The sequence below is a fragment of the Acomys russatus genome, chromosome 21 (assembly GCF_903995435.1).
Source record: "Acomys russatus chromosome 21, mAcoRus1.1, whole genome shotgun sequence".
Classification (NCBI taxonomy): domain Eukaryota; kingdom Metazoa; phylum Chordata; class Mammalia; order Rodentia; family Muridae; genus Acomys; species Acomys russatus.
In genome coordinates, this window is record NC_067157.1 from 18,424,066 (window position 1) to 18,712,423 (window position 288,358).

The window sequence follows — 288,358 nt, forward strand, 5'->3', positions numbered from 1 at the left end:
TCAGCTCTGACAGCTATTTTTGAAATAAATTGACCAGGTCTGTTTGCAAGTCAAGCCTCTGGGTGGCAGAGGGCTTAAGTGCTGGACAAAAGGCAAGACTGAAAAAAACATGTTCATGCGAAAATAGGTTTGAGAGGGAGGTGAGAGGCTAAACTGTTGAAGAAGACGAACGGGCCAACCTGGCCTTTTGAGTTGTTGCCTCAGGGGTGAAGGTAGAGCCTGTTGACAAGGAAGGGTGTGCCAAGAAAGGGCAGGAAATGAATGTTTGGCCTAGTAGTGTCTTTAGAGGAACTGGGTCGTTGCCCGTCAGATTTGCCTGTCCAGGAAAAAACTCTCCATTTCCCCTGCTCGCCAGAGCCCTGTGAGAAGCTGTGGCACTAACCTCAGGATAAGCCCCTCCCTGAAGGGCAGTTGTAAGACACCCAGCAGGCAATATCCACTTTCTGCAACTTCATAGGGCATTTGGTTTTCCCTTTCTCAGCTACCCCAGATCCCAGCTCACCACTTTCTTTTAGCCCTTGTAATCAGCGGTCATCTCATCCGCACTACTTAGCCCCGGACAACAATGCACAGGGCCTGGCTTCCTCCCTTCCCTCCCTAACTTACTGGCTCCAGTCTCAAGGACACCAGCGGAAGAAGAGAGGCCATTTCTGCTAGAAGTTTTAAGTCTTCTTTCCCATGCTGAAAGAAAAATGGGTTAAAGAGAGGTGAGGGAGGGCCCCTCTTCCTCTTTCAGAACTATGGCGTCAAGGCACTGCTGGGATTTACACACGGCTTTTATTGTGAATTGCAGTGTAGACTACAGAGAACCTATTATCTGCTAAGGCAGAATTGATTGACTAGGTAATAAATGAAAGAATCCTCCCTGGGCTTGGTAGCTGAGTTGCTTATGCTATTAGTAGCATCTAGCAGGCGTTTGCAATGGGAGATAAGCACCACGATGTTCTCCCTTCCAGAAAGTGTGCAAACCAGGTTGTCTGTAAGTATCTGGGAACTGGTGGCAGTGATGACAATGGAGTATGTAGCCACTTGTGTCTTGGGTCACATGCTTAGGTTTGTGTATATTAAGAATTGCTCTTTAGGAGCTGAAGATGGCTTAGTGGATAAAGCATTTGCCATGGGATCGTGGGGCTCTGAATGGGACTCTCTAGAAGCTACATAAAAGCTAGGGATCACAGCGTTTGCCGATGATGCCAGTCCTCCAGTGGCAAGATGGGAGGCAGACACAGGGGACTCCCAAGAAGCTTCCAGGCCAACTAACCTGGCACACACAGCAGTGAAGAAGGACCCTGTTTCGAATGAGCAGATGGACACCTGATTGACTATGACCTCCATATGCGCACAGTGGCAAGTCCATGTCCACAGTCACACATGAGTGCACACACACATACACACACACACACACACACACACACACGTTCACACACATAGAGTTACACTTTATTTCTTTCACTACAAGGCAAAGCCATGGCTCAGGAAAACCAACTAGACAGAGTATAAAATAAAAGCAACAATACGCTGACATTGCCTTGGAGTTTTGCAACCTGCCCAGCCCTGGCTTTGCTATTAAAGTAAAATTGCCTCTGCAAATATCTCACCAGGTGGGCTAGTTCAGGCTCTGTGAAGTCTGTGGTGGTTAGTTTGTGCTTCGCTCTTCTATTTGCCCGCACCCCACGGTCAGTGCAGGCTTGGCAGGCACTACCTGGGCAGCCAGGTTGCATGGCAGCCGAGCTATTGAATGATGGAGCTAGTGAAAGGCCCCTGCTGAAGTCTATTAGAAGTTCATCTCACAGCCCCAGGGTCACATTGTTATTTTTGACAACAAGCCACGTGGCATTCAGCTGTACCCTTTTCAATAGATAAAGCCCAGGGAATTTGTCAATGAAACCTTAAATTGCTATGATTGTGTCTACAGCATTTCCTTAAAGGAATTAAATAACGAACGCTTTTCAGGCACAAATGGTCATCTCCTAATTTTTTTTTTTTTTTAATCTCTTCTGGAAATGCTGGCTGTCACATGCTAGAGAATGATTACCCTCTAGTGCACGGGGCACATGGGCAAATAAGTCATTTGTTGGCGATATGGTTAAAATGTTATGAGTTAGTCCCTTTTACCCCCATTCCTAGTAAATCTGATTGTGTCTTCCATCTTAAAGAACACCATGCAGGACACAGGAGGACATCTGAGGACCATATATCAGTTGGGCAGCCTGCGCCTCTCTGGTGTGTGGTATTTCTGGATGTGACCTCTGTTGAGTATGCAGGGGGAAGGATATAAAATAACCCTGCAGAGCTTGTGGTCTCGATCTTTGGGACACTGTATCTTCCTGGACAAGGGGAGAATACAAAGTAGCAGTCCTGTGCTCTTCAGAGGCCAACAAATCCCCCAAAGCCTAGGGGCCACACTTGATTCCCGAAGCCCATACTCAGTGCTCTTCCTAGTCCCAGGGGTGAAAAGGACATTGAACATTCAGTCGCTAGCAGTTACTGCGGTCCCGGTGGGAGCCAGCAGGCCACTCAGGCAGTGGAAATGCACACATTGCTCCATAGCCAGGACTGGAGAAGGGAGCCCCTGCTTGCCAAAGGCACACGGACTAAATGTCAGCTCAGCTGTGACCATGACTCCCATCCAATCTGATGCTGGAGCACTTAGAAGGTCACCAAACTCCCAGAGAAATTCTAGATGGTGGAGGTTGCAGCTTCCATCATGTCTCCCAAATGTACAGGTTGAAGACTTAACCTTAGTATCTGTGAATGGGATTTCACTTCTAAATACACTCTTAGCAGGTGTAGCCAAGTTAAAAGCGAGCTCACACTAGACTAGGATGTCTCCTTTTGTTTCTTTTCTTTTGTTTTTGTTTTTATGTGTTTGTTTTTTTACATGCCAAGGTACTTTGATGAAAACAAATTATTAAGCATTGACACAAATTGATAATAAATGATAAATTTCAATGATCCCAAGTAACTCTCAGGTTCCATATAAACCTAAACCACGAGTAATATCAAACCCAATCCTGAAAATTAAAGCCATTGTCTGGTTATTTTTATTGCACTTAATTTTTTTATTGTAAATATTTTTTTCTCACATAATATATCCTGGTTATGGTTTTTCCTCCCTCCTCCAAGCTCATCCCCAGATTCCCTTCCATCTGGATCCACACCCTTTCTGTCTCTCATTAGAAAACAAACAGGCTTCTCTGGGATTATATTGTAATTAATATAACATTTTATAACATAGAGTATAATATAGTAAGATAAAACAAAAACTAACACCTTGGAATGAGACAAAAGAAACAGTCAGAAGTCCAAGAGAAGGCATGAGAAGCACATTCACACACTCAGGAAGCCTGTAAAAACACTGAACTGGAAGCCATAACATAAGTGCAAAAGACCTGTAGGGTAAAAAAAGAACACAAAGACTATATAAATAAAATTAAAATATTAAGAGAAAAATTTAAAAAGGAAGAGCCCGGACACAACCTTATGAGACAAGGAACCACTGGTCAGCTACTGCTGGGCATGTGGCCCACCTGTAAGAGTGGTCTGTTTCCCCAGTGAGACTCCCTTGGAGAAAACTAAATTTTCATTTGCAAGTGGTTATCAGTTGAGATAGCTTCTGGGTTAGGAACGGGGTCATGTGTCCACTTCTTTCAGCTCTAGGATCTCCACTGGCACAGATCTGGGCAGGCCTTATGCATGCTGCCTCATTTTTTGACTTAGAGGTCTTGAGTTTTGTGGAGCCATCCATCCCCTCTGGCTCTGACCCTCTGACCCTTTGATGGAGCCATCTCATTTAGGGCTGAATGTTTATCTCCAAGTTGTCTGGCTGTGGGTCTCTGTATTTGTGGCCATCTGCTGCAGGAGGAAGCATCTCTGATGATGGCTGAGCAAGACACTGAGCTATGCTTACAGCTGGAAGTGTTTAGGGGTTATTTTATTGCTACTTAAAAATCCCCCTTGAACAGTAGTAGTATTTGGTTTTACCCTAGGGCTGTTTAGTCTCAGGATTTTGGTTACCCAAGCAGTGTCTAGCCAGTAGAGGTTTGATCTGTTGGAGTGGGTCTTTAATCAAATCAGATATTGGTTGGTTACTCACACAGACATTGTGCCACCACTGAACTAGCATATCTTTCTTTTTTTCTTTTCTTTTTTTCTGAGACAGGGTTTCTCTGTGTAGCCTTGGTTTTATTGGACTCACTTTGTAGACCAAGATGGTCTGGAACTCACAGCAATCCTCCTGTCTCTGCCTCCCCGAGTGCAGGGATTAAAGGCATGTGCTACCATGCCTGGCTTGCACTAACATATCTTACAGATAAGACACCACTGTCGATCAAAAGATTTGTGGCTGGGTTGTTGCTTACATTTCTTTCTCTTGTGGTAGCATGCAGACTGCCTTCCTGTATCAAAGATGCTAGGACATAGGTCCGAAGGCTCATACAGGCACCAGCTCAGCTTCTCCATACTCAGTGCTTTGTGTATTTGTTGGCTTCAGCAATGGGACCCTGCCGTCAGTTTGTGGAGAACAACCTATAGTCTTGGCAATGCCTGACTTGTTAGGGGGTTCCACTGGGACCCATTAGATGTATCCAAATCCCAGCCATTTTGGCTTCTGTCTGACCCATTACACACACACACACACACACACACACACACACACACACACACACACACACACACACAAGAAAGCTTTTACTGTATTACGTTTGCATACTGTCCCTTGGGTGACCTTTAAGTTTAGCTGGCTCTCTACATCGTCCTTCCGTCATGTCCCTTTTCTCCCCTCTCTCCATTTGATCCTCATGTTCAAGTCTACTGCCCTCATCCACCCAGAACTATTATCCCATTTCCCTTTCTTAGGGAGATCTATCTGCCCCCCTCTAGTTCTTTACTTTATACCCAACCTCTGTGGATTGCAGTTTGCCTATCATTACTTAACAGCCAATGTCCACATGATATAGTCCCAGCCATAAAATGGCATCTGAAACCCCAAGACTATGACATCATGTCTTAGATTCTTCCCTCCACATGACCTTGTTTTGCGGAATACAGAAGGAACCCACATCCTTCTGTTCAGAAAAATCAACTAATTTTTAACTCCAGAACTCGTAGGAATGAAAGCGAATAAAAAGCTCATATAATGGTGACTCAATTTGTTATCATACCCAAAAGAACTGAAAGCAGTGTCTTTTGGATAGATAGTTTGTATATATAGTTGCACATTATGAATGATGGCCAAGAAGCAGAAACTACCTGAGTATTCTACAACAGGTGAACAGATAAACAAGACGGAGTAGTATCATGAAAAATTGCTTCGTCTTAAAAGTGAACAACATTCAGGCACCTGCGAAAACTTCAGTGACTCACTGGAACATTATGCTAAGTTAAGATGAGCCACTCACAAAAATAACATATGACACCATTTATATGAGCGGTGTAGAGAAATCAGAGCCAGTTGGAAATGAAAATCACTTAATGAGTGTAGAATGTCCATTTTCCAAGATGAAGGGGTTCTGGAGGTTGGTTTTACAACAGTGAGAACGTACTTAACACTACTCAACTGCACACTTAAAAATGATTAAGATGGTACATTTTACCACAACTAAGAATGAGCTTGAGAGAGGTAGAGACAGGGCTTGCCCTGATAATGGGATTGGTAGCTTGGCCTTGCTGTGGGAAAGTAAGAAGGCAGAACAAGCTGCTTCCTTCACTCAAGAATTCTCTTTCGGCCTGCTTGGGACTTTACTCAATGGAGGCGTTCAAAAGAGGGCAGGGTTGCCTACCCTATTCTAACGGACACTGGATGCCCATGGCATTGACAGGTGATGGCTTTGCCTTCACACCTGTACACTTGCTGCTATTGTCCCTAACTGCTGTGAGCGGAAGCTGGCTCAGGTGTTCAGCACCTGTCCCCGTGACGGTGCTGTGTTCTCTCAAACGACGTGGGCTTCCTTTGTGAGTAGGTGAGTGCTTTAAATCGCATCACTTCCTCCTTATGCTGGCTCACAGGTGAAGACGGAAGTCATGATGCTTTTCTCTTTGCTTCAGAAATTATTCTGCATGCTGGCTGCATGGGTAACCAGCTAAAAACTTTTCCTATGGTTCCCTACTTCCTATGAGAGCCGTGTGTTGAGCTGCTGCTAGCTCTTGTGAAGTGTCCTCTGGCCTGTTGGGGGCACTGTCTCTATCCTTTAAATGCTTGGTACATGCTGTTATATGGCTCTAACTCCCAATGGCTATACTTTTAGGGTTCTGGAAAGAGGTGTACATTCAGCAGAAACTGTATTTTGAATTTTAGTCTTTTCCCAAGCTAGCAATCTGTGGTAGGTAACTTTTCACAATGTCCAATTGCAGGCTAAGTGTTCTGAGGACATTAAGGTAGGGTAAATCAAGCTGCGATTACCCAGTAATTAGGGGTACTAAACCTATTTCCTACCTGCAATGTCTTCAAACTTAATGAAAGATCTCTTAGACCCCATCATAAACTGAGGAGCATCTGGTATTTTGTTTGCACACCCACTCACACACACACACACTCACACACACACCCACTCACACACACACATTCACAGTTTGACTTATTTGACATTTACAAATTGTTCTACCAAGAGGTTAAGAGGTTCAGAGGTGCAGCCCAGATCTGTAAACATCATAATGTTGGCTGAATGTGTACTCTGGCCCCACTCTGCTGGCCTCTGAGTGTGGCCTGTCCCATGATCCCCTTGCCCCTTAGATTATAATTGGCCTCAGTTTCTAGGAGTCACTTCAGGAGACAGGTGGGCGGAAGACCTATTCATGCCCGATGCTCTCTCTGCTCCCTCCCTTTTGGCTGCTGAAGGGAGTAAGGTTCAGAGCCTTTCATGACAGTGGCTATCTTAGGTCTCCAGCCTCGCAGCTTCCTCCCTTTGCCCTTCTCTCTTTATGGCTGTGGCCGCTTACTGTTGTTGTTAAGACTTTGGGTTTTTTAGTTTTTTGAAAATTATTTTTCCCTCATTTTTATTTTCACCTCTGTAAATAGTTCTACTATTAAACTCCTTATCCACTCCTTTGGTTTCTCACAACTTTTGGTTAAGATTCTGACTGATTCAGTTCATTTTAGGAGAAAAAGTAACCCCAGAGAACCCAGGATCTATGAAAGAACAGGCAATATTAAAATCAAAGTCCTAAGTTGATTGACATACTTAGTCACCGACTTACTGACTTGGCTTTTTTCAACATGGGACCTAACAACTCCACTGGCTGGGCCTTTTATTTTTTAATAGCATGCACAATTTTTGAGACATTCACAATCAGTATGTTCTGACCATCATTCCTGTGCACTTAACAGTATAAGCATTGTGTGAACCACTTAATGGTACTGGTGACCCAGCTGTAAGGGAAGATGATGATGATGATGATGATGATGATGATGATGATGATGATGACGATGATGTAGTTGTTTTTTGGTGTTGAAGATGATGATAGCTGCAGCAAACATTCATTATTCATCATGTGCCAGGTATGATGCTAAGTCTTTTGCACGCTCCCTCTGCCCCCCACTGAATCCTTGAGACAACTCAGTGAAGCGAACACTAGACTCAAGTTTACTGAGGCTGAATATTTTCTCATAATTTACAGCTAAAAATTGAACCCAGATCTTCTGACACAAGAGCAAGAGCCTTAATTGTTTCATGAGCAAATCTCCAAATGTGCCTACCAGTATTGCTGGTAGAATAGGAGGTTTGGGGGGGAAACTGTCTAGAATGAAGAGTGTTATTGTTATGCATTTATATTTATTTTTATGTTTTCTTCAATTTTTTCTTTTGAGACAAGGTCTTGTTCTGCAATCCAGGCTGTCTTGGAATGCATTTTATGTAGCCTGGGCGGATCTGAGACTCTCAATGATCTTCTTGTTTCATCTTCCCAAGTGCTGGGATTATAAGTGTGAGACATTATAAATGGCTTGTCATTCCATTTTCAGTAGTGATTGATGCCTTCTTTTCCAAAAACCAGTTTAATAAAGACAATGAAATAAGTTGGAAGAAAAAGACTGAGGAACCATTCAGGCTGAGTATAGGTAGAACATAAATTATGCGTGAGATTTGAGAAACATTTTATCTTTTCATATAAGCCTTCAAGGAACTGATATGAAAAACTTTTTGAGCCATACACAAAACCCTTGACCCAAAATTTGTCCTGCTTACAAGATACATAGGGACAAAGATGGATCAAATATTGAGGGAATGGCCAACCAAAGACTGGCCCTACTTGAGACCCATCCTGTGGGAGAGAACCAATCCCTGACACTATTAATGTTACTTTGCTATTCTTGTAAACAGGAACCTAGCATAACTCCCCTGAGAGGCTTCACCCAGCAGCTGATGGAAACAGATGCAGAGACCCACAGCCAAACATTAGACAGAGCTCAGGGAGTCCCATGGAAGAGTTGGGGGCAACAATTAAGAGGGGGAATCAAGGACTCCACAAGAAGATCTACAGAGTCAACTAACCTAGGTCCATGGGGGCTCACAGAAATTGTACCACCAACGAAAGAGCATACATGGACTGTTCCTAGGCCCCCTGCATGTATGTAGCAGATACACAGCTTGGTCTTCATGTGGATCCCCCAACAACTGGAGTGGTGCCCTCTCTGACTCTGATGCCTCCCTTTGGATCCCATTTCCCCTAAGTAGGCTGCCTTGTCTGGTCTCAGTGGAGGAGGATGTGCCTAGTTCTGCAGCGACTTAATGTGCTAATAGGGCAGGTCGATACCCATGGGGGATCGCCCCCCTCTCTGAGGAGATGGAAAGGGGAGAATGGAAGGGGGTATGGGAGGGGGGAGATGAGAGTAGAGGGGGGGGTCTGCAATCAGGATGTAAAATGAATAAATAATAAAAATTTTAATGTTGGGAATTAAAAACAAATACGCTCTCACCTGGAACCAAATTCTTATCTGGTTAATTCACCCTATCTTGCCCATTTTCAGAGAGAGCTTATGGTACGATCCATTTTGCTACAACTGGGGTTTCTGTGCCACTGCACAATTGATAAGGAATTGACAACTGAACGTCAGTATTAGAAGAGGATTGGGTGGGTCCACCGCTAGTTGGAGAATCCTGTAAAGGTGAGAACAAAACTTGCCAACAGGAGCAAAAAGCACCATTGTTTTGCTTTTGCACAGATGAGAATTATTTCAGCTGTGTGTGAATGAAACACGGCATCCCCTCCCAGAGATGCCATGTGTAAGGTCTAGCGTTTGATTCCCAGGCAATGCAGGAGAGATGAGAAGTTCCTCCTTAGAGATGTGCACGCACCCCTAGCCTTGTGAGCACACGTCTCTGCTTTCCCAGATTATGGTCATAGGAAACAACCAAGTAGCGCTTCTTACCTGGACCAGGTTAGCACAAGGACACTGATGAGTCACTGGCCACCTCCTTGCACGTCTCCCACCTTCCCCAGATGCTCAGCAAATGTGCCACTCTTGCATGACTCTCACCCACCTCAAAGGCACTTTCCTCCTTTTTCTTTCTCCTTTCCGCTTCCTGCTTTAGGGAAGCCGACCCAACCACTGTGTCTTTTTTTTTTTTCCTTCACAGCTGAGGATCAAACTCAGGGCCTTGCTCTTACTAGGTAAGTGCTCTACGGCTGAGCTAAATCTGTGATACTATGTATCGCCTCAGGCCCAAAGGAACCAATCTAGCTAATCATCGTCTGAAACTGTGAGCAAAATTACACATTTCCCATTTCCCTTTTTGTAAGTTTGTGTTTGGTGGATTGTCCCAGCGATGACAATGAACAGAACTGGGGTCTTGTGGCAATTTCAATCCTGACTCAGAGAGAGGTCTCCAAGCACTGACCATTTGCTTATAGCCAGATTATTGAGTTGTGGCCCTTCAGAACATAAAATGAACCAGACTCTCTGGAAAGTCAGACCTGCAGGAAGCCAAGGCTCTCTCTCCCTCCTGACAATCAGGAAGCAAGCAATTCTTCTGTAAACAGCTCCACATGATAAGCGTTTGAATAAGACTCCGGTTCTGAGTTTGGTCCTCACTTCCAAACAAGGAAGAGTCACAGCCACAGAGAGCAAATACACACGCATGCCCTGCCCAATCACATAGAACGCTCCACCTCTAGCTTGCTCTATGGACGCCTCCTTACATCACACTCATGCCAGGCCATCAGGAGTTTCCATCTCTTCTACTATAAAGCAAGCCACACCTGTCTCCGGGTGTCTGCCAACACACAAGGCACAGTGGGTGACTCCCTCTGTCTAGCAGGCTCAAAATACTTTTCTCATTCTCTTTGGCTTTGTTTCCACCGAGCACGTGACCTGCTCATCTTTCTTCACATTCTGTCTTGGGGTCCTGGAAGATGCAACTCCAGACCTCGTGGTCGACAGCGTAGAAGATTTTGTCCCATGTTGGAAGTGTGAGCAGGAACCCTTTGCTAGAGGAGCAGGCAGGCGGGTACAAGGGACAGCAGGTTCTCTTTAGGAATTAATGACCAGGCTAGGTAACTGGATTTTTAGCTCAGATTCCTTCTGCATTTCACTTCCAGAATATAATGGTTGTCGTTCATTCAGACCTTTGTCGAATCTTTCTTTTCAGGGATTAAAGCTGTGTTGTGAGATCAGTGCCATCCGTGTGTGGCCGTAATCCCAGTGGATACATTTCCTCTTAGCCTGCTTCCCAGCTGCTCCATGATCAAGTCCTAAGGCCGGCATTCGCCTCGGGCCTCCTCCTCTGCTTCTGGGAGGCTTCCCAGTGATTCCTTTCTCCCCAGCACACACGCTGTTACTGTGTGTCAGGTGTGCACTAGCCAGCAAGCTTCCCTAGCCATCTTAGTGGGTTGTGATATGAATCAGGTAGACTCTGCTGCGTCAGGCTCTGGCTGGGTTTTTCAAACAAATGGAGAAGCGACCACATGATGGCACTGTAAAACTACAGATGCCTTTAGAAAGCTTTAAAGTGCCAGACACTAGGGAGCCAGGATCTGCATTTTTCTCCCATCTTAAATATCAGCAAAGTGAAAACTGGTAATGGTCAGCAGTCCCCTGGAAGTCCTAATATTATCTTGTTAACGATCTTTCGTGTTAATCAATAGCCATTTGTGTTTGACATTTGTCAAGCATTAATTCTGCCTCTTCAGGAGTATCCTACTGCCTCATCCAGACCCTCACTTTTCTCTCTTAACACATGAGAATTCCCGTCCTATTCTCCTAGGTGCTACAAACACAGAAATAGATACACCTGGATTGAAGGAAGTTTAAAACGCGCTGTACCTAAGGATGAGCGAAATGATTTTATTTCTTGGCCCATCTATGTCAAGTAGGTTGAAACCCTTTTCCTTTCCACCTACCAAGCTGAGCAAGTCACAGGTGCAAATGAAAAAATGCCTCTATCTAGAAAACTCCCTCCTCTGCCCTGGATGGTTAGTCACTACGCATTTACAGAGCACTGGCGAGGCTATCCAGGTAATTGTATAAACATTTGATTATTCTTTCCACCTTCTCGCGGCTGCTGTGAAGTCTTTTGGTGTGAGGTTTGTTTTGTGCATGTTTTTAGGACCAGAACACTGGGGGATTTATCTGCACTCCTTATTCCTTAATGTAACCTCATGATAGCCCGAATGTCCCCAGGCTTTGTATGAAAGGCAGCTTAGCACAGTGGGGGAAAATAGATCTTCAGGGTCAAGTAGAGGTGGGTGTATGAGGGAGCAATTTAAATCCCATTTCAATCCGTACTTGTGCTGTGACCTTGGCCAAAATGTTCTCCATTTCTTTATCCCTCAGCTTGCTTCTCTGTGAGCCGGGATAAAATGTGTTGCTTGTCTAAGTTGTTTGCGTGATTAAATGAGATAATACGTCCACTAGGTGCTTAGAGATGGATAGCTGGTCCCTCATGTGTCATGGATGTGCATGGCGCATGGCTCATCAAAGCAAAGTCCTCAGGCTCCTTAAGAAATATGGGTAGCAAAAAAGACAGTTTGGAGCTGTGGTCCAAATTTGGTGAGACAGTTTATGCAATCAATTTAGACAAGGCAAGCATGGCTTTCAGAACCTCAGTCTCTTAGTTGATAGTCAAAACCCTGCCTGGGGTACTCAGTGAGAAGATTGAACCAAGAAAGACATCTGAATACAGAAAGCTATAAAGATGAAGGCTCAGATAGGATGACACTTCTTCGAGGCACAAAGGCCAAAAGCTTAAACACAAACAACCAACCAACGAACTCCTGACCCAGAATCCAGGAGAGAGGTTCTTACAACTCACAACTATCTTTCTTACTTAGGGGCCCACACTCAGGAGTGTGGCCTTGATCAGCTGCTGTCTAATTGGACTGAAGACTTGATTAATAAGAGGGAAATCATGCCATGTACTGGAAACCTAGCCAATCACCATAGCTAGGGAAGTCCTGGATTTTGGAGGAGAACCTACCATTGCCACTTTCCTAAACCCATACAACCCCTAACTACCCTCTCAATATTGGGCCTTATACTCACAGATAAGTGTGGTCTTCACCCCTCACCAAGGATATTTACTCCCCTTTGTGATGGGCAGAGACCATTACTGAAAACCACAGCCGATCAAAATGCAGTGTTCTGGAGCCCAGTCTCAGCAGATACAACTACAAAGCAGCTCCAGCACCCAAGGCTCAGGGAGCATTGTAGAAGAAAGGGCAAAAAGATTGTAAGAGGCAGAGGACTAGGGAGTTGCTGTGAGATGTGTCTCCTAGTGATACCTGAGCTATAGCCTTAAAGTCTCCCCCAACATGACTGCCTGAACATGAGTCAAACAAGGACAATAAAAATAGACATCCTAAAGTGGATGGGGCAACACCCATGAGGCCTCAACCTATACAAAGAACTAGTCTTCCCCAAGGAAGAGCACACCAACTGGTTGTCTAATACCAAACGGTCATCCTTAAATACATACAAATAACATTATACAGACTGAACCAGGTGCATTTAATATGTCCTTTTGTATGTAGCAACAGTTAATGAAGAAAGAGGTAATGAATATATAAATACACATATATTATATATTACCAGACAGATGAGTGAGGACCGTTACAGTGAGAAAGGAGGAGGCTCCTGGTGTGCCCACGACTGGAGGCTGCTGGTTCACTGAAGCAGTCCAGGTGTCCACCAGAGATCTCACCAGAAGCAGGACGACCTGTATTAGACTTGTAGCTTCCCAAACTGGGGCAAGAAAACTCTCATGTTGAAGCCACCCAGTTGGAGGAACTTTATGGAAGCCTGGGCAAACAGGGCAAGGCATCCCGAGAGCCCCCAGCAAGTGCTCAGGTGTCATGTTAGCGAGTGATTTTGATTTTTTTTTTTTTATATCAGCTCTTTCCTACAGGGATATTTTCAGCCAACTTCTCTTGCTTGGTTACTAGAACTTGCTTTTTATTGTGATGCTTGCACACACACACACACACACACACACACACACACACACACACGAATATACAGGAGCAGATTTCAATCAAGCTGTTGTTTAGAGTTTCACAAAATTGAAACACCTTGAACAGAGATCATTAAAGAGAAATCCCAGCATGTGATGTGTGGTTATACACAAGCCAAAGGAGCAACCAGGCACCGCTGTGATTAAATCGCAAGTTTTAACAGATGCCAGGCCCTAGTTGACATAAAACAAACCAGCAGGGTTGGGATGGACACAGCATCCTGACTTGCTGCTCGCATATCTCCAGGAAGTGGGTAACAACATCAAGAAAAACGCCAATTAGAGAGATGTTGTTGATAACCGAGGTGTGAGGTTATCTAATTCCAGCTGCTCAGCCCTGAAGTCAAATGGGCTGGGCAGAGAGAGAGAGAGAGAGAGAGAGAGAGAGAGAGAGAGAGAGAGAGAGAGAGAGAGAGAGAGAGAGAGAGAGAGAGAGAGAGACAGACCGACAGACAGACACAGACAGACAGACAGAGACAGACAGACAGACAGAGACAGAGACAGAGGGACAGACAGAGAGACAGACAGAGAGACAGAGAGACAGACAGAGACAGACAGAGACAGAGAGACAGAGAGAGAGTTTGTGTGTGTGTTCATGTGTGTATGTCTGTGTCTCTCTGTGTCTATGTGTGTGTGTGTGTACTATGGAAAAAGAGCTCATTATTTTGAGAGCGAACACATGAGGCGACTTGGAGGGAGTAAAAGGAAGGGGGAAATGATATAATTACATTTTAACTAAAAAAAAAAAAAGTAAACAAAGAAAAGAAAAGCACGGTACACATAGTTGGGCTTCTCCATGGCTACAGTTCTCACTCTTCTTCTGTGTCAGCACAAAAGGACCAACTTTGTGCCTTCAGTTCTTCATATGAAGTGCTCACTGATGACAACATAGAAGTTTTGTGGGGAACTGATCCAGCTTGTCACCTGGGTTGGAATGGTCTCTAAGCCCACAGAATCTCTCTGTGTACTCACCCATGGGGGAAGGCAGTGTAGTTCCCAGCTAACAGAGGATAGGTACCAGTGAGCATCCATCATAAGAATAAATGCTATAAAAATAAATACGTACTCCAACCTACTCTATTCTGGGGGCATAAAGCTCTTTAGGGCAGTGTCACAGGAAACACAGGCATTTAAGATTGGAGCAGGAGGCATTGGTGATCTTCCTGTAAAAAGGGAAGTTGTATTTCCTGTTTTTCATACACACTGTGTACAAATAATCCCTAGACATGAACTGTTTGGAGTCCCTTACTGTTTAATAAATCAAGTTTCACTAGTTGCTATAAATGAGATGGTGTCTGGTTAAGTGAAAGTACAGGGAAGTTTGGGAGATACAATCCAAGGAGGAGTTTCAACTCCCTCTTCAGCTGCTGCTCTATTTTCCTTTAAATTAGATTTGAAAATGATTTTTTTCATTTGAAAACTGCTCAATGTCCCCCACTCTTTGACCCTTTCTTTAGACATTGACCTCTTACATGTGTCTTCATCCTGCCCAAGGGAGCTAAACACTACTTCTTCTATCACCTGACAATTTTCCAGTCATTTTTGAAATCACTTAACTAGTCAGATTGTGTTTTAGTAAAACAAATGTGACATGATTAGTTCAGGGTCATCGGTATCTGAAAACCAAAACCAAAACAAAACAAAAAAGAAAGGTCTCCTGTTTACGTGTGTGGATATCAGAATTCTCCGACTTGTTTTGTTTTGGCAAGTACTGCTGTCTTTTTAACACTTACTACTCAATATGCCTAAGAACAGATTTACTCAACTTGCCACTGGAAGTTGAGGCACAAGACGTGTTGGGGTGGGAAAGTAGTTTCCTCTGAATTGGAACAGTCTCTCCAGGAGGGAGGGGGAGACTCCAGAGGCAAACAAAATCTCTCATATCTATGAAGCAGAAACTTGGAAGCTTCTAGAAGGTTCATTTGTAACTTCATTAAAGTAGTAAACAACTCCTGGAAGAGAAGGGGACACAGACTGGCTGAGCGGAGAGTGGCCATTCTCTCAGGTCTGCAGCTTTTGTAGGTTGCCGTTCATGTGCTTGAGATGGGCTGTCCAGTGATGCAGCTGTTTGGATTTCCCCATCACTGCTCCTGTGAGCAACTTTTAATCCACAGACCTTAGTAACTCCAGCAAACACTCATTGGTTTCCCAAGTTGCACAATGGCATGATGGTTCATTTGGTTGATCGCTGGTTTCCTTTGTGGAGTGAGTAGTCATGTGTGTTTGATCTGCCCAGGAGACATCTCTCACACAACAGCTCTCTGTTCTAACAGCACCCCCCCCTTTTAAGTACAAGATTTAATATATTTGTTGACACTTAACTACCCATTGAACAGGGTTTTTTGATCACAAGAACCATGCACAGAAAGAAAAAAAATTCAAAAATAGGGAAGTTATACATAATAGCGGATAGCGCATAATAAGTAAAAAAATAAGTAGGGAAAGTATTTTCAGAGATTGGAGAGGGGTTTTCATAATTCAGCTTTAAGTATGACTCTGGGAGGCTTGAAATTTCAAAGGTCGATAGTTAAATTACAGGGTTATGATCAGAAACAAAGACTGAACCTTCTAAGACATGATGTGTGGTGAGTCCCTTGCCTCACGAGAACTGTGAGGGGGCACTATCATGACTAATATACTATTCTCTACCTTTTAGTCTTGACCTGTCAACCTTAGACCCTTATTTTCCCTTCCCTACTGCACATGTCCATATATGATGGCTAATTTGAATTGTCACTGTCACTGAGCTTACGGAGGCAAAGCTCTGGGTGTTTCTGTGAAGGTGCTTCCAGAGTGGAGACTGAGGAAGGCGGGCTCACCATGAACACAGGCAGTGTGGCTGAACTCACAGGCTGATCTCATGGAGTGCTTGTTCAGGCAACTGCAGCTGATATGAGGCACTGAATGTGACAAGCATGCCATGTCCAGAAGACAGCACCTCACAGCGCTCCTCCCTGCCCTCCAGCTCTCCCATTCTTTCAGCCCCATAAGCCTTGATATAGGGGCTGACGTAGACGTCTCACTTAGGGCTGAGTGTTAAGTAGTTACTTATTCTCAATGCTTTGACTAGTTATGAGTCTCTGAAGTGATGATTGTCTTCTTCCAAATGCAGCTTCCATAGTCACGATTGACAGCAGCACCAATCCACATTTAGAAAGAGGTGTATAACATGTCTACTTAGCAAAATGTCAGTAGTGGTTTCCCCTGCTATCACCTATGTCTCCCTAGTCATGGCCTTTGGACCAGGTGTGTAGTACCATGCACGAATTCCTTCCCATGGAGTGGGCTGCAAGTCAATTAGAAAGTGATTGATTATCTCTATAACATCATGCATTATTTCACCAGTAGGTGCATCTTTCCTAGCAGGCCAAGGTATCATAGCATGCGGTGCTGGGTAAGGCCATGGACTTTTCATTTCCTGGTGGCCTATAGAGCATACTGCAGCATCATGAACACTTGGTAGCAGTGAAGAACTTTCTGGGTTAGTTCCAGTTTGATTTCTCTATGTCCTATAACCAAAATGCATAATCTTCAACAATAGGGACTTACCATTTAGTTTGGTGGGAAACCAAGAGCAATGGTAGTAACCTATATTGCTTTGGGGGCTTCTGTGAACACCCTGACCAACAACCCATAGGGAACTAACCCATGCCTAGCCCTAGAATTTTCATTTAATAAGCTCTAGGCCTAGATCAGATGGTATGGAGGCTAGAAGCTTCCAGAACTAGGCCTAGGTTAATCAGGCAAATAAAAGTTACTTTATGTATGTATGTATGTATCCTTACAACGTGGTTGTAAGGATAAGCCAATGCAATTGAAGAAGAAGAAAGCCCACCAACCTTGCAGAAAGCAGAAGACATTGGACAGAAATGTAATAGAGGACAGGAGACCTCTGACAGAAAGCCATAGATGGGAAATTCACCCAGGATCATCTCCAGAGTAAGTTTCAGTTCTGTGAGTTTGGCTGGATGCCCAGAGAGACTTGGGAGACCTTGGAGCAAGGGGATCCTGGAGCCCAGAGCAAGGAACAGCATAGAGGCCTCTGAGACAGTGAATTAATTGCTGTCATATTTCCTCTCAAAAAGGATTGGGAAAAAAAGCTATACAACAAGAAAAAATTAGCTATGGTAATCAAAAGGCATGAGAGACAAGGGGCAGAGAAAATAAGAGAACAGGAAATGCTTAATTGTGAACCTATAGGGCCTAATGAAATTGGGGATTAAGATAGACAGCCCATTGATAATGGGTAAGAAGCCAGGCATGGAATGTGAGTGTCTAAGTGTCTAGTTTATGTGTGGTTTCATAAAGACCTAATTGTACCTTGATAAACAGAAAGGGGGAATAAGATTAGCCAAGAGACACTGGATGGTGGGACAAAAAACCCTAGTGAATCAGATCAACCTGGATACTTTAAAGATGTTTTAACTCCAGAATGGAAATCAGGGAATGTGTGATGTTTTGGAAGAGGCTTTGCCTATATTTCCATAGGTGATGAAAGACTATAGGTTGCATCAAAATTGATAATGATCTTATCCGAATAAAAGAAGCTTCCAGATGAAAGTCACTACTTAAGGAAGAGACACAAAAAGACACCAATTCAGACCCCTGCATGGAGACAGCTCAGTGAACCAGCTGAGGAAGGACAGATCGTTCATCAGACTGCCTGACTGGACAACCTCAATGCTGAAGTGCACTGCTGCTGAAGACAGATGGTCAGGACTGCAGTTATGAAGGATCATCACATCAACAGATCTTCACATGGACATTGGGACAATTCGGTTTGTGGGATTACTAATTGTTTCTATTGTAAAAGTTAAACTGTGTACAATTTTTAGCTTAAATAGGAAGGGTGGTGGTGGGGGGATGAGATCACATCCAAAGATTTCCTAGATCTGTGTGATCCATCTGGAATGCAGATACTCTGGGTGGTAGTGGCCCATGCTTTTATTCCCAGGAGACAGAGGCGAGAACATCTCTGACATCAAGGCCAGCCTGGCATAGAACAAGTTTCAGGTAAAGAAAACGTTAGGTCCAGATATGGTGCTACATACTTATCCTAAACAATGAAGGTAAAGTTAGTTTGTAGAAAGGAACACTCATGTTTGAAAGTTATGGCTAATTGAGTGGCAGATAAAGTGATGAATCAGAGAAAGATTTGACAGAACAAGATATGTCCAACTCTCACAAGAAGAGGGAGGAGAGGAAAACTACTTAAGCGAGCAGCACAGAGAATGAGGGGAGAGGAGGCAGTTTTACAGAGAGAGGCTGAAGAGAGAAAAAGCTAGACACAGGTGAAGACGGAACGAGCCAGAGAATAAGGAGGAACCAGAAGATTAGAACAGATTGCCAAAGTTAATATGAGGCCAAGCTGAGCAATTCAGTCAGAAGCTGAGAGAAGCCAGATTGAATCAGTCAGCTGGAAGAGGAGTTTGAGCCAGAATAGTTGGGTTGAACCAGCCAGCCCAGAATTCAGAAAGAACTAGAAATGGTGAGCTTATTCAGCAGTATTTCTCAGAGGCTGAAAACATTCTAGGCCCAGATGAGATTGTAGTGAGGACAGAAACTTCCAGTACTAGACCTAGGTTAGCAGACAAAGGCAGCAAGCCTCAAGATGACAATTAGATCAGGGGAATACAAGTTACTGTTACAAATAACAATGGAGTGCCATAGCAGCATTATCTGTCCATGTTGGCCCCTTCATTCATACTCCCTTTCTTTTAAACTGCATTTTAAAAACTAGCTTACATAGTAGGGTTTCCATGAGACTTTTCAAACATCCTCGGTTTGGGTTAACACTCCCTCACCTTTCTGCTCCCATTCCCGGTTAACCACTCTGTGTTACTCACATTCCTCCCCTCCATCAACCCCCCGCCTCCACCTCCAGTTCAAACTTCCCAGCTCTAGTATTCCTTCCTTTACCTTCCTATCATGTGTCTCCTATCATGAAGGTCTCCCTTCACCTACCTTCTAACATTCTTTCCAATGGCTACTCAATATTCCAACTTATTAAAAACATTGTATATCACTCTGGAGGTAGTTTAAAGCACGGAATAATGAAACCAGAGTCACAGACATGTCTATTTCTTTGATATTAATTTTTTTTGTGTGTTGGCATGTTTTTCTAGTCATTTTTGAAATACAAGATAGATGGTTGTAATGCGCATTTGCCCTGCTGTACTGTGGAGAAAGCATGATTAGCTTTTCTGCTCTCACTGTGTTTTAGAGGCTCAGCCCTCTCCCACCCTTCCCATTTCCCACTGACCACTCTTTCATTGTTTCTTCTGTGGGATTGACTTTCTAGTTTCCATTACTGACTGAAAACATGTGCTTGTCTTTCTGTGTCTCTTTTGTTTTACTTAATATACTGACCTCTGGTTCCATAACAAGACATCATCCTTTTATTGTCACTGAATACTATTCCATTATGTATACTGACACACACACACACACACACACACACACACACACACACACGCATCTATTCACCCATTGGTAGATGAACTGACTGATCCTCTGTTTCAATGAATAGTGCTGCAGTACACATGGACACGCTGATCTGTTTGTTGTTATGAGTTCCATTTCCTTTGGACATTCACCCAGTAGCAGAATTGCTGGATCGGGTGGTGGTTCTATTTTTAATTATTTTAGGAACCTCCTTAGCACTTTCATTAAGACTGTACTAATTCACGCTCCCAGCCGCAGCATGAAAGCCTTCTTCTCTCTTCTCGGCATCCTTGGCAACACTTGTTATTTTTTGCTTTTTTTGATGATAGCTTTTCTGGCTAGGATAAGCCACTGCGGTTTTCGTTTGCACTTCCCTAATGATTAGTGAGGCTGAACAATTTATTTCACATACTTCACCACATGTGGGGCTTGCAAGAAGTATATATTTTATTCTTTAGGATTAAATAAACAGATTATTATTATTGGCATTCAGCTTTTATGTTTCTTATATATTCTGGCTATTAAATATTGGCTTATCAATGATGCTTATTCCTGATAGGATTAAGAAATTTTTTTTACTATTATAAGTAATATTGAGGTGAAAACTTTGAACAAAAATTTTATCTCTGTGTGTCTGGATTTCTAAAAGTTTTCTTTTTTCTATTTAAGCTGTTGAGGTCAACTTACATGAGTGAAACATTGCCGTTTTGTGCCTGCCATTAGTGACGCTGGATAAAGCTAAACACTGTTTCTAATTATTAATATGCACATCACTCCTTTTTTAATGTAATGACCCAACAAATTCTACTTCTGGAGTATAAGGCCACCTTCAGAGTCACAGCTTTATTTCAGCTAGGTTTAAAATACACATGCCCTCTCTCTCTGCAGAGCCTGGGCACTCCAGACATTCTATGACAGCCCGGGAAAGGCTCTGAAAAAGCTGAGATTGATGGGGTCCATTCAGGAGTCTGCTGTTTAGGTGGAAAGGATAAAAGGTAAGTGGATTTTTATGATAGCTTTCAGTCACCCTAAACACCTATTGACCTAACTAACTCCCTGAGTTTATACCCTGGAAACTCTCTCAAGAGGACTTTGTATTCTCATCGAAGAGTTGCCACTTGAGTCTAAGAGGCTCAAGGACAAGTTGATTATATAAACTCTGCAGAGCAATGGCTCATCCCTCCTTTTCACCATCTAAAGCAGCCTATGAAAAGAAACGATGGACATGTCTTAACCCACTAGGTTATTGAATTTACTGTAACTTCCATGGCAGGAGGGACATTGCTGGATTGAAAGTTGTTCTTTCTCAGCTAAGACTTACATGGCCCTTGATTTCATACTAACCCAGAGAGAAATTTCCATGAATTGAAAATCTCAGAACTGGTTATGGGATATGCAGTGAGACCTGTGTAAATCTCTCTCCTACTGGCCCAGTTGACACCAGAATAGGGGTGAGTGACAATACAGAGGCACAACTCATGGTACAGGATGGAGTTTAAGATGATCTTGAGGCTTACAAGATTGAGCGAGAGTCTGAACACCAAACACTCACTTTTCCGTTGATGGTGTTTGCATTCCCTGAGAGACTGGCTCACCAGAAAGAAGTCCTTATGGAGTTGGGGGAAGTCACAGTGACATGTTGACGGTGCCTGCCCAGCATGTAGGATGAACAGAGACAAGGGCAGTGAAGGGGGACAGTAATGGGTGACACCCTCAACTTCATAGCCAGCAAGTTTCTTTTCCTTCTCTGAGATCATTTGGTTTGAGAATAAAAGAGATTATTTGGAAATAGATGACAGGCAGTGTTAAATCAGGCGTTTATTAATTAATAGCATGAACTTTAAATATGTGATACACACACGTAACTGTTGCCCAAATACTATGCTTTAAAAATACTAATTATATAGCCAACAACCTTTGCCAATATATTTTTACAAGGCTGTAAAATAGTGCCAACACTCTGTGATGTTGAGCCAAATTACTCTGGAATATTATGGTACATAGCACAACAGCATGCTTTTGTGAAAGACTAAAGATATTGGAAACCACCCTTACAGCTAATATATATATATATATATGTATTGGGGGGCTCTGGAATGCTAATAAGAGCCAGCTCCTCCAGGCTAAAGGTACAGCATATGCACCTCTGCCGTCTTGTGGAAGTAGAGATACATTGACTGGGAATCAAAGAAGCCAAGACCTGAGGGCCTGGTCTTTAAAACACTAAGACTATATTTCAGAAGCAGAGTTGGGAACTTCTCCCAGCTTAACCTTTGCCTTAATAGATGCCAAGGATTTTTTTTTTCCTCCTAAGAGGCAAACTCAGTGCGGGCAGGAATTCAGTTTGCAGGAGCCTGGAGCAGATCTCCTTGAGACCATCGGCCTCGGTACAGCACTGCCATCCAGCTTTCGCCAAATGCTCACTGCATCTGTGGCCAGGCAGGCCTGCTGCCTGCCGGGATAGATGCTGTTTTGGCCAGCACTGCTTCCCGCCTCTTCCAGTGGGACTTCCTACAGACTGCAGCTCCTCTTAATTCCCTGACAGCCGGCCAAATTGCATAGTTAGTGAAGCAGTGGTTTAGTTTGTGTTTGGAGATGCAGAGGGTTGGCAATTCGGCTGAGACTTGTGTAGAAGGCAAAACCCAAGTAGAGTAGAGCTCTTATTGTTGGGCGGTAGGTTCTTGCCAAATGGTTTTTTCCACATCTCAGAGCAAGGCGTGATCTTCCATACTGCCAAGGGAGATGGGAGGAGGGGTGCTTGGAAGAGGCATTGAAAGTTACTGGAGTACAGTAACTCCAATGGCCATCAACATAATCACGTAGCCATAGAACAAGAACATAATAACTATTTACATACACAGTTACTAGTGTCTTCTACTGCCAAGAACACCATAAGAGAAGTGAAGACACTTTTCACAGTAGAGTATGGATCAGCATTCTTTCTACAGCAGCAGCCTTCCTTCCCAGCCATGCATCATGGGTAAAAATTACATCTTGGATAACAAAACAAATGAGTTTACTGTTTCTTTTGTCCCCTTCCATTTTGCTTTGGCTTTGGCTTTGGTTTATTTATTGAGACAAAGCCACGCCAAACCTGTAGAGAAGAAAGAGGGTGATTCAATAGACAGTGAAAGGAGACGCTTTCTTCTTTCACTTGTGGGGATGGGTGAAAACGAAGCAGGCGATGAAGCAGAGGGCAAAGGGTGGCTCTGGGTGCCTGGTGGTTGCCTGTAGACACTACAAGATGTGTAGGCCATGGCCTCTAGAGGTTCTTCCTCTGATCCTTCTATCCCTGTCCGCCATCTACCCCTGGTCTCTAGCACAAGATGTTTCGCAAGCCACCATGATCATGAAAAAAATGAAAGAACAAGAGTGTGAGGTGCCAAACAGTGCGGCCTATGCTTGCTGTATGTGAGTTTTCAGAGTGATTTTTTTTTTCTTCCAGCCTCCTTTCCATGGCTGATGTTACCTACACATGCAGAACTCCCCATGACCTGGCACCTTTTCCCCTTTACTAGCTTAGAAGCTTCCCCTGAGATCTAACCCACTCAGGAAGACCATTTTTTTATTTTTGTGGCAGCCCACTCAGTGGGATCCTGGCTGCCTTTGCTATGTTTAGGGCTTCACTTTGTCCCCAATCCAGGTTGGAAAGAAAACGGCAGCCCACTGATGATGAACTGGGTGGGTGCCATTGGCCCTGAGTGTGTTGCAGTGTTGAGAGAGCCGCGTAGCTTTTATTTCACCATCACTATCACCCCATCACCTCCAGTGACTGAGTTTCTTAATGGCTGGTTTCTTAGATGGAGAATCCTCATGTTCTTCTTGCTTTCAATACCCTGCTCAGCCTGATCCCACCCTGCTTATGCAAGTTGTTTTTGACTTGTCCCTGACAGCCCCTCCTCAGCTGCATCCTGTTGGCTTCATTATTAAATTGCTCATCTTCCATAGATTCCCTAGGACTCCAGATTCTTGTCCCTTAGGAGCGTCAGTATAAATAAGTCACCTGCCTGCCTCTCCCCAAAATTCACCCTCCTTTCTCATGACAGCTTTGTATTCCCTCAGCCTTAAAAATTGTGTTGAAGTCAGGCTGCCTGTTCTCCCAAATCCTCATCTTACTAATACAGATAAGAAACATCAGTTTATTAAAAACAAGTGGGTACCTTCATGTTTATTATAGCGTTGTCCATAATATCCAACGATATGGAAACAACTCAAGTGGTCACTGAGGGATGAGTGGATAAATATGGTACATCTACACTATAGAATATTACTCATTCATAAAGAAGGATAAAACCTTGTCATTTGTAGCAGCATATATGTTATCAGAGGTTATTATATTAAGTGAAATAAACTAGGCATAGAAACATTTTTGATGACTTCCCTCATTTGTGGAAGCTAAAAGTTTGATTGTGTGGAAGTAAAGAGTGGCCACCAGAGGCTGAGGAGGGTCACGTGGAGCACAGAGAAATGTCAGATAACAGGTGCCTAAACATGCTCAAATAGAAAGACTAAGTCCTAGTGCTCTCTGGTGGAGTAGAGTGACACGAGTGTATAATGACTTAAAATGTAGTAATATAGATCATATAAAGCCAAAGCAAGAGAACAAACTAAACAACAGTATAAACAACAGCAAAGTGACACAAAGGGTGGAGCTTTTCCCGGGGTCGGACTTCTCACCTAGGAGACCTATGTTCTTAGCTGTCACTTGCTTTCAATGGAGAGAGACAAGGCAGCTAGTTCTTCCAAGAGAAAAGGACACAGGGCAGCCACTGGCTGGCAGCAGGAAGGATGGGCTAGTCCCAGAACTCATCTACAGACAGGCATAGCAGGCTCCGTGAGACACAACAGGGTCCCGCCCCTTCCTCCTTCCAAAGCCTTCCTTTCCCTTCCAGGCTGTATTTAGGGTTGCACGTCATCCCCAAATCAGATAGGAAAAGAAACCATAGCCCAGTGTGCTTCTGGGAAAGAGTTCCCAACATTTCTCTGTGTGCTGTGTTGGACTCTCTAGGGTTATGAGCTGGGCGAAGAAGGACATTCCCCATAGAAATTGTGATTTTGATTAGGCTCTTGTTCAAGAGTCACCTGCACGTTTTCCGAGGAGGGAGGGTGGGACTTGTCTCTCGTGTCTTCCTCTTTCAGCTCATAAAATGGGAGAGTTGGAAGGCTGCAACAGCTTTCTTTCCCCACGACACCTGGAAGGCGGAAGCCCCCCAGATCCCATGGGGCACATGGCTCTTCCAGGGTGGCCTCTGTCTGCTCTAACCCTGAGCAGGTGTGCCATCCCTGTTCCCAAGAATGTACCGGCTTGTGCTTGCTTCCTTCCACAAAAGAGGGGGCGGCGAGCTCTCAGTGGCACACAGCCACCCTCTGCCACGAAGGACCACATGCTCAACCCCTATGCTGCAAGATGAACGAGCTTCTGTGGAGTTTGGAAGGTGAAGGGATGAACAAGGGGGTGGCTAAGAGGAACCACATGTGGACCGCCATTTCTCCATCCTGGACTCTGATTTAAAAAAAAATATATATTGTATTAATTTATTCATATTACATCTCAATTGTTATCCCATCCCTTGTATCCTCCCATCCCTCCCTCCCTCCCATTTTCCCCTTACTCCCCTCCCTTATGACTGTGACTGAGGGGAACCTCCTCCCCCTATATATCCTCATAAGCATGGGAGAATGGAGAAATAGGAGGATCCAGAGGGTTGTAGAAACCTACAAGAAGAACATTATGATGGGTAGATCTGGGCCCAGGGGTCCTCCTCAAACTATGGCACCAGACAAGGACAATACGTGCAGTAAACTTCGAACCCCTACGTAGATCTAGCCAATGGACAGGACATTCTCCAAAATTGAGTGGAGAGTGGGGTCTGACTTTCACAGGAACTCTGGTGTCCCATATTTGACCACATCCCCTGGATGGGGAGACCTGTTGGCACTCAGAGAAAGGATAGCAGGCTACCAAGAAGAGACTTGATACCCTATGGACTCTGACTTTGATCTTAGTTCTCTAGCCTGTTTTGTCTCCATCCATTGAGAGGAACTGATGTGGTCTTAAATGTGGACCTGCTGGCTGGCGGGGCAAGTGTGGAGCGAAGAGAAAGCTCAGCTGTGCCTGAGGAATAAGCTCTGTTTGTGGTGTGCTTGCTGTGTGGCGTGAGGGCTTGAGCTCACCTACATAAGATGCTGTGTGCCTGTGATCCTGAAGCTGGGAAGACAGACAGGCAGATCCCTGGGGCTCACTCATTACCTAGTTGGTGAGGTTCAGGCCTCAACAGGAGGCTCTATTTAAAAAAGCGAAGAGGATGGTTCTGGAAGATCAATACCCAGGGTTAATCTTTGGTATCTAAGTGTGCACATGGGACATGCCTCCCTCCAGTTTGTTGAAAGAAATCATTAAGCATGTTATTAAAGAATGTTTGCACTCTGCTCTAATCTCATTTGGCCTCTTGGATTTGGGGTTCATTTGAAGTGATTATAATTTCTGGGGAAAGAGCTGGAAGAAATCCGTTGACACTTATGGGGACCTCATTGTGTGTTACACCAACACTTCACCCACCACCAGCTTCTCACAGCTCCTGGCAGAAGAGCAAGGAAGGGGCAAGAGGGAGGTGCTTGACCATGACTTTGGTCTCCTCACCTGCACTGTCATGTTTGTGCCCTTGGTCAGTCCTCTGCTGTTCCATTCTTGTTGCTCTGTGATTTTCCATACCTCACCCTATCTAGACATCTCTCTGCCTACAACACTCTCTTCTGGGTATTTTGAATAAACCACTCGGCAACTTCTTCATATCCTCCATGCCATTTCTCCAGTCTCACATTATCCATAGAGATCCAACTGGACTGCTCAATTTTAATCCTCTAACTGGCACAGGGACCACAATCTTGCTATTCTTGATTGTCTTTCCTTGATCTTCTTTCAAGTTTTTCTACAGTTTTTGTCAACTCTTTGCATGTATTCATTAAGTTGTCTTCTAGAACAGGAGCTTCTTAGGAGCAGAGAACTTGATCTCTTTTCTCTCCACAGCTGCTTTCCAAGCACGGGTGTAGGGGCCGGTGTGTGACAGGTGCTGAATGAGCAGCGAAAGAACCAATCCTGAAGGAGAAAGCACCATGACCTTGACCTCATAAGAGGCAGAGCTGGACTCAGACTCCACGGCTTGTCTTCTCACCAGAGAACACATGACCTGGCCAAATAGGAAGTAGCCACGAGGCTACTTTCTTGTATCAGAGCGGAAACAAGGCTTTAACTTATTCCTTCTTGGATGACTGGTTTGCTCCATGGGCCTATCCAGTGCCAGCCTCATGCTGCTCCAAAAGGTGGCGTGCTCCTAGTCACTTGACATCAAACCCTAGGGTTCCTGGAATTGTCCCAAACAAGCCCTTTCTGAAAACAGCACATAGGCCAGCAGGCTCATACAGGATGTGCAAGTTCCATGATGTAGACTCTGCCAAGTCAGATGCTGATGCTGTCAAACGCAAGGTTGGCTCCTGGACGTAGCTCCAAAGACTTGCTCCCTAGGACATGATGGAGGGAAACAGCTGGGGCTTGTTAGATGTAAAGTAGACGGGCCATGGCTGACAGAGCTGGGTGGAGCAATGGAAAAATCCATGGGGCAAGCAACCCACATGTCCCCTGAGTGGTGGCTCTCTGGATAGGAATGCATTGATTTGGGGCTGGGCTACTGCAGTGGCATTTTTTCCTGTAATTTCTTAATTAATTTTTAAAGATTTATTTTTAAAGTGTGTGTGTATTGTGTGTGCATGTGTATATGTGATTGTTTATGTATGTGTGTGTGAGCATGCACACACATATGAGTGCAGATGCCTTTAGAGGCTAGCGATGTCAGATTCCCCTGAAAATGGAGTCATAGGTGTTTGTGAGACACCTGATGTGGGTGCTGGGAACTGAGCTCAGGTCATCTGCAAGATCAATTGCTGAGCCATCTCTCTAGGCCCCCTGCTTTGTTTTTGATCAGAGCCTGGGATGCAAGTGATTTTATGGTATTGGTACCCAATACTAGGAAAGCAAAATTGGACCAGTTGGTGGGGTTCACAGGCTTAAAGATGTAAGAAACATAGCTGTTCATCTCTAAGTCGCTTTCCCTGGTATAGAGTCTCTCCTGGACTCTACTCACCAGACTCTTCCTAGTTTGGTTTGTGGTTCTGGTTTCTGTTTGCTTCTTGCCTTTGTTCTTTTTACTAGCTAGCCTCATTTATGTTAGCATTAATAATAATTTTCACTGTAGTCTGCATAACTTGATAATAAAAGTGTTACTCATTGTGTGGTTGCTAGGTGAGAACACTCAATTTCTTCTCATACTTCCTGGGTCCTGGTTAGTTTCTAGGGTAGTCTGGGAATTAATGTTTTAATGAAGAGTCCAAATACCCAGGAATAGCATTCTGGAACATATTAACCCAGTCAGTGAGCAGCCAGTTAGGCTGGGATTCAGTCAACAACAAGCATTTCTTTCCCACAAAAGAGAGTAATGGGATTAATTTAGCGTTTCCTAGCTTGTGGCATCTATTTGGACATAAATCTCTGTATGAAGATCGATTGCACATATAACTATAAAGCAAAGTATTTGGGGGAATATTATGATGAGAAAAAATCAGAACACAGGCACAAATCAGGCCTGGGCTGATGACAAACAGGAAACCAATATATGTTCTTGCAAACAGTGCTCTGAAAATGGACCTAATGAAAACAGATGCTTTCACTATCATTCCTGCCACAAATAGTTGGTGACTACAAATGTCTCAGTACTTGCAGTTGAGTGTGGCATTATTTTAGTTAATTGTAGATGAGTCTCTTAGTTTTGTACCTATTACATAGACTCCATTCCTCTACAAATTGCTTTGTAGAGGGAGGTCTTAAGATGTGTCCAGATTTCAATGGTTACTATTTGGTCTTCTAAAATATACATGAAACCACAGTGAGACAAGAGCATATTTAAGTGCACCTTGAGTTTTGTTGGGATCAGGGCCTCCAAAACCCATCATAAGTTGCATGAAAATGCATTCACACACTCTACCTGATGAATGTAGTGGTTTCAGCCGCACTGTGTTAGTTCACTGTCAAGGGGTGGTGGTTTCCGTTGTGATGGCATGGCTGCCTGGTAGGTATGTCCTCTTTTGCCATCCTTCGGATGTAAGGTTGTCATACCACACAGCAGGATCAAGGGAAGGATCAAAATCCAAAATTCAAAGTGTAATTTCTACTGCTGCATGTGTGTGTGTGTGTGTGTGTGTGTGTGTGTGTGTGTGTGTGTGTGTGTCACCATAAAGGCAAATGCTGACAGAGTGAGCCAATACTAAGGTTTACTGTGAATACAGATTCCTCAGTTGTTCACAGTGCGCGGCCTGCATTGATGAACTCACCTGGATTAGCTGAGAAGTCCCTGGGTAGTCTACTCCGTAGCAACTCCCTTTTTCAAGTATGCACCTCTTCCCTCCGGCTTCCAATAAAAGCTCCCGAATATATAAAGAGGAGTCTCACAGTGCTCACTGAATGGGATCCGAAAATGAAAGAAAAACAAGCAACAGCAACGGTAGCTGGATTCTGCAGATCTGAACAGTGCAGAGAAGTTCCATGCAGGAGACTCCTCGGCTATTGATGTGTCTGTGTTTACTTCTTTTTTCCTTTTCTTTATTTTTTTCTTTGTTTTTATTTTTATTTTTTGAGATAGGGTTTCTCTGTGTAGCCCTGGCTGTCCTAGACTTACTTTGTAGGCCAGGCTGGCCCCAAACTCTCAGTGATCTACCTGCTTCTACCTCCTTAGTACTGGGATTAAAGATGTGCACCACCAGGCCAGGCTTGTATTTACTTCTCAAAGGAAGTATTTACTTTCAACAGTGGTTTTCCCATCACTTTTAGGTGGCACATTTCCCCTCTAAGACTCACAGCCAAACATTGGGAGAAGTGTAGGGAGGCCTGTAGAAAAGTGGGAGGAAGGATAGGAGGACCCAGAGGGACGGAAAACCACAAGACCAACAGAGCCAACTAACCAGGGCCCAGAGTGGCCAGTGAAGACTGAAGCACCAACCAAGTACCATGCATGGGCAGCTCAAAATTCATGTATGTCCCCTAGTAAGGGGAGCGGGACACGGAGTTAGGAGTGGGGTGGGGTGGGTGGGGCAGGGTGGGGGCAGGGGGTGGGCAGGGAGGCTGTCTTTGACATGGACTCTATTGCCTGCTTTTCTTTTCCTTTCTTTCTTTTTTTAAAAATTTTTTATTACACATGTATAAGACAAACTACATACAGCAGGGAGAATCATGTGACAATCATGAGAATAGTGAGTTCTATACATGTTACATTCAGAGTGACTTGGCCACCTGCATTCGTCTCGTTTGAAGAAAGTGTTTTTCCTGTCTTGCTGGGTCTAAATTTCCGAATGAGATTCAATATTTATCCTATCTCAACTCTAATAGCTTAACTTCTTTATCTTGATCTAAAACAGTCTTGTCCCCTAACCAACTAAGCTTGGTTGTAGAACTATACTATCTTGTCTTCAATGCCCCTCAGAGACTTGAGAAGGAATAAAACTTAAATTCTTGAGTGAACCAGCAGTGTGGGTTAGCAGCTTCCAAAAGTGTGTAAGTTGACTTAAGACAGTTTACTGACTGACCCAAAACATTTTATAACGTTGGAGCCTCATCTTCAGCTTTCTGGCCTAATATCTTTGCCAGACTTGTTCGCAGGGCAGGAACTATTGAAGATTTGCTTACCCTGACTTGGCAGAGTGCAGTCGTCGACTCTGCCTGCATTTAAGTTGCTCATTTTTAGGCAGATTCTGTTTGTGACAGGAATGAGGACATTTTGCCACCTTTGAAGCCATGTCCACAAGGAGGCTCTTTGATGCTCATCATCTTCTTTGAGTTGCCTGGGTGTTGTCAGGAGTTAACTTGTCTTGTTGTCGAAGAAATTTAGGATTGTAAGAACAGCTTTAAATGCCATATTCTGTGTGTCTCTGAGGCTTTTGAAGGCCTTATTCAACTATTTTACGTCATGTATATCCTTGCTAACAAGGCTGCCTTGCCAGGCCATCGCACTCAGTCCTGATGTGACTGTGCTGGGGTGAGTTGTAGTTGTTGGGGGCTCTCCTTTTCTGAGGAACAGGAGGATGGGGATGGGGGTAGATGGAGGGACAGTGGGACCAGGGGAAGAGGAGGGAGGGGGCTAAGATCAGAATGTAAAGTGAAAAAAAATTGAAAAAGAGTCTGATTCAAGTTTTGTTTCCTTATTCTTGAAGAATTACTTAGCAGCCTCACCTTCTGAGATCCCACCCACAGATGTTTGTTATAATTCCCTCATCAGATACTAGGGGTTGTGGTTTGAGTGTGAAAGGAGTCCCTTGGGCTAGCGTATTTGAATTCTTGGTCCCCAGCTGATGGTGCCGTTTGGAAAGGTTGAAACCTTTAGGAGGTGGAGGCTCATGGGAAGAAGTGGGTCACTAGGTATGAGCCTTGATGTTTACTATCCTGACTTGACTTCCTGTTCATGCCATTGTCTCTGAGCATGTGACAAGCCAGCCTCGTGCTCCTGTCACTCCATCTTTCCAACCCACTTTCTTTTCTCTTTTCCTTCTAGAATAAGTAACTAAGTTATCATGACAGAAATGTATAGGGTTTTTTTTTTTTTTTTTTTTGGTTTGTTTTTTCAAGACAGGGTTTCTCTGTGTAGCCTCGGCTGTCCTGGACTTGCTTTGTAGACCAGGCTGGCCTCGAATTCACAGTGATCCACCTGCCTCTGCCTCCTGAGTGCTGAGATTAAAGGTGTGTGCCACCACGCCTGCCTTGAAATGTATAGTTTTTATACATGCTCTGGGGAGTACTTTAAAAGTGTATCATAATCACATTTTCTTATTCTCAAACATATACACACCCTACATACATATATAAAGGACATATAACACCACTAAAATCAATAAATGAAGTAATATATATGAAGACATGTCATAAAGAGTCAACCATAAGAATGTTGATATTATTTGCATTGACATTTCAAACTCAAACATTAGGGGCTTGAGTGATGGCTTCAATGGTTAAGAGTACTTGCTACTCTTTTTTAAATAATATTTTTATTGATTCTTTGGGAATTTCACATCATGCACCCTGACCACACTCATTTCCCAGTCTTCCCATGTCTGCCTCTAACCTTGTGATAGCCCCCAAAATAAAATAAAATACAAATTTAAAAACAAAAACAAACCCAAGTCCAATTTGTGTTCCCTATATAGTCACTGACGCATGGTCAAACTCTCAGCCGTCTGCCCCTTAAGTAGGACTGAGTCATTCTTCTCCTGGGCCCCACCGGAAGCCATCAATTGTGGAGAACCAACTTCAGCATCCTTTTCTCACTTTTTAAGAGTTCTCCTTGATGGCTTCCTGTCTAGGCTGCTACTTTTTTTGGGGTGTGAGGGTTGGGTAGGGGTTGTCACAGAAGACTTCCAAGTCCCTTTATCTCAACTATGCACCTACAGTCATTGATATCACAGCAAATTAGCATCCTTGCTTTATAGTTTATAACCATAAAGTTCATAACTTTGTAGTTAGCTGGGTTCCACATGGTTTCTGGTGACAGCACAGACCACAGACATGGCCCCTAGCTGCGGTAGGCCCATGGACCCAACAAGCCCCTCAGAAGCAGCTTGACCCACAGAACTGACCATGGCTTCAGGTGCAGGCTACTCACATCAATATGATCCCCAGTGGCAACATGGCTCACAGACATCAACACTCTTTCGGGCTGCATCACATACCGCAGATATCCGTGTGCCCTTTTGTGGCATCAACATAGACCCAGGCTGAGGTTGGACCATGGGCCCATATATGGGGCATCAGGGGCCTGGACATCGTCATGGCCTCGGGTGGCAGCACAGGCCATTCACATCAGCCTGGTCCTCACTGTCGTTTCCAGTTCCGTTCCTCTCCACAGTGTGTACTGCTTCGTTCTTCTATCTTTCCCGTCTCTCCTATGATTTGTTCATCGTAGTGGTGCTCAGTGTCCATGTCATGAAGACGAGGCAGCCCAATGCTTGCTACTCTTGCAGAGAACCTGACCTAGATAGTAGAACCAGGTTGGTGCTATCACAACTCTCTGCAACTCCAGCTCCAGGGGACCTGGTGTCCTCCTCTGTCCTCTGAGGGTGCCCTTACCCATGAGACATACTCACACACACAGAGACACAAATATACGCAGATACATACACAAGGCACGGGGCACACACAGACACACACAGCCAGACACAGATATATACACACAGACACAGATACACAGACATACATAGACACAGCCACGGCCATACAAACAGATACACACCTACACAAACAGATATTTAGACACATAGACACACAGACACAGATACACGTAGACACAGACACTGACACATATAGACATAGACACAGACACACACAGAGACACACAAACACAACACAGTAAAAATAATGAAAAAATAAATCTTAAACCATCCAACCAACCTTGAAGTTTCTGGATTGTGTTGCAGCAGATAACTCATTTTATGGAGACGACATTTCCATGACTCTATACCCAAATACTTCTTTATTTTTGTTTCAGGCAAACAATACATCTTTTTGTTTGTTTGTTTGTTTGTTTTTTGTTTTTTCAAGACAGGGTCTCTTTGTGTAGCCTTGGCTGTCCTGGACTTGCTTTGTAGACCAGGTTGACCTCGAACTCACATCGATCCACCTGCCTCTGCCTCCTAAGTGCTGGAATTAAAGGCGTGCGTGCCACCACGCCCGGCTCAAACAATACATCTTAAAACGCACTTCATTATCTACTTTTGCAGGAAAGACACTGTTGGATATATATGTATTATACTTGGTATGAGGCCTTTGCATAATGCGTGAGAGAGAGAGAGAAGGCATTGCTCCCCAGCAATCTGAGCAACTTGTTCCTATTAATGCAACCAAGGTCTTGTCAAAATTAATTAAACTCAGACCAGAATTAATAATTTTATTAATTACATGTTAATCAAACCAAGCACTTGTTTGTTTTGCTGATTTCTTATTATAAACTGATTAGCGACCATTAATGTTCATTATATACCAAATTAGGTCTCATATCTCCTGCAGCATATATTGGAAACAGCCGGTGAACATTTTGCGAGGAGTGGCTATAAAGGGCGTTTGTCACAAAGCTTTGGGAGCATGTAACCCCTCAAGAGCGTTTTCCAATGACGTACAACTCAGATACGAATAGCTCCCAAGAGTGTTGTCTAAGTGAAATTCTTAGAGTTGAGTCAGAAAAATAATTATGAAGTGAAAACTGTCTTGGCATAGGGTTTATATAAGCGAGACTTATGTGGACTATTTGGAGAGTAAGAAGAAGTGAGTGAGAACAACTGGAAATGGAAGAAACAGATAGGAGTCTTGGAGAACAGTAGCCAAGGGATGACATAAACCTGCCATATTGAAAAACAGCATGTTAGAGAATAGAATCAAGTTTGAACTAGTGTGGTCTTCTAGAGCAGTGGTTCTCAACCTGAGGACCACGACCCCTTTTGGTGTCAAACAACCCTTTCACAGGGCTTGCCTTAACACCATCCTGCATGTCAGGTATTTGCATTATGATTCACAACAATAGCAAAATTACATTTATGATGTAGTAATGAAAATACTTTTACGATTGGGGGTCACCACAACATGAGGAACTGTATTAAAGGGTTGCTGCATTAGGAAGGTTGAGAACCACTCATCTAGAATCTAAAGAGTTTTCATAAAGACCCCTGACTGGCCAACAGAGACACACGTATAAAATGCTTAAAATACTGGGAGCTGTCTGCTGATACAGAGTGAGAAGGAAAAAGAACAAAAAGTTATGTTCTTACTGGTTTATTAGATGCTTATTGAGTGTTTTGATCTAAATAAAGTTGAAGATAAATAGGCATAATTATCTTTCTGTAACAGAAAAGCATAACTTACATATTGTTTTCTAGCTAATCAGTTTTGTATTTTAAAATCTCTCTAATTGCTTTCCTTAACAGTTATTTCAACCATTGTCATAAGTTGGGCATGTCTGTTGCTCCTTATCTCTACCTGAAAACAAAGGAGTAAAAAAATGAGAAAATGCCCCAACTCTGTTTTTTTTTTTTTTTTTTAAAAGGGACAAAAAAGTAATTTGCCTCTGTACTCTGAGAGTATCATTAAACAGCCCCATTCTGCATCCCAAATTATTAAGTTTATCAATAGTGATTAAGCCTATTCCTTTTCACCAATTTGTAGTGCTGACTGACATCTAGTTTTCCAATTTGTAAAGTTAAATTGCTTTTGATGACTTGTTTCGGTTGTCATTTTTTCTTCAGTATGGGAGGGGGGGGGAGAGTTAGAGAGAGAGAGAGAGAGAGAGAGAGAGAGAGAGAGAGAGAGAGAGAGAGAGAGAGAGAGAGAGAGAGAGAGAGAGAGAGCGCCTAGCAATGAATAGCAGCAATGGCATGAATGAAACACACGTGAAAATGCTTACCTTAGATGCTAACAGACCGGAAGAGAGGAACGAAGCGGTAACAGCTAGATGGGCCCTGAACAATTACTCCTCGCCATTTCAGCCCACTTCGGAATACAGAGCCAATATTCCAATATGTCTTTTTAAAAAGTAATTCAATGGAAACGAAAATGCAGGAATAGATGTTGCTGAGTAGCATCAAACTAATAAGGCCAGCATCCTTAAGCGTTATCAATTCTCTTAATGGCAACATCACTTAGCTTTCACCGTTTCCATGCTCAACTAAGTAGAATTAGAAAACTTAGCTGTGTGGTCTGGCAGAGGGAGACTTAGCCAAGTCCACCTATCACTCACAAGAAAGCTGGGAGTTAGGCTCAGTCGGCATTCAAAGCAGACTGGTTGAAGCTTTACCACAGGCATAGAAGATGGTTGTTTTGACAGCCATGGCATCTCCAGGCTTTGCTTCCGTCTGTCCTTCTAACTTGAGAACAAGTGCTTTATGGGCTCATAAATTTCCTTCTCCGAAGCCTGTTCTTTGAAGGCAGTTGTTAAATATCCTCTTTGAACTTCCGCACTTTTTCACTGCTAAGCTGAGTGCTGAGATGTAAAAGACACTAGCTCAACAATATGTCCGGAGTTTTTGTTTTGTTTTGTTTGTTTGTTTGTTTGTTTTTTGTAGCTCAGAAAGGAATCATAGATCATAGCAATAAAATTGCTAAATTTACCAAGTTCCAGAAGCTGGGGACTTGAGGCTTGTCTATCTTGCTCAAGGCCTCTCAAACTATGTAGAGGGCCTATATGGTTAAACAGTGGCTAGCTTTGTACAGTTTGCCAGACATTAACCTGTTTCCTCCCACTTCTACTTGGTAAACATCTCTAGAGGGGGCTACGGAAGGCAGGAACTACATTTCCCAGAATCCCTTGTTGTGCCCTCTTGGTGTTCTTGAACAAAGGAAGCTATTGGTCAATATCAGGGCAGAGGACAAGTAGAAGCTACCATGTTTCCCCCCCTCCCTTTGCTGTATGTTCTTAATGGATACAGCCATGTTGTGCCATTTCTTTTCTCTGTGGTGTCAGTCATGCTGGCAATTTGGCAAGTAGAAAGTCATGTTTTGGCTTTTATTTCTGATGTGTGGTAAGACAACTTCCGGCTGTGGCTTCTAGCTTCTGCTTGATGGAGTGACTTTTGACTTGCCTTTCCATCCTGCCACCTGGGGTAGTTGCTGATCAGTTCCTTCATCCCCTGTGGATAATTCCCGGGGTTAAGTGGTGCTTTTGTTTTGAGATTGTGCAATTTCGGGCTTCCTTATAAGAACATAAACACTGGAGGAGCCCTACTTCCAGTTAACCCTTTCGCTGCGCTGCTCGCGTGTCCAATTTCTATCTAAGAATTTTAGTGCATAGGTCATCACAGAGAAAGTTTTTTGTTGTTGTTGTTTCTTTTTTTCTTTTCTTTTCTTTCTTTCTTTCTTTTTTTTTCTTTCTGGCTTCTTTTTAGTTTTAAGGCCGCTGCGTATTTTACAAAAAGGCCACTAGGGAGCCATCTAGTGACTTCTGCCCAGGGCAGTGGGAATTAGGACTTGCTTTTGGTTTTTCATCTCATGAGGAAAGCATATAGCTTTGCGCTAAGTGGGTTTCCGCACCCTGCCTCCACATCATGGGCAAAAATGTAACCTAATTATATTTCCGGGGTGAGGGAGGCGTGGGTACGTTTCACTTTCCCTTCATGTCCTTTACCTCAAAGTAGAACAAAACATTTACTTTAACAGGTATTCAAGTTTCTCTTCAAACAGAATGCCCTGTACAGTTAATCAATAGATAAAAACGTTGAAGACATCTCTGCTCCTGTCTGAACATGCTGAAAGCGCCTCTTTAAAGAACGAGCGGAGTACGTGAGCCAAAAATGCTTTTTGGTTTTGCGGTTTTTATCTGATCTTTGCGAGAGGTTAAAAGCCCAAATATACAATGTGAAAGTTTGAAACGTCTCTTAATGTGAACGTTATTGTGTGAAGGAGAGCAGAAAGAAAGCGATCTATCCCACACTTCTTAAAGCAGCCAAAGAAACCAATGACCTTGTTAAAATTCATTATGTTTATCTACCTTTTAATCATGATTTTGACATACTATACAGGTTTTATCTGGTGTTTAAAGAAATTCTGTATATTGATTTATAATAGTGACAAAAGTCACTTTCAGATTTCTGTAGGGACTGATCAATACCTCCAAAATCCTTTGTTTTGTTTTTTTTTTTTTTGTTTGTTTTTGTTTTTGTTTTCTTTCTCCCTCTTTGTTCTTTAGTCATTTATATTAGTACCTGCTCTAGAGGCTGGAGACAAGAAGATAAGGCAGCTGAGGGTGAAATTCTAATCAGTCATGTATACCATCAGTTAGAATGGCTGAAGAAAGGCTAGCTTAGAAAAAAAGTGGCTGGACATACTTGGAAAAAAAAAGGTGTAACAACAAAATTATTAATGGTTTTGCTTCAGTGCTAGAATTCTTCATCTCATTACTAGGGAGGCTTCCAAAAAGGTCACAATCACTCTATTAGGAGTCATTTGCTATTTACATTTCTGATACTGTCCTTCAAGTAAGGCCATCAGGCAAGGCCAGTTGCAGTCATTGTCAGTCCTAATGGCCAAGCATGAACACTACCCCCATCACATAAGCAAGTCAGACTCCAATGGCGGGGAATGCAGCTTGGAATCCTGAAGGTCTTCCCCAAGACAGTTGATATGCTTGGAAAACACAAAAAGGTGGGAAAACTGTCTGTGGTGGTTTGAATAGGTTTGGCCCCAATAGACTCATGTGCTTGAAGGCTTGGCTCAGGGAGGGGCACTATTAAGAGGTATGGCCTGCTGAAGTGGGTGTGGCCTTGTTGGAGGAAGTGTGCCACTGTGGAGGTGGGCTTTGAGGTCTCCTATGCTCAAGCTATGTCCAGATACCATGCCCTTCTGCTGCCTGCAGATCAAGATGCAGAACCCCCAGCTCCTTATCTGGTACCCACCGTGTCTGTCTGGATGCTGCCGTGCTTCCCACCATGATGATAATGGACTAAACAAGCTGGCCCCAATTAAATATTGTCCTTTATAAGAGTTGCTGTGGTCACGGTGTCTCTTCACAGCAGTGGGAACCCTAAGTAAGACACTGTCCTATTTTTGGTTAAGTTTGTTCTTGCAAATACAGTAATGAAATTTCCCCTCAGTGACAGCTTTTAATTAGATATCTCAAAGTTAAGGTAAATGCAAGATTATTCACTAAAAATGATCTGCATTCAACGTTGCAGCCTGAAATATCACACTGAAATTAGTAAACCCTTGCTAGAGCTGTGTCCTATTTGTAGGTACAATTTAGATTATGTTTGTGTTTTGGGCAAAGGATTGGGAGTTTCTTTTTATTTCTTAATAATTTGTTTGCTCTTCAAGTCATCATGAGGCCTACTATGTGAAGGGCAGGTATGTGCTCCTGAGTCAGAAATCAATATAGCCTGATAGGTCAGGCAATAAGTAGCAAGCCCGGAGCTGGACCATACAAGATCACACAACTCAGAGTGATGCACGATTTAAAACTTATAAAGAAGACACAGTAGGCTACCTGAGATCCTTTTCCTATCCCCCTTTCATTCAGGTTGCCCCAAAGCCCAGTGGCTGCTTGCCATAGACTGCCTCCTGCTGGGCCCTCTCCCAATCCCTGGGACTCACTAGGTTGCAGTTCTTTCCCCACCAAAGATCTTTCAGCTTTTCCAGGGGGCATGATGTGGAGACAGACACCTGGCTCCTCTTTCCAGTATCCCCATTTTGGGTCACCTCAAAGCCTTGGGATGCACAGAACCGAGTGCATCAAATGCTCTAGCACTATGAAAGCTATCCAGGAGGGATGAAGCTGCCATGTTGTTACGAGCTTGATTTTTCCAAGTCCCATGACTCAAGTATGTGGTGTCTTCAGTAATAGGGTCTTGTCATCACATTTGGAGGGCAACCAAGAGCACTGGCAATAGCCTGGAACACTTGGGGCTTTCTATGAAACCACAGTGACCAACAATTTGAAAATAGGTAACCCTCATTATCTTCCTTAAATGGAAATGTTATTCAAACTCCATATATATATAAATTTCAGGAAACTTCTACAGTAGTAGGTTTCTATACACCATTTCCAAAGGTCCTTAGTCTTTGTTATCACTTCCCACACTCCCTCCACCTCCCTGACCTCTAGTTCTGCACCCTATTTAAATCTTCTGCTCTGCTCTTCTCCCTTTGCCCCCATAGCATCTGTGTCCTATGTTTCTTGCCTTGAAACCTTTTTATTTTATTTTTTTTATTAATTTATTCTTGTTACATCTCAATGTTTATCCCATCCCTTGTATCCTCCCATTCTTCCCTCCCTCCCATTTTCCCATTATTCCCCTCCCCTATGACTGTTCCTGAGGGGGATTATCTCCCCCTGTATATGTTCATAGGGTATCAAGTCTCTTCTTGGTAACCTGCTGTCCTTCCTCTGAGTGCCACCAGGTCTCCCCCTCCAGGGGACATGGTCAAATGTGAGGCACCAGAGTACGTGAGAAAGTCATATCCCACTCTCCATTCAACAGTGGAGAATGCTCTGACCATTGGCTAGATCTGGGTAGGGGTTTAAAGTTTACCGCCTGTATTGTCTTTGGCTGGTGCCTTAGTTTGAGTGGGACCCCTGGGCCCAAATCTGCCTACCATAATGTTCTACTTGTAGGTTTCTAGGACCTTCTGGATCCTTCTACTTTGCTATTCTCCCATGCTTCTCTCATCTAGAATCCCAATAGGATGTCCTCCCCTCTGTCCCAGTTTCCTGGTAAGTGAAGGCTTTTGTGGGACACGCCCCTTGGGCTAGTATGCAGATATAAATGAGTATATACCATTTGATTCTTTCTGCTTCTGGGTTAACTCACTCATTATGATCATTTCTAGCTCAATCCATTTATCCACAAATTTTGGGAATTCCTTGTTTTTAATAGCTGAGTAGTATTCCGTAGTGTATATGTACCACAGTTTCTTTATCCATTCTTCTACTGATCCATCAATGTAATCCACCATATAAACAAACTGAAAATAAAAAACCACATGATCATCTCTTTAGATGCAGAGAAAGCATTTGATAAAATCCAACACCCATTCATGCTTAAAGTTTTAGAGACATCGGGGATACAAGGCACTTTCCTCAACATGATAAAGGCTATATACAGCAAGCCAATCACCAAAATCAAAGTAAATGGTGAGATACTCAAGGAAATTCCTCTAAAATCGGGAACAAGGCAAGGCTTCCCACTCTCTCCATATTTCTTCAATATAGTACTTGAAGTTCTAGCCAGAGCAATAAGACAACAAAAGGAGTATCCAAATGGGAAAGGAGGAAGTCAAATTATCTTTATTTGCAGATGATATGATAGTGTACATAAGTGACCCTCAAAATTCCACCAAAGAACTCCTACAGCTGATAAACATCTTCAGCAAATTAGCTGGATACAAAATTAACTCAAAAAAGTCTGTAGCCTTCCTATACACAAATGACAAGCTTGCAGAGGAAGAAATTAGGAAAACCACACCCTTCACATTAGCCACAAGCAATATAAAATATCTAGGAGTTACTCTAACTAAGCAAGTGAAGGACTTGTTTGAAAAAATTTCAAAACTCTGAAGAAAGAGATTGAAGATGACTTGAGAAGATGGAATGATCTTCCTTGCTCATGGATCAGGAGAATTAACATAGTAAAAATGGCCATCCTGCCAAAAGCAATCTACAGATTCAATGCAATCCCTATCAAAATACCTACACAATATTTTAAAGACATTGAAAGTTCAATTCTGACCTTCATATGGAAAAACAAAAAACCCAGAATAGCTAAAACAATCTTGTACAATAAAAGGTGCTCCAGAGGAAATCTCCATATCTGATCTCAAACTATACTATAAAGCAATAGTAATTAAAACAGCATGGTACTGGCACAGCAACAGACTGGTTGATCAGTGGAATCGAATCGAAGACCCAGATATGAATCCATACACATAGGGTCACTTGATTTTTGACAAAGACGCCAAATCCATTCAATGGAAAAAGGATAGCATCTTCAACTAAGGGTGATGGTCTAACTGGAGGTCTATGTGTAAAAAAATGTAACTGGACCCATATTTGTCACCTTGCACAAAACTCAAATCCAGGTGGATTAAAGACCTGAACATAAAACCAGAGACACTAAGTCACTTAGAAGAAAAAGTGGGGAAGAGCCTGGAACATACTGGCACAGGAGACAACTTCCTGAACAGACCACCTTGAAACCTTTTTAAGAACTCTTCTATCATATGTTCCACCGTGACCACAGTTTCCCCTTCCTCTCCCCCGCACTCTCCCTACTCCTTGCCCCTCCTACTTCCCCCACTCCTCCCATACACTCCTTTTGCTTTCCCTTCTGAAAAGGATACTTGCTTTGAAATCTTATCTGCCACACTTATGTATATGTATGTATACATATGTATGTATGTATGTGTGTATATATATATACACACATCTCTTTATCCATTTCATTTCCTCCCTCCAGCCCCTCCCAAGTCCCAAGTCTCCAGCTTCTCTCATGTCCTCGCACTCTCCAATGTACAGTGTCTTTTTTCTATTATTGTTATATTTATGTATATGTATGCATATATATACATGTAATATATGATATGTAAATATAATTTGCTGAGTTTGTGCATATGATTTCAATATTAACTGCTTTGTGTTGGGTAACCAATTAGAAGGTTTATGAAGTACTAGCTTCTTTAATTCTATAAGTACCCCAATTTAAAAACACACACACACACACACACACACACACACACCTAAAATTTCAAATCTAGCATCTTCAAATGACATAGAACACGTGGCATTTATCTTTCTGGGTATTGATTACCTAACTCAGAATGATTGTTTTCAATGACATCCATTTGCCTGGGAATTTTATAATTTCATGTTTCTTAACTCATGAATTATATTTTAATGAGTAGATGGACCATATTTTCATTATCCATGAATCTGTTGATGGACATGTTGTATATTAGATAAAAGACTGGGAGTTTGCTAGCTACTGTGAACAAAATAGCAATGAGCATAGATGAGCAATAAGTATCTCTCTGTTAGGAGGATATAGAGTCCTCTGGGTATATGGCTATAACTGGGTCATGTGGTTTGGTATATGGCTATAACTGGGTCACGTGGTAGCTCTATTCCTAGCTTGAAGAACTTCTGTACTGATGGAAAACTTTGCACCTCCACCAACATTTGTTGACATTTGTTTTATTTATTTGTTGGTCTTAGCTATTTGGATTAGGGTAAGATGAAATCTCAAAGTATTTTTAATTTCAACTTCTCTGACAACTAAAGATGTTGAATATTTTAAACAGTATTTCTCAGTCACTTGTATTTCATTTTTCTTTTTGAGAACTGTTTAGTTCTATGTCCCAACATTTAACTGGAGTATTTCTTTTCTTGCCATTTCATTTTTTTTAGTTATTTATATATCCTAGATACTAACTCTTCATCAGATATGTAACTGATAAAGTTTCCCCCAGTTCTTGAGGCTGGCCCACCAATCAAATGAGGGTATCCTTTGCTGTAAAGATGCCTTTTATTTTCATGAGGCCCCATTTGTCAGTTGTTGGTATTAATGCCCATGTTGAGAAACTCCTGCCCTCTGCCAATGAGTTCAAGTATACTTCCTACATTTCCCTCTATCAGATTCAGGCTATCAGGTAGATAATTCAGGGTATCCGCATTGTAACGACAACATAAATTGCCACGGCATGAAATTTTTAGACCTATGTTGAGGTCCTTGAACCACTCGGAGCTGAGCTCTGAGCAGGGTGAGAGATAAGAATCTGGGTTCATTCTTGCACATGCAGCTACGTCCAGTTTGCCCAGCACTATTTTCCTTGGAGATGCTCTCTTTTCTCCAAGTCCTATTTAGGATAGCTTGTACTTTGGGGATGGCAGTCTCCAGCACATGCATGTATGTGGTACAGATGTGCTGTTGTTTCTTGTACGTGTACCCAGTCTATGAGCTACACCTGGCTCACTACATGTTTATTTTACCGAGAAAGAAACTGAGACATGAACCCTTAGAATGCTCATTCCAAATCACATGGATCTCAATTTGGGACCTAGTTGTCTTGATTACGTGTGAAATTGTTTTCCCACTGCCCTGGTGTCATATCTCTCTCTCTCTCTCTCTCTCTCTCTCTCTCTCTCTCTCTCTCTCTCTCTCTCTCTCTCTCTCTCTCTCTCTCTCTCTCCCTCCCTCCCACTCTCCCTCCCTCTCTCACCATATTATGCACAGAAAGAGACTACAGGGTCCTAATTTATATATTTAATTGGTGTATTTAAGATGCATATATTTTATAGCTCCTGGCAAAGGCTGCAGATGACAAAGTTATTAAGTAGGCAAATGAACGATGGAAAGAAAAATGACTAGAAGAGAAATTCTCTTAGGATTCATTTAACAGGATGCTAAGGTGCTACTTAAAAGCACATTTCAGAAGTTTGCATAGGAAGATAGAGTTACCTTGTTTCTCCTTTGGCTGCTTACTAAATGTGCTCTTGAACTACAACCAATCAGAGCTGTGTCATCCTTGATGTGGAAACTGACTGCCTCAGGGAGCTGGCTCCAAAAGGTGATCCCAAGTCATGCTTTCCTGGTTTCCATGTAGAGTTCCAAGGATTACAAGACCAAGAAAGAATAAAGATTCCACAGAACCTATGAGTGAGTGTGCATTTGTTTCTCGGAGTTTAGAAACAACACAAAACTCACAAGTACCTGTCACTTTGGAAAATGCTATTTGCAACACAGCACATTTTATGACCATCTTTGTAGAACTGTGAACTAGTATGTGTTCATAGCCCAAGGACAAAATACCCCGGTATGTGGAAAAGTCTGCTAAAAAGTTATACCATATATCATCGTTTTCAAACGTTTCATGGTAATTTGCGCTCACTGTGGAATTAAATGGATCTGTGTCAGAAATTTAAGTTAATTTATTCAGCAAGTAATGACATGTTTTAAGAGGATTGAAAGTGATCAAAACAACGGCATGCCAATAAACTTTTAATGATCAGTCTGGAAAGGAAGGTAAAAGAACTCGGCAAGGTCGAGGGGATGAAGGTGCTTTTCAGGGCTCATACCCACCAGCACTTTACACGTGACACTAAGCAAAGCCGACTCGAGGTCCCATGGACTCTGTGAGAGGGGTGAGTCATGTTAAGACTAAGAGCAGAGAAACAATTTGAGAAATTACTTTAAAAGCAGCTTTTGGAGAAGAAAGCTAACAAAATTACCACTTACTAAAACCAGGGGTAACTGAAGTTAATACTTCATACAGATTTCCCCTAAGAAGAATTATGTTTAAAAATCCAATGTGAATCTGCTGAAAAAATTTTTTCTGTGCATCACCCATTGCTCAGAAATGCTATTGTAAAAAGAATGAACGTTTCCAAAGTGACTGGAATTGCCAAATTGTACTTAAGTGTCAAGCAGCAGAACTATGTGCTTGTCACAAATCCCAAATTCTTTAGCTTTTCTGCCATTCTTAGGCTTTCTGTCCTTTGGTTCTCAGGGTCTGTCTACAAAGGGACAACACAAAGAGCTGGTTGGAGGCAGATAGTCCAGAGCATCACAATTTTGTTAAAAGTGGGTAAAGACTGGACTCTGCATTTTCCATTAGACTCGCCCATTGGTGAACTGTCGTCCACTTCTACTGCGAACTCTGAGTTAACACTTCTAATTTGGAGTGGCTCTGTTTCACTTCAACATAAAATCTTATCAGCCCCTTACATCTAGCAGCATAGAACAGGGTAGAAAATAGTTCCTGATGGTAGAAAAACCCTCTGTACATCATTTTTAAAATAACAAAGTCGGATGAAATTGTCTAGACTCCTGTGCTGTTCTAATACTTTAAATGCACATTGGACGTTTGGCAAATATTTGTTGACTTAAATATTGGGTAGTGGGGATGGAATGAATTTGGAAAAAGTGGATATTGACCTTTGGACAATTAAATCAGCTAAGGAGTTCCAATGTTTCCTATATGGCCCTTAATTTCAGGCATCATCTGAAATAGGAAACTAGAATGACAATTAGGTACATAAACTCCATGACTAAATGAAACATTTTATCTTGTTTACTTTTATTCAAACTTGTAAGCTGCTGCATATGTATCATTATCCATACCTAGCCACATAATGATATGGCTGACATACAGTATAAATAAAAGTCTTGCTTAGAACACATTTTAATAAGTCTGCCACCATAAAAATAATCACAATTATTGCTGTGTATGTTACAAATAAATGAACTCAAAAGGCTCCCATTTGGGTACGCTAGATATAAAACTGCGGTTGATGCTATTCAAAATTATATTATGTTTTTGTACGAGGCAAGGACCATGAGATCTAGTCACAAGAATACATAGTAAGTTTTTAGAAAATGAACTGGAGTAAAGAGCAAGGGCTGATGGAAACGCTATACTAGTCTGATGAGGTGAGAATTGAACAGAAAGACGAAGGAGGTGAGGAATGAGTAATGTCATCAGTGAGGGGGAGTGCCTGGTAACAAAAGGGGTGGCCACATTATCCGAGAAAAGCACAAAATAAGATTCCAAACCTACCCTTTTCCATGAACGGCTAAATTCTCTTTTCCATTCAGTCTTTCTGAGACCCAAATCCTGGGCCCTCCCCAAATGAATTTTAAAACAATTGAGAATTTAACCTGTAATAAACACAATTAAATGGCATTTTGTTTTAGGACTAATGGGGATGGAGTCTGCTCCTTTTGACTAGGTCACAAAGGTAAGAACACACATCGCCCGTTCTGTTCCTTTCCTGATACCGGTTTCCTGCCTCTACCTTGCTTGCTCTGGCACTGAACCTAGGTTAGGCTCCTGGCAAGGACCCCAATTAGCCAAAGGATGTGTGTGCAAACTCATTTTCAATGTAAAGTTCCTGATGGGGAATGTCTCCTTGTAAGGTACGTAATTGTTAGTAGGATTTGTTATTTCCACTTGCAGCCATACAACTCAACTATCTACACACACAGAAGCATCCTTAAAGTCAGGAGAATATGACACAGGAGGAGATATATTAAAAGACTTTATTCACAATAGAGAAATTTTACAAATATAATTTTTAAAAATTATGTGTCAATCTATTATGTTTTCCATAATATCAGAGATTTATATAAAGTTGGAAATGACAGAATGCACTTATGAACAAATCAGAAACATGAACAAATAAACAATAATCAATGTAAAAATGGATAATACACATGATAGAGAAGTCATTGAGTTCTATAAATTGGCATACAACTTATATGTATAATATTAATTGCACAAAGTATATCAAAACATATTTCATAAACACAAAATTGGGCGCTACTTTAACTGTTCTTTATGTATGTGAATTATACATGTAAATTAAACTGCACAGTTTTGTCAAAAATGAATGAATTGGTGTCTATTTGGAGACTTCAGTTGTTTAAAATTAACACAAAATATAAGCTTAATTCAATTACATTACTATAATATTAATCTCTTATCTTGCTTACATTTTTGGTGTTCTGAGATCTAGCATTAAAAGAAAAATCCAAGTTTTAAAACTGAAAAACTAGTCTTGCCATTGGCAGAGCAACACGTGGTTCAGCTTCTTGCCTGTTTATGCTGGAATACACAAGCTATATTATCATGTAAAACCCCTCCTTGCAGAAATGCTCACTAGCTTTGTGTGCTCCTTCAAATTGAAAAACAAAGAAAATGAATTAAACAGCCAATCTAAGGACAGTGAATAATCATAATCAAAATATATATGGCACATTTAAGTGTTTTACCTCTGACTTCTGGCAAAAGAAAGATTTGTTATTAGCTCATTCTTCTCAACGGAGGGAAATATTTTCCATCAATCCTGCTCTATTCAGTTTCATGAAAATGATGTCACAGATTAACAAACTCCAGAGACTGAAGAGATTACAGGCAGAAGTTACCGTGGGCCACAGGGTTACATTAATGCAGCCATAAGGGTATACTGAGGGATCTTTTCTGTTTACTAATTTTACGTTTTTATTTTTGATGTGTTCTAATGTACCATACTGGAAACAACCAGGCCACCCAAGGTGGTGATCCCAAATGACATCTTTTGAAACCCTCCCAAAGCTGAAATGGGTAAAAATATTGTCTACTGAGATTTAAGAAAATAAATGTCTCAAAAATAGGTCAAACAAAATGAAATTGATAAAATCAGAAAATCTGAAGAATACAAATGCGCAGAAATATATACTTTAGCCTAATCCATGGGGTTGTATTATTTGTTCTGCTGTTGTTATTGACCACAGTAGGTTGAAATTAAGACGGTTAGCATCTCTGTCCCTTGGTACCTACAAAAATCACATTCGATCTTTCATATTAAAGAACAGGTGTGGTAACACACACTATCACAAAATCTGTTCTTGGGAAAATCATTCATATTTCAAAATGAGGTTTAGAAGAATCATATAATTATTTTGATCTGCTACAGATCAAATTGTGAGGGAGTGTGTGCATCCCTATAAATCATTTCTAAGTTAAGATTTTCTGCTGAATGTAACCACAGTTAATATACCGTGTTCTTAAGGGCTAATTAATTTTTTTTTTAGTTGAACATGAGTAGATAAATTGGAAAAGTTTCTTTCACTGGGTAAAAGCTCACTTTCCCAAACCAAAGTGAAATGATTAACTACATCTGGGAAGAGCCCTTTTCAAATCTGAAGCCAGTGCGACGTGCCCTTTGCTTAAAGAAAAATCAGAGATTAAATGCAAATACACGAACTCGTCATAGGAAATTCTCACTCTCTTTTCAGAGGCCAGATTTCGGAATGGGTTCAGTCAAAAGGAAAACCTGGCTCATCAAAAGTTACATCATTTCCCTTTCAAAAATGTAATTTGGTAACAGGGTGCTCTGCAGCGCTCAAGAGCTCAGCTTGCCGTGTACTGGGGGATGGAAGAAATTAAGCAGTACGTGATATAGAGGTGACACAGGGTGTTTAAAGTAGAAGTAGAGAACAAAATTGAAAATGAGGGAACACTGACATAATCTCCCACCAAAATCATACTGCACTTGGAATGAAATGAGGTCAATGTGGCTGACTCCCCGGGGATGACTTTCTCATTTGAATTGGAATCTGAGTGGAGTACTACAGTAGACACTCTCAAAGAAGATAGACCTGCTAAGAGGCTGTCACAGTTATATGATCTGTCTCTGGTGGACAGACAAACCAGATTAACATGAACTTGAACAGGAAAAAAAAAAGCGTTTTATTTAATACTTAATTTATTATTATGGCTTTTTGCAACATGGCAAAACATTACAGCTCAAAGCAGACAGCATCTCCTCACGGAGGAGGAAAAAGTTTTGCAGTCAAATCAAATCATAATTAAGAGGTCACTGGTAGACTGTTCTATTCCGTTTCATGAAAATGCTGTCACAACTTCATGAACTTCAGAAACAATAGATTCCTTTAAAAAAAAAAAAAAAAAAAGGACAGACAAAATCTGTGGGTTCATTAATGGAATAATAAAGAAACAAGGAATTGAGGTCCACTTAGGCCTACGATAGCAAACATAAAAGACTGCAAAACAATTTTAGAACTTAGGATAATCATAGACTTTCATCAATCAATAAAAGTTCATCATAAGTCTGATTACCAAAAAATGAATTATTAAGGTATGCAGTGAGAGAATGAAGCAGAGTAAAATAGAAAATGTCTTTCATTTGTCTTTGACGTCAGCGTCCTTTTTCTCTTCACGGAGTACAGGGAAAGGGTGGGCCTCGGTATTGAAGATCCAGTGTTCCAGTGGGAGAAGGTCATCGTCGGAAAATATCAAGTACAAATACCTGGAGAGAAGGTAAAAATGGGAATATGAGGCGCGCGCGCGCGCGCGCACGCACACACACACACACACACACACACACACACACACAAAGCCGTGCCACAGAGACACATTTGTATCTCTGTACATCTCGTGGAGAACCAAGGACAGCGGTCAATTCCTACAGGGTGCCAGCCATGCTTTGGGCGCTACTGTATGAGACCCACACAGAGCAGTTCCGGGTTATCGGCCTCAGGAACTGACGAGAAACACCTGCACAGAGACTGTGCCGGTAACACACCCGAACTGGACCGGATACCACACACGTTCGGTATACCATGAATGCGTACATTGAGAGGACATCTGTAGAGAAGATCTCCTAAGGGGCCTCGGCTACACAGTCTGAGGTAACCTTACTTACTTTAATGTCTCTGCAAGGAAGAAACTTTGTTGGACGTCGTCATAACTCTCGTTAGCGAGGTAGACGTCCCGTAGGCCTGAGTAGCCTCCGTTCACTCTGCAGTGCCTCTCTAGGGCCTGAATTGCCAAGAAGAGCAGGAAAAAAAAAATCAGTAAAGTTATTATCTGTATTTTTAAATTAGATTGTCAAATTCAGATAAAACAAGATTTCAAAGGGCTTGAAAGAGAGCTTGAAAGAAATTTTGATAGAAGATTTAAAAACTGTAACACAGGAAGGCAAATAAATAGGAAAAGGTATAGTTCCACTTTTGGTCCAGAGAAAGTTTGGTAAAAACAAAGACCATGGGCTATGTCTAGCCCACTGTTTATTTTTGTCAATAAAATTTTATTAAACTATGGCTAGATTACCTTCGTTTGTAACAGTGTCTCTGCCTGGTTTTGAACTACCATGATGATTGTGAGTGGCGGTGGTGGTAGAGACTGTATTTTGGGTGACCCTCACAGAGCGAATGAGCTGTTCTCTGTCTATGGGTGTCCACAATGTCAACTGGGGCTGTGAGCCACTGGTCAAGAAGGTGTGCTGGGCCCCAAAAGCTTCTATTTCCATTAGAATGTATCAACTCTACGTCTTCCCAGTTAAGTCTTATTGGAATATAAAAAAGAGTAGAGTATAGTGAACTATTAAAGATGCTAGTGATGGGCTGAAGAAATGGAAGGCAGCGAGCAAAGTGAGTCTGGAATCTCCTGCAAAAACAAGTTCTGTCTTTTCTTTAATATGGTAGAGAAAAAAAAAAAAGTGGGATGAATTCACTGACGACTCTAGAAGCTTGCAGCGAAATGGTTGGTAACTGTGTGAACATAACGGTTACTTGGAAAGGAGGTTGGTTGGGCAGTGTGGAAATAAAAATGTATGTAGAAACTTAAAAGCCCTGCCTTCCATTTTGTTATCTGACAGCAAACTGACTGCTATTTGTAGCAGTCAGTTTCATTCTTATTTTTCTTTGTTTCATATTTTTTTCAGTTTTACTGATGTATTGTTGGCAAATAAAGACCTCATATATCTAAGATGTACAAATGTGCTGCTTCATGTACATATTGAGAAATGATTACAACAATCAAGCTAATTAACAGGCCCATAGCATCACGAGAGGTATTTTTTTTTGGGTATGTGTGTGTGAGAATCCTTGATATCTACCCACACATTGGTATTTACTATAGTCACCATGTTGTACAGTACAGTAAGCCTCCAAAATGCTTTCATCTTATTTTGGGGGGTTGGGTGGGGTGGAGGTGGGGTTCGAGACAGGGTTCCTCTGCATAGCATTGGCTGTTCTAGAACTAGCAATGCAGACCAGGCTGGCCTTGAACTCAGAGATCCATCCACCAGCCTCTGCCTCCTGAGTGCTGGAATTAAAGGGTGGGCCACCATGGCCTGGCTGGCATGCTTTCATCTTTTAGTTACACATTTCAAACCCGTTGACCAGGACACGTCCCTTTCTTCTTCCTCCTTCCCAGTTCCTGGTTCCTGCCACTCTGCTCTCTACCCCTGTGAAGGTCTTTATCCTAAGCTCTACAGGGAAACGCCATCACACAGCGCCTTTCTGTGGATGCTGTGTTCTGTTTAGGAAATGCCCTCCAGGTTCACCCCTCTTCTTGCGAAGGGCAGATTTTCTTTTTTTTAAATTCTGAAAGGTTTCATATGAGTTCTATTGCATATGCGTCCCACATCTTTATTTCTTTATCTACTGAGGAGCACTGAGGGTATTTCTATATGTTGATTACCGTGAATCATGCTGTGAGGAATGCGAGATTGCAGATAACCCTTAGCTCTTATGGCATTTCCTTGGATATATGGCGCAGAAATGGGACTGCTTCACCTTATGACAGGTTTATTTTTAATTTTTAAAGTAACTTCCATACTGCTTCTTACACTGGCCATACACATTGCCACCAATAGTATACCAGGGTCCTCTTTTCTTCACATTCTTTATCAGTAGTAATCTCTTGATATTTTTGATAATAGTCATTCATCTTCATAGAAGTGAGGCGGCCTTACCATAGTTTTGCTTTGCATTCCCAATGATGAGCAATATTGGGGCCTTTCTCATGTATGTTTTGGCTACTTGTATGTCTTCTTTAAAAAAAAAAAAATGCCTATTAAGATTCTTTGCCTGTTTTTAAAATGGCTTATCTTTCTTCACTGAGTTGTATGAATTTGCCATTTTGGATATTAACTCCTTACAAGACACAGCCACAGAATGTACTTACTCAAAGAAGAAAGCCACACCACCTCTGGGCAATGCCCTCTTATAGCAATGCCATCATACATGTGGTTAGAGAGAAAGACATCGGATGGCTATGTGACTGTAAATGGTTGAAAATAATTTTTATGTCCTGATGTCTTAATTTAGTTGATTGTTTCTTCTGCTATGCAGAAATGCACACTGACGTGGTCTTGTGTGTTTTATTTTACTTTTGTTGCTGTTATGTGAATTTCAAATCAAATAAAGTCATTGCCAGGCCAAGGTCAAGAAGCTCCCCACCCTAACAACATTTTCTTCTAGGGTCTTATTTATTTTAGATCTTATATTTAATTCTTTAATATATCTTTGTTTTTGTATAGTGTATGTATTTTAAAATTATACAGGCTGCTGGTCTAGTCCCCAAGCACATTCTACCAAGTTATTCTTTTATTACCACATTCTAGTAATCATATTAAATATATGGCAAAATAAAAATTGCCACCTGAGTCACTGAAAGCTGATACGGCTCATCTTTATTGCCAACTAGATTTAGAAGCACCTAGGAAACACTGCCCCACCCCTCAACCCCTGGAAATGCCCCTCAAGGTGTTTCCAGAGAAGTCTGATGACTATGGGTGGGCCCAATCCATTGGTTGTGGTCCCAGACGGAAGGAACAGGGAAGCCGGAGGAAGGATGAGTGCCCACATTCACTGCTCTGACTTCCCACCACGAGCCTCTGCCTTAAAGCTGCGAGCCCCAGCCAATCTTCCTGTTTTAAGTTGTACTTATCAGGTTTTTTTTTTTTTTTTCTTGTCACAACAAGTTGACTAACTAGTAGAGAAATTTGGCGGTGGTGGTGGTGGGGCAGCACTGTGATAAACCTGATTTTGTGGCTTGTAAGCTGTTCAAACTGGGTGGTGTTGTCGGGGGTTGGGGTGGGGGAAGGGAGGAGGTGTGTATGGCTGTGCTTTGGAAGCAATTGGATAGGTAAACCCTACAGGGCCATAAGCAAAGCTTAATGAGCCCTTCTGAGAAAAATGTGGACAGGGCGGGCCCGACTCATGAGGTTGTAGGAAGAAGCAAGAATTCTATTGGGAACCAGACTTGAGGATATTAGTGTTATAATCTGGCAAGGAATCTGGCTGCTCTGTTCCCATGTCCTGAAAATTTGAAAGAGCCTGGCATTCAAGAACAGTGGACTAAATTGTTCTGTGGAGGAAATTTCAAGACAGCAAAGCATGGAGGCTGCGGTGTGATTATGTCTTAATGCACGTATCCATATTTCCAGCCAGAAAGGGCAGAAAGTTCAGCAGACAGAACTTACAAATACTAAAGAGATGAGCACATTTAAGAAACATATGCTTTGCCTTGAGTCTATGGGAAAGGATCCCCTTAGGCAAGACCCCATCACCCAAGGTTGGAATTTGTAGCATTCATTTGGAAGGAGAAAGCTTGAGTTAAGAATGTTGTTGAAAGGGTCCTCTGCTGGAAAGGAACTGCCTTGAAAGGGGTTTCCCATGAGCAGCCACCAACATACACAGAGGCTACTACAGCTAAGGCAGAGGGGAGCTAGGGCATCCCTGAGACGGCTGCAGAATGTAGCAGTATGGTGGCAAATTTGCAGGCATAAAAAAATGCAAGAATTCTTGGGTAACTAAGTCTTATACCAAGGTCCGAAAAGGTGGCTGTGGCCAACAGTGTTTGGCAGGACTGGCTTCTTTACCAAGAAGCTCTGAGAGGCTGCTGCCCAGGGTGTGAAGGCAAAGTCTAAATTTCAATAAGGATACCAGGATGGTGGCCATCTGTTGAGGATGTCAGTAGGCTTTATGTGGAACAAGCTAAAAGGTGAGTGTACGTGTGCTGGCTGCAGTTTGCAGTACTGGAGAAATCAAAACGTATGGATCCCAGATGGATGGCACTGCAAACCCTGGACACCAGGCACAGAGATGTAGGGTTTCCTCATTTTCTTTCCTTCGTATTTTGGTTTTGTTTGATCGGTCTTTCCTTGTTATCCCCCCATTCCTCCCTTTTAGAATGGGAATATTTCCTCTATGTCATTGTATATTGGAGGTATATAACATGGACTTTTGGTTTTAGAGAGGCTAATGGTTAGAAGATTGCCTTAAGTCTCAGAAGATTTTGTACTTCTGCTTTCGAACAAAGCTAGAATTGTCAACATTTAGTGGCTAGATTCTTGAGGCAAACTAAGCATTTTGCATTGTGAGATGCCCATGAGCCTTTTCCGGGGACAGAGGTAGAGTGTTATGGATTAAAGTATGGCTGAGTATCAAGTTGGGTTGTCAAAGTTTGGACTTGTGATGGGTCACTGGTGAATGGATTAGGAGTCACCTACGACAGACACCTCTGAGCATGTCTGTGAAGGTGTTTCCAGGTGACTTAGTTGAGGAAGTAAGCCGCACTGTGTATATGTGTCGTAGCATGGACGTGGGCTCTTTTAGGAATCACAATTCACCCTCTCTTTTAAGAATGTGTGCACATATGTGTTCATGCATGGGCAGATACATGTGTGTATGCAGGCTGGCAAACAACCTCAAATGTTAAACTTATTAGGACAATCACCCCCTTTGATCCAAGGACTATCATTTGCCTGAAGCTCATCAACTAGGCTAGACTGATTGGCTAGCCATCCCCAGGGACACTCTTGTCATGTGGCAGCCATGATGGCTCATGAGCAAGCAGGGACATTGTAACTAGTGCTCAGCCTTAACCAGCAGATACTGATAATGAAGCCATTGGATTTTCAGAGCAGGGACAGAGGGCAGAAGGAAAGAGAGCATTGATCTATGAGGGGAAGCAGTTAATGGCTAGGTTAAGGAAACTCTAGCCAGCATGCTATACATGAACAAAGAGAAGAAAATTTCCCATGATTTAGTAGTTAAAAAAAAAATCGGAAAATGAAATAAGCTTAAAAAGATGTTTCAATTAAATTCTAAATATTATACAACAAGGCAACTGAAGGAGAACCCCCAAAGGCAATTTGTGATTCCTATTAGTTTTTCTCTCTCTCTCTTTTTTTTTTTTTTTGATAATAAGGGTTATTGATAAGCAGCCAACTATCAGATGCATGGACTAAGTCAAAATTTAGTGTAAAGAGGGAAAAATTGTTACCATTAGCAAAAAGAAGACAGGCACGGTGGTGCACATCTGTAATCCTAGCACTCAGGGAGACAGAGGCAGGCCAGCCTGGTCTACAAAGCAAGTCCAGGACAGCTAAGGGTACACAGAGAAACCTTTCGTGAAAAATAAAAAATAAAAAACCAACCCAAACCAAATAAACAGAAACCCAAAGCAAAACAAAACAAAATACAGGTGAGGTTACTCAGGGATATAATAAGACCAAATTTCTAGACATTTCCTTAAAACTATCTGAATCACAAAACCTTTGCTTGGTCATTTATTCCTCAGACTCTTTTCTGGTGATAATGAGAGAAGAAGGCCAGGCATAGTGATTAACTATCCTTTCAGCCCATGAAAAATCTGATGAGTTCTTTTATTTGATAAAGAGCTGGTAGATGGACACAGTGGCACACGCCTCTAAAGTCACAACATGCCGGAGGTTCAGGCAGGAAGACTGTGGGCAGCCTGCGTTAGCTAATGATACCCTGTGTGCAGAAAACAACAAAAATCTAGCTACTTTCCATCTCTCTAGCCATCTACCTGTTCAACCAACAAAACAAAACAAATCAGAAAAAGGAAAGAGATGAAAGAGTTGTTGGGGCTGGAGAGACAGCTCAGAGGTTAAGAGAACTGGCTGCTCTTCCAGACGGTCCTGAGTTCAATTCCCAGCAACCACATGGTGGCTCATAACTATCTATAATGAGATCTGGTGCCATCTTCTGCCGTGCAGGTGAGCATGCAGGCAGAACACTGTAGACATAATAAATAAATAAATAAATAAATAAATAGAGTTGCCTTCGGGTATAGATAGCACAGAGTTTTCAGTTTCTACCCACCCACTGGGCAATGAGCACAAGAGTTGTGCTCGCTAGTTTATGCCAACATGACACAAGTTATAGTCATTTGATAAGAGAGAACCTCAATTGACAAAATGCCTTCATAGACTTAGGCTGTAGGCAAGCCTGTAGAGCATTTTCTTAATTAGCAATTGATATGGACCGATCCAGCTTATTGTGAGCAGCTCCACCCTGGTCTGCTGGTCCAGGTTTCTATATCAGAACAGGCTGAGCAAGCTACGAGGAGCAAGCGAGTAAGCAGCATCCCTCCATCGCCTCTGCATTAGCTGTTGCCTCCAGGTTCCCGCCCTGTTCCAGTTCCTGCACTGACTTCCTCCACTAATGAACTGTGATGCGGAACTGTAAACAAAGCAGATCCTTTCCTAACCAGTTTGCTTTTGGTCATGGTATTTCGTCACAAAAATAGAAACACTAACTGGGACAAAAACACAAAGCTGGGGCTAGTGGGCAAATGACGTCAAGTCTAGATTTCCTAATTGTAGCTCCTGACACCCTTTCTCATGGGCGGTGCCTTTAAGACAGGGTTTCAGGGAGAATAAAAGATGGCAGAGGAATGTTTACCACAGTAAAAAGGCCTTTCAGTAGCCTAGCTGTTTTTTGAGGCTTTAGGTAAATAAAAAGTAATTTATAAATGAGGAAAATGTAGAAGAAAGAGCCTTTTTGAATTTCCTGAAACTAAATACCCCATGTCAAAGTCTAGATGCATGAGCAAAGCACATGTATGCACAGGCTGGAAATGCTATCACAAGTCCTCTTATTTTGTATAATTAGTATGTGCTAATAACAAAGACCCCAAACAAAAGTCTAAATGTTAACATATGGGGACGCGAAGCTGGGAGCAACAGGTTTCCTGGGCCTACATGACAGATTCTGACTTTAAGTGTTTCTCATCAGTGGGAAAAGTGACATCTTGAGCAGATCATTTCATTAGTCTACTCTGGCGGCTGCTCAGCCTCTGGGCATTTTGTGTAAGGGCTTATCTCATTAGGGACCAAATGTGCTGCAACGTGCTAATAGCAGGGGACAGGATGTTAAGGCCGGTTACAGTGACTGTAGCTTGAAGCAGTAGATGGACCACAAACTTGACCCTGACTGATTGTAACTTGGAGTTGGGCCAAGGAAGCCAATAACCAGGAGAACGGGTTAGACTCGGGTCAGGAAGCATTGCTGTGTGGATAGGAGTTGAGCAGCTGATCCATGGAGATGTGCAAAAGTCAGCCTCCAAGCTAAAGTGCCACTAAGGCTGTCTGCTTGAGATTGCCGTGCTCTCTGGGAAAAATAATGAAGACTCAGGCATCATAAACGTATCAAGGACTATTTGGAAAGATGGATTGAGTCTGGGGAAGTAGAAGTGGGAATGGGAAAGAAACACTACTCTCCAGTGCTATAGTGTGTGTGTGTGTGTGTGTGTGTGTGTGTGTGTGTGTGTGTGTGTGTGTGTGTAGATGATGGATTATAAATACTTTAACAACTGAGAGCAGAAGTAAAAGATTCTGGACCCAACACAGGTAATTAACATGGGTCATGGGTTTTGGGGAATCTGAACACAGGTCCTCAGGCTTGCACAGTAAGCCCTCTCCCCTCACTCTCCCCACCTGCCTCTCTCTTGATAAGATCTCATGTAGCTAGAGGTGGTTTCAAACTAGGCATGACCTTGAGCTTTGATCCTGTTGTTTCTTGAGTGCTAGATTCTAGCTGGGTACTGCCATGCACAGTGTATTGGTGCAACAGTCAGACTGCAATGTAAGCATCCTAGCACTCTAGCATTCTAGCAACTGAACCACGCCCCCCAGCCCCATGCCAGATCCGATGAAATATGTTATTCCTGATGTTTCTAATTTAAATCAGCATTTGCAATTCAAGCTCTTAATTCCTTTGTAGGCCAAGGCACAGCCAACCCCATATCACCGAGGCTTAGACAAAATTCACTTTTAACACATCCTTTTTTCCAGAGGGGGGGAATGTAAATTTAAATAAGTGGAATCACTACTGATTGAATGTAAGTAGAAAACAGAATATTTTACTTAAAGTGACTGATGATTAGTGATACAGACACACTGTGTGCAGAGGGCAATAAGCAACACTCATCAATGGCTTCTACACATTAGTTAAGCTTACGTGGGCTTCTCGAGACTGCTGAGAAAAGTCCTTTCTAAGAGCAATGTTTAAGTCAGCTAGCTTTCTACCAAGGAGCTGGGGAGAACAGAGAAATTAAAGCATTTTCTTGTTCCTTTTCTCTGCATTTGCTCCCACTCCTTTTTAGCATAATAGCCCTTAAAACTAGACATGGTTTGATGAATATAGCTGAGGGCACCTCCGCTGGCACCTAGCACAGCAGATCTGCTCCATATTTGGTACAAAGAGACTAAAGAGAAACAGCTAAAGCACCATTTTGAGATAGATTAGAGAAACCTGACTGGTGGGTACCCATCATCCAAGGGAAACCGTTTTGTGAGCTCTTCCTAGTGCTAGGCAGACAACTCACTCTAGGTCACTGGGTCTCAACTTTCCTAATGCTGAGACCCTTTGATACAATTTCTCATGTTGGGGGGGGGTTCCCCCCAACCATAAAATTATTTTCGTTGCTTCTTCATAACAGTAAGTTTTGCTGCTGTTCTGAACCATAATGCAAACATCTCATATGAAGGTTATCTGATATACTATTCCCAAAGGGGCTGCGACCTCTGCTCTGGGCAAATGCACAGGGTATCCTTAAAGCCCAAAGGCCAACAGGAAAGCATGGATTCTGAAAGTGATGCCAAACACACAACAGATAATGCTTAACATCCAGAAGCTGCCCAGTATCCCCAGGGGAGTAAAGCAACTACCCTTTGCACAGTCAGGGTCACTTCATGCTGTGACGTGCCTTTCTTTTCTGTCTAGATATGCACCCTTCATTATTCAAGTCTAATCTGCAATAGTTATATGGTTATTCCAAAAAGCAAAGCTAAATCCCACAGCACATAGCGAATTAACCGGAAACAGCCAGTCCTGAATGGAAGGAACTTGACAAAGCTATGGAAATCTCAGAACTTTGCCATGACAGATTTGCAGCCATTGTTGACCATTCTGGCACCACCAAGACACTGATCTATAAGAAACATGCCAACGAGAAGCATCACCTCTACGGCCTCCCAGGCCCAGGTCCTGTACTTGGGGTCGTGGGTCAGTCGCCACATGTACATGTACGTCTCGATGACCTCTGGCCGTAAGATGTAGTACTTTTCATTCTGCCTTGTGGCAATGGCTTCCACACCACCATCAAATCGGAAAGCCTCTGGTCCCAGCTTCATGACTAAAAAAAGCACACGCAATCGGTTAACAAGGGGCTACACCTCCTGAACAAGGCTACGCCCCTGACAAAGTTAGGAAGTACTTAACAGTCCTGGAACGGTCGCCAGAGTGACCCTTCTACTGGCTTAGTTATATACACCATACAATAAACAACACTCAATATACTTCTGAATTTGCAGTCATCTAAAAGAATCCATTTTTAGCAAATGACAATTCCTTTTTTTTTTCCTTCTTTCCCCAAGTGGACTCTGATTTCCTGAACACCCACCAAGGGTTCATAAGGTACCGTGGCCATTTGCCACGTAGCTGGAAGCTCAGTGGTTGAGAACTCTCTTAGTATGTCACAAAAGGCCAGTTATTTAATCTTTGCCTTTAAATGCCCATTTTATAGGTAGGAAGCCAGACATAATCTCCTTAGGGGGCTTTGATGAAAGAGACCCCAAAGAGACCTTTCCTCAGTATTACTGAAGTAAATCAAAGGTCAGTAAGTAAGGCTGGCTTGAACATGTATGGCCTACACTTTTTGTTACTTGACACACTAACACGTACATTTTTGCATAGAAGCTGTGACGTTTAAGTAAAGGCATAAATTCCTTTTAAGATATTAATATTGTCAAATTTCCCAGCAGTTTTCTTTTCCCTCCCGCCTCCTCTTTCTCCTTCTGGATGACAGCTATGGTGAAGCCCTTCCCTGGGTGAGATCAAAGCTTGAGGGAAGAGCACCCTGCACTCACAGGTGCGGTTGTAAGATTCGTGACAGGTGCGAGTGATTTCCGCTCCCAGTTCTAGATAATGTTGGGCCAGGGCTTCTGGAGCTCCGTCTGCCCCGAGTGCAAACATGCCCCCTGCGAAGCAGGTCAGGTGGCCCATCTTGTGTTCCAGGAGGCCCCCTTTCCACTCTGCGATGTACGTTAGTCCCCCGCTGGACCTGCGGATCAGGTGGGTCTCAATGGCCTGAAAAGAAGACATTCTCAGTAGCCTGTAATTTTTTTCTCAAATCCATAATTAATTTGATATTATTGTAGAGTCACTTATTTCCCTTTCTTTCTTATTTTTTCTTTGAGATATAGTTTAGCTATAGATCACAGATTGCCTTGGATTCACAGTGCAGAGTAGGTTGGCATCTCACACCAATTCTCCTGCCTCAGCTTCCTGAGCACTGGGATTATAGGCATGTGCCAACAACACTCTGCACTTTATACTATAATTAAACACACATGTGTGCGTGCGCGCACGCGCACACACACACACACACACACACACACACACACACACTTAAAACATTACTTGCAATTTGAGTTTGTTGTTACTAGTCTAACTCAATCTGAGATGTTACTGCCTTCTGTATTCTATCCTCTACTGGAAGCCTCACTTATTCATCTGGTTAGAATTTTCTCTACTGGCCCAGCCCCGTTGGCTTTGTTTGGCTCTGTGACCAAACACTTGCTGTTCTCATTCTGAAATGCCATTCCCTTCTCAAAGATGGGACTTGGATGCCATGTCTGACTTGAGTCAGTACAGAGCCCAGGTCCTGCTGTAGAACAGAATACGCTAGGGTCTAAGATCTAGGACGGTGCCGTTACTGTTGTCTCCTCTTAGGCTTGAACAGCAAAAGAGAGTGGCAAAGACGGCTGGAGGTGGGTTATATGCATTCAAATTATAGCTCTGACACTGTGGAGCAATGCTACAGGCAGTGTGTTTAGTATATCTATAAGTCTTAGTAGACTCCTCGTCCATAAAATGGAAACAGTACGACCTACTGTGAAGACAGCAGCATTTTGTTTAAAAGAAGTCAGTACAGAAACCAGCCCTGGGAAGCCAATTATTTACATCTCGTATGAGGTGATAAGAAAGTGAATGGAGGGCTTGGGGAGATGGCTCTGTGAGCAAAGAATGGAAAAGAGACGGGAATGCTGGTGCTCGGTGTAATCTCAGTGTTGGGGAGGAGGAAGGCAGAGGCCTGGGCCTTGCTGGCCAGCCAGTGTAGGTCATCAGTGAGCACCAGGGCAACGAGAGACCACGCCACACACAGAAAAACAAGGAGGAAGGCTTCTGCAGAATGACCCGAGTTGACCTCTGGCCGCATGCGCACACGTGCACCTACACATCCACAGAGAAACTCAATCCAGCTCTTTCCCCCGTCTGTTCTATGAAGAAACACATTACTATACGGTAAAAATTTAAAACAAATGAAGCTATTTAAATCTAGAATAAAAATAATATTTAGAAAAATGATTTGTAAGATATGTTTTATTTATGCCGGTAGACTTGAATTATTTTTAAAAAAAATTACTAGGTTAGAAATAAAAGAAGCCTCGTATTTAAAACATCAAAAAGTATAAAGCATGTTTGGAATTACTAATTTTCTTTTCTTTTTTCTGATAGAAGATCAACCCCACACTATGACATAGGAAGAAAAGGGCTCTGGTGGGGTCTGGAGTGGCTGTGTTTGTCAGAAAAAGGAAGGTTTTCAGGAAGCACATTTGGGGAGCCAGAGAGGAATGGCCGAAAACAGACACTCAGGCAGTCGGGACCTTTTCCACCTTTATCAGGGACAAACAAATAAAAGCAAGACGGTGAGTAATAAACGAACACCGCTGTGCTCATTAACTGTGGTTAAGCTAATTTTATTGATGGTTTAGTTATTACATTAATATTTCATTCATTCATTTAGTGCAACCGAACATCTTAGCTGTTTACACTTCTAATAACACAAATTGCAATAAAGTCCTTCAAGCGGATACTTGTTCATCATCCACGAAATTATTCTTTCTATATGGCAAGAGTAATGGCTTTTAAGCACACATTAGAGAAACATTATAACCCTGCCATGGAGAGTGAATGAACTACTATATTATTTTCACATGATCCTGGCCGACTTGCCGCCTCCTGAAATAAACAGTGATGAAGCTCTGCGCCCAAAGCAATGGTTTTGTGTGGAAATGGAAAAATGTAAATATACCCTAATATGACTCAAATAAATACTCTTTGGTGTCAAATCTGCAGGGATTTGATTGGGGGTGACGGAAGAGCATGGTACACTCTGTGGCTTAATTCTTCCATACTCGCATCCGTTTGAGGAAGGCTTGGAGCTCTTCAGTGGTAAATCACCTGCCCACGTGTCTTGCCTCACTGTAAGTTCTTAGTGTGGTGTTTGGGGAGAGCCATCACAACCAGAGCCTATGTCAAAGTATTGCATCGTCAAAGGGCACTGCAAGAAATCCTGTCTGCATCCTCCTAAAGCTAAAACTAAGCGGGAATATCCCCAGCGCCTCAATAGCTCAGAATAACAGTAACTCACACCACCCTTTTCCTGATAAAGGCAGTTTTTATTTTATTCTATTTTTTATTTGTTAAGTTTTTCAGGCTGGTCTTGAACTTCTGGAGTCAACTGAGCCTTATGCCTCAGGTGTGTACCACTGCTCCTGAATTGTAATAATCTTAAAAAAATGTTTTTATTTATACTTTGAAATTTCATACATGCATGCACTGTATTTTGATCATGGTCAGTCGTCAAGCCCTTCCCCAACTCCTTCCAAACCCTCTCTCTCTTCTCTACCTCATGGCCTCTTAAAAACAAACAAACAAACAAAAAAACCTTTAAAAAACCCACTGAGTCCAATGAGTGCTGCTGCCCTGGGGCACATGGTGTGATGTCATTCAATGGGGGCATGGGCAGCCTCCCCTAGGCTACAACCCTGAAGAGAACTGACCCTCCTTTCCCTAGCAGCCACTAAGTGTAAAAAGCTGCCCAGCCTGGAGTGGAGGGCTTGTGTGTGTCCCTTCCAATCCATGCTGGAATGCTGACTGTCTTGTGCAATAAAAAGTACAACTTTGGTAAAAGAAACTTCCCTGTGGAAGACAATAGTGCTGCTTTCAAACTCAGAACTTCATTTTTTCTTTCTAACTTTCCTCTGCAAGTTGAAAATATACTAGGAATTGAATCTTTTTTTTTTTTTTCTTTACAATTAAGGTAAGAGTCATAGGAAACACTTTGTCTCATTTGTCCTTAATGGATTTTCCTGTCAACTGTTTGTCTAAACAGAATACACTAACAGTTTATGGGTACCATTCTAGAAACTGGGGGAAATACTTCAAACAATATTTCAAAAGGGCTTTTCTTAGAATATCAAGGCCTTAGAGGGCCACTTTAAGATGAAAACAGTTCAAATGTCTGCCAGGATGCTAATTAGAGGATATGTGCAAACTAAATTATATTGAAAAGAATTCTCAAGATTAATACCCAAAACCTCATTGGGAGGAGGAAAACTAACCCTCACAGGAATATTCTCTTGCGCTACCAAATGAGGACGGGACCACAGGGACCACAGCCTAGCTTGCATTTGATGTTCATCACATGCGTAATAAAGGCTGTCCCTTACAGACCTCCTTCTAAGGAATTTCTGATGTGTATTTTTCTCAGTGAAGCCCTTGACTGATCTAGGAAGGAAAACCACAAAATACTCAATCCAGCTAGCAAGGTTGAAGCAAGCTACACTATTTTTCAACAAAGAAATCACAAAGACTTATTAGAGAGGATGACACATTTAGGATACAGACTTAAAATAAGCACTACTGCAAGTTTCTAAGGCCAGGTGTAGTAAACTGTGTCTGAAATCCCAGTACTTAACAGGCAGAAACAAGAGGACCCAGTTTAGTGTCATCCTGGCTACGTAAGGTTCCAGGTCATCCTGGGACAGATGAAATCCTATTTCAACTTTCCATTCCCCAAGGAAAAAAATTTTTTTTCTCTATACATCAATAGCATTGATTATTAAAAAAAAAAATACCCTGAGCATTCAAGAAAAAGGTTAATTTTCTGTGGGACTTAGCTATAATTTTATTAGCTCTCTAGAGATGAGTTCAAATAGCAGGAACATTGGACTGTCAGTGATCTTCAGTAATTTTTTTTAACTAAGTCAATTTTCAGACCATAAATCTAAGATTCCTTCCCCCATAATGTAAAAATGTAGCTATAAGAATAGAAAATTGTCACGCTGCCTAGGGAGAGGGGTATATTCCAAGCACTGTGCCCACATTAGGCAATGTCATTGTGTGGACATAACAGAGATGCCACTATGATGTTAGTAGGCAGTTGTTGACCAGAATGCTATCTGGTCTATGACCACCTGTCTTCCTTGGCCTGGATCTTACTATGTAGCCCAGTCCAACTTTAAACACAAAGCAGTCCTCCTACCCCCTAGCCACACCCACCCTCCCCCGCAAATGCTGGAAGTACAGGGTGTTGGCACTATGTCTGGCAAGATACAGGACTCTTAGGTGAGGACTGAACCACAGTAATAACTTTTCATCGCTCAGTTAGAACTAAAATATTAAGTGTGGTTACTATTTGCTAAAATTGCACCACAGACACTGAGCTATCCCTAGCTGAAAATACTTTGTAAGCCACTCATGTAGTGCTCTATTTTTTCATTAGTCTGATTAATATGCAAGTTGTAAGGTAGAGCTGAGTAGCAAGGATGATTTAAATATCGGGTTACCTGAACAGCATCAAAATACATCTTCTTGGCTTCTAGATCTGTCTTGTCAGACATTAGCCATGCCTTGAGCAAATATTCATAAAAGCTGTCTCCAAGTCCTCCAACTGACACATGATCTGAAAAAGAAAGGGAAATGAGTTTCCTGGTGACTCAGCTTTTAATTCAGATAATGCAGCAAAATCATATTAGCGGCTAGGATTCAAAACCCATCAGCTGTAGCTCAATGGGACATGTGAATCCCAACAAATCCCCTATTTCAGAAAGATCTCCCGAAATGAGCAGATGGGCTGGGAACTCACATGACGTATCCTCAATGGTCACCAGGCTACTCTTGCAAACATGATGAGAAATTAAGTGGGGTTGCTTTTAATTCTAAAAACCTGGTTTTCTAGTTTAAAAAGAAGAGGCAAATTAAGATGCTCCATAGTCTACATTTAAAGATTTTAAATTTAGTTTAGAGCTGTGTAACAGATAACTTTGTCAAAGCTTTAGGCATTAAATAAAACAAAGAGGTGTTAAAAAAAACAAGAGGCTCCTTAGGTCCATGTCGTTTTTTAAGACTATATAATTTTTCTACTGTTCTAAGGCTGAGGGGAGAAAGCTGATGGGCAGGTGTCTTAAAAAGGGAGAAAGCAGGGCTGGAGTGCTGGCTCAGTGGTTAAGAGCAGTGGTTGTTCTTCCAGAGGACCCAAGTTCAATTCCCAGCACCCACATGGCAGCTCAGAATTGTCCGTAATCCAGCTCTGAGTGGATGCCCTCACACAGACACACATGCAGGCAAAACACCAATGCACATAAAACAATAATAAATACACCCAATAAAAAAAATAAACAGCAGCTGGGTAGTGGTGGCACATAGCTTTAATCCCAGTACTCAGGAGGCAAAGGCAGGTGTATCTTTGTAAGTTTGAGGTCAGCCTGGAGTGAGTTCTTGGACAGCCAGGGCTCTGTTACACAGAGAAACCTGTCTCACACACACACCCTCCAAAACAAACAAACGAACAAAACCAAGAAAGCAAAACTGTTTGACTTGTAACACACTGATCCCACACTTCCACCGACTCTTGACTATGGTTAGCCTACACCAAAGATCACCTAGCCGTGACCACCTGCAGCCAGGTTTCCTCATCTTGACAGCAAGATGAGTGGTCCCTGAGGCTAAAAGAGAGCACGGCACAGCTGAGAGCTATTTGAGCCCACAGGCCACATAGGGCTCCACATTTGGATGTTTGCTTTTCATCATAAAGCACCAAGTATAAATTGAATGAATCTTCATTTTTAAAGCACGTTTGCTTCCAAAACCACAAACACAATCGATTTGAAACATCATGCCTAGAATGGAGAGAACTTGAACGTTAACAAAATGGCCTTTCAAAGCTCCCTCACACAGAGCTAAATCTAAAATGAAATGTATCTTCCTTGACTTGGTTACTCAGTAATGCATCAGCAGATCTCTAGCTGCCTAGCCAACAACTCCACTTTGAATCTACATGGGTGTTGAAAATTGAATACACTAGAAACCAAATTCCTTTTTTGGGGGGGAGGGGGAGGCGGGTCTTCAATGCCACATCCTTGGTCAGGTTTCCATTCTCCTATCTGTAGACACTGGAATTCAGGGGAGCGGGTACCAGTGGAACTGGGGTTGTATCTCAGTACTGGCCACTTGCCTAGCTTACCCTAAGGTTCTGGGTTCAATTTCCTAGCAACGAAAACACTGAAAAATAGAGACCAAGAGCCATGCAATGGGAACATTTATTTTTTTCTGATTTTAGGCAGTGGGCTCTGGAACTCTACACTCTTTACCTCCCATGTATCTTTTGAGGATGCCCCACCCCCATCATCTCGGTTCTACTACAGTGATCCCGGCTCAAACCACCACGACTTCCGTCTTACTTAGCTTTAACTGACAGCTTGACGCAGCCTACAGTCACCTAGAAATGACTCCCGAACGAGAGACGGAGAGGCTGGATCAGACTGACCTGGGAGCATATCTGTTGATGCTGGAGCACCCAGCCCGCTGTAGGCTCTACCACCCTAGGCAGGCAGCGCTACGGTGTTTAAGACAGTTAGTCAAGTTCAAGGCTAGGAGCGAGCCAGCAAGCATAGTTCCTCCATGGTTTCTTTTTCACGTTCCTGCCGTGACGCCCTCAATGACGGACTGCGACCCGGAAGTGTGAGGCAGTCAAAGCCTTTTTTTTTTCGTGTGAGTTGCTTGGGTTAGGGTGTTTCATCACAGCAGCAGGAAGGAAACAGGACCAGCTTTTGCTTGTGGCCAATAATCCCCATTTCCTGCTTTCACTCTCATCGGACGTGCTATTTCTACTTAATTTTAGTAAAATTGCATGGCAAGGTGTGTTCCTCATCTGTCACAGTGCTTGACAGCGCCTTGTGGTCTTGCCCGCTGCGCTGGACAGGGAAGTCAGCATGTCCTTTTGCTGTAAGAGGTTCTGGTGTTAACCCCTCTCCACACTGCTGCCACCCAGCCCTTCACAGGAGTCCCCTCACCACTAGCTTAAAGCTCTTCAAGCCCGGCTCTTTGGGTACCAGAAGGGCCTGTCACAGTTTCAGTATTCTCCATGTCATTGGTCACTTAGACTCCACTTCCTTGTCATGTAGACCCTTTGGATCCTCAAAATGATCAGCATCCATCTCCCTCAGGGCTACTATAGGCATTGCCTTCACTGAGAAAAATGGACACACTTCATATCCAACATTACGTGCAGACCTTTCCGGAAAACCTTGCAAGGTTCCATGTCACTTTTAGGCAGTACACCTTGGCCACATCTTTACTTCCAGAATGTGGTCCAAGTACCTCTCCTCTTCACCAAATCACAACACATGAAGGCAGAGATAATCACGATGCATGAAGGCAGAGATAGGCCCTCATGTCCACATCGAGCCCTGGAAAGCCTCTTTCCCTCAAAACTAAGTGATACCAATGTCACAATGTCTTGAACGTCCATGTTAATAGGAATTTCACCTATTCCACCTCGCAAGGGCCTGGTTTTAAATATTTAAATATGCACTGAAAAAAAAAATACTACTCCAGAATCATATGAATTAAATTTTGGGGAAAATATGTTTTTAAAGTTGTAAGTCTGATTTCTTAAAATAGCAGCCTATGACCTTTACAGTTTCCTAAATAAATTACCGCAGAAACCTCTGACATTTACAAAGTAAATAGACTAAGTAGGATGTCATCAATAATAAGGCCTGCTGTTGTAAGCATGGCTGTAGGAGACAAATGCGAGTGATGCACGGCAAAGCAAATCCCTATCCGGTTATTGTCAAAATAACAAGGGCCAGATGATGTTAGGGGAAATGACGGCCACGGTCCAGACATGCCCTTCAGGGTCAGAGCAACGAGAGAGAGTGGGAACCCAGTGGCCAAGGGCAGCTTGGTACTGTCCCAATGGCCACAATCAAGACATGCCCTTCAGGGTCAGAGCAACGAGAGTGGGAAACCAGCAGCCAGGGGAAGCTTGGTACTGTCCCATGGGCTACTATTCCATAAAGATGGAAGAACAAGTTGGGGTACCCACGGGTCATTTTAAAGAAAAGGGGGTTATATGATAATATACTTACTTCAGTTAACTTTGGTGTTAATTTAAATTTTTTCTAGCTGTCACAAACCAAAATAAAGGAACACAGAGAGCCACATGATGGTTTTGGTAGCTTAGTATTTCATTCATTGGGCTTTCCTGGGTCTGGGTGACAGTTTGGGTGGTAACAGAGTTCTGTGTGTAAATTCTTTGTGGGTGAAGGAGAGAAGGTTTTTCAGAAAGACAAGGCCACTAACTCTAGAAAACCAAAACTATGGTATTTTCATGCCTAACAGTTTTAAATGAACAGTCACTCAAATCTTAATGTTCGTCTCTAAAGGGGTAAATTCTGATTTTTCTTCTTGCTAGGAATAGGTCCCATACAAAGATTCATAATATCTAAAAACAAAAACCAAAGCAAAAATGTCAACAGAACAGTAAAAGAATCAAGATGCGGGAGGATCAATATAATTGTTTTTGCTTATTTCTTTAACTAGGCTTCATATGAACCTGAATTTACCTGTCCAAAGCATTGTTTTAGTGCTACTCATAAACACACACACGAACACACACACGAACACACACACACACACACACACACACACACACACACACACACACACATCTAGCAGCAGTGATCACAAAGCCTGTTTCTCTCCCATGGCTGGGCTGGAATGTTGTTTAGCCATAGCTAGGAAGCAGGGACAAGTTTTACAGAAGCGTAGATAGGACTGTTGCTAGAGAAATGAAAGGTCAGATACAACACACAAGAGGACAAAATCCATTAATTTAAATAATCACCAAGTAAGTACAAAGTAGTGTGTTCTGAGTGAGCAGACATGCCCATGGCATGCTTACCAACTGTTACAGCTTCAAGTCCCTAGGAAGACAGATGTGCATGAGCATCAGGAAGGGGACTGTGGGTAGAAATAACCCAAACTGGTCATCTGGAGAGGAAGAAGTTGAGGTGTAGTGGATGGTAACAAATTACACACAGGCCTTTGCAGAAGGAAGCTTCTGGAAGGAAAGTCATGTGATTTGGAACTTAGTGGAGGAGCTAGATAAAAGAGCTGAGGAAATAATATAAGAAAAAACAAAAACCAAACCAAACCAAACCAAACCAAACCAAAACAAAACAAAAAACCCAACCCTAGGTACAGCCAAGTAGGCCATGGTGAGGAAATAAAAATAGAAGTAGTTCTTCCATATGGCTGGACACAGGATGGAGCATGGGAAGGAACAAAGATAAGAGTCATCTCTCCTGTTTGTTCTTCCATCAGAAAATTGGCTGATAAGCAAAAGGCTCATTGTACCAGTAAATGGAGCCAAATGCATAGCATATGGTGACTGAGCAGGTGAAACCAAAACGCCCTGATGTAACTGCCTCTTAGGGCCCTTCTTCATAGTGATGAAAGAAAGGCAGACAGAAGTTGAGGAGATTCTCTTCACCTTTTGAAATATCCAAGAGAAGAACTCTAAGGCTGGTCACTCTTTTGGAAAAAAATTAATGTGATTGTCTTGTATGCCAATAATTTAGTGGGCCTCAGATGTTTCATGCTAGTCTCAATGCCCCTGACACTCTTGTTGTTGCTTTTCTAGGCAAGATTTCTCTATGTCACAGGCCTCGAACTCACTTTATAGACCAGGCTGGCCTTGAACTCACAGAGAATAGCCTGCCTCTGCCTCCCCAGGTGCTGGGATTAACGGTGTGCGTCACTCCACCTGGCTACCCCTCCCACTCTTAAAGATCAACAAATACCTTGAAGAAGGTGCTCATCTGAATATTACCTATCAATATTAAGCAACTGAAACAATATTTAATAACAATTTTGTTGATTCATTAAAAGTAATAGTTGTAACAAGAAATGACATTTGTCATAAATATGCCACTTTATAGATTAAGCAAAATTAAGACCGACACTATTTTACCTAACAACCATCCCCCACCCCCAATCTCCTTAATGTTTGCTTTTTTGGCTAGATTTTCATGTCTGCTCCAACTTTGATCCATGAGTGTACATTGCTTTGGCTAAAGTATACTAAGAAAAGTCTGTCTCATGCAGTATTCTAATCATCTACCCAGGGGCTGGAGATGAGGCTCAAATGGTCATGTGCTCATGGACATATGGCCACCTGCATCTGATGTCTCTGAACACACATAAAAATGTTGGGCATGGTGTCACATGCTTGTCACAGCAACTGGGAAGGCAAAGACCAACACATTCCTCGCCAGCTAGCCTGCGCCATGGAGTCCCAGGCCAGTGAGAAACCTTATCTCAAAAAACAAGGTGGATGGTACTGAGGGACTACTCTTGAGGCTAATCTCTGGCCTTACACACACACACGCACACACACGCACACACATGCACACACCTGCACACATGCACAGGAGTACTTCCTCCCATATGCATGGCGTTATCTTACATCTTTTGATATAACAGCAAAACAAGTTATGTATAAAAGGTTGAACTATTTTTTTTTAAAGACTAGCTACAATGCAGGGTTACAAATTATACCAATGAACTTGGAAGAATTATTTCTTTTACGTGTACGTGTGAGCACTCATATGTATGTAATGCATATCATGTGCAGGCCCAGTGTCCTCGTTGGCTAGAAGAGATTGTTAGAGCCCTTGGAACTGGACTTGTAGGCAGTATGAGCCATCAGGTGGGTATTAGGAACTGAGCCTAGGTCCTCTGTAAGAGCAGCAAGTTCTCTTAACAATGGAGCCATTTCTCCCGGCCCTCAACAAACTTTTCTACTCTGTTACACTAAAATCTATTGGGTATCTTGTACTTTTATTGTATTCATAATAGCGTCCACTACTTGTTTGGAAAATATTGGTTTTTTTTTTCTGACTTATGCAGAAAGGCCGTGTTGACACGCTTCACTGCACAATAAAAACAAAAGAGCACCTTTGTTAAAGTCACTACCAATATTATAAAGAAACCAATGGCGTTAAGCTCATGGTATTATATACAAGTCTTCTAAAATTCTAATTTGTATTTAGAAACTGGAATCTTACCACCATTGGTAAAAACACCATTTTTTCATATTTGAGAACCAACTCCCCAGGTCCGAATAACCAGCTGCCTTTAGTTGTAGAGACAATGACTCATGAAAGAATAATCACAATCACCCCATAGCAAGCAATCATACCAGTGATAACAGACTCATGAAACACAAGATTTCTCCCACATAACTGTTCTCTTTCATCCAGTGTCAGAAACACTTCTGTGTATGTTCATATCCTCACACGAGTCATTATTATGACAGCAGTGTTGACGGTGAACCCGGCAATCTAGAATCACTTAGGAGATGAACCGCCCAGCATGGCTGAGATGGAGTTTCGAGATGGGGTTAACTGAGGTGAGAAGACCCATTCTAAGTGTGCATATCACCATCCTGAGCACTAGGGTTCCCTACTGAGCAAAAAGAACAAAGCCAGGGGAACATCTCCCTACTTGGAACGTTGCCTCAGGCTCTTGTTACCATGAGAGACTATACTAGTGAACTGGGAGCCCAAATGCAAGGCTTTTTGCTAAGTATGTTGTGTCAACAAGCCATTCCTATGATCACAGTGCCATACATGCATGTGCTGGTGTTCACCAGAATCAAAGATGATGATTCCCCTGTATCATCAAAGCATGCCTAAGTGAACTGGTGTATTTGAAACTGTAGTAGAAATGACTGAGCATTAGATTAGCTGTTTGCTGTCTGCCTTGATTCCTCAGTCTATCAGTTTTGCCCACCACTGCTCACTCAGCATAAGTGCAAGTGTGCACAGGAGAAAGGCAACATGTCTCAGTGTTCATGAACTTTTGACTTTGTGGAACCATGTCCAGGGCTTCCAGCGGTCTGTAGACCACACTGAGTGGGAGCCTTCTTTCTAGATCTCAGACCTGCAGATCCAGGCTCTTCCTAGCTATCACCAACAGGAGACATGGGGGTTAGCAGGCTTTCCCCCCACCCCCACTGACTTATTCTTTAAAAAAAGCACATAAAAAAATAGTATGGTATAATTATCTAAGAATGTTATTTAATGTAAAGAAAAGAGAAAAGGTTAGAATACAAATTTAACACCCTCAGCACACCTAGATATCTCACCTGCACTGCTCCTTAACCTATCACAGTCTTTCCAAATTGGCGCCAGGCCATTTCTTTTGACAAATTCCAAGTCTTTATACTACTGTTGAAAATGACCTGAAGTGAGGGCTTCTGGCTTCAGAAGACCTTGCTTTACATTCATTTTTATACGAGAGGTAACTATTTCATAAGAAGTCTTTACCTGGTAGCTTAAAATTACGAAGAGAGAGAGAGAAAGGGGTGGGGGGAGATATCTCTGTGTTACTCATTTCCGAACTCAAAGCAGAAAATGTTAGAAACGCAGTGGTCTAGCTACTACCCTGGGCAGAAGCATCAGGCGAATCTGCCTTCCTTCGAATCACACACCCAGAGTCCTCCCTGCACTGGCCAGACCATTCTTTTCTGATTAATGGCTTCAAATAATGTTTATAATAATGTCATCAGGAATGTCTGGTTTTCCAGCGGCGCCCTGTCTAAAGATGGTTAAGACCCACTTTCCCTTCTCAGCATTGCTTAGCAAGAACTGCACTTGCTCTCCGCTGCTCGCCTGGTGGTGCTGGGCACCAGGAAGAGAATGAAGGCTCAGCTTTGAACTTACGTTGACCCCACTGTCCACTACTGGGATTCAGATAGTTCGGATAGAGACCTTCTGGTTTTTCCAGTTTGTTCAGTACTTTTCGAATATTCATTACCTACAAAGAAGAGGAATGTTAATGTGAAAATCTAAGAAAAAGTTTACATGCCATTCTAATAATAATAATAATAATAATAATAATAATAATAATAATAATAATATTATTATTTGGTATGGGTAGAAAAAGAAAAGTTAATAAAATGTCTCAGAATTTTGTTATAACAAAAATAATAGAAACCAGCACATATAGTCATACATCTGTAGAACTTGAGACCCCAAATCGAGAACCCCCCCTTCTATATATAAGGCTATATCAGAGTATAAAACAATAACTGTCCCTTTAGAATTGTGCATGTGAATAGGACGATATGGAAAATAAATAAACACAAATAGGTCAAGAGAAGACAAATGGGACGGGGGGGGGGGGGGAGGAAAAGGACTTATGCAAATTCTCACACTGAGCTCCACCCCTCAGGGCAAGGGTATTGGGAGATGGGGCTTTGAGGAATATTCAGGAGTATGAGTCTTCCGCCTCACCCTCTTGTGCAGAGAAACAAACAAGAGGTCACGGGAGCATGTCACCTAGCAACATCTCTCACATCATCACCTGCTGCTGTCAGGCAAAGGACACCCACCACCACCCCAGCGTTCTCTGTCTCTGCCCGTGTCTGTCTCTGTGTGTGTGTGTGTGTGTGTGTGTGTTTGTGTGTGTGTGTGTGTCTGCCTTAGGCACCTCATTTCTCTACCACTCTGCCCCCACCCCCTCTGCCCCCACCCTCTCTGCCCCCACCCCCTCTGCCCCTACCCCCTCTGCTCCCACCCCCTCTGCCCTCATGACTTGCTCAGTGCCTTTATCTCTTCTCTAAGCCCTCACTCCTCTCCCTTCCCCCAATAAGCCCCCTTATCCTAGATCTGTCGCGTGTGGTATAATTCCTCAGGGGCACACCTTGACGTGGACCCACCACATACCAGGCATCACTATATTTCATAGCATTAGGAATTACATCTTCCTAGTTTAAACTCTAACTGTAGACCTCCCAGTGGCCACAATGTGAGAAATGAGGTTCCGTTATAAGCCATTCCCTTAGGGATTATTTTTTCCTGTGGAGGTGTGAGTTCACTAAGGGAGAAGTGAACAGGACGGGGTGCGGGTGGGGATGTGAGTTCGCTAAGGAAGAAGTGAACAGGACGGGGTGCGGGTGGGGATGTGAGTTCATTAAGGGAGAAGTGAACAGGACGGGGTGCGGGTGGGGATGTGAGTTCGCTAAGGGAGTAGTGAACGGGTGGGGACGTGAGTTCACTAAGGGAGAAGTGAACAGGACGGGGTGCGGGTGGGGACGTGAGTTCGCTAAGGGAGAAGTGAACAGGGCGGGGTGCGGGTGGGGATGTGAGTTCACTAAGGGAGAAGTGAACAGGACGGGGTGCGGGTGGGGACGTGAGTTCGCTAAGGGAGAAGTGAACAGGACGGGGTGCGGGTGGGGATGTGAGTTCGCTAAGGGAGAAGTGAACAGGGCGGGGTGCGGGTGGGGATGTGAGTTGGCAATGCTGTACTATAGTAGTCAGATGGTTTGAGAAGGCTGACGCGTCTGAGGAGAATTTCAACAAAGTGGAAGACAACTTTCAAGGAATTTTACCTCAAAGAGGTAAAAGATAAAAGTTGTGAGCCTCAGCTGGCTGGAGTGTGTCATAGGACCTCTATGGTAGGCTCCATCCTATTCTCTCTCTTCAACTGCTCCTGGTGTCTATTCTGTTTGCTCTTCTGAATGAGAATGAAGCATCCTCCCTAGGGTCCTCCTTGTTATTTAGCTTCTTTAGGTCTGTTTATTGAACTGCGGTTATCCTGTATTATGTGGCTAATATCTACTTATAAGTGAGTATATACCATGCGTGTCTTTCTGAGTCTGGGTTACCTCACTCAAGATGATCGTTTCTAGTTCCATCCATTGGCCTGTAAATTTCAAGATTTTTTTGTTTTTGTTTTTAATAGCTGAATAGTATTCCAATGTGTAAATGTACCACAGTTTCTTTATCTTTTCTTCGGCTTAGGGGCATGTGGGTTGTTTCCATATCCTGGCTACTTTGGGGTGGAGCTCAGGGAGTCTTATGGAAGAGCTGAGGGGAAAGAAGAACCTAGGGGAAACAAGAGGCTCCACAAGGAGACCAATGGATCCAACAAGTTGGGGGGGGGGGTGGGTGGGTTCTACAGAGACTGATGCACCAACCAAGGACCATGCATGGTGAGGACCTAGACACTCTCCTCCGATGTAGTTGATTGGCAGCACAGTCTCCTGGTAGGTCCCATAGTATGGGGAGCAGTGGCCCTGTCTGACATGGACTCTGGTGCCCTCTCAGTGATCATTTGTCCCTTACGGGGCAGCCTTGCCAGGCCACATAGGAAGAAGAGGACGCAGGCAGTCCGGATGAGACTTGAGAGGCTGAGGTCAGATGATAGGGGAGGACGGCTGCCCTTTCTTGAGGACTAGGGGAGGAGGAAAGGGGAGATGGGATGGAGGATGGAGGATGAGGGAGGGGGCTACAATCAGGATGTAAAGTAAACAAAATTTTAAAAAGGCTAAAAGCCAAGTGGAGAGGCCATGTAGTAATGGATGGGTTTGCTTCCTGAAGACAAAGCTATTCCATGGCTACTTCATATTTGAATATACTTTAACCTTTCACATATGTGCTTGGTACAGTGTATGGAGTACTTCACATTTTTAGATGGAAAAACTTTCCGACAGGTAAGTAACTTTTTTCGTGCACAGCAAGCCACAGGGGGAGAAGCAGGCTCTCTCACCATGAGTCACACAGAATCATGGAAAGACTAGGTTTAGGTTGACAGTCTGACCCAGTGACACAAGGCATGCTCCACAGTTTCGCATGGCTGCACAAACCCCATGCTCTGCATGAGTTTGCATGACTCACCTTTTCAGCAAAGATGGGGTTTCCTGACAAGTGACTCAAGTGCACAAACTCCAGATGCAGAGTTCCAAATTCGGCCAGAATACTGCTGCCTCCGGAGGCCCAGGGCCAGTTCCGCCCGATCCCACTAAGGAAGACAAGAAGCCGAGGAGTTATGCGTCAGGTGTCTGTCGGGGAGCACCATTTCCGAAGATTCTAAATGGCAGAAGTTGGAAAGCTTACACTTCTGCAGTGGTAGCTATTACTCCAGTTGATATCTTATCACATGATGCTTTTTTTCCTGGCTACTGGTTTAAGCTTCGGCCCCTATCTTCCACCCGAAACTCGGTGTTGACCTATATGAGAAAGTCGCTGTGTGTTCCACGTGACATAGTTTGGAAGCTCCAGGTTCTGTGTAGCCCCCATGCCCTGGTGCCATATGCAGCTCTTCAGCATTTTAATTGAGATTGCATGAAATTTTAGATACTCAAATTATACTTAAAAATCTATTTGGATAGGAGATAAATTTCAAAGATTCTTTACTGAAGTACTCCTGTCCTTTTCCAAATCCTCCCTCCAATTACTAGACTTCCTTATGTGTATCTTCACACCACATTTTAGCTATTTTCTAAGGCACTGACTCACTGCCTGTCTTACTTAATCTATGCTTAAGAATATAAAATTATGTTATATAAACCTCAAAGGCATGAGCTGCAAATATATGGGTTGGATGGTTTATCTCAAAAATACCTTTTAAGCAGGGATCTTTTTTCCCTTTTAATGTGTGTCATGTATGATTTATGTGTGTGCTGCTGGTGTGTGTATCCCTAAGTGCAAATGCAGAGCCCACAGGGACACCAGGTACCTTCCGCTATCAATCTTTGTGCCTTACTACCTTGGGGACAGGACTTTCTGCTGTACCTGGAGGTAGGCGGGAGGTCAGAAAGCCGAGGGATTCCTCCTGCCTCCGCTTCCTCAGAGCACTGGGTCACAGAACTATGGAGTCACAACCAGCTTTTTATGTGTGTGTGGGGGGTGGTGGGATTTGAACTCGGGTCTTCATACTTGTGCAGCATGTATTCTTATCCATAGAGACATCATCCCAGCCCCAAACATGAAGTGACTCTTGACATTACCATCAGATTCTTGGGTATAGTTTGTTTCTCAAGAAACACTTAAATCTTCAAGACATATAGTCAAATAAAGTTAAATACACTCCAGACAGACAATTCCAATTCGTACACCTGCAAATGCACATCTTGGTTTTGGTTCAGACTCGCATGTATTGTACAATCTTTGATACGCAATAGCGACCATGAATGGCGCTGGGTTACAAGTGAGATGAGGCAATAAATCACGTTCCTCAAAGATGTCACAGGGCACTAGGAGGCAAATATTTGAGCAGAGAAACGCCAGTACAGTTTTTAAATGCTGAGGTAAATCTGAGAAGAGTTCCTGGAGCATCTTGCACAAGGATGTAACATCACAGGCGTCATGGGAGCCCCTCCTCTGAGCCCAGAGTTGAGTCTTAAAGAATTAAGAGTTGAGGAGGAAAGAGCTGTGAGAAATTGAAGGTGGGCACATGGCCACTGCAGAGAGAACCGAGGGCAGGGTCTGACATAGGGGATGTGGGGAAGAGAGGTGGCAGGTACAATGGCTGTCGCACCTGAGCATGGGACCAGAACGTCTGCTGGAAGGCTACTTTTTGTTTTTTGAACACAGATTCTTTTAAGTGGTGCCCCCTAAACGTCCAAGCTACTGCTCTTTACATGGGTAGAACCCTGTCACTGCTCCTAGTGCTAGACTGCTGAAGAATATGGAAACTGAACGGCAAGGACACTGGGCACAGGAAACCCTGGGCCAGTGTCGCTCTTATTCTCTCTCCATTTAGAGCCACATAAAGGGTTTGTTTTAGACCGCACAAGCATGGTTGACATGCCTAATAAAAGAGACACGGGGAACTAAAAACCCTACATTTGCTTTAGACAATGTCCTAAATTTCCAGTTCTTGGGAATATGAGTTATCTTACTTTACAGTTACTTTACTAAGATGAATGTTGAGTTGCCCAAATGGAATGGGAGGCTGCCTTCGCCTCTTGTCCACTCAGTGCCAGTTCAGGTAGCAATTGGCCATTTGCTGTCATGACAAATCACCACCTTTACTCGACACACTTCTTCACTAAACAATGTCAAGTTTATTAAGCAAAAACTACAACGTCCTTGGTTGAGGAGAAACACTAAAAACTAATTTGTAACATAAGACCATATCAGGATAAGACACATGACAGCTTCATCCTGGAGCAGGAAGTAAACAGGGTGTAGTGAGCAAGTCCAGCCCACCTCCCGGAATCTAAGGAACTGGCTTTATTCAATTTAGGGGATTAGAACATGCGGAGGCATACTCAGAAGTGCCAGCTAAACAGTGTAAGTGCACTAAATAAAACTCAAATTTATTTAGTATCCATACATTTGTTCCTCTTAATTTATGTGATGAGTCAAGAGAAAAACCGGTGACAAACTGATTATTTCTTCCCATGTTAAATGCTTTTTCTGGCATCCACCATGAGGAGGAAAATCACATTCGTTTCTATCTCTGCTGAGCAACACAAGGAGCAAGAACATGAGCTGCACACATCATGCTAAGAGAAAGGCAGCTGGGTTTAGGACATGCGAGTATATGAAAGAATAGCTCCGGGTATCTCTCAGCCCCATAGTGTTAATGCATTTCAGTAAAATGTATTTGCAGGACGGATAGCTGTGCTGGTTCTTAAATAGGCAACTGGGAAGTAGTTGAAGAAGTCAGAGAGAGCACAATCTAGATGTCATAGACAAACTGTAAAGACCAGCAGATTGGTCTGGGATAGAGAAGGAGCACACACCATATGATGGAGACCTGTGTGACCTGGGAATACACTTGCTTGCACTCTGGCACACCATATAAATCAAACCCAAAGTTTAGTCACCCAGAGAGGGATGGTCAGACAACTTCCTAAGGTTGTTTTAATTAGCATCCTTTAAAAAGACAGGGCCTAGCCTAAACTGACATGTGACTCATTTTGAAGATTAGGCTGGCCTTGAACTTGTGACCCATGATCTCCAAAGGTCTGGGCTATAGGTGTGTACCACCATGTCTAATTACAAGGTCCCTCTTGCTCCAAATTCCAAGTGTAGTGATGAATCTATGCATTCATAAAGCTAAATTCCTACATGGACCATAGGCATGTCTCACTAAAATAGGGCGGCTGTGACAAGGAAAATGAGTCCAGGGAAAGGTCTGCTCTCTTGTCTTCTACTGAAGACAATCATTCTAGTTCTTCATCTATAGGAGTGGGGGATTTAAAAATGCCTTTAATTAAAGTTGTTACATTGCCAGGGTATTTTAAAGCTCAGTTGTGCTCTTCTTTATCTGGCTTGTTTTTTACAAACATGAATGATATGCTTAAAAAATATGTTAAAGACAAAATAATAGCTTTTGTTAAAAAAAAACTATTAGCTTTGTAAGACAAGGCTGAAAGGAAGGGCCATTTAAATATTCCCAATGTTGTTATAATGTCCACATTTTAAGTCAAAATGAGGAGCTGGCATATAGAAATGTGTACACAGAAAGGTAATTGACATGCTCTGGGCAGCTGCCAAAGGTTTGGTTCAAAGAAGGTCAAACTGCTGTGTCCCTCAGTTTCACATATTTCTGTTTCTTCTGGTGTCTAATTCTTCTACTTTAAGCAAGAATATTATTTAATATGCAGACTTCAGCTTTACTTAGCTCAACTTCCCAATATTCTACTAACATCATAAGTATTGGAAAAGAAGACTTATTGCAGCAAAAAATGGTTGACTTCATCAAGTGAAAATAGGAAACTCTCTTTAAAAAAAAGATTGGGTCCTTTGAAAACATGACATACTATTTTCTGTCTAGACTTCATATTTTATTTTTATTAGCAGTGACAATACATCCTGATTCTACTGTACTCAAAGCACGAAAGGGTGATTATGTCCCAACTTCATAGCTCTAATATACAGTGGGATTCACGTGGCTTTTCTGTCACTTGGGAATCATGGGTAATAGGGGGAGAGGAAAGAGCCACATCACTAATGGTCTCATTCTACTCAGGGCTGAACCCTGTGGCAATATGTTAAGTCTTCCTAGAGTCTGTCATGATGTAAGTAGTTGGAGGACCTTTCTGGATTGATGGTCCATCTTTTTAAAAATAATCTTAAGTGGAGGTAATCCCAGGGAAGTACACTTTATAGTTACTACTGAGCTAAAACTGCATGAGTACCATATAGTTGGGCATGTACCGAGATCAAATACAACCAATGAAGAATTTACAGAGCTGAAATGATTCTTAACAACCACCATATTAATATACAAACAAAGCATCAAGCAGTTATACAACCTCCATTAGCTATGACCTTCAATTCACCCTTCCTTGTGGCGTCCTAGTCTATGCAAAATGGCAAACAGAGCAATTTTCATTAAAAATAAAGAATTAAAAGCATTAAGTTTGTGAGGATTCTTGCCTGAATGATTTCTGATTAGCTGATCAGTGAATAAGCTTTCTTTAAGTTAACAGTCTATAATACAACTTACTCCTCAGGGTGATGGAGTCATCAGTCTTGGGAAGAAAACATCCCCACATCCCATATCTTACTCTGAAGTCTTACTCATGAATACAAACGGCATGGCCCATGGGGACACTGAATACAAAAGAGGAAATTAACACGGTATTACTTCTTTTGGATTTTTAGCACAAATTAGGAAAGAATAATTAGAAATTTCACCAATGATTGTTTCATTTAGCTGTATCCTCAAAGCTAATCGATTTAGAAATGTGGCAGTTTCAGCTGCATGTACTGACGTCTCCTTCCTGCCAAGGTCTGCAGAACGCAGAGATCGCAGAAAAGCTGTGTCCCACAGGTTAAGGATGCCCCAAAGTCCATCATAGAAAGTCTACCAGGGAGGACCATTCCCTCAGGGAAAAGTGGCTGATTCAGGGCAGCCATTTGACTATATTCTCATAAACACAGCTGCTACCTGTAAACAGCAGCATGTGGGCATTTAAATCTCTGAAGACTTTTCACCATGTCCATATCCAACATTACACTTGACATTTGTTATATATTCATATGTAATTACTTCAGATTATTTTAACTTATTCTGATTTCTACTACTCTTTTGTGTGTGTGTACGTGTGTGTGTGTGTACGTGTACGTGTACGCGTGTGTGTGTGTGTGTGTGTGTGTGTGTGTGTGTGTCTCATTATCTAAATGTGAGGCTGGGGGCCGTAAGTTACAACGATGGAGGTGCTAAGAAACACCTCTGTGATTCCCAAGAGTCCATAAGCCTTTTATTCTGTTTATACCTCGGGTAGGCTCTCATTGCTAACTTCTGTCAAGGGTCACCAGATTAGGTGAATTCAGCCTTCTCGGGATTCTTGGGTGAACTGGTACACCCTGTTACAGGGTTTAAGAAATATTACTAAGGGATATGTCCCACAAAGCCTTCACTTACCAGGAAAGTGGGACAGAGGGAAGGGCATCCTATTGGGACATTATGACGGGAAGATCTGGACCCAGGGGTTCTGCTCAAACTATGGCACCAGCCAAGGACAATACGTGCAGTAAACTTCAAATCCCTACCCAGATCTAGCCAATAGACAGGACATTCTCCAAAATTGAGTGGAGAGTGGGGTCTGGCTTTCACACGAACTCTGGTGCCCCATATTTGACCACATCCCCTGGATGAGGAGGCCTGGTGGCACTCAGAGGAAGGATAGCAGGCTACCAAGAAGAGACTTGATACCCTATGAGCATATACAGGGGGAGGAAGTCCCCCTCAGTCACAGTCATAGGGGAGGGGAGTAAGGGAAAATGGGAGGGAGGGAGGAATGGAAGGATACAAGGGATGGGATAACAATTGAGATGTAATATGAATAAATTAATAAAATATATTTTTTTAAAAGAAATATTACCAAAAGGGCTAGCAGAACTCAGAAGAAGACATTCTTGTGCAAGCATGTGAGTGTTCATGTATATTTCTCTATTTTACTTTATGAAAAAATAGAACCATAATCTATAGTGCTGCGTTCCTTTCATTCTCTATGACAAATGATGCACACACTCATTTTTCTTGAGCATGGTTTCTTACTGGACGGATATGCTCTCATTAATTTTTCTGTTCTTTTCTTTTTTCTTTTTCTTTCTGAGACAAGGGCTCAGTGCATAGGTTTGGCTGGCCTGGAAGGCTAAGTAGATCAAGCTGGTCTTGAGTGCAGATCCACTTGCCAGTAACTCCTCAACTCCTGATACTAGAGGCTCATGCTGCTACTTTTGGCTTTTATGGCTGACTTAAAACGCACAGTGTTGATGGGCACTGAAGCACAGTATTTATTTGTTTTCTATTTCTTTATTTTTATTTTTATATTTCCATTTCTTTATTTATATTTACATTTCTCTTTCTTCATTTTCCGTTATTATAAAATAATAAATAAAGACATTTATTTCTTGCTACTATCACTAGTTCACTGATCTGTCTAATTGTACCTTTTAGAATGACTACACAGCCTCCACCTGGAAGATGTTAGTTTAATTATTTAAGCTGATAAAGAGGAGTGATTTGGGAACGGATAATGAAGGTGTGAATGGCCATTCTGTTGTCTTGTCACACAGAGAGACATCTAAAACTTGTGGGATTTCTTCACTTCATCTGTCGTAAGCCATGGCACTAAGTCCTTAAAACTGGAGCGGATTAACGACCATGTTCATTTGTACGCAGACACTTCACGATGGAACAGAAGCATGCTCCAGCCCATCCTTCGCAAACAGCCTCCTACTCATGCGGTCCTCCGGTCAGACCCTAAAATTCTCCCACACTTGGATTTTCAATACGATTATTCCACTACATAGCACCATTTCAAGACAGTGAAATTGCAATAAAATTTGGGTATGCTTATTCGCCTGATGGGCACCCATGGGATAAACTGTGAAATTGGTAGAGATTTGAGGCTTTTAAAAACGCCACTTTCTGTAGCACTGTTCAGTGGGGGAAATAGCCAGTACCACTCACTTCTACTAACTGTCAAGATATTCAGAGACCCTGGCCTATGGCATGAGCATAATCCTAGTTTACTACAGTGCCAAGAAACAGGTTTCCAGCGAATACTTTTTTTTTGAACAAACAAAACAAAAAATGTTGTGCCACTGGCTTCTACCACAAACTTGATTTTAAATGATGTACTATTGCATTTGTTGCGGTTATATAGCTACGCTCTGACAACCAGCTCAAGTACAAACCAGAGGCTGGTGAGATGGATCAGTGGGGAAAGGCACCTGCTGTGTGTGTGGAGTTGGGTTCAATCCCTGGGAAGGAGAGGATGGACTCACAAGTTTTCTTCTGTCCTGTCCTCACGCACTGTGCTACTCACATGTGTACATGCAAACACATACACAGACCCACACTGACACACAGAAACACATAGACACACACACACACACACACACACACACGATAAATAAAGTTAAATACAACCAAATAAATAAACAAATTAAAAACAACCAAAGCAAACAAGTATGAGCTCAGTGAAACAAAATACTAGCTGACTGATTTTTAAAAATGAACCTTTTATTGGTGTGTGTATTTCTTTAAATTACGAATCATATCAATGGTAAAGACGTATGAGTGTCACTGTTATTTCCACAAATGCATAAGATATTCTTTCATCATGCCTACTCTCACTTTTACTAATTAGGGGTGTTTTACTTGTTCCATAAGAGTTGAAGGTCTGCCATCATTCACCTTAGAATAGGTGTAGCAATGGAGCAAATGCTATTGGAAAGAATAATTTGCTATCAGTTCTGCCAAAATTAATGTTAGCCTGCGGCAGAAAAATCTGATCTATCAGGATACTATTAAATGGCTTTGTTCAACAGGCGAAAAAAATAAGTGCTTCCAGACGTCCCTTGCCAAACTCAGGAAGTGGGACTGAGCCAGTCAGGTAAGTCTAACTTACTGAGTGCTAACTCTGTGCCAGCTAGCGTGTGATACAACAGAGAACTCTGTGGAAAATATGTCTAGGTATTTCTCAAGTCAATTTGGGCGTCACTGAAAATGTAGAGGGTTACAGTCTCAACTGCAATTTAATTCAGTTTTTGTAGAGACAGCTAAGCTGAATACAGTTTTGGAGAAACCATTTCTGTCTTTCCTATCAACATTCCTTGAGGTATTTATTTGGGAAATCAAGTAGATTCTAATTATGTTTTTTATGAAAGTGAGCTTTTATAAATCTCAGTGTTCCTCAATACCTCAGTGTTCTTGATACCTTATGACTAAACTCAGTCAGTCCCCCATGTTGGTTTTCAACAGATATTAGACTTTTGGGAGGAATTGCAGGATAATTCCTTCTTGGATGCCAAAACCGAGATAGGCAATAAGTTGTTTGTAAGGCAAGAGCAGCAAGCTGAATACTGAAGAGTCTATAGTGAGAAAATGTAAATACTGTAATTGTTCTTTAAATTTGCAAATGATGAATTAATTGCAAAAATGGTTCAAGGAAGCAGATGCTGTTTAGATAATCAGCAGTAGTAATTAGGGTGTTCTTTTTAAGCTGTGTTATGCAAGCTTACCCGTTTCTGTTAACATATAAAGTAAATACAACCAAGAAAGGAAACACAACTATCTTATAATTTAAGATGGTAACGTTCCTCAAATTTGAATTTTTATGTAGCAGCAATACACAGTATGTGCCTGGTGTGTGGCAAGCACGGAAAGATGAGGGGCAGGGCCTTGGTTCGCAAAATGCTTGCCTTCCACGCACTTCGTGAGGACCCTTGTTTGGATTGCTAGAAAGTATATAAAAAGCTGGCTGTAGGGGATGCATGCCTTGACCCCAGTAAGGACCACACGGGAGGTGGAGACAGGCGGACTCCAGGAAGCTCCTCATTCAGTCAACTTAGGCTAGTCTATGTGACAGTCAGGCCAATGAGAGACTTGTCTCAAACAAAAGGTGGAACTCACATGAGGACTGACCCCTATGGTTGTCTTCTGACCTACACACACACACACACACACACACACACACACACACACACACACACACGAGGGGAGTACAGGTAGACATTGAGAGCTGCCTGCAACTTATACTTTGGAGGCTGTTATTACATTCCGAAATAGTTTGGCAAATTAGACAAGACTTACGACAAAGAGTAAACGAGGGATCCAGGGCCCAGCAATAAGGACAGGTTTTCTTCTCAACAGACCGTGAATTACCAGCACACGGTCAATGGCGGCCCTGCCTTGTCCTCAGGAACCTCTGGCTGTAACTTAGAGCTGTGGCAGCAGGACAGTCTGCCGTATATCATAATACACACAGCTCGTGACACTGTGTGTGTTTAATTTTTCACGCTTAGCTTACCTCCTAACTGGAGACTGAGATCAAAGACAGAAGGACACATCTGTTTTCTTTACCCCTCTCTTTCCTATGGATAGATATTTCTCAGAACAGGTGCCAAAATTTAACAACTGTTGCACTTATAAATGGCAGCCATTATTCTATTTCTAACATAATAATCCTTAATGTTTTCCTATCAGATTTAGGACCTACTTTAAGCAAGATTTGTTACTCATATATAACGTGCTTCCTATGTATTGATGATGGCTTACACATATAATTTACAAGTTTGCATACTTCTAGTGACTAAAGATTCTTTATGTTATTGGGAAAATACTGAAAATGTAATTAAGTTTCAGCAAGTTGCACAAAGGGAGAATCATCAAAATATTTTTATGTGCTTGAATTTTGATAGGAAAGACAACAGAAGGAAAAAAAAAAGTGAAGTCTTTTCCCTGTATTTCCTGTGAATGGAGTTTTGTCTTCGTGTGGCAAAGGCTGTGGGAATTCTGACACTGTGACCTTTAACCTTTGGGGATGTGAACTAGTTTCAGGCACAGAGTTCTAAGGAGTGCGGAAAGTCAAGGGTGAACTCCAGACAAATTCTAATAAGCCAACTTTTACAGATAGATCTGGCTTGAGAAAGGCCACTGTGAAATAAAGAGAGTGTGAAGACGGCAGGGCATCACACGTTGGGTCTACCCCTGGTACAACACACCTTATGATTGCAGTAAGTGCCTGATTTTTCCTTGAATGTCAATTTAAGAACAGTAACGGTGTTTATGGGCTATTTTTTTTCCCTCCATTCAAAATGAGAATGCTTTCTTAGATCCCATGAGGAAAATGAACATTCTTAGAATTTCAGATTACCTACTTCAGTTAATAGCAGAATGCCAATGTGAAAAATAGCACAATTATCTTGTAATGTGAAAAGCTGGGAAGAAAATAAAGCAAGACGACGGGACAGAGGCCGATGGGCAGTGAGTGTGGGCTGGTTTGCTTGAAAGAGCCAGTGCAACGTTGGGGAGACTCCCATGCTGGCCATTGGATAGACCTGCTGGCGCAGACCGTAGGCATAGTGTTTCCCTATGTCCTCAGGTGAGCACAACCACAAGACATAACAGCATACTGCTGGCTGTGTGCAACGAAGATGGCACGGAAGGCATCCAGCACCAGAGTCCCTGAGGGCTGAGGAACGGGCATATATCACACAGGGCCCTGAGGCCAGGGCAAGAGCGTGGATTCACTTTAAGTGCAATGGGAAGTCGCTTAAAGTGGGGGCTAAATCAGGCCTGTATCTTAAAATCCACTTTACGGATCTCAGCAAAAAGGGGGCTGCATGAAAGCAAGATGGGAGGTAAATATGAAAATTATTCAGGTAGCCGGCACATGAGGGGCTGAACTAATAGCTAATGCCAGAGACAGATAAGAAAATTGGGGTAACCAGCAGCTTTCCTCTACTCTGGCTCTTGCTGGTGGGCTAAAGTGACATCTTTTAAGAGGATGGAAAAGTCTGGGTTGGTGGTACAAGTTTGTCAACCTGGCTACTTGGGAAGTTGAGACAAGTGGTTCATAAGTTCAAGGCCAGCCAGGACGCCTCTTCAAGACCGCCATCTAAAAATACAAAGTAAAACGAGGGCGGGAGAGGTTAGTGGCAGGTGCCTGTATGGCATCTGTAAGGCCCTAGGTTCATTACTCAGTACTGGAAAAGTACAAATTTTAAAAAGGAAGACTGAGGTAAACACAAGTAGCACAAAAACAAAACACTTCTGCAACTTAAGACTTTCTACAAAAGCTCTTTTATAATGATGAGTATAAAACCAAGTTTGGGCACTTAAAAGTTTCCTTTTTAGTTTTCTTATAGAGACAAATTTATTCAGTTGGAGGGACCATAGTTTGGCAACAGCTTTCTCAGAAATTATTTAAGGATTATGAAAATACTATGCATATGGCAGGAAACTGAGAAGATATAAAAATTTATGTAAGGGAACTGAATCTCCCTCATACAGTAGATCCTAATGTCCCTTCTGAGTAAACGCTAACACAGCTTAACAGAATTCCTCCCTCTCAGTCTCCTAGTGCATGGTCCTGTAACAACAGTGAGAAATTAAAATGCAACTGTGTGTTTACTGTGTATAGTGCAGCGTGTTTCAGGGAAAAGTGAGCGATTTTCCCATTCTATCTTTCACAGCCACATCCTATTCCAGTGTGCACATATAACAAATTTGACACTTTTCATGTGTGTGTGTGTGTGTGTGTGTGTGTGTGTTTGTAGATGCACCTACCTGTGCTATTGTGCTATTCTGCTTGCACGAGGAGGCCAGACATCAATGGGTGACATCGGGTGCCATTCCTAATGTTTCATGCATCCTGTTTTCTAGGACTGGGGCTCTCACTGGCCTAGAGGTTGCCAGCTGAGCTATGCTGGCTGGCCAGCGAGCTCCAGTGACACACCTGTTTCTGCATCTCTCGTGCTGGGATTGCAAACACCTGGCACTCTGCTCAACGTTTTAACGTGGGTTCTGGGATCCAACTCAGAGTCCCATGACTGAGTGACAAGCACTTTGTCAACTGAGCTCCCCCAGCCTTGACATTTTTCATCTCAAGTTTTGCTCTCGTAGACAATGTTGCTATTGACTATATCCCCAGAATAAAGTACCGTAAGTGGAATTACAAGGCACAGAGTACACACTTACATTTTAGTGTCCCCTAACCACAACTTCTTTCTAAAGTTTACCCCGATATAATCTACATATGCATTAGAATGGCCCAGCTGCTTATTACGTGGGCATATATCTACTTTCAAAATCTTGCTCAGTCTTGTAGGTTAAAAAGTGACATCTTAGTGCTTTCCTGACTCCTATTTCTTTATTATTTTTTTACTGTAACTTTCCAATGTTTAATGGACAATTAACTTCCTTTCTTGAGAACTTTGTTTAGGAACTTTTTTCCTGTAGGTACTGCTATTGTTTCTTTTACTTTTATTATATGCTTTATAAATTTTAAAACATTACACAATACTCATCTTAGTGAGGGAGACAAGAATAAATAATTTTTGGAAGAAATCAATATTGTATTCTCCCTTATCTGTAATTAGCCCCGCATACCTCCACCAGCCAATTCTACATAGCAACATTCCCATCAACTTTTTAGACAAATGAATTAACATATACATCATGATTTGAATATACTATCCTCACTAAAAAAGGCTCATGTATGTTTGGCCTCTAGTGCTGTTTAGGGGGTACCCGAGGAATTCTCCATAGATCTCACCTCACCAAAGTCAGGAACATAAACTAATTTGAAAGACTTTCTTGTAAAAAGAGCTGGGCTGCTTAGGATTTTGTTTTCCAGGATTCATTTCATGGTACCCAGCTACACACAGACCATTATAGTGATGGTTCAAGGCAGGGGGAGTTGACTGTACCTTGAGGTGGAAGTAGATCTTAGAACTGGCCATATGAGTTTGGGTTGGGAGGCATATATAATACAAAAGGTGTGGGTGCAGGGAGGCTGCCACCAGATTTGAGAGAAAGCCTGTGAGGCCAAGCACTTTGTGGCAGTGTTTGAAGTCTGTGGAGATCTCCTGAGAGGGTGATGCATGAAGCTACAAGAATGAAAATGGGACAGCAAGCGAGATGCCCCTAGAAGTTACGTGCAGAGTCTTTCCAGCGTAAGGAGACAAGGGAGAATGTGAAGCCTGTGTGGCAGCGTGTCACGTGAGCGGAAGCTAGCAGGTTTCTTTGGATGCCAGTGGTGACATACATTGAGCTCTGGATTTAAATGTTTACCCTGATGGCTTCAAGCTTGCTTTGTACCCTTTACTTCTTTCTACATTCCACTTCTCTCCACTTAAAAATGGATATATTTACTTCATGATATTGCATGGTGGAAATATATAACGTGTTTTTTTTCTCTGACCAAGGTTTGAAGCAGAGCTTGCCTTGAGTCTCAGAGGACATTTTGAAATGGACCTTTGGAGCCATGCTGGAACTGTTGAGACTTGAGGGACTTTGCAGATGGACTAAATGCCACTTTTCATACTGAGTTGATCATAAAGGCCAGGGGTAGTGCAGAATGTTATGGTTTAGGCATGACATAGTCTCATAAAAATGGCTCGTGGGTTGAAGTTTTGGTCCCAGTGAATGTTTTGCCGTATAGGTTTGAGTAAATGGTTGCATAACAGGGTTTTGACCTAAGTAAAGATTAATCCGATGCAACCCTACACTGGGCAGGGTTGGAAACTAAGGCTTTAGGGTCTGTTAGAGGAAGCAGGTCACTAGGAATATGCCACTAAAAAGTATATATTGTCCGTGTTACTCATCTCTCCACTTCTTATTTGCTTCTATCACTCTGCTCTGGTCACCAGGATGTGCCTCATCCCAGGCTCCCAGTAAGAAAGGCAGCTGACTCTGGCCTGGACCCTTCAAAACAGTGGGCTAGACACAAGTCTTTTACTCTTGTAAGAGTTTTTCCCTCATGTCTTTGTCACAGGGACGAAAGTCTCTCTCTCTGACACACAGGGTTTGTCGTCCTCAATAAAACAGGATTATATGATGTACATTACCTAGCAACATGCCTTTTCCCATTAGTGCTCTTCACAGATATCTTTCTGGAGTAATCATTTTTAATAGCTATATAATAACATTCTATAAAGTTCATAATCACATTTTATTAAACCCATCCTCTACTGACAGGCAGGTAGACCTTTTCTTATTAAAAAACCAAATGTTACAATCATGCCACATTAACCATGAATATGTATTATAATCCTCTCATAAAGAGCATTTTATATAAAAAACTCATTTTTCAGCCATCCTATGATTTGCATGTATTTTATAAATGTGCTGTCTTTTGACTTTAGGTTTATCTTTGTTGTAACTAATTTTTGGTTGGTAAATTCTTCTGACATTTTCCTTCTGCACTGTTCATGTTGGGAGTTCTGTGCTTCAGTTAGAAAAGCCTTTTCTACACACAAAATCATTATTTCAAAAAATCCTGAAAGTATGGGAAACAATTTCTTTTTTCAGTTAGGTGCAAAGGTAAAAATTATAGCAGAATAACAAGAATATGTATACATCTATATTTTATAGCAATATGTATTTTGTTTCTCACATATAATGCATTTAATAGTCTTGCTAGTTTTAGATACTGAACAGTTTCTGTATTTTAAAGTCAATTTATTTTTGGCATTCCTCTTTCATTTAGATTTTTCTAAAGAAGTTCATGGATTGATTTCTTCTTTCTTGAGATTTAGCAGTTTCATCAACATTTCCCAATTATAGAGACAAAACTGGATACAGAGACCATTACATCCAGAAGGAAGGGCAGAGAAGAGATGAAGAGTCAACCAGGGAGCAGGCAGAGCACCGTTTAATGCTATTTATGCACTAGAGCATCTCAGGAGTGACCTTGGGTTAAGTCTTTACTCTGGAAGGCAGTTATTTTCTAGTGTATAAAACAATGTTATACTTGCCTACCTTACCTTGTAGGGTTTCATTATCCCTTATAGGGATTAAATTATATGCTATAGACACAAAGTGCCTTGAAACTCACATGGTTTGGCCCAGAGAAATATTTTTATCTTATCTTTTTAGATTAAGCAACTGACATTTAGCTAAACCAAAAAAAAAAAAAAAAAAAAAAAAAGTTCATTTTTTCAAAAAAAATTTCAATTTGGTTTTTCTTTTCAATTTTAGAGATGTCTACTCAATAAAAATAAATTCACCAAATGTTCACTTGGAGACAGAGATTACAAGCAAGTAGTAATGAAATAATGTTAGGCATTCCCAAGATTCAAAAATGTAACAAATTTTTACTGTGAACAGCCAATGTTCTTAAAGCAATTTAACTGATACACAACCACCAATACGTAGGCTTTTAAGAAAGCTCAAATGCCTTGTGTTTAGCAAAGGTAATTAAAATACTTCAAATTGTGATAGAGACCTACCACACACATTAAATGATTTACTAAAAGGCCAGAGAAATCCTGTTCAGAGAATTTTCTCCTCAAAATTTAAAACAAATCTTATCCTGTCTGGGGCAAGCACATATTCTTTTTGCAAGATGGCTACATAATAAATGATAACTTCTTATGGAAACATGATTTAAAAATCTATTTCTTGTACATTGACTGGTGTAGGGGGGTAGTGCCTCTGTGCTAATTATCATCTCCTGCAAGAAGAAGATGCTCTGATGAGGCTTGGGAGATGTTCTGTTTTGAAAATGTCAGAATCGGAGACTGCAAAGCTCTGCCCCTAGTGGAGCATCTACAGCACTCCCTCCCTCACCCAAGCCTCAAGGATCCTTATAGAAGAGCAAGCAGGTGGGTGGGAAGATTGGAAGAGCCAGTGGTCGCTGATATGCTAACAGCGAAGACGCAGTATTTTCAGGACACAGCAGGGCAGTTGTGAATATGAGGAGCTATTGGTATTTACTAGCTGCTGCGAGAAGGAAGAGCCAGTTTTCTTTAATGGTGTGACCCTCGTACGTCCACAACATGGCTACAGCAGGCAGGCAGGCAGGCTTTACTCCCAATACTAGCTGGGCAACACAACTGTGCTCAATAACGAAAGAAATAGCAAAAAAAGAAGGTGTCTCAGTTGTGTGGGTGATGATGGATGGGACGGTAAAGAGAGTGGTTCTAGGAGAAGGAGCAGGGAGAGGGGGTTAATGTATTCAAAAGACAATATAGGAAATCTCAAGGAATTAATAAAAAATACATTTAAAAAAATCTGTGTCCTGTTGCATAACTATATGAACAGGAAACAAAATATTTTCTTAAATTATCCCCCCTTTAAAAAAAAAAGACTTTTATCAAACAAAATCCTCAGTTTAGAGTGACTTCTAAAACCTTACCATATAAATCTTTTTACTCCCACACAAGTTCATTATGACAACCGTTTTCCTACAGGTAATATGCTATCTTTCTAAAAAACACTTTGATTTTTCAGACCTTCTAAGGCAATCCCTTGTGAATAAATGAACTGAATACAAAAGAAAAATTCAAAGCTTAAGTCTAAAGAGTAAATTTAACAGACGGAAAAAATTTTTTTTATTTGGCAAGTTTGAAGATGACCTGATTAAATTTTAATTTAATTAAAATCACTTTCACAAAATATCCTATTTGCATGTAAAGTGAATTAAGCTTCTTCCTCATTAGATTTGCCTTTAATTTGCCTATAAATAGGGCTAGTGACAGAATGCAGAAGAAGAGTACTGGCCTACAATGTGAGAGGCTCAAAGACTCATTTGTCAGGATTGTGTGAAAAGAAGGAAAACAAACCAAACGATGATGAATTGCTGATAAATAAACAAACAAATATATAACAACTTTAACAAATCCTAGCTCCTTTTTAGAATTATTGTTAACCCACATTATAAAGATAAACATCATTACCACCACCACCACCACCACCAGACACCATAGCAGAAAGGAACCGGTGCCTTTAAATGAAGTCATGATAAATGAGAGTTCATTTATATAATTCAATCCCTCTCCTCAATACCCATGTAGGCAGTCTTCATTAACACCACAAGAAGCTGGGACTCATCAGGGTCAAGTGGCTTGCTCCAGTCATTAAAGGGTAAGGACTGGGGGGCTTTCCACACAAGCATTGCAACTTGTATTCCACTCTTTTCAGATACCATGAGGTGCCATTTTTCCTGCTCCTATCGAGGTTGGCAGTTACATTAGAAAGTTAGCAGTTACATTCATGACTAAGAGAGCCAAGGGACTTCTGTAGCACTGAAAGTTGAGATGTCATGAATCTGCATTCATTTACTTGAGAAAGAATGGCATTAAAAAAAAAGGACAACACACAAAATGGGCTCACAATACAGCATAACAGGTAAAACGGTTTTACTTATAATCTTAGACTCACCCAATTTCCCTATTGTCATTCTCTATAAAAATCACTGTAACTTATTTCTTGAAAATCATTCTAAAGATACTTGTATGTCTAAAATAACAAACAAGTAAGTACCCCCTTTACATAAATACTAGTAGACTACATATGCTATCAAGATAATCTTATTTCTCCTCAAGACTATTCAAACCTATTTTCTGAAACTTTTAAAAATTCAAATATTCAGATAAGGCAAGGTAACATATGAGCATAAATACCTAATGCATCCACAACCACCACCAGGGTCTGACAAACAGTAATAGTTATTTTTGCTGTAATTTCTCTGTCTATGTGCCTCTACAAACATTAATGCTGTTTTGGGAAATTATTTTGAGGAAATTCCAGACATGAGGTCACTAGATGTCCCAATAGGCATCTCCCCAAAGAAGGCACATTTTCTGCAGTCATGATCACATATAGCAAATGGGACCTTTCACAACAGTTTCCTCGTATTATGAGATGCTTAGCTCATGTTTGCGTCTTCCTCACACACCTCACAATGTGAGTGGTATTCTTTACAGAGTTCATTTTCTTGTAATTGTGCATAATAAATATTGCATCTTAACTAACGTCGGAAGTTTGCCTTACAGTGTTTGACTTTTTCTGGCTCTTCTTTGCCAGTTTGTCTTAAAAAGGAAAAAAAAAATCCTGTTTTCTCAATTTCATTTCCTTGCTAGCATAGGAAATAGTTGCTATGATTAGCGCCCTCTAGTTTAGCGTGTACAATTTTGCTTTAAAATGCTACTTACGTATCAGAGATAAACTCATGGGCAGAGCTAGAGAGAGGGCAGGAAAGAAAAACCGGGAAAACAACCCAGTTCCCATTGTTGAGGAACCTGATTCCCCTCTACTCATGTATCTTCCTAGTGTGCCATCTGGAATTATTCCATTATTATACAAAAGGGATGGGTAGCAGTGGTAGAACACAAGTCCATAAATATACTAAAGCCCACTGACCTGTATACCTCTGAATTGTAAAGCATATGACCTATACCTCAATACAGTGGTTTAAAGTGGAAGACGATGGAAAATATTAAGAATAACTTCACAGCCAGGCACAGGAGGACACACCTGTAATACCAGCACTCAGGGAGGCGGAGGCAAAGGCAGAGGCAGATGTATCTCTGTGAGTTCGAGGCCAGACTGGTCTACAAAGTGACTCCAGAACACAGAGAAACCATGTCTGGAAAACCCAAAAATTCCCCACCTCCCAACCAAAAACAACCAAACAAACAAGGATAAACCCAGTCTATAATATTTTGTATTTAGAACTGATTCCTTACGAGTATAATTAAAAAAAAAAAGTTTCATTGATGTATACTTACTAATATGGAAGAACAAGGATTAAGAAACATAAAAACATTTCAAGTGTGACTCGCCAGAGTGCATGGCAGGGGCAAAGATTTTACTGGAAGAGATAATTCTGGAATAGTTTTTATTTTTTCCTTTTTGGCTTTATAGAACTAATCAGTTTTTTAAGAAACAAAACAAAACAAAACCAAAATATCCAACTCTACAATACACTTACAATTACTTTACTTCGTAGTCCCTGAAGACCAGTACAGCCACTCTGCAGGACTTTTTAGCACAATTACCCACTCACTCACGAATTCCGTCCCTAATAATTGAGCATAAATTGACCATAATTTTAGTCCCCAGTAAAAATGCTTGTAATCTCAAGTACAAATGCATGGCTTGTATGTTACAGTAATACTTAAACTATTTTTAAGACTGAAAAGAGCTTGGATTCAGTGATGCTTAAGGTTGTCAACATCACAAAGTCTAGAATTATCTGGACAAACTTCTGTCTCCCTTACTGAGAGAGTTTGTAGATTGGGGTGAGGTCAGAGACCAATCCTAAATGTGAACAGAGGAAGGGGCAGGGGCAGGGGGCAGGGGACAGAGGGCAGAGGCAGAGGCAAACATATCTCTGTGAGTTTGAGAACAGCCTGGTCTACAAAGCAAGTCCAGGACAGCCAAGGCTACACAGAGAAACCCTGTCTCAAAAAACCAAGAGAGAGAGAGAAAGAGAGAGAGGGGGGGAGACACACACACACACACACACACACACACACACACACACACACACACAGAGAGAGAGAGAGAGAGAGAGAGAGAGAGAGGAGAGGAAGAGGAAGATGGAGGGAGGGAGGGAGGTAGAGACAGAGAGACAGAGAGGAGAGATGGGGAGGAAAGTGAATGGTTTCCTGATGCTGATACCACATAAACCAACTTTCTCAGCTCTTGTTGCCGCACCCTCTCTGCCAGGCTGGCTTGCACCTTCATGTTGGAGTCAGAACAAAACCTTATGTTGCTTTTTGTCACAGCAATAAGAAAAGCAACTAACATAGGTATTCAATAATGAGAACCAGGTTAAAAATCACGGCCTATACAGAAGCCCTAATAGTATATATGCATTGCATATATATATATATACATATACATATCTGTATATATATGCATTGCAGATAATCTTGTAAGACAGAATTTCTTGTACAATATTAAAGAGAGAGGGCGAGACTTCTGTCCTCATGGAGGGCACACCTGGATGATGGGTGGTTTCTGCCTGCCCACCTACCCCTACTTAAAGCATTAGGATCGAGAGAGAGCATAAGCATAGAGCAGCAACCATGGGAAAAGCAACCACAGCAAATAAGAATTTAGAAAGGCTTTTGTTTTTTCTTTCTGATCTAAGATGGCAACGGAGTATTGTGTGGGATCCCAGAAATCAGGGGGTCAGGGGATGGGTGGGAATATCATATGACTGCAGTCTTCACAGGAGCACTAAAAAGGATGTGCACAGTGGTGGCGCCAGGGGTTTTTGGGGGAAACAGCTGACAGAAACTGGAGGGACCACACTGCACCAGAAGAAAGCATGCATGTGTTGCTTTTCTGACTGCCGATAGTCCCGGAGCCAGCCTAGCTGAAGAGGCAAAGGGCTAAACCCAGCTTAGATCCTTGACTGGACGCTCAGCCTTACAGTGCAGTGAGGACCCCCAGGATGCCAGGTTCGAAAGCAATGGCAGCTGTAAACGGAGAGGACTCAGTGGATGGATGTATCTGCTGCTGCTGCTGTACACCTCTGGGCAGAACTGGTGGTTGGCTCTGAAAGTTAGCTGCCTGTTGCACATCCATCAGGCCACCCTTAGAGGAACACATGAATCGCTGCTAAACATACTCATAGCACCCAGATCCTATGCAAGGACAGCGTGGCCTATGCTTGGGCAGATGGAGATTTACCTGAAATGGATGTCACCGAACCTAAACATCAGATTCACAAAGGACTTCAAAGTGACTCTTTAAATACCTTTGAATAAATAAAGGAAACATACAGAAGGAATGGGCAGAAGCAACAGGGATGTAAAGGAAATCAATAAAAATGATTATGAAAAACAGAGAAAATAGACTAAGTAGAAATGAGCAGTGCTTAAGAGACCTGTGAAAGTATGACTGTAGTTCTGGGAGAGGAGAAAGGAAAGGAAACATTGAAAAAAAATCTGAACACATAACACACAATTCTATCTCCTGTGGAAATTGCTACGTAAAACCCCAGAAAAACCAAGCAGAGTGAATGCAGAGAAGCCTCCACTTAGCTGCTGATAGCCAAAGAAAATTCTGGAAGTAGTCAGAAAACAAATAACATGTTACCCAGAGGGAGCTGACAAGATTAACTTATTCTTAGTACAAAACACTGGAGGCTACAAGACAGCAATAACAGCTTCAGAATGGAGATTAAAAAACAAATCTGAGGGGCTAGAGGGATGGCTCTGGGATTAAGAGCACGTACTGTTCTTACAGAGGCATTAGGTTCGGTTTCCAGCACCTATCATCAGTGCCTGACAACCACATGTAACTCCAGCTCCACTGACCTGGAGGGCTCTTCTAACTTGTATGGGTACTACGCGTGAGCATGCGTGCGCGCGCGCGCGCGCGCACACACACACACACACACACACAGTGTATATACAGACAAGCAGGCACATACGCGCACTCATAAATTAAAAAATCAAATTAATTTTAGAATCTGAAAACAAGGAATTCAAATTACAAAGGCACTTTCATCCAAAAATGAGAGGGATGAAAGGGTTTTGAGATAAGCAATGATAACAAGACCATATATCACCAGCAAATAAGTAGTAAAATGTATACTAGAAGCATATAGACTGATAGGGACAGCTGTAGGTGGTAACATATTTACAGGAAGACATTATAGATAGTGGTAATGGTAAATTATTTCAGTGAATATGAAGTCAGTCTTATCTGTCTATCTATTTATCTATCTATCTATTACCTATCTATCTTCTATCTGTCTATTTCTGTGCTTATAGTTAGTCTGTGTGTTTTTAAGTCTTTTAAGTGCTTGCAAGTAGATCTGCTCAAACTCTGTCTAGAACAGTGATTTTTCAACCTGTGGCTCGTGACCCTTTGGGGAGGCTGAGTGATCTTTTCACAGGGGTTGCCAAGACCATCAAAACCACAGATATTGGTATTATACTTCATAACAGTAGCAAAATTACAGCTTTGAAATACCAATGAACATAATTTTATAGTCAGGGGTCACCACAACGCGAGGAACCATTTTAAGGGGTCACAGCATTAGGAAGGTTGAGAACCACTGGGCTAGGAAAAAATACTGTGAACAACAAAACCCACCCAACTACCCCAAGTCATCTAAGACATCTTCATCTAAGCTATTTACTTTGTAATCAACACTGAAAGGATAGATAGCAAAAAATGACATGACTCAAAAATTCTACTTCTGTGCATTTATCTAAGAGAAACGAATGCATGAAATCTCACGTAGATATGAAAATGAACTTTCTGAAGAACCGTTATTGTGATCATCCAGAACCGGAAACAGCATAAATGTGCATCAAAAGACAAGTGAGCAGAGAAATAATGATGCAGCTACAGAATGAAATACTATTCACCAACGAAAAGAACAATTAAACACATAATAACATTCGTGAATCTCAAAAGCTATTCTGAAAATAGAAACCAGATAGAAAAGATACATAGTAAAAAGTTTTCTTTGTGTAAAAGCTGCATATCTAGATTGTATTAGGAAGAACTGTACTATGAGCTTGCCAAATCCCACAGAAATTTATACTTCAGGTGGGCACATTTTGCATGTAATTTACAACTGAAAAATCTATGAAAAGGTTTGATTCCTTAGCATTTAGTCTAATGTATTTAACTAAAAGTTAAGCAACGCTGATGTATAAACTTGTGAAAAGATGCAGTTCAGTGGCATTTCCGGACTACAGCTCCTCCGTAATTACTTATTGATTGGTCGACAGCATATTTATTCCTTGTTAACTTAATTGAAGAAAGTTTTACCATTAGTTCAAGAGAAAGACTCTCATAAGCTTCATTCTAACCTACTGATGTTTCACATGTTTACAAGGAAGTCAAAACGTCAGTCAATACAAATGATCATAATGAAAATACCATGGCATGGTGGCATCAATGCAAGAGTTTCCTTTATTAATATATATTGATCATTCTCAAACATCATTTCATTATCTTTTTTGTTATTTTTTTTCCCTGGGAAATTTAAGTATCTAAACTTGTCATTTAAAGGCGAATCATGGAATATGTTACTAGAACGCAGAAGGCTCTTGTTAGTCAGGAAAACAGAGATCTTTGAATAAATACCTCACATTTGTCTCACAGGTTAGATTTTCAAAGAGACACTAAAACTGCTTGAAACAGTTGCAGAAAATGTAATATATATGTTTAAATAAAATTACACGACATGTATGTGTGTGCATATGTTAAGTACAGTTATGAGACCAAGCGTGATAATGCTCCATTTGGAGACACCATCTGTCTAACAAACACTCTAGCACTGGGCATCAGAACTCTCCCAGTTAGTCAGGAGAGCCCAGGAGATGGCAAAACAACACTGCCAGTGCTACTGGTTGCCTCTCAGAACTTGAAGTTAATTCCTTATTGCTGAAGACATGAGGTGTTTTGGACACAGGGTTGGAGGAACTGAACGGGAGCTAATCTGTAAGTCTCTCTGAGTACTGTCTCTCACAGTATCAGAAGGTACCATGCAAACTGCCAAGGGAGAAAAGTAATTAATAGTCCTCCTTAGCTGTGACACTTATAAATCTCAGCAATGACCAAAATGGCGAGATATCCCCCAAAGTGCAATAATGGCACTTAAACCTTGGCGGCAACCAACAGGTACACTCTTTGGACGTAACACCTGACCTGTGGAAGGGAACTCATGACTGGTACTATAAGTGTGACCAACTGCCTGTGGCTGGCTAGCCACGCAACCTACAGGAGAACCTATTACCGCCACTTCTCCAAACAAGGGAAATCTCTAATGCATTCTTGATACTTTTCCTTACACTGACACACAAGTATAGCACTTACCTCCAATCAAAGAGGCTTCTTTTTGCAGCAGATACACATCATCACAGATAGACACGACTGGCCAAAATGCAAAGGACTACTAATCATGGAGTGCTCAACCCCAACTAGAAGACCTACCACACAATCCTTACGTTGGAGGCTCAGGGAACACAGTGGCAGAGGGGGCAGAAAGACTGTAACAGGACACCTGCTAGGAGATCATGCCATTGATAAAAGGGAATGTACTCACGAACTCTCAGAATTATGTTTTCTTGAACAAAATCTGGATAATGACAACACCAGCTGTCATCCCAAGGCACATGGGGTCATCTCACAAGGCTCCGCTCCTAAATAAAGGGCTGGGAAAAAAATGAGTCTTTCCCAGGAATAAGCCCCCTAAGTGGTTATCTAGTACCAAACGGCCAACCCTAAGAGCATGTACATACAAGTAACACTAGATGTAAGACTTAGCATGTAATATTTATTCATATGGACACAAAACAACAACAAAGAGAAAGGCCATGGATTTGAAGAAGGACATGAAGAGCTCAAGAAAGGGAAATTAAGTAAATACAGCACACATACATGAAATTCTTAAGAACCATGGAATCTATCCAAGGGAGTAGAAAAGCAAAAGAAACTGTTAAAACAAACAAACAAACAAACAAACAAACAAACAAAACCCAAAACCTCTTACTGTCTTAGTCACAGAGCTCTTAGTCACAGAGCTACTATAAACCAAGAATCTAAACAAATTACAAAACCAATAGGCACTGACATGGTGAAGTTCGATAAAAATGATATACCTGTTCATCAATAAAGATGGTTTTATAAACTGTAAACTTCTTTAAGAGGACAAAAAGAGGGCACAATAAGTGTATAGATGCTTCTGTGCACGTGTTAAGTATGTGTAACTGCACCACTGTCTGTAGCACACTCCTATGTTCAGTGCTTTTACATTGGCCAACTGTAGACCGGGTGTTTCGTGATTAAAAGTCTTAAAGAGAAGCAAAACTACACATGCCTGCAGAGGGAACTCCTTGAGATTATCCTATTATTCTATATTACTTACTTAATATATAAAATTCTCACTAGTATGTAATATAAATGACTTATCTCCAAATCACTTCTAAATATATTTGGGCAAGACCTTTGTTCTTAGGATAATATAGTCAGTAAGATGACTATTGGGAAGGACATATTATAGCACTCATCCAAATTAATGATTATCAAAGTGCATCCAGGAGTCAGGAAATGCCAGTCAGAGCATGCTCAGCTGTTCTGGATAAAACGGTCTTCCCAGGGAAAGCAGCTTGGCAAGGCCTGTCTCAGAGATTAGCACAGAAGCCATAATTTCTCAGAGACTGGGATATATAGAGTGAGATCCTATCCCCAAAGCAGAAATCCAGGGACAAGGCTAAGATGAAGAATAGATAACCAAGCTCTAACTGTATTGCTTATGACTTAAAACACTGAATTTTAGGTAACAGCCCCAAGAATGTACCCTGGGCCACAAGGCTCTCTTGCTCCCACGGTTTCTACACATGCTGGTTTCTTGTCTATGTGAACACTTGGAGCTTCTTGGTATAATAAGGAGTGAAAGATAACGGTTGGATTACATTTCTCTAGTATTAAGACTATATTTTTGGGACTCAAAATTTTTCACTCAAAGAAATTTACCTACAGCTTAAAAGCAAAGGCAAGGGCAAGAGACACACACTGTTAGCAGTGGGACAATCACATGGTTGTGATTCAGGGGAACATTCCCATACTGTTTCATGAGGATTCTCTACTTTTGTCATTCCAGATATACTGCGGGTCCAAAGACTCATGATTGAACACTCATAATCCCCACCTAATCATTTAATGAAAATGCTTGCATGCTAACAAATTATCAAGAACGGTTTGTCAAAAACAGTAAGTCTACCTTCATTTTTAAATGAGCTGTCATATATATTTAAGGAGAACAAAATATTTTGGTATCTCTCTCTCTCTCTCTCTCTCTCTCTCTGTGTGTGTCACACACACACACACACACACACACACACACACACACACACACACACACACACACATGCACGCGCGCAAACACTGAAATGGTTCCTAGGGTCGAGCTAACTAACAAATTCATCACCTTACATAGTTAGAATTTGTGTGTATGTGCGCACATGCACATACTCATGCATATGTGCAACTGAAAGTGGAGAGAGATGAGAAACTGGCCTCGAGGAGATGGTTCCCAAAGCTTTTGTTCAAGCGCAGAACTGAGCTGATAGGGGCTGAGACAGGTCAATGCAAGAGGAACGGGAAAGAAGCCTGACTGTGAGATGTGTCAAAATATTATAAAAATATAGTGGACAGGATCTGATGACAGACTGGAAGCCAGGGAACTGTACTTAGAGGTAACCCCAGCGATTGTGAACTAAGTACTGGTATAAGAAAAGGCCGGCCTGGAAGGGGAGTGTTGTGGGGGTTGAAATAATGCACCGGATTTATGATAGGTTAGGTGGAGAAGCAACCGCAACTGCAGCTGGAGCTAAAGATTTAGTTCACTAGTCAAGACAGTACAGAGCTTAGCTTAAGGAGTGTCAGTGTCTTCCACGTAATAGAGGGACCCAGGGTGCCTTTGCTTCCCAGGATTTGGGAGAGCCAGTGCAGGAAAAAAAAAATCCCCATGTTCACTCAACCGCAAATTCAGCTACTTATTTCTGTGCTGATCTGAGGCGGCAGAGGTCAGCTATTCCCCAGGTGAGTAGCTCCTCAAGCCCACAGGCGCTACCTGGCATGCTCCAGAGTCACAGCACCATGTGTGTCACGACCTTCACGGTGCTCCCAGCCACAGGCCTTTGCTGCTGCTCACGGGCAGCAAATGTTCAGCCAGACACCAAACAGTCTGGACACACAGACCACTGACATGCAAGCAAGAGAGCACTCCAAGTCTGGTGAAAAGTAGACAAGAAAGTGTACCCCATCAGGAAAATGAGGGGTGATGGGTACACTAGCCATCCCTGATGATGCAAGTAGGGAGGGAACATTCCTTGGACATAGCGAAGCCTCATGAGTCTTGAAGCCAAAGCAAGAAGGGAAAGTTCCTCTAGACAGAACAATATAACTATGCAGAAGAGTTAAAATGATGACAAATTGCGATAACACATAGATTTGTCTATTAGAATAGATTATGTAGTGTTTTTTTTTTTTTTTTTTTTTACCGGTATAACTTTTGGTCGTCATAATTATGGCACCAATTAAACACTCAAGACGTGCCAAGAAAGCAACAATAAACTTTTCTTTTAAAAAACGTTTCAATAGTCTAGGATTTTGAGAAATGGCTTGGGAACGAACAGCAGGAAGAGGCAATAAATGTTCCTGTATTTGTTGAAGTAAACCATATTGAGGGTCTGTGGTCAGCTCTACGTGTTGTTCTGTCTGGGCTGAGAGATACCCAGAGAGTTAGTCATATATTTCTGGCTGTGTCCTAGGAGTGTTCCTTTCTGGAGGAGCTCAAGATTAGAATTCCTCTCTTGCCTCCTGGCTGAACACTACCTCTGAGGGCCTGGACAGAACAAATAGGTGAACAAAGTGGGGGAATTCCAATCCTTTAAGCTAGGACATCATGTTTCATGCCCTTGGATGTGGGAACTCTTTATTTTCAGCCTTTGCATGGCACTCACTGTACAGTGAGTGTCTCCTGTGGTTCTCATGCCATCATGGTCATTGTGAATTATAGCATCTGCTTTCCTGGGTTAGGGTTCTTGGTATCCACAATGAGATGCGGCAATTCCCACAATAAACCTTCTCTCCTGTATAGTTCTGCTTCTTATAGTTTCCCCTATCCCTAGAGAGGAATGACAGCAACTGAAGGGAGAAGAAGTGAGGAGAGTGGCTGCTGAGTGAGAACAATGGGGAACCAGCAAGAGAGAAAAGGGGTACGGTGGGAGCGGGAAGGACAACACAAGCTTTTTGGGGGATGAGAGTGGATGTGGGGAGATCTTTCAGAAAAACAAGGGTTGACAGTAAACACTTTGGGAATGTAAGGGGAGAGAAAGGAAGTGATTCCTGTACTACTCAGGACTCATGAGGCAGCATTGCTGAGGCGTTTCACTGAAGACAGCTCACGGGGTGGAGTGTTTATAGAAAGTGAGGGTGAGGTGGTGATGAGCGAGCTGTTTTAAGGAAGACCTGTGAGGAGCAGGCAGAGAGGGAAAGGGTCAGCTGGACACATGCAGGGCCTGGGAAGAGGAAGGGAAGACTCTTTAGAGAGATGTGTTTTCCTCCAATACAAAGGCTCCTGCTGAATGCAGTTTCAAAATGTGTTCACATTTCACAAATAGGGAGGGTTGGGAGCCATGCTAAATTCAGCCGTGTTAGAAATTCCGGTGCTCAGGCTGCATGCTGTGACCTTCGAGTTGTTGACCTTTGTTGAAGGAGGTCTTGTGTTCAGGCTATCTTTGGATTGTTTACCTTTGAAAGAAATAGGGAAGTTCTTACAGGGAAGTAGTCAGGGGTTTAAGGAAGTTCTTACAGGGAACTACTCAGAGGATTATGGAAGTTCTTACAGGGAACTACTCAGAGGATTGTATTCTTGCCTGGGGGCTGGGGGAAGTGAGACTGTAATTGAGCTTGTGGCATCCTTGCTATATAAACCTTACTTTTTTTTTTTTTTAATAAAGTGGGCCTAGATCAGAATCTGTCTTGGCTTCATACCCCACATGTCTCTGTCTCTTCCAGTTCGCACCACCTCTTTCTGGTGAACCCTGGTTTGATATGTCCCGCGGCTGGGGCCAGGGAGGAAGGAGAAAAGTAAGGAAGCTATGGAGATTGCATTAAGGGAGGAAAACTAGTTCTACAGGAGACATGTACCATGACTCAGGTTTATTATTCTACAAGAGAGATCGAAGAGGTTTTTATAATCTTATCACTTATATTAAGATAAAAGATGCTAGAAAAAGCTCCCCATTCTTAAAAACAAAAAAGATTTATTTTATTTTTGTATGCTTGTGCCTGTGTATGGGCACAGGAGTGTAGGTGCCATGGAGGTCAGAGGTTCAGGATAGATGGTTGTCTACTGCCCGATGTGGGTGTTGGGAACTGAACTCTGACCCCACGCGAGCGCAGCAAATTGTTTGAACTGCTGAGCTACCTCTCTCATGCACATTTTAAACTCAAGCATAGACTCTGTAAATTTGTATTTGCTTTTAGCTTTAAAGAGCTAAAAAGTGGGCATAATCAAAGCTGATAGTCATAACAGCCTCCCTTAGGGTTGATGATGCAACTTATCTCTGGGAGTTCCATTGACTTCAGCTGGATCTGTGGAAACCCTGTTATAACCCGTAAGCGCTTAAAAGTGCTTAACTATGAGGACAGTGCATGCATACAGTCACCAGGAGAGCTTATAGTTCCAGAGGAACCCCCAAAAGTTTTCCTCCTGTCTTTCCCCACACAGTGGGAAGTCAAAAGGCACAAAAGCAATTTAGTTCCAGTACTTCCATAATTGGATATTTATTTCTGTACCAGATTATATTAAATCAAAGTAACAGGACCTTAATAAACAAGTATGTAGAAAGCCTTTGAGGACTGTAGAGGATAACAGAATCATGAGGCATTAGTAATAGCTGTCTGATGCCTGTGGCTTGTACACTTATCGTCATCTCCCCTTTACACCTACTGTCTCAGGATCAACAGAGTAATAAATGTATTTATTGCACCTTTATATCAGAAAGGAACCTATTTACGATCACCATCTTTTAGGAAAACTATATATAAATATATAATTCTTAAAGATTATTCTATACAGAGCTATGCTTATTATGCAAATTCTATTTTTTAAACTTCTATTCAAATATAAACATGAGATTGGTGCTTCCAGCTCAGAGCAGTAGGAGTTAGATACTGTAACCATATCAAAGACCTTGGACAGCAGCACCAACTTTGGTCTCCATATCTTCATTTTGCTCTTAAAAACATCCCATCGTAACAGCCCAAGAATGACGCTATCTAATCAACAAATCTCTATGAGCACACCACCACAGATGGCCCACCTCTTTTTTTTTTTTAAATAATTTATATTTTTTAAATTTAGTCACTTTACATCTCCATTGTAGCCCCCTTCCTTGTCTCCGCCTTGCCCCCCTCTTCTCCCCAATCCCCCCTTAGTCCTCAGAAAGAGTAAGCCCTCCTCCCCTACCATCTGACCCCAGCCTATCACGTCTCATCAGGACTGCCTGCATCCTCTTCCTCTGTGGCCTGGCAAGGCTGCCCCACCAGGGGGAAGTGATCAACAAGAGAGCAACAGAGTTCATGTCATAGGCAGCCCCAGCTCCCTGTATTAGGGGACCCACATGGAGACTGAGCTGCCTATCGACCACATCTGAGCAGGGGTTCTAGGTCCTTACCATGCATGGTCCTTGGTTGGTGCATCAGTCTCTGCAGGTCCCCCTGGGCTTAGATTTGTTGGCTCTGTTTGTCTCCTTGTGAAGTTTCTGTCTTCTCTGCGTCCTTCTATCTTGTCTGTAAGACTCCCTGCACTCTGCCCAAAATTTGGCTATGAGTCTCATCATCTGCTTTGATCCCCTGCTGGGTGGAGTGTGTCATAGGACCTCTATGGTAGTCTCCCGTCTCTCCAACTGCTTCCGGTGTCTATTCTATTTGCCCTTCGGAATGAGAATTCAGCATCGTCGTCCCTAGGGTCCCCATTGTTATTTAGCTACTTTGGGTTTGTGGATTGTTGTATTCCCACTTCTAAGTGGATAAAATTAAGACAAGTAAAAGTGAATGTGGTACCAGATTATTTCATCTTGTAATATTTACATCTAGTTAAAAGTAATTTAGGACTTTCCTCCAAGCCAATTAAAAAGAAAGTGCTCAAGAGTAATCCAAACAAGATCAAAGGCCACTTAACATAATGAGACAATGTGGCCATTATAGACTGCCAAGTGATGAGAAATTGGTCTGGGCTTATAGGTAAATGACACTTGGATATTTACTGTTTATGGCAGCAGCCTTTGAAGACAAGTGCAAGGCTTTTAATTAGAGTGCAAGGAGAAACTATCAAAGCTGCTATTCCTAAATTTTTTATCTAAAAGTAAGGGGGAGGAAAGCTTTGTTAACTTAAATATTCAGACATGCAATGCGCTTATCCCTGGGTGAGTCTGTGAGAGGCAACATAAGGAGATGGATGACACTGCTACGGGAAGTGGGCAGTGTTCTACAGCTTTCAGTGACTTCTGATGTGCCCTGGCTCTGAGTTCTTTCTAAACCAACAAACAGAAGAACCGTGACAGCACCCTGCGCATCCCAAAGAGCAGGAGGCTGATCAGAGAGTGCTCGGCACGAAGTGGGGGTTTTACGATCACTGTAAGAAGAAATCCTGAATCGACAACAGCCACACCACAAGAAAAGGTGTCTGCAAGTTTGTTCATGTTTCCTGTGACTCCTGGCAAGCAGCTTAGTTTGAAAAGAAGGAAAGAGAAAGTCGGAAACTAGCCCACCCTTTCAAAAGTGAAGCTACAATTTTATATGAATAAATTAGATAGCCATTGAAGACACTGGTCTAAGAAAAGGCTACTTTGAAACCAGGTGCTTACAAGGGTTTCTGAATTCATTTCTAAAAAACTGTGTGTGTGTTTATTATAATTATATGTATAAACTACCTATTCATTTACAGACTGAATGATAGCAGGACTAAATCTGTCTAGCAAAACTTCCAAGAAAATTCTTTGCATAACTAGAAAAAGATCATTTGAAATATACGTGTTTTAGAAAAGTCTGGCAGTACTCCATTTTTCTTGTGCATGCGTGTGTGTGTGTGTGTGGGTGTGTGTGTGTGTGTGTGAGAGAGAGAGAGAGAGAGAGAGAGAGAGAGAGAGAGAGAGAGAGACAGAGAGAGACAGAGAGAGACAGAGACAGAGACAGAGACATGCCTGTGCAGGCCAGAGGTGGGCAGCAAGTGCATCTTCCTTAATCACTTGTCCCCTTATTTTCTGAGATGGAGTCTCTCCCTGAACCTGCACCTCACTGATATGGTTAGATCGGTTTACCAGTAAGTCCAGAGATGTGCCTGCCTCTGCCTCCCCAGTGCTGGGATTACAGGCATATGCCACTGCACCTGTCTGTTTATGTGGGTTCTGGAAATTCAAACTAGACTGCTCGTGGTTGTGCGTCAAGCACTGTATCTATGAAACCATCTCCCAAGTCTTCACCACCACCCCCATTTTTTTTCTAAAGACGAGTAAGAATCGGAAGCCTTTGCATTTCAGACTGCCAAGAAGACAACACAGAAAAGAGGAAGCAGACTCAGCAGCTTAAAATGTGCGACAGACTTATCTTCAGTTCCTTTTTGACTTTTCACCATGTATAAAGGCAAAACGGCTGATTCTATCAGCATACCCTTGTATCTCTTCCACTTGGGACAGATGGTAAAGCCCCGTTGTGACATAAGCAGCATATAATACAAGCTTTAAATCGTCACTACCACAACCAAAAATTTAAAAAGGAATGCTCTCCCCAAATTCATTCCCAACTTAGAAGGCCCACACTAAAATTAATCTTAATAGAGTTTATAAATATCTATTTCTTCAGCTGCTGGTCACCTTTTTACAGTTTTAGTTTTTGAAAGATTGAAGGTGATAATGGGATAGTAACAGTATATATACATAATTGATAAATACAAAGACATGCTTGTATTTTTGGGTGAGGACACGAAAATATTTTACTTCTAAGAGAGCAACTGAAGAGTTTAAAGTTTACTGTCCAGGGTCTTGATGTATCTGTGGAGTGCCAAGCCCTACATCATGCAATTAGCCACAACAAGCCACACATTCGCTAAGTGCTCGACTTCATACAGTGAGAACATTCTTTTTTTCCCTACCAAATTCAAGAAATATAATGTAATGCCTCCCAATTAAGGAAATCGCCACACTCTTCCTTATTCCAGTCTCATTTCAGAGTATTCCAATAATTCAAAATAATCCTCCTTCAGCTGGGTGGTTTAATTATTCAGGTTCCTTTGTTGTCCCAGATGATAACAATTACTCCCGGGACTTAGAGTGCTGCTGCCTGGTTTGTGGAGGGCTGTGCGTTATAAGCCGAGTACAGGGAGAACTGCTAGAATTACAAATGTGTGCCGACATCATAACATTCTTCTTTACAAGAGAGGCCAAGAGCGGGGATGACCCCAACCACGCTTTTGGGAAAGCTCAAAGGATGCTAAGCTGGCCATGACCACCTGGGGGGCTTGGAGTTTTCTCTGTGAACTGTCCTTTTGGGTCTCAAAGAACATTCTTCACACTTCCTGCTGGCTCGCCACATGTTAAATTTCATGGTCCTGTTATAAATACTCTTCCTGCCAAATCGACAGGACTTACCAATCCACCTCCCACAAAGCAGAAAACCACAGCTAGAGAAAGACCTGTGATGACACTTTAAAAAAAAAGAGTGATATTAAAGAAAACAGCGTCTTCCATAAGGTTCAGTGTGTTTTGATTTATACCTCTGCCCTTTCTGCTGCCCTTTCTTTCTGCTGACATTCCTCAAATACAATCAGCACCATTATAGGAATTGGCACTGTCAAATATTTTAAAATTATGGAAAATCTGTAATAGACAAATCATTAATTTTCCAAAGTCCACTTGCAGCATGCCTGCCAGATGCAAAAAGGTACTGAATTGACATATCCAGGGGACAGAGCAGAAGAAGGCAACATGGAGTGTGTGCACACGCACTCAGACAAACACACACACACACACACACACACACACACACACACACACACACACACACACACGCTGAGAATAAGAGCACTCCTAGGAACATGTAGTAGTTTATCCAAGGAGCAAGGAATATCTCTTACAAAGAGATGAATGAGTAAATTCTATGACTTTGGAATAAACAGGTGTAATCAGAACTGAAGAGAAACAAACAAAAAAGTCCAAGCTACTTGTGTGATGCCCCCCAACTCCCAACTATTAGAAATGGCACATACCTAAAGTTGGCTTATGTAATTTTTATTATTTTCCAGGAGCGGGGGTGGGGGGTAGGAGAGAACAGATTTATTCCTAAATTTTGGACAACTGTTCACTGATAAAGCCATTACAGTAATTGCACTGGATCTGTTTATTAATTTGTCACAATTAAGTCAATACGAGCTTTACTAATGTCCTATTACTTGATTAGTTTTGAAAGTGATTATCTTAAGAACTCGACTTAATTGGAAGCCTCTCAATTTACAAGGTACATTAAACTCTCAGTTGCATCTTAAAATTATTCAACGCATGCCGGTCAATTACCAGTAATCACTGTTTTGTACAAATGTTCCATAAAAACTGTGGCATGGCATGACAAAGAGGGAGAGTGCTGTTTAATTAATAATGTTAAACTCCCACTGACATTTTCCAGATAAAAGGGCAACAGGAGCATTCACAGAGTCTTCCAGAATGGGGTCTCCTGCTCAAGACTGCAGAAGGGAACACGGGCCACTCTCCATCTCACAAATGAGGGTAACTTGTCATGACTGTGAAATCACCAAACCGCACTGCCTGTGCCCATGGCCCAGCTGCTCACTGAACTCCAGATTCATAAATTACAATTAATTCTTATGATTGCCCCATCATGTCTTCTTCTCCACTTAATAAGAGACTGTGATGAACTATTATTCATCCCATTTTCCAGAACAGATCAACTGAAGGTTTTACTGCACAAGCAGAAGACACTGTGCACTTAACGCACCAACGAGACAAGGCAGGACTTTAAAAAATTATTGGCTGAAGTCTAAGTATTTAATGCCACGCTTTCAACTTCCCCTCAAAAGATTCAATGCATTCATCCAGTTGAATATTTACAATGATTAACAATCATAAGGGCCGATAAAATACCTGTATGCCTTGTGTAATTTTCAAATATCTTTTCAAACTACTTCATAAACTTTTGCATTTTATTAATTGGAAATTGGAAAGGCTTGCGCCACACTCACAATCTAGTCTTGAGATCAATCACAGGAAAATTGACTGGTAGCTCATTAAAAGCCTGGAGAAGTCAATTCCTTTGAAAGCAGATTCTACTGCTGGTCTGTCAAGGTGCTGTAGGAATTTATGTGTTGTGGCTTGTCCGTAATCTAAGCTCTACACATATCATAAATTTAAAACAGCCAAGGCTGATTTGCTAGCAATTGTGTGAATGACTTGCTAGCAATTGTGTGAATGTGTGAACACAGTGAACTAAGCAGAAGCTGTGAAACACCAGCTCTATAGAGTTGAATACTGTTGAGTTCTTGGAACTCAGGCACACATGACTGTCATTATATGACATTTCCTGGAGATATATAGTATATTATATAAATATTTATGTGTAATTTATATTTAATTATGAAATATAAATACCATTAAATATATGTGCATGTTTAAATACTACAATTAAAGAAGAGGCCACACATAACAATCTACTTCCTTGTGTTTTAAACCAAGTTTCTATGTGCTTGAGAGGTAAAGAAGGCTTCTTTAGTTGACATCCAGCCTCTCGGTGAATATACTTTTGAAAGGTGTTTAAGTAAGCTTGACATGAACTGTGTCTAAACTGTCTAGCACCTCTGCTAAATGTTTACACTATACACTTTAAGCACTCATACTTATCCTTAAGCTATAGGCCCTTTGGAAGTACATAAAACATTTACAAATAACTAATTCTTGGTTGAGTACACCACCAAGTAAACCACTGCTTTTTTTTTTTTTTTTTTTTCACATGTCAATTTTCTGCCCCTGTGGTCCTGGAAGACTAGCAGGTGTCTGTAGGGATGGGGATTCAGTCATGAGGGAAGCTGAGATTCAGAAGAAATGAGGACCTCCAAGCCGGTGCTCAGAGGCAGATAGGGTCTGCTGTTTCCCCTAGAGACTAAATGACACTTTAAAATCCAACTTGTGTTCAGACTGTGTGTTCCTCTCCATCAAGGAGGCTGCCCGCAAAGCACACTGAAACCAGGCATCTCTATCCTTAGGTCCACTTGTGATAAACAAATGCCTTTATTTTGGTTAAGCTTCTGAATGCCTGGCAGAGATGCAGCGAGTCACAGATCAGTGAGAGGATTAGCTGACCTCATGGAGATTTTGGCTCCCTCTTTCTCATCTAGACCGAGGAGGAAGGGCCTTGGCTCTGTTTGGGCCCTTTCTCCCAGGTTCCTTGCTGCTCATAATAAGGTCCCCTTGCCTGAAGCTCCAACTATGTTTTTCTGAAAGTGGCTTTGCTTTTAAACAGTTACCCTGAGGTTCTTAATTAAATTTAATTAAAAATAACTTTCCTTTTTCTCTCTGCTAGGATGGGTCAAATCCATGTTGTTTTTACACTGAACTTAAGGAAAAAAAAAAAAAAAGAGAGAGAGAGAGAGAGAGAGAGAGAGAGAGAGAGAGAGTGAGTATGGAAGAGGTACGTAACGTACATGACAAGTAAAACCATTTCAAAAAAAAAAATCAATATTTGGAAATAACTACTTTATAAAAAAGAAACCAAAAAATGCTTAAAGGTAAATGGAAACTTTGCATAAGTACTAATGGAGACATATTAGCCACAGCCACAAAATATGTCCCCTTTTCCCACACAGTGGAGATGGCTGCCTTGCTGAGCAGCTCTGAAATGCTAGTTTCTACCAGCTACTGCGGCTGAGACATTTCATATCATAATGGTTGTTTTCAGAGTCTGGTCCTGGACCAACAGCAGCCGCTTCTGAATCAGCCTGAAGCTGGTTAGAAAAGCAGGTTATGGAACCTCACCGAAAAGCCACGAGCCGCAGGGTGGGGCATATGGTATGCAGGTGCTTGAACAAGCTTTCAAGGCCACACACACTGAAATTTGAAAAGTTTGTTTCTATTAAAGTTGGGTTTTTATGCGCTCATTTTCTTGTATTTGTGTATTTCAGTAGTTAAATCAACTACCTGTGTATAGAGAAAAAGACTTCAAAGGCCTCCTGAGACTGGAGGCAACGCTACCCTAACCCTTAGCTGAATATTCCCGCCCTTAAGCACAGGGACCCTATCGTGCATCTGTTTAAGCAGATGGGACAGTGGATGATTGAGGCAGATTTAAAATTTCTCTCAAGTTATTCTAAAACACTGGGGAAGCTGAGAATCACTAACATAAAGTGACTGTGTTCGACAACAGAATTAGCATAACCTATTAACTAGGAAATAGGTCTGTGTGAGTATTTATGGCCGGAACACACACCTTCTCAGCAATTAGATTTGTACCATAGCAATTAGGCAAGAGGTAGTGTGTTGGACCTGGGAAAAGAACCTAACACTTACTGACTCAAACTCACTTTAAATTAGCAATGCTGATTAATAGAGACAATTGAAAAATAAATAAGAATTGAGGTAATAAATTCAGTCTGGGACCTCATATGCCAGACCTAAAATAACAATAACAGATATTAAGAGCTTGAGCATGGAGTAGTGTGTCATGCCCCATGGACCACACAGAGAGCCTCTGTATAAAACCAGACCCTTTCCTGGTTAAGGGAAGGAGAATGCACCTCACCCAGGGATGCTGGGTGCTTGAGAACTGGAGACTATCATAAAAGACCATCACCACCAATTTAATTCTGGCTGCACACTATGTGACTGGAGAGGGGGGAAAAAAAAGAGAATTCCTCAGCCCTTCTCCTTAGTTCTTATGTGGGCTTTTTTGCTAGATGTAGGAACTCCATTAATACGAGAGTGGTGGACAGGAAAAAGAGCATTCAAGTTTCAATTAATCTTTTTTTTTTTTTCCTAAAGATAAGTCAGAAACACCAACTAAAGCAAGATGCTTCATATCTTTCAGACAGAACCGTTAAGGTGCAAAGGACTGGCAAGAGAAATGGTCTTGGGCTAGGAAAGTCGACTCCAGGAATCCACCGAGATGCCAGGAGGGGAGGAAATACTAGTTGGGGGAAAGGCATAAGCCCACGAGTTTAGGCTCATTCCGGCACCAAATTCCATTCTCTGGCGACTAATGCCATTCTTTTCCCTTTGTACGTGGAGGGCACCCTCTCCCCAAAGAATCATTGTGGGTTGTTTTATATAGGAAAGGACAGGCCAACTGGCCCTTCTGCAGGCAACTGTGCCTTGGGAAGTTCAGCTTGAAATAATTAAGATGCCAACTCAGTATTGTTTGAAATGGTGTGTCCTTCAGTACCTCACTTTCTATGCCATTTCTATGTGTACCATGACCCTTAATACCGAGGGCAAGGCCGTATGTTAGGAATGAACCCAGTGTGCCTTTGTTTCATATTACTCTGCAATATTTTTCTTAGGTATGAACCGGACTGCCACAAAAAAATATTTTGAGTTCATCATTACTGCTGTTATTTTAGATTTAGTTACGAAATGACAAGCAAGAGAATTTTAAGAAAATGGCCCAGTGTTTTAAAGCCATAGGGGAAGTGCCAATAAATACTAGTTTTAACTATGACAAACTAGCAGCTAGAAAGAGGTGGCCCATTTTAAATTTTTCCCCCTTTGAGAGAGGTTACTTTTACAAAATTGTTCCTGGTAAAGCAATTCTCTGCTTAAAGTTGTAATTCCTAAAAGAAAGAAAGAAAGAAAGAAAGAAAGAAAGAAAGAAAGAAAGAAAGAAAGAAAGAAAGAAAGAAAAAGAATACTCTTTAGTTGGGAATGCAGTTCGCCTGGGAGGGTGCTTGCAGGTGTGCTGTGGCTGAGCTGTAACTCAGTGGGGTGGAGCTAGGAGGATCAGAAGCTCAAGGTCACCCTTGGTGACATGGGCAGTTTGAGGCCAGCTTCATATATGAAACTCCCAACTACAAGAGAAGAAAAGAACCCCTTTACGTGGCTGGTATGTTAATTACTATAATCAATTATTCCAGGAAAGTGGGCTTCTTAATTAGAGACCTTAAGTTTTTGTTTCAGAGCATGGAATACGGGGTACTCTTCAAATGATATCAAAGTATGGACTGACTCTACTCTCCAATTAAATGAAGAATGTCTGAATTGTTTGGGAACAAAGTATTCCAAAGGCCAACAGGATGACCCAGGAGCCAATGCTATGTATAACCCCAACAAAGTCCCACTAAGAGAAAGAAACACAGCCTCTGACATGTCCAAGCCTCATACAGCCTTTCTGCCCCTCACCTCACTTATTCCTTCCACTGCTCTCCATAGAAATCCTTTTATATAACTGAGTTCTGTGACAAGGGTAGAACAAAACTGGCCGTGCTCCTGACCAATAGCTTACTGACTTCCTCCCCTCCCCGTTTCTCCTATACACTGGCAGTTGTGTGCTGTGCAGGACCAAACCTTGGTGGTACAACTTGTACCCTGTACATCGCTTTAAAGATTTTTGAGTAAGGCTGTTTTGCATTTTTCTGGAGGGTAGCAATAGCTGAGTGAATTAGATAGATAAAAGATAAAAATCTAGACTAATAAAATACTCAATGGGAGAAGAGATAAACCCAAAAAAGGAGGTCAACTTAAGACACTTAGAAAAATTCACTCTCTGGAGTTGGGAGATCTTGTCTTTGAGTTCCTAAAGGATCCACGAAACACGAGTGTGGCATGAACTGACGGACGAAGCTTTGAGCTTAGATCACTGGTGTAAAACACCGCAGGGTAATGAAACACTATGCTGTCTGGTAAGACACTAGGAAGTCATTAAACCACCTTGCTCTCCTTCCACTCAGAAAAAACTTATTGATATTCTTAATCTCGATCCAACGAAATTAAACCATAGAACTGTATTCTGCCTCATTTTAAAGACACAGTGCACTTCCTTCAAGTTTAAAACCGGAAACTAAAACATATAATAATGTTGAGATATATAAATCAACTACCAAGTAAAATCATAGTGAGACATTAAAAAATGTTTTAAAATTATTTAGGCCACTAAGCAGTCTCCTCTGGTTTGTCTATTGAAGCTCCCGACAATAATGTGTATGCAATTTTATACCACTCAAGTGTTACTCAGGAACTCAGTCTGGGGGTTATCAGCATTCATACAGGATAATCTTCCTTTGTTAGAAAATGTTAAGCTATGTATTATTCCTAATTAAGTCCCTTTTCAGGCAAGGAAATTTATTATTTAATTATAAGAAGACAAACTACAATGCAACTCACAGTACAGTCTGGGCTTTGTCAGGTAATTAAGAGTGGGCAGGTAAAGCTTTGCCAAGCAGGGGGAAATCCAGTGGAGGGAGCTGCACCTCATTCACTGCCTTGCTGACTAATGAGATTCTAAGCAGAACAGTCAGGTCCCAGCACATCCCCTGATGTCGAGCAATAAAAACACACACTGCGGAGAGTCCCACTAACTTAATACGCCAACCCCGAAAACGTCAGTTCAGAAAATCCAGAAAGAGAAAGAAGTGATAATGCAATATAGCTAAAACTAACTCATTTATCAAGAGAGACAGAATAATTATTAGGAATGCCCGGACTGTATGTCTGGTGATAGAAATGAATAATGGGTGCATTAACTACATTATTTTAAATTAAAAATGCACTTTAGAAAACCAAAAATCTAATAGAAGTCTTCTCAACACCTAAGCTTGAATTATGCCCAGAAATAAAGAAACGGTAAAATGCTTGATTCCACAAACCACATAGGTGAGTTTTCTGTGCAAGCTGGAGAAAAAGAAATACACAGGGGCCCTTGCTAATAGTAGTAATGAGATCAGACATCAAACTTTGACATTTTGTCATTAAGGAAACTGAGTTATACAAAAATCTAATCTACTAGCAAGGCATTGGCTTTGGTTTGGCGGAGACCTTGTATGGCTGGTGTCGCCTCCTTCCACAGTGCTACTGGGGAGGCAGGCAGGTTACTCTTATTCACTCTTTAACACCTTAGCTATCTAATGACTACTAGCTATAAAATTACAACTCCAGCAAACTCACAACTTAAAATTCAGCTCTTGAATTAAGGATTTGTTATAGGTACAAAAAAAAAAAAAAAAAAAAAAAAAAAAAAAAAAAGGGACCTCCCCCCATCCTAGCACAGTTTGGGACACAGTTCCCAAGAAAGCATAGAAGTAAATGAGGTTCTCTACATATTTTTTTTCAGCTTACATAAGTAAAGAAATTCAATTTGGCCTATTGGTATTTTGGCTCCAAATATATAAACCTTCTCAATTCAAATCACTGCTTGTTTTAAATTCAACCCAGTAAGCAGTTATCTCGGCTTGGCAAAAAACTATCCTATGTTTGTAAATTACAAATGTGAGCATACAACAGCTCATACAAAATATATATTCTGCTTTAACAACCAGGTTGTGAATCCTGAGGGAATGGCTCTGCCTCTTCAGTATCCTCTTCAGTAGAACGAAGTCAACAGAAAAATCTTCCCAAGATTTAGAAGGGAGCAACATCATGGCAGAGACACAAAGAAATGCTTATTTCTGTCACAGAAGAAGTAAGGAAACAAATAACCTGGATATTAGAGGAATTTGCACAAGCAATAGCAATAGGTGTACATCGTTGTGGATGCTGACAAAGAGCAGTATACCTCTTTTCAGACTTGGGAAGGAAACGCCGCGTTATAGCAACACAGCCCTCGTTCACCGCTGGCTTCAGCATAGCTCTTGCTGAGTTTCGAAGCCAGGCAGCAGTGACTACCTGTTCTTTTCTACAAAGTGCCTTCAACCTCCACGCACCAGCCATTCCCCATGCACATATCTTGGGCATCCTATAAATTTCACAAACATCCTCTTGTTTGTGAGAAGATACTTGAGAAAATCTGATTTTGCTGGACCCAATTCCCCTACTTCTCCTTTAAAACATTTACTAGTGACAGCCTTTAAAAGTTAAAAAAACTCCATCCATGCCAGCTCTCCCCATTTCCTTGGGCCTCAGCGTGAGAACCCAGACTCAAAGGAAATAGCACATTTGTAAAATAACAGCAACCACACTGTGAACGTGTGCGTGCTACAGGGACATCTGAATTTCAGAAAATTTTTTTACTATGATAACTCAAGCTTTTAAGCTGGAAAGCGAGTGGATCTAACTAATGTGTTTGGCTAGACAGATGAACAGGAGGCTCCTATGATTTTGCCAATGCTTGTTTTGTAAATTTTGGGTGTGTCACTGTTGTGTGGTAAACAGGAGTGGATAAAATATTTGATAGTGACAATAGCAGCACCTATCTAAGTTGGCAAAAAGCCAAAACAACAAATCAACAAAAAGATGGACCTATCAGCTGCCAGATGATTACATAATATCCTTTTGGCTTAAAGGAAAACACTGGAAGTATATAAATGACAGCAATCATTTTTAACAACCATATACAATTGTTTTATAATCTTTGAAGCAAGGTCCTAATGTAAAATATTGTTAAATATAAGGATGGTTTTATGAAAAATCTGAATGCTTCAGTTAAAGAATTCTTGACCAGAATACACACACACACACACACACACACACACACACACACAATTCACAATTTAAAAAGTATTCCTTTGAGTACTGAAAAATATTTCCATAGTGCACTAAAAGCAGGAAAAATCCACATTACTATTAGAAATAAACATGAAATAGAGTAAAGTTATAAAATTTACAATTATTTCAAGAGATATCACACCCAATTAAATGTTACAATATATGCCATTATGTATATAATTATATAAGCTATAATATATGCAAAATGTAATATATGCAAATCAACATACGCAAAAAAAAAAAAGTAAGCCCATCTTTTCCTGCTGTTAGAAAGTCTTTTGTTCAACTGCACAAAGTCACAGTAGTGGCTCCAATGAATCTTGGAGTAAAAGTTAGAGCCATCTATTACTGTAGGATCTTTAAAAACAAGCCTACAGGTCTTAGGTAGACTCAAATGGCACATTCCAGTTTTAGAAACTCGATATATTTGGTTTTCTGAGGAACATACATTTTATCAGGAGAGGTCCAGGTTGATCAAAATCTTAAGTCTGTGAACCTGGGAAGGTTCACCAAAAAAACTACTGACCTAGCCAACCTTTCAGTTTATAAACAAGCCTAAAAGAATTTAAAGAGATGGCTCCAAACAAAATGCCGAAGAAGCTGGAGAAAAGGCAGAAGCAGGTCTCTTGGTAAGCAATTAGTACACTGCTATGCTCTCATATCAGCATCCTCTGAGGGCAGGGGGAGGGGGAATGAGCTAACTGAACAGTGTTTTGGGGACTAGATTTTAGTGAAGGTAAGGAAACAGTTTCTTAGTCAGAAAGTTCCTATAAATACCAAGTCTGAGGATATGGGAGGTAATAGAGACAGTCTACACAAGCCAAATACAAGAGGCATTCAAATGAATGAATGAATGAATGAATGAAGCCACTGCAGGCCAAGTTTAGAGGCAGCCTGCCTTGAGATCCTGCAGAACATGGAAAGACAAGGCAAGCTTACAGATATGGCCTCAGGCGCCCTGGTGGGGAAAACAAATCCTGAGATGTCACACTATTTGGCAGATAAAATAGCTCCATTTAATACAGCCCCACAGTGTGACTTTCTCTTCTTCTGCCTCAACATACCCAACCTGCCTCATATGCAGACACAAAGATTCACTTATCAACAGGTTAGGCGTAATTTCAAAGTCTATATAGGTAATTTGTGAATAAAAACAAATCCCAGGATTTTGAGGATTTTTTTTCCCACTACAGGAAAAAAGAAAGCAATCAAACAACAATTAATTTCCATGATTTTTCATGACTAAGTTGGGGCTAAAATGTCACCAAGATAAGTACTTTTGTGTTCTAGTTCTGTCAGGCCCCTTTCTGCTCCTTGCAGTGTTTCTAGGGCAAGTAAAGCATCTCTGTGGACGCGTGTCACTGTGCACTTACACATCTCTGTACATACTCTATCGCTGTCATTTACTTAGTGTCTGGCCTGAGAGATTCCTAATTTCTCTGTGACTCTAGTTCCATATGAAGAAAATGGAGAATCAATAGGAACGACTATTGAGCTCCTCTGAGGGTTATATGTGTCACATCTGTAAAGAACCTATCACATTTTATGTTGATTGTAACGATGACCATCATCATCATCACATCAGTAGCCAAAAAGGCCCATATGCTGTCAGTAACTTTTGAGTAGCAGTGTTAACAAAACGATTTAATGGATAAACTATTAAAACTACCACGAAAGCCCAACTCATGCCCCATGGGGGAACGCTAGAATGTATTTGCTTGTTTGGTTTCTTGTTATTCGGTTATTATTAAAGGAGATGGAATCCTAAGGTCTTAGCTTGCCAGTTTTCTCTATGTAAAGCAGCTGGTTGATGCCAATGGACCAGTCCCATTCACTCTGTTCAACTGTGGACTGGAAGTTGCAGCTGCTCCCAGCCTCAGGTATTCAGATGTATCAGCCCCCAGCCCTTGTTAAAGGTCTGATTGGTGTAAGTGTGATTTCTCTGCAACATCTCCATCTCCAATAGTTTAAACAAAGTAAGCAGTGCTAGGGATTTGTTTAAGTGAAACGCTTTCCTGATAACCAAAAAGGTGAGATGCTTTTGGCATTCATGGAATGGGTCAGTATCTTAGCAAAGTATCTTTCTGTGTTAGACTGTAGAAGTAACACAAGAGCCCTATAGTTCAGAGAGCGTCTGCTCAAGTCGGCTCGGCACGATTCCGTTAGGACCACATTAGCTCATGGCAGGAGCCCATCGGAAGCCACAGGACACCGAAAGGCCAGGTGCTCCCAACACAGTCTTAAGACCCTCAGCTGAGGTCCGCGGTCAGCATCGCACATGTAATTAACCATCTCATGAGGCCGTAATCTCAGATAAAGTATGTTGTTGAAAATGAAGACTTTTACCTTTTCATATTCAGCAGTGCCCAAGGTATTCCAGAGGGAGTATGAAATGCAGGTAGCAATTTTACCCCAAGTTCCACTGCTTTCTTTCGAAATATCTGAAAAGTCAAACAATTACGTAAGCTGCTATTGCAAGTAAAACACAACGCTCTCCACTCTTACTCATATTTAGCACTTTACTTTGCAACTCAGTCTGAAAGAGCAACTAAGGGAGTGTGCGCTGATCCAAGGGCCATGGCACTATGAGGGTTCTTATGTGCAACCCTGATTATACCTTAGTATCAGGAGGGTATGAAGGTAGCACAATTCAGACACATGGGTATCACTCCCTCCATCTTAGTTTCTAGTTTTGAGTCTACTGCCGCAGGCATTTGGAAGGATCATTGACAAGAGGTGATTTCTACATGCATGCCAGGAGATGAATTCACTGTTTTTAAATAGCATTTCTTAGATTTAGATGCAGAAGACCTACCCTAGGTGCAGTTATGTAGTACGGCACAGATTAAAAAAAAAGAAGAAGAAGAAGTTTTAGAAAGACACACTGAAGCTCTTGCAGTTTTAACTGTTTATGATATTAAATGAAAGAGGTAAAAATTAAATCAGGTGCAGATCCTACCCAGGGCGCAGTAGAGAGATGATTTACATACACACATAGAACCTGGATAAATTAAGAGTGGGGCATGACCAAATCTTACAGGTGTTCAGCGCAATCTGAGAGGCCTGACTGTGGAGATGGAGTGCTACAACACCGAGCTGGGGCTGAAGAGAGAATGAGGAGAGGTGTGAGGAGTGGCTGTGGTCCCCACCTGCGGGACCAGTCTAGCATCGGTGCATGCATGAGGAGCCTGCGGGATAAATAGCTGGTTTGACCAAATGGGTACATGGGCAGGCAGGGTGCTGTCCACAGCCTAGGATCCACAGAGTCATGGATAATCATGAATGTGAGAGTAAGATTTTGTTTGTTTGTTTGTTTGTTAAAACAACGAAGTGTTTGAAAGCAAATTCAACTGAGCTGGATTGTGTTTTAGGTAGGTTGATCAGATGACATCTGTTCAGCCAGTAGTTCAAATAAAAAGTACTGGCAGATTTTTGAAGGGAGGCCAGCTGCCCACCTTCCCTGTAGCAGCGATGTATGACACCGAACTGGCACCTGACCCTCACCTTCAGACTGTCTGATTGAGCCTGGTGAACCGTTTCCTCCTAGTTTCTCCTCAAATATGGAAAAAGCTGTACGGATAGCAGAGAATGACAATGAGGTCCTCCCTCCACCAATGGGTGAGCACTGGCCACAGGGCTTATCAAGGACACCTTCTGTGTCTTCCCCAGAGAGAATGGCTCCTTACAATTCCTATTCCAAGACCCGAGCCTTGTTAAAGACAGACCCAAGGACTTGGGCCCCACAGAGAACAGTCAGTCACCTTTATGCTAACAGGAGACCACCAAATGGATGCTGCTTTTTCAGACTCTGGGTCTCATTTAATAATGGAAGTTAGAAAGAAATGAGCTTCAAGTGAAAACCCTGGCAATAAACGGAGGCAAACTAATATATATCATATATAAATAAAGGTACATACATTTGTAGTATACAGAAAAAAAAAATAGAGGCCGTTTCCCCAACAAATGATCAATTGTCATCAAAAGAGACAATTTACTGCAACAGTAGTACATGGAAAGACAACAGCAGCAGCAGCAGCAGCAGCAGCAGCAGCAGCAGCAGCAGCAACAACAACCAGTCCACGGCTTCATTCTTCCTTCCCGCTGTATTATCCTGGGAATTCCAGGTTGTCTTCTGTGGTAAGGAATTACACCACCACTGCCTGGCCATCTGTGGACTTTCTGGTTTGCACCCAACTTTTAAAACTCTTAATTAACTTCTTTTCAAGACAGTTACATAAGCTAGAAGTCAAACTATGCAATTAAAACACCATCTTGGATATAAGCATATGGCTCAGGCTTTGAAGGCACAGTGCCTGGGTTTGAATCTCTGCTGTGCTGTTTTAAGTTGATTCATCTTGGCCCAACTGCTTAATCTCTCTGTGCCCGAGCTCCCTTGCTGAGAAAAATGCAGATAACAGCAGCATTTGCTTTTGGAAAGTTATCGAAAGAAATAAACAGGTTATTCCATTTATGAGCCGAAGAACAAATAGTGTTCCCTCTATACCTTAGGTGTGGTTTTGATGATCATAGTAACATACATCCTCAAGGACTTACCATTGTTGCTGTCTGGGGCTGTTTCTTTAGATAATTCTGTTTTGGTCAGAATTATACTTCCTACCTCCAAGGCTCACTTTTGAGCTCAAGTGCTAAGTCCACCATTCTCGCTGCCTAATCCCATCCCCAAGCTCCTATTCTTTCCTTTCAGTCCTCCAAACACATAACGGTTTGGGTATCTTGCTGTTTTCTGAAACTTAATCTGTCCCACACTGAGTTAATAATTGAATATCCCTGATCAACTTGCCTAGTTCCATTGCTGAGGATGGGAAGCGCGTCCCTTGGACTTGGAGTTCGATTTATTAACCTTCAGCCACCACAGGGTGTACCAGGGTTAATTCTGAAGTGTCCTGTGTACAGCTTCTTTGAAGACTAGCCTAGGCCACGTCCTCACCATCACATAAAATAAAACGGATGATTAAGAAAAGTTTTCCTCCCTTAGCCACCAGTATTTCTCATTTCCATTAAGCTGTAGAATTTTAACATTTTTGTTTAAGAAACCATAGTGATTTGGGCTGTTCTACCAATCTTTTTTTTAACAGTTCCCATGACTTAGGCTTGTCTGTCGTCTTTGTTCCCTCAATGGATGCTCTGGCTGTCGCTTGTGAGACTTCATAGTTTCTAATTTTGTTCGGGTTCTCATAGTGTTTGTATCTTTATTTAGTCACTTCTCTCATTTTGCTGCCTCCTTTGAGTCCATCAATTCCATTCACTCTCCAAAGCTCAAGTCAATTCTCAACTGCAAGATCTTGGCCTTCCATGAATGCCAACTCTGACAGCTCGTATCACACAGTGCCGTGTTTGCCACGGTGTGGGTCTCTACATGCTTTCTTGTACTTTCATGTCACCTAATAATTTTCTTTCAGAGAGTAGAAAGATTTCAATTTTCCCTCACTCCTCGTTTTATAGTCAGTGCAAATTCATCATTTTGCATTTAGATTTGTTGACACCAGCACAGAATTCATATGCGTTAGTAGGTAGAAAGATAGCTTTGTTCTCAGGTAGTGGCTAGGAAAATGGTGACTTGCCAGCTCAGATGCTGACCTCCATGGTGCCTGCTCTCTGCAAGCCCAGCTTATCCTCATCTCTGAGCCTATTTAAATAGCCCTCTTAAGAGACTTCTTCCAAACATCCCCTCCCAGAGTTGCTCATCTGCCTTCAGCATTTATCACACTGCCTCATGTGCTTCTGTACCACCACTTATCACATTATAATTACTTATTTGCTCTCCTGTTTGGGGTTTTGACAACCCCATTAGATATTAGCATGAGAAGAAATGTAATGAAACGAGACACACCACCACACCAATACCACAGGAGCTGGAATCCAAAGTGCCCATTCAATAGACGAAGAAATGAACCAAAGGTTGACTTAGTGCCTGAGGCACAGAGATAAGACACCACGGATTGTACACTGCTCACATGTGGTCCAACACATTGCATCTGTTTGTTAATGTCATCAAATAATTATCTCAGGGATTCTGGCATCTCAACCCTGGATGTAATTAGCAGAGAATTACAAAACAGTTTTGTAGAAAAACATTAATTATCCCGTTGATGCTTTCAGTAATAAATGATAACTCAATTCCAATCCCATTGTTATTTCATACTATTTAAATTTTTTTTTACTTTAAAAATTTATTTTCTTAGGCATGAATATTTTGCTTGTAGTTTGTAAGTGGTCCACACATGGGCAGCGTTGTCAGAAGCTACAAGAGGGTGTCAGATCCCCTGGAGCTGGAGTTACAGACTCCAGTTGTAGGTGCTTGGAATCAAACCTTGGTTCTCTGGAAGAGCAGCCAGTGTTCCTAACTGCTGAGTCATCTTTCTAGGCCTCCTTTCATTTAAAGAAAAGCTACTTGAAAGAGAAATCCAGACTCTGAAAGAGAACATATTTCTCCCTATCATTATGTGCACGTAATAAAACCAGCTTATAAAAGTAACACCGTTCAAAGAGTGAGGGAGACACATCACAAATCATTCTAAAGGGCAATTAAGCTCTAAGTGGTCCATCTTGGATGATGTGATGAACGTCAAAATTATTAGAAAAGCACACAAGAAGGAACTCTAATGTCCCTTTAAGGGACATAGCATGATGTCAGGAAGAGGGCATGTTGGCAAGCACCTGGGGTCCAGGGCTGATTCTGGTCCTTCAGTGTCAGACGTGGGGGCAACTGTCTATACTGATTTCCCCTCTATTACCACAGATTTTTGGTTTTGCTTTATCACTGGGAAAAACTATTGCAAAGAAGTCACAAAACTAAAACCGAAGTATACTTGATCATGTGTGTGTGTGTGTGTGTGTGTGTGTGTGTGTGTAAATAAAAACAAATAAACTTAATGTCATTAAAAAAAAAAGGTTCTGCTAACGTCCCACCCAATTCTGGGTCAATCTTGGTTTCCAAGGTTTGTCGGCTCTAAACTTGTCAGGGAAGATTTAAACTGAGAGAGCAAGATGACAGCACATAAAATGTAACCCTGCTTACGACTGAGGACTTTCTACTCCCTGCCCCTTTCTTTTCCTAAAGGCCACTAAAACAGAATAGTTTTTAATAACCACCTATCAGTTTGAGATGGGCAGTCATTTTACGATCCCATAAGAGCTTTCAAAAACATTTTGTGTCCTGAAGATTCTGACTACCTCCATCGCAAAAGTCAAAACTAATATAATTTGCCGAAAGAAAGGCATCGATACGATGAAATGGCTTCTCAAGTAATCTTCCATGCGTGTAACTTAACAAATATCTTTAAATAAGAACTTTAATGGCCCAAAGCTAAGAATCTCAGAGCAAGCCCATCAAAACTGCATCTTTTCGTTATGTAACATCGCCGGAGTCTCATTGAGTTTTGGCTCAAGGTTTTAAAAAACTTGGAAAGTTAAACTCTATCAAGTAAAACATTCATCTCTTTACCCTACCCTTGCAGATCGGATCAGACAAGGCTGTAAACAAGATGTATTGCTTTCCTTGTCTTTCGAGTTTACAGTTCCCTGAAGAACTGTATGAGAGTAATATACACTCCAGAGCAAAGAGTAAGAGAAGAAGAAGTAAGTGGGAACAGATGGTTGTGGAAGGAAACACTCTCAGCACGATGGGCCCCAGTCTGAAATGCATCAGTATCAAAGCCTTTCTTAAACTGCTCATGCTGGAAACCCCACTGTCAAAAGAGCAGACACTAACTCTCCATTAGCATAAACAGAGTTTACCTATTATTCATTTTTACTATGTACAGCCTTCAGTGAGGTGTCAGCATATCCATGATAAATATCTTGCAGAAAATAAGTGCACAGATACATCATTAAGTGAGGTGATTAGCTTGCACATAAAATGAGCCAAATCCAGTCACTCAACCAACAGTCACTATTAAGATACTCTTAACTTTTAAACTTAGGGTTACATTTGTATGCTTTAAATAGTACAATGAAGATACACAGGGCAGCTAAGTTCACAGAAGCTAAGGCTCAGTGTCATCAGAAGTCATCGACCTCCGTATAGGCCAAGACATGTTCAGCTTAAATGCTCCTACGGTTTTCTCACCACTAGCCCAGTGTGAAGAATCTCCCGCCATCACTGATTCATATCCTTCTTTTGGTTCTAAATGTGTATGTATGATGTGCATGTGTGTATGCATGGTCATATGCATGTCAGTGCATGTGTGAGTGCGTGCGTGGCCGTACATGTGCATGTCAGAGGATGGTGTTGGTATTTGTATTATTCTCCGTTTAATTTTGTTTTGACCACTTTTTAAGTGTGTGTGTGTGTGTGTGTGTGTGTGTGTGTGTGTGTGTGTATGCGCGCGCGCGCGCGCACGCACGCGTGCGCACAGGTGCCTGGGCATATGTACCATGGCATGTATGAGTGCGGAAATTGAACCACAGCGTGTGGCAGCGAGTTCTCTTCTGCCTCGCAGGTTTCAGTGATCAAACTCAGGAACTCAGGAATTGGAGCTTCATGGAAAGTACCCTTAGTTGATGACCAAGCCAACACTACTCGCCAGTTTTTTTTGTTTGTTTGTTTTTAGTGTGGCTAAGTCTTGCCAATTCAGTTAGTCTAGTTTGCTACCTTGCCAGGGAATCCCCCGTGTTTGCCTCACGGGCTCTGAGATAACAGGCAGGCCTAGCTCGGAGATAACGCCTGCCTAGCTTTTATGTAGATGCTGGGGGACTGAACCCCCATCTTTACACTTGCGTGGTACACTTGCCCTGCAAAAGGCTTCTCCACGGAGCCACCTCTCCAGCCCTCATGTAATTATTTTACTCGGAGGGCCTAAAGTATGTACGTCCCATATGTGCTTGTCATTCTAAATCTTTCCTTTAGTTGATCAAAACCTATAGCTGGAAGTTTTTTTAAACTAAAAGCTTTACTGTACCTACTAAACTATATTATGATTTTACTTAAAAATCATATGTCTGTTTGTCAGTTGCTCTGTTATGCTTCCCCTGTAATTTTCTGATGCAATAATTTAACTTTTAGCTGTTAAATAATTAGGTGAAGGTGTTACTCATTTTCCTGAAAGTTTTAAGTGTTGAGATCTCTTCAGCTTCGCATAGAAATGGTGTGTATGTTATTTGGCCCATAGCCATTGGGTTACAAAGAGAATCCAGTAGAATCCCTCAGGCTCATGTTTCTCATGTATAAAAATACAAAGTTTTAAGTGAAAGAAAAACTTTGGTTTTTAACTTAAAATACAAATGCAGATACCCTTGTGAAGAGGCATTTTTAGATTTACCCACCTTTTAGATTTCTTTAGTGCTGGGATCAAATCCAAGCCATTGTGCATGCTAAGCAAGTAACCTACCAAAGAGCTGTTCCTTAACCTGTTCTAGAAAAGATTTTTTTTTATAAAATATTTAATAGCTAGTGAAGTTTTTTTTAAAAAGTTGGCTTTACAGTTTCCTGTAGTCAAATGGATAAATGTTGATAAATAAATAAAATTGCATTTGATATTGATTTTTTTTTCCTGAGAGAAGATAACTTCATTGCCTGCCACTTAAGTTGGGGGAGAATTTAAGGTCAGGGTGGCAAGGTGGAAGATGGAGACATACTGGTGAGAATGCTCCCTTCTGCTCAGGGGCAGGCAAGCCACTGCTGCACCACGTGGGCAGCACGTCGGCTGCCTCCTCCTGGAATGAGTCCTGTGGGTGTCCTGAGTGCACCGTGTCAAGGTTGCCTGGTAACAGGCACACTGAACTGGGAATCAGGCACTCTGGGCTGGAGTTCAGAATTTGCTAGTCACCAATTCAATCGGAATGAAGAGGGGCCAGCTTGCTGCTTCTCCCTTTTTGTGAAATGAGGTCAGTGGAGTTATTTTTCCGTTGCATAGGGCACGGTGTTGGGGTACAGTAAGTCCATGTCCCCGATGACTGATGGGTTCAAGGCTCTTAAGAGAGACAGTATGAAAACAAAAGAAGATCCTTCACGAGCCGGGAGGTAAGCCTGAAGATTAACACAGAATCATGCAGGCCTGAGGATATAGGTAAGATGGAGATGTAATATAGGCCAAGAATACATTAAACGGTACAGACTTTAGGTGGAAATGAAAGAGGACTGAGGTAGAGAGATACAGAGAGATAGAGAGGCGGGGGTTGGGGGGGCGATCCAGAGAGACAGAGACAGCATTGCTTGGGGTGGCTGTGCACTTGTTTGTACACACCTTTGGACTACGGGGAGGACATAAGATAGAGCGGAAGTGGAAGGGAAGGCACATACAGCTCGTTATGCTATGGAACATATAGAGAGTAAGAGTAACAGGTCAGTAAGGGACAGATTAGGTGAAACAAGTCAGTGTCCTGAAATCAAGGGAGGGAAGTCAACGAATGGTTGACAGACGATGCTTTGTGTCTTGAAAATTGACTTCTACCTCAGGGCCTTGCAGTTATGGCAAGTAGAAGTCTGGCACATTGGGGTGGTGGGCAGGGGCAAGGAGAAAGGGAAGCCAGCGCTCTCAATCAACAGTGGGAGCCTTCGGAGTTGGAAGAGTCAAACATATATTGATGGAAATACCAAGAAAACGCTTGACTATCTGATGGGGGTGAAATCTTGAGAAATAATTAAGGTCCTTTCTTTTAGAGTGTGTGTGTGTGTGTGTGTGCGCGCGCGCACGCGATGTAAATGCGTGTGCATGTTGGGTTCTGTCCTCTCACCTTTATGTGGGTTCTGAAGACTGAACTCAGGTTTTCAGGATGTGTGGCCAGTGCTTTTACCTTCCTGTTCATCTCACTGTCCTCAGTTAGGGCCCTTTAGAGATGCTTTTACTCAGACGGGGCGCAACGGGAAGTCATATGATGAATGGTGTCTGTCCTTCAAGCGTGTACTCAGTATGCAAGTGACACATGCACAGAAAAGGCAAGCATCACTATTAAGTGTTACTACATGGATTTCACATTGCCTTGTCTTAGATGTTCAACTCCCCCAAACATTTCCAAGAATAGTGAGTACTAAACAATAAAAAGAACCACGGACACTGGCAGGAGAGGCAAAGTCATTATTCGGCGTCTAAAGAAGGGCTGTCAATTTGCTCATTCCATCTCAATTGAAGTTTCAAAGACAAGCAAATAAGCAACACGGTTTGGAAAAACATACAGTACACAAGGGATTGCACTTAATATTTTTAAGGATGCCAAGTAGTTTCTGGCCATACACTGTACATCAAAAGAGAATATGTTTGTTTTGAAAACAGAAATAACGCCTGCTAGAGCAGAGGACAATACAATTTCACATTTTATTTAGTGATAACTTCTAATAGATTTCTGTGGAATCCACTGCAGAGAGATGATTACCTGATGCTTTAGCACGAAGTGCCCACTGGTCTATTTGCCAATGCTTTCCCAGCAGACACCACAAGCTACTTGAAATATAGATTTGGATCTGGGCTTGTAAATACTGATTTGATAAAATGAGATAGAAAACGAGGGACCTCATCTCTGCTGTCCCTGACACTTTTGAGTTATGAGGCCTTCCACGCCGGTGAAGTTTTCCAGTTAACGAAACCTCGCCTTTTTATTTACATCAGTTTTAAAAGCCAGTATATCTGCTCTCCTTGATTTAATGAGACATCCAGCGATCCTGACTTGCTGACTCAGCACTACTGTCCCCCTTGCAGCCTAAGGCCCCATCAGGTGATGGCGTTTTTCTCACCTGAATGGTCCGTATGATCCTCATGCTCATCCAAACCCCTGGGTGCCTCAGTTTCTATGTGTGTGGATGGGGACTCACTTCCCCAAATCATAAAACGGCCGTGACTCAATGCACGAGAGCCTTTTAAAGGGCAATAATAGTTACCACCGATTTCCCTTGCTGTACGATAGTGGTTCCCTCAGGAATAACAGAAAGGCTTTAGGCTTTTTGTGCACATACTAAATGGTCCAAAAACTGCTGAGCTTTTCCGTCTGTTTCTATGGCCCTGATTATTCTTTCTGCTATTAGCTATCAATTCATTACAATAAAGACTTCTCAGGTGGCAGTGTATTTATTGGTGCTCCTTTGAGTTGCAGATTTCTTCTGTGAACAGTTGTCTGCACCAGGGCTTGGGGATAAGTCAACTGTCCCCTTTGTGTCTCCTTTGTACTGAATGGCAGGAGCCTGTCACATCCTAAGCTCACGCCACAATTTGAGCTCTTAGTTCTGCAGGTATAAAAGACAATGACATTATGATAGGCAGATTTGGGCCCAGCCAAGGACAATACATGCAGTAATCTTCAAACCCCTACCCAGATCTAGCCAATGGACAGGACATCTCCACAGTTGAGTGGAGAGTGGGGTCTGACTTTCACACGAACTCTGGTGCCCCATATTTGACCACGTCCCCTGGATGGGGAGACCTGGTGACACTCAGTGGAAGGATAGCAGGCTACCAAGAAGAGACTTGATACCTTATGAGCATATACAGGGGGAGGAAGTGCCCCTCAGTCACAGTCATAGGGGAAGGGAGTAATGGGAAAATGGGAGGGATGGAGGAATGGGAGGATACAAGGGATGGGATAACTACTGAGATGTAATATGAATAAATTAATAAAATTTAAAAAAAGAAAAAAAGACAGTGACTTACTATACATGCTAGTAGTAATAGGTTGAACATTGCTGAGCTAAATATCTATGTGCACATAGATTTTTGCTTGATTTGTGTTTGTATGTAAAGGTATGTTTGTATGTGCATACATGAATGGAGCTTAGACAGGTATGTGTGTATATAGGTCAGTGGTCAAGGTTGGTGCCCTATCTATCTATCTATCTATCTATCTATCTATCTATCTATCTATCTATCTAATTGTCTTTTTGTCGTAGTCTCCCTCATTGAACCTGGAGCTCACGAATTTGACCAGGCTGCCTGGACAACAAGCTCACTCTCCAGCACAGAACTACAGATGTGTGCTGTCAGGCACAGTATTTTTTTTTTTTTTTTTAAGATTTTATTTATTTATTATGTATAGAGGTTTTGCCTGCATGTAATACCTGCAGGCCAGAAGAGGCCACCCGATCTCATCATAGATGGTTATGAGCCTCCATGTGGTTGCTAGGAATTAAACTCAGGTCCTTTGGAAGAGCAGCCAGTGCTCGTAATCTCTGAGCCATCTCTCCAGCCCCATATGAGTTCTGGGGTCTATAGCTCTGGTCCTCAGGCTTGTGCCCTCGGTATTTTAAAATGAATCATCTCCCCAGCCATGACCACTTTATAAATGCACAGCATTAAGTAACTCATTTTCCAGCCCACCTAAGCAGATATGTACCTGTCTGATTGTAGCATCGCAATAGTCACATGGTTTTTATTTCATTCATCATATACCATATGTAATACCCATAGATTGCTTTTGGGCAGTAACTTGAGTTTATGATTTCATGCAGAAGATGGATGAATATTTTAATTTATCAAATGGTGATGCTACTACAAATGGGATTTGGCAGTAATGCCCGTTTTTGCCTTATGTTTGTGTCCTGTCATGCTAATTAACGTACCCCTCTCACAGCCCTGCTCCGTCATTCCAGGAATGGAGAGATGCACCGTGCCACCTCACAACTCAGACAAGTCCCTTTTCCCTCCATACCAGATTAAAATTTTAGTTTTTCCATCACAGAATGAATGTACTTTCATTATTAAAAAAATCATAAAACTAAGGAGATCCCCCCAAAATAAGATGCTATTACTCTTCTCTTCCCTGACACATTTTAATACCAGAAGTGTCCACCCTGAAGAGTACTGAATACATTTCTAAGTGGCACCATTTCACATGTACTATACTGTGTAGTTTAAATTTACCCTCACCACCTTAAATTACCCCTCCCCCCACAGCATTCTATATTAAGAGTCTTCAAACATTTTCCGTCAAGACTTACATGGTAAATCTTTTGGGCTTTGACAATCACATGGTCCCACTGTCTCATGTTTGGTTGCTTTCATACTTTTTAGTTCTGCTGGCCAAAACAAGTCTGGGCTGATTCGTCCAGAGCCTTTGGTTTTAAGTCCACAGATGTATTTCTGTAATACCCCACCCTCTATGGCAAGTGCTGGGGATCAAGGCCAGGTCTTTTGCATGCTCAGCAGGAGTTGCACTGATGAGCTCTCCCTCCAAGTCTGCAATATCTGTTAACAATCCCTACACAGCAGAGCAGAAAAGAACTGCCATAACAGAAGAAATTAGGTAGTTTATATGTCAATAACTCATAATCAGATTTTGGCTGTTTTGATCATAAAAAAATGGCTGTGGCATGAAAGTCTCCACAGATAATTATAGTTTGCTAACATATCTATTTCCTCAGGACTGTTTGAGTGTGCAGTTCTGGACAGAGGACTTTAAGCAACTCATTGACTCACTGTATTTGCAAGGTCAAAGTGCTTATGCAAGGTCAAAAGTGCATAGGCAAAAAGTGAGTCTGAACTTTGCCGGTTCCTGAATGAAGTTAGCTTGGTTGAAAGCATCTTAAAATTCTCATTTAGATCAAAAGGTCTTGTGATATTGTCACATATCTTATTTCCTGACAACCCTGCACATGCATTTAATAGACTGGCACTATGTTCTATTAATATCCCGCTTGGTTCAGTGAGACAATGCCCTGAGTTAGCAGCAACCATCCCCAGAACATCAAAATAACCTTCAGTTCAATGGAGTTTGTGTTAGAAAAGCTTCAAAGACATCAAATTAAAGTATTAAGGAGGGCTTTTCCTCTTTAACAAACAAAAGTGAATTTAAAAAAAACAAAGGACACACAATGCCTTGTCTACCACTGTCACTCACACACCCACTGAAAAATTTTGTTTTGTTTTTCTGGAATGCTTTTTCAAACTATCACACACACCATTTCAACATAATTTATATTTTCTAAATTATAAACTTTCACAGAGGAGCCTCTTTTACAGCCCTGACCTTTTAAAAATGTCAATTCATTTACTCGGCAAATATTTATTGAGTGCCTAAGCGCTGCCTCGCGGGCTGCAGAAGACATGTGGAATACAGAAGTAAACAGGACAGCTGTGGTCGGTGACTCACAGTGACACAGAAAGAAGCCCAAGGAGGAGTATTTGTAGTATTTTATGATGCACAGGGAAGGATCAAAAACAACTTTCATTTCTTCTTCAAAAGCAAATGGAGACAAACACGGAGTAATCTCTTGCAGTAATCAGGCAAATCCTCATCCTTGGTTTTTACTACAGAAAGCTGCCAAATGCATCACAGAATGAGAGAACAGCTCTATTAAAAACCACAGAGAAAGTTATCACTTACATGTATCTGAAGATCTTAAATTCAGTTTTGGACCAAGACAACTACTCCTAATATGACTAACGCACACACCACATCCATTTTTTTCCGGCTGAACTAAAGCATCTTGAAGGCTAGCGTTCAGACGACTTAAAATGCTTAGAACCAGAAAGACCCTGGGTTTGATGGCCAGCTCAAATGAAAGACAGGGAGGGAGAGGGATGGAGGGTGGGAGGGGCAGAGGGGCAGAGGGGCAGAGGAAGGTAGGAAGATAGGAAGAAAATCACTTTTTAAAGACCACCAATACAGAAACTTCAGATCAAGCCCATTGGGTTGAGGTGCAAATGCTTTCACAGAAGCTATTGATTTTTCATAGTAAACAATGGTGAACGCATGAACGACTCCGTATGGATGCTGGCAGTCCCACCTACTATAACACAGGATAAAATTGGGCACTGGCATTTGGGCACTAAATTTAGTTACTCTTAGCCAGTTACTTGTGGGGGAAAATGACCAAAAACCCTGAGAAAAATAAGCTATTCATGACACATTAATGGTGACAGAAACTTGTATCTTGAACTCTTCTGGTGGGTTTTTGAGAGGATTTCTGTTAATGCGATTTATTTGCTTAACTGGGATTTCCCCAAAATGTAACTAAAACCTAAAATAGATTTTTTTTTTCTTAGATTTTAGTGTAAGATCTTTATTACAATGTCCTAGACAAGAAATGCTTTTCTTAATTGTTGGCCTAGTGAGTATATGGTTTCCTCTAAAATGGCAGCATCTAATATCTGATTAAATATTTTCTTAGCTCTTTTTGGAAAAAAAAATTCAGTAATTGGAGACAAGGAATTTTACTGTACTAAGTCACTGTCTCTCAAAGCGTGGTTCTAAGAAAGGCAGCACTGGTATAACCTGGGAACTTGGAAGATATACACAAGTTAAGGTCATACTCAGACCAACAGGTCTACAAGTTGTGAGAAGGAAGATGAAAAAAAAAAAATCTCTTTTTACAAGTCATGTGACACTGAAATTTCCAGGACCTCCTGTTTGATCATTCTGAGATGTACAACTCACTGGAATCTCCCCAGGCCCTATGGTGCTGTACCATGATAGGAAATTGTTTTTCTTTCCTGAACTATACTTTGGTACCCACTATTCCTCTCTCAACACCTTTCCCCTTGGACTGTGATGTAGGCCACAGCAGGAGACCCACACAATCTGCAGACTTAGGTGTTCCAGCAACCACAGCAAATGCACAGGTTAGAAACCACACTTTAATATAGTTTGTCTAGCACACCAGTGCCACGCTACTCCAGTGACAGAGCGATGTTATTAACAACCTTTAAGCTTAGCAAATTCACAAGAGTATGGAGCCAAGTGGTGCTGAATTTGTAGCTTAGCCACAAGCTGTTATATTTAAGAGCAAATGGGACAGCCACTTCCTAAATAAATGGCAAGCCATCACCCCGAAATCTCGGGTTTTATGTACTGGCCATTGAGGTCCTGGCTTTTATTTTATTGTTAAGTTATGGCGCTAAATCACTTCATTGCATTAGAATGAAAAGATATGGTCGGATTTATGAGGCCAAGAAGGAAAACCCCGTGAGTACTTTATCCCACAATGAGAATCTAATTATTGGTTTGCAACACAGCATTTATTAGTCTTTTTCTCACTTGTGGCACGACTACGCTGTGAATCAGCATATAATAGTCTGTGGTCTTAAAAGGCCATTTGCATGTAAAGTAGCTATTTCATCTATTTGTGACAGTTCATAGGTAAAAAGGATTCTATTATAGGATAGTACTAGTCATACAAGTTTAAAATATTTTTAAAAATAAAGTAATTTCCACAAGAGCTATGATAACTGTAGATTCAGAACAATGTAATTAGGAAACATTTATAAAAGAAGACATACTTTCCATCAATAATATATTTAGATACAAGCAGGCAATGTATAATAACAAAACCATTGTCATGAGCATCTCCTCAAATATTATGTCCCATGCTGGGACCGTCCAAGTCCTCCCTTTCAGTCACTGCAAGACGTACAATTCACTTGTGTCTCTCATTGCCCTATGGTGCTGTCGATGGTAGAAAATTAAATTTCTTCCTTTGAACTATATTTTGGCACCCGCTACTCATCTCTCAATATCTCTTCTCTCATTCCTTAGTAAGCTCTGGCGACCTTCACGTTACTTTATATTTCTTTGTGATCAATTTACGCCATAATAACAAAACAAAACATCCCAATTTTACAGGTAGGACAAGGACCTTAGTAGAACACATACACAGAGAAGAGGAATGACAAATAAGCAACTAAGAAGACATTTTCCTTATCATCAGAAAGACGGAAATTAAAACAACCACCTCAGATACCAATGCAGACTTATTAGAACGGCCCGAATCTACAGCACTGCTCACACCGAATGTGTGTCTATCAACTTGTCTTCTTTGAAATCGGGCCTCTAAATGGTGCAGCTACTTTAGGAGTTGGTTTGGTAATGTCTTATAAAATTGAACATAATCTTAGCATACAGTCTTGACTGTTATCCTCTTTAGTATTTACCTGCAGAAGCTGAATATTTACATCCACTGAAATGTACACACAAATGTTTATAGGATGTATTTTTATGACATAGAGTACTGACACATATTTGCATTAAGCTTTATATCTGAAATAGAATCTGATTTATATACATCACATTAGCCAAACTCACATAAATCTGATTCATACACATAAAATTAATTAGGCACTCTCAGACAGACAGACCTAGATCCAAAAAATAAATAGCAGGAGCTGCCAATGGCCCTGTCCCAATCACAACTCCTTTCTGTTCTTCACAAAGAATTCACATTCCGGCTCTTATTGTCTGTATTTCTTTAGAGTTTTACCAAGTAATCTTACTTTAGGAGGCAGATTATTAGACACTGCCCCCACTCAACAAACAAACAAACAAACAAACCGGCAAACAAACTTACGTTAATCCTTTTTTAAGCCGCTGACTTCTTGTTTACCCCTTTCTTTTGCTTATAGTTTGTCTAGAAAAGGTCATTTGAAATACAGGAGACACGACTGGGGTTTTTCTGGTTGCACATTCATAGTAGAAGCTGACCGATCAAAGGCTGATCTAATGACAAGACTACAGGTGAGATACTCCTTGACCAGCAGGCATCTTGGTGGGTGATTCTCTTCGGGAGACATCAGTAGCTATTCATCAAGGGTTATAAAAATGAGTGATCTCTTACTTTCATGGTTCACTTTCACTATGAATTGGGATAATTAAGAGTTCAATTATCTACTGTTTGATTATCAGGGACACAGATGATACTGGAGAGGGGAAAAAACTGATACATTTCTCTTATTGACCTGTTTTCAAGATAACAACTTGCTTCTCAATCCTTCTTTGAAAGAGATAAGTGATCTTCACTTTTCAATAGTATTTCAATTAAATTTAAAGAGACTCATTGAGTTTTATTTGCTACATGCCTAGGTTTTAAGGAAAATCAAAATCCTTATTTCTGGCCTCTTCCCGTTGACTCCAGAGTCTTTTGACACTACTCTAGTCCACCTGTGTTGGCCACCCTGCTACCTGGCTTGTTGAGCTGTTTTATGAACAGTCTTGTACATTTCTAGTTTCAGTCATTGCTCCAAGAAATGCTTGCTGGTCAGTATTAATACAAATTCAAGCCTGGACTTGCATGCTAGAGATTTCTTATATCTTCGGTGTACCATCTTTTTCTAGTTTTTAAAACACACACACACACACACACACACACACACACACACTTTTAAAACTTTAGCTATAATATCTCATATGTTCATAAACAAATTTTCACTGAAATTCAGAAGTGTTAACAAATCTTAATATATTTATCATACAATTTGCCCACTAAAAGTGAGTTTCTTGGTGCCTTTAGTATATTCACATTAAATTGGTTCACCAAGGTCAATTGTAGAGAAGAATCACTGTATTTATTGGCACTCACTTCTTATTTACAGTCAATTCTCCCAGCCTATACAATTACTAAGCTTCAGACTATCTCTATGAAAGGACACTGTTTAGGATTCTATGACTCACTGAAAAATTCAATTATATACACACTGACTGTTTGAAGCATAGTCTATGGTAGGAACACTTGAAAGGTTAAAAAAAAAAAAAAACAAAAAACAAAAACAAAAAAAACTCTGTACGTTTATAATAGTCTCCATACCCAGAAGATCAGTTTCAGTGGGTATAAAATTCCTGGTTTCACAGCTGTTAGAATTTGCTTTTGAGTTGGTCATTACAATGGTAGATGCATTTTAAAAATTATTTTTATTGTTTTTGGATTTTTTCTTTTAATTGCTTTTTGAGATAGGATTTCTCTGTGTAGCCTTGGCTGTCCTGGACTCATTTTGTAGACCAGGCTGGCCTCGAACTCACAGAGATCCACCTGCCTGTGCCTCCTTGAGTGCTGAGGTTGTAAGTGTGCAGCAGCAGATGCATTTGTAATGTAATGCAATATGCACTGATAATTATGATAAGAAAGGAATCAAGACTATGGCAATTTCATCAGTTACACAATCAGACTACTGTTATTTCTATAACAATTCATTTCTTCCTTCGGGTGGTTTGTTTGTTTGTTGGTTTGTTTGTTGTTTGTTGGTTTGTTTGTTTGTTGTTTGTTTGTTTGTTTAAGCATCTTTATCTTCTTGTTAACTAGCCAGGTTCTTTTCCATAGAACAACAAGTTGTATTGTTGAAACGTTTTGCATTTCCAAGTATATTTATATTTGTATTACCCAGGCATTATATAACAAGAAGCACATTTTAACCAGAAAGAATCATATTTATAGCAGCAAAGCAGGCTACAAAGTTTTAAGTACAGGAAGGCCATTTCTTCTCCTACATCCCTAATAACATCCTAAGAACTTGAAAATCAGTGTCCTCACACTTCTAGAGGAACAGACTTAAGATATTTACAAAACGGTGATTTCCGATTGCATTATTTTAAATCAGTGGAAAAAAATGTGCTGTGAATAAAAGGTTTGCTTTAGGTAATATTGTGAGTGGGTAATCAAACAGGGCTGGAGAAACCCGGCTTCTAGGCCTAAGGGGAAGCTCATTGCTCATAGGAGATGCTCTTCACTTCATTAGGTGGCTGTTTCCCATATGATGACTATTTTAAGAAGCCCTGCAATTACAAATGGTTTATCTATAGGCAAAACTTTGGCAATTTCCTCTAGAAATACAATTAGAAGTAGAGAGAGCTTTAGATCATTACTTAAACGTCTATTTCAGTTACAAATTCTCAAGTGGTTAATATCCCGTAGCAGCGAGGGTGGGGGGAACACAGCTAAGGACAATGACGCTGACTTTTTTAAAGTCATATTTACAGATTCCCTAAAACACATCTACATATTTCAAAAATAACCCAAAAACTCCCAAAGACTTTATACCTGTAGCCAGGGTCTACCAATCCACATGGCAGTCTTAAAGTTAGAAATTCGCTTTGCATTAAAAAAAAAAAAAAATCTTACAGGCTTGAAAAAAAAAATACCCTTTCTAATTACCTTGGGTTTCCAACGTGAAGTGAGGCTAGGTTTTGATTTGTGAAGCCTCACCAGTTTCTGGTAGACCGTGTCCTCCCCTTTCCCAGGCACCTCCTTTATCTCTCAGGCCAGATTTCCTCTTCTCCCTGGCTTATTACTCAACAGCTTTTCTCCCACTGTCTTCTTTCTCCAGTGAGCAAGCATTACTCTTCAAGTTTCTTAAAGGAATATTTCCTGCTTGCAGCAAAAGGAAAAAGGCTCACCATTATGTCTTCCCTAACACTTCCCTTTCAATTAGATTCTGCAGGCAGAGACAATGTCACAGATGGCACGAGATGCCTCAGTATCACCCAGACCCTTCCACAGTAGTAATGAATGATGACTTTGACAGTATTGGGGGTCTAAACACGTGTCATAAATTATTCTACTCTTTTAACTTTTACATAGATCAAGGAAAATGCAAAGAGACCTCCATGCTACACTAGAATATAAAATGTACTATACGTCACATCATGTCTAGTGTTGGTACTTGCGTATACGTGTATGCACGTGTAACAGGAAGTCGTGTGACTATAAGCCACTTCTGTCTTTTCAAGCTGCTTTTCTTTTTGCATATAAATTTTAAAATGTTATTTTTTGTACATATACATTTATATTATTACACACATATACAATAGATTACCTATGGCAAGAAGAACTTGACACAATCAGCAATTATATAAATGTTACATTCTTAGTGTTTTGGCAGCGTTGAAGAGGACATCTTTCTTATCTTGGTGCATCTAAATTTCTGAATATAAAATCACTCTCCATCACATATCGTCATTATCAACTTAGAACACCTATCTAGACCTAAAAACATCTTAACCCCTAAACAATTAAGCTTCAACTCCATCAGAGACTTGAGAAGGGATAAACTCGATTACCTGAGTATGCCGGGAAGTGCAGGTTAGTAGCTTTCCACATGAGAAGATGACAGGGACAGTTTGGTACCTGACTAGTCACCTAGAACTCTCTATAACATTGGAGCATCATCTTCTCAAGCTGCCTTTCTTAACTCAAAGCTTAAGTAACTTGATCTGAGATTGGCTAAGAATTCATGACCAGCCAGTCTGTTTTCTTAAGCTTTGGATCCATTTTCATGTGAACTGAGCATGATATTAAAACCCACTAGACCTTGTTAGAGATAAATAACCTTTGGAAGTGGAAACCTATGCACTAGTCATAAAGAAGGAAATTCAATCATCATCGAGTAAACACATTAAAAATAAAATAAACCTGATGTCAGAAAGGAGGGAGAAGGGTGCGTTTCAAGACTTCATGGCTTATATCCTGGTCAGAAAATTATTTTCTTTTTCTTTCATTCATTCATTCATTCATTCATTCATTCAATCATTTAATCAATTTGATCAATTTACAGCCTGAATATAGCACCCTCCCTCCTCCCCTCTCAGCCCCCCCCTTCCAGCTTCTTCTCCTCAACACCCCCCACCCACGCCCCCCACTGCCTTCTCTAAGGAGGGTTAAGAACCCTGGTGCACCAAGTCTCTGGAGGACTAAATGCATCCTCTCTCACTGAGGCCAGAGAAGGGAACCCAGCTATGGGAAAGAGACCCAAAGGCAGGCAGCAGAGTCAGAGACACCCTGCCCCCTCCACTTGTTAGGAGATGCACATGGAGAACAAGCTGCACACCTGCTACCTATGTGCAGGGTTTAAAAAGTGAAACCTTAGAAAAGGCGAGCACAGCAGAGCCCTGAGTAAGCCTGGAGTCAAAGTTTCTGACCGAGCTTGTCCCCTCCAAGTCGGCCGTGATTTCTGCTATTCCCATGTCCGTAAGATTATTACAGCTTCACTTTAACCATTCAGGTGTAGGAAATCAAGATACAGATGTTAGTAGGGCTACCGTAGGACATGACTTCCTGTGCATGCCTCGGTCTTCCACAGCTGAACTCATACGAAACGTGGAGTTTTTGCATCTTGTTTTATTTATTACACTTCTATCTGCCACGCCTTTAAGTAAATTACCAAGCATACACTTTAAAGCTTGCTCACATTTCATGATCTGCTTGCTCCTCCATTCTTTTTCTATAGACCATTTTGGATGCTTTTCTATTTGTTAAGTGTGCGTGCAAGCACATATGTACACACGTGTGTGCGTGCGCACACAGACACACACACACACACACACACACACACACACACACTAACTGCTTGGCATCTTGAGTACTTCCTTTGAAATATATTCCTCAATGGTGAATAACTAACCCTAAGTAAATACTTTTACCAAGGATGTTCCTATGTGCTCGTTAGTTTAGAGCAGTGGCCTCCACCCTCCTAATGCTGCAACCCTTCAATACAGTTCCTCATGTTGTGGTGACTCCGGATCCTAAATTAACTTTTGTTACTACGTCATAACTGTAATTTTCTACTGTTATGAATCATAATGCAAATATCTGTGATTTCTGACAGTCTTAGGTGACCCCTGTGAAATGGACATTTGACTCCCTAAGAAGGCTGTGACTCACAGGTTGAGAACCACTGGTTCACAACAATGTAGCAAATTCTATTCCTTCCAGACATGACAGAGAGCAAGTCTGCTCTGCTCTTGCCGAATTTGGTGATTATAATAGTTTATTTTTTAATCTACCATTTTAAATAATAATTTTTTGTGCTTTGAAAGTGCACAATCCTATTTATGTTAATTTGGTAAGAATAAAAGGTAGGAGGGATGGCAGTCTTAAGTACTAAGGCTTTATTTTACTTTTTTATTAATTTATTTTTTATTAATTCATTCATATTACATCTCAATGGTTATCCCATCCCTTGTATCCTCCCATTCCTCCCTCCCTCCCATTTCCCCCTTACTCCCCTCCCCTATGACTGTGACTGAGGGGGACCTCCTCCCTGTATATGATCATAGAGTATTAAGTTTCTTCTTGGTAACCTGCTATCCTTCCACTGAGTGTCACCAGGTCTCCCCATCCAGAGGATGTGGTCAAATATGGGGCACCAGAGTTCGTGTGAAAGTCAGACCCCACTCACCACTCAACTGTGGAGAATGTCCTGTCCATCTGGGTAGGAGTTTGAAGTTTACTGCATGTATTGTCCTTGGCTGGTGCCACAGTTTGAGCAGGACCCCTGGGCCCAGATGTGCCCATCATAATGTTTTTGTAGGTCTAAGGCTTTATTTTAAATATCTGTACAATGGGTAGATAATTGTTAATGCTGAATCTATGCAGGAGGGGAGCAGTGGATGGGTAAATAAGAACAGCAGGAAATGCACTGAGAGGGCCTGGACAAAGCTTGAAAGTGTGGGACTGGACCACTCACTCCACTGCTCGCCAAGCCCCACTGTCTAAGAGATCCCACCCCTGGACGCACCTCTGTGGGAAACATCAGGAGATGACAAATCAGAGCATCTACTTAGCTGGACCACAGGGACGGCAGTTTGAAACATCTTCTTTGAGTACACTAGCAGCATACAAAGAAACCACCACACTAAAAGTTGATTGTAAATCTTTCAAACTGAAAGGAGTAGACATTTGTTCATTTTTTGACAGTTACTTTTATAATATGGTACTAAATATGAGTTTTCCTTTCTTACTTTCTCTAAGTGAAAATAATGTAAAAAGCAAAAAGGTAACTGGACTCCAAATTTTTATTCACAGTCTGGAGATATTTATTAAAGTGCTGTCAACATACAGTAGATTTATAAGCTATTTCTAAATGCTTTCTGGAACTTTAATTACATAAAAGCATTCCACTTGTATTGTATTTATGTCTGTTGATAAAGGCAAACTATTTTATTTTCATTTGAAATGCAAAGGTACTGCTCTCCTCCCTTCATATTCTTTCCCCAGAAAATACAACCCAAACACTGAGATAATTCTAAAGTGTGTACTTCTATACCATTTAGTGCTCACAATTATTTTCATCCTCACTGTGCCTAACATATAAAGAAAAGGTTAAAGTACCCTGTAACTTTTACAGTGTCAATATAAATTTTGCTGACATTTTGAATTGTTCTTGATTCTAGTTCAGAGTAAAAGGGAAGCTACAAAGCTAAAATTATATTTACCTGCTAAAATCACATTTACATGTTGAAATCATATTGAAATCACAGTTATATATTCTAAGCTTTTTGCTGTATGTCCTTACTGGGCAATGAAAACATTTTACCCTGGTGAAGAAGGCAGTGAAGAATAAAAACACGAAGGAGGAAAATGAAAATGTTCACAGATCAGTGAAAAATTCAAAGAGACCCCTGTCTCTGTTTTGAAATAGGCTTTAGTATCATGAACAAATAATTTCAGTTGCAAATTAAATAGAAAGCATGTTACCAACTTGTAAGTGTGGTGACTATACCGCGGCTTAGTTTTCACAGCTTAAGTTATTCTTTGTTGATGAGGAACTGGATTTCATTGGCTTTAGATTTCTGCTGTCTCCTAGAAGGTTTAGGGGTTGAGAGATGAACCCTGAGATAATAAAGAAAATTTGTGGCACCAACCATGGTTTACACTGGTTTTGGTCATAATATATGCTCAGGGCCCTGAGCTGTAGTGCAGGATCTAATCCAGGTTACTGTCTTGTTATATGGCTATGGAAAGAATTGCAGTGCATCTACAACACAGAGGTTATATAATTCCCCAATGCTTATACTGTGAACAAAGCATATGTGCTATGTACGTGTGCACACATACACACGCACACACGCCAACTCAACAGACGTGCTCACAAACGCACGCACACACACAGCTACCTCACAGTACATAGTCTTATTGCTGCCATTATAACTACATTCCTTTCTCCTATTCTTCAGCTCATCTTTGAAAGAAAAAAAAAATCAACTCTTAACCTCAGAACTCGTTGTGTGCTTCTGTTTAGAAAGTGATAGGCTCCATATCTCCCAAGGCCAGCTCTATGCCATTCAGACGGTGACTCCAATTTCACCGAAGGCTGAAGGTTCATCAATTCTTGGAATCACCCCTCATCACTGTTCACCACATAATTCCACAGTATATGAAATTATCAGGTACACATGTTTAGTATTTACTGTTTGGACTATCATAAAAACTTCATGAGAGCAAGAACTCTGTCTAATTTGTTCATTCACTGCTGAGTCCTCCCGAGACTAGGTAATAGCCTGACATACACTCAATACATACATGTTTGCTAAATAATGATTAAAAAAGGCACAGTCAGGCTAACCATGGGATCGGATCAGATAATGGGGAAGGGCCACCACAATTAACCCTTCAGACTTCAACTTGAAGTTTGACTATTTTATACCTAGTCAGGAAGTGAGATAGAAAAAGACTCAATACAACTGTTGCAGTGGCTGTGTGACGTGACGGAAAGCTTAAGCGGATGCAGGCAGTGTGCTCTCTCCCTGACTGGATGGAGTGCACGAGAGAAAAGCAAAGGGATGAAACTGTTTACTCTTTCTCTTTGGTGCTAGGATTGAATCCAGGGCTTCTTCACACACCTGAGCACACCCTGTACTCCTGGGCTCCATTTTCACTGTTTAATAACTGTAATGCCAAGTTTGCCATTAGAACAGAGAAATTGGCAGCAGATTAGAAAGGAGAAAAACTGCAGCCGTGGCTCTCACAAGGGCATGCACCTCTCTGGCAACACAAGGTTAAGCCAGCAAATCCATCAACCTAAGCGATGCATAGGCAGCCGATGAGACAAGCTCTTCTGCTTCTTTCTACTGAATGGCAAGAGTGAAAAACAAACACATTGAGACAGTGGAGAGCTGCAGAAAAATTGCACACTCTCCTACGCCTGTCCGTTAGAACTGTTGGTGGGACCCTAGAGCTATTCGCTAACTGTGCTGTTTTGGAAGAGTGGGTACTTCACGTTAAGATAAACATAACGTCTTATGTTTCAAACTGAACATTTCCCTCCACACTTATGTTTACTTCGGTATCAGTGCAAATTAATTTTCAGCTAAATTGTACGAGCAGAACTGTTTGGCTTACTCTGATATAGCGGAGAACCTCTCAGAGAAACATATCACAATGTAGCAGACGTGGATTCAGTTAATAAGATGATTAACCCTAAGGTCTGCTGGTGATCCATATTCTGAAATGTTCTCAAAGTAATTAAAAACAAACAAACCAGGACTGTGCCATAAAATTTAAGACATTTCTCAAACAAAACATTTAGAAGACTCGCTTTAGAAGGAACCTAATTCCCAAATCATAAAGATTTTAACGGAAGCAAATTCTTGTAGGTACTTTCATCAATTAGGTAAGCCTTAATTTGCAGAGGATAACCAATCCCTACCACAAGGTATAGAATTATCCATGCAGGTAAAATTCTAGGAGTAACAATGTGAAAGAAAGAAACCTGGATCTGCACACTTGTGTTAAATCCGGCTCATTAGCAGATCGGCATTTTGTCTACCTTCCACTGCCAACTCTAATCATATGTACTAACTTTCTAAGGCCCCAGAGTCACAAATGCCTGCTCAACAACCATTTATTTAAGTTTCACTCTGCATGGCTGTTTTCTCTGCTTTTGTTTCAGCGGTAACTTTAACCAATATATATTTCTAACAGGTTTGTGAATTTTATATAAACAAGCATTTATATCTGAGAAAATTTCAATCTGCAGGTGTTTGTTAATTATATAATATATATATATATATATTATATAACATTTTCAATTAAATATATGTTATAATAAGCCATGTAGACAGATCTGAAGGAAATCTCCCTTCAATCAACGGTCTCGTGATTCTGTCTTGGATCTGGAATTACTCAAACTGTCCCTTTCTTTTTCCTTTTTCTTTTTATTCCTTCTAATCCACAAATCTTACCTTATAACCTAGACATCTACATCTCCAGTCACATGAAATGGCCCGAATCTTCCTAAGCTACTTGAGGCCGGTTAAGAAGTCCATTTTCCGCAGCGACTACCCAGCTTGCCTTACCTGCACTACTCTCCAATCATTTTGTCCTTCATTGTCAGTAATTGTGAAAAACTTTGTCAATACCTTAAAATCCACTCCAAACGCAACTGAAATTGTCTTCTCCTCCATCCTTGTGTCTGAAGTGCTGAGCAGTGCCTGAGAAAGAGGCTCCCATAGAGTACCAATCCGTGGTTGAACCCTAGCTTCTGTCACTCGTCTCTAGAACAACACGTTGACCCCACATTTGTTCACCTCAAACGTCCATCTTCTCCCCCATGCGTCTCAGGAGAAAGCTTTGTCAGGTAATTATTTGAACAGTTAACAGGGCTGTCAAGGTGATAATTTCGTAGTAATTTTACCATTAAATCTGCACTAGGATTAAAGCTCCCTTTCTCCTGCACTTTCTTATACTGCAGAACAAGAAGGGCCCTTCCCCCAGGCCGTGTCTTGAAGAGTCTGTGTTCCCCACCTGCTTAAAGACCTTGAACTAACCTTCATTTCCTCCCACCTTCTCTTCACGTGAATCAAAGCGAATTCTGTCCCAATGCTCCCTCATATATGACTCTCAGAAACCAGCACCGACTGGCTTCTCTAGCCATCTATGTCACAGCCCCTACTCCCAGGGCTCAGCAACCCACTGCACAAGAGCAAGGAATTACCACACTTCTCAGCCATTTACTCCTGGGCCTGTGAAATTCTAATTGCTTCTACAATGTCACGCCACGGCATTCATCTAATGGATAGGACTTCAAAGGTGAATAACATACGAGATTATGTCTGGGAAACAACCTCAGTTAAAAACCTACTCATGGGAAAATTAACCCAGTACTAGAAACCCACATCAAAATGACTTAAGTAAATAATATAAATGAGGAGTGTTTGAAATATTGGTTTCAACGGTCATTTATGAGCTATAAAGTCATTCAACATAACTGAAATGTGAAATGTGGCCGAGTGTCTTTTTTTTTTTTTAAACACAGGGTACGCTCAGAGGAAAACATGCGCAACTTTATTCTCTGAAAGGCTGTAATGGAGGGAGCAGCCTACAGAGCAGAAGGTCCTACTTGGAAAAGCAGCACTTTGCCACTTACGGGCCACAGGAGCAGCCAAAGCATGACCTCCCCTTGCACTCTTGCTTGTTTCGTGCTCCTCATGGATGCCTCCTTGCGCCAAGTGACTGATCCAAGCTTGAGAACTGTTTACCTTATCTCTCCGAAAAAACAGTAATTCCTCCTCCTCCTCCTCCTTGGCAGAAGGAGAACTCTGTCTTCTAACCTATGTTATCTTGTAAACGCTGCTCAATGCTTCACCCAGGATTTGCTAGTAATAACCGTGTTTCTTCAGCCCTGTAAGTTACACTGACTGTGTGACTCGCTCGAGCCAGTCAGCTTATGAGCTGTCTTGCAGATGGAAGCATTCATAGCCAAAGGGCTATTTCCCTAGCAGATTGTCACAACTCAGGCAGACTGTGATGGAGATACTGCACCTCAACCAGGGTGCACTCCCACCAGTCTTAATCTGAAGTTCCATGTGCAAGGCACTGCGCTAGCTAAAGAGTCAGAAACAGTTTATGAAAATACAAACAGACTCTCCCTTTCCTTAGGGTGTTGATTACTCACTTGGTGACCATGGCAAAGGCTGGGCCAACCTGTGTTGTTTACAGATGAGCACCAAGAAGTTTTACAGGTGGAATTTTGCTAGTGAACTGGATGCAGAAGGCTTCACAATTTGCTGAGGCAAAGTGCTCACAATAATAAATCTTCTAGGCTTTTCAAAAATAATCACAAATACAGGAGTGAGGTCCATACAGTGTGAAATACAACAAAGCTGCAGTAAGAAATAGGTATGATTTCTGTAATTTTAGGGCAAGAAAAGGTAGTAATTTCATTTTGACTAAAATGCATGCTGTTTCAGAGTCAGTTCTATATACTGGCACATCTCTTTTAAATTACAAATTAAACTTACCAATTATAATGATATATTCAATGTGTAACAGTTATAACTTGCCGGCCAAAAATTTAATTATAAGTATAAGCAAAGTGACTACTCTCTATTATGCTTTGCTAAACTAAACCTTTCAATAGGAAAATATTAGCTATTTCTGTAAAAATTACAGCAACAAATGTCAAATACTAAACTAATAAATTATATTCAGAGACATTTACATATCTACCAAATTATAAGGCTAAAGACATTAGTACAAAATAACAAAGAGAGAGCATCATTCGATAAATGGGACTGAAATTGTTCATTTCCAAGAAATTAGCGTAAATGTGACATTAAATGGCTTGGAAAACTTTGCGTGGATTGAAGAGTTCCCTCGGATTGAAGAAAACTGCGGAATCTCTTTCACATTTACTCTTTATCGTTCCCTCCTAGGCTCGTAATTTAAGAAAATGCCCCCAACAATGTCAATTCAATTTAAAAGGTCCACAATAAATGCCCTAGTATATTTAATAATGATTTAATTTAGATAGAGTCTCTAGCTCACTGGTTTTTCAGAACTCATCTCTTTCAGAGAGCCAGCAGGCACACAGCAGATAAAAAGGCAGATGTAGGCTGGAGGGGAGGGGCTTCACTGACGGTAGTGGATAGAGCCACAGAGGAGTATAAGGCAGTGGTTCTCAACCTGTGGGTTGAGACCCCTCGGGTGCGGGGGGGGGAGAATGACCTTTTCACAGGGGTCACCTCAGACCATTGGAAAACACAGATATTTCCTATCAGTAACAGAATCACAGATATGAAGTAGCAACGAAAATTATTTTATGACTGGGGTCACCACAACATGAGGAACCGCCTTTGATGGTGACAGCATTAGGAAGGTTGAGAACCACTGTCGTAAGGGACCTAGTGATCATGCATATTTCCAATCACCTTCCTCGATTCTTTCTCTCCCACCTATCTAAGCCTTCCGAGCCAGCTGCTTGTTCATGTCATCAATATACAGACTTCACTATAAAAGTCATTGCAAACATTTTTCTGCCAGGATTGTAACAAGTGAAGGCCACAGACAAGCCAATGAGGAGTTCAGTAAATGACCGTTTACTCAGTGCTTTCTAGTACCGGGCACAGAGCACTGAGCAAAGGCATACAAAAACATCAGAGACTTCACCTTCATTGTGTCTGTGCGCATGCGTGTGTGTGCGTGCGTGCGTGCGTGCCTGCGTGTGTGTGTGTGTATGTGTGTATTTTTGGGGGGAGGGTCAATTTGACACAAACCTAGACCTAAGAGGAATCGCTTTGCTTCCATCAGACTGGCCTATGGGCATGTCTGTAGGACATTTTCTTGATTGATAATTGGTGTAAGACAAAACATCATTGTTTTAGTGAAAAAATGTCTGAGAGGGGTTCATACGGAACAGTTTCAGTTACATGTTGGCTTATTGTCCCATCACACTCAAACTCAAGCAAACTTTTTTTTTTTTTTTGAGTCTGTTCAAATTTTCCAGTTTGGCTTTCTAAAGCTATATTTTCTCCTTAAAGCAGAAGGCCTGTAATAGCTGTTTTGGAGTTGAGAGCAGACTCTGATACAGGGCTGGCTCTCACCAAAAGGGTCTGCTGAGGAGGTATGTGATTTCTCTCGCTGTGGTGTGACAGTTCCATTAGGAACCGAAACATTCCATTCTGCAGGGAAACTCCTTAAAGCGGAAGGTAAACAATTCAAAAATAGCTTCAGGAAATCCCTAAAATTGACAAGATTAACTAGGGCTCTCCCTCCCAGTGTAAGGAATAAAGCTGCAAAGAAGAATCTCAGACGAGCCAAGCTGCAAAGAATCTGAGGCCAGACCAGCTGCCTAGAAAAAGCAGAAAACGGATGAGCTGCCTGGAAGAGGTTTAGACGAAGTGAGGCATCTGGAAAGACACTCTTCAGCCTCTTGAGCTTCCTGCAGGCTGTGCAAGGTACTTCTGGTCCCCAGCTTGGGGGTTGCGGGGACGGGTAGGCTTTGGTGATGCAGCAGTCTTTGAGTCATTTCTGCTCCTATAAGTAACTCCAGTAAAGCTCGTTGGTTCACCATTGGACTTTGGTGTTACCAGCACTTTGCTCCCCACGGGTTCCCTCTCTATCTGGGGGGTGTGCTGTGTCTCCCAAGGAACAATTTTGTCACACAATACCCACATCATGACTGTTCCTCGGATACATCTCTTATAGCTTCATCCAATCACTGTTTTGCCCAACCAGGACCACCATGGTGAGCCTGGGTTGGGATGTCCCCAAAATACATCGCTGAGACTTTCCTCTTAAAAGGGGCCACTCAAACTAAGCCCTCCATACTCCCAGAGGGTGAGTGTTTGGTTCTTGCTGCTCTGTAGCTCTTTGCAGGCAATTATCTCAGTAAGGATATGGTTATGAGAAATGGAGAAGAAACTGCGAGGGCTTCATTTTACAGTCTATGCTCTTATTTCTTATTATGTCATTTCTTTTTCCTGGTAGTTTTTTTTTTCTAATTCTGAAATACTTAGTGAACTATATGATCTTTTTCCCTTAGCATAGATATTTAAAGCTACATATCTCTATTAACACAGACTGCTTTACAAAACGTAATGCGGTTCTTAATTTTTGTATTATAGATTCATACCCAGATCCAGTTATCACTAAAGCTGTTACTTAATTTTTTTTAAAAAAAAATTCTCTTCTTAAAAGTGTGCATAGTTTTAATTTTAGGATTGGTAGTATAATTCATTTGCAGTACTAAAAATTTCTTACTCTACCATGTGAAAAATACTGTAAAAAATTGATGAACTAATATTTTTATGTGTCATACAACAATGTCAATCCTTACTTTTAACTATATGACATGAACTGATTATTTATCCACTGCATTGTATTTTCATCTCAGGGTATTATGATCTTTTTTGCAATTATTCATTTGGTTGATATTAAAACATTTTTAGCTTTATTTTTATGTATGAGTTTTTGGCGTGCATGGATGTTATGTGTTTTGGGTATGTTCCTGGCATCTTTGGAAGTCAGAAGTGGGCCCTGAATAACCTGAAACTGACATTATATAAGGCTTGGATCTACCACGTGGGTGCAGGGAATTGAACGTGGGTCCTCTGCAAGAACAAGTGCTTTTAACTAATAAGCCATCCCCTTTAAAGATTATAATTAAAATACCTTTTATATACTTGAGAGACAAATAAGTTCGAGCCCAATCTTGAATAGTAGCTCTGAGTGTTGGTAGAGTGGATCCAATTGTATTACTGGATTTTGTTTGCTTACATGGCTGGTCTCTGTTTTACGGAAGTTTAGTATGTACATGCTTAAAATTATACATGAGTTATTTTATGTTATCAAATTTCAGTTTCAAGAAAGATAAAAACAACCAAATTGCTGTTAAATCTCTTTCCTTTTTTTTTGCGCTGGTCGCTAGGAAACCTGCAGATACATTTCTGTCCAATGCTTAGATGATTAACAAGTTGGCAGAGACGGCACTAACCTTATCTGCAGCTATCACACGCCCTGACTTTCCACAGCTCTGCTTGGTCATACACATTTTCTGTAAGTCATTTTCATTCTTTGCAGAGTGAGGCAGGAGACAAACGCCTGCTCTCGCAAGCAGATTGTGACAGACTGAGTGTGAAATAAAGCGACATCAATATATCCTAATTTTCTAAGGGAGTTCTAAATAATTTTGTGATTATCCACCACTTAAATACATTCCAAGACAATTTCTAATCCTCCCAACACTCCACATGTCTGAATCTCATCAAGCCATGGCTAAGCACACATCTTGTTCTTTCTGCTGAGCTCTTCAACCTCATCCTCTGCCACGTTTCCCCCATTCCTTGGCGGCCTTGAGACTCGGAGGTGTAAGCTATTCCGCTTACTCTAAGTCTTCAATAACCATTTGTACTGGTGACTTAGCATGGTAGATAAAGTATAGGGACTTTGCTGCCATCAAAATAAAGGCCGCCCTCTGCTTCCTCAGTCTTGGACCAAGTATTCTCTACCTCTTCTCAAGGAAGGACAATCCTCTCCTCCTTCTCATGAATTTGGTGTCCAGGTGATTGTTAATGTTTTTCTAGCTCAGAATCAACAGCAGGCTGTTTCCTTTAGCATTAAATGCCCCTAAACGTGATCCCTTAATTTAAAGAATAAAGTAGGTTTTAAAATCAGGTAGGTGTTTCATTAACTTAATAGTTTGTCTGGTTATGTCCTCCTCAGTTTTAGTCACATTAGAGGATTTAAATCTTATTTAAATACCTGTTTTCTCTTCTAATAGTCCCCTGACTTCTATTCAGCAATTATCTACACTTCATTATAGTTTGATGTTGTAGAGTTCTGCCAAAACCATTGAAGGTTTCTATTGCATTCCTTTTATCATCTCAATTCTTTCATTTTTGGGTTCTTTTTTTTTCTTTTCTTTTTCTTTTTTTAATCTCTGCAAGGACTTGTATTTTGAGCAAAGTAAGACAAGAACAGATTTAATCTGTTTCCTAATTTGTGATGTCTCAGATGGTAGCCAGGCTATAGGAATCCTCTGTGGCAACCAAAGACCTTTTGTCCAGACTGTTCTTCAGAGCATCAGTGCCACATGTCCTATAAAATTGACTTCTGATTCAATATAGTTATTGGTACTTTCTATCGAACAAATATGAGATGGTATATTTGAAAACCCCGGGGCTGAAGAGCTGGCTCAGGAGTTAAGAGCACTTGCTTCTCTTGCAGGGGACTTGAGTTTGGTTCCCAACACCCATACAGTGGCTCACAACCATCTGTAGCTGCAGTTCCAGACTATCTGATGCCCCACGCTGTCCTCTGTCAGTACCAGACGTGCATGTGATACCCATATAAGCACGCAGGCAAATATACATACAAAGCCGCTTTATTATTATTATTGTGTCAATGTGTGCATGAGCATGCAATGGGGTCTGTGAGGATCCGAGGAGGCTTTGTGGAGTCAGTCTTTCCCTTCTACCTTTCTGTGGGATCTGGGGATTGGGTTGAGGTCACCGGGCTTGTATGGCAAAGCTCATTTTACTTCAGTGACCCATCTCGTTCACCATGACATGCAATATTTATACACTCTCTTTTCTACATGGAAACACTTATTTGGTTACGCCTTTCTTAAGTTTATCTTACTCACTCCTACTTGTAAAATTTCAATACTACTCTTATGATTCAGTATCAGCTCTTAAAAATTGTTCCTGGAGATAATCCCACCTTATGTTACCAGAAACTGCATTTAAAAAAAATGGGAGGTTATAGTTAATTAAAAGAATAATATAAGAGAAAAATAAGATTTTCTTCTTATATACTTTTCTGTTTTTAAATAATTTTAGATGAGGTTTCAAAAAAAAAATACATAGAATGTAGTTTTTCATTCCACACAAAATTACAGATTTATTCTGCCACATCCAATGCTATAGTGAGTAGACTGTAAATGCTTGTAGTTACTGTCCCCAGTAAGCATTTTATTCCCCAGTGTATTACAGATGCATATCCATCCTTCACTGTTAATAAACACTGTTCATATTCTGTACTCATGTCATCTCTACTTATCTGTGTAGAATTATTTTGGTTGTTTGCATTTCTTATACAAACTCTGAAAAAAGTTTTGGATTGACCTTTTTCTTTTTCTTTTTTTTTTTTTTTTTGTATTTGATGACTTCATTTAATGAATCTGATTAACACGATTCCAAAAGTCTTCTTCTTCCAGCCCAAGGCTTATCATGTATGTATCACTCAGCATCTTTTTGTTCTAATCTTCAGGGCACTATCCCCAGATTCGCATTCGTTGATCTCACGTCGTCTTTCCCAGTGAGTGTGCTTAGCATTCTGTGTGCAGATGGGGATAATAAGTGATTACAGGAGCACTCAGGAGCGAGGTGATAGGAGGTAAACTAAGTAACACACAGCCATGGTAGCTGGGATGGGTGAGAAGCCCTTCTGGAGGCGCCTGTGGTAGAGTGTTGCTGCCTCGGAAGATAGACTTCTTGGATCTATTGGGAATCGCTGAAGATTGGATTCACCTCCTGGGTAACTTGGATGAAAGTACTTCTCTGACTTAGTTCCTTCAGTTTAGCAGCCCCTCCGTATGTGCATGTCGACCAGATGCCTCCTAGGATGTCACAAATAGTATGTTCCACATCCCCTTTATTTTTTTCCTTTTTTTATTATTACTTTATTCAAATTACATCTCAGTTGTTAGCCCATCCCTTGTATTCTCCCATTCCTCCCTCCCTCCTGCTTCTCCCCATTCCCCTCCCCTATGTCTGTGACTGAGGGGGACCTCCTCCCCCTGTATATGCTCATAGGGTATCAAGTCTGTTCTTGATGACCTATTATCCTTCCCCTGAGTGCCAACAGGCGTCCCCAGCCAAGGGGCGTGGTCAAATATGGGGCACCAGAGTTTGTGTGAAAGTCAGATCTCCTTCTCCACTTAACAGTGGAGAATGTCCTGTCCACCGGCTAGTCTGGGTAGGGGTTCGAAGTTTACTGCCTATATTTTCCTTGGCTGGTGCCATAGTTTGAGGAGGACCCCAGGGCTCAGACCCACCTATAGTTTTCCAGGACCCTCTGGATCCTTCTATTCCCTCATTCTCCCAGGCTTCTCACACCTAGAGTCTCAATAGGATGTCCTCCCCTCTGACCCACTTTCCTGGTAGGTAAAGTTTTCCATGGGGACATACCCCTTGGACTAGTGTCTCGATATAAGTGAGTATATACCATTTAACTCTTTTTGCTTCTGGGTGAACTCACTCATTATGATAATTTCTAGTTCAATCCATTTGTCCACAAATTTTGGAAATTCCTTGTTTTTAATAGCTGAGTAGTATTCCATAGTGTAAATGTACCACAGTTTCTTTATCCATTCTTCTACTGAGGGACACTTAGGCTGTTTCCATGGTCTGGCTAAACAGAGAATTCTCAACAGAGGAATATCAAATGGCGGAGAAACACTTAAAGAAATGCTCGACCCTCATTAGTCATCAGAGAAATGCAAATCAAAACAACACTGAGATTCCATCTTACACCCATCAGAATGGCTAAGATCAATAACTCAACTGACACCACATGCTGGCGAGGATGTGGAGAAAGAGGAACACTCCTTCATTACTGGTGGGAATGCAAACTAGTACAACCACTTTGGAAATCTTTCTGGCGCTTTCTCAGAAAAATGGGAATAGGGCTTCCTCAAGACCCAGCTATTCCACTCCTTGGAATATACCCAGAAGATGCACTACCACACAACAGGGACATATGCTCAACCATGTTCATAGCTGCCTTATCCATATCCCCTTTAAAGGGAACTCCTACTGTCTTTCCCTCTGAGGCCCTGTACTCAGCCACACCTCCTGAATACTTCTTCATGGTCTTTTCAGAAATCATTCCACAGAAGAGCTTGTGTGTGTTTTTTTGTTTTGTTTTGTTTTATTTTTTTGTCATCCCTTTCACTGAGTCCCTACCCAATTCACTGCGCCCAGCCAGCATGCCATCAAGCATCACAAAGTTAGCCCCTCCCCCAAAAAGGCTTTGCCACATCCCCAGGACAGCTGCAGCCTCCATCATGGCCTCTGAGGGCATGAGCAGCATCTCATCTGCACACTCCATCACTGCACTGAGCTGTGGATACTCCACTCCAGTTTTCTTCTGAGTTGTAGAACAGAGCCAGGACCAATTCCAACTTCAATGATGTCATCCCCGGAGAGGATTAGCTCTTCTGCCATCTCTCTCCTGTTACCACACGCCTCGGCATGATGGTGTGTCAGGGCAAGTGCTTCCACACATCCTTTACAAGTTCAACAAGATGTTCAGAGTCACCGTTAGCCACATCCAGGCATCTATGGTTTACTTGGGGAATAGCTTCCAGGATCTGTTCCAGCTGCTTAAAGTCAGAAGAGCCTGTGCCTGAGTTGGCAACTAGACGCTCAAGACAGTCAGGATTCTGGCTAGCAAACTCTTGCCACTGATGGGTGATGTAGTACTTATGGATGGAAGTGAAAACGGAGAACTTAGAGAGAATCTTAGCCATTTCGAAAGTTCCCATGGTATCCGTACTGACAGCAAAGATGGGGATGCCATCGTATATCTGCTTTGAGTTCCAGAATGAAAAGGATATTGTGAGACCTACCTCATTTTGAGACTAAAGGGTGCTGCGTTTGGGCCTCGACAGGACACGCTTGAAGTCTATTTTCACATCATTGTCAATATGAGGCACAATGCAGGGTTTCTGGTGCTTTGATTCAAGTGGCAGTTGAACAAAGGTTTTTTTTGTTGTTTTGTTGTTTTTTGTTTTTTTGCTGGGCAACTAGCCGTGGGCAGGCCCGATTTGATTCACTTCTTAATGGTACTAGAAATGATCTTAACTGGGCCTAGATACTTTACAGTTCTGAGTGTGTCCATAGTCAGTTTATTGAAGGTGCTTCCTGTCCCACCAGCACAGTGGTAGACTCGAGCTCCCCTGAACCCATACTGCCTGGCTCGTGTCTCTAATGGTAACTGTCCCATGGAGGGCAGCCCAAGCCAGAGGTGCTCGCTTACCTTATTTCACCACATAAATCTAAGAATTCATTTTTTTTTTTACATTATGTCAGTGTAGGGCTATGTATATCTATCTGATGGTGATTTGTCATTTTCAAAATATTCCTGTCAATGATGAAATCAGAATCCTAAATTATGGCGGCTTAGCAACTCTTCAGTGACAAACTCTTTGCTCTACATGTACATGTAGAGAACTCTATAGGTATATGAAACTAATTGTGAGTAGGTTAGCCATGTTAGTGATAATCATATGAAACAACTGAGTGTTTTCATTTTGAAACAAAGTCAAATAATTGGCCTCGGGTAGAATAAAGTTTCCACGTCAAATTTTTGGTAGGAAACTCTCCTGAATACATTGGAGAAACAAAAAGCAAATGCCAGGTGACAAAGTGATTAGTAGGAACAGGAAGAGGAGGGGACCTGTTCAAACAACCTGGTGCTAACTACTCATAAGGCACCTACACTTTGGAGAGTAAATATATGCTGACAAATTATAAACACAGTGACCAACACAGAAACACTGGAAATGACCTTAATCTTCATGTTTGTAGAACACTTAAGAAAATATATGGTAAGAAGATAAATCTGTAAGAAGCAATATTTTAAAATTATTTAGAAACAGAAAAGTATATAAGAAAAAAACCTTAGCAATTTCTTAAAAAGAGAAAATGTAAAAAAATACCATAACAAGTAAAATTTTACTCAGTGAAACTGGGAGCCAAATATGGGAAAGTGACAGTAACTTCCAATGAACGTGCTCTTCGTTATCTCCTCTCTGTTAAGGGTAGCCAAACAGCATCAGAAACACCCTTATAGCCTTGGCCTGCAGGTTCCTTCCATGACACAGCAATGTGTAGCTTGGGTCGCACATTCAGTGCCCTAGCCTAGTCAGGCCACCCCTGCCTGTGCTGCAACCAACTATAGGCTTCTTTCAGGACCCATAATACCTCTTACTGACTCACAGGCTCCTGCCACACCATATCCAATCTTCTATCCCACAGACTGCATATATTTATCCAAGGTCTAACCCACGTGTATTCCTGATCCTTTCCTCTACAACCCCCCCAACCCCAAATATACCTTCACACTCAAGGCTTGAGCCAGCATGCAGTGTCCACCTGACTTTATTCCACGTAAGCCATACCCAACATCTAGTCCAAATGCAGCCTGCTTATCTTTTCCTCTGCCTCAATCTGCTCTGTTTATATCAGACACAGAACTAATAAAAGAGCCCTGCCCCCAACACAAATCTCATTGGAAAAATCAAACAGTGTGAAAGATAAAAGCCATTATCTCCCTTATAAAATCCAGCAGTCCTGTAGAAATGTTTGCCAAATGAGAATTACACAGATGAAAACAGGACACAGAATTTAAAAGAACAATTATAAACTTCATCAAAGAATTCAAGGAGTCTTGAGGACACAAAGAAACAGTTCAATGAAAACAGGGAGAAAGAACTCAAGGAAGATAAGTGCCTGAGTGATGCCCAAGAAAATAGAAATATAACGCTGATGGAAATGAAAAAGACAATCTAGTACTTGAAAATGGAATTATATAGAGAGACAGAAACATTGAAGAGGACTCAAGCTGAAATGAAGATGGAATTGAAAAAGCCAATAATTCAACTAGAAAACTCAAAGGAAAGCATTACAAGTAGGATGAATCAAGCAGAGATAGACTTTTAGGTCTTAAAGATAAAGTAGAGGATCTAAAAAAAAAAAAAAAAAAAAAAAAGCAAGAAAAGAAAATAACATACAGGAAATGTGGAATAGCACTATAGGACCAAACCTTCAAGTTATAGCATAGGTGAAGGAGAAGAATACCAAATCATAGAAGAAAACTCCTTCAAACTAAGAACATACCACACACACACACACACACACACACACACACACACACACACACACACACAAATTATACAAAACTGCAAATAGACAAGAACAGAAAATATTATCCCTAAAGAGTATCATAGTTAAAATACTAAGTATACAGAATGAACAAAAACTATTGAAATTTGCTGTAAACCAACCAACCAATCAAACAAACAAATATACAAGAAAACACGAGTCATATGTAAAGGAAGAAACAACATTAGCATAACAGAAGATTTCTCAATGGAAATTCTGAAAGCCAGAAGCCTAGAACACTGTGTTACAAGTCCTAAAACCAGGATAACTAACCTTGATTAACATACCCAGCAAAACTATCTCCCATAGTTGAAGGAGAATGAAAAAATTTACAGACATAAATATCCCAAGAGAAAAATTATACCCAACAAATCCAACCTAAAGTAAATATAAGAATCAATATTTTGAACTGATGAGAGAAATGAACATAGCCAAGAGGCTGGTGGAAAGAAATTAAAGCCACAATAACTAAACCACAAATATACCACTAAGAACACAAGCAATAATACCTCAAATCAACAACAATTAGCATACACATTTCAACAATAATCTTAAATATTAACAGTGTCAGTTTTCCAGTCAAAGGCTGGCTGAATGGATCAAAAACTAAAATCCATCAATCTGCTGTCTACAAGAAACACACCTTAACTTTAAAGATAAGCACCAGTTTATAGGAAAAGGATGGATGGAAGTATTCCCATCAAATTGGACCAGGAAACAAAGAGGCATCATTATCCTAATAGCTGACAAAATAGAATCCAAACTAAAAGTAGTAAGATAGAGCAACACTTCATTCTAGTCTAAGGAATAGTTATCCAGGAAGACATTACTATCCTTAGCAGACATGAGCCAAACACTAATACACCCAATTTCATTAAAAACAAAACAAAACAAAACTACTAGGTTTAAAGACACAGACTAACATTCATGCTTTAGTAGGTAGGTGGTTTCAACAGGCGACTTTATGAAATATGTCATTTGGACAAAGCATAAATAAAGAAATATCAGAATTAATTGACATTATACATCCAAGAAACTTAGCAGACATTTACAGAATATTTCACCCAAACGTCAGAGTATACACATTCCACTCATTAGCACACTAGGAGTTTTTATAGAATAAACTGTATTCTGGGACACAAAACAAATCTTTATAAACTCAAAAAAGATTGAAATAACTTTACGCATCCTGTCTGAACACAACACAACTTTAAATTGACACCGAACAAATCTCTAGTAAAAATGCAAATGCACAGATATTAAAGAATTTATTACCAAATGCTGACTGGGTCAAAGAAGAGATGAAGAAAACAAAACTTTCCTGGAACTAAATAAAAAGGAAACACAACAGAAAACTTCTGGGATACCATGAAAGCAGGCTTGCAAGGGAAGTTTTATAGGTCTAACTGCCTATATTAAAATATTTGAGCCCCTGTGGCACACTTGGGAGGTAGTGACAGGTAGATCTCTGTGAATACAAGGTCAGCCTGGTCTACAGAGTAAGTTCCAGGACAGCCAAGACTACACAGAGAAATCTTGTTTGAAAAAAAAAAATCAGAAAGATTACAAATAAATACTTGATATAACTCAAAGTTTTGGAAAAAAACAGAACAAACCAAATTCAAAGCCCCTTGACAGCAAGAAGTAATACAAAATCAACAGAAATTAATGAAAGAGAAGTGGACAGAATATCAAGAATCAATGAATCTAAAGGCTGGTTCTCAGAGAGGATAAACAAGATTGATAAACCCTTGAATCCTTAACACATCCAACCAAAAGAAAGACAGAATCAGAATCAAAGGAAATACTTTAAAAAAAAAAAAACTGTATGCTGTTAAATTGGAAAACTTTAAAAAATGGATGAAGTCTCAGATTCAGCCAAACCACCAAAATTAAACAAAGAGGGCAACCACCTAAATAAACCCATAACAAATGAGGAGATTAAAATGGTAACAATATTCCTCCCAACTGAAAAAAGTTGAGGGCCAGATGGATTTACATCAAAACGTCACCAGACTTTCAAAGAAAATCTATAAAAATTTCAAAGAAATTCTTAAACCATTAAAAAAAAAAAAAAAGAAAGAAAGAAAGCTGCTCCAAATTTCTTTTATGAAGTCAGCATCACTCTGATACTAAATCCAGGTAAAGACACAACAAAAAAGAAAGTGATAGGTCAATATCCCTGGTGAACATAGACTAATAACTGCTTAATAAAATGTTTGCAAACAGAATACAGAGAGACATCAAAAAGACTGTTATTACCAAGATGGCGTTATCCATGAAATGCAAGAATAACATAAGCAAGTTAATAAATGCAATAAAATGTGTGAATGGACTCTATAACAAAAATCACACGGTCATTTCAATAGATTTAGAAAAAAATCCTTAGACAAAAATTCAATGCTTTTATGATAAAAGTCTTAGAGAATGTAGGGCTAGAAGGAGCATACCTCAACATAATGAAAGCTAAATATGAGAAACCAACAGGCAATATCACGGTAAATGGAGAAAAATATCAAGCAAGTACACTAAAATCAGAAATGTGACAGGAATGCCCACTATAACACTACTTCTCAAGATGCTTAGTATTGGGAACCGAGCCAACTACCCAGAACTACTGAAGTCGTGGATCTTGTAGGAGAACCTACAGCTGGTAGTTTACTAAACCAGAATAATCCCTAACTATATTCCTTAGACTTACAGATAAATGTAATCCTTACACCTCATCTAAAAAAAAAAGAAAAAGAAAAAGAAAACTTCTCTTTTCAGCAGAGGCTGACCATTCGAGAAAGCCACAACCAATCAAAATGCAGAGTTGTGATAGCCAGGCCCAACTGATACATCCATAACACAACCCTTGCACCTAGGGCTCAGAAAGTATTGCAGAAGTTGAGTGCATACGATTCCAACAGCCAGAGGAACAGAAAGTTTGTGGGATTTTGTCTCCTAGATATACCAGAAGCTACACTCATAATGTGTACTAGTAGAGGAATTTTAATACAAAACATGGCTGATCCGGCAAGAAATCACATCCAAAGACCTTCTAGGTCTGTGTGATCTGACTGGAATATAGACTCAATGGGCAGTGATGGCCTTTAGGCCCAGGAGACAGACACAAACAGATCTTTGAGATCAAGGACAGCCTGGTATAGAGAGCAAGTTTTAGGTAAAGAAAAGTTAGATCCAGGCAGGGTGGTACACACCTTTAATCCCAAACAATGAAGGTAAAGTTAGTTTGTAGAAGGAAGCACCCAAGCTTGAAAGTGATGCCTAATTGAGTGGCAGACAAAGTTATGAATCAGAGAAAGATTTGACAGAATAGGATATGCCCAATTCTTACAAAAAGAGGGAGAGGAAAGGGAGGCTACTTAAGGGAGCAGCACAGAGAATGAGGGAGAGAGGAGGCAGTTTTACAGAGAGAGGTTGAAGAGAGAACAACCTAGACACAGCTTGACACAAAACGAGCCAGAGAATTAGAACCGATTGCTGGAGTTAGTTTGAGGCGAAGCAGAGCAATTCAGAAGGCAAGAGAAACCAGATTGAATAAGTCAGGAGGGAGAGGAGTTTGAGCCAGAACAGCTGAGTTGAACCAGTCAGCTAGAGTTCAGAAAGAACTAGAAAAGACGAGCTTATTCAGCGGTAGGTCTCAGAGGCTGAAAACATTCTTGGCCTAGATTAGATTGTACAGAGGCTGGAAGCTTCCAGGCCTAGGCCTAGGTTAGCAGTGTGCCTTGGAGATGACAATTAAATCAGGCAAATAAAAGATACTTTTACACCTAATCAACATGAGTTCTTATACATGAGCCAAACAAGGACCACACTAGGAAACATTGTAATGTGGATATAAAAAAAGATCAGGAGTTCTCAACCCTACCCAAAGATCTATGGGTGACTAGGAAATGCAGTGAGAGAAATGGTCTTCCGCAGGAAACAGCACATCAATTGAGTACCCGTTATCAAATGGTCAGTCCTAAAAACATATACATGCAAGTAACGTTGTACAGACTGAGCAGGTTGTATGTATCTGCATATCTAGTAATTATATATGTGTATATGCGTATGTACCCATAGACATCTATATGTATGCAACAGCAATTAATGAAAACTAAGGTCATCAATTTGAAAGAGAGCAAGCAGAAGTGGGAGGGTGGGTTCAGAGGGAGGGGAAAAAAGGGAAATGATGCCATTATTTTATAATCTCAAAAAATAATTAAGTACAAATTTTTACAAGACCTTGAATTATTCTAGTTCTAGCCTATGACATCATCTGTGGACATTTTATTTAGATAAGCACATACATACATATATATCAAATATTCATAGAAACAGAACCATTCATATGTATGGAATCTAAAACACAAGTTTTAAAAAAAAAACTAATGAAAAGGAATACATCTTTAGAAGAAATACACAGTTGTTTCTTTTTGTATTCCCCATAAGCCCCATCAAGCTCACAGAAGGACCCACTCCTTACTTTTTAAATTGTGTCATCTATGTGTCAATTTTGGAGGAACATGGAAGCAAGGTCATCCTAGCACACCATGTCAAAAACAATGAGAAGACCCAAGCTTGGGATGCTCAGGGACCGGTTCATAAGCAAAGCATAAATTTGAGCGCTGCTTTTATAAAATATAGTTGTTCCAGCTTAGGGAGGCTGAACTGGGTTGCACAAATGATAACAGAGCAGGGAAAACTGGGGGGATAAAAAGGAAGGAGGCACACAGCAGAGGGGTTTGTTGCCCAGGCTGGAAGGATGCTTCGGACAGAACTGACATGGGGGAATACAGGGACCATCATATATACTTTAAAAATATATGGTAGAATCAAGCCCAAAGAGAGAGGGCAAACAGGGGAGTATGAGAGCTGTTCTGCTCTGCTGAGAAAAGCACCTTGGAGACAGGAACAAAGTCAAGCAGCCTTTCTCATTAAACATTTATTACCCTGCTTAAATCTGTTTGAAGCACAGAAATACATGAAATACTACACAGGCTAAGATCTACTCTCCCCCAGCCGGAATGCCGAGGCTAACGTAAATCAGACTGACGTGCCGTTGAAATGCGTGACTGTGTTTCCTTGATGTCAGCTTTTAAGATTGTCAGTATTACAGGTGAGTCCATTCCTGAAACTCTTAGTGGACACTAAACATAACTCACAAAGTTGTCCAAATGCTTTCTAGAAAAACAGCATCAGTGTCCTTCATGAGCATGATACAAAAATCTTTAATCCACTCCCCCCCCCACACACAAAAAAAAAAAAAAAGAAAAAAGGAAATTAAGACTCTCTGGTTTGCCTCAAGCAGCAGCCACTTCATTAAGCCTAGACTCAGGAAGAGAAAAAAAGGAGTCTCACAGCAGGACCCTGTGCTGGCCAGCTCAGAGTCGCAGCCCCTCAATTTGACAAGTACTGTAATTTTCAGCTTACTTGTCATGCTTTCTTTACTTAAAAAAGTTTCTACTAAGCTAACATACTAACATTAAAAGAAATTTCGAGACAAACATTCACCCATAAGCCTGCCATTATGCTAAACATCTTTACTATGCTCACAGACACGCAGGATTTGTTCTTCCAATCATACAACCAGAGCATAGTGGAGCCATGTGTTTTTGTTTTTTTTTTGTTTTTTTTTTTTACGGGCAACACCTTACCCTGACAGCATATGGACCGCCAGCCTTTCCCTGGCTTCTTCATTTAATTGGCACATCTTTTGAGAAATAAAGCTGAACATCAGAACATGGGGGATGTAGTGGATTTTTCCTAAATCCACAGCGGAAACGGCATACTTGACAAAAAAGCGTAATTTGGAGACATTTCATAATTCGCATGCCTATGTCACTTTCCAGCTTACCTCCTCTCCGGACAAGTAGTAGGCTGACAAAAGTCCCCCGACGAAGCGAATATTTACTTCAAAAACAGAAACCTCAGCATTCTATGGAAACAAAATGAAGGAGGTTAAGACATAATGATAGAAGCCTAACAAAAGTGCATGGCATGATAAGCTGCTGTAATTTAAAGTCTGTTCAAACTTGTATGCTTGCCCAGGGGCACCTATACACAAGAACGGAAGTCCCCGGTAATTGGTGTCAAAATATGGTTAAGCTGATAAGAAGTAATTCTGACTCACAGTGAAATTATAGAAATACTATAAACTGAAATTCTTTCTTGTATGCAGAAGCAGACCTAATGCTTGATATTCTGTATCTGTACAAATGTGACGGGATCAGGGCTTTTATTATTATTTTTCTTCCTATTCTGTTCTGATTATTTCACTCATTTGCCTGCTTTTTCTTCCTGAAAGGCCAATCAGACTATAGTGTGGCTGCTAGCTCCACACCAGTCGGGCAATCTTTTCCCATTATGTTACAGTGGCGCAGACAGAATGCTAATGGGACGCAGAGCCAGGGACTTGAGTTCCAGTGTTGCTTTCTCCCTTTGCCTTCCCGCAGTCACAGCTCTGAGATGATATTCTGCCTCGGCATCACAGTGATAACAATGTGGCAGAAGCTTTACCCATCTCTTTACTTCTGTCTTTTAATCCTCATAGAGACCTTTGGAACTAATTACTAGTCCTATGTCCAGTCCACACAGAGAGAAACAAGCCAAGCTTATAGTAATTAGTGTGACCTTTTGAAGTTCACACAACAGTAGTAGAATTAGGATTTGAATGAAAGTGTGTGTATTCGCCTGACTGTTCTGAACTCTACAGATACCTCACAGACTATGTGCCATGCCTGGTTATTAATGACCAAATAATTATGATACACAAATGGTAATTACTGCCAATAGTTTCATGATTCTGTTGTATTTGACTGCTAAGGACACCTGTCTTGTATCTTGTTAGCATAGCTGACCCCCACCAGATATAAGGTGTACTTCACTGGGCCTACTAAGTAACTGTCACTTTTGCTTAACGTCAAACCGCTCACAGCTAATGACAAGGGCTAAGAGCAAAATAGAATATATGGAGTATGGGGCCAGTACGGGGCCAGCATGTGGCAGATGAACTTAGAAAAGTCATCCAAAATAGTATCACCTTTAGGGATTGATTGATTGATTGATTGATTATTTATTTATTTATTTATCTGTCCCATATTTTTCATTTGGGCTTTTTCCCCCTTTTAAATTAATTTATTCAGATTACATACCAATTGCTATCCCCTCACTTGTATCTTCCCATTCCCACCCTCCCTCTCTCTTTTGCCCTATTCCTCTCCCCTAGGCCTCTTATTAGGCAGCTACAATGTGCCAGGCCCAGTCATAGGTCCTACGAGCAGGACAATGAAAACTGACAAGATTCTTAAACTTACTGGGTCTACATTCTAGAAAACAGTTTTGGAATCAAAGAAAAGAGAGATCAGCTCATTCCTATGTGCTCACCCTCAACGTATCTCGGGATCTAATAGTTGAAGCTCCTACAGAAGTCAGGAAAGTTCCCCTAAAAGAAGGCTTGGGAAAGATTGGAACTCTTGAAGTTAGACAAAACAGTCATAAAACAAAACAACAAAACCATGCTGTGAGTGTGTTTAATTGTACAAAACAATTTAAGATGTGCAACTTACATATTTGGATTAACACCCTCGTATTGCTCAGTTTATCACTAACGTGTATCACTCTGAAAGCGGACCATTTAAACACCGCTGTTAGCTCGCATAACCTCTGATAAGGAAAAGGGAATATCTGTTAATGTAGTTTGGATCACACAACTCATCTCTCATTATCGAAGAGAAATAATGCCTAATTAAAAACCTAATGAATTTAAGTCCTTAAATCACATTTGCTTCAGTTTGTAATTGTGTTTTTTTAGTTTTGAACAAGAAAACAAGTCTTCATGTTTTCACTGGCTGAAGCCCATTGAGAAAGTTTTGGGCTCATTACACATGCTTCCTGTATTCGTCCTATGAAAACGTTGGATAGTTGAGACCTTTCTATAGACATCTGATAAAAATTATTGCAAGGTAGGGGACTGAGCCATGTCAGTTGCTATCAGAGTCATATCTCAATCTAGACATCCATCACTTATTGATGCAGTTACTCAAGAAGCTATTGATCCAGCTCTGTGCGTATCCCAGAACCTGCATTCTATTTATCTTGCTCAGCTGTAAGATACTGAAAGATAACCTTGCCAAGTGCTGAGCTCAAGGTCAGCAGCTATGACATTGGTTGGAGCTGCGGGGACTGAATCATCTAGGGAGCCCAAGGCAAAGTCTGGGTTGTCAGTTGAAGCCATGCAGGTTCCCAGTGATTCAAATGTCCTTGTCTCTGAAACGCTTGCTCAGGGATATCACAGCATCACAGCGCTTAACTGTCACCACCTTCCTGTGCTTGGAAACTACAACTACATGGAAACAAGTCCCCCCTAACCCCCAATACACTTCCTTCTGTTTCTTTTTTTTTCTTCCAAAGTAATATTATTTATGAAACTAAGTTTGAGCTTTCATAATATTCTAGGGTGTATTGTCTTTTAGGCCAGAAGATTGACAATTAGATACTTTGGGTCATTCCTTATGGAACCTTAGGTGAAAAAGCAGGGAGGGGAAAAATTTTCATTGCATAATAAAATGGTTAGCAGCTATGAAAATTCTGGCCTGGGGTAGATGGCTCAATGGGTGAGGGTGCTTGCTATCCAAGCATTTGTACCTGGGTTTGAATCCCAGCACCCACGCAAAAGGGCAGGTATGGCCATGTGAGACTGTGAGTGCAGCATTGGGGGCCAGGAAAGGGAAAGTGTGGGAGCTCCCTGCCCCTGGCCAGCCAACCTAGCCAGGATAGCTGGTTTCCAATTCAGTGAGAGACCTCTCAAGGGTATAAGACAGAGAGTAATAGAAGGCAGCCATATACTTACACACATCTCACACACACAAACGTATGCACACATGTACTCACTACCACCACCACGCACACACATACAGTGAGTAATTAAAATTTCTGCTGTGGATTCGAAAGGTTAGGTTGAAGGCTGGTTTGAGTGTTGAGACCTCTGTGAATGCTCTCTCTCTCAGCACCGGTTTTCACTGGTAAAAGACAGAGGTGCGTTCTCTACAAGACACTCTAGACGCATGAATGTCAGGTGGTACACAGTCACCTGGAAAGAGTGACTCATGCAGTAGACAGCTGCTGCCACTACCACTGCACGTCAGCTCAGCCTACACAAAGGCCTGCCTTCCGTGGTCTTACTGAAACATCTATTATTCCAATATTAGGGTGTTAATAATTTTGTCATTAAGCATCTTCTTGAACCTCATGGGAGAGGCCGCATTTCTCTCAACCTTTGTGCATCGAGATGCTCTAAAAGTTTTCCACTCACTTACCCTAATGACAGCAGTGTCATCAGTGTGGATGGGCCATGGGAAAGACTGCGGATGAAGCAACCCACAACACCAAGAGCTCCTAACATACAAAGGGTAGGATTTTACCATATACTTTACCTGTAAAATTAAAGTAGTCAACACCTTAAATATTTTATTGAAGACTGCATTGCAATAGTCTACCCCATACATTCCATAGTATCTAGTATATAATCTTATGGGACTCACAGTAAATTTAGCCTTTTGTTTAACATGAATAAACATGTTGATGTTAGTAACCCTAGGTAAGACAGAGATTGGTAGGCAGGACAGTGGTGTATTGCTTTTTTGGGGGAGGATTGAGGAAGAACTTTGGAACTTTGGGGCTACATAAACAATGGAAGGTTCAAAGCTTGGTGAGCTATGCTATGGGAGATTGGAAGATACGTGTTGAGAGAAATGCAGATGATGAAGGCCTGGCTCGTTAAATTCCAGAGGGAATTTTGAGAGTCACTTGAAAGACTCTATTGGGACTTTTGCATATTTTTAATTAAGTGTCTGTGGTTCTGGTTAGCTGAGGCTGAAGAACTGGCTGTGACAACAAGATAGCAGAAGCACTCCGTGGGCTTTGCTGGGACAATCAATGCTGGGCGGCTGGAGCTGAGAAGTTAGAGGTGGTTAAGCAGAGACCAGCACTGTTGGGGTAAAGTCTTTTGGGGGAATGTCTCCTGAGAGTTGTCACAAAGACACTGTATTTCAAAGGCAGCCTAGATTGTGACTTGTGCTGGCAGGCGTACTCAGTAGTGTGATTGGCAGCTGTACTCAGCAGTGTAAACGTCACCAGGTGGTGCTGGTTTTGAAGGCATGAAGGGGTCATGGAGATCAGCTGAGGCTTGTACTGTGTGGCAGGGCTGGAGTCCCTGAAGAGCCCCCCGGACAGGCTTTTGGTGATAGTGCAGTCCAGTTGCAGCAAAAGACCCCAGCATTTTGGAGATGCCAGTACGATAGGATGGGCACCAGAACAGCAGCAGCCTTGGAGTGGAGCCACAGTCTGTGTGGGTTGTGGGGAATGGAGCCAGGGATATGATCCTGGTCCTTTGGAAGAGCCCAAATGATTGCTAATGGGTCCTGAACATTGGATATTGAGTTACTTACATGGTTGGAGTTGGTTTTGTTTTCTTCAGATTGTGACCATGCCCTAGTTTTTTCCCTCTTGAAATAAGAAAGTACTTAATTTGTTTATTATTTATTTATTTACTTATTTATTTATTTAATTTTAGTTTTTCGAGACAGGGTTTCTCTGTGTTGCCCTGGCTGTCCTGGACTCACTTTGTAGACCAGACTGGCCTCGAACTCACAGTGATCTGCCTGCCTCTGCCTCCCGAGTGCTGGGATTAAAGGCGTGTGCCACCACGCCCGGCTATTTAACTTATTTTTATTTTATTTTATTTTGAAGTTTTACAGACACCTTGAATTTTAAGAGATACTGGATATTTTTTTAATGACTGGTTTTCTTGTTGAGTGCTTAAATATTTACACTGTGGGGCCTTTTAAAACTTGGAATGATTGTATTGCGATGTTGATACTAATATGTTACTGTGAAGATGAACAAGAAAGGAAGGTTATGGCTTAGCTGTGATATATCTGTGTGTCAAGCTGACAAGGACTAGTTTTATGTTAACTTGACACAGGCTAGAACCATTCAAGAGGAGGGAACCTCAGTTGAGAAAATACCTCCATGAGATCACACTGTAGGTAAGTGTGTAGGGCATTTTCTTAATTAGTGATTGATGAGGGAAGGCCCAGCCCATTGTGGGTGGTACCATCCAGCCTGAAGTAGGGGTCCTGGTTTCTATTGAACAAGCCAGGAGGAGCAAGGCAGTAAGCAGCTCTTGGCCTCTGCATCAGCTTCTACCTCCAGGCTCCTGTCCAGTTTGAGCTCCTGCTATGGCTTTCCTCAATGGAAATGGAAGCCAAATTAACTCTTTCCTCCCCAAGTTGTGTTTGGTCATGGTGTTTCATCACAGCAACGGTAACCCTGACTAGGACGGTACCTATAACTTGGTTCCCTTCGATCATTAAGTTCATGAATTATCTTAATTATTTTTTTCTTCTCCAATTTATAAGACGTCTAACATTGTGAGATAAATTGACAAAGATTGCTAAAATGGGAAAAGAAATACACACTCTCCTTTCCTAATCCTTAAGTCAACATGTTGCCTCATACCTGTGCTGGAAAAGGGTTCATCCTAATCAATACACCATGAACCCATGGCCGTGACGATTCTAACACTGATTTGGTGACAAAAATTGTGCCCCGACCTTCAGTACCTTTTTTTTTTTTTTTTTTTTTTTTAAAAATGAGTGTCTGAAAGACGGTCACTAGGCAAGACAACATTTCAGAGAACACAGAGAAGTTCCTGCTAGGTTATATTTTTATAAGCAACTTATCCATCAAAATTACCCATAGCATGGTGTCTATTAGATGCAGTGAGCAATAGACTTTGTCAAGGTACAACGGTTCCAGGGTGAAGTCAGCCCCAGCTCCCAGTTGCCTGAGATACTGCAGAACCTTAAGCTTTCCCCTGAGAAGGTAATTTACTTCATTGGGTCTCCAGGCCGTTAAGACGGTTATCTATAATAAAGCTTGTTCAGACTTCAACTATTAGGATTCTACACAGCACAACATTTTTGTTGAGTCAAAAAGATCTCCTGGAAGAGAACACTTGATTGCTAAATTCGGACTCTTCTTTTGCTGACTGTTCCACTGAACTCTGTCAGCTTTCTACTCAGCGGTCTGAAAGCGTAGAATTCCTGAGCTAGTGTAACACACAGCAAACCTAGGACTCAATAACAGCTGCCCCACTGCATACCAATGCAGTGACTGTGATTAATGACAACCTCCCCGCGACAACGCACTGTGGAAATTATGTCCAGGAGCAACGCTACTGGACCCACACATATGATAACTACACTGCCTTATGTACCGGAAACCTTGCAAGGCCTCTAGTTAAAGGGATTGCCTACAGCTCTGGCCTGTGTTTGCCAGTAATAGCCACCTCCTTATGGAATGCTACTTCAGAATGTATGTTGCCTCACATTTTGTGGATTAAAAGTATAAAATTGAACACATTAAAGCACAGGATTGTCTATTATTAGTGTACATCCTTGCAACTCTTAGGTTTCATATGTAACAGAATACACAGAATGCATTTCTTAGACTGTTAACAGTGCTTAAACTCTTTTTTTGGGGGGGGAGGTAGGGTTTCTCTGCATAGCCTTGGCTGCCTTGGACTCGCTTTGCAGACGAGGCTGGCCTCAAACTCACAGAGATCCACCTGCCTCTGCCTCGCCGAGTGCTGGGAATACAGGGGTGCGGCACGGCAGGCAGCTTTGTGTTTAAACTCTTAAAGCCACAAAAATTGGCAAACAACCAATGCTATCGAGGTTAATAGGCTGGTTTTGCTATGAAGGTCCAGAAAGGATGCAAGTAGCAGCTCAGATCTACCAGGCAGCACCACTAACGAGACAAGTTCCCCTTAGTGCTATGGTATACACAGTTACTCTTGGTCAGGTACCCCTCAGCATCAGACGGCAAAAACCCGATGACTCCATTCAGCAGGAAAACCAATTAGTGATCTGCACCAATCAGGATGTGATGCTGCTTCAAAAACAAACCTGTTCTGAGCGCTAAGTTAAGAAAAATGTCACTTCTTCCATGCTACGTGGTGCAGAAGTGTCAGGCAGGTTGCCAGGTACTCATTCAGACATGAGAAGATACAGTCTACAGCCAGCATCAGCATCGGGGGCTGCAGTTGACCCAAGTCCTTCCTAGAGGTCCCCCACAGCTTGTTTGGCTTACATATTTAAAGTGGAACCCAGGAATATGTTTAAAGTATATATTTAAGTGAAAAACAAGCAAAACAAAAAGTGACCTTGCCACCAACACCTCTATCATGGAAAATGTTAATGGTGAATTTTTTTTTTTTTTAAACATCAGAGGCACAACCGTGGCATTTTGCCAGACTTCTCCACCATCATCAGCATTGGTGTCTGGAGCAAGCTAATCTACTCCAATCCCACACTTTGCTCTAGCGCTCAACGATATTGTAAGGACACCTTTTATCTAGCTATTGTGTTCACAGCAGCTTCATCTCAGGAACTGCTAGCTCGGGAAAATGTCTACCTCTTCTTTAAAAATTTGTTACCAAAGATAATTTTCAGCACTTCTAATCAATGCAGTATTTTTTTTGAAGTGCCAACGAGAAGCTCAAAGTTGACCCGTGTAGCATTCATTTGGAGCCTGCGCCACTTGCTTCGTGTTAGCGTGTTCCTGTAGCAGGAGACACCACAAACAAGTGTGGAGGTAGGGTACCATGGTGAAGATCACCCGGCCTTGCATTCCAACTCTATAAAAATGATTTAGCACAGCTACCACTGTGCTCCGTGGTCAGGCCTTCCAGCTCAGCCTCCCACATTCAGTCAGGAAGTAGGACAAGACAGCTTCATTGTTTCACATGCATCGATAGGATTCTTACTAAGTGAGAAACGAATAAGCGTCCCGCTCAAACTAAGGCACCAGCCAAGGACAATACAGGAGGTAAACTTTAAACCCCTTCCCAGATCTAGCCAATGGTCAGAATATTCTCCACAGTTGAGTGGAGAGTGTGATATGACTTTCTCATGTACTCTGGTGCCTCACATTTGACCATGTCCCCTGGAGGGGGAGACCTGGTGGCACTCAGAGGAAGGATAGCAGGTAGCCAAGAAGAGACTTGATACCCTATGAGAATATACAGTGGGAGGTAATCCCCCTCAGGAACAGTCATAGGGGAGGGAAATAATGGGAAAATGGGGGGGGGGGAGAGGAATGGGAGGATACAAGGGATGGGATAAACATTGAGATGTAACAAGAATAAATTAATTAAAAATAAAATAAAATAAAATAAAACTAAAAAAAAAAAAAAAAAAAAAGATTACATACATGCCCAAGTCACAGGCTCGGGGTCTAAGGATGTCTATGTATTTCTCAACTTCTTATATTTCCTCTCCACCGAAAAACAGGGCAAATGAATTAGGCAGATCTTGTTTACCGTAGCTCCTGTTTGCTGCATAACCTTGGGGAAAATAATTATGTTCATCTACTAAAGAAAATATTACCTGCCCTTCTGCAGAGATGAAGATAACCTATGCCAAACACCAACCAGCATTAATCAATCAATCAACCAATAACCAATGATCAGGTGTTAACTTGGTACAGCCCCCTCGCCTGTCTCCCTTTCTCTTTATCTTCCTCAGTGCCCATTTATCCAGCTAGAGAGGCACCTGGGCATAAGTCACTGATCCTTAGAAAGAGCTTGCTAAATCATTAGCATATGAATGAATGGAGAGTGAGTAAGTCAGAATCTAGAGTCTCTATCCTAGGCTTACAGGGAATTGAAATCAGGAAGCTCATTGGAGTCTATTCTAAGAGTGTTCCTTCTCACCTGTACTCCTCTGCAGGTACCTGAGCTGAATGCAACGCACGAAGCCCCAGCTCTCACTCACTCGCTAAGTCATATTAACCCAAAGATTTATTTAAAACCAGTCCTAAAAGGCGCTTGGATTTCATGCTACCAAATTACGCTTTGGTGAATGAATGGCAGTATAAAGCCATTGAAAAGCATTTGCTGAAGTAAATTTTAAGTGATATAAACTGGGTACGCTGCACGTACAAACATTTATTTTCAACTTTAGGACTTGTTTAGACTTAGAAATGCTAGGCTTAAACCCCAGCAACGGTGTTTCTATCTCAGTTCTATCTCTCTTTCCCTTGCAGTAATATTGGAGGCATTTATATGCATTAAATATTAAAAAATAATAACAACAAAACAATAAGCCTTTGTACTTTCATTTAAAATAAGAAAAAGGTGTGTTTACAGGCAATGATGTGCCCTCCGAGCTAGAATATTACATGTTATCTCTAAAAATGAAAAGCATTTTTTTCTATTCTAGGTAAAGTGTATTGTCTTCTCCCCTAACAGAAATGCAAAAATAAATTCTCAAAAGGTTTTTGAAGGAAAATCACGCAGTTGTTGAAACAATCACAGTAGACTGTGATAGTAAGATAAATTCTCACATGTGGTTTATAAAACTGGCTTAAAAAAAAAAAAAAAAAAAAAAAAAAACACTGAGCTAAACACCTGCACTGTGCAGTGACAGGAAGAAAAAAAAATTCCATATATACCTTTCCTGAACTTATGTATTACTCTCTTTAATATGAGAGGTTCTAACTATATTATTGATACATGTGTTAAAACAAAAAGTCTCATGTAGCCCAAGATGAACTCTTTATGGAATTGAAACTGGTCTGGAACTTTTGATTCTCCGGCCTCTACTTCCTGAGTGCTAGGACTAGTAAGCATATGACAACATACCCAGTTTGTGTATGGTGCTGGGGACTCTACCAGCTGAACTATATTTTCAACCTGATACCATATTTTCTATGGGGACGTATGGTAATGTTGAGAGAGGCGCAGTGACTGTTCAACCGTCTCCCTGTGCTATGAATAATATAATGAAGCTGGGGCAGGTGGCTCAGTGGGTAAAGCACTTGCTGTGTAAGCATGAGGACCCTAGTTCAAATCCCAAGCACCCATGTTAAAAACTGTTAAAAAGCTGGGCAGGAATGCACATATATGTTACCAGAGTACTCAGTGTGTAGGGGTGGGCGGGCTGGGGTGCAGGCAGGATTCCAGGGTCTTGCTGGTCAAATGGCAAGCTGCCAGTTCAATGAGAGACCCTTTCTCAAGGCAATAAGGTGGCAAGTGACAGAGGGAGGCACCGAATGTTCTGCTGTAGCTTCTCATGTGTGTATCCACACACATACACAACACTACATACACACACACACACACACACACACACGCACACAACGCATGCACACCCACAGAGGAGAGAGGGAAAGACAGAGAGAGAGAGAGAGAGAGAGAGAGAGAGAGAGAGAGAGAGAGAGAACATAATAAATAGAAATTTGAGACACATGGCTACAATTTTTAGAAGTAGGTTTTGAAAAGCATTGCCAGATTATCAATAGTACTAAAATGAATGTTTTTAGACAAAATTTAAAAATTTACAAATCAACACCTTAACAAACATTTAATGACAGCTTAATTCCTTTACCTCTTGAGCAAGGAGGCCAAGTGACACATTTTTCTTGGCTTCTACGTAGGTTTATATTCCCTACTTAGATTCCCTTTGCTTTCTTGGGGGTTCCTGTGGCCCACAGAAATCCTCTTTTTACCTAATTAGTGGCCTGGGGCCAGCCAATCAAACCTCTACTATAGTAACATTTTTTTTCCCCGTTACCTTGAGAGGCATCTATACTTAGTTTCAAGAAAGAAAAGTTCCTCTCCACCAGCTTTCTTCATCCCTCAAGGCCAGAGCTCAGGGTACCACCGACCCTGAGAGCAAAGCGTTGCTGCAGGACTTGGACAACAAAGTATGTATTGGACAGATCAAGCCAAGAACTAGAAAAAGGGGTCTGGGACGACTCCTAGTTTAATAAGGTTTCTAGGTGTGGCAGAGCTACTACCATAGAGGAAAGATGAGTAGGCAGGGGTAGGTAGCCAGAGTACCTCCTACTAACACACATGGTAAGGCAACTGCCATTTAGCTCAGTGTGCTCACCGAGCACATGCAAGACCCTGGGTTTGATCTCTAGCACCACAAAAGCAAGCGAGCAAGCAAGCAAGCAAGCAGAGACCATGTATTACTAAGGGAATAAACATAAAAAGAGAAAATTTTGTACTCTAATTTTTCCTGTTTAGTTCTATTGGTGTTATCAGAATGACCATATAATGTTCCATCACACAGCTCTGTGAGTGTGAGCTATCAGCTCTTTATCCTCATCTTTCTCCACCTTTATAATAAACGAACACGGGGCTGGCGAGCGGCTCAGAAGTTAAGAGGACTAGTTCTTGGAGAGGAACCAGGATCAGCTCCTCTCATGTACATCTAAACTTCAGTTCCAAAGGACCCAGCTCCCTCTTTTGGCCATCTCGGGGCACATACACGCACATAAACATATTTACATTCACATGGAAATAAATAAACCTAAAATATTCAAGTGAAATAACAGGGTTTGGCACATTGATCCCCAAAGTTCCCGAGCGTCAGAATGTTGTCTGTCTCATATTCTTGAATCAGTTATCAGGAAGATTAAGCATAAACTTCAGTCTGTCCATAAGACTGACTAAATATAGCATGGAGGAGGGAGGGGCTGGCAGGTGAGGAGAGATGGGGCCATAACCAGGGTGCAAAGTGAACAAATATATAAACTAATTAAAAAATTAGCATGGATAGCAACTAATCAAGGAGGAACAGAATATTAGAATGTGTACTTTATAAATCTTTTCCATTCAAAGTGATGGACAAAGACTTGCTTTTCCTAATCTTTAATGCTCTGGCTAATGCTGGTGTCCACTCTCCATGGGGACAGAGGAGTGGCAGCGCAGAAGGGCAGGCAGGAGCACCCTCTTCCTCCATCCCATTTCAACATGCAGTAAGCTTCTTCCACCTTGGCTGTGGGGAGTCACCGACGTTTCTGAATGCTACCCAGGTAGAGGAGAGGCCTACAAAGACTTCTGCAAAGTTATCTCAGATTTAAAATAATACTAATAAGTTAAGGACTTTTAGGAAGCCAGAGGCCAGCAGGGTGTAGCACACACCAGTCATCCCAGCATTCTGGGAGGTAGAGGCAAGTCGGATCTTTGTAACTTTGGGGCCAGCCTGGACTACAAAGCTCACCTAGGACAGCTAAGGCTACACAGAGAAACCCTGTCTTGAAAAATGAAACACAAGCAACACTACATGCTGGCGAGGATGTGGGGAGAGAGGAACACTCCTTCATTGCTGGTGGGAATGCAAACTTGTACAGCCACTTTGGAAATCTATCTGGCGCTATCTCAGAAAACTGGGAATAGGGCTGCCTCAAGACCCAGCTATTCCACTCCTTGGAATATACCCAGAAGATGCTCCAGCACACAACAAGAAAATTTGCTCAACCATGTTCATAGCAGCCTTATTCATAATAGCCAGAACATGGAAACAGCCTAAGTGTCCCCCAGTAAAAGAATGGATGAAGAAACTGTGATACATTTACACTATGGAATACTACTCAGCTATTAAAAACAAGGAATTCCCGAAATTTGTGGACAAATGGATTGAGCTAGAAATGATCATAATGAGTGAGTTAACCCAGAAGCAGAATGACTCAAATGGTATATACTCACTTATATCTGCATACTAGCCCAAGGGGCATGTCCCACGAAAGCCTTCACTTACCAGGAAGCTGGGACAGAGGGGAGAACATCCTATTGGGACTCTAGATGAGAGAAGCATGGGAGAATGGGAAAATAGAAGGATCCAGAGGGTCCTAGAAACCTACAAGTAGAACATTATGATAGGCAGATTTGGGCCCAGGGGTCCTGCTCAAACTAAGGCACCAGCCAAGGACAATACAGGCAGTAAACTTTAAACCCCTTCCCAGATCTAGCCAATGGTCAGAACATTCTCCACAGTTGAGTGGAGAGTGGGGTATGACTTCCACACGTACTCTGGTGCCTCATATTTGACCATGTCCCCTGGAGGGGGAGACCCGGTGGCACTGAGAGGAAGGACAGCAGGCTACCAAGAAGAGACTTGATACCCTATGAGCATATACAGGGGGAGGAGGTCCCCCTCAGTCACAGTCATAATAGGGGAGGGGAATAAGGGGAAAATGGGAGGGAGGGAAGAATGGGAGGCTACAAGGGATGGGATAAACACTGAGATGTAACAAAAATAAATTAATAAAAATAAAAAATAAAAAAATAAAAATAAAGTTATTGTAGAAACAAAAAAAGAAAAATGAAACAAAACAAAAGATCCAGGGGTGACATTATTCCTTCCTTAGACTAAGTTCTTTGCCAACGTCTTTATGAGGCAAAAACAATGTCTATCTAGTCACATCCAAGGAGACACAGTCCTCTCCAGCCACGGTCATTAAACACTGGAGCTGCCACCCTCTGTTGCAGTGTTCCCTCTGAGTGCACTGGGTCTCTGGTTATTTGCCAAAAATGCACATATACAAAAAGCCGAAAAATATGTTATTTATGCACACAGATCTAGATGCAGGCGATTCCCTTTCCTTTTTCTTTTACTAATAGGAGTATGTGAGCAACGAAGTTTGAAGCCTTAGTTAAGCGACAGTGGCTGCTGATGTTGTGCGCTTTGTTTAATGTCACGATTTCCCACTGGGGACACGGCCCCGTGACAGAGTCATGTCTCCAAAACACAGCTAGCCATACGCGCAGGAATAGACCATAGAGGCAGGCTTCAGCACCCATCTCATAGGGTGGCTGTGGTATTTTGAACAGGAGGGCTTGATAATGTAGGCTACTTTAAATACACATTTCTTATGATTTACCCTTCACCTGACAGAAAGGATATACGCATGTACAATAACGGGGTAAGGATAGAACGTCATGGTGTCTTTACTACTTAATGTCACATCATTTGGAGAGGTCGAAATCCCCTGGGAAAGTATTTGCTTCTCAAGCAAGAGGATCTGAGCTCGATGCCCACATCCCATGTCAAAAAGCTGGGTGTGGGGGCATGTATGTTTATGCTTGTGCCTGAGAGCTGGGAACAGGCTGACCTTGGGTTTTCTGGCTAGCTAGCCTAAGGTGGCAAGCTCTATGCAGTAACAGACCCTGTTTCTAAACTTACAGGACGAAAACAAGGTGAATGACCCCAGTGGAACTACAGCCAATGACATTATTCTCCAGTTCCCACATACCCCTGTACACACACCAACATGCACACACACATGCATAAAAAAAGTTGAATTTGCTTCTATTGGCACAGGTTATGATAAGTGATGTGTCTCATCCAGGGTTTAGGTGGGCTAAAACTTAAAAGACCCAATGAACAACTCTAACTTACCACATTAAAATCTAAATATTTTTTAATCCAGGATTTAGCTTCTTGAAATTCAGTCTTCATTCCCATAATGAAAAGGGTATCCAGGGCATCTACTATTGTTGCTCCTCTGATGTTGCCTGAAAAATACCAAAAATATCATTTCAATATATATACATATTCAATACACACATACACAAATTGACCACACTGAGAAAAAACTCAAAGTAACCATCAACTTATTAATAAAAAATAATACTGAACAGACTATTAATTTCTTCCAGAAAAATTAAGAAAAATATACACCACACCAAACCAGTCCCTCCCCCTCCCACCATAGGCTATAGGCTATGAATACTCATCTTTAACATTTGCTCCAAGTTGTAAAAACTAAACCTCTTGGACACTTCATTTGTGATCACATTCTCTAACAAGAAAAGAAAGAATAAGCCTGAAGTAGAGGGGCAATTGTCATTAATTTTTGTGCGGTTGCACTGGAGTGTGCCTGTGTGAAATTTGCCAGATGCAGAATTATCACCTCACTAGCTCTTTTAAATCACTGCAGTCGTCACGTTCTACCTGCAGGCAGTATGTCCCAAGAACCCTGGGAGATGCCTGCAATAGCAGATAGCGCCGAACCTCATATATACCGCCATTTTTTGTTAAGCATAAATACATTTCATGCCTTTTTCATCTTAACACCTAAGCACTGTGGCCATAACTTTTCTGGTTTGATGTAGGACTACAAAGGCAGAGCTGAGTTCTTTTTCCTTCCTTCCAGCTCCACGGACAGAAGAGTCATGTGACTGTAGCTCTTAGTGACCTTGGCATATGCTCCCCCTCCCCCCCCATCCCTTTCCATATCAAGTTGAGTATCAGGTACTTTCACTGTGCGAGGAAACTCCCTTTTGGTTTCTCTTTGGCACAACTAAATTGTCAACATGATGCTCATGTACTTTGGGACCATTAGGGAAACTAGAGTGACTTGGATACAAGTAATGAAACACCAAGAGATATGGAAAAAAATGGCTTCCAGATAACTGACAGGTGGGTACCACGTAGTGTGGATGCTGGGCTGAGTGATATCCAGGGCAGGGCTGGGGCTCATCACAATTTCAGGACATCACTCAGGACTGTGTATCGTCTAAAGCATAAGGATTATTTTTAGAATCGTCCTTAATATTTTCAGATTGCAATTGGCCACAGGCGACTAAAATCTAGAAATCAAAGCCTGGATAAATAGGAGGAATTCTGTACTCCGGCATGAAATCCCCACTGTTTATATGACTCTGACTGATCCCAACTCCCTTTTGTCTAGCCAGGCCCAGGTCCTGTTTACTCTCTCTGAGATTCCATTAATATGGAGATTCTATACTCTGCAGGCACGTATCGCTCTCTGTCATCCTCTATGCTACAAACCTTCTCAGAGGAAAGAGATTATGTTTTGTTCGTGTCACAGTCTCCATGGTGCCCTTGTATGGCTGTAGTAGTGATATTTAATGAATGGCTGTTGAGAGACTAGGTGCTACATTTAGTCGGTGCAGATCCATAAATAGAAATGGAACACACTTCAGTGCACACACTGTTCAACTCATAAGGAGAAACCATCATTTGGGAACTAGAATAGAACAGGAAAATACTTAATTTTCTAAAACAGAGTAAATTTAAATCTTACATAATGATAAGGGCATGAACGTTAGGACACTTTGAGTGCCCTACTTTATTCTATTCCAGTGTTCTCAAAAAATACAGTTTTTGTTTATTTGTTTTGCTTTTAAAGACAAAACTATGGAACCAAAGGAAACACTAGAGGGAGTGTATTTCAGGGCACATTTGGACACACAATAACAGTTCCACACAATCCTTGGTTTTTCACTTTCTCAGTCATTAAAAGCTGGGTTTTCTGTTATAATTTATCTTTATACTGAACATAACTGATGAAACATGAATGGTTCTCTTTGAGGAGCAATTCTGTAAAAGCCACTGGCTCTTTCAAGTGGACCTGGGAGGTGGCAGCTGCTGGAGATCACTTCTCATGCTCCTTAGCATTGGTTTAAGCTAAGGAAGGAGCCACAGGTTTTCCTTTCCTGGGTAAACAGGCGAGTTTCAAGTAACTGGAAAGAAATAGCCATGAGAAAGTGTTGAAGGGCTCCGCAGATGCTAATGACTGGTAAAAGCTAGGTTCACAGAGAGCATTGTCCTCCTGACTAACAGGCTGCTCTTAGGGACCGTGTTCTGAATAAGCCACTGCAAACAAATAGCACCCCAAAAAACCAGTGGGGAAGGAGATGGAATCTTCTTTCTTCTATGGTTTGCTGAAAGAATACGCAGGTTGCTATACTACTTGCAGACAAAGAATGTGGCTTAGAGGTGTCTAAAGAAGCCAACTAGAAGTTTTCCCCACCTTCAAAAACGCGAATTTAAATTTTTGCTGTAAGTCCCAGATGTTTATTTTATTATGTGAGAAAATCCTCTGCAGCCTATTCAAATTTGAAAAATGGGGATGGATACCATGTTACTAACAGCTCATTTTACTCTATTAATACTTAAGGCCGGCCTTTTTTTGGGTAAAGAATAAGTGCTTGTCTGAGTTACAAAAATTGTTTCTTTACCAATAAATCCAGTGAAAATTGTAAAAAGACTTGGTATATTTTTAAAGTTTCTTATTAAAATCATTGATGTATTAACAGAGAGCCAAGCAATCTATTCAATGACAACTATGGCAAATTAATACATAACTGTGTTTTCTGATCAACCTCCACTTTTTCCTTTTTATTATTTATTTATTTTTAAAAATAATTTATTCAGATTACATCCTGGTTGTTATCCCCTCACTTGTATCTTCCTGTCCTGCCACTCCCTCTTTCACCCTATTTCCCTCCCCTAGACCTGTGACAGGAGGGGGCCTCCTCCCCCACCATATAACCACAGCCTATCAGGTCTCATCCTGGTAGCCCATTTTCCTTTCCTCTGAGGGCCACCAGGCCTCCCCACCACGGGAGAAGTGGTCAAATAGGGGCACCAGATTCACGTCTGAGGCAGTCAAATGGGGTAATTTTTAAAAAGACTTATTATTTATTTTCTGTGTACAGGTGTTTTGCCTTCATGTGTGCCTGTGAACCACATGTGTGTCATGGCTGTGGGGGCCAGAAGAGGGCATTGGGTCCTCTGGAACTGGAGTTAGAGACAATTGTGAGCTCCCATCCCCAAAAGCAGTACACCTACCATTGTGCCATCCAGCCCAGAGTCAGGTTTTTCTTTTTTAAGTTTATAATAATAAACACTAAAAAGGTAAAGACTTCTGCCTTACCATGACATTTCAGTTTCTCTCTTAAAATTGCACCTCTCCTCTTTCATGGGACCTAGTCACTGAGTCACTACTTTAGCTATGACTGAAGTCACTTCTGTCGCAGGCACTCCCAGTTTAAGCTCCCTGTCTCTGAACCGAATCATCATCCTGACAGAACAGCCTCTTCACTCATTCTTCCGTGCAAAGCCCTTCTCTCTTTGTGAGATTCCCAACGGCTCTACTGAACCACCGTACGCTTTGCCAATTCACTGTTTACACACATGCTGGCCACACTAGACCATCAATGCTTGCAAAGACTTAGATTACCTCCTTTAACACTGGTGTCAGAACTGGAGCTAAGTTCATGAAAAGTCTTGAAGAGACAGACAAGTGGGCTGCCAGGAATAGGGACATGGAGTTTGACATCAGTCGCACAGGATGTCCCATCTCTGAGAAAACTCTTCTCTATTCCTCATTTTTATTTTCTGACCAAAAATGTACATAAAAGTGAGATCAAGCTGGGCGTGGCAGTGCACACCTGTAATCCCAGCACCCTGGGAAGCAGAGGGAGGCAGATCTTTGTGAGTTCGAGGCCAGCCTGGTCTACAAAGCGAGTCCAGGACAACCAAGCCGACACAGAGAGAAACTTTGTCTCGAAAAACCAAAAACCAAAAGTGGGATTAAATTATATGATACAATAACTGTTCCGTAAGTGTCACCAGAAATCGTTACCTATTACATGAACTGGTACCATTTAACATGTTCAGTTAAGGTATGGAAAGTCATGCTGGTGAGTCCAGCCGCCACAGACTACTTCTTTCCCTGTGTCCCATTACATAGAGCTACAGTTTTGAGAGCTGGGAAGAAGTCAAGTCCTGAAGGTGGACCCTGGGGAGCGCTTTGCTCAAAGGAACGCATGAAAGCTTTCTGTTTGCTTTCCTTTTTTCCACAGGAGGAGCAGTAGTATCACTCAGAGCGTGCTATGAAGGTGCTGCTGTGAGGACCACATGTGATACAGCAAAGAGCAGAGAGATGGACATTCAAACAGCTGGCCTAATACACTTGCCTCGTCTTCTGGAGAATACACGGCAGAAAGCTACCTCCAAAACTGAGTTACAGAGGGGATCACCAAAGCTCTAAGACACAGCTCTAGAAAGACACATACAGCTGGAAGCCCTTAGTGTAATAAGTAACTACATACTCTCCTAGAGAAATCACCCCAGACTTAAGACCATGCTGGGTACCCCATCCCTGGAAGTCAGCTCTGGGCATCATCGGTAGCTTTCACGGTTATAAGGATCTCTCTGACACAGAGCTGGGGTCCTTTCTAAAAGAGATGTGCAATCTCTCTATACTTCCAGTAGGGGTTTGAGTTCCCTAGCAACATGGAGGGCCTGGAGAATCACAGAACCACATATGCTTTCTCACCACTAGTAAGTTCAGGCAACTCAGAGAAAAGCAACGTCAATAAAAAGCCAGGAGTTATAGTATACAACTGTAGTCTCTGGTGGCGTGAATGAGAACGGTCCCCGTTGATTGATATGTTTTATTTATTTATTTAGGTTTTTTTTTTTTTTTTTTTTTTTTTTTGAGACAGGGTTTCTCTGTGTAGCCTTGGCTGTCCTGGACTTGCTTTGTAGACCAGGCTGGCCTCGAACTCACAGCCATCTGCCTGCTTCTGCCTCCTGAGTGCTGGGATTAAAGGCATGCACCACCACACCTGGCTTCTTTTTTGTTTGTTTTTGTTTTGGGGGACTCATATGTTTTAATACCACTCTGAACGCGCATATGTTTTAATACCACCCTGAACGCACCCAATCTCGTCAGATCTCAGAAGCTAAGCAGGGTCAGGCCTGGTTAGTACTTGGATGGGAGACTCATATGTTTTAATACATGGACCCCAGTTGATAGAACTGGGCAGGAAGGATCATGAGGTATGTCTGCCACGGCGGGGGGGGGGGTGGCCTTTGAGGTTTCCAAGCCCACGCCATCACTAGCTAAGACTTTCTCTGCCTCCTATTCATGGATAAGAATATAAGCTCTCAGCTACTGCTCCGTCACCACGCCTGCCTGCCTGACGCCATGTTATCCATCATGATGGTCGCGGACTCACCTTCTACAATTGTCAGCCTCCATTAAACACTTTAATTCTCTAAACTGCCTTGGTCATAGCGACTCTTCACGCCAACAGAAAAGTAACTATGACAGGAAGCTAAGTCAGGGGCAACACCGTGAGCTCAAGGGCAACCAGGGCTGTGTGCTCAATTCCAAGCCAGCAAGGGCAAGGGGGGGGGGGGGCACGGTGCACACGCCTTGTCTCAAAAACCAAAAGCAAAACCAAACCAAATCAGATCAATAGCAAACCCTTAAATCAAAGCATGTCATACTCACCAAACAAACTGCTTGAATGGCCTTCTTTTGATATGGGTTTCAGTTCATTTAAGCCCCAGGCATAGAGTTTGTAATTATTCCAAGCATGGCTCATCATCTGAGAAGAGATAAAAATGAGATTACAATTTGAAATGGGATGTTTTTTGTTATGAGATCAATCATATACTTCCGATTTGAAGGTTACAACATTAGAGTTCAGTGCTTTGTCTAAAACGCTGACAATTAATGAAGAGGCGATGGCTGTAGAAATTAGGACACACATGAACAGAACACACGCATCACTTTTCCATGATTACAAACACCATTTTTCCTTTTCAGAACCCATTTAATCCTATTTATTTATTTATGTTTATGAATATTGATCCTCTTCAAAAGTCAGTCCCGACAACAGAATCTTATACTCCAGTAATGAATCATTCCTATATTTATCTATTTCATTCTCATAAAAAAATTAGACCTGGAAACTTTACATTCATATTTTGTACAAGGTCCTTCCTATTTTGTTTACATAGACTGATAGTCAAGGTTATCACTTTAAATACTTCAGTGTTTTGTTTTTTGTTTTTTGTTTTTTTTTTTGATCAGGAAATATGAAAAAGTACTATGAAATAGGTACAGGGAAGAATGATAAACTCTACAGTTATGCCAGGAATTTGAAAACCTTTCCTGTATTCTAATCAATCCTTAATAAAATATGTATTTGTGTACACATACGTTAACTGGAGGTAGATCCTGTCTATTCACAAATTAGAGACCAATAATAGTCCTTAAATATAACCACTGTTCCCATAAAATGGTTGAATAAAATTGCTTTATGACTCAAAGTCTATGTGTAACAACAATTACTATTTTAAGGACTGAAAAATGAACGCAGGGCCTCGCACACTACAGACACTATAGACCCATCCACTGATCCATTTCTTCAGATGTCTTACTTTATTCTGAGACAGGCTCTCACGAAGTTGCCTGGACTGAACTTGAACTCCCCACGTAGGCTAGCCTAAGCTCACGATCCTCTTGACTCGGCCTCCTAAATTGTTAGGGTTCCAGTCCTGTGCCGCTGGGCCTGGGTTGTCATTGTTTTTATACAGAGCTTCTACAGAGGTAAGGACCCCTTAATTATCAGGAGCTTATCCGTACCTTTATCTTATAGTAAGTCATCAATATGTAAATAAGATATGGAAATGGGCCCACCTGGTTCTGTATTTTTTTAAGATCATGAAAAGCACGACGCATGGGGCTAGTGGCAGTGCTTTTCAGTTAAAAGCACTCATTACTCCTACAGTGAGACCAGGCTTAGCTCTAAGCAGCAGCATAGTGGATCACAACCTGCCCACAGTCCACTTTTAGAAGACCTGATGCCTTCTTTTGACCTTCTTAGGCACTTGGCATGAACATGATAAACTTACACACATCCAAGGAAAATACACACAAAATAAAATAAGATAAATCTAAATGTGCCTTTATACCTATATTGGTACAATTTATTACCAAAGTAACACACGTATCGGTACAAGTATTGGTACCTTTTAAGGGCTAGTTGTCATGGAAAGTCATCAATAAGATCAGCCTGACTCAAAATGAAGCCTATACTTGTCCTGAACACAATAATGAGTGCTGTCATTTAACTGCCTTCTATCTTATTTTCCATTCTCGCCCATGTTAGTACTAACAGCTACCAAGAATCTATATGCTCCTCTGGGGATGCTGGCTAAATGTTTCCCTTCAGTACAGTGCTCCAATTTTGCCAGAACTCTTTAAAATATAGCTCCAACCCGTATTGGCTTTGTGGATGAGGAGGAGCCTGAGGCTCAGAACTTAAAATCAAAATAAAACTTGACTCAGAGCCATGACATTACAGCCAAGGATCCAGCATGCATGCGCACACTGGTGTGGCTGGCTTCAAAGCCCGAGAGCAGAAAGCAGTGTATCATCATCTTCCTCTACAAGTCTGTAACAGAATCTCTCACTTTCAAGTACCAGGCTGGGTCTTCCAAGAGTTGGGAAAGGGGTATGGGGTAATGTTTTCAAGGTTTCCCTTATATAGATTAACTTTTAGGGAAGATTCAATGGACTTGAGGCCAGGTTACTGGACTTCTGCCTGTGATGCCACCTGATGTATGAGTGAGTTGGCTTCTGTGAGGCCGCCATTACTGATCTGAAAGAGCAGGATTCCAGTGTCTCACAGCACTCCTGGCAGGACTCTAGAAGCATGGCGGGTGCCTCTGTATCTTGCACACTGCCTGGCAAATGATATGTAGAGCTATGTGTTCACAAATGTTAAGCCTATACTGAAAGCCATTTGTGTGCATATCACAGAAACTAGAAACCGATGAGCTTTGGAAAGAATGAGTATATGAAATCCACGAAACACCCTGAGGTTATTTTCCAGTTTTACTTGTTTTGTCACCCGCCACCACCACCCTGCCCTCATCAAATATATTGCATTTTGATAAACTCTTCATTTTATGAATTTCCAAATTTGTGAATTTCCAAATATGCTTTAAAACTTCAAGAGCTTTGGAATATACTCCACATTTAAAAAAAAAAAAAAAAAAAAAAAAAAAAAAAGCCCAAAACTACGTTACAGCTATTGTTTCAGCTTTGAATCTGAGTGCAAACTAATGCTATACTATTAACAGCTTAAAAACAGCACATAGATTTCCCACAGAAATCCACAGTGCCTTGTCAAAAATTATCAAAACCGGGCCTGCTAATATATATTTGTAGTCCTAGCACTCAGAAGGTACACGTGGGAGGATTATACATTCAAAGTTATGCTTAGTTACATAATGTTTGAGGCCTGTTGGCTATATAAGACACTGCTGGAAGGATTGTCATTTATACAATGTACACTACCACATAATCCCCATAAGTCTTATCTATCTATCTATCTATCTATCTATCTATCTATCTATCTCCTACCTATCTACGTACCAACGTACCAACATATCTATTAGCTTTCCTTATCCTTTCTCCCCAAAGGAAGATCTGATGTTAATAGCTTAGCTGCTGATACTTCCCAACATGATTTTCTCATCTCTTGGGATCTCTATGAGCTAAAGTTAGAAAAGAAGAAGATAATAATGTGATCAAATGCCCTGAATGGAACAACATTAATGCTTTCTGTAGTGTTCTATAAGCTGAAGGGAAACAACCACAGTGTTGATGGCCTCCAAGGTGGATCATCTTAGTTTGGAATGATCTGCTATATTACAGTAAGCTGCAAGATTATGGGGAGGGGTGGGTGTGTGTGTACGCACGCGCGCGCACAGGATATTCATGCTACTGAATTCACAAGTCATTTCAGATTATGACTCATATAGATATCTGAAAACACAAAAATACTTGTCATTCTACGGTATTGCCACAGCCAGCTTTAGGACAATGAAGACAAAGACATCCAGTCTCTCCAGACTTAAATGTTACAGCTTGCCGTCAAGACAAAGTCACTTCTAAACTTTAACTGTCACAGAGAAGCCCATGAATAGGACTGCTCCTCCACCGCCTCCCCCTTCACGGGCCTCTTATTTTGCTTTGTAGCCTTTCACATACTTAATTAGGGTCCTATAGCTTGACATTCCAAGAAAGAGGATTAAAATTGGACCAAACCAAAGGTTGATTAGGACTTCAAATGCAGCCGGAGACCCTCACAAGTAAAGAGGGGTGGAAAGCAAGGCACACTTGAATTTGCACTGGTGTAGAGCAGAGCTAACACAATGTGACGTGGATGGAAACAAAGGAAGGACACACAAATCTGCAATAGCAATCCATTGTCCTGACCCAGAAAGGATGGAACTGAAGCGTAAGATGTGCACAAAAGCATTTACTTCTCCTTGACACTGTGCTCTTAGAAAGGATTTCTCAATTTGTACTATTCTTTTCAGTTGGCATCAGGGCTGAGTAATTAGGCAATGTCATTTATTGAGTGTCTGTTACTCCATGAATAATAAGATGCTGAAGGACTGAAAGGGGCACAGACAAGCCTATCTCTCCTATAATCTAAGAGATAACGTGTGCAAGCTTAACAGTTCCATGTAAGTCCTCAATAAAAGTTTATAAGTACAGAACAATAAGAGACTAGTTTAATGGCATGTACAGCTCTATAGTTGCACTTAATAATTTGTTTCAAAGGCTATGTCTTTCCAAGGACAGAGGAAAGACATTAAATATGTTTGTATTTCCCAAGAGCAATAGGTAGATATCATAGCTGTGTTTTTCTTAGTGGAACTACCATAGCAAATAATTCTGTTATTTATAGAGTCTTAAATTTTTCATGATAGAGATATTAAAAGTATCTTTTCAAAAATATCCCCCCCCCTTTTTTTTTTTTTGCCAGTCAGGCTTATACAGACTTTGGGTTGTCACTCTTCCTTTAAAATGCTTCTAATTTCAGTCCTACCACCACCACTTGAAACTTGCTATGTAGAGCAGGGTGACCTTAACTCACAGAGAGATGCCTGCCTCTGGTATGCACTATCACACCTTGGCATCACTTGGTAAATTCTGGTTGGTCCTGGCACACCAAGTAATCCAGGGCCTGGGGTTAGATCTAAAGAGAGAAAACTGGGGGTAGGCGGGTGGGGTGTAGGCACAAGCTTCTGAAGTGAGATACTGCAGTAAGTTACTGTCACTACTTATGGGCCAAGGCAGGCTGAGCTGATCACCTTTTTTGGGGATAGTTTGACTAGGAGAAAGTCTCAGAGAATCTGGAGGCCAGATACGGGTGTGGAAGCAGCAATGTACCAATCCACAAAGGTCATAAAATGGGGTCACAAAGCATTTCAAAGCTATGGGGGAAAACAGAAGGTCTGAGGCAGAAAGAGGAGGCTGAGAGGCAGAAAGGGTGTAAGTGGTCAGTCGTTTGTGTGGTGCTCTTGTGGGCAGAGCAATCACAGAGTTAGGAAGGATGCTGTTGATTCCTGAATGTTGACAAAATATCTTCTTTGAGGTGTGGCTTATTTGCTTGCTTCCCTGGGTGTCCTTACAGAAAGGCATGTTGCTATTTCCAGCAGTGAAACAGAAGGGCAGGTCACAGGCCTCTCACAGGCTGGATTCTTACGGTATCTTTGACAACACTGATGTGTGCCTGATGAGGCACCTAATCTCTCTGATGCCACTTTCTGCACCCATGGGATGTGAATGAACAAAAAGTTCTTTGGTTGTGATGAGTAAATAAAATTAGCCACATAAAGTACATACAACACAACGCACTGTGAGCGCCTGAGGTGCTTTAAGCATTATAGTCATTTGCATTAAAGAGAAACATATCTTTGTTCTTTCTAATCACCAAGTTTCATAATTGTTCTTAGTACATAAGCAGAAAGGACAAACATACACAATCCAGGCAAAGCTGTACTGTGCTGCGTTTTCTATAAATATATACATTTAAAAACACACACAGCAGTTTGCTACCCAAAAGGTGAGAGAAAGAATGACAAACAATGGAAACGGTCCTTTCTAGAGTAGGGCAAAGAGACACCCTTTAGCTTTGAAGTCTTGTGTCTATGAACTCTATTGCTCTAGGTAAGGCTGTGAAGGGCGTGTGTTCTCAGAGATTTTTCGCTGCTGATGTAGGAAGGCGATATGAACACGAGATGGCTAAGGGACAACCAGGACTTACATAGGGTTTCCAGGGAGAACCATTTTCACAGCACGAGGCCATCCCGAGGCTCAGGGCTAGAGGCTATTATCCTGGAAATGCACGTAATGGAAGTCTTCGGGGAGAGAGGGTCTGAGGAAAGGCTAGATACGGAGTTTGTGGTGAAGGGAGCCCATTAGAAGGGTGGGACTCCCTGACCAAGCACCCAGGAAGGCAGTAGCAGCTACCTGTCAGCAGCCAATAGTTGTTGGGTAGCTTCACAGACTACATGGCGTGAATATGCTCTTAGGGGCTAAAATTGCTTGGTCTATTTAGAAAGTAATTCGATGTGTAAAAACTTCGGTTTCAAGCCAGTGGGCTCTTGAGTTAATAGATGCTGGCATTATCAGGGAATGAGGAGCAGCGCGGGGTTGGGGGTGGGTGGCATGGGTTGGGTGGGGTGAGGGTGGGTGGTGGGGTGAAGAGGTAGCGGGAGGTGAACCACAAAGCCGCCCTCGCTGACTTGTAGGGCAGCTGGCTGTGTGGCACCAAAGAAATGCTCCGTAGTCTGGTAATATTCCATGGCTGTGGTCCCCACGGGGCTGTGGCTTAGGTGAGGTCTAAGGTAAGAGATCTATTTAACTTGCCACTTGTGACAGCTACAACTATGTGCCAGTGGGTGCTGGTGGATCAGGTAGATAGGAGCATATGCTGATATGTGGGTATGTGAGCATATGTGGGTATCTGTATGCACAAGCGCATGGAAATGAGATGATAGCCAAAGGTGATATTGGTGGTGGTGGGTTTTGTTTTTTTGTTTTTTGAGCAGGGATCTCTTGCCGGGACCTGGAGTTGACTGAGTGGGGATGGCTGACAAGGGACTCCCAGAGATTCTTTCATCCCCGCTTCCCCAGTGCTGGAATTATCCAGGCGTACCATGGCATCAGGCTTTTTTACGGTGAACCTTCTGAAGAGTGAACTAGGTCCTCATGATTGCACAGCAAGCCTTTGCGGACTGAGCTATTTTGCCAGCCCCATTTTAAATTATGCTTAGGCTTGATTCTTTGGGGGGGGGGGGGGGAAACAAAACACTTAACTTAAAATCCTGCCAGGAGGAAAAAAATAAAATAAAATAAAATCCAGACTGTAGCTGCTCCCAAAACTTGCCAGAAATGACTTGACTGCCTTATAAAAATAACTTATAGGATGTTCAGAAACAACCTCCAACAGAAAATATCTTTAAGTCATTGTGTCAACGTCTCCTCAGCCTTTGGTGAAAACGAAATGAGGAAAATGAAAGGGAACAATCTTATAGAGTAACTGGAGGGCAGTGGAGCCTAGCTCCCATCAACGTCCTCATCCCACAGAAAGAAATTTCTAGATAAGGAAGCAGGAAGCAGCAATGTAGCCAGCTCTCCATCTGCTTGCCCTTTCACCCATCTCTCCCTGCCAAGACTTATCTAAGAGAAGAGGCGCTGGCCCTGACGAACCCAGGTACAGAATCAGGGCCTTCACAGATAAACCCGAGCGGCCTGAGCAGTGCGCCTGGGCCCTGCTGTCTATGGGTCTAACCTTTTAGCTCTCTCATTCGTAAAAAAAAAAAAAAAAAAGAGTGTAATCTTGGCTGGGTGTGTTGGTGCAAGCTGAAAATGATAATACTTGAGAGAGGCTGAGGCAGGAGGATCACAAGTTGGGACCAGCCTGGGTACACAGAGATCTTGTCAAGAAAGAAAGAACAAACAAACAAGGAATAACCCATTACTACAAATGATGTGCCCTTGTATAAGGTGCTGACTGTAGGAGAGGGCAAAACAAGTCCTTTCCATGCTTTCTGCTCGATTTTGCTGTGAATCTGAAGCTGCTGTTTTATCGAGGGTGGTTAAGAATCACCTTGAGAGTACAGTCAGGAGTAACACACACAAGTGACCCGACTAGTAGACAGTATTCCTTGGGCATGCTCACCTTTATTCCCTTCCCCCTTCATGTCTCCTCCCAGGCTTCTGGAGCTGAGCAGACATACGAGGGGAAAAAAATGTCCAGGGGAAAGGCAAGCAGGCATTTAGGAAGCTCAGAGCCAGGGACGTCAGGGCAATTGAAGGAGAAGTAAATTAATGGGACAGAAAGGAAAAGAGGCCAATGTCGCTTGGAGGTGACAGAATGCAGAGCATGGTGTGACTCTGCGCTCTGTGACTGCAGGCCTGGAGTCTGTCATGGATTCCTCCAGATGCATTCAGCACACTCAGTTAACAGGTACCAAGATGCCACCTCTGAGACTTGAGAACGGTCTCCACACTGGAGAGGCCTGCACCTGTGTCGCCTTCTAGTAATCCTCAGGCTGTACAGAGGAAACCCCTTCCTGGCCAGGGTAGTTTCCAATTTTACTCTGCATTATATTAAAACACTTATTCATATGCTGTGTTCAATTTCTCTTTGAAATTCTGAAATGTATTAGCTGTCTCTCCCTTTCCCTAAGGCTACTAAAATCTTCTATTTCCAAGGTTCTGTTCCCCAATATTATAATGACAATTCAGCTTATTGAGTACCTAGTGATGCCAGGACAAGAACTGTAAATGGAGGTTTGCCAGAGTGAGGGGATACCATACCTTCACACGGCCAATTTATACATATCACACTAAAAAAAAAAAAAAAAAAAAAAAAAAAAAAAGACATTATTGTTTATCAGAATTCAACTTAACTGAGAGTGCTATGTTTTGCTGAGGTCAGGAGGACAGGAAAGATAAAGCCCAACTTGGTTTTCTTCTTTAAGATCCCAGGCTTGTTACCTTTGCCCAGCTTCGGATCAAGAAAAGATGCTAAAAATCAAAGGACCAGGCAAGATAGAATGGTCCAGAATAACTATAAGTGATGGGAGTGTAGCAAAATGCGAGTAAGGGCTCTGTCTCAAGCCACTTACCTGTACTATGCTGGGGCTGGAGAGTTATTCAAGTGCTTGGCATACATAACGGCTCAAGCTTAATTCCCAGCACCCACATAGGAAGTCAGGCATGCAGTGCACGCTTACAATCTTGCCATCTTAAGAGGCAGAGATGAAAGGCTGTCTGGAGCTGGCTGACTGGCCAGACTAACCAAATGGGAGCGCTCCAGACCAATGAAGCATCTAATCTCCAAAACACATGGCAAGGTTAAGAGGTTTCTAGAGAGCAAAGTAAGTAGATGAGATCTGGCCTCCACACACAAATGCCCACAAGTGTATGCTTGCCTGAACACACACGCACTGCCACATGCATGTGCACCTACACATATAGGTGCACCTGTGTGCACCTGCACGTGTATACACCCTTCCACACACCTATCTGCACTTTTACCCACACCAGCGCTAGGCTCAACGTTAGCCCAGGCTAGCACTTAACTGCTGCATCTTCAGGTTTATGGGGATGGTTCTGCTCTGGAGTCTGTGGGTGTACAACTTGGCACAGTTCAGGGAATAGCTTGGATCTTCTCCTAGTCTGGCCTATCCATGGTGCCAGCTTCCTGGAGTGCTCCGGCCCTACTGTGGCCTCTTTGCTATGAATTAGCAAAGTCCTTAAGATTTGACATGCGTGCAGTCCTGTGTACAGACTTCTCAGCAATTCTCTTTTCTGTGGATGAGTTGCGGTTTCACAGTTTAGATAGCATTTAGGGTTTTTCAAACAGTCTGTTCTAGCCCCCTCTCCTCCCCAAGAAAAACCAAACCAAATAAAAACAAAACACAAAAATCCCACAAGAGCCATCATCACTGTGGGTTTTAGAGTTGGAGGGCTGTAAAGAGGAAATGAATAAGCTTTGCCACATTGAGCCACGAGAGGCGCTTGACTGGATTTGACACATAGAAGCCTCGCCACACCCCTTAGGATCTTCTTATGGCTGCAGAAGCTGAGGCCCAGCATGGCATAGAGGAAGAATAAGGCTGAGAACTCCGTCCTCTTCCTGCGCAGCTTCAGAACCTCTGCCACTGCTGAGCAATCCTGCTGCTTCCCATACAGGAGGAGACCCTTTCTAGGGTCTGGGAGGCTGTTTTCAATACTGGCAACATAAATAACCCATACCATATCAGCTTGCAAGCTGAGGCTGGAACAAAGAGCCTTGTGCCACAGCCGTCTCCCCTTCCTGTCTTGAAGTTTTCAACTCTTTGGATATCCCTCCCATGTCAGCTCCAGGTTCCAGCTCTATGCCTGAAATCCTCTTGGCTTGGCCTTCTGCTACTTAGACCCAGTGGCTTCACTCTACTCCAGCAGGCCTGGCAACAGATTTCAAGACAACCAGCACTCTGTGTATGTACTGAGCTGCAGACTATATCACCACCATCAGGCCAACATCTACTAGTTTGCTTCTGCCTTTTCTGTAGGACTCAACTTCCTCTTCCTGTCGCCATGGACAGAGTCTGTCTATTACCCAGGGTTGACTTAGGTGCAGGTAAATCTGAATATGGAATTCAGATTTCTATATCCTGACTTCTTTCCCAGTCAACTTTAATATACATTTTTAAGAGGGCAACAGGAGATACATAAAGGAGTAACCATTTAATATTACCTTGTGAATCTTAATGGGTTATCTTGCATTAACTCTCCTGAGAATGAGGATGGTTAGCAATGGCAATGTCTTTAAATGGGAATGCTGGAGAAAGCTGATAAAAAGAGGGAATTCTAGTAACCACTACTTATGAACGGTAGATTGCCTGGTGGTTTGTAAGAAATATCTCCATCTCCTAAAAAAAAAAAAAAAAAAAAAAAGACAAAACCCAAAACCAACATTTATAGTCTAGAAAAAAAAAAAAAAAAAAAAAAAAAAGCCTACATATATTCAAGGACTTTCTTTGTGATAAAATTCCGATGCTATTTTACAAAAGTTTTAAGTGCCTTCAGGCATAAATTAAACAGAGTGAAACAATGGCAAAATAAGCCATACAAGAATTTAAAAAAACAAAGCAAAACTTAGGCCAGGCATGGTGGCACATGCCTTTAACCCCAGCACATGGGAGGCAGAGGCAGTCAGATCACTGTGAGTTCGAGACCAGCCTGGCCTACAAAGTGAGTCCAGGACAGCCAAGACTAAGAAAGAGAGACCCTGTCTCTATAAAAAAAAAACAAAACAAAAAAAAAACCCAAAACCAAAAACAAAAAACACCCCAAAACTTGAGTACGATACAAGTAAATTAAAAAAAAAAAATTCAAGGGACAATAATTTTTCGCTGAGAGGGGTAGAAGGATACAGAAGTTTCAGGAGACCATCATGACCTTAGGATCTGACCCAGGGGGCCTGAACAAACTGCTGCACCAACCAAGGACAACGCATGCAGCAAACATAGATGGACAGCTCATTCTCCGTGGTGGTTGGAGGATGAGGGAGTGCCTCTGACATGAACTCTGGTGCCCCCAGTTTGATCACTTCCCCTTGATGGGGCGGCCCAGTGGCACTCAAAGAAAGGGGAAGCAGGCTATCTGGATGAGACCTGATAGGTTGTGGTCCTATGGTCGGGGAGGCGGTCCTCTTGTGTCAGAGGTCTAGGGGAAGGGAATAGGGCAAAAGAGGCAGGGAGGGTGGGAATGGGAAGACACAAGTGAGGCAATAACTGTCAGGATGTAATCAGAATAAATTATAATACATTAAAATTAAAACAAAAAATAATTTAGCACCTTCAAAGTTAGAGATCAAAAACTGTCTTGTTCATGTCTGAATGTCTAGTAAATTCTTTTGGTGGAAAGCAGTGGTGCTGAGAATAGTTTGTGTGTATGACGTAATATTGCATCAGCTGAGGAGCAGCTGTCACTCACGCTACTTCCTGTCAAGACCCCTGCCTACTGAAATGACCTTGCTCTCATTATACAAAGGCTGCCACTTGAGTTTAAAGGTTCACCCGCAGGGCTTTTGGTCTTTTTATCAAGCTGATTTTTAATTAACACTAAAAATGTGCTCATTAAATTAGCGAAGTTGTCGCCTCTGTAGTCAATGGAAGGCCAGGAAGGGGGCCATTTGTGGGCCAGGGTACCAATTGGTCTTCGTTATCTGTTTCCTAAACCAAGACCTAGGATAGCTTGTGCAGTTTTTTCTTTTATCAATTCATAGAAATTGGTATACTTTGATCCCATGGTGATCCTTTCCATTTCTAAAATCTAAAAACTTATTTTATACGTGCTATTTTCATAGCAAAAGATGATTTACTTTTTTGGTTCTTGAATTTACTTATAAGACAGGTGTAAGTCTTGCGGTTGGAGAGATGGCTAAGTCAGTAAAGTGCCTGCCGTGCAAGAATGAAGGCCTGAGTTTAGACCATGAGTGTTTACAAGCCTAGCACGGGGGGTTGGTGGCTGCGGTACGGTGAGGCAGGAGCATGCCAGGAGCTTGCTTGCCAGGCAGCCCACTATCAGTGAGCACCTGTTTAAGTGAGAAAGCCTAGTTCAAAAGATAAGGGAGAGTAATCTAGGGAGACACCCAATGAAGCCCTCTGGCCTCCCCATGAATATGCATGAACACCTCCACTCACAGATGCATCCATATGAAACATACACGTGTAAATATGCACAGTGGCATGCATATTATTGTGCGACCATCAGGATGCTCTCTTTTCCAGTAATGGCACATGAGTTTTTCTAAGACTGAAATATTTAGGGCAAGGATATTACGTAAGGATAGGGCTTTTGCGTGGCATATGCAAGGCACTGGTTTGATTCTGAGTGCCTAAGACTCATAAGACAGACATACTCACACTCCTGTGCACGCGTGGACACACACACACGTGCGCGCATGCACACACACGTATGCATAGACACAAGCACACATACTGAAGTATGTGTTGGAGGTTTTTTTGGGTGTGTGTGTGTGTGTGTGTGTGTTTTGGGGATTTGTTTATGGGTTTCTCAAGTTCATAGAGACTAAACTTTTGCTCATTGAGATTCCTTTTGAAACTTGGCAAATGCTATGATTCGTTAGTATTACTGAAAACAGTTATTAACAGTAAAGTTAATAGTTATGAAAATAGTCGTCAATATAAAAATTTGAACTTAATTTTTAAAAGCCTATAATAACACACACACATTGATATCTATCTATCTATCTATCTATCTATCTATCTATCTATCTATCTATCTAACTCACATCTAGTCCCAGAGATTCAAACTTTGTTCTTTTGCTATCAAGAAGAAAATGGTACATGCGGTTCTGTATTCCATTTTTTTTCAATGTTTTATGTTTTATTTAAATAGGGTATTTTAGAGAAAAACTTTATGGTCATAGCAATACTAAGCAGAAAAGTACACGGTTCCCATGTGTCCCCCTTCCCAACAAGCAGGCAACCTGTGCATGATCAACCCCATGCCGAGAGACACATGCGTTATGGGTGATGAGCCTACAGTGACACACCATTGATGCCCAAACCCCACGGTTTACATTTAGATCCCCTCTGTGAATATTTTATGGCTTCTGACAAGTGTACAATGGGATGTATTTACCACTATATGTAAGTATTTCCATTGACCCCCAAATCCTCTCTGCTGTGCCTATTATCTCTTCAGGCCCCCCAAACTCTAAAGCCACCACTTATGTTACTGCCTTCACTGTTGCTCTGCTCAGAATATGGTATCCTTGGGACCATCAGCATCTATGGTTGGCTTCTTTCACTTGTAATACACATTTGATTCCACCATTACTTTTAATGCCTGGGTGGCTCGTTTCCTTTTAGTATTGAACAACTACTAAACTACTAACTCGCACTGTCTGGATCAACCATATTTTGGCCCATATCCCTACTAAACAATACCCTGCTTGCTTCCTGTTTTTTTTTTTTTTAAGACAAAAATAAAGTTATTAAGAGCAGAGTCACAGAGCACAAGCATTTCTTTGCCAAACTCACACCAGAAGTCAGTATTCTCTGAGCCAAAGGATCATGAATTATAACTAATATTAAAAAATATATATATAAAAATATATGAATATATAAGCATATATAAATATATATATAAAACTATGAAATAACCATTTTCTAAACTGTTTATTATCAATAAAATACTTATTGTTTTCCTAGAATCCATATCATGTAAGATTCTGGCAATAATCTTATGCACTAGAGTTTAACAGTTTTAGAAATTATTATTTGGATATAAAATAAAATGCTTTAAAAGCAAGTATTCAAAAAGCATTTACTAAAGGCAGTACTAATGTATTATAACAAAATTCTGACTCCAAAGTATGATCTTGGAGTAGCAATGAACGGCGCTATAAAACTTAACATGCCTAGCTGGCACGCCCCAAAGGGCTTTCCTGATGGCCTTTACGATAAACAGGGCTAGCATTTACTGACCATGACATGGCAGAAAGCACATGGAGTCTTCTTCCTTCAGTCCCTCACAACACATCAAGGAAGGAAATCAAGAGGTTGAGTGATTTATCAAGGCTACACCGCTAGCACGTTTGGTGGTCACCACTCAATTTGGACTGCCCCATGAGCCTGTCATGTGTTCTCTGTCCTGAGCTGGACTGACCCCGTGCCTTCCAAAGGAACTCCCAAATGAGGCGATGGCATGCTGCTGCTGCACACCACTTTATGCTGTTGGTACCCTAGTTATTCTGGAGGAAATGTAAGCGTTAACAGTGAGACTTTCAGAGACATGGCATGTAGAGGCAGCTTCGGGTATTCTTAGATTCGAAAACCTGCGGACAGAGAAACATCAAATCCATTGGTAGACTGAGGAAAAGAAACTGAGAGCCAGTCACGTCTCATACACTGAAGAAAGAACTCTCATTATGCCAACTTCAACGGCAAAAAATGTTCCTCCCTTGAAAGATATTTTTTCCATCTGTAGTTAGACTCCTTACCTAGTTATTTCATAATTTTTATTTTTCATTTCCTACAGTTGACAACTTACCACCAACAGAACAGCTTGATATTTTCATTTTGTTCTTGCTCCCCCTGCCCTGAGAAAGGGAGAGAGAGAGAAAGGGAGGGGGAAGGAGACATTGCCTTATACACTAGTCTACATATTAATAACAGTCTCAAAACGGATCCTAAATTGACAATGTCAAATTTCTTGTTAAATCCATGTTAAAAATAATAACTATATATAGATTACTTTTTAAAACTTACTATTTTTAACATTTTCTACTATTATCAAGATTATTGAAAATGGCAAATTATTTCAGATGACATCATTTTTTTTTTTTTTTTTTTTTTTTTTTTTTTTTTTTTTTTTGGTTTTTCGAGACAGGGTCTCTCTGTGTTAGCCTTGGCTGTCCTGGACTCACTTTGTAGACCAGGCTGGCCTCGAACTCACAGCGATCCGCCCGCCTCTGCCTCCCGAGTGCTGGGATTAAAGGTGTGCGCCACCACGCCCGGCTATGACATCATTTTTTTAAAGGCAAGCACTAACATCCAATCTCCTTGTGTCATTATTGCCATAGAAATGGTATTTTTCTTGGGATTAAAGTTCATAGGAGACAGTGTACAGACAGTGTACAAACTGTACAAAAGCCTGGAAATGCATCACTCTAAACATTCTGTTAGAGCTTTAAAAGCTGATAAAGCCTATCTAAGAGAAAACCAGCCCTTGTTTTACTTTTGCTGGATGGTATGTACCCAGCACTCAGCGCATGCCAGATTCAGCGATCTATTAGGACAGACTGCACTGCTCCGCTTTAAAACCAGACAAAGATCACAAAGATTTAGGGAGAACAAAATATGTCAGGTTTGACAGGAGAGGCCAAATTATTTTACTGTTCAAGTAGGCTCTACCAATACGTAAAACAATGATAAAGCAGGAAAGGTGAATGTGTATGGTGTGTGTGTGTGTGCGTGTGTGTGTGTGTGTGCGTGTGTGTGTGTGTGTGTGTGCGCGCGCGTGCGTGCGTGTGTGCATTCACCTACTGCAGATAAGTATGAATTGAGTCACCCCACACCTACGCCTCCTATCCCTTCCTTATCTGTTGAATGGAACAGAATCTCTAACAGCTAAAATTTCCCTTCTCAGCCTCTCTAGATGTAGCGGTTCTAGCCGTGGGCCATTTGCCACTTGCCAAGGTCTGTGGGTGTTTATTTCATTTTTCCCTTCTGCCTTGACTCAAACTGATACAGAGTGGATGTGCCATCAGGCTGACTACCCAACTCACATAAAAGGGGGGCACAAAGCTAGAGGAATTGCAGTGGCAACATCGTAAGTTCAAATGGAGGCCCCTTTGTTACTTTCGAGTTTAAGTAGCAACACTTTGGATTTCTGTAAAATTTGAGAGGCCGGGTCAAAATTGGACCGTTTACCATGTCCCCTACCTGGAAAGGCAGGAAAAAATTTCTCTGCCACATTTCTGGAAATGTTATTTGTGGACTGAAATTACTTTCAAGGCCTCAGTTGTAGAACAATACAAAGTCTAATTTGCCAAAGAAATTATAATGGCTGGTCAAGTTTGTAATGGCTGATGTGTGAGACTTGGGGAACACACACAATTTAATGTGGGGATGTGGAGTTGGATTCATTCTGTAAACAGTATGGAACAAGTTTAGTAGTTTTCCTCTACCTTGTTGGAACAAAGGAAATACATATTCAAAATGGAATAAATCACTGAAGAAAATCTTGTTATTGAAGATGCTGTCTATGCTATATTTTGGGTACAAAAATCTCAAACGTTACCTAAATCATTTTTGTACTACAATCTACCCACACTGACAGTACCAACTGAAATGCCCCCCACCAACTGCATCCTGTTTTGTTAAACAGCTTTACCATCATGGAAAGAAGACAAGCTAATTCTTAAAATATTATTTTAAGAAGAACTGGGGAAGATTGCTCAGTGCATAAAGGGCTTGCTGTGGACCTGTGAAGATAAAAAACCATAGAAGCCCAGAAATCACATAAAAAGGTGGTGGAAGGTGGGGGAGGGGCGCACAGTCCCAGGAAGGAAAGTAGAGATGGGGAAGTCCCCAGAGCTGACTAGCCAGACCACTCAGAACTGGGAGCCATGAGGTCAGGAAGACCCTACCTCAATATATAAGATGAAGAGCAACTGAGCAGACACCTGGAGGCAACCTCAGGCCTCCACACCATATGTGCACACATGCATGTGCACCTGCACACACATGTACCCACACACATGTAAACATACATATGTTCATGTAAACACACACACCAAACCCAGTGTTGTATTTTTTTTAAACATTATGCGTCTGCAAGAAAAACTGACAACATTAGTTTGAGTATTTAATTTTACCTACTTTTATGAACGTCATAGCAGAGCCACAATTTCTCCTTCTCATGGATGTAAATTTTTTCTCCCTTATATGTATGTGAAAGAAGACTTTCTCCCCAAACTTTTATTATAAACACACTACATCTTATCCAAAACAGGCCAGTAGACTCTCTCGATGTCGCACTGTTGATTTCCATATAAACCAACACTCTTAGACTTTGTGTTTTCATTGTTTGAATGATATTTGAATCCCATATCCTTCATTTCTGGAAGCAGTACTGTTGTTCCAAACAGAGAAATATGACCTTCTGCTACTGACCGAATCTCCCTTCCCAGCACTGAACATAAAGCATTGTCCTTGGCATAGGAAAGCCAACTTTGACTGACAAGTCACCTAAACCCTGAATTACAATGGGTTAATACAAGACACAGAAATGACTGCACTGAGTCACGGCGGCGCTGTTTTGTTCCAGCCTCTGCCCTCCACTGCAGACGCTGCCAGAACATGTGCTTACAAAGAGAAACAGACCATATTCATCAGACAGGCAAGAAGTAAATCCCCAAAGATACTGAGTTCAGCAGAGTGGAACCTACCTTAGTACTGGACTTCCCAGGCTAAATCCCATCTCTACTGGGATTCCAGGGTGTACCATTCATTCTGCCATGTCTTCAAAACATCTTCCTACTTGTTCCTGTCCTAAGGGCCTGTGCACATCTGTGCATCTGGAATCTCTCAGCATTACCAAGCAAGTCCAGATGTTCTTCCTCCTCCTCCTGCTTGAAGCATCTGGTGGCATTGGGCTCTGCTCAGTGTAGACTCATGATTACAAGCTATGTCTGAGTAGCCATCACTGAAATCCACCAATCCCATCTCAGGACTACTGGTAACCAGTGACCTCTTATAATAGGGCTGTCTTTCTACCATGGTTTCTATTTTGTAGGCCACTCTAGCCAACTGCCCAGACTGTCACTACAAAATGCACTTAGAGGAGGCAAGTTATCCAGGCTTTGTGATGCTAGTCACCAGATACACCCTGCCTGTACTACTACACCAGCGGTTACTTAAAGCTGACTCATCGCAAGATAAGGTCCCCACTTCCCCCAGCTGAACCAATTCTGGACGGTGGCACTTTAAGTATATTCCCTGAAGTTTACTGTTGAAGCCATGGTATTTTTTACAAAGAGCTGAAGTGATGGCATAGTGAAACAAGACTGAATCCCAGACTTTAGGAAGGCCTTGATTAGTTTTCGGTTTCTGTGTGGCCAGATCTTTGACATGCAGCTCAAGCTTGCAGTTGAACCTGTGGCGAGGTGGTCACTGACAGAGGAAACTCTCTAGTGTAATAGCCTGAGATCACAGGAAACCAGCTAGACTTGGCACAAGTCCTTGGAAGATGCTCAATACCTTTATACTTGAGCCTTCTTAATGAGAAGCGATCACTTCCTCATCATTTCGGAGTGTCACAAGGACCAAGTTAGAGATGTTTAACAAGGATCACGTCACAAAATCTAACTGCAAGTGTTTTCCTCTGCTAACTCCGATTTAAAACATAGTAGAAATGTTTTAAATTTAAAAAAAAATGTTTTATTCTTCTTTTAATATTAAGTGGGTGGCCCATGACCCTTTATTTGTCTAGATTCAAAATTGTGACTAACATGCCAACTGTCACAACACTTTCCTTCTAAAGATATTTATTTATGTAAGCCATGCATTTGCTAGATACCATAACACAAAAGTCTTTCTATTATTTACTTATATAGCAGATTGATAGTTCACAGCTATTGTGGCATCAAAAATTGGGCATAACTGATCAACTAACCAGTGCCCAGCATATCAGGGTTCTTTTGGATCCTTAACTATACTGAGGTGCAGGTCACTGATGTGTGCGTGTCCTGTAGTTTCCTCCAGTAGACACAGAATGGAAGATGTTGGTTGATATGTGCTAGGTTTTTTTCCCCTACCTCCCTCAGACACTGGTCTATCAGGCATACTCAACCTTTTAGCACTGGGACACAACAAAGTGATTACACTCCTCAAATGAACAACCCAGAACTTCACAACTCAATTAAAAAAAGAAAGAAAGAAAGAAGGAAAGAAGGAAAGAAAGAAAGAAAGAAAGAACGAAAGAACGAAAGACAACAAAAGGAAAAGAAACTGTGCAATTCATGAGTGTCAGGATGGCCATGCCTGGGCCATTCTCTGTACCCTATGGCATGGCAGGTGTTGATAACCAGTCATCTAGAAGACTGAGCTATGAGCACAAGAATGAATAGGCTGGAGTTGTGAGGTACCATGAGCAGGTAAGCCTGAGGGAAAGGCAACAGGTCAAAGGGGCAGGTAGGGAAGACAGGAGTGAGAGGTAGTGAGTAAAGAAAAGCATCGCTGAAGATGGCTCTAACTCATGACATAAGCCTATGATTTGAGAGGGCATAAAGACAGCAAACACAAGCCTTCACAGTAGGTAACAAGTAATAGTGAACTTGGCAAAATGCTTCCGGCCTTGTAAATCATGTGCACCACTCTAAGCCCTGAGTTACTATTGTGCTAGCTATGATAGCTACCTTGACCATAGCATAAAACACAGAGTAATAGCAAACTTTCAGATCCAAGTAATATCCTTCCTTACGATCCTCAAGCTATTTAAAAAATAGACATGCCACCCAGTGCTTCTCAGGAGTAAAATGTTCTAACCCTGCATGTGTATCCAAGAGACAGAATGTCCTTTTGTCCTATGCTGTCTGTGTTGTATATAAAATTAGCTACACAGAGGAAATTATTCATTTAACCATGAAAAAAGGGTTCCCCCCCCTTTTTTTATTCTAGCATAGGATTGGGTGCCTTGTGACTTTAGATATGAGCATCCTTATTGTTCAAAATCATTCAGGGTACATGAACATTTCATTTTCAAATGAAATATTTTTAATTACAAAAAAGCACAGTGATCTGCTAGTTCATAACATGCATTCCTGATCTCACCATCGCTGGTGATTGATTTGAAGTGGGCGATTCTTCGTTTTATTTTGTGCGTGGATTCAGTGGTGGTGGTGAGCAGCAGGCTTACATAATGCCAGATGATTTGATCAGCAGCCTCCGCGCCTCAACAGGACAAATGCCTGTATCCTATCCTGTGAGCACCTCTTATATACAGGCGCTGTCAAATGTTATCTGGCGGGCTGGGGGTCAAAAAAGCCCTTGTTGAGAGACGAAGTGAACTGTTTTAACTCTAATAATAACCCCAATACATCTCACTAGTCACCGTTCTAAGTACTCCACACACACACAATTCATCCTTACCAGTAACTGCATAAAATAAGGTCTATACTTTCTTCTGTTTCACAGATGAGAACACAGGGTATCAGATACACACGTGGCAGAGAGGGGATCAAATCCAAGGAGTCTGGCTCCAGAATTTACACTCCTAACTTCTACATGACCTACCAGGCAGTGGGGAGAAGGACCACAGATCAGAACTGCTGTTCAGTTCTGGCACCCTCAGTGGCCCTACTGAGCTCAGGACACTTCTTTGTAAAATTATGAAGAACGTGATGAACACAAGGCATTTCATCAACAGCACTTAGGAAGGCATCAGTGAAAGCCCGAAGAAGTCATGGAATATTCTTCCGTCTACTCATCCTCTTTACATGTGGACACCCTCTTTGTTTTCCTGGTTATCTATATACACAGAAGTGGCTGTCACCAATAGGAAGGGACTATGTCAAAGGGAGCTTTTTTTTATTTGGGTCATGTATCTATAACTAAAGGCACTACATAGCTCTTGGGTAATAGCTTGTTTGGGGTGAACACAAATCACAGGTATAGGCTGCAGAGTTAGTCAACAATGGCTGTTGAGGAGCTCTGTGTATTCAGGGGACTGAGCCTGACTTCATCTAAGTACTTAGACAAGGTAACCACAGTGAGTGGTCCTTGACATCCTCAGGCGTGTCCGTTACTTTGCATGGCAGAAGGGAACTGGCAAGTAGAGCAAACATCTCTGTGGATAAGTCAGCTGACCTGAACATCAAGATATAATCCTGGAGTATGCTGGGAGCTCAAACCAATCACCGAGCCTTTGAGAGCAGAGAGCAGACTTCATCTGGGGCCAGGAGATGCCGCCTGCAGAGGGGAACATCAGCCGTGAAGCAAGGCCCGACTTCAGGGGATGCTGGGGTTTGAAAACAGAAGAGGATGCTCACTTCCACACCTCCTACACATGACTGGAAAAAACGCATGAAGGTGTGAGGCGGCCCCTACACATAGAGATGCGTGAAGCATCCCAGCTTGTTTAAGGGATTTATAGTGATGCTGAGTACAGCTAACAGCAATTGTGCTGTCCATACAAACTTCTAAAACACACTTAAACTGGTCCCAACGCATCCCATCATGTTTAAGGGATTTATAGTGATGCTGAGTACAGCTAACAGCAATTGTGCTGTCCATACAAACTTCTAAAACACACTTAAACTGGTCCCAACGCAAAAACAAATAGAACATGCCCCAAAGTGATTTTAAGCAGAGGCTCTCTAACCTCCAGCTGAGAAACCAGGTCAGATGACATCTTGCCTCGAGCCTTAGGAGACCTAGTGTAGAGAAAGCAAACAAGCCACTCCTACTCCACAGAGCTTGAGCAGTAATTTATACAGCTTAAAGCTGGCGTAGTCTTGATGATTTGTTGCCATAGTGAGAGAATACTCACACCGCACAACATGTGCAAGACAAGGAAGCGAGCAATTGACTTGTCAACTGCCAATTCCATGAACGTAGTCAATATGGCAGATGCGGGTGGCGGGGGGTGGGGGGGTAGCTTAGGTACTTGATCTTTCAAACCTTAATCTATTTCCTGAAACAAGTATTAGTATGAATGTACAGGTTCAATAGCATCATGAAGTGCACATGGCAGGAGTGGTAGTAAGTGACAAAGCCAAGCACACACTTAGCTTCTCACTCCCTGTTCATATGCTGCCTTGAATAGTAAGAATGCCATGTATGTATGTATGTATGTATGTATGTATGTATGTATGCATGCATGCATGTACACATTTAAACAAAGAATCATTTTTTAAAAAAACATAGAGAATTTATTTCCTGCTGTCAGGGAAAAACCCCAGGTAAAAACTCATGAAATTGATAAGATTCAAATCTAATCCTGACAGACAGTCAGGGTTTTGAAAGATGAGTAATAAGGCATGCTTATTTTGTAAAGTTGAAATAAACTGGGCTCTGGGTGTTCACACTTAACCCCACGTGCTCTCATTGATGGATCACCATTAAAATTCAGACTCTTCATCACACTATCAGACAGCAATGGGAGGTTAAATGGTGGACCATACATGATGTCTACCATCTTGGTTGTCAAGTTGACTCACTATGAACAGAGAGCTTCGAATGAGGACCTGTCTCCATCAGAATGACCCATGGGCCTGTCTGCAGGAAGAATTTCTAGAGTGTTAATTGGTGTAGCAGGTTCCATGCCCCTGTGGGCAGTATTATCCCTAAGGAGGCAGGCCTGGCTTATACAAGAAAGATTGTTGACCATGAACCCGGGAGCCAAGAGAGTAAACAGCTCACATCCATGGTTCCTGTCTCTACTTTTGATTTAAGTTCCCACCCCCACTTCCTTCAATAATGGGCTACAGATTATAAGCTAAATTAAACCCTTTCGTCTCCTAGTCACTTTTGGTTATGGTGTTTATAGCAGCAACAGAAAGCCAAAAAAAAAGGGGCGTAGTTTTGGTTCACGAACTAGTATTTAAGCAGACTCGTTTGTATTACAATTAATAGGATAACGTAAAGATGAAACCCCAGCCAAGGTAACTTTGACAAGTAGGTCTACACCAGAAACATTTCCAGTCTGGTGGCCGCAACAAAGCAGCTATCTAGATAGAGCAGGGACGTTTGCAGACCTGGGTGCAGCCATCCAGTCCTCTGCCCTTCAGCACTCAAGAGGATCACACGTCACCAACTGTCCGTTCCTTCCTCTTCTTGACCAATGCTGAATGGATGTATGTTCTTACAAACAGTCCTCTCTACATTAGGTTATTAAAAAACTCCCTGGGGGACCGTGTGCCTTTCTTTTGCCTCAGATACCTGGGAGAGGCCGAGGCTAGCTTTATCTGCTGGCCTGCCTTCTTCACAGTGGGAAACATGGCTATTATCAGTTGCTTCGCTATTGTTATATTTAAAAACACCGCAGCCAAAAGTTAAGGAAGGGGGAAAGGGGGTATTTCTCCTTCTGGTTCCAGAGAGATAATAGCCGATCGTGACCTGGAAGCATGGCAGCCAGCAGCAGGCTTGGCTGCAGGAGCAAGAAGCTGAGAGCTCACATCTTGATCACCAGGACAAGGCAGAGAGAGCAAACTGGAAGTAGGTGAGGCTTTTTCTCAGAGCCCACCCCCAGGGGCATACTTAACTCCAGGCAAGGCTGTACCTCCGGAGCCTTGCCAAACAGAGCCACCAAATGGGGACTAAGTATTCAAATGCCCAAGATAACAGGGAACTTTCTCTTTCAAACCACTCCATTCCACTCCCTAACCCCTACAGGCTCATGTAACTGGAAAATGCAGTAAGTCTGACTTCAGAAGTCCCCATAGTCTTTCACAGTCTCAACACTGCTTATAAGTCCAAAGTCTCTTCTGAGACTCAGGGCAATCCCTTAATTTTAACTTTTTGTAAAATCACAAAGAAAAACGACATGCCTCCAATAGCTAATGGCACAGAGTCTACACCAGTGTTATATGATAGAAGTATGTAATTCTTCTATGCCCTTTACTTCTGTTTCCACCTCCAAGCTCCTGCCCTGGGTCCTTGCCCTGGCTTCCCTTCGTGATGGACTGCAAGCTGTAAAATGAAATAATCCTGCCTCCAAGTAGCTTTTGGTCATGGTGCTTGTCACAGCAATAGAAAAGTGACTAATAAAGTCACTGAATATTCGTAATGAAAAAAAAAAATCCATCTAGTGACAGGCCTCAGCCGACCAACACAACAACGTGCTCGGCAATGTCTACCTTGCCTGTTTCTCTCGTCAGCCTCTCTGTAGTCACTCATCCTTTTACAGCTACCAATATCACCCCCACCTCATCCACCGTGACCATGAGACTTCTTTGACTGTCCTTAGCTCTAGGGCGGACATTCCTTCTACCCAAATTCTCACTGAGTCCATTCCAGTTGGACTCCGTTTTGTTCTACCTATCCCCAAATCCAAAGGGTACTTCTCTCCCGTCCTTATCGTCCCTCGCAGAAGCACAGGACACAGCCGAAACTCACTCCGTTATGATAGTAAGTACTGAAAGATGGTCCAGGGTGCTCGCACTCTGCATGTTTTGTTTTTTGCATCTATCTCTTTTTCTTTCTCTGTTTATCCTTTAAACTTTGATGTTCTTCAGACTTCTGGGCCTTTGCCACTTCTAATAGGACAATGTCCTTATGCTTCTTACTGGCTCTCAGGGTTGGATGACCTCATCATTTGTGGCTGTACACTAAACCTTTGCAGTATTGTATATTCCGCCTTAGACATTGTGTCCATTTGGTGACTTTCACCTGTCTGAAGCATCTCCCAAACCATGTTGGCCACACGCCTTACACACACACACACACACACACACACACACACACCATGCATACCCTTCCTTCACCTGTGATCCTGAGCATCTTGCTCAAAAACAAAACAAACGAAACAACCTAAAACCACACATTTTCATCCTCTAATCCTCCCCTCATTTCTCATGCTAGTGCTCACAAAGGTTTACACGTTAAAAAGAATATTCCAAGGATACACGACTTTCTCACTCTCCACCGCCCATTTATGTATCACCGTATGCATCTGTATCACAGCCAAGTCTTTGAACATGTCCTTGGACCTAGATCTTATGGGAAAAATGAAAAATTGACATGATAATCTCAACTTAGAACCATCTCAGGGTTCTCAGTGATCTCAGGATAGAGGATGAACACAGGCCATGACGCTTTAACTGCTGTGACCATGTCACAGCACCCTTTCCTATCCTAACGCACTGCTCCTCCTGCCCCACCACTGGCTAACTCCTATTCACTCTCAGGACTCTCCAGTACTTTACGTCACTTAGGAACCAGTCTCCCTGACCTTGGAGAGTGACCACAAATCTCACTCCTCTCTATTGCAATTTTCATGGCATCACCTACCTGCCCCACCACAGCACTTTCTACACTACCTTTGTGTGTGCCCTCTACCTGCCCCACCACAACACTTCCTACACTGCCTTTGTGTGTGCCCTCTACCTGCCCCACCACAGCACTTCCTACACTGTCTTTGTGTATACCCTCTACCCTCTCTGTTCCCTGGAGGGAGTGGCTGCATCTCTCTTGCTCACTACAGACTCTCCAGTGCCTTTGAGTGGCACTTGAAAAGTGGTAATTCTCAGCGGCTGTATGAGTGTTGGCAGTGATTCCTAATCTCATTTATTAAACACACAAACAGAATGAATTGAGTACAATGATTACTATATTGCTTACTATACACATTTTGAAAAGTGCTATAATGTCTGGGTGTGTCTGTTAAGTGGGACTGAACATCATCTTTACTTTTGCTTCTATGCAAACGCCCGGGATGGAACCCAAAGCAGCACATACACTAGACACATGCTCTACCACTAAGCTACAGCCTGCCTGTATCCAAAACCTCAGCACCAAGCCAGTAACATTATCCCTTGAATTTGTAAAGTTTTTTTTTTTATAAGAGGTGGGGGTAGTAAGCCTTATCATGAATTTAAACTATGAAATTTGGGTTAATATAATCATACTTTATAGACTGATTCTCTAGATTAAAATGTAATAACTACAACATTATATATTTTTAAATTTTAAGAATCATAGCTGTCCTACTGTGTTTCTTCCAGTGCCTGTGGTATTTCTCTTCCTTTTGATGTAGACAGCTTTCCAGAGCCCCTAATTACTTTCATTGATGTCTAAAGCATTACTTTAAATAATTATATGCATGCATACCCATGCATTTATACATATAAAAGTGTTCACACTAATAAACATGCTTGATGTGGAGCAAACTATTACTCTCAAGAGAGGTTTTTCCAGACAAATTGGACATAGGTTTTCCTTTCATAATCAAAGTATGGATGGAGACTGCCATCCCTCCATGTCTGACTTCTCCTTCTCCCTTCTCAAGCAGAGAAGTGACCATGACACAAGAGCCTGCAAAGACCCAAGCCCTGGTGCTGAGGGGAGTCAACAGAGAAGGATGGGTGTTAGGGCCAGACAACGACTCGATGAGCACACAGGACTCAAGTAACCATGTGCAATTTGCTTGACTTTCCTCAGTTTCAATTTCCTTTATGTAAAAAGAGGAACATAATACAAAAGTCACAGGGATTTCTAAGAATTAAGTAAGAAATGCAAAAATAGGCTAGCATCGTGCCCCTATAAACACTCAACAAATGGGACACGGCCATTACCCGGTGATTCTTCACTACTTCAGAATTAAAACTGCTTGTGTTTACTATGCATATACATATCCCATGTATTTTATAGATATATACACATATATACACACATCATCAAGGGAAAATATGCATATTCACACCAATAAAAATGCTTGATGTTGAGCAAGCTATTACTCTCAAGAGAGTCTTTTCCAGACAAAGGGAACATAGGTTTTCCTTTTGTAATTAGACTATGGGATGGAGACAGTGCCATCCTTCCAGGTCTGACTTCCCTTTGTCCCTTCTCAGACGGAAGATAAGGGAAACATATCTATGCAAAGATGAGATTTTCAAATACACACTAACTGCTTTAACTCATCTAGATCATACCACACAGGACACCAGTTAGGAAGACAAGAACTGCACAGCCATTCCATTAGGAGAATAAGGAGCTTGCTGGGGAGCAAGACTGAAGAGCCATTTGTCTTAGGTGTGTGGTACTAACAGCTTCCTGGCTTTTCAAGCCAGGCATGAGGAGTACATCATCAGGCCATGCCACTGTTGAGATTCTTAAACCAAGTACGCCTGAAAAGTAAAAGCTGAGGTTTAAGAGTCAAGTAAGAAGTACTTTTAAAACATGAAGGCAAAATTTATAATTTCTCAGGGTCCTAGCCCTAGACAAAGAACTGCAGGCGACTAATGACTGTTGGGAGAGGGGGCAGAAATATGCCTCGCCAATACAACAGACTGGCCAAGTCGTATTTATATGTATATATCTGTGAATATACATAAATACTTATCTTTATATATATATATATATATATATATATCAAAAACAGGCTATCAACTTTAGGGAAGACATCACGGGGGGCTTCAGGAAGAGTAACTAAAAGGGGATAGAGCGAAGAAAGGGAGGATGGAAAGTGGTGCGATTCTGTTTCAATAAAAAATATATTTAAAAAAAAAGAGAACTACATCATGCTAGGGATGTCGCTCAGTTGGTGGAGTGCATGGGTTTGAACCGAATCTCATAAATCAGGCATGGTACCACAACCTGGAATGGTAGCCCTTGATTGATGGAAGCAGGCGGAAGAACCAAAAAATGTAGGGTCATCCTTGGGTACACACACTAACTGTGGGGCCAGCCTGGCCTACATGAAACCGTTTCACAAAATAAATTAACAAATCCAATTTGGGTTTCTCTTATGTAACAATGAGAACATTTTAGAATGCAGGAAACATACTCAGATACTCCCTTTCCTGGCCACTAATGTACTTGGTCCCACCCCCCACTCCCACCTCGCACTGGGGTTTGTAAAACACTCCAGAGTGGAGTGGAGTGCATAGGCTTGCCTGAAAGTAAACAAGCAAGCAAGCAAACAAACAAACAAAAACTCTTCCCTACCTGGCAGTTGTGTTTGCCTCCCTTACACTAGTCCTCGAACATTCCATCCACCAAAAATTCTCCAGTGTGTTGGGAGAGACCAAGCACTCTATGGTGATGCTACGTAAGACCTGCAATCAATCAGGCCCTGCTTCCTGAAATGGGCTTTGAGCAACTGCATGGAAGAGAAGAGGCCGGCAGACATGCTAACCAATCATGTACCTTGACAGCTTTCTCCCGCTGGAATTCTAAAGCGCACTGAGTGCCCTGTAGGTCAAGGGAATGGTGATCTGTCTTTGTACACATCGCACGTCTGGAATTCCCCTCACAGACTTCCAGGAAGGAAAGCAGTGCTCAGCCCCTGCTGAGAACTGGATGAGAGGGGGCCCTTCATGACTGAGGTGACTAGAGATCTGACGTGGGGGTAAAGTGCAGTCTCATCTCTGCTCCCTCTGGCAGGGCTGTTCAAGCCATTACATCTGCTCTCTCTGAGAGAGAGAAGGATGGGAGGTGATGCTATAACAAGGCAGGAAGCACTCGAACAGCTTTATGGAAACAGAAACTAATGCCTGATCACGTGTTCCACACTGGGCTATAAAACCCTTGACCTCTTTCCATCCGTGCAAGGCCAGAGATTCAATGAAAACTTTAAACGGATACATCCATCCAGGTTGGCTTCCCTGATGAAGAATCTACAACTGGTTAACTCCAACCACTGCGGAGCCTGTCAGTTTGCAATGTTCATTGCTAGAGTATACCTCAGAAGAAAAAAAAAATCCTTTGTGAACCCAGACTGTAATATTTTCCTCAGGAAATCTGGAGTGTAATTCTCCAGACCACAGGTGGGTGGAGAACTACAACCATAGAAGTGAAGCCACCGCTTTCCAGACCTGTGGGCAAGGACCTTCTGCACACTGCTTTAGAGAAGCCTGAAGAGAGACCGGCGGCGCAGGCAGCGCTGCCCCTCCCCCACGCAACTCCTTCAAAAGCACTGTACTATGCTGCATTCAGAATCAAGACCGCTGCCTTAATTTATGAAAATTCAGCACTGCGAGAGGACAGGGAACTAGACAGATACTTTCAGTTCAGCTTTCATTCTTTCCCCTACTCCTGAGTACAAACACTTAAAGCACTAAGCCTGAGAGATACACACACAGGGTGGAGCAATCAAATACAGTTAGGAGGAAAAGGAGACCAAATACAGTTGTCGCCAGCGAAGAACATCTTTTACTTTTCTGTGTCAGTATTCTTTTTTTTTTTTTAATTAGTGCCTGCAATTTTCATATCAAATAGCTTTAAAAATAAATAATGATGCCATCGGCTCTCTGTTATAAAATTTTAGGTTGACTCTGAAGAACATACGTGTATGTCCCTTCTTATGTCGAGACAAAAAGGAGTCCAGTCCTCTTCAGAAAGCCTTCACGAGTACAATGCTCATGAAGATGTAAGCTTCGAAAGTATTAGCTGATGCCCTATTTTCAAATTTAGCCTGTTACGCACAACCCACAAGGTTAATAACGAGCCGATTAAAGCTAACCAAATTATCAATGCAGTTTTCCATTTTACTCTTTAGTTCCTGTTTTCAATGTGCTAGGAGCCAGCATGGCTGACGCTGCAGCCATGCTAATAGCCAATGTGTATTATCACTGAGGCTGTAGATATGTCGTAAACTGAAAGCACACTGACCTAATTATTGAGCTAAACTTATGCACATGGCTGAAACACTCTCAGCTTTTCGGTTCACAAAACATTCCTTCCAGTGCCCACGCAGTTTCACCCAGATTCCCCCTTCTCCCGGCCTTTTCTTCTGTCTCTGGATATGAGCAGTAAGCCAAGGAGCCAGGGGTGATGGACACCGATGAAGAGATGAAAACCGTCTAGTTCAGCACCCTGTGTGGTTTTCCTGGGGATGAGCACTGCTTCCGTAGGATAGCAACAGAATCAAGGCGAGCAGCGCCTTTTTTCCTGTCATGGGAAGCAAGGGCTGGGGCAAGGGTAACTAAAACGAAGGTGAGAATGGAAAACCCAAGATTCCCAGCAGTACAGTGCGACTGTACCAAACTTCGCGTTTATATCCTGTAAATAACATCTTATTTTCAATTTATTGTCTAAGTAGGTGTGTGTGTGTGCGCGTGTGTCTACCTACTATGTCTGTGTGTGTCTATGTGAATGTCTGTGTGTATGTTTACTGTGTGTGCATGTGTCTATGTGTGTATGTATGTGTGGGAGTATGTGTGTGTGAGTATGTGCGTATGTTTCTCTGTGTGTATGTCGTATGTCTAAGTATCTGTGTGTGTGTGCGTGTATGTATATGCGTGTGCAGTGTTGTGTGCGTGTATGTATATGCGTGTGCAGTGTTGTATGCGTGTATGTATATGTGTGTATGTGTGTGTGTATGCCTCTGTGTGTGTGTGTATATGTGTCTGTGTCTGTGTGTGTGTCTGTGTGTGTGTGTGTGTGCGTGTATGTATATGCGTGTGCAGTGTTGTGTGCGTGTATGTATATGTGTGTATGTGTGTGTGCATGCCTCTCTGTGTGTGTGTATATGTGTCTGTGTCTGTGTGTGTGTCTATGTGTCTGTGTGTGTGTGTGGGTGTGTGTGTGTGTGTATTGAAACAAGGTATCACTTTGGAATCTCCGCTTCCCTCAACCTCCCCACAGTTGGCCTCCCTTAGCCTCCCGGAATGCTGACATTCCAGGTGTGAGCCATGCTCCTGGGTTCTAAATATCTTTCTTAATGAAAATTCACAATCATTACTCCCACCAATTCCTGGCTGCTAACAAATAAGTGCTGTTTATTAAATAATATTAGCTGCCAGGCATCATGCTGAGAGAATCATACACTTTTTTCTCCTTTAGTGCTTCTAACGGTTCTGTAAGAGAGAGGTATTCCCTTAATTTCACAGGTGAGGGAAGGGAAGACCGAAGGGTTTCCACTCGGGTGTGCCACCTCACTAGGCTGGGAAGATTTCTGGCCCTGGGAAGATTTTTGCTCCTCATTTGGGTCACATTTATGATCAACTGCTTTCTGTCACCTACTTTTGGGCCAGGAACCTACTGGAAAGGAAAAGGTGTCTCCACTTATAAGAGCTCTGAAGGCCATAGGAAGGTGATCGATAGAGCAGTGACATTGTCACCTGCAGGTTCAAGGAAAGAAGTAATAAACAACGTGGCAATTCGGAGACAGGAGGTCTTACTGAAGACGATGGAGCAAGAGCTTCCTAACAAAATGGAGTCCGAGCAAGTGAGAGGATGTTTGTTTGGTAAGAGCTGCATTTTGGTGACAGTAACTACACAAGTTCAATGACAACAGGGCCCTTCCTAGGGACTGAAGAGGTGGGAAGAAGCAAATGTGACCATGGGTCTCAGGCAAGAAGAGCGACATTTTTCAGACTCAAGTCACTATACAGCATTACTCCCGGTGTCACGCTAAAAATACCCACCCAGTCCCACTGTATCAAGTACTCAGGAGCTCAGTCATCCATTGTGCCTTCCCACATTCTCCAGGGAATTCTGACGTGTGTCAGTTTGAATCAGCCCCTTAAGAGAAATGACGAATTATTAGAACCCTTAGCAGGGCAAGAGGAGAGAAATGGTGTTTTAGGAAGATGAATTTGCAGAATAGATTAGAAGGGAGGCCACTGGCAAATGTGTATATCCCACAGAGCTCTGCCATGCATTTATTAAAATGAGACAGCCACTTTCAGGAACTACAACATCAATCTGGGAAGGAAGACACCAAGGGTCTTTCTCTTCCACACTTTTCTTACAGGGAAAAACACGCTGAGGAAATTCTGATTTTTCTGGTAGGGAAAAAACTCACTTATAACTTTTTTCTTTTTAATCACACTGTGTTATACTGTAAGCAGTGCTTATTAAAATCCCTTTGTCTCGAAAACTTCTGTAGGAATGGAAAAGAAAATTTTAATTAGATCTATCATGTATAAAATCAAAATATCAGGAAAATGACAGGCCTTACTAAATATAGTCACTACCCTAGAAAATGATGACAAGAAATGGTTGAGGGCCCTTTAAGAGCCCCACACCTGAGAAACCAAATACTGAGTGTAAAACAGAAGGCTGAGTGACTTTTCAAGAGACTACAGCTTTTTCACTCCAAAAAAAGTGGTGACCTTTAACAGAATCCCACAGTCATTTACATTTATTCCAGTGATGTTACATTTGCTTAAAGGATTTTTTTTTTTTTTTAATGAACCACATTCACAGCCAGTCTACAAGTCACATAATAAAACAAATACAGTTTTCATTGTATAAATCCTTCCAAGAAACAGCTTTAAAACTGGAAAAGGTCATCTTCTATATTCATTATTCTCTTCATCCACTAGATATGAATCAGGACTTCTGACTGGGAAACAAAGCAGAACAAAATTCCAGGCCTCTTCACTAGACGGAGGCTGGCAGCTCAGGAATACTTGTATGATTATTTAAAAGGAGGTCAAGTAACTGGAGCTACTCCCGCTGCTAGACCCTGCTTGAGAACTTAAGTGCAGTGAACAAGTTATCTGATGGGTCCTTAAGGAATAGACCTTCTCCTTCTCCCGGGATGATGGTTCTAGACTACATTAATGAGCATAACAATGAGCCCATGGCACAGAAATTCTGTATTCTTAAGGACAAAGACAAGTAACTCTAACCCGTCCTGACTTCATCTTATTACGCATACAATACCTAATAAATCATAATTTCATTCACTTGATCTGCTAATGCAGTTTCCAATAGCAGTTAATAAATCATCTTCATCTCTTTGCTCCTCGAATCCACTGACCTCCCCCGTTTAAAGCTACTGAGTTCTTCTACACACGTTCTGCGTTGAGCAAGCCCAGGAGGGTTACATAATGAAGACTAGCCGAAGTGCTTAATGTGAGTGAATGTATACAGTTTATTAACTCTGAGCCAACCATCAAAGACAGCATCCTTTATACTACATAAAGGGTCCCCTTACGTCTCTCAGTAAGAATTCCTTACAAAATTGCTGACTTGTGGCAATAACTCCTTAAACCAGAGTATGGACCACTCGGGCGTTCTAATCATGAGCTGAAAACCTGTAGCTGATGAGACATAACATTCAACAGCGCCAGTTGACAACAAAAATAACATGTTTCAGAGATCAGCTTCTTAAATATTCTAAACTCACTACCATCCCTTATAGAAATAACTACACATTTATGCCATCGTGTTCACACAGTCTCAAAGCCAAATTTAGATACTCCCGATGTCTAGCAGGCTATTCAAGGTCCACATTCAGCCACATTTTTGAACACACAGCTCCTAACTAGTCTACAGACTGCATCAACAAACATCTGCTCTGAAGGAACCAGTCAAAAATCAAAACAGATTCCACAACTCCACAATCCCAGGCTTCCCTTCTACTTAAAACTAGCTTAGATAAAAAAACAAAAACAAAAAAAACCATGTTTGTTTACATCATCAAAGATCTCTACCTCACAAAAGATTAGTTTGTTCCTTCAAAAATAAGAAGGTAAGTGGTTAAAAGTGTAAAAGGTGTCTTTTGGGTAAAGTTTCTTAAGAATTCAACTCTCTAAGGCCTTCCATTTTGGGCAAGTCATTTCTTAAGTATGTTTTATTATTTTTAACCTTCAAGTATCCTTTTACATATTAAAATGTCAGTGAATCTAAACCAAAGAAGATTTCTTCCATCACCCACAGATCTGCAGAGGGGCAAAGATATCATCAAGGAACAGATAAGAAAATTCCAACTTCAACTTAAAAGTGAAGACCAGATAATAAACTCAGGATCGGCTTATGGAAAGGGTTAAAATCCAAAGCAAAACATTGTCCCATCACTTACAAAAAATATAATGGTCCAATAGACTGCCTTTAGTATAGGACTGGTGAAAGTCGTGATGGTTTGGGGGCACTGCACCTAGAATGTACTAAGATATTTCAGTTCAACCTGCTTATAAGGAAGAATGAGATAAAATCTCCAGATAAAGGCATATCTTAGTATTTTTTATGTGTGTGGAAAAAATAAGTAAATGCTCAGGTCAAAAGAAATGGTAAACCATGAGGCATTTACCTGACTGAATATGCTTTGAGAAAACCACAGAAGAAAATTTAAACAATTAAAAGCATTTATCTACAGTATGGTCAAAGCTGTGAATGAGTTAACACGGTAGGCAGAGATAGGCATGGTGAATCTGCTTAAGACCTTCGCCCACACACTTCAGCTGTCTTTGAAAACACAGGCCTTGGCTTACAGTAATATACATAGGAAAGGTACTAGCTGCTTCTAAAACGTACTTTTTCCCTTGCGAAAACAAATCGTAAAGAACGGCAATTTCTACTGAGCACATTCAACGGTGTAGACTTTGGTAATGCTTTACAGCCAAGAAGGGAGAAGTTTGAACAGCTGGAAATAAGATTCTGAGATGGGGTACACACCCATGTGCTACCTTAGCCATCCACAACTCTGTCTTCTTCACTTATGCCCCGACCAAAACTAAAACAAAAAACAAAACAGAAACAAACAAAAACCAAAGCTAACTGACCAAAACAAACGACAAAGAACTCAAATAAGCACAGGGGTTTAGTAGCTCTAGCATATATATTCCTGTGAAAGAAAAGCTAAGCTCAGACTGTCGTGGCCTAACGTTCAGCTCAGGAGATGCAGACTGTCACCCTCAAAAAGGGCCAAGAGCTCTACGTGCTTATCTGCAAGGCTCTCTTGTCCCTTCGGGTAGAGTGCTCCTCGAGAGACCCTGAAAAGACCATTCACGGAAGAAGATTCTGATAGAAGCAGTGAGAGGCTCCCGCAACAGCTGTGGTGTTTGCATGCCGTGAGTTCGTGTCTCAAGTGCAGTCGTTCAAAGGCCTGAATATCAATTACTGCCACACCCTTTCTCATAAACTCTTGGCATATGCAAACAGGCTTCCCCAGGAGTGTGGCAACGAAAAAAGGTTTTAGAGTATGGTGTACTGTATTATTAAACCCTAAACCCCATTTTTTCATAAATGGGTGTTACCTTCACACCAAGTTCTCATGATAAACACTCACCAGAGGGTCTGGAGACTAGACAATCTAATAAAATTATATATATAAAAAAAAAAAACCCACACCAAAATACATTAAAATGCAAGTAAAAGTTAATATATTGCCTGAGATCAGAGAACTGTGCAGCAACACAGAGCCTGGGCATTTGTTTAAGTTATAGTCTGGGAAGAGAGACTGAAGGGGGCGGGGAGCGATTCTCATCACAAAGGCCAAGGAAACAGAAGGGCTACCAAAGGGTCTTTAATTTTACTTATCTGAGTTTCATGTAGGACTGCTGGGCTCTGATTGCCCCAACGCAACTGCTAGAGGATTCAGGATGGATGAGCACTGAGTCCTAAATGCTCTTAAGCCTTAATCTCATTTGGTTTTCTTTCAGGTACCTAATGATCACAGAAACCTTTATCAGGACACTGTGGAGGTGGGGTGAGGTGGCCTCTGGCGTCTTAAAAGCAAATATCAGCCAGCATTGCCTTTGCAGGGAAGACCGGAAGCGGTTCCATCTCCTTCCAAGATGTTCTCAGCAGGGCTGCTGGCTTGCCAGTCAGGATCCAGAAGGCAAGAGAGCCATAGCAGGAACAACCAGTCTCCTGGGTGCAGTTCCCATTATACTCAGTGTGTCACCATGTGAAGGGGCCTAGTCAGGCGCCCACACCTCATCCTTTAGATGCTAAGGACATTCCACGAAGTCCAATGGGGCCTTTTGGCTAATATTTAAAGTGAGTATTAGTCCTCAAGGTGTCAGAGGGCCTTTTGGATCTGAAACCTGACACATCTTAGTTCAATATGAAATTCTGAAGAGAAAAAAAAAAAAAGACAAATAGCTACAAAATATAACCGATTTGAAAAAACTCTTGAGTATCAGGTGATGGGGCTTGGCTCTCATTATAGAGTTTATCATAATTACACAAATTTTTTCTTGCCAAATCTAAAATGTATTTTCTTCTTACTTCTTTCCAACATCCCTCCCAGGACAAAACAAAGTAAAACTCACTTTGCTCAGTCTCTTTGGAGGACCGATTCCTAAGGCGGTAGCTTGACTGTGACAACCCTGAAGGTAGCACCACAGAGCAAGTAGACCTAACTGTGAGAAACGAGTTCACCTTTCACACATGCCCTGAAGTACACAAACAGAAATATATCCATTGAGTATGTAAGTGTAAAGAGATTAAAGGTTTGTTGGAATTTAGCAATCTAAGAGAATTAGAGTCGACCACGGCACAATTTAAAACCTCACCTACCTGGGAAGATCGCTTGCATGAACTGTATAAGAATCTCTTTAATCATCAAAACCTAATGTTGACTATTATTATAACTGTCTTTTGAAATTTCATTATTATATCCATGGAAGTAGTAGCAGTATAACAGAGCAAGTGTCATTTACTACATACCAATAGCATGCCTGTGGCCGTGTCTAGCTTTATGCACAAGGTCACTTTTAAACCTCGAGGTCCAACAAAGTAGTCCAACTAACATAATCCTTACATTACAGATGAGGAAAGTGAAGTTCTGAGGGAGTCAACAACTTGGCAAAGGTCACAAAGCTGGTACATGGTGATGACCAGACCCAGATCCAGGTCATCTGGGTCCGGTACCCACGGTTCTGCCTCTCACGTCACTGCAAGTGGAAAAGAGCAGAAGAGGGGACAGCGCTCAAGCAGACTTTCCAGGACCTCCTCAAGGAGACAGAGAGGCCTACAGGTGTGTGTGTGTGTGTGTGTGTGTGTGTGTGTGTGTGTGTGTGTGTGTGTGTGTGTGTGCGCGCGCGCGACAGAGAGAGAGAGAGAGAGAGAGAGAGAGAGAGAGAGAGAGAGAGAGAGAGTGTTAATGTATATGTACCTCCAAAAACTTATATAGTTTCGCAGGTTAACTGTGAACTCTGCTATCTACAATGTAATGGGTGAAGAGCACATAAGACTTATGGTTTGAAGAGCTCCCTCAAATCACTGCACCCCTCTTCTCTAGGCACCCCCACCTGTTTACATATTGTAATCCTCTCTGTTTCTTCTTTACCGCTTCTCTACACAAAGCCACAGTGTGGTGGCTAAAAATGCTTCCACCTTCATAGAGAACTTTATAAACAGAGGAAGACACATCACATCACGTCACGCTGAGCCAATATCACTTTAAAAACTCCCGAAGCACATCCATCGCCAACATTTTAAAATCTCACTATAGTTTACTTAAAACCAATAACGTACAATTTACAATAGGGCGGAGTTGCGTCACATGTGTCCTATGCTTGTTCTATGTTAGGGTCTGTAGTGAACAAATATGGTCAGCCTGCTAATACCGGTCCTGAGAGTTTAGTTTGGGAAACTAAGTGTGACAGGGACAGTGAGCAGGTCTCACCAAGAACCATGACTTCCATTTGCAATTCAACTCTGCCACTAACTGGTGATTTCCAGAAAAATCTTAGTGTTTTGGAAGCCGCACCAAGAGCACGTGAGCTAAGGCATCACTCAGGTCTCATGCAGCTGTGATATTTTATGATCTAATATATATCATGAGGTTTAAAATTTAAAACACAAACTACACCAAAAACTCAAGGTTAACATTTTCCTGGCATATTGTTGATAAGCAAAAATTAAGTTTTAGAATCTGTATAAAGGGCCTTTAAGAGAGCATGAGGCAGGGGGCTGATTTTTGGGAGCTCAGACACTGACCATCAGACAAGGCAAGGAGGGAAAAGCTAAGATACCACCTGTCCACCCCACCCCAAATAACAAAGTATGCTCCTTAAACTAATGAACATATTTTTTCCTTCTTTTTTAAAAATTCTATTTAGATCATTGTATCAATCACTTATGTTACCGGTACGATCTTATTTTGGCTAACCAAAGCAAAATGTTTCTGGTTTCCTATAAGGTATAAAAGAAAGTAAAAGCCTATTAGGTTAGGGGGCATTGTTAGGTCCTGGGCACTTTGCATCTCTTCTATGTTTTAGCTTTCATTTTTTTCATAGGCACCTGTACATATTCTTCCCTTAGGACCTTCACACATGCTAAAAGCCCCCGTTAGCACAGAATTTATAGTCAAGGCTTTTAAAACATTATACTTCAAGTATGTTGAGTTCTGCAGTACACCTGAAGAAGCTAAGGTCTCTCAGAAAGGCGTTTTGACACAGGCGAAGCACTGGAACCCCTTTCTCAAGATGCTTTAGCTGATTAGCTCACCTGAGGAATGCTGCAGAGGATTCAGCACAGGATGCAGATCTTCAAGCTGCCTTCCACAGCTTTCCCTAGGTTGTAAGCCCTACACACGCCTCCTTTATGTGACTCTCAGCTGCCTGATACGATGAAGCCAAGGTATTCCCTTTCCTGCGCTTACAGAACGGCTTGTGGAAAATTAAACTGAGGACAGTTCACTTTTATTTTTTTTCTTGCTTATATAACTTCAATAGTTAGCACCTGCTCTAGTATTTACACTGGTGAAATCCTGACTTATTCATCTACTGTTGAAGACAGAACCCTTTACAAATCTGTATAGCTCCCTTGCTTTGGGATCCTTGAATGGGGCAGGTCACACAAGCATCAATTTAGTAAGGACTACCAAGGAGGGGGTGGCACAGTGGGCTGGCAAATAACTCAAAAGCGTGCTAGCTCCTTGGGTCAAGACTTCAAAGGATAGCGTCATTATATTGTATATGTTCTTTTCCACACTAAACCCATAAAAGTCATCTGGAAAGTTAAGTTTCAAAATAAAAGTTTTGGATTTTTTTGTTTTGTTTTGTTTCAGTTTGTCAAGGTAACTTATTATGACAGCTGATCTTTGGCCAAAGGGCAAATAGTTAATATTTAACATAAACTTTAAACTGTGCTGAAACACTCATGGGCACATGTATGTGCGCCTGTGCGCACACACACCCACACACCCACCATTAATGCTGGTGTAAACTGTATTTTAATCATTAGCCATCAATATGCATCTTTCTTTATATGTTTGAGTCTACAAATAGGTCTGGAATGAAAGAGGCTCTTGAGAAGCTGAAAAGACATTTGTGACTATAGATGGCAGGCCCTAAAACCATAAGTGACAGACTCAAGGCTGCTAGTCTTCAGAACTCCATGCCTCCCTTATGTTGTGGGCGATTCCAGGATGAAAAGGGTCCTTCGCTTTCTTCTGTCACTCACAATGCCCCATAACTTCAGAAAATGAAAAAAAAATTTGTTTATTGTTCAAAGTAAATTAGGGCTCTCATCCTAAAGTACAGGACAGACTCCTCACAGTTTTACCTATGTACTGCCCCCGCATGGTCCCCCCAAAAACCCTCTTACAAAATCTTGTTAATTAAAAACATAGGGAGAGTTGAAGGGAAAAAAGAGTACATCTGTAATAATTTCATGAAGCTATTTAACTTCTAACACTTTGTTAAAAGCACAGGGTTATGTGAGTACAACTTTCTGGAGATCAATTCATGACAATAAATATGCATTTGGCATATATCACAAGCCAGGGAAATTCTGGTATGAATGTTTCCACAAGGTTTTCGTATGGGTAGAAAGAGGAAAGTTTACATCAAATCCATCATTTTTGGAATTAGTAGAATTTGTTCACTCCCTCTTTGTCAAGGCAGTGTCCTGTTTCAAATTACAGCCGACCTCCCCTAGGACACAAAGTTATTAAAAATCCAAGGTGGTACCAACAATGCAATTATGTCAGCATTATAAAAAAAAAAAAAACCAGTGTGATTTGCCTTTGAACCAAACTTACGAAATAAGAATTTGACTCAAATTCAATCTCACAGCTTCTAAATTTTAAGTATAAAATTTTTTACTGTATTCAAGTATGATAAAGAACTTAAGCAGAAAGACCACAACCAGAAGATACCAAACCAAACCAAACCAACCCAGAACCAAGGCTAAGGGCTACTGGGCCACAGCAAAAAGCCTATAGCCCAGGAAATAAAAATATATACACGTATAAAATTGAAGCCTGATGTGTCACCAACCACTTTTCTCCTCCATGACCAAACACCAGGTCCTTTAGAACAGCTTAAGTTGGACATAAGGGGCTGAGGCACTAAAATTATTGTATACAGGCTGGAAGCTATCGAAGAGTAACAAACAGGAACAGGATGAGTTGTTGTTTTGGTTTTTACAAAGGACTATGTCTGCTTGAACTATGCTAATGGAAACCTATAATTCATTTCTCCCTTCATCCTATTGGCCTTTGACCAAACACCGAAGCAAATCGTGCTGACCACCGGGGGTTTTCACAACAGCATGGCATTTTAAAAGACCATGTTTATAGTTCTAACACTTTTCTGTAAAACAGGGCAGTTTGAACCGGGTCCTAAGATATTGGCACCAAATGACAAGAGGCAACACACACACTTCCTTGAGCTGGTAAATTCAGTTCCTTTGATTTAGAGACACAGACAAGGAGGGTATCATAGCTGATGGACGCACACGCTGCTATAACGCTGCTCTCAGTGAAATGCGGCAAATAGTGTCTATTCTAAACCCACTATCAGTTAGTTGTCAGTGGCTGGCTTCTTAATGCCTTGGTGTCTACAATCCCTTCCTCCTCCAACTACAGCCCACATTAACTGGCTGCGCATAGGAAGTCAGAAGTCAGAGCATGCGTTGCGTGAATTGCTCTCTTCAAACAGCAGCAGGGGCAGAAACTGATCATTCGAGGGTAGCTTTTTTCTAATGGTCTGCATTGATTCAAGAGCCTAAGAGGTAAGGTTGGGAGGGTGTTTAGGAAGAGGCAGGAGTGTGTCCCATTCTCCTGTAACAGTAGTACTGTTGGGATTTCCTTGAGAAGAAAAACTGTTGGGAGAAGCTGCTTGGGATAGCATATCCTCCCACTATGCCTGAGGAGGGAGGCGGGGGTCACTGCAAAGCAGAGAGCCTAATGGATGGTCAAACAAATGGACGGATGGGCCTGAAGGGTAAACGGCAATAATCTCAGAGGAGACTGAAAGGGACCCACATCCGCTTGAACTTTTTCAATGACACCTTACCCAATTTCATCTGGTCTTAAGCTCACCCTATGGCTCCATTCTGCAGCCACTTTACACTTCTTTACAGCCTCTGAAGAATTCTGTTTATCCCCTGAAAATGCTGTTGGGACCCTTTCCCGATGATGGCCCCAATAGCAAAACAACATTTTCATAAAGATATTATGTCCATTCATAACGTATTTTCAGAGGATGGCACCAGAGTTGGGAATGTCATGATTCTACCATAGCTCTGCAGGTCTGGATTCCCAGGAAAACACAGGGAAGCAGCCTGGAAGGAGACTAGTCCCCAGAGCCCCAGTGACTGGAAAGTCTCCGCTTCTTCATTCACGGCTCAACTTGATCACTAGCTGTTTCATCAGCTTTCACCTTTGAAATGACCGCCTGGAAGGATTCCCTAGGGTCCCTTCACTTTTAAGCTTGCCAAAAAAAAAAAAAAAAAAAAAAAAAAAAAAAAAAAAAAAACCCAAAAACCCTAATCACATGGCACCAGCGAAGATAACCAGAAAAAAATTACACAGGACTTATCAAAGTCCATGTTTGCTCTAGATTACATTTCTTACCGGGCTACTGTGGACATTGACCTGTTGCATCTCAGAGAACACCCCTTTTTTGACAATGTTCTAGAAATACAAGAAGCAGTAGAGGTGTGTGTGTGTGTGTGTGTGTGTGTGTGTGTGTGTGTGTTTCTCCCGTTTTAAAGCAGCAAAGGAGAGCATGTGGCCCATGACAGGAAGTCTCAAGTTCCAAGTTTACAGCCTGTTACATACACACAGAATGCCACCTGGAAGGAGAAGGCCGCATGACTGAACACTGGATGTATTGGCTCGCTGGCTGCTACAACCTTTGCATCATGCCTCATGAGGGACTGATGCCCTGCGTTTGCAGTCAGCTTCAGTTTCAAACCACTTGCAAGCCTTCCTGAGGAGAGGCTGTGCAATACTTGTCCAGTGACTGTTTTCAGAGTGGGCTAACTGCCGCCGCGCCCGCCCAGGAGGCAGTGTATGCCCATGTACTCACTCACACCTGCCTCTTAAAGCATAAGCTCACCACAACATGTAAGTTAAACCCGATTCAGCCTCACATCCCAACTGGCTACATCTGCTAAGGTAGTAAAAGGCAAACGTGCAGCCTTTGGCAAAGGGTGGACGCAGAGACCGCCCTCGCCTCTGTGTGATAACGCTGAAGCCCTAAGTTCCAGCCGCTTATCAAACCACCCCTGAAAAACACAGCGACGTCTGAGGGAGATTTCTGGCAGGGTTTTACTCACTCTCACCTCTTTGATCTTTGCCCTCTTCTCACGGATGGTGGCGTCAGCGGGCTCCCGGTTCTCCACACCGATGGGGGGCAGGAAGTCTACCTTGGGCAGGCCCCCAAACAGATCCTTGTCGCGCATCTGGTCCTGGGCCACCTTCTCCTTCTCTAGCAGAATGTCTCTTTGGATCTCCTCCGGCAGCTTCTGCAGGGTCTCCTTGGCTTCCCGGAGAGCCCGCTCGTGGTTTTCGCGGATCCTGGCTAAGTTGTCCTGCAGTACATCTCCAGGGTCCCCGGGCACGCCTTCCTCCCGGTGCCAGACTCTCCCCTCGGCCGGATCCTCCCCGCGCGCCCCGAGCCCCGGCTTGTGCTCCGCCGGCGGCTGCAAGGCAGGGTTGGAGTGAAACAGGACCCCGCTGAGCAGCTTGGAGGAGTCAGGCAGGAAGAAGATTGCCCCGAAGCAAAGCGTGATGAAGGCGCTGAACACTAGCAGCAGCACGAACTTCTCGGTGAGGCGGAAGGCTGCGGGGCCAGACCCCTTCCTACCGCCGCCAAGCCCCCCTCCCAGGCCGCCGCCCAGGCCGCCGCCCCCCGGGCTACTGAAGAGTGGCAACAGGCCCCCCACGGGCATCGCTCCGGTCGTTGTGGCCGCCGGTTGGCTGTCTGTCCAGGGGCCCGGCGCCGAGCTGCTCAGCAGCCAAACTTCGCCGCCGCAGGCGGTCAGCGGCTGCGGGGTCGGTTCTTGCGCATCCAGGCCGCCCAGAGCGCGTGTCTGGGTGGCGGGTCTCCCCGTTGCAAGCGGCTCCCCTCCGGCTCTCCTCGCCGGGGCGGCTCCTTTGGCAAAGAGGCACACGCGACAGACGGCTGGCTGTAGCCTCTGTAGAGAGAGGAGACAGTGAAACGCAGTGGTTAGGAAGGTGGTGAGAAAGTTTCCAGCTGGTCCCCGCCCTCCCCTGGCCCCGGGAACAGCAGGACAGTTCCTGAGTACGGAGCCCAGTGGTCCAGCTGTGGGCACCACCCTCGGAGCCCACTTTCGACTTGGGGTGAAGTTTTCCAGTCGCGGAGGCAGGGTGTCCCGCGCACATCTGGGTCAGGGTGGCGGACACCTCGGTGGCAGGGGCGGCGCACCTCTGGACAGCGAGGGCGCCGCGTGCGTGGGGGGCTCGTCAACTTCTCCAGCTGCCCATCTCCGAGCGCGTCCCGGAGGGCGGTGGCGCGCGTGCAGCCCGGAGGCTCTCCGGCCCCGGGACACTGCTCTCAGGTGAGCGAGCGTGCCGACCTGCCGGCGTGTGCGGGCAAACCAGGCACGGAACTGCCCTCCGCCGCGGCCCCGCGGTGCACTAATAGCACTGCCGGTCTCGGAGCGGTCGGAAACGAGGGCGGTGACGCGTCCGGAGAGTGACAGCGCGTCCGGGCCAATCTCACGCCTCCCAGGGTCCCGCGGGGGTGGAGCCGAGGCGGGGAGGGGGCCGCGCAGGGCGGGGAGTTTACGGGAAGCGCAGCCTCGCGGGGGCCCAGCAGAGGTGGGGAGGTCGCGGCTCCCCCGGGCGCTGGAGGGCTGGGGCTGCGACCCGGAGCCCGGTCTCACTCGCCCGGAGGACTAGAGCCGCAGTTGGTGAGAGCTTACTCCGCCCCGTGCCCACTCGGGCAGGAACCCCAAAGGTGGTTCCTAAAGCGGCAGCATGCCCCAGCACTCGCAGTTGGCGATTCCTAGGAGAACGCAGAGCAATGGATGGTTTCGAAGCCAGTCTTTTCTTCAGTCACCTCTCAGTTACCCAAGATAGGGATTCCCCGGTGCCCAATAACTCTCAAACCCAAAGTCCCTAGGCTCCGCACAGAGCTTTTGAGCTCTCTGCTTTACATCTTTGGAGACTTTGGCTTAGAGATTGCTTGGGGCTCTAAGTATGCACCTTCACCCCTTCCAAAAAAAGTTCTGTGCCTCCCCCATACTCCCCCACTTTCGAAATTCATTTACCTCATCGTAGTTGGTCAAATTTTCCATTCAGAGAAGACAGTTTTATGCTGCCAGAGCTCCAAGCAATAAATTGAACCCTGTTGAAATTAAGTCTTGGATGCGACAACTCCCAGCGAACGAAAGACTTGATCCAACTGAGATTGTTTTCAAGACAGCATTGCCTTATTCAGTCTCAAGGAATGTCATGGAGACTGGCTCCACCTCCCATGACATCGCTTGGAATGCCCTGCCAGTGTTGCTACAATCTACATTTTGACCTAACTGGGAACCCCCCTGCCTCTGGGTGAAGGGACAGGACAACATTTCCCAAACTGTGTTATGGAATCTCCTGTTGCTCCAAAAAGAAACAGTTACCAGAGAGGAAAATGTGACTGACTTCCCGCTCCTGGAAGCTAATTTGTAGCAGTGGTGTTCAGCCCCAACCTTCTCCGGAAATGTGATTTTAGTTTGCCCTCCCTCGACTTGTTGTCTTAAACCAGGGAAAACAGTGACCACCCTCCAGGAGAGTGCCCACAGCTGCAGTTGTTTCCAGGTGTTGGACTGTATGGAAAAATAGAAAACCAAGTCAGAAATACTACGCAGTTTTCATTTAAATAATAACTACTAGATTTTAGCCATCGTTATTTGCTGTGTATTGGTTTTGTGCAAAATGAGCCGGTCACATCTTCAGAAATTCTGGCTAATAAGAAATTACGGCTTGATCAATCCGATTTCATGACTTGATTATTTTGGTACTTGCTATGAAATTCTATGCCCAGAAGAGTGCAGCATATCCAAGCAGGGTAATAGATTTCTCTCTAAAAATGAAAGCAACAATGTTTTCTTTTAATGACAGAAAGGTAAATTTATTTCAAAGTACACTTGTAGGTTGTGGGTAGGCTGAAAACTTAATCACTGTGAAATAATAGTGTTTATTCCTAGCCAGACTCTTGAAACTGAGCTACCTCACAGAAAAGACAGATCTCTAGAAACTGGGGCTAACTCCTGAGGAAGCCACAAATGCTTGCTTTCTGGTCATTTGGTGGTGGTGGGGGGTCACTATTTTTCCAACTCTGTTTTAAGAATGGGATTATTTTTTTACAGGAATACCTATGACCTTTCATTTAAGTTGATATAAGTATGTATTCCAGAGAATAATAAAATCCGCCTTTAAGTACATGTACTAGGATATGACTGAGAAGGCATAACTAATTATGTTTCTAAATGCCTTAATCTTGACGCCAAATCAATTTGGGCATTTAAAATACTGTGTGTAGTGGATGCATTAAAATTTTAGTATATCAATTTAAGGTTGATATTTCCTCTTAGATAATTTCTAAATTTTTAAAGTGACTACTTTTTAAATTTTTGGTTCACTTTTATGAAGCTTAAACCCAGCCCTCCCCCACCCCCAGTTTATTATTAGACACAGGCTTATTGTAATCAAATTTTGGCTTTGGTAATTTACTAAACAAAAAGTTAACTTGTACGGTGAAAAAGAAATCCACACTAAAGGATGCCATCTGTGTGAGGCAGGTTGAGAATGTAATGGGAATGCCCATACTTGGGCTATAGCAAGTTTAAAACAGACTCACAGAGAAGTTATTTTAAGACATATGCCAATCAAATCTGCCTTGCAGACCTCTTTAAATAGCCACTCGAGGTCCCATGTACGTGTGGCAAGCTGGGAAGAAACAGAGGGCCGACCACAGGTAGGAAGGAGCGTGGCATAGAAGCAGGCTGGCACCGTGCCTTGTACCTGGTACTCAAAGCTCTTCATAGTCTCCTTCAAAAAATAATCGTGCCAATGGAAAATGAATGTGATTGGTTCTGGCTTCTCAAGCCAGGCATCTTGATCTGTCGGTTCAGTGAAAATTCCAGCTTGCCTACCTGAAGGAATGCCTTGATCTCTGTGAATGGAGCGTGTGCCAGGCAGGCTGGTGGCTCTTTGTGAATGGGCTGCTATAAACTTGGCAACCTGAGCGTTTTGTGGGATTATCTTCCTCCTGCTATCTTTTCTTTTCTTTCGATTTCTGAATCAGCTAATCTTTCTGATGCAATGCTCTGGCGTACTGTTTGTCACTTGCCTATGAATGCCATTCTCACTTTATCCTCCCTTTCAGTACTTTTGTCTCAATATCTTTAACAATTTGTAGATACTTGTGTTTTGAAATTTTTAAAAATACTCAAAGCAACCTCTGATTAATTTAGCTGCTTGAATTTCAGGTTGGTTTTTAAAAAATAAATTAACAAAAGGCAGATTTAATATTTACAGAATGGTAATTATGACCATGTCCCCAGAGGGAGAACTGGCAATATTTTAATAATTGGTAAGTTAATAATTTTTTTTTTAAAGTGAGTTTTTAGAAATTAAAGCACAAAAGCCTTTCTTGGGCATTTTCTACAATCTTCAAGTTAGACTTCTATGAAAAAAATTCTTTTAAAAATACTAATATTTGCTTTACGCTTAAAATTAAAATACAACTCAGCAAATAAGTAAATTTACTGTAGATAACCATTACCACATAATCCTGACAAGTTACCTCCCTGATTAAAAGAGTTGCTAAATCACTTCATATCCAAGTCAGAACGCCTCTTGGCTTCTATTTTAAAAGTAAAGTGTAATATAAAGAAACACTTAATTGTGAATTTTAATCTTGACATTTTGATACTTCACTGGACAATCTTGAATTTTACATTAACTTTAACAGACAAATTAATTAAGGCTTATAAAGAACTATCAGTAATATTGCTACTTAAATTGGAATATGTAGACTATTTGTGACGCCATGCTTTTCCCGCCTAAATTTCTTTTGGATTGGCTAGAGTAGCAGAATACTTTCGTAGAAATCCCATTACCTTTGAAAACAAGAAGGGAAGGAATAGCTATGTAGGGTCGACATCTTCCTTAGGCTCACCTTGACTCTGAAGGGCCATGTTGAGACATCTGCTTTTTGTTTTCAACACTTACTTATAGACATCAGCAGTCCCCAATCTTAAGACATCGATCATATAGTGCAAATATTTGCCAATTGACTTTGAGGAACTTCTCAGGGAACTCTCCATAGAATGGAAGTTGAAAATGGTGCTTTGTCTGGCCAGTCTCCTCTATGGAGATGTAGGGCTCAACAGAAGTCTAGAGTGTTGGCGCGGGGGCGGAGGGGTGGACTGGGGAGAAGACTGTTGCAATGCTGATAGTCAATGTAGCAGTAAATTAGAAGTTCTCATTGGTTTTGAGTGTGGGAGCGTGAAGCCAAAGTGTATTTGAAGGAAGAGGAAGTCTTGGGGAAGTTCTAAACTACCTTGCAGGGTGAGAATGGTTTATGGAAGTTCTCAGATGTAGTTTTCAAGAAACTAGCAAGGAGGCTGAACAAAATAAACCTGTACAGCACCTACCTGGGCAAGGGTTTGAATGAGGAATGTATTATAGAAGACATGGCATGCCCTTGGTTGTGTGACCGTGACACATGAGTTGCCCATGTTCTGTGACTCTCATCTTTTAACCTGCAATGTTGCTGTGGATCTTAAGCAAAATGTTTGAAGCAATGTCTGGCATAGCAGGCATTCAGGAGTTTAAGTAGATTTCTCCCTTGCCCTCTAAGGGAATTAAATGTTAGGAGTGGTGAAAGAAAGGTGTCTGTGGGATTCTTGCAGGGAAAATCCTAAAGACGGGGGGAAGAAAAGACACTATGCATGTGTCAGACTGCAACCCCGACTGGGAAAACAGCTTCTGCCAGGGAAGGCCTTCGTGGGCCACTTCCACTCAGGTGTGCCGTGGAGAGCACTGTGTGACGTTGTCCCACTCTTTGTATAAGCAGGGGCAATTCTAAGGCTCACAGAATCTTGAGAAAATGTGAGAAACGTCTCAAATGGACATTCACAGCAGTGCTTGAAGGATCTAATACCAGAGGCTCATTAGGTACTCATGTTTATCCCAAATATTAAGTGTATATAATACATTATATTATTATAATATTTATGACACCCTCAATAGTAACCAACAATCAATGGAAATAATCAAGTGTCCTAAGTGTCATCAATTTAGCATTGTCAATATTAAAATCCATGTATGTATCTAGTAAGAAATTACTTTAATATACTTAAAGTAGGCATTATAAAGAATTTATCAAACCTAGCACTAATTTCAGGGCAGAAAAATCTTTGTAAGGGATGTTAACAGCAACCATTTTGGAGCCTTGTATATGAAATGTTTGCACTTTATGACTTGAGAAGATATTATTTCATCAGAACAAAATAAGAACAAGTCTTCCTCTAAGACTAAAGAAAGATAATTTTTCTTTTCTAAGATTTTCATACATTAAATATATTTTAAAATAGTTTCTCTATAAAAGTAACATTTACTCCACTCTGTTTTAGAAAAGATCATATGCTATTCCAGAAAAAAAGAAAAGAAAACTCAGAAATGAAATATTTTGATACTTTATTCTGTCCAATTGAAATGTTTTTCATGAACTAAAATGAAATGAAACCACATGTGCCCATTCTTATTTTGGAGAAATTATTTACAAGGATGACATGAGAGCACTTGGCGTCCTCCTTTTATTGCAAAACAAACACGCTGTTTGTACAGCATGTTCAGACTTACTGTCCTTGAAGACAGAACCTTGACTTTACCCTGGGTCTCTGTGACTAGGAATTCACTTGTGTTTCTTTGTTGATATAGCTTATTTTTTTTAGTTCATTTGGTTCATTCCTATCTTCTGTAACATATAGACTCACTTAGAGACAAAGCCAAAGTGCAGGTATGTTACAGATTGTACTTGCTGAGTATGTGACTGGCTGACTATTCATTTGGTAGAGTGAAACCATTCTGGACTATGGGGATGGGGGATGAGAGATGGGGGAGGGAAGGAGGGAGGGAGGGAGGGAGGGAGGGAAGGAGAGAGAGAGAGAGAGAGAGAGAGAGAGAGAGAGAGAGAGAGAGAGAGAGAGAGAGAGAGAGAGAGATTACCACAGGAAAACCAAAGAAAAGAAGTTCAAATCACCAACCCAGTACCTCAATTGGCTAGAAATGGCAGGGTCTCATGTATAGTTTCTAAAAAATCACTGCGGTATAGATATAACTCATTAGCCCATTAGGTGCTCAAGTTTACCCCCTAATAAATGGATATAATACATTCTATTATTATTTTACTATGATGCCCTCAATGGTAATCAACAAGAAATGAAAATAACAAGTGCCCCAAATGCCATTCGTTTAGCATTGTTAATATTAAGGTCCATGTATATATCTAGCAAGAAATTACTTTAATATACTTAAAGTAGGCATTATAAAGAATTCATTAAACCTAGCACAAATTTCATTTATTGTATAGGTAGTATATCATAGAATAAATTATGATAAAAGCAAGAAAAACTTGTCTGTAAAGGCTCTCTGTTACTATAAAGTTACATATGACGTGTCATTAAGTGAATTTTATTAAGTGTATGTAGTTTCATCATTTCCATTTCTTTTAAAAAAATGTTTTAGGAATGTAAAATGGTGCAGCTGCTGTGGAAAAACAGTCTGGCAGCACCTCAACAGGATAAATATAGAGTTACCATATGATCTGGCAGTTCTACCCCTAGGTATACAGCCAAAAGAACTGAAAATATATGTGCACACAAGAGTCTGTGTGTGAAGGCTCATGGCAACCTTATTCATGATGGGAAAAACGTGGAACCAGCACAAATATCCACTTACTGATGAATAGATAAACAAATGTAAATCCATAGAAGAAAAAGGGTATTCAGAAAAAAAAAAAAAAAAAAAAAAGGACTGCAGGCGTAACACACGGTACAAGGTTGCAATTTGACCATACTATCCTACAGATGCTACTCACAAAGACCACAGAAAATGTCCAGAATCGGGGTGTACACACAGGGATGGGAAGCCAGGAACTGGTTGTCTTGGGCAGAGTGCATGGGAACATGGAGGGTCAGCACTAAGATTTGTGGACAGTGATTGCTGGCTGACAGAGAAAACATTACAATATCTATTCAGTTTGAGGGATTTGCTTATATCAGAACTATAGTCAGTGAGTATTCAAAATATTTTCCTTTCAGAACTGGCTTATAAGAAACCTTTAAAATCATGACATAGGTAGTTATGAGATGAAGTTGACACACTAAATAGAGAAATTGTTTATTACAGGCCAAGAACTAATAAGATCTATCTCCCCCCCCCAAAACAGAAGAAATTGTCATATATCTTTTTGGGAGGGGATAACAATCAGGATGTAATATGAATAATTTTTAAATAAAAAAAAGAAAACAAAAAATTGTGAGTGACTTCTATGCTGTGCACATATCTTTATTGAATAAAACATAGACAAGTCTTTGGTGCGTGGAGACTCACTGTTAACGGTTCCTCCCCACATGATGGTAAACAAGATCTTTCCAGAACTCGATTGTGGTGTGCAGCTTGTAAGCAGAATAATGCAGAGACAGGAGTTGGCTTAGCAACCATTAGACATAGCTTCTTCTGAAATTCCTTGGGATTTCTTTCAACTGAAATGATTATGAAAGCCAAAATAAATATATAAATACACTGGAGGCTGGTATAGCAGTGAGGCATCACAATGAATAATTGTTTTACTATGATTAAAAAAAACCATTTAATATTTCATAATATTATTATCCTTATTGATGGAGAATACATAAAGAAGACGCGGAGAACCTCCCATCAGATTCTCTGGGCAATAGTAAAAGAGCAAGCGGATAAAAGTGTATATGTGTCGTCAACATCCCTACATCAGAAAGTTAAAATATTTTAAAGAATTTAATGGTCTATTTTTAAAGAGAAATGTGAATATTTCAGAGAATCTAATATCACATTTATACCAGAACCTCTGTATCAGAGTTCTCTGTATTCAACTGATTCTATCAAAATATCACTGTCTTGTGCTCCTTCGGTAATATTAATACCAGAGCACCCTGCATTTTGATTTGCATGTGTACAGTTCTCCTTCCTCCATGAAAGTTATCTTTCTTCTTCCTTGAATTGGTGTTTGTGCACCTTTTGCCTTTTAATTATTTTCTATGCCTATCATAAATGTATCATCTATATTTATCATGGAAAATTCAAAATACATAGACCTCTAAGAAAGAAAATTGCTTAAAATGCTAAGGCTGTTGTTTTTGCACATCTTTTGAAGCAGTGGCTAGGCTTCCAGTGTGCTCACAGGAACATTGTTTTTCTGGAATCCTCTTCCTGCTTCTCTGACTCTTAAAGGGGAAAAAAAAATGTTTGTAATGAGTAATGGCTCTCTTCCCTTCCTGACCTTGAAGGCAGATGGGATGTGTAATCCATTTGCCAAACGTTTGTTTTTACTGAGTGATCACCATTGGGAAAGGAGGCTCTATAGCCCAGATCTCCTTTTTCTAACCAAATTTACTTATGTTTATTTTAGCCATCTCTTTCTTTACTTTTCTTTCATGCCAGGGCATTTAAAGAGTGTAGCTCTTTTCTTCTTAGTACAGTCTTTGTTTAAAAATTTTTTGGATGAATAAAAACATTAAGGGTAAGGAAAGGCAACCATGCTTACCAGTTAGAAATAAACAGACTATCTTTTTATATTTTTTTCTGGTCATTCCAAATAGTCTGCATTTAAAAAAAAAAAAAAAGAAGTACTGAAACACCTAAGTATAAAGTTGTTAAATGTCCAGGCATTATTCTTTTTTAAATCACAGGAAGCTGACACACTAATTGTCAGAACTAATTGTCCCTCTCTGCTCTGCTTTCTTTTTGCATGTCTCTTCTGATCTCCTCAGCAGATTTAAATTTTACAGGCTTTGGGGATGACCAAAGCGATGTAGCTTAATTTCCTTTGCTGTTATGGTTTGTTCTCCCCCCTTTGTCTGGCAGTTGCAATTCAATTAAGAATGTTAGGTTGCTTTCTCATTTCGTTTCGTCTTACCCCCCCCCCCCATACTACATCCAGATAGGAAACACCAGATCATTACTTCTTCCCGTCTCTCAAAATAGATTTGTTGATGTTGATTTCCCTCTTCAATCACTTCTTTTCCTAAAAGATAAAGATTTAGGACTGGGAGTGTGGCTCGATAAAAGTATCTGCCCAGAGTGCAGAGAAGCATGGCGTTTGATCCCCGACGCCCCGTAACGTGGGCATGGTGATGCGTGCCTCTAATTGCACCAGTTTGGAGGTGGAGGCAGGAAGGATCATGAATTCAAGGTCATCCTTAATTTCACAACAAGTTTCAAAACAGCCTGAACTACATGAGACCCTGCCTCAAGACGAAAAAGGTGTAATGCTTCTTCTTCTGGACAAAGCCTTCCAGGAGTCTCGGAGAGCACTTAAGTTGACCTATATTTTAATAAAACCAAAATTAAGTACCTCGCTGTTTATACATCACCTGCAGCAAAGAAGAGGCGTGGAGACCAGAAGTGCAAGGGTGAAACTCATCGCAGTGGTTTTCAAGCTTAATGAGAAACCACAGACTATGGAAACCGTGAGTCTGAATTAGTCTACAAAATAAATAGAACACAATGGTTTCTATTTCTCATCTTCATTTAGTGGGAAAGAAAAAAATGGCAATGTTGTAAACTGTTTGGGGGGAGATATTTCTGTCTCTGTGTGCTTGGGCGTCTCAAAGATGTCTGGACCATGGCTTCATTTCTAGCTCACAAAGTTATCTTAGCATTCCATTTTGAAAAGAGATTTTTTTTTACCCCTGCCCTCCAATTCTCTTAGAATCTGTGGTTCATAATTTCAATAAATGCCTTGCCAATTTCAATAAGTATCTTTCCACTGCCTCAGAGTTTTGTTCCTCACATTTATCTGGCAAAAATCTCCATTCCTGGGGGAGCATCTACTTTTTCAGTATCTTCACCCTGGGAGCCTGGCCTTCCTAGAAAAGGATGATTTTTCCCCTGAGACCTCAAGTCAGGCTAGGTCAGGGTTGGGAAGATGGCATAGTCAGGAAAATGCTTGCCTCAGAAGCCTAAAGACTTGAGTTCAGTCCCCAGAACTCATGAATAAAAGCTGGCCTTGGTGGTGCTTGTTTGAAATCCCAGTACTGGAGAGCTGGAGGTGGACACATCCCTGATGACTGCTGGGCAGTATTCTAGCCTAACTGGTAAGCTCTTAGTCAATGAGAGGTCTTGACTCAAAGGAGGTGTGAGGTATTCTCTCCCCACTCACCCGTCCCCACCCCCACCCCTGCACACACACTCCTGTGCACACACAGATACTAAAAATGAAAACAGAATCAGCCCCAACCGTGCTGTGGTTCTGTGGCCCAGTCTCCCCCGCCCCACCCACACACAGTGCCATAAACACTTCTCCACTCTCCTCCCCTCTGTATTCTAGTGAGCTCCGCCCAATTATGTCCCAACACCCAGGGGACACTTGATAATGTCAAAAGACATCTGGAGGAGACCTGAGATCTAGTAGGTAAAGGTCAGGATGGCCCCCATGCAATACAGGGCTGTCCAGCCCAAGATGTCCTATGCCAAGGTTCTGATATCCTCCTTGGCCCTTCATATTTAAACACACACCTGCCTTCCTGAACAGAGCAAAGAAAAGCCTCATCTTCTCTGTTTCAAATACAAGGCACATACGCATTTCTGCACTCAGTATCACTTCCTCTTGAGATAGCAGGGCTGTGTACGTCAACACAAGGCCAAGCCTGCCACCTGTGCTGGGGCGGTTACAGCGGCTCGTTTCTCTGTAATGTTATATGATGTATTATTCATTTTCTGTTTATATTCTGTCTTGCCTCTTGATTTCTAAACATAATAAGATTTCGACTAAAAACAAAGCAAATCTTTCCCTCCAGGCATTGCCCTGTCCTCTCTTGACAAGGCTTTCTCCAAATAGTTGTTACTAATGACAGCTATCCACCATTCCTCGCTTTTCACTCAAACTCACCTTAACTCCAGCCTGGCTTCTGGTTTTTGTCACACCTTTGAAAGTACCCTTAATGAAAGTCACCGCTGCCCTTCAGCTTGTAAACACGCAACAATTTCAGCTTCACTAGACTGCAACTTTCAATGAGTTGGTCACTCTCTGCTTTCTGAAATAGTCTCCCCTTAGTTTCAATGACCCAACAGCCTCTTGGTTCTCAAAACTCTCTGGCCAGTCTCTGTGTTTCCCAGGGAGTAGGCCTCCCTCCGGCCTTTAAATTGTGCGTTTCCTCTAATTGTGCTCTCTGGCCTAGAGTGGCACATCTTGTCAATTTTTCACTCTCTTCCTAACCAAGACTCATCCAGCCGTTGCTCCATTTAGCGCATATATGCAAAAGGTTTTCATTTTCGAGTGAGCTTTTCTGGTTTCAGGTCTAGATATACAGTCACAGTTGTGTTTGTTTGTGTGTCCAAAAGTCTCAACCTATGTCTCTTGACAGCTGCTTCATCCGTAGGGCCTCCTCTTTTCCTTTTCTTTCCAAGTGGGAGAACATTCTGCAGTTCTGGTAAAGGGGCCTGTCCAGTCGTTTACTGTTATATTAAGAAAAGCCCTGTGTCTTTTCCCTCCACAGTCAAGGTAGCACAGGACTGGGACCTTTCTCAGTATCCTATTGCTTCTTGAGCAACTGGTCCAAAGGCGGGAAGCACTTGAGCATTTATCACTGCACCAGAGTTAGGAGACAGTTCTGGCTCTTCTGGGGGATGCTTGCTGTGGAAATGGCCTTTTCCCATCCCTCATCTAAATCCTTTGGGAACAATTCTTTCACAGCCAAACTCATTTTCATTCCAAAATTATTTATATTGATATTGAAATGTGTCAACAGATAAATATGGGATGTGATGGCTATTAGTGACCGACTCCAGCATTACCTGAGAGGTAGGGGTTGCCTGTGGACCTTATCTTGCTTAGGCTAATAGAAGTGGGAGGACCTGCCCACTGTGGGTGGCACCCTTTCCCTGGACCAAGATGCTGGATTGTGTGAAGGGAGAAGTTGAGCTAAGCATAGACACTGGTTTCTCTCTGTTTCTCAACCACAGATTCAGTGTGCCTAGGTGCCTCAAGTTCCTGCCACCATGACTTCCTGTTTGGTGTTCTGTGCCCGCAGATAGTGAGTCAATTTTCATTGTTTTTGTCAGATTATTTTATCAAAGCAACAGGAATAGGGTGGGGATGGGAAATCTAATCCCGCTTTTAACAGAGAATTCTGTTAGCTAAATATCTGCCCATATTATTTTAGTTAGTATTGGGAATTATACTTTTAGGTAACTCAATTGAAAACTCTTTGTAATTTTTAACAGCCTCAAAAAAATTAATTTCTACTTATGGGATGGGGAAGGGCTAATTTTGCTACAATTAGTGAAGAATTCAAAAAAATTTAGTGACTACATACTAGCAATAGTGTGGCCGGAATACCAAACCACAGTGGAGGGAGACTGTGGGGGCAGATTTATGGCCAGAGGGAATAACTGATAGGATTCAGATTATTTCACTCATGAAAGGAATGTCTCTCCTAATATTTCCAACCAATGCATTATGTTAGGGAAAATAATCTTCAGAGGAATGTGATTTTTTAGATGACACCCATGCCAAAAGGGTGGTTCATACTTGACACTTGCTGTTTTTATCAATCCAGCATTTAAAGAGATTTCTATTTTGTGGCATTCTTCCATGAAGAAAGCCTAGTGAGCAATAGTTGCCCCGTGTCTCGTTACTGACCTTGAAGATGTTAGAACATCTTGCTCCAAGTCCCTTGGAGTGAAGAAGTGAGCATACAGTCTGTTCAGTGACTGCTGTGGGGAATAGAAAAAGTAACTCGGGAAATAAAGATGAAGGTTGAGTTCCGCTTCATCTTTGGTCGCATGATTTTTGTAGGGGGCGTTCTGGCGAGGCACTTCACATGCACTAAATTTCTGGATTTTACTGGCCCGGGGCTTGTCTTCCAGAGCCCATTGATTCTATCTTGACTGTCTTTTACCTGAACTTCCTCACTTTGAGATATTTAGGGGTAATTTGTACGACTTACAACCTAAAGGACATGGAATTTAGAACTAGCCCTTAATCCTGGTCCTTGCTTGAAACCTCCTGTCTCTGTCAATAGTGAAATAATTAGTCTAGTCGGAAGTCCAGGCTACATCTTTGATGATTGTGCCCGCATCTGAAGTTTGACACTATGTCTGCCAGCATCAGTACCAGCACCCTGATCTAAGCCATCCTAACGTACCAACACCACAATAATCTGTTGGCTGCCCTGCACTGTTCCTCTCCTCCATCTGTTCCCTTCTTAATGTAAGATCTGCACACTCGCGTGACCTCATTACCTGTCTGTGTCCCCTTTCTTTTTAGGGACTGTGCTTACTGCGTCCTGCCTCCAGGCTTCTTTGTATTTTTTCTCTCCATGCAATACTTTTTCTTATTTCTTTCATTCATTTACCTCTTGTTTTTTATCCATATCCTTTCTTTATGCTTACCTAACCCTAACTCAAACTCTAACCCACTTGAGTCTATAGTTTTGAATTATAAAATTAATAATAATAATAATAACAACAACAATAAATATTACAAAGAAAAGGTGACCAAGAGGTAAAGAAGATAGACTGCTGACATTGTCCTCTGTACAAGTGGGTTTGCATCCCATTCTTGTTGGGAATAACTTTGGGGACCAGTAAGATACTGTGTGTTCCAGCATTTAGACTTGCAAATACATGATGCACACACACTTGCAATAATAATAATAATAATAATAATAATAATAATAATAATAATAATAGTAAATATAGTTTTTAAATCACAGGGGCTTACCAGGTAAGAGAGCTGGCTGCTTTTCCATAACACTCAGGTTTTATTCTCAGCACCCATTCACCTCATAACTGTCTATAATACAGATCAAGGGCATTTATGCTCTCTCGTCTAGGTGCTGTGTGCACTGGCCACACACAGGGTTCACAGACATACATGTAGACAAAACATCCATATACATAACTTTTTAAAAATTAAATTTAAAAATACTTGAAAATCAGAGATAAAATGGTGAAATAGTAGGAATTTATTTTTTATAGTTCCAGATGCTGGAAAGGAGCTTGTACTTTCATCTTGGGAGATACCTACCTTTCTGGCTTCTCATTGTGTGGCCAGCTTCTCATTGTGCCCTTGTGCAGTCTTGTCTCTCTCTAGTGATGCTTACGGAGGACAGAAGATAGGGAAAGAGGAAAGAAAATGGGAGAGTGGAGTCCAACTCATAGGACTTCATTTGACCCTGCTGCTCTCTAAATATAGTCACATGGAGGCTTAGGCTTTAAGCATTTTAGAGGAGATACAATGCAATCCATTAGTAACCGACCAACCAAACTCCCAGAGAGGATTAGAATTCCTACTATGTGTTCTTATTATATCACCATCCCGCCCTCTTTCTTAGAAAACTTACCATGGGGGCACTTTCTCAGTACACTCACTTAAGTTGTAGTGTATATTTTATAAAACGCACTTGCTATACCTAAGTCACCAGATAGCCAAGCGTGGCCACTCAGTGTGCTGTTGAATATCAGCTGGCCATGTCTATGGGCAGGTGACTGAGAGCTGTGGCTCACAGGTGTCCAGCATTCTACAAGCACGTGGAGATGTGTTCTTACACCATCTGAGAGCAAAGCTTAAGTTCTAGTGCCTAACAAATGTGTTCTTCTTGACACGTTTCAAGAGTAGAAAAAAAAATCCTACATAAAGTCACTGGGAACTGGGGCTGCCTGTCCTAGTCATGGCCACAGTTAACGTGAACTTGTCCAGTGTGTGACTAATATCCTGTGTCTCAGAGAGTAAATTCCATGAGGACGGGGCTAGGTTAGCTTTGCTCACCAATGTTTCCTGTTAAGAAGCAGAATGGTAGCCTGCTATCCTTCCTCTGAGTGCCACCAGGTCTCCCCTTCCAGGGGACATGGTCAAATATGAGGCACCAGAGTATGTGTGAAAGTCAGACCCCACTCTCCACTCAATTGTGGAGAATGTCCTGTCCATTGGCTAGATCTGAGTAGGGGTTTAAAGTTTACCGCCTGTAATGTCTTTGGCTGGTGCCATAGTTAGAGACTTGATACCCTATGAGCATATAAAGGGGGAGGAGGTCCCCTTCAGGCACAGTCATAGGGGAGGGGAGTAAGGGGAAAATGGGAGGGAGGGAAGAATGGGAGGATACGAGGGATGGGATAACTATTGAGATGTAACAAGAATAAATTAATAAAAACAAAACAAAACAGAAAAAAGAAGCAGAATGGTCAGCTTATGTTTTATTATAACAACTGTTCCTCTAAACGGCTAGAATGAGATGGTTGGAGGCTCCCCCAATTACTCCTCTACATTATGATGACAGCTCGTCTTAAACAAAAATGACCACTGAAATAGTAATTAGTGAAGCAAATATGGCAAGGCTCAGTGCAGCTGACCTATTCTCGTGAACTCCACAGAATTCTCGGTGTTCAGATTTCTCGTGTGCTCTAATTACATCTCAGCAAACCATTTTCACTGAACGCAGAGACCACCATCAATTTAGGATTGCGGTTCACTTACCTTTACTACTGGTGTCAGATGCCAGAAGAGCCTGATCCAACAGGTAGTTCGGGCCCAACTAGACATGGAGCCTTCAGTGTCATTCCTAAGGCTGACAGAGGACAGGCCCGGATGAGCTGTTCTCCAGATCCACATGCATATGCTTTATTCATGGAAGCATGGGGCTGAGGAGCCGGAACATCCTGGTCCAGTCACACTGTGAATTTCAATAATGTATGTCCATTTTCAATATCCAGTATGCTAATTAAAAAGCTACTAATTTTGCTAAAGAAAAACAGTTTTATCTGTCACCATGCTAATTTGCAAAGAACGAGGAGAGTGGGTGTGTGTTCGCGAACGCCATTTAAGCTCTTGTTCTGGTTGGTTCTAAAATGTAGCCTTCCTGGAGGATGTTAGTTGACCCTCCATATGACAGAACTACGTAGTTCTGCAGGGTGCAACCTGCACATGTATAATCCCATCTCATCCGTGCTAGAGTCTTAAAAGTCAATTAAAACGGCATTTCCCCGTGTAGCAAGCAGCTGCTCGGCATCTGTGTGAAGGATGGTGCCTGGCAAACAGGGATCAGTGAATGCTCACTACCTCAGGGGCTAGTCCAAGACTAAGAGCAGATAGATTTCATTCTTAGGACATTAAAAAAAGGGAACACTAGTCAGTATAATCAGCTGAGAAAAAAAGCAAAATTTTCTTTTTTTTTTTTTTTTTTTAACTCAAAAATCAACTGTCCCCAGGGTATGTATTTGGGCCTCTTTGCAGCCTCAAGAGCTGCTAAAGATCTTGAGGATAGTCTCTTCCGGTGGGGTGGCTGTAGGGCCGCCTAGGTCTAGGACCCCCCCCCCCCCCGCGCGCTCCTTCAGTCCCCTTAGAGATGCTCAGTGAATACTGGTTACCAAGTGGATCGGGTAGTTCACCGCAGGGGCCCCTCCCTAAAGCTAATGAAAAGCAATATAATGGTTTCCAGAAGGTGAGACCCTAAATTTGCTTGGGCATAAGATTAGATTTATCAGGAATGGACGATTAACGACACAGATTCTAGAGTCTAGACCCAGATCTACAAAGTCAGTCAGAATTTCTAGCCCTAACCTAGAAATCTGTATGTTAGTAAATATTCTAGGCCAGCGGGTCTTAAGAACGGTCTTTACGCATGCGCGTGGATGAGAGCATCTCACTAAAACTGAAGGGGAAAACAGAAAGCTGCTTTCCCTCTCCCCTTCAGTTTCAGTTCGGCAAGTCTCTCTGCGGCCTTCCGGAACTTGCATTTGCAGTGTTGCGAATCCTAGCTCTGGGCTCTGAGTGTACTCCTTCAGCTACGACACGCGTGTGAATCAGTCATGTTGATTCCAAGTCAACGTGTTGATTCTGATTCTAGAGTCCTGGGATCCACAGGTTTGCATTTCTTGTGAGCTGTCCTCTGGTGCAGCAACAGGCCGCCTGGTGAAGTACAGTTCTTCACTCCCACACTGGGCTTGGTGCAGAAGCCTCCCGAATCAGAATTTATGGTTAACAAAGCATTTCCATACCATTCTGTGCTGACTAATGCTTGAGAGGCGCCATCCCTAGGTGTTTTTGCCTCACGGAATTTATAGACGCTGCATTGCCATGAATGATGCGAAAGGCTTGGGTTGCAGAAAACTTGAGGCTACAAAATGAAATGACAGACAGACGGCAGATGGGGACACGTATGCTGATGCTCATCTCATGAGAGAGGTGCTAATACTGCCCTCATCTTGTGACTGCTTACCTGACAGAGGCAGCTTCAGTGGGAAGGACCTGTTTTGTCTGGCATACAGTTTCAGGTTTTTAAAGGCCAGCATGGCGGGAAGGCAGAGTGAGGACCCTGGCCTCATCAGGAAGCAAAGAGCTCCACTTACAGTCGGGCTAAATTACAACCCTCCAGGCCCATCTCCTCACGATCATCAATTTCTCTCAGCTAGGCTGCCCTTAAAAGTTACAAAGTCTCTCCAAACAGCATATGCCGGTCACTATTCAAACACAGCCTTCAGGGGCATGTCAACTCAAACCATAACAAAGGGTAGTTGCCCATAATATGAGAAAAGCCCTGTAACCAAATAGAAAAACAGCAGCTAGCCTCTCAATAGAAAAACGGTAGCTAGCCTGATCTTAAAGTGGGATGAAGACTTAAAAATCTCCACCCCCCCCACTTTTATCTCTCTTCCTCTCTTCCTTCCTCCTTCTTCAGTGCTCCCTCCCCCCACCCCCTTTTTTATTTTTCTGACTATGTGACTCTAAAGTTCTCCAATAGCTCAGAGGAAAAAATGATTTAGAATGCCTTTTGAAAACACATGTATTCAGGGAAGACATGCAAATAGCCAGAGAGTATATGAAAAAACTATAATGTCACTCACTGAACCTCAGGGAAATATAATTAAGACACAGTGAGAAGGCACTTCAAACATGCCAGGATAGCCATTGTAAAAAAGATGACAGTACATGTGGGTGAAAGCGAGGAGCAAAGCAAACTCTAACACACTGTTATTGGGAACACATATTGGTGCAGCCTTTATTGTACTCAATATGGAGGTTTCTAAAAAATGTATATGTTATGCTTCCAGATGATTCAGTAATATGCAAGGTGCATATGCAAGAGATCAAGTCAGTATCTCGTGGAGATATCTGGCCTCTTGTGTTCATTACAACATTATTCATAATAACCAACACAAAACCAAGTGTCTGTCAGCAGATATACTGGGGAAAATTATGATGTAGATAAAATACAATAGTATTTGATCTTTCAGAAGAAGATCTTGCTATTTGTAAAACCGTGGATGAACCTGAAAGACACTATTTTAAACGAAAGGACATATACACAAAAGGAAAGGGATGTGTGACTGAAATCATATATGACAGAAAAAGCTTTAAAAGTTTGAACAGAGAACAAGGATTGGGGAGTTGGAACAAATGTGAACATGTCAGTCAAAGGGAACCCAGGTAGAGTAATGTGAGTGAATAAATATAGAGATCTGATGTGTAGCCTAATAGCTAAGGTTAAAACACTATAATATACTGAAGATTTGTAAAAGAGTATGACTAGTCGGCTACCGTGTGAGATGGGCATGCCAAATTGCTTAACTGCAGCATCATCTCACTGTTACTGTACAGTCAAACATCATGTTCTATACCTTAGACATATCCAATTATTACTTAGAAGTAGAAAATTGTTGACAAATATTCTGCACATGACACATGGTGTTGAGACAGTCTCTTCATTTTTGACTTGTACGGTTTATATGGCTCTTCTAAGGTGTGTTATTTTCTTTGATGGTAGCCTGTTAGGCAGGCAGAGGAAGAATCCTTCCATTTGGTATCGAGAAATCAAAAATTAGTGTAGACAAATCAATCAGCTATTCACGGTCATATGGCTAATACATGACAGGCTTTTTAAAAATCAAGTCCTCTGTTTCAAACCTCAGTGTCATTTTCATTACGAAACACTTATGGATCTCTTTACCTAGTTACAAGTAGAGCAATCTGGACACTGTGTTATACGAGAGAACTGATCTTTAATAAAATCTTTCCACATTGCTTGTAATTCCCTAAAAGGTGGCCTTTGTCCTTACTGCCATGTCATCCTCTTCCAAGATGCTCATTTTGAAATACATTTAAAGCCAACAGCAGACAGCGCAAATAGCATTGTCCTATAAGATAAAGGAGCTGAAAAGCTCCTGTCGCCTGGTGACATCACAGAAACCCTCAAAGGTCTTCACATGGGACATTATTCATGTCTCTGTGAGGATGCTGGTACAAACAGGCCTCTGGGACTAGCAGAGTCACCAGAGTGCAGAACTTATACTTAAGTTTCATGCATATTATTCGGGTGTGATAAACAACAGCTGTGTTACTGGTGTATGTGTTTAATATATAATATTTGTTATGGTTATTTTTAAGTATTTCCTACATGCACATAAGGAAGTACTATGAAGTCAAGATATATGCTATAGTGCCCTAGCAGCAGCCTCATGCATCCTTGTTCTGTTTTCATACAGGGTCTCACTATGTAGCTTAGGCTAGCTTTGAACACTTTATATTCTGGTCTCAGCCTCTTGAGTGCTGGGATTGCAGATATACACCAACCATGTCCAGCTAACATCATGCATTGTATGCCAAAACTATATTATGAGCACATGTTGAATAGCTGACCTTACCATGCAAGATTATGTAAGCACATGCTGTGATGTCTGCACAAGAATAGTGGCTAGCCACGTGTCTCTCATAGCTTGCTCCCCTCACTACAGATCTCATGGTTAGGTTCTACGTTTTCCACAGTTAGAATCTAGCTGGAAACTAGAAAGCAATCCCCGAAATTTTAAGGGAAGAGCAAGAAGATCAAAAGTAAACTGTAAGAACTTTTTCTACACATTTTCAACAATGTAGAAAGACCCTGGCTTCCTCTGTCAGACTGGGGATACGGACTTTCGAACAACTCCTAAATACAAGGAAATTCTATTCTCTCTTTACCTTCAGTCTGAAGTGAGTAAAAAATGGCATGCAAAAGTAGGCAGAAGAGATATTGCTTGTCAGTATCCTGCATGTGGTGGAGAGAATCTACTGGGACAACTATCATAATGGGAGGGAAAATTTTGGCAAGGAGCACTGATTTCCTTGCAGAGGAGAAATGAGAAATAACTGGGTGGCTCTGGGCTGAGGGAAGGGACAGGAGAGGGATGTGAGAGTACATCAGAGACACCTTTATTCTGAGACCAGGCTGCCCTCTTGGGAGGTTTTCCATGGACCAGTGTGCTGGCCCTGGCTGAAGGAAAGCCAAAATCCAGGCACTCCAGGGACTTTGGTATCCAAATTTTGCTAAGCAGACATTTTGTTCCTATTGGTCAGCAAGATGAGCAGTTTTGCTGATCAAATATGAGGTTCAAAAAGAGAATCTGGCAAGTCTGTGTTGGTCTCTACATAGGATGAGTAAGGGCAATGGGGAGTCTTAACTTCAGTCAGCTGGGAAAGAACATTCGTTTTCTAGGCCACAGGTGGAGGAGGGAGAGCTTCTTACCCTTCGCTGTTCTCCCGGAGCTCAGGTCCCTACCAAAGTTCAACACTGTCAATTTTATATAAATATTACTACGTTGTTGTCTGTTCCGTTTTACTAACTTAAATTTTTTTTCCCAAGACAATTTTAACTATGTGTAAAACCAAAAACTTCAGAACCTACTTTGTCTATATTATAATTATTATATCCCATGTAATGTTTTTACATTTATTTATTAATATTTTAAATTCTGTAAAAGGATGCCAATTTTATACATCTTGAGAGCATAGAAAGCCATACTGTTTCTTCCTTATTGAAGCCTTTCTGGACACAGGTTGCCACCCAGTCCAGAGGCCTATTAGCTGTTCGCATTTCTCATACTCACCACAGTTATAAGGCAGCCACCTTACACTTTTCCATGATAAGAAAACTCAATAGGGATTGAGAACCTGCCATGGTCCTTGATTATATCCTGGCACCTGGATTTTTTTTAACAGATGCTTAATTTATAATTTGTTGGAAAAGTATTTTGAATAATAAAATTATTGCTGCTCCTAAAGAAAGAGCTGTCATTCATGTTTTCCATTGTGGTTTGTATTGGTCAAGCCATTCACTGTCATTTAAGTTTATAAAAACTGTAGACAGAGTTCAAGGTACAGTATTCTGAGTCTATGTACGTTAAATAATACAACCAATCAGTAATAATATCTAATACTTATTAAATTTTTATCATATGTTAAGTATATTTTATATGTTAAATACTTTAGATAAAATATTTTTCTTCATTTTCAAGGCAGTTTAAAGTGTAAACTCTGGGTTGGGTTTGAATTGTTCAGGACGATTTATGTGCAAGTACCAATTAAGATAGTACAACCATCTAAATTCCTATTATAATCATGAATAGACTTGGGTCATAATAATGTATCTTAAGCTAGGCAAGGTGAATAGCACCTTATAATCCCAACTGTTGTAGATGTTGAGGCAGGGTGGCCATGAGTTCAGAGTCAGCCTGGGCAATGTAATGAGACCTCAAAAATAAAGTATCACTGACGCTGGTGTCTTTGTTTCTTGTAGTTAGTTTTAATATTATTGATGAAACACATACATTATGAAAATGTAGTGTGGCAAAAGGAATTTGGACCATAATTATTGTTTACATTGTCCCACAACTGTAGCAGTTTATAATGAGTTTTCCTTTGGTTGTAAAAATAAATATTTTGTGGATTAAAAAAAAATATAGAAGAGGAAGTCATTTGCATTAGATGGAATTTACATAGCATAAAGTCACCTTCCCTAAGTAAAAGAAAATGGAGACTGAAAGTGGCATAAGCTAAAAGTATTAACTGTAAACCAGGGACCAGTCATATGGAAGAATAGTCATTTGTCTTAGCAAGGTTGCAAACTCCTGGGGAGATGAGCAGAGGAACCATGGGGAACAGCGGTGCTTGTTCTTTTGGCTGCTTTCCAATAGGCTAGGCTTCCATTTGCCACTCATCTTCCCACAACACTAGCTAGTTGGGTAGATAAAGTAGTTGAGCAAACGTAGAGCTATACCATGTTCCACAGATTTCCTCCTCTTCCAAAGTCAATGGTCCCTGAAATCTGGTTGGACCTGTTGGGTCATGAGGGCTTAGGTGGGACCAAGAGCTTCTTCCTTCTGTTTATGAAGCTCAGCTCTTTCTCCTCTTGTCTCCTTCTGCTTCCTGCTTTTCTGGTGCCTTTGTGTGCTTGAGACAAGTGGGGTTTCGGAGAAGATGAAGGAAGTATTCACTTGAAAAGAGCCTCTCTTGTCCTTTATTCTTTGCCCTAATTGTCCCAAAAACAGAACCTTAAATATTGTTCTGAAATACAAGGTCAACTCATTTAGACTAGGGAAAGGAATGGCTGTTTTAGAATAAGCAAAATTGCAATAATTCTTAAATCATACCTAGAATATCATTTCCATTTTATCTTATTTCAAAATTTGTTTAATATAGGATGATGTTGGTCATCAGAATGAACTGAAACAATTATTAGAAGCTTTGGTTCAGGGCATGGGAAATACCTGAGTGAAAACAACAAAAAGCCCTTATGTTTTGTGGAGTCTGATTCTAATGATAAATATAATAAAAGCATAATATGATTTCAAGGAGCCTTAAGTGCTCTGACAGGAAATAAAGCAAGATAAAGCATAAAAATTATGATAGATAATCAATAAAAGCATAATATGATTTCAAGTGCCCTTAAGTGCTCTGAACAGAAGCAAAACAAAATGAACAATAAAGATTTATGTGTGGGTGCATACATGTGTGTGTGTGTGCACGTGTGTGCGTGTGTGCATGTGTGTGTGTGCGTGTGTGTGTGTGTGTGAACCATTTTTCCATTTCTTATCAGGTGATGCTAGATGAGAGAATCCCATGAAATGAGAGAGAGCAAAGTGAACAACACTTTGGGAAAAAAGCTGCCCAGCTAAAGAACAATAGATCAAGAGCAAAGCTTTGACAGGAGCTGGCTTGGCAGGAAGCCAGTGTGGCTAAAGCAGGGGTCTGAGTGAAGGGAGGAATTAAGTCATACAGGGACCTTGGAATCTACATGCATACACTCTAGCAAGTACTGAGTTAGGATTTTGCATTTTATATTGTTATTGATATCCACAGGAGAGTTGTCAGAGAAGAATAACACGTACATTTGTAAAAGAAGCTTACTGGCAGAAAAAAAAAAAAAAAAAAACCCAGAGTGGATAAAAGTTTGCATCACATGGTAAGAGGAAAAGTCTAGAAATGGTAGCTATGAGGGCTAAATGAAAAATACTTGGTTAAGCCAGGCATAGTGACAAACGCCTGTAATTCCAACACTGGAAAAGCTGAGAGAAGAAGATTGTGAGTTCAAAGGCAGCCTGGGCTAGATGAGGACGCTCTGTCTCAAAAAACTAAATAAAATCAAACAAAATAAAACTTTGTTTGAAACCACATGAGATAAAATAACCACCACAAACAAACAAACAAATAAACAAAAACACATTTCCTGTTTTTTTTCTGTACATTGAAAAGATAATTGGCTATTGAAAGCAAATATAGTTAAACATGGTAGGCCATATTGCATATGGTATATGCAAATATAAAATTCACATCAAGTATGGCATGCAGGCAGGGAGAAGTGAAAGGATATTATATTATCAGACCACATGTCAGTAATTCTCAACTTTCCTAATGCTGTGGCCCTTTAATACAATACCTCATGTTGTAGTGACACCCTTGAACAGAAAACTATTTTGTTGCTACTTCAAAACTTCAATTTTGCTACTCTCATCAATCATAATGTGAATATCTGATATGTGAGCCCTGTGAAAGGGTGAGTCAACCCCCCCCCTCCCTGCCCAAAGAATCACAGGTTGAGAGGAACCTTTGCCATATGTGGTGGTGGTAAGAAATTTAAATATTTGAAATGATAATTTGTAGACATGTGCTATAAAACATAAACAATCAGCAATAAAAGGAAAGCTTATGGCTGAGAGGTCAACAAAGGAGAGAAAAGTGAAGCCATATAAACGCAACACATCCAAGAGAAGAGTGAGAAGGAAGAAAGGGGGTGCAAATAACAGATGGGGGAAATGGAAAACAATAAATAACAGTATGGTAGATATAAAGCCATCCACATTGAGAGGCATTATATGTAAACGTCTTGACTTTCTGAGTTAAAAAGCAGACATAAAAAAAAAAAAAAAAAAAAGCAGAGATCTACAAATAGATGAAAAGTAAAAAAAAAAAAGACCTTATTATGTTTGACTTAAAACAAAACCAAAACCAAAACCCTTAACTTCACATCGAAATACACAAAGAAGTTGAAAAGGAAAAAGAAAACACTGTAGCACCAATGAAAAGAGGTTTGGTTTGGCTTCATTGCTTCAGATACAATAGATTTCACGGCAAGAAATATTTAAAAAGCACGGAGATGATGATGAATAGAATCATCACATGGTTTTGAGATCTCATGTACCCTGGTCTGGCTTCAAACTCACTACACATCTGAGTTTATTGTATGAAAATGTACTATTGAGGGCTAGAGGGAGACACTTCATCACAAGAACATTTGCTTCTCTTGCCGAAGGTCCAAGTTCTGTTCTTAGCACCCACATAGTGGCTCACACTACGGCTTGTTCCATTCTGGGGAGTATGGCGCCCTCTACTGGCTTTGATAGGCACTAGGCATGCACATGGTACACACACACACACACACACACACACACACACACACACACACACACACACACACGCACACACTGAGGCAAACCACACATACACATAAAAATAAAATAAATATAAAAATATATTATTTTCATAAGTTGCTGACTACTTCAGTTACATTTTGCTAACAATATTTCCATGTATGTTCATGATGGATAATGTTGGTGTATACGTTTTAACTCTTAATGGTTTGCTTTTGTTATTTGATACTAATTATCTCAGACAAAAAGAAAAAAAATCTTCTTCAACAATTTTCTACAAGGTCCAGTAAATAAAATATATTGCTCTTATATGTATGGTAAAGCTCATCAGTGAGAATAGCTTTGAATGGAATTGTCCTTGTTAAAATTTACAACTACAAAGTTCTTTTCTGAGATGAATCTGTAGGTTCTTGGGTCATCAATAGCATGAACTTCCGGTTTTCATCCTGTGCGTCTAGAGTCCTGGAATCACAGGCATGCACCTGCATGCTTACTTTATCTGGTGCTGATAAATGAACATAGGGATTGGTGCACGCGGGGCAAGCACTCTACCAACCAAGCCACACCCCTAGCCTCAATAGCATTAGCTAAATTAATAATAGAGAGAATAAGGGAAATTCTTAAATATTTGAAACTTGAGTGACACTCCTCTAAACAGGGAGGAGAGGGAGTGGTGGAAAAAGAGGAGGGGAAGAAGAAATAGGAGGGAGTGAAAGAAGGGGAAAAAGTGTTTCGAATTGAATAAAAATTATGGTAGGTACTAATGTGATTCTCAGGGTGATTTTTTTTTTTTTTAGCATAAACTTCTGTGCTAGTTTAAAAGAAAGCTTTATACATATAGACAAAAGACAAAATACGTTTTTTTAAATGAGAAAAAAATCAAAGAAAAACCAGTGAATTAAAATTTATGAAAATGAGCAGTGACAACCTCAGTAACCCAATGCAGGCCACTGAAATGTAAACAAAACATAAGACCTGATACACTTCAATCTACAGGCACCAGGACAAAAGGGGAACAATCTGCGCAGACCAGCAAGACGAGTTCAATGAGCTGTGTCTGCAGGTCTGACTTTATGCTAATACAGTTGACCATTTGTATAAGATGTTCATCTTTCTTGAATGATACCAACTAAGACAGATTAGCCAGGAAAATATAGATAACCTGAGCTCATAGAAATTCATTTTAGGGAGGAATTTGAAGTCTGCAACTTTCCTCAAGGAAAATTCCATTCTGAGATGCATTTTTACCATACACTTAAGAAAATAATCATACGATTTCTTCACTAGCTCTTCTAGAAAGTGGCTGAGGAAGGAATTATTCTCTTATTCTCTTACATGCTTTTTAATCTGATGCCAAAATTGGACGTAAAAGAAAAAAATTATAGCCCAATATTATCTATCATAAAAATGAATGGAAATATTCTTAGCAAAATTTTAGCCGATAAACTAAACTTATAAAAATGACAATACATCATAGGCACATTGTATTTACCTTTCAACAATGTAAAGTTTGTACCAATCTTTTCACCTAAGTAGGAGAAAAAGCATTTTTTTTTTTTTCAGTGTATCGGTCAGTCGTGACTGCTGTAACAAAATATCGTAGAGCGGCTATCTAAAACAAGGAAATCTATTTCTGATAGTTGTATATGGTTAGAAGTCCAAGGGCAAATTCTGGCAGAATTCAGTTTTCTGGTGAGGGTACTTTATTTATTTATTCATTTTAAGAGTTCAGAAAATATACTATATATATATGGGCTTATGAGGAGAACAGTGGTGGGAATTCGGATGACCAAGGCATTATGCGGAGCTCTCAAGTGGAGAGGAGACACTTCCCATAACAGCAGCAAAAGAATGTGGTGCAGTTCTGTTCTCACCCTAGCATCACGCAGAAGGCCACACCGTGAAGAGATGGAGGCAGGCATCTATCAGAACAAATTCCCCAGGCAGTTGTGGGCTATAGCGTGAGCTCACCTCACTGTAGAGAAGTGGTTTTTATCTTGTGGGTCCTGACCACATTTTCTTGGGGCGGGGCACATATCAGGTATCCTGCATATCATATATTTATATCACAATTCATAACAGTAGCAAAATTACAGTTGGGAAATAGCAACAGAGATAACTCTATGGTTGGGGTCACCACAACCTGAGGGACTATGTTAAGGGGTCGCAACACTAGGAAGGTTGAGAACCATTGTTCCAGACCATCTTTTCTTTCAGGGAGTGTCAACCACTGCTCAAGACTGTTTCACCAGGATATTTTGTCATCAGGACAGCAAGATAGGATTTAAAATTTTTAATTGATCTAGGCATGTCCAATGCACAGCCCAGAAGTATACCCAGCCAAGGATAGCTATGAACTTAGCCCAGCACATAAGATCATTTTGGGGTATCTTGCTCATTAGTATCCACCTGTTTTGTTTTGTTTTGTTTTGTTTTTTCCTGAGATTGGGTTTCTCACTGAACCAGGAGCTAATGGATTCAGCTACCAAGACTGGCCAGTGAGCTTTGGGAAACATTTCTGTCTCCCTCTCCCCGGTCCTGGGATGCAGACATGTGCTGCCACACCCAGCTTTTTACATGGGTGCTAGATGTCCGAACTCAGGTCCTCTTGTTTGCACACTGTACACTTTACTAATTGCTTAAAAACCCCATTTTAATAGCTCAAAGTTTCATCAAATTAAGAAACAGCCACCATGTTTAAGTAAATACATCTTTCCAGGGAAGATATATGAATGGCCTACAGGTTATGAAAAAAAAACCCAACATATTAATCATCAAGAAATTTCAACCCAAATCACGATGTTATATCACTTTACTCTAGTAAGAATGGTAATGTCAAAGGGACAAAAGATAAAGCCCTAGCAAACACACAGAGAGAGCCCTTCCACACTGCTGATGATATGTAAATTAGTGTAGCCATTTTGGAAAACTTTAAAAGGATCTTAAATTTTAAGGTAAGGTGGGAATGTAGTTAGTGGTCAGGTACTTTCATAGTATACAAAAAAGATCTGGGTTTGATGTGATAGTTTAGTAGGTACGAATTCTTGCTCAAAAGATGTACAGTCCAAGCTCAACCCCTAGGATCCATATGGTGGAAGAAGAGAATCGCTCCAACAAGCTGCCCTCTAACCGGCCTCTAGGTGTTGCGGCATGTGAGCACGGGCGCACACACACACACACACACACACACACACACACACACACACACACACACCTTCATAATCCTACCCCTCTAAGGCTTAGGGGACATTGTGGAATAGGAGACTGAAGACTGTAAGAGCTGGGGAGAACTGCTCTGAAATGTCATCCTTTAGGCATCATACAAACATTGCAGTCATGAGCTCCCAGTGGTTGAGGTTCCTGCAAAATGAGTCCTGCCAACGATTAGTCATTGGTGGGGGAAGGCCTCATAGGCATCTACCTCTTAGCGAGAACTTGGTGGTTATTAGATTCTGGGAAAGGATGAGTAATTTTCTTTACTTGTACACATACTGATGAACCCACAAGGCTCCAGTGGATAGCTCCAAACCCACGGTTACATAGATGGCTATGATTAAACTCACTAGGTCATAAAACATGTCAAAGAGACAGGAGTGTTAGGAAGATATTTGTAGGGAAGGAGGTACAGAGTAGACAGAAGTGGAAAGAAATTGAGAGAGTATAGGAGATAAGTATAATTAACATTCATTATATACACATATGAAATTGTCAAAGAAAAATAAAATAGTTTTTTTGTTTTTTTAAATATATTTTATTAATTTATTCATATTACATCTCAATTGTTATTCCCATCCCTTGTATCCTCCCATTCTTCCCTCCATAATAAAATAGTTTTTAATGTAAAAGTTTTTAGAAGAACTATGTGTAGCTCAGAATTCCACCTGTAGATATAAACAAAAGAAAATGAAATTAGTATGTCACATAGAGATCACAGGTTCATCGTAGCTCTATTTATAATACCTCTCAAATGCAAATAGTACAAGTTTCTATCACCTGATTGGTTGGTTATTAAAAGATGATATATGTGCAGAAAGAACATAATTCAGTCATTAGAAAGACTCAGTCCTATCATATATAACAACATGAATAGAATGACAGGTCACCATGTTAAGTGAAATAAGCCAGGCATAGATATGGTTACATTCATATACGGACCCAAAAAATATTGGTCTCATGGGAGATGGAAGTAGAAAAGCAGTAACCAGAGGTAGTTTGGGGAAAGGTTATAGAATATGTTAGGACTGGGAAGTTCTGGTGTGCTCCTGTTTAGCAAAGTGACTACAGACAATGTCTTATTAACTTTAAGCTAGAAGAAAGGATTTTGGATGTTTCACCAGAGGAAAGTAATACATATCTGAGTAGATAAATAGGCTTGCCATATTGCGAACAATATACACTGCGTAAAAATATTTCAACATGACATTGTACCTCATAATTTTGTATATTTTGAGTTACAGGGGTTGCCCAATCTTTTTGTCTTTGTTTTTCTGAGAGAAAGTTCCTCTGTGTATCCTTGGCTGTCCTGGACTCACCTTGTAGACCAGGCTGGCCTCGAACTCACAGAGATCCACCTGCCTCTGCCTCCTGAGTGCTGGGATTAAAGGCATGCGCCACCAATCTTTTGATATTGGCAAATAGCATTGTTACCCACAAAGCTCATGGTCAAGAAGTGTGCAATGCGATAGAGTTACAAAAAAAAAATCATGGAAACCTTGTAATGCTTAAAGGTTATAGTTTTGGTGCAGGGCTTGGGTGCCCATGCTTCTGGGCTATGCACTGGACATGTCTGAATCAGTTTAAAATTGGGAACATGGCAACAGATACCCGGTGAAGCACCCTGGAGCACTGCTTGCCATTTGCTGGAAAAGAAGATGCTTATGAAACATTTAGCTTTCCCGTGAAGCAAGCCCACACTACAGCTGGAGGAATTTGCTCTGCTAGATACCCAGCTCCATCTCTTCACGGTGTGACTTGCCACGTGACGCTAGGGTGAGAACAGAGCTGCACCAAATTCTTTGCTGCTCTGAGGGGAAGCGTCTCCTCTCCACTCGAGAGCTCCGCATAGTGCCTTGGTCATCTGTATTCACACTGGTGTTCTGATCCCGAGGCGGAATATAATCATCTCGTTCTCAACTCCAAGCACGACCACTTTAATGTCTATATAGCAACAGCACCATTATTGCACCATCAGCTCTTTCTGTTCTGCATCTCAGAACTCCTCGCCTTCAGCCATGTACCTCTGAGTGCCTATCCTAACCGTGAACCTCAGAGCTCCTGTCCTCCAAGCATGGGCTTCAGTGCCTGGGATCTAAGCATCTCTCAGCTGCAGAGCGGTCTTTGTGTTCTCATGTTTGTCATGACCATGTTACCAAATCTCTCACCCGAGGCTACAAACTACCACAGACTTTGTGATTCCACGTTATTAAGCATATCAATTTTCTTATAGTTCTGTAGACTGGAAGGTCCAGGGTGAAGGTTGTGGTAACTCTGGGTCCTGGTGGGACAACTCTCTTTCTGGTTTGTGGATGGCTGGCTTCTTGTTCCCTGGGGGAGGAGAAAGACAGACACAGACACACACACAGAGAGAGAGAGACAGAGAGAGAGAGAGAGAGAGAGAGAGAGAGAGAGAGAGAGAGAGAGAGAGAGAGAGAGAGAGAGAGAGAGAGGATGGAAGGATTCTGATATGGGCACTAGTCATATTAAAACAAGTCTTCATCCTTATGCCCTCTTTAAGTCTAACCTTAAAAATTCTGCCTTCCAATACTGCCTCTTGTACTGGAGAGGCCCTGTGGGAACACAGAGAAAGTGGATGCAGGCTATCCAGATGAGACCTGATTGGCTGTGGTCAGAAGGTGAGGCAGGAGGACACTACTGGTCAGAAGTCTAGGGGAGGAGGATAGGGCAGAAAAGGGAAGGAGGGTAGGAACAGGAAGATAAGAGCAAGGGGATTACAATTGAGATGTAATATAAATAACTTACAATAAAACATTTAAAAAGATATTTTAAAAACTTCAACATACACATTTTAGACAGGGCATAGTTCAGTGTACAGCAAGGAAGTCACCATTATTGGACCAAGCTGTCTGTGTGACACAGGTGCGGAATGGTTGAGATGTGAACTTTGGGAGACAAAGTCAGAGAGTAGCAGGGACAGATCTTGTAGGGCTCTGTGACTCATAGCACAGAATGACCTATTGAGAGGTTTGTTTTGGCTCCTAGTGCTGGAGGTCTGAGGTCAAGGAACCAACCCTGGTGGTGACCCTCCCTTTCTGTAGGCCGGATGGTATTTGATTCCTCCACTTAGGAACTGGCCAATGCATCTGTCAATACTCATGACCCTTAAGCATGAGGAGTTGATGTGGGGGTGTGGGCTGAAGCAGCAGAAAAAAAAAAAAAAAAAAAAAAAAAAAAAAAAAAAGAGCCTTTTCTTTTCCATCTTGCTTACTCTCTAAGTTATATCTTTCTCATATCCCTTGATTCCCCAGTGTGCCAGGAGCAAGAAGTTAATATGTCTGCCTGGTTAACTATTGATAGGGGAGGTGGTTCTTCTGTCCTAGAAATACTTAGCTGAGAGGAGCTAGAGAGGGGCAAGAACCAAGGACAGCTGGGGGATGAGACATGACTCTGAGTCATGTCCGCTTATCCCTGAGCTTGGTTGGGACAAAGGTGAAACCAAGGCTTCTGCTGTCTTGGAGTCTGGCTTTAAGCTGTGAGAGGCATTCTTGATCGGCTTTAGGGTCTTGTTGGGATTTTTTTCCCTAGGAAATTTTTTTACTGCGGTCTAGCTCCGCATTTATTTGTTCACACTTTCTGCCAATTGTTTACATTCTTAAACCCTCCCCCCCCCGAAGGTATTCATATTGTTTTTGTATTTTGCTTTGTGTTATTCACTAAGGTGGATACTCATCAGGATTTTGTGTGCACTGTTTGAAAGTGGAGAGCTGAGACTGTTTAGTTCCCAGTGTTCCTCCTTTAATTTGTATGATTGCAAAGCTCGGGACCTGTTCTCACTAGCTGCTTCCTCCAGAGCTAAGAAATTATCCATTCTCTAGGCTAGAGAGACATGGTGCCCAAGTTTTCGCCCAGCTACCATCTCTCCCAGTGAACATTTGCTGTAGACTACAGCTCATGACTTAACCAATAAATAACTTGACGAAAGCGTGATCTGAAGGTGTCGGCCAGTGACCTTGAGTGGGATTCTACCTGACCGAAATGCTTCTTCTGGGTTGGTTCTAATGAGCCCCAAGTGGTGCCCATCTCTGGACAGAGTGAATGGAGGACACCTAGGTAGAGCCTTGAGTCAGTGGAGGGAATCGGTGTTGAGGAAGGAGGCAGGGGATAAAAAAAAGGAAGCCTTCTTGTAGGTTTCTAGGACCCTCTGGATCCTTCAACTTTGCCATTCTCCCATGCTTCTCTCATCTAGAGTCCCAATAGGATGACCTCCCCTCTGTCCCAGTTTCCTGGTAAGTGAAGACTTTCATGGGACATGCCCCTTGGGCTAGTGGATATGACTTTCCCACGTACTCTGGTGCCTCATATTTGACCATGTCCCCTGGAGGGGGAGACCTGGTGGCACTCAGAGGAAGGATAGCAGGCTACCAAGAAGAGACGTGATAGCCTATGAGCATATAAAGGGGGAGGAGATCCTCCTCAGGCACAGTCATAGGGGAGGGGAGTAAGGGGAAAATGGGAGAGAGGGAAGAATGGGAGGATACAAGGGATGGGATTACCATTGAGATGTAACAAGAATAAATTAATTTAAAAAAAAGGAAGTAAAAAAAAAGAAAAAGAAAAAGAAAAAGGACTGGAGAGATGGCTCAGAGGTTAGGAGCACTGGCTGCTCTTCCAGAGGTCCTGAGTTCAATTCCCAGCAATCACATGGTGACTCTCAACCATCTATAATATGATCTGGCACCCTCTTCCAGCCTACAGGTGTACATGCAGGCAGAACACTATATACATAATAATAAATCTTTAAAACAAAACAAAACAAAACAAAACAAAAAAGAAAGAAAGAAAGAAAGAAAAAGGAAGCCGTGTGTCAAGGAGATTCTTAATCTTTGAATCTGCAGGTCCTGCCCCTTCATATATTCCAGTAGGTCATACATGGAGTAGATGCTGGGGTAAGGTCCACTTCCTGTGAGGATCTGATAATGATAGTGTAGGCCTCAAACCAGACCCATGACTTGTAGCAATGAACATTTGAAAGTAAACATATGTGGACAAAAGGCTATACTGCGTGATACAGAACAGCTTCTGTGACAAGATCTTTTTGTTTGTTTGTTTGTCTTATTTTGTTTTATTTTACTAGGGGAGAGGAGAGGGATTTTGGTGCATGACGTGTAAATTATAGACATTCAATAAAAGTGAAAAAAGAAAAAGAAGAAGGAAGCTTGAGAACCCCCTGAGGCTAGTAATATCAGAGCTACTAGGCAGCAGGCTGCTCTCTTTCTCAAGCTATGAGGCGTTTGCTGCAGCTGTTGAGAGAGAAGCGATCAGGGTGCATCCCTTTGTCTTTGGCTGCCCAAAAGACCTGAAAATTGCAGTATATAATATAATCTTAATATTTCCACAAAGTTATTCTCATTATATTAAAATAAGACAAAAGTTCAGAGATATGACCTGACCTGACTGTGTCTTACAAAATTTCCCAATAGCTGATTCTAATGAGCAGAAGAACGAAGGAAGTGCTCTCAAAGTCATAACTGAGGTAGAACAATATAGGCTTCTTTACATCAGAATTCTTTTTCCATTCATTTTCAAGGTAAGTCTGATGCTTTCCTGTCTCTTTCTGTAAATTTACCATCACTTCCTTTTGTCTCATTAATTGATCCTGTGTTTGGATCACTTCATCAACATTTCAAAGGTTTGTCTTGATAAGGTGAGATGTTCTATGTTTACAGCATTTACAAGGGAGAGTAGCTTGGTGTTCACCTGGGGTAACACTCGATGTTGATTGGGAGTAGACAAAGGTGTGGGGTACTTTGGGCCTGGAAAAAAAGTGAATTCTTCAATATATTGTGTTGTGTTCCTTAGGGCTCAATGTAGTCAGTTTTAATTCCTGGAACATTTTCCCCTTTTATATTCAAAGAATTCAAAAATGAAAAAAAAGTGAAATTATGTGTATGAGAAAAATGCCTTATTTATTATTACCCCCTCAAGACAAAGTAGGTTGTATGTATGTATGTATGTGTATGTATGTATGTATGTGTATGTATGTATGTATGTGTGTGTATGTATGTATGTATGTATGTGTGTGTGTATGTATGTATGTGTGTGTATGTATGTATGTATGTATGTGTATGTATGTATGTATGTGTATGTATGTATGTGTGTGTATGTATGTATGTATGTATGTATGTGTGTGTGTATGTATGTATGTGTGTGTATGTATGTATGTGTGTGTATGTATGTATGTATGTATGTATGTGGTCAGCCCTTCCTTTCTTCCCTTATTTTTCCTCTCCTCCTGTTTCCTCATCCCCTCCCCGCCCTTTTCTTCCTAATTCCCCTTTGTCTTCTATAGTCTATATTTCATGCCCTGTTCCAAGCTTATTGGCTTGTCTGACTTCTTTCTGCCTTACCTGGAATAGCATCTCTAAACCACCCAGGAGCGCAGGTTTTGCATGCTTGTGTACTATACTGTCACAGAGGGCCTCACGTTTGGAAGGTGTCACTCTCTGTTTTGATGGGACCATCATGAAATTCCTGTTGTTATAAAAGAATGGGTTTTAAGCCTTGCTTTCTGTAGTCTGTGACTCCAGTCCTATTCCCAGATGTTTGCCTCAGAGTAACTTGGTGCACCAATGCATGCTGTGTTTCTATTGCATTAGACCCTGAGGGCTGACCATCTCCCCCCGCCCCACCATGAGTCGGTATTCAAAAAGGATTCCATTAAGTCTCAGGCAGTGTGCACAACTTGAGAGCCCTGGAATAGAGGGCTAAGATATCAAGTGTTTGAACATTTTTCTTTCTTTTTTTTTTTTTTTTATTAATTTATTCTTGTTACATCTCAATGTTTATCCCATCCCTTGTATCCTCCCATTCCCCCCCTTCATTTTCCCATTATTCCCCTCCCCTATGACTGTTCCTGAGGGGGATTACGTCCCCCTATATATTCTCATAGGGTATCAAGTCTCTTCTTGGCTACTTGCTGTAAACTTTAAACCCCTTCCCAGATCTAGCCAATGGTCAGAATATTCTCCACAGTTGAGTGGAGAGTGTGATACGACTTTCTCACGTACTCTGGTGCTTCACATTTGACCATGTCCCCTGGAGGGGGAGACCTGGTGGCACTCAGAGGATGGACATTTTTCTTTTATGAAAGAGTTAAAACAGAAATCATGGCTTTGATTTCGTGTGTGTGTGTGTGTGTGTGTGTGTGTGTGTGTGTGTGTGTGTACGCGCGCGCGCATAGGGGGAATTAGGAAGAATCACTACAAATGCTTTTTGTGGAATGCTTTAGAATTTTTCTTATTGTCAAGGTAAATATTTGGAAATAAGCCTAAATCGCACATTGGAGAATTCTCACATTCTTGTTCCTAGCTTGGAGTACTCACCACATTTTTCCTTATTTACACTTGCTTTCTTTGCCATCAAATCAGCCAGGTATCCCTGGTTGAGACCTATTGAAAGGCAAACAGAACTGTACTGAAAAGAAGCCTGCAGGCTGGAAAGTCAGAAATGATGATTTGTACATTTCCGAAAGTCTTTAAGAAGGGTCCTTGATAGCCTGCAGGCAGGCAGAGTGTCTTGGTTTTATTCCAAACTAGAGCGTAGAGAGAAAACAACACCCATTTCTAGATGACGCCATCACAGCTATGAGCCTGGCTCTGGAAGGTGCCGGACTGAAGGCAGGGTGTGTGTGCGTGTGCGTACGTGTGCATACCTGCATGTGTGTGTATGTGTACGTGTGTGTGCACGTGCATGCATATGTGTGTGTTTCTACAAAAATGATAATAATTCATATTAGCTGCTCTGATATTGTAACATTAAATGTTTAATCTGAGCAAGTCACAAGAGCTTCAAGGAGGCCCCAGCTTTCACATGGTTAACATCACGCTTTCACCAGTACCCCAGGGACAGGAAAGCCCCTGGCTCGTCTGGTGAGACTGCTCTTTGCTGTTGAGACTCGAATGTTCCCTCTTTTGGAACAAGTTCAGTCTGTGGCCACCTCATATTTTTAAACCAGTGTTTCCAGATTTCTATGCTCAATGCACTTTTTTTTTTTTTTAAACATGGCTTTCTGCTTTTTTGTATACCGAAAAATAAAGTGTATGTATTTTCTCCACTCTGAAAGGTGGAAGGAAGCCTGTATGATCGAACAAATGTAGGCCTTTTTCTGATGCATAGTGAATAGCGGTCTTCATTGGATTAAAAATCTAAATAGATTTTAAGAAGTTAATTAGCAGTACCACAGCTCAGGAAACATGCTTCTGTTGATTTCCTTTCATTACATGACTCTAGGTTTACAATTAAAATATTTTGAGAGGCAGTTTGGCTTTTATTAAACAAGCTCTTTTTAATCTTAAATTTTGATTGCCTTTGATACATAAAATTCGTTAGTAAGCTTTTAAGCAGTGATGAGAAAACAAGCATGCGCAAGTCAGATCCAACAGACAACAGAACTAATTTTCCGAAAGGCAGTTCCGGTCCCTCTGAAATCCCCTCCGGGTTCCCTGGCCTCTGGGTTCCCTGGCTTCCGGGTTCCCTGGCCTCAGGCTTCTGGTGGCAGTTCAGCTGCTCAGTTCCGGTGTGGATAAGCAGCCCGAGCCTGGACCACATCCAGCCTTTTCCACAGTGGGCTTCAGGCAAGTGTCACGCTGTGGGATAATAAACTGACCTGTAATAGTTTCCTTCACTGTGAACGTGAGTCAACTGAAAGGGGTATAAAAGACACAAGGGAAGAAAAACCTCAGCAGCGTCCAGGATGTACCTTTCGCTTGTTTTCAGGTGCCATTGAACAGTAGTCAGTCATAAACTGGCTTGTTCATGTACTCGTTCCTAATTTAGTTTATGCCTTACTCTCTATAAAACATCTGCTTGATTACTAGAGAGCAAACTTGACATTCTCTGTCAACAGATTTGATGCCGTTTTGTTAGTAATTATTCTGGAAAAAAAAAAAAAAGAGTCAACACTTGTTGGTCTGAAGAGGTGTCTACTCAGCCATAGGTACCTCAGCATTGTTCAGAGCGTTGAGAAGAAGTGGTAGCTCCATCCATGGATAAACAAAGCATGACGTTAATCCCTCTACCCTGCCCTCCCCCCCCCAGTACTCACGCATACATGCGCGCGCTCAAGTGAGACACACTTATAAAACAGAAGTAGAATAGCTGTTTTTCTGGATGAGGGAGCTCTGAAAAGAGAGTGGTTGTTCAACAGATACAGAGCTGTAATTTTTCGAGGTAAAGACACTTCTACAGCGGTGGTTCTCAACCTCCCTAGTGCTGGGACTCTTTAATGGAGTTCTTCAACTTACAGTGACCCCATACCATGAAATTATTTTGTTGCTATTTCATAACTATAATTTTGCTACTGTTGTAAATTGAAATGTAAATACCTGATATTCTATGTGCCTGAAAGGGGCCACGATGCACAGGTTGAGAAACGCTCGTCTACAGGGACGTTGCCGAGTAATGAAAGCACAGTGAATGCTTCTAAACTGTATACATAAAGATGGTTGAGGTGCTAGGGTTAATGAGTGTACCTCTTACTATAATTCAACACTTAAAATGTAAATACTATATGATGCCCACTTAGTTTGGTGATTTAGATCAGCCAGTGAGGGTTTAGTCCCAGGCTGAGGAGGTGACACGTGAGGTAAAGTACTTGATGCATAAATATAAGGAACTAATACAGATCACGGAAACCCAAGTAAAGCCAGGTGTTGTAGCACGCGTGTGTAATCAAGTACTCCCACGGCAAGAGGGGAGACAGTAATAAGAAAATCTCTGAAACTTGCACAAAATGGAAGTCAATACTGTCCTCTGATGTCCATACTGTCCTCTGATGTCCATGTCTACAAGAGGGGGGGGGAGAGAGAGAGAGAGAGAGAGAGAGAGAGAGAGAGAGAGAGAGAGAGAGAGAGAGAAAGAATGAGAATAAACTTGAATTTTAACAAACAACTTACTATCAATTGTCTTTCTTTGAGCCTCTTTGTTTTACTCTGTGACATGGTTTGTTACTTCATCTCATAAGCTGGGCAGTTCTTCCCTGAATGCTTGTCCAATGTTTCATGGCATTTTTCCTGTGCTGAGAGTGTAACCAGTGTGTGTTTACAATAGGTCTGGAAACACAAACAACAGCACGATTTTTACTAAAGGGTATACAATTAGTGCTTCATGTTACAGAAGCACAGCTATATAGTTGTCATAAGAAAATATAAGATAAAATAAATTTCTCATTCGGCTTTCACTCCAGCTTTCAAAGTTTCAGGGTAACTTTTCATTTTAAAAATGCATTTCATTTATAAACACCAAAGCAATGGAATTCAGGGGAAATTTTAGGTGTAACTAAGTACTTTCCTTAAAATGTACATTAGTTTTTAGAGGGTAGAGTTCATCAGTAGATGGTCCATTTTATAATTACTGGCTCTTTTTCTATTACCAAGGACTACAGTATAATTAGGAGATTATATGTGTAGGCTTTCTGTTCATGAATCTAGTACAGTTTTTGGAAACACTAGAAAGAGGTATTAGGTTAAATGTTTAGAAATTTTTCTCCATGACTAATTCTTGAATGTTGTAAAAAGAAAACAGTTTGGATTTAAGCTTGAAAAAGTCCGTTTGCAGAAGTACTGTGGAGAAAAAGTACCGACATCAAGATCCAGCAGGGCTTATTGGCATGCCTCTATGATTTTCTACCAGCTTCACTCTGATTGACTAATCTCTTGCCAGTTAATGTAGCCATATGTAATGTATGGAATGAAACATTAAAACATATTGAGCAAATTCATCTCTCAGTGAGATAGCTAGCTTCATTTTTTTTTTTATTGCATTATAGTCTCAATGAATTATAGGGAGAATTTCACCCAAAGTTTTTTTTTCTCAGATTGGGATCATTCTTTTCACTGAGGAATATGGTTCCCAACATCAGCCATGAAGGAAATACAATGTCATTTTCTCCTTAAAAAGCGTCTCCCCATGCAATATACTCAAGTTACCTCCCTTGTATGTCATCTGTCTTCAATCCACACTACATTACTGCTATGTCTAAGTCATTTTATTATTTTATTATTTCTTTCTACATAACCAAAATTCAATTGAAGGAAAATTAAATGAAATGAAAGTTAAGAGAGAGAGAGAGAGAGAGAGAAAAAAAAAGGACAAGTAGAAGTGTGTTGTAATGCAGGTCTTGCGCTAAGAGCTTGGGTTCTGTAGTTGTATTGTACTGCCTTCAACATAAAAACTAAATTATAATTTTCCTGTTTAGAGTCTTGGGGATGTCTTCTGTCTCTAATATTTTAAAATAATTCCATTATTTTGGAAAATGATACAATGCATGGTAAAATAAAACACAAAGGCCCAGCACTAGGGAGGCAGAGGCAGGTGGATCGCTGTGAGTTCGAGGCCAGCCTGGTCTACAAATTGAGTTCAGGACAGTCAAGGCTGCAGAGAGAAACTCTGTCTCAAAAAAACCAAAACCAACCAACCAAACAACAACAAAACCAAACAAACAAAGAAAACACAGAGACATATAGGGACAACAGTTTCTTATGTTTGATGCAATAGTTGTCATTCATGTAATAGAAATCTTATTGCTAATTGTGTAGAATATTATAATGCTGGTGACCTTTTAGCAGGGCAGTGATGAAATTAAAGTTAGGAAATAAAAATTCTCCTAAGAATTGTTTTAGCTTTCTTATTTTGACTAGTGTTTTTAATCTATGCATGTGTATGCTGAGCTATTTCTGACCTTTCACCTTCTTCCTCTAGCAGATGTTCTTAGCAGATGGCCTCTTTTATTTCCTAAGACACAGAGAGAGCCAGTCTGTGGACATAATGTTCCAGCTTCCTAGTTCCTCCTCTGCCCCTTTCCACTAATATTGCTCAATTTAGGGAAATCAGATCTCTGTCAGAACCGTACTCCCCATGTGTCCAGCTGGTTCCCCTCTTTTCTGCATCTGAGTAGTCTCTTTATCTGTCCTTTCAGTTTCCTCCTCTAGATGAATGTAAACATGTTGAGGATTGATTAGTACCCCCACAGACTTCCACAGTCCCTTCCTGTCCACTACTCTATTTTTTTTTTTTTTAACTCTCTTAAACTCAAAGTCCTCCTAAGGAGACATTTCTCTGCACTTCTTCATCCTCTGACCTTCCTGCCATCTGCTCTCATCATGCAACTTGTTAGATTCAAATCGCAGAGAGCATTGTTTGGGGGCTAAGATCCACCACTAGACCCTGGATGACCAGTCTGAACACCAAAAGAGGGCCAACTTTGCCAAGGTCCACCAGCTTGATGATCTTGAGAAATCAACTGCCGAGCTGTAGCAGCAACCAGAGCTGCCAGAAGGCAGCTCTTCAAGCATTAATCCTTACACAGAAAAAGTAACCTGTGATCAAGGAAATCTGTGTTGACTGGTAAGTTGCTTTTCTGTCGTTGTGTCTGTTTCTCCCCACTTTCCCGAGTAATTTTGTTCTGCTCTTTATGACAGCATTATACAGCATAAACTGTTGTCCTGGCTTTTCTTAGACTCCTGATATCAAGTGAGCTTGCCCGCTCAGCTTCCTGGGTTTGGGACTATAAATATGTACAACTATATATGCTTGGCACATTTTGACGTGGCCGCTCATGTTTTCATTTTGTCCCTACTTTCTCAAATCCTTTGTCTATACTATCATTGGTGATCTCTGTCTCTGTCTCTGTCTCTCTCTCTCTCTGTGTCTGTCTGTCTGTCTTTCTATCACTTCATCTCTCTCTCCTTCTGCTTCTTATCTACTTGAGATAGGGTGTGGCCAGGTGTGGCCATGCCCTAAGGCTGTCTGGAACTTAGGACTCCTCTGCTTCAGCTTTCCCACGCCTCACTGCACACAGTTGAGAGACTCTCATTCTACACTGTGGACTGAGATCTACAAACCAAGTCATCATGTTTTTGTTTTTTAACACAGTAAAGTCTTTTCCTAAACCACCAAGGTCACCTTGGCTCAATAAGATGCTTTTTAGCTTTTGTTTTCTCCTTAGGACATGTTTCTGCATGTGCCATACTATTAGCCTTTTTTTCCCCCCTAGGAAACATTCTTTATCACATGTGTTTCACCGTGTAAGCTGTATGTTCTTCAGTGATGTTTGGCTCCTTCCTTCTTTCCCTGTGTTCAGAATGATTGGTAGTCTGCATTAAGCCTTCTACTTACAATATTCGATGTCCTTTGAGCAGCCTAATTTATTTTGATGGCCTCAGGTGAGCTCTGCATGTCTGTGCAACTCAGATGCACATTTACATCTCAGGTGGTCCCCCCAACCACCAGACTTTGTCCTTGACTACATCTCAAGCATGGCAGGCCCACCTTGCCCAAGATGATAGTCTCCTGTGATCAAGGCCATCTCCTGTTCAGTGTACCCATTAGTCCTAAGCTCACCTTCCCCTTTCACATTTGGTCCAGTTAATGCCTGATCCTGACTCTTTATATTTTTAATATTTGCTGAACTCATCGCTTCTCTTGTCATTGGTTCAATTAGAATCAGTCCCTGTATTACTGTTGTAACCGGACCTTATCTCCTAACACAGATTCTTCACCTTAAAGATTCCTAATTAGGGATGAAGAGATAGCTTAGTTAGCCAAGCCTTTGTCTTCAAAGTGTGAGGACCTGCATTTGAACCCCCAGAATTCATGTAGAAAAGCTGGGTGTGGTGACTAACACTCGTAATCCCAGTGCTGGAGAGGCAGAGGCAGGTAGATCCTTGAAGCTTGCTGACCAGTTCCTATTTGGTGAACTCCAGGCTAGTGAGAGATCCTGTCTCAAAAATCAATGTAGAGGGCACCTGAGGAATGACACCTGTGGCTGAACCTTGACCTCTACATGTAACAGCACACAGAAACACATACATGCCCCCATCCCCTCATGTTGCCTTAGGTTCAACTCTGTTGCTGTGGTAAAATACCATGAAAAAAAGGCAACATGGAGGAGAAAGGAGTTTATGTGAGCATACGCTTCCAGGTTCTAGTCCATTGTTGCCATCAAGGCAAGAACTTTAGTAGTTAATCAAATCACATTCACAGCTAAGCGCAGAGGGAAGTAAATGCATGGATGCATAAGTCCTTGTGCTTAGCTCGCTTTCTCTGGCTTTATGTAGTGCAGGAATCCATGGCAGGGAATGGCGCTTCCCACAATGGGCTAGTCTTCCTACTTCAATTAAAGCAATCAAGACAACCCTACAGGCCAAACCAGTGTAGATAACTTCTCATGAAGACACTCTTTCCAGGCTATTCTAGATTATGTCACAGTTGACAATTAAAGGTAATCATCACATATGTATTCCACAGCCTGGACACACACACACACACACATTCATAATTTTTCTAAAATCAGGCAACGATGCTAAGTTTCCAGTGTATACAGTCAATAGTCCTCTACTGTCTTTGAGATCATCCTTACCGTAGGGCTGGAGAGATGCCTTAGTGGTTCAGAGCACTCCTTGCTCTTGCAGAGGACCTGCTTTGATGCCCAGCACTCACATGGCAGCTCAGAACTATCCATAACTTCAATTTCAGAGAATCAGATACATCCTGATTTCTTTGGGCACTGGGCACACATACACGCACACACATACATACATAATTACATTCATACACGCATGCATGCATGCATGCATACATACATACAAACCATCCATACACATAATATTAAAAAAAGCAATCTAAAAAGGGGGAAACAAACCAACTCTGAATCATTTGATACTTAGGAAAGGTTCATATAATTGTACTCCACTCTGACTATTTTCTAGCATGTATTTCCTGAAGACTCCACTCAAACTGTATTGAAACAATTTTAGCTGGTGGAAAGACCAATCTTTTCCTTCCTCTTTGCATATTCTGTTCCCTGCCTGGTGGCACATCTGTGCCTCCTTCAAACCTCAACCCAGACATAAGCTCCTCAGAAAAAAAAATACTCAGCTTGATTTGTTGTTTTTCCTGTGGGTTTATTTTCAAACCTGTGCTTAGTGCTCAGTGACTTTTCATTTATATTGGAGTCATTTCCTTTCTTCAAGTCCTAGAGTGCAGAGACCTTTGTGTCTGATGCCTGTGACTGGAAATACAGCAACTGATAGGGGGCCGGTGTTCAGTAAATGGAAAAGGAATACGTAAAGATGGTTAGAAAATTATCTGCTGTGTTAGAGTCAAAGAAAGAACTCTGACATCGCATTCTCCTCATATTGTGAGTTAGTAAAGCATTCAATTTTGTTAGCCAGAAGACAAAATCAATTGTGAAAATGATTTGTATTTTCCCTCCTGGCAGGTATTGAAAGCAGAATTTCCTAAGTACAGAATTTTTGGATCAGAAGACACTTTATAAATGAAGGCTATATTCACTAACTACACATATTTCAGATTTTATAATGTCAGATATGTTAGTCTATCAACATCATCGATAGATGTGATGCAAGAGCTGACAATTACTCTTGAAGCATTATTGCTTATTAAAAGCATTTTTAGGGGATAATGTACCTAAATGCTTACTTATTGTAATGAAACCTTTGACTTTTTTCAGATTTATTCCTTTTCTTTTTTGTAAATGGGTGCTTTGCCTGCAAGTATGTATCAGCACCCCTATATACAGTGCCTATGGAGGTCAGAAGAAGCCATTTAATCCCCTGGAACTGAGCATCAGATGATTGTGAGCTACCACATGAGGCTAGAAAAACCCAGTCTCCCTAGAAGAGCAGTGTGCACTCTTAAGGGCTGAGCTATCTCTCCAGCCTTTCTCAGGAACGTCTGGAAATGGTCACAGATAAGCTCACAAACCAGTCTCACCAAGTGCTAAGTCAGCTCTCTCTCACACTCCTATCCACTTTCCTGCCCCACAAACTTACTTCTCAGGGTTGTGTCATCCGAGTCAGTCTGGGGAAATAGACTGTCTGTGTTGTGTTGTAGTAACCAGTTAGAAAGCTGTCAAAGTACCACTGCCTCATGTTCTAATGTTTAATAAGATTCTAGAGCAGTTTAACATTGGGAGACTTCCCCATACCTTTAAACTTTTTAAAATTTTATTTCACATGTATGAATGTTCTGCTTGCCATATATGTATATGCATCATGTGTGTGCCTGGTGCCTGCAGAGGTGAGAAGAGGGCATCAGATCCACGGGAACTGGTGTTAAAGGTAGTTGAAAGCCATCATGTGGGTACTGGGGAGTGAACCTGGGTCCTCTTAGCTTCTGAGCCATCTGTATAGCCCACAAATAGAAGAATCACATCTTATGTGAATGTTGGGTAATATGGTTACTCTGTTTTCTTTCTTGACTCCCTAAATTATTATTTTATTAGAGTTTTGACTTTTTATTAAATTTATTTATTCACGTTGGGTCCCGATCAAAGCTTCTTTCCTCCTCTTTTCCCAGTCGCACCCTTAAACTCTCTTCCTCCTTTTCTCCCCCTTTCAATTAGAAAAAGGGAGCCCCTTACCTCTTGTACCATCCTCCTCCTCCCAGCACATCAATATTCATCAGGCCCAAGTCTATCTTCTTCCACTAATGCCAGACAAGTCAGCCCAGGTAGAGGAAAGTGATTCAAAAGCAGGCAACAGAGTCAATGTTATAGATAGTCCTGGCTCCACCTGCTAGGTGAACTGCATGAAGACCAACCCAGTTAATATGTGTCTAGGTCTAGTCTGTGCATGCTTTTTGGATTGGTGGTTCAGTTTCTATAAGCTCCCTTGGATCTAGGTTAGCTGACTCTGTTGGTCCTCTTGTGGAGTTTGTGTCCCCTCTGTGTCCTTTCTAGCCTTCCCCCTACTGTTCCACAAGACTTCCAGAGCTCTGCCTAATGTTTGGCTGTGGGTCTCAGCATTCGTTTCCATACCTGCTGGATAAAGCCTCTCAGAGGACAGTTATGCTAGGCTTCTGTGTGCAAGTAAAGCAGGGTATTGTTAATAGTGTCAGGGATTGGCTTGCTCCCATGTGGTGGGTCTCAGGATGGGCTAGTCATTGGTTTGACATTCCCTCAACCTCTGCCCTATCTTTATCCCTGCATATCTTGCAGGCAGTGTAAATTTTGGGTCAAAGGTTTTGTGGGTGAGTTGGTGTCCCCTTCCAGTGGTAGCCATTTCAGTCTCCATGTCCCTTGCTGATAGGAGTCTCAGATAGAGTCACCCCTATATCCTTTCAGGAGCCTACCCCATCAAAGGTCTCCAACTTGTCCCAAAGATGTTGCCCCCTTTCCCTTCTCTCTCCCATCTCTCTCTACTCCCCCTTCTCCACATCCTCTCCCACCCAGTTGCCTCTTTACATAAGAAAATTCTTTCATTTGTCCATAAAGCATAATGTGTATAGTTTTGAAGATATACCTCGATTCAGCAATTTTAGAAAACTCTGGCACAGACTTATGAAAGGAACAAATGAGAGATGGGAAGGTGTGTGTGTGTGTGTGTGTGTGTGTTGTGTGTGTGTGTGTGTGTGTGTGTGTGCACGCGCGCGCGCACGTGAGCGCGTGCTCTCTCTTCAACATAACCATTATGGTACAGTAATAAGCAGCTTGGAGGGCTCTGAAGTTTTTCAGCTTGCCTGCTGGTTTAATATTAAGCTTTTTAAAATCTTAGAACCTATAGGTTTGATTTATGCTCATAAGCACTAATGAGGTAATTCTATATGAGTGTGGCAAGCTTGAGCATCACCTTACCTCAGTGGTAAATGCTCCAACTGTAGCCTCTTTGGTGGAGGCAAAGCTTGCCTGCACAGATGAACACGTACTCTGTTTCTGAAGCTGAGCCATCTGCTTCCTGTTTCTCTGAGTTGCTCTTCCTCTCTAAGCAACGGCTGTAGTCCAGACCATTGAATGAGTCACAGCTTCCTTGAGGGTGAATACTCAAAGTCAGCCTGTCAGGTACGTGTTGGTGTGAGGGGACTCAGGGGACTCTCAGCCTAGCCTGTTCCTTCTGCATATTTCTTTCTCAATTCAGAGTCCTTCCCTGTCTCTCGGCTCCTGGATCTAGAACAGCAAGAACTCCATTGTTTCTCCAGTTTTTTTTCCTAGAAACCCTAATGGGTTTCAGTCAGAATGTTTTATTTTTTTTTTAAACATCATCATTTTTAAAACATTTATTTATTTGTTTCTCATCCCATGCTTTCTAAGTGGAGGAGGATGCCCCGAGCCTCCCAATGTGGCTTCTACACCATCACTCCTACTCACGAAAATCCTGTTTCTTTGAGGCAGACCCTTGCCTTCCAATCTAATAACCCCAGATGGCATTTATTGAACACTTCTTCTGAGGAAGGCAGTGTGCTAATCATTTTTTAAAGACTGTTTCTTTGAAAACCCTCAATAACCCTGTAAGGGAACAACTATTGTTATTACACCTTGTGAGGCTTATAGAGGCCAAGAGACTTGTTCTTATCTGTGTAACACGAACAGAAGGGAGTGGAACAACTCGAGTTGTCGTGAGCTAACAGTACACATGACGTGCTTACTAAATGCACCTGCGTATTTACTGTTGCCGTTGCTCCCGAGTACTTTGTGAAAAGGTGGGGATGTAGCAGTTAAACCCTGGGAGTCTAAAGCGGAACACCTACCCTCAGTTCCCAAGCATGGCTAGACAGCATTCCCCTGATAGTAGAAAAAAGATCTCTGATTCACGGGCTAGAAGCGAATTCTGCTTAAGAACTCCTGAACTACTCATGTCTCCATTGCCTCTTGCTCTTTCTCCCTTTTATCTTGTTCTTTGCAAATTCTTCCTTTTATCTTGTTCACTCACTTCGCTTAAAATTGTAGGTCACATTCTATGCTCACCTAGTATACCTTGACATGGTTCTCATCGTCACTGAGAGGCCCACCTCATCCGTTAACGGATTCAATCTTTTACTATTTGCCAGCTCTATCAGCTCCGCATTTGGCAACTTGTTTTTCTATTTGAGTCACTCGTATTCTTGTAGACACTCTTGGTTCCTTTATTCACCCCTCAAAATATTTTTTTTTTTTACCACCTCTCCCCATTGGAACTTTAGCTCCTGTAGAGCTAGCCTAAAATCAGATCTACATCTGAACAATGGTGGATGGATGAAGAAAAATTGAAGTCAGGCGCGGTGGCGCACGCCTTTAATCCCAGCACTTGGGAGGCAGAGGCAGGCGGATCGCTATGAGTTCGAGGCCAGCCTGGTCTACAAAGTGAGTCCAAGATGGCCACGGCTACACAGAGAAATCCTGTCTTGAAAAACCAAAAAAGAAAAAAGAAAAATTGATACCCAGACTTCTTAATTGTTACATTAAATACATTTATCATCCTGTGTAATGTCTTTGGACAGATTCTTAGATACTGTCTGACAGTGTTTGCCTTAACAAACTTAGCCATTCTCAAGAGAACTATTTTATACTTCCCCTCTCCCCTCTTGTCTTCCACACTCCTGCTTGTCTGTTTATCATTAAGAAAATGGAAAGCTTTGCATTCTCCCATCTAGAGTCCCAATAGGATGTCTTCCTCTCTGTCCCAGTTTCCTGGTAAGTGAAGACTTTCATGGAACATGCTCCTTGGGCTAGTATGCAGATATAAGTGAGTATATACCATTTGACTCTTTCTGCTTCTGGGTTACTCACTCATTATGATCATTTCTAGTTCAATCCATTTGTCCACAAATTTTTGGAATTCCTTGTCTTTAATAGCTGAGTAGTATTCCATAGTGTAGATGTACCACAGTTTCTTTATCCATTCTTCTACTGAGGGACACTTAGGCTGTTTCCATGATCTGGCTATTATGAATAATTATGATAGGCAGATTTGGGCCCAGGGGTCATGCTCAAACTATGGCACCAGCCAAGGACAATACAGGCAGTAAACTTCAAACCCCTATCCAGATTTAGCCAATGGACAGGACATTCTCCACAGTTGAGTGGAGAGTGGGGTATGACTTTCACACATACTCTGGTGCCTCATATTTGACCACGTCCCTTGGATGGGGAGACCCGGTGGCACTCAGAGGAAGGATAGCAGGCTACCAAGAAGAGACTTGATACCCTATGAGCATATAAAGGGGGAGGAAGTCCCTCTCAGTCACAGTCATGGGGGAGGGATGTAAGGGGAAAATAAGAGGGAGGGTGGAATGGGAGGATACAGGGGTGGGATAACCATTGAGATGTAATATGAATAAATTAATAAAATAAAAAAAAAAAGAAAATGTAAAGCCAGCAGCAAGATGGGACCCCCGTTTCCATCCTTCCGCTGATAAAGCTACCCTGTCTTTGTTCTTACCTCTCCCAGTTTTCTCTTCTTGTGGAGGAGCTGTTTCTTTGAAGATTACATTTGCTTTCAGATTCATTAGAGGTGGGTTTAGCTTGTGATATGGGTCTGTGCTCTTATGGCCTCTTGGCCTGTTCTGCATGTCTAACACTCCTTTTTGATGGGAGTCCTTTTTTCAGCATCAGCTAGTGTTCTGAGATAGTCTATAATCAAAGACCCCTTGCCTTTGAGGCCACCCTTCCCATTCCAGGAACCCTGGATCTGAAATAGCCTTCTTTCTTCTGTTCCCTGCTTCTTCACTCCACATTACTTTGCCCACACATCATCAAACTGTTCTTGTCTGGTGTTTGTGTCACTGCCCCACTAAACCACTTTTGTTGCTAAAATAGCCAATGTGCTCTGTTCTGCCACTCCCAGAGGTCTCCACTGGGATGGCTTTACTTTTTCATTCTGCATCATGTTGCTTTGGAGAGCCCATCCTTCTGACTCAGTCTGAAGCAGTGCCTCCCTGTCATGCAGTGGCACTCTGGGGTTACTTGCATCTATTTTGTTCATAGGCTCTACTGTGTGAATTTATCTTGTTCATGTATTTGCTCACTCACTCACTGTGCCTTTGCTGCCTCTACCTAGAACTGTGCCTGGCACATCGCAGACGCTCAATAAGGGTCTGTTGAGTGACAAAGACAAGGCTATATTTAGAATCATCTCCTCTCTTACAACTCAGCTTTTGTTAGCTAGATGATGCTTGTCTGACTGCCTCTCTCTAACGTCAGGATGAGCTGGCCTTCTCAAAGCTCCCTCCTCCTCTAATTGAGGAGACTTCCTGGTAGCCTCATTCTTGGTCAGACCAATCACAATTTGGACTTAAGGCTTCTCTCCTATTATCCCTGCTCCTATACCTAAGTCATTTCAAGAGCCTTAGTTACAAACCTTCCTAAATGCTAAGTGTCGGTTGATTGGCTCACATGTCTACCAGCAGTTCAAGTAGCATCTTTACGATTGCTCTCCAGTCTGCAGAACATCCTCTGCTGCAAGGCAGCCAACTGGCTCAGCTCCAGGGCCTGTCTCTTGCCTTCTGAGATCTTAAGTATCTGGGTCAAAGTTACTTGTAGATTTGACTTGCGTTATCTAGCCACTAAACTCTACTCATTACCCTGTGAACTGCACTGACAGTGAAAACTAGGAGCATCTCTGTAAGAAGTCCAACCTGCATGGTTTTCTGAGGTCCATCTGGCCAGGCTGGCAGGGCAAAACAGCATCAGAGCCAAAGGGACTATCCAGTTCCAGAAGTCACTAGCTAACCGCCACACAGTGTTCTGTTCCATCATACTGTATTGTTAAACAAACATAAAAATGAGAAAAATCCTATAAAGGCACAGTGGAAGAAAAATGTCTGAATTATATTTTTCAGAGGCTTTCTTTGAGCAGTTGCATATTTCTTTTAACCACGATTTAGTGATAATGACAATATTCCCGTACACACAGAGCCATACACATCTCCTTGAGACTTGGATGAGTCATATATAGAGCCAAGGAATCTAATAGAGAGGAAAGGCCCAGCCAGTGATTAAATATTGCTGGCTGTCTAGTTTTAGCCCTTAGTCTGCTTATGCCCACTGCCACATCTGGGTGATTGAAAAATGTATCATTCCAACTGGGGCACTACCAGTAATTATGCTAGAATATGTGAGTTAACTGGGGCCATTCCGAGCAAATAGAAACATGTCCTCTTTCTAACCAGACTGTGGGGAACACAACACCTTCTGCAGCCCCTCCCCAATCCCGCCAAAGGTGTGGGGAAGGCTTGCCTTTTGTCTTAAGGGTTCTGTTGCTGTGGTAAAACACCACGACCATAAGCTATGTGGGAAGGAAAGGGTTTTTAAGATTCCTCTTTCACATCACAGCCCATCACTGAAGAAAGTTAGGACGGGAATTCAAACAGAACAGGAAGTAATGCAGAGCCCATGGAGGAGTGCTGTTTACTGTATTTCCCCCATGGCTTGTTTGACTCGCTTTCCATAGCACCCAGGACCAGCAGCCTAGGGTTGAGTCCTCCCACATGAATCATTAAGGAAGAAAATGCACCATAGCTGTACCCGCAGGATAATCTGGCGGGAACAATTCCTCCACTGAGGTTTGATCTTCTCAAATGATTCTAGCTTGTGTCAAGGTGACATAAAAACTAGCCAGCACACCTCTAGTCCACACCCTTACCAGCCACCAGAAAGAATTACTAGCCAGTAAATGAGATTTAGTTAATTTCTGAAAACATATTTTAGCCATCTTCTCACTATGTGTGATTACAGGACCATATCCCGGTGTCCATAAGTGGAAGCAGACACTCAGTGGTCACTCTGACTAGGAACTGAGAGAGCTGAGTGAACACAGTTCTCTTTATTCAGTTCAACCACAGCTCAGGTCCACCCACAGAATGTCTTGTAAGTACACAGCAAGTCACCCTTAGAGGACATCTTACTTGATATATATTTGTACTTTCTAGTATAAGAATGTAAATTTGTGTATTCCACAGTGGGGTGCATGGAGTCAGAAAGAAACTGAGTTGAAAGTAGCTCAAAGCGTATTTGCCACTCTGTAATATATTTCTCATGCACTTTAACTATGCATTTTTATATCTATGTATCTCATCAATCAACCTATCTATCACCTATCTGCACATACACAATGGAAGAAACACATGAACTAATACATTTATTTGAAGGCTAAGTAGACCCAGAAACCAATTTGATAATATTTTTCATTATGATAAGGGGTACTTTATTTTATTTTATTTTTTGGTTAACTTGTATCAATTGTGTAAAGAATGGATTTATGTTCATATAGCATATATTATACTCACTCCTTTATTTCCAATAAGATTTGGTTAAGGACCAGTACAGCAGGTCACTCCTACTTCTTTTGGGCAGATGCTGTCAACTAACTTTGATTATGACCCTTGAAGTGAAATCCTGAGGCTGGCCTTGGGCAAGGATGTGAGTACTCGTTTCTGTAATGGCTTTAAGTTGTGACCAGTCAACTGTGAGAAACAAAGCTATGAATACTGTCAGTTTGAGGATGCTTGGAAGAATCTCATTTCTGTGGTGGCTCATGAAACGTATCTTATTATTTCAAAACTGTTCATATGTACACAAAGGACTGGATTCCATAGGCAAGATGGGCGTTCAAAGTTGTGACTCTCCACTGTCTTCTTCCATGCCCCTTCACTGAGGACCACCTTTTTTTTTTTTTTTTTTTTAAGCATCTCCATTGTTAGTGAACTTGTTGCAGGTATCTGGATAGCTCCCAGACTCCTGCCTTCTTTAATTGTCCAATAGATGACCACTCTGTTTTTCTCCCTGGACTGTCCTGTTTGAACACTGAAAAATATGTACCCTGGGGCAAATCTGAGCCCGGCATAGTCAGTGCAGTTGGTCACTGATTCCAGGTTTTGTTTTCTGGCCTTACTTTTCATCCTGGGCCACACAAAGACATGCTGGGTTTGTTTGTTTGTTTGTTTGTTTGTTTGTTTTTTGGTTTTTTTTTTTAAGCCTTGCAAATGACATCCACTCTGACACACCTAAGTCACATTCCTCTTGTTCCAAACACCTGACATAGCTTCAGACTACTCATTGTCCATATGAGATGCTGAGAAAATGCAGACTCCAGGAAGAGGCTGAGCTTCCCATCCTATCCATGTCGTTCTACAGAGGCAGGCCAGTCTGCTTCCTTCTTGTGGAGGTTACAATAGCTATAAACACGTCCACTTCCAACCCACATTCTACCTTCTATCATTTTGCTGAAAATCATTTGCCTTCTATCATCTGCTAAGTGTTGGGAATACAACAACTTTTTCAGTCAAAATTATCACAGAGGTAGAAGCCGTTCGTTTCAAAGGTGGTGAACACAGTATGCCCTGTACTTTTCATTGCCAGGTTTGTTTCATGGCCGTACACAAAGGACTGGGTTGCCTTATTCCTCCTTTCTGCTTTGGGGCAGCAAGCACACGCCCAGCGAGAAGAAGTGTAGGCTCTTGAGGGTTCTGCTTCTAGAGGCAGTTCCATGCTTTTGATTCTTTTCAATTTCAAATTACTGCACTTCATGAGGAATAAAGCAGACCAGGCTTGTCTAGCAAGCCTGCCTGTTTTAAATTGAAGGTGGGTAGCAATGGATAACCAATGGATAACCAATGGAGGTCTCTCCCTTGGAGACTGTTTCTCCTGCTCTCAGTATTCTTTGTTACCACAGTGTTTCTTTGACTAGGGTCAGAAGTGGTCAGTCCTGAAATCATATCTATACAAGTAATATTATACAGGCCAAGCAGGTTGTATTTATATATTTAGAGGTGTGTGTGTGTGTGTGTGTGTGTGTGTGTGTGTGTGTGTGTGTGTGTGTAACAAGTAGAGAAAAATGTCATGAATTTGATGAAGAACAAAGGGGTGTATGTGAGAGGGGTTGAAGAGTGGAATAGGAGGGAAAGGAAATGATGTAACTGTAATTATATTTTAGTTTTAAAAATAAAAATATAAAAATGTAGGTAGCAAAGAAGAAACTCCACCACATTCAGTTTTCAGAGAGCCCAGCATATTGATGATAAATTTGTCATAAAAATACAATTTATTCTTTGATTCTTTATTTGTCTAAAGCCTTCAAGTCTTTTTTTATTTTATTTTTTATTTTTAAAATTATTTTTTTTGTACATATACATTAATATTATTACACCTTTATACAATAGATTACCTATGGCAAGAAGAACTGTGACACAATCAGGAATTATATAAATGTTACATTCTTAGTGTTTTGGCTATTTGTATTTAACAGCCTTGAAGAAGACATCTTTCCTATCTTGGTGCATCTAAATTTCTGAATGTAAATCAATCTCCATCACATATTATCATTATCAATTTAGAACACTTATCTAGACCTAAAAGCATCTTAATCCCTAAACAACTAAGCTTCATTGTAAAACTAAGCTACCTGGTTTTCATCTCCCTCAGAGACTTGAGAAGGAGCAAACTTGATTATCTAAGTATGCCAGGAGTGCAGGTTAGTAGCTTTCCAAATGAAAAGATGACAGAGACAGTTTTCTGCCTGAATAGTCACCCAAAACTCTCCATAACATTGGAGCATCTTCTTCAGCCTTCTGGTCCAATATATCTGACAGACATATTTGTGAGGCAGGAACTATTAAGGACTTGCTTACCCTGTCTTGGCAGAGTTTGGTTATTGACTCTGCCTGCATCCAAGCTTGCCCTTTTTTAGGCAGAATTCTGTCTGTGGTAGAAATGAGGATCTTTTTCCCAGTGGCTAGTTTGCCACATTTGAAGCCATCTCCATAAGGAGATTTTTTTTTTTTTTTTGATGCTTATCATCCTCTTTGAGGTAGACTGGGTGTTGTCAGGAGTTAACCTGTCTCATTGTCAATGAATCTTTAAAGTAATAAAAACATTTTAAATGCCATATTTTGCATGTCTCTGTGGTTTTTGAAGACCTTGTCTTTCTATAGAGTCATATCTATCTGCTGTACCTAAGATGTACATTCTTATGATAAAAGTAGACTAGCAATTGACATGACCATGATTTAATCTACTAACATTTAATTTATATAACTTATTTCTCCTAAACAGCTTGATAGCACTTTCAAAGCATTGAAAGTAAACCTTGTATTATAATTGAGTTATATGGGTAATATATATATATATATATATATATATATATATATATATATATATATATATATATATATATATATATATATATATATATATACTGTGTGTGTGTGTGAAGAAGAATCTTACCTTTGAATTCTATACCACCATATCTAGAACTTATTTTATATCTATATACAAAATTCTATATCAGTGAATTAAAAATATCTTGTGAGTGACAATTGAGGCATTAAGTTAAGGCATAGATTCACTAATCTACTTTTTGTTCTATCTTCCCTGTACATTTCTATATTCTCCCTTCTTTCTTTTCAACCATTTTCTCCAAACAGGATGTCAATGTCCAGTGTGCTGTGAGAAATGCATCCTGTCAGGTCTGATCTGATGTCTGTATCTGGTTCTTTTGTTCTGAAAGCATATAATTTCTCACAACCATTACACAGTTCTTAAATTAGAAGTGTATAAAAGGTGTGCATGATACATGGAACAATTAAGGCTGAATTCCTACTCTTTGTATGAGCAGGAAAAGAAGACATCTGTAAATCTTCATTCATGCCATATGAAGAATGGCATCTAATAGTAATTCATAGGGGTTCTTTAGTCAACAAGAAGCATTGTCTATGCCTAGACATTCACTTTTCAGCCAGTCTCAGAGCTAGTCCCATATGGTGAGATTAGCAATATAAGCTTCTTGCTTGTTCTGCAGTTTAAATTCTTCACATGCTGATTGTAGCCTCCTCCCTCATTCCCTCCTGATCCCCCTCCCTCCCTCCCGTAGTACTCAGACAAGGGAGCCCTCTTTCCCTAATATCTGACCTGAGTCTATCAAGTCTCCTCTGTGTTAGTTGTAACCTCTTCCTCTGTAGCCTGGCATGGCCATCTTGCTAAGGGGAAGTGGTCTAAGTCAGGGTTAGGGTTAGAGTTAGGGTTAGGATTAGCATGAAAAGTGAATTCAAACTTTAAAGGTAAGTAAGCTATTCTTTAGGATACTATACCCAGGATTGAGTACAGAAATGGCAATGAAGGCAATTTCCAATTTTCTAGCTTCAGCTCATAATAATATTTTCTAGATTTCTAGTTTCTGTACCAATAGCTAAAAACATGGTAAAACATATATAGTCCATTTCTACACTGGCTGTTTGTACCAAGTCCAAAGTCTTGATAATCTTATCTGCCATGTACCTCTCCACTCATGTGAGACTCCTAACTCCCAATATCCCAATGTCATTCCAGCCTTCATAGTTCCTGGGGACTTTCTAATCAACTGTAATCTCCATCCTTTGTTCTATGCCTCATGACTCTTCACTTAGCCAGAGTGATCTCACTTCAGCCAGTGTCTTTATCTGCCATCTGTTTGTGGGTGATTCTCAGCTCTATATCCACACTCAAGCCTTCTCTTACAGGCACCATATTATTGTAACCCATTTCTCTACAGGGAAGCTCAGAATATCCTATTTGTATCATAAATTAAGCATAGCCAACTTGGACTTATTATATGGATGTAAGATTCCAATTCTAACCCTATCCACTATGTGAGATGCTGGTAACAGTACCCACATGTCATCATCAGAAGCTAGAAATTTGTCCCTGGTTCTGTTCTCATTTCTCTTTTTTTACTCCATGCTGCTAATTCCACCCCTCGGCTTTTTTGTTTTTGGCATCATCATTTACATTTTCCCCACCTACTATGTATTTTTTCATTGGTATTACTTTGGGAGCTTCATCTCTCTTCTCCCTGTTTCCTGTTCAACCAGTGTCTATACTCTTGCCGGAGTGACCTTTCTACCAGGTGAATCATAGGAAGGCATGACCCAATTTGAAATCCTTGAATAAGCAAGTCTGTTCTTGAGAACAGAAATCAGGTGTCTTCAGGAGGTCCTTCTCCAGTGGTTCTTCCTGCCTCACCCCCGCCTCATTATCCCTTCTCTCAATAGCAAAAGAAGTTGCTTCTACACTAATTAATCTGGGAGCCATTTCCACACATTAGCCCCTCTGCCTGGAATGCCATTTGTCTCTTTCTCAGAGCAACCTCTGACTTGATTGACCTTTAGGATGTGAGGATTCACTCTCTCCTGGAATCTCCCTGCCTCATGCTTCAACCCTATCAGCCGCCATGCTTGTTTCTGATTCTTTAAAAACTTAAGAGTCAATGGGTGGCCATTAGAAAACTTTATAGTGAGATGATATATGAATGAAGTGTAGAATATTCTATATATATCTGGACTATTAACAACAACAGAAGAACTATCAATATTACAAAACATTATGCTATAGAATGGTATATATTTACACACACACACACATACACAAACACACACGCACACACACCCACGGTGAACTATATTTTGTTTTCAAGGGAAAAGTTGCTATCTGCTTGTCATAGTCACAGTGAGCTCTTGGTAGTTTGCACAGGAAATTATCTGGCTTGGTGAAATTAACCAACAGAGCTTCTAACTAAGAATCTTAGAAATTTACCTTTAGAATTGTTGGGTTTAACCCATTCCGGCTAACACCTGGATGGTGGGACTAATTACCTGTATATTGCTGTCACAGTTCATGGCAATAAAACTGCCATCTCTACATGGCAGGGATAGTTTTGTTCCTATAGGAGAATATGATTTCAGGTTCTTAGCATGACCTTACCTCATTAGTGCATATGTATAAGAGCAGTTTAAAGTATGGCTCAGCCTTTTGGAAACTTTGGAATGATCTCACTTTCTATAGTGATGTTAAAGACAGAATATTGTATGGGGATTTCCAGCTTGGGGACATGTCACTTAACTTATGACTCCTGGGTCGCAGAGGTAGAGACCAAAAATAATCAAAGCAAAATGACTGTGGCTGGTGCTTCTCCTTTTGCCTTGAAGGATGTCTTTACAAGATATTGAGAGTTTAACAGTGAAATAAGCAAGTTGTGTTCATGCTTTTTAACTTAACATTCATAGAAGCAGATGCACCTAAGAGTTATATAAAAATGTGACTGTAATTCTTAAAAAGTAATGGCCTATTTATCTTAACAAATGAGCTAAATCCTTCACAGCCAGCCAGGCAGAATCACACCCAGACTTAAAGAAGACCAATTAATAAGTTTTCAAGAATTGGAAACCAATAGTGAGAAAAAAAAAAAAACATATCGAGTGTGTGTTATAAAACTGAGGAAAACGAAGTTCTGGCTTCTAGTTGAGGCCTAGGCTCATACAAACTTGACCAGATCCATACCAGATATGAATTCATCCCCAGTCTACATGCCACTGTTTCATGTTTAAGTTGATAAATGTGAGAAAAATGGTTAAAATATTTAAGAAAATTCTTACTAAAATATATATTTCATGGAAACAAAACATTAAAGTAAAATATAGTAAAAGCATAAATATTTAAATCTTAATTTTGTCAAAGCACATTCCTATAACATTTTTGGATAATGGTTTATAAACGTAGATACTTGTTTACTTTGAAGAGTTGAAATGAATAGGAAATGAAATGACTCACACCATTTGAAAATATTTAAATATCCATCCTAAGAGGACAGGAACAAACTATATGTAATCTCCACATGTGAAGCTCCTTAGGGTTGGCTATCAGAATGGACACTTCCTAATCTTCTCTCATGGGTGATATCAGTTTCTGCTTTGGGCCACTTTGGCTGAGGAATTTTCTGTATTTATTGACACAACTGATATTCCAAGACTTCCAGCAGGCAAGCTGGTCCTCAGTTACATTGGCCCTGGAGGAGCATGGTACCCAGGGGGGGATGTCTGTATAGAGTTGTTGTCTGTTGTACTTCGATTGTCTGTATTATTCACTGTACAGTTGGTTCATTCTTTGCAGATGGGCGTGTATCTGGGGAATGCAGGACTCTGGGTTTGTATGTGGAAATCTCCATGCTGAAGCATGTGCCATTTCACTGGAGGGAAGGATTAGAATTGGTCTGGGAAAATGAATGCATGTTTTTTCCTTGCTTCTGTTGTCATCACGTGATATCTAGGCATGGGGAAGGAAGAGTGGCTGTCCCCAGCATCACTGTGATTATGATACAAATCTTTCTCCTTGTGTGTATGTGTAGGGGTGTAGACTTGGCCTCATGGGGCCACTCAGAGGTAAGATGTAGTTGTTTGGTTCAGGATCAAATGGCTTAAATATAATGGGAAACAAAGGCAGGCAGTTTTGTCTTTGGAGGTGGGGCCCTAATGATGGATACATATAACTCTCTGTGTACATTCAAACATGGAGCAACATAGGGAGGCCCATGGGTCAGGATGAGCCCTTCAAGGTTCAGAGAGAGTGACAGAGAAGGACTGAGCTCCTCTCCGGATTCTATTAGGGTCTACTCTAGTGAGTAGGTCTCAGCTAATAAAACTATGATGGTCCAGTCTAGTATCATTTTCAGACTTGCATGAAGGGGAAATGTTGGGAAGCATACACTCAACTGCGAGGAGGCTCCTTTTCATTTCTGATTCGGACTCAGCTCAGTCCTTATGGCCTTCAGACCAATGCTGAGGCTTTGCCTCAGTTCTTCTACGTGGAGGATTTTTTTTTACTTTTATTTTTTAGAGAAACATTTTTGAAGCTAAAATTCCCTTTTCTTCTTTAATATTTCCAGAAAAGACTTTAAAAGGTTAAACAGTTACTGACAGACCTGACAGCAAAAGGCGTGACATTGTTTAGGGTAAATAATGGGAGCTTTATGAAAACATCACAAGGCGCATACAGTGGTTTGTAGACCAATCAAATTGTGTGCTTTCAAAACACAATTGATAGTCTTTGCTGGGATGATGGCTTGGACCCCCTCAGTGTTCTGAGTGGGCTAATGCCGGCCTGTACTGGGTAATGATTAAACTAAAGTACAGACACCAGCTGAGGAGTACAAATAATCCATATTAGATACCGGCACAAACTTGAATTTGGGAATTATTTATAAGCTTGACTCACAAGGATTGAACAGGGTGCACACATGAGCACATACAATTGGTTCATCTCAGCATCTAATAGAAACTTTGCTTTTCAGTTGTCTGGGAAAATGGCAATTCTTAGGAGGAATTGTGTATCTGTTAGGAAGATTATGATAATTTGCCTGATCTCAGAAATCGTATGAATAAAAAGAGCACAGTTTATAAATGGAGGCCCCCCTTCCCCTTTCCACTTTCTCTGAGTGTGCATATTTTAAAGGGTACTATTTCAGAGGCAAAGTGGACACGATTTATGGGTAGAGCAGGTTGCAGGAGAATCTTTCCTTTTGAGTTTACAGGTCCTGTGGGAAGGAAGGCGAAATTCTTCTAGCCACTCAAAAGCACCGGAGTGTAATGGCGGAGCTTAAATAATGTCCTGTTTTCAGTCAGGGAGGGGCTAGCCATGGCCCTCATGGACGGCAGTGAAAACAAATGCAGATATGCACATGACATTGCGCTGTCTTTGTCTAAATGCTTTTCTTCTATGAATGGTATGAAGAAAAAAAAAAAAACCCCAAGTGCTGTAACTCATAAAAATCATATTTCTCCATTTCATTTCAAGTACAAGTTTTGTTCCAGAGACATATTCAAAGTGGAGAATAGGGCAGAATATATTTTATGTTCTCACTCATCTTCTGAATAGTCTATTAGCGCTGTTAATCTGCAACTGGACAGTTACTTGGCACATAACCCATGAGGCAGAAACCTTGACAGAACATCTACCCCAAGGCTGAAGTGGTTCGTGAAGAATTTGCTTCAGACACTGATCTACCTTGGATTGGCTCTCTCCTATGCACAGCAACCTCCTGGTTCTGACCATCTCTGATGCAGTAGCACTTCCTCCTGCTTCCTGTTCTCCTTCCACAATTATCCTTTCCTCATGACTCAGATCTGTAAAACAGAAGTTGGGAGTTTCCACGCCCATGGGTTTCAGCTCTCTTCAGAGCATTTTTTTTTCCTCCGAGTACTTGTGTGGCATTAGGAATAACCTATATAATTCTTCAGATGTAATAAGCTCGAGTGAGAAATAGAAATTCTTCATTTAGCTCACTTTTCTCTTCTAGCTTAAAACAGAAACCTCTTTGAGCATAGGTTAGAGATGCTAAGAAATAGCATTTATTACATGCAACCTCCAGCTTCTGTGTAGGCTCAAGGTGTAAGGTGGGTGACTTGACCACTTGCAGAAAGTGTGAATTGTCTCTCTGAGGCCTAAGGTCCTAGCACAAACATTGTTCTATAGACATATAGACACACAGACACAGAACAAACTTTTTTCTACACACACACACAGACACACATGTACACACATGTACACACACACACACACATACAGAGAGAGAGAGAGACAGAGACAGAGAGACAAAGAGAGAAACACAGAGAGACACAGAGACAGGCAGACAGTAGCTGGTAATTGCCCTCCTCATGAAGAACACAACCCAACTGTGGGATCCTCAAGTCTCTATCAGAATCACAATGTCCTCACCTGCTTTCACTTAATCTCTATCATAAGAAACAGACACCAAGATGGCTTCTCACATTCTTTCCTCATAGTCTGTGTCAAGGTACAATTTGTTCTGACATCCTGAGTTCTCTGTTTTTTTTTTCCCCTTTCTGTTTACAGTCTTTTGGGCCTGAGCTTCAGATCTTTTTCTTCTTGGCTCTGGCCTTGGAACATTCAATAGTCTCCTACTGTCAAGCTGCTCAACTTGAAGCTGACTGCCTCTGATTAGCTATCATGTCACCATTCTTTCACAGCTCAGATCTTATGTCCCCCTTCTCCACATGCAGCAGCCAGTTACCCAATAACCAGCCACATCTCCAAGGAGATGGTGGCCAGGTAAGAGATAGAGCTTTCTGCAAGGCTGTGGAGAAAAATAAACCCTTGCTTCCTACTTTTCTTCTCATCATGGCTATAAGCATCTGTGAGCTACCTGTGGAATCCAGCAGCTTGTGTATGCCTAGAGAAAACAACATAGACAAGAGTGCATCTTAAGTCTTTAGGGCCTCTTTCTTTCATCCTATGAAAGCAGGACTGTCCATGATGAATCAGTGCCCTGACCTTTCACCCACTCCTCCATGCATCCGTGGCTCCAGCATCCCAGTGACAATTTGTGAAAGGCCGAATCCTTAGCCTCAGTGACCTTCTGGGCTTAGCCATCTGATTGTCATCCCCAAGCTCTCTGAAATTAAGAGGGGAGCTCAGATAAGCTGTTTGCTGGAAATGTGCAGATGGGCACAGGCTGCGTGACACATCTTCTGGGGGTACCCAACCATAGTCTCTTGAGTGCTGTGCACGTGGCGTCTAGGAGACAGGCAAGAAGCACAGAACACTCTCAGAATTGTGATCAAAGTGGGAATCTCACCTGTGTGTGTAGTTACTGACTTTTACCATTCTATCTCTTCAAAGATTAATAAAGAAAACTTGTTGTTGTTTTTGGCAATATTACAGTAAGCTATAATCTTTTATATTTACTGTAAAAACTTCATCATTAACACCAACAATGTTAACTATTGCCCTGATAGTTTGGGTTTTAAAAATCTAACAATCATTATTACTTAGTGTTGATAGGAGTGGAATGCACTAATATTTTTCAGCAAAGGGACCAGAAAGAATCCATTAATGCCTTCCTAAGCAGTATCACTAATAACAGGTTTAACCAAGGTAAAATGTATTCAATTGTGCCATCTAAGTTTTTGGATTGATTTGCTTTGGAAATGTCTTTTAGGAAAATATTCTTTGGAAGCTTCTGTTTGATTCAAAACTCATTTTAACTTCTAAAGGCATTACATTACTAAGGGCACATCGGACTGCTATTCTGATCCCCAAACACTGTTAGTAAGTTAGTCTTTGATTTTTGTTTTGTTTTGTGGTGTTGGGGACCTTACAGAAGGCCACATGCATCCTCGGCAAGCACTGTGCCGTTAAGTTGGATCTTCATCCCAATGGGAGGTTTTCAGTGTTAAACTCATAGTTAAACATAGTTTTTTGGTTGTAAATGTGAGCTATATTGAATGTAAAGGAAAGTCATGACTTGATGTAATCGATGG

The 288,358-nt window shown here is 41.5% G+C and overlaps 1 protein-coding gene and 1 pseudogene across 4 annotated transcripts; both read right to left on the reverse strand.

The window, feature by feature from the left end:
- Window positions 1-48,887: 48,887 nt before the first annotated feature.
- On the reverse strand, window positions 48,888-227,830 carry Man1a1 (mannosidase alpha class 1A member 1). 4 transcript variants are annotated; one of them, XM_051164419.1, is made up of 13 exons: window positions 227,668-227,830; window positions 225,715-226,569; window positions 183,905-184,001; window positions 178,249-178,364; window positions 163,848-163,928; window positions 120,257-120,351; window positions 75,869-75,992; window positions 72,911-73,004; window positions 64,685-64,800; window positions 59,918-60,137; window positions 59,012-59,184; window positions 49,652-49,767; window positions 48,888-49,255 (listed from the first exon to the last, which is right to left on the reverse strand). In XM_051164419.1, the coding sequence occupies exons 1-13, from the start codon at window positions 227,692-227,694 to the stop codon at window positions 49,129-49,131; spliced, it is 2,241 nt and encodes a 746-aa protein (XP_051020376.1). In that variant the 5' UTR covers window positions 227,695-227,830; the 3' UTR covers window positions 48,888-49,128. The 4 variants fall into 4 exon arrangements, with proteins under 4 accessions (XP_051020376.1, XP_051020377.1, XP_051020378.1 ...); XM_051164420.1 differs by lacking the exon at window positions 227,668-227,830 and adding an exon at window positions 226,821-227,016; XM_051164421.1 differs by lacking the exon at window positions 227,668-227,830 and adding an exon at window positions 226,799-227,016.
- On the reverse strand, window positions 153,297-157,075 carry LOC127204901 (GMP reductase 2-like; annotated as a pseudogene).
- Window positions 227,831-288,358: the final 60,528 nt, after the last annotated feature.

Excerpts from the sequence above, each read along its gene's own strand:
- Man1a1 (XM_051164419.1), bottom strand. The coding sequence starts at position 227,694 with ATGGAAAATTTGACCAACTACGATGAG. Across the intron at positions 178,365-183,904 it reads CCATTCAAGCAGTTTGTTTG|GCAACATCAGAGGAGCAACA; the intron begins GTGAGTATGACA and ends GGTATTTTTCAG. Across the intron at positions 49,768-59,011 it reads GGGCCTGGGAGGCCGTAGAG|GCCCTAGAGAGGCACTGCAG; the intron begins GTGATGCTTCTC and ends TTGGCAATTCAG.